At 38.4% G+C, this 288358-nt stretch overlaps 2 protein-coding genes and 1 pseudogene across 4 annotated transcripts; 1 reads left to right on the top strand and 2 right to left on the bottom strand.

The window, feature by feature from the left end:
• Window positions 1-76336: 76336 nt before the first annotated feature.
• On the bottom strand, window positions 76337-202293 carry IL1RAP (interleukin 1 receptor accessory protein). Of its 3 annotated transcripts, none has more exons than XM_088025055.1 (11): window positions 202146-202293; window positions 157591-157655; window positions 121026-121311; window positions 116150-116336; window positions 104931-105096; window positions 102803-102874; window positions 100412-100538; window positions 97756-97904; window positions 88222-88365; window positions 86758-86901; window positions 76337-77640 (listed from the first exon to the last, which is right to left on the bottom strand). In XM_088025055.1, the coding sequence occupies exons 2-11, from the start codon at window positions 157652-157654 to the stop codon at window positions 76922-76924; spliced, it is 2058 nt and encodes a 685-aa protein (XP_087881181.1). In that variant the 5' UTR covers window position 157655; window positions 202146-202293; the 3' UTR covers window positions 76337-76921. The 3 variants fall into 3 exon arrangements, with proteins under 3 accessions (XP_087881181.1, XP_027956920.1, XP_087881180.1); XM_028101119.2 differs by lacking the exon at window positions 76337-77640 and adding an exon at window positions 80947-84253 and having other exon boundaries at window positions 202146-202291; XM_088025054.1 differs by lacking the exons at window positions 76337-77640; window positions 202146-202293 and adding exons at window positions 80947-84253; window positions 185261-185541.
• Window positions 202294-229755: 27462 nt separating this feature from the next.
• Window positions 229756-242030, bottom strand: LOC114207085 (large ribosomal subunit protein eL30 pseudogene; annotated as a pseudogene).
• Window positions 242031-260475: 18445 nt separating this feature from the next.
• Window positions 260476-278491, top strand: TMEM207 (transmembrane protein 207). Its single transcript, XM_028100849.1, has 5 exons — window positions 260476-260550; window positions 262427-262464; window positions 268336-268380; window positions 269286-269428; window positions 278355-278491. Exons 1-5 carry the CDS (start codon window positions 260476-260478, stop codon window positions 278489-278491), a joined length of 438 nt encoding a protein of 145 aa, XP_027956650.1.
• Window positions 278492-288358: the final 9867 nt, after the last annotated feature.

Below are 288358 nucleotides of genomic sequence, written 5' to 3' on the forward strand. Positions count from 1 at the left end.
AGAAGAAGAAGAAGAAGAAGAAGAAGAAGAAGAAGAAGAAGAAGAAGAAGAAGGAAGAAGGAAGAAGAAGAAGAAGAAGAAGAAGAAGGAGGAGGAGGAGGAGGAGGAGGAGGAGAAGAGAGTAGGAAGGGAAAAATGAAGGGGAGAAATCGGAAGGGGAGACAAACCATGAGAGACTATGGACTCTGAGAAACAAACTGAGGGTTCTAGAGGGGAGGGGGGTGGGGAGATGGGTTAGCTTGGGGATGGGTATTAAAGTGGGCACTTATTGATTGGACCACTGGGTGTTATATGCAAACAATGAATAATGGAACACTACATCAAAAACTAATGATGTAATGTATGGTGATTAATATAATAAAATTTAAAAAAATACAGAAGCTCCCTTGCCCAAAATGTAGCCCATAACCTCCATAAACTACTTGTCAAGGGCAAGTACAAATCTTAAAAGTCTTCTCCACAAAAATTAATAAAAAGCTTTAGACATGGGAGCAGGTAAACTTAACTTGACATAATTTGGATTCAATAGTTATTTATAAACTAGTGACTTTTGTATTGCTGTACATGATTCATGAATAAAATTTTGGAATGAAAGCTATAGGGTCTCTGCATCTGTTTGTATGCTTATGTGTGTCTATGAATGTATGTTATGCATGTGTAATTCTATCTCCACATGGTATTGTCAAAATTTGTAAAAGAGGTCTACTTAATTGGCTTAAAATAAGTGCATAAATAAGTATTCCTAAAAATCTCAGAAATATAGAAAGTAAGGCAAATGCTTTTCAAGTTAAACTAGTTTAAGTTTGTTGGCTTAACTAAAATAGATATGCCTTCAAATTATCAGCATTAGAATTAGTACAGGCATACAACTTTTATTTTACCTGGGTTTACTAGTTAAATAAATTCACTTAATCTCTGTTACAAAATTTGTCAGCAAGAAAAATAATTTAAGTTGATGGCTACCTCTTTAATTAAATTTTCATGAGTAATCTAAACATAATTGTTAACAACAGTGAATCAAATAGATATAAATGGATACAAAAATTTGGGGGAAAAGAGAATTACCATGCACAATGAAGCTGGCTAAAAGTGGATGAATCTATGATATTGTTTGTTTATTTATTTTGATGTAGTGTTCCATGATTCATTGTTTGCATATAACACCCAGGCTCCATTCAATATGTGCCCTCTTTAATACCCATTACCAGGCTAACCCATCCCCCCACCCCCCTCACCTCAAGAAAACTCAGTTTGTTTCTCAAAGTCCATAGTCTCTCATAGTTTGTCTCCCCTCCGATATCCCCCCTTCATTTTTCCCTTCCTACTATCTTCTTCTTTTTTTTTTAACATATAATGTATTATTTGTTTCAGAGGTACAGGTCTGTGATTCAACAGTCTTACACAATTCATAGCACTCACCATAGCACATACCCTCCCCAATGTCTATCACCCAGCCACCCCATCCCTCCCACCTCCCACCACTCCAGCAACCCTCAGTTTGTTCCTGAGATTAATAATTCCTCATATCAGTGAGGTCATATGATACATGTCTTTCTCTGATTGACTTATTTCGCTTAGCATAATACCCTCTAGTTCCATCCACGTCATTGCAAATGGCAAGATTTCGTTTTTTGATGGCTGCATAATATTCCATTATATATATATATATATATATATATATATATATATATATATATATATATATATACCACTTCTTCTTTATCCATTCATCTGTTGATAGACATCTAGGTTCTTTCCATAGTTTGGCTACCGTGGACATTGCTGCTATAAACATTGGGGTGCACGTACCCTTTCAGATTCCTACATTTGTATCTTTGGGGTAATACCCAGTAGTACAATTGCTGGGTCATATGGTAGCTCTATATTCACTTTTTGAGAAACCTCCATACTGTTTTCCAGAGCACTGCACCAGCTTGCATTCCCACCAACAGTGTAGGAGGGTTCCCTTTTCTCTGCATCCTTGCCAACATCTGTTGTTTCCTGACTTGTTAATTTTAGCCATTCTGATTGGTGTGAGGTGGTATCTCATTGAGGTTTTGATTTGGATTTCCCTGATAACGAGCGATGTTGAGCACTTTTTCATGTGTCTGTTGGCCATTTGGATGTCTTCTTTGGAAAAATTTCTGTTCATGTCTTCTGCCCATTTCTTGATTGGATTACTTGTTCTTTGGGTGTTGAGTTTGTTAAGTTCTATATATATTTTGGATACTAGCCCTTTATCTGATATTTCATTTGCAAATATTTCTCCAATTCTGTCAGTTGTCTTTTGGTTTTGTTGACTGTTTCCTTTGCTGTGCAAAAGCTTTTTATCTTGATGAAGTCCCAATAGTTCATTTTTGCCCTTGCTTCCCTTGCGTTTGGCAATGTTTCTAGGAAGAAGTTGCTGTAGCTGAGGTTGAAGAGGTTGCTGCTTGTGTTCTTTTCCAGGATTTTGATGGATTCCTATCTCAGACTTAGATCTTTCAACCATTTTGAGTGTATTTTTGTGTGTGGTGTAAGGAAATGGTCCAATTTCATTCTTCTGCATGTGGCTGTCCAATTTCCCCAACACCATTTGTTGAAGAGACTGTCTTTTTGCCATTGTACATTCTTTCCTGCTTTGTTGAAGATTAGTTGACCAGAGAGTTGAGGGTCCATTTTTCTGGGTTCTCTTTTCTGTTCCATTGATCTATGTGTCTGTTTTTGTACCAGTACCTTACTCTCTTGATGATGACACCTTTGTAATAGAGCTGGAAGTCCAGAATTGTGATGCCACCAGCTTTGCTTTTCTTTTTCAACATTCCTCTGGCTATTCGGGGTCTTTTCTGGTTCCATACAAATTTTAGGATTATTTGTTCCATTTCTTTGAAAAAAGTAGATGGTATTTTGATAGGGATTGCATTAAATGTGTAGAGTGCTCTAGGTAGCATTGACATCTTCACAATATTTGTTCTTCCAATCCATGAGCATGGAACATTTTTCCATTTCTTTGTGTCTCCCTCAATTTCTTTCATGAGTATTTTATAGTTTTCTGAGTATAGATTCTTTGCCTTTTTGGTTAGATTTACTCTTATGTATCTTATGGTTGTGGGTGCAATTGTAAATGGGATCAACTCCTCAATTTCTCTTTCTTCTGTCTTGTTGTTGGTGTATAGGAATGCCACTGATTTCTGTGCATTGATTTTATATCCTGCCACTTTACTGAGTTCCTGTATGAGTTCTAGCAGTTTTGGGGTGGAGTCTTTTGGGTTTTCCACATAAAGTATCATATCATCTGCAAAGAGCGAGAGTTTGACTTCTTGGCTGATTCAAATGCTTTTTATTTCTTTTTGTTGTCTGATTGCTGTGGCTAGGACTTCCAGTACTATGTTCAATAGCAGTAGTGATAATGGACATCCCTACTGTTTTTCTGACCTTAGGGGGAAAGCTCTCAGTTTTCCCCACTGAGAATGATATTCACTGTGGGTTTTTCATAGATGGGTTTTTTTTTTTAAGATTTTATTTATTTATTTGACAGCGAGAGACACAGCGAGAGAGAGGGAACAGAAGAAGGGGGAGTGGGAGAGGGAGAAGCAGGCTTCCCATGGAGCAGGGAGTTCGATGTGGGGCTCCATCCCAGGACTCTGGGATCATGACCTGAGCCGAAGATAACTGCTTAATGACTGAGCCACCTAGGCGCCCCGCTTAGATGGCTTTTATGATATGGAGGTATGTACCCTCTATCCCTACGCTGTGAAGAGTTTTAATCAAAAAAGGATGCTATACTTTCTCAAATGCTTTTTCTGCATCTATTGAGAGGATCATTTGGTTCTTGTTCTTTCTTTAATTAATGTATTGTATCACATTGATTGATGTGCGGAAGTTGAACCAAACTTGCAGCCCAGAAATAAATCCCACTTGGTCGTGGTGATTAATCTTTTTAATGTACTGTTGGATGCTATTGGCGAGTATTTCGGTGAGAATTTTTGCATCCATGTTCATCAGGGATATTGGTCTGTAATTCTCCTTTTTGATGGGAACTTTATCTGATTTTGGGATCAAGGTAATGCTGGCATCAGAAATTGAGTTTGGAAGTTTTCCTTCCATTTCTATTTTTTGGAACAGTTTCAGAAGAATAAGTATACTTCTTTAAATGTTTGGTAGAATTCCCCTGGGAAGCCATCTGGCCCTGGGCTTTTGTTTGTTGGGAGATTTTTGATGACTGCTTCAATTTCCTTAGTGGTTATGGGTCTGTTCAGGTTCTCTATTTCTTCCTGGTTCAGTTTTGGTAGTTGATACATCTCTAGGAATGCATCCATTTCTTCCAGGTTATCTAATTTGCTGCCACAGAGTTGCTCATAATATGTTCTTATAATTGTTTGTATTTCTTTGGTGTTGGTTGTGATCTCTCCTCTTTCACTCAAGATTTTGTTGTTTTGGGTCATTTCTCTTTTCTTTTTGATAAGTCTGGCCAGGGGTTTATCAATCTTATTAATTCTTTCAAAGAACCAGCTCTAGTTTCGTTGCTCTGTTCTACTGTTCTTTTGGTTTCTATTTCATTGATTTCTGCTCTGATCTTTATTATTTCTCTTCTCCTGCTGGGTTTAGGCTTTATTTTGTGTTCTTTCTCCAGCTTCTTTAGGTGTAGGGTTAGGTTGTGTATTTGAGACCTTTCTTCTTTCTTGAGAAAGGCTTGTATTGCTATATACTTTCCTCTTAGGACAGCCTTTGCTGCATCCCAAAGATTTTAAACAGTTGTGTTTTCATTTTCATTGGTTTCCATGAATTTTTTTAATTCATCTTTAATTTCCAGTTTGACCCATTCATTCTTTAGTAAGATGCTCTTTAGCCTCCATGTGTTTGAGTTCTTTCAGACTTTCCTTTTGTGATTGAGTTCTAGATACAAAGCATTGTGGGTCTGAAAATATGCAGGGGATGATCCCAATCTTTTGGTACTGGTTGAGACCTGATTTGTGGGATGTGATCTCTTCTGGAGAATGTTCCATGGGCACTAGAGAAGAAAGTGTATTCTGTTGTTTTGGGATGGATGTTCTGAATATATCTGTGAAGTCCATTTGGTCCAGTGTGTCATTTAAAGTCTTTATTTCCTTGTTGATCTGTTGCTTAGATGATCTGTCCATTTCAGTCAGGGGGGTGTTAAAGTCCCCGACTATTATTGTACTGTTGTCAATGTGTTTCTTTGCTTTTGTTATTATCAGGTTATATAATTGGTTGCTCCCATGTTAGGGGCATAGATATTTACAATCATTAGATCTTCTTGTTGGATAGACCCTTTTAGTAGGATATAGGGTCCTTCTTCATCTTTTATTATAGTCTTTGGTTTAAAATCTAATTTGGCTGATATTGCCACCCCTGTTTTTTTTTGATGTCCATTAGCATGGTAAATGGTTTTCTACCCCCTCGCTTTCAATCTGGAGGTGTCTTGGGTCTAAAATGATTCTCTTGCAGACAGCATATTGATGGGTCTTGTTTTTTTATCCAATCTGATAGCCTGTGTCTTTTGATTGGGGCATTTAGCCCATTTACATTCAGGGTAACTATTGAAAGATATGAATTTAGTGCCATTGTATTGCCTGTAAGGTGACTGTTACTGTATATTGTCTGTGTTCCTTTCTGGTCTATGTTACTTTTAGGTTCTCTCTTTGCTTAGAGGACCCCTTTCAATATTCCTTGGAGGGTTGGTTTCGTGTTTGCAAATTCCTTTAGTTTTTGTTTGTCCTGGAAGGTTTTGATCTCTCCTTCTATTTTCAATGACAGCCTAGCTGGATATAGTATTCTTGGCAGCATATTTTTCTCGTTTAGTGCTTTGAAGATATCATGCCAGTCCTTTCTGGCCTGCCAGGTCTCTGTGGATAGGTCTGTTGCCAATCTAATGTTTCTACCATTGTAGGTTACAGACCTCTTGTCCCGAGCTGCTTTCAGGATTTTCTCTTTGTCTCTGAGACTCGTAAATTTTACTATTAGATGTCGGGGTGTTGACCTATTTTTATTGATTTTGAGGGGGGTTCTCTGTGCCTCCTGGATTTTGATACCTGTCTCCTTCCTCACATTAGGGAAGTTCTCTGCTATAATTTGTTCCAATATACCTTCTGCCCCTCTCTCTCTTTCTTCTTCTTCTGGGATCCCAATTATTCTAATATTGTTTCATCTTATAGTATCACTGATGTCTTGAATTCTGCCCTCTTGATCCAGTAGTTATCTCTCTTTTTCTCAGTTTCTTTATTCTCCATCATTTGGTCTTCTATATCACTAATTCTCTCTTCTGCCTCATTTATCCTAGCAGTTAGAGCCTCCATTTTTTATTGCACCTCTTTAATAGCCTTTTTAATTTCGACTTGGTTAGATGTTAGTTCTTTTATTTCTCCAGAAAGGGTTTCTCTAGTATCTTCCATGCTTTTTTCAAGCCCAGGTAGTATCTTTATAATCATCATTCTGAACTCCTGTTCTGACATCTTACTAGTTTGTATTGATTAGGTCCCTGGCAGTCAGTACTGCCTCTTGTTCTTTTTGTTGAGGTGAGTTTTTCTGTCTCATCATTTTGTTCAAAGGAGAATAGATGAATGAGAGAACAAAATGCTAACAGGGTAACAACAACCCCAGAAAAATATACACTAAACAAATCAGAAGAGACCCCAAACTGGGGGAAAAGAAAGGGAAAGAAAGAAAAAAAGAAAAAGAAAAAAAAGGATATGATGAAATATTATCAGGCTGGTGCATAGTTCAGTGCCACACACTAGATTTTGGGCGTATTTTGGTCTGTTAGAAGAAACTGCCTCCCAAAATTTTAAAGAAAGAAGAACTTATATATGTACAAAAATAAGGGTAAATATGATGAAGGGATGGAATATGACTGTAAAGATGAACATTATAATTTTTATGAAAAGATTTTATGAAAAGAATTGATAATTTAAGAAGTTGGTTGAAAAAAAAAGAAGAGAAATGAAAAAAAAAAAAGGGAGAGAATGTGATCAGGCAGGAGACTAGAACAAAGCCATACACTAGAGATTTAGGGTATATTTTAGTTTGTTAGAAGAAACTGTATCTCAAAATTTTAAAGAGAGAACAACTTATATATATAGCAAAAATAAGGTTAACTACAATGAAGAGATAAAATATGACTCTAAAAATGAAAAATAAAAAAAGATTTTTAAAAAAGGGATTGACAAGATGTTGGTTGAAAAGGGGAAAAAGAAAAATTCAAAAAAAAAAGAAAAAGAAAATTAAAAAAGTTAACTTTGAAAGACTAAAGAATCAGGGGGAAAAAAGCCATGAATTTTATGTGCTGTTCTCCCCTAGCACTGGAATTCTGCCATTCTTTTTTTTTTTTCCTTTAAATTTTTTTATTGTTATGTTAATCACCATACATTATATCATTAGTTTTTGTAGTGTTCCATGATTCATTGTTTGTGCATTACACCCAGTGCTCCACAAAGAACATGCCCTCTTTAATACCCATCACCAGCTAACCCATCCCCCCACCCTGCTCCCCTCTAGAACCCTCAGTTTGTTTTTCAGAGTCCATCGTCTCTCATGGTTCATCTCCGTTCTGCCGTTCTCATTGATTGGTAAACTTGGTCTTGGCTGGCTGTTCTTGCTGATTTTCTGGGGGAGGGGCCTATTGCCGTGGGTTCCCAAATGTCTTTGCCGGAGGTGGAATTGCCCCACCCTTGCCGGTCCGGGCTACGTCATCTGCTCGGGTTTGCTCTCCTGAGTTTTTGTTCCCTGCAAGCTTTCTGTACAGTTTTGGAGGGTGAGAGTGAAAATGTCGCCTCCCAATCTCTGGTCCCAGAGGAGCCAAGAACTTGGGGCCCCGCTTCTCTGTGAGCCCCCAGAGAAAAGCAGTCATTCACTCCCGTCTCCCCAGTGTCCAGCCGCACCTCGTGCTCACCTGGCCTGTGACCGAGAGTTTCTATCTCGGGCACACAACCCCGTGTGGAGTCTCCAAACCCAGCAGATCCCTGCAGTGTGCTCCCACGCTCCTCCTCCTGGGGGAGGAAGGGGAGTCTCCCCGGATCTGCCGCTTGTTAGGTCCCTGCTGGAGGAGCAGTGGCCTGACTGTGCCGCAGATCACAGTTTATGGCAACCCTGAGCTGAGAGCCCATGCCTTGGCTCTGCCTCTGCAGCCGGCTTCCCCGCTCCGATACCTGGGAGCTCTGCTGCACTCAGGCACCCCTGGTCTTCCTGTGACCCCAAGGGTCCTGAGATCACTCTGTCCCAGCGAGGGTCCCACCCCCCACCCTGCTTAGCCACTGGAGTGACGTCCCTCAGCAGAGCCAACTTCTAAAAGTTCCGATTTTGTGTTCTGCTCTCTATCACTTGCCAGTAGTGGCTGACGGAGGCCCCCTCCCCTGCCGTCTATCTTCCCGAATATCGCCTCAGATTCACTTCTCTACAAGTCATACCTTCCAGAAAGTGGTCGCTTTTCTGTTCAGAGAGTTGCTGCTATTCTTTTCTTCGATCTCCTGTTTAGTTTGTAGGTGTTCAGAATGGTTTGGACCCTATCTAGCTGAATTCCTGAGAGCAGATGAAATTTAGGTCTCCTACTCCTCTGCCCTCTTGCTCCTCCTCTGAGATAGGGCTTTAAAAAAAAAAATTCTTTAATATCAATTGTGTACTTGTGTAAAACTGAAACTTAATTTCCCTTCAACTGCTAGTTACAAGTTTTTTTAGACTATTGATCACTGCTGATAAGAAATTATGAAAGGGTTTTTTGTGTGTTTGTTTACTTTTTAAGTAATCTGCCTAGAAAACAAAGATTGTGTTTTATCAAAGTAATTTTCCATGCCTCAGGCTGTTTTTACTAGGTCTTTGATTACTTTAGAAAACTGAATCTTCTGAATATTAAAAGAGCTAAGTTTTGTTCATAAATATGAAACTTTTGTATTTCCCTTAAAAATCTTTTACTGTCATTTTAGTTAAACAGAGAATTAAGTGTTGTTTCATAAAGATCTGTGATTCTATTCGGCCAATTTTTTGACAAATTTCCCAAAAATCAAATTCTAAGTGAAACATTTTTGTCTTTCTTTAAGTGTGATTTGTTCCTCTTCTTGTAAAGTTGAAAGCATAGTTGATTTATCTCAAATGATTCTCGTTTTCTAATTAATGTATTTATGGCAAGATATTTATCCTCTAAATACTGTTTGACTTCTTCCTTCTTATTTCCATATATTGTGCTATCATATGTTCAGTAAATCATCAGCAGATCTCAGAGTGATGACCAACATGGCTGTTGTGCAATGTAATTAGCTGCAATAGTAGTTCTCAATTCCTCTTTAAATGTACTTTTGCTTTTTAGTTGTCTTTTTTAAAAATATTTTCCAAGTGGATGGCCTTTGGTTGTCCTTTTGCTGTTAATTTACTATTATCACATTATGGTCAACTTTATTTTTCACTTTTTTAGAATTCATTGTAATTTTATTTTATTTTTTTTTAAAGATTTTATTTATTTGAGAGAGAGAGAATGAGAGATAGAGAGCACGAGAAGGAAGAGGGTCAGAGGGAGAAGCAGACTTCCCGCTGAGCAGGGAGCCCGATGTGGGACTCGATCCCAGGACTCCAGGATCATGACCTGAGCCGAAGGCAGTTGCTTAACCAACTGAGCCACCCAGGCGCCCTAGAATTCATTGTAATTTTATAAGTACTTTTGGGAGGGTCACAAAAACTATGCACTCTTTTTGTTGACGGTCTTCTAGCTTAGAAGTTCAGTCGTCAGCTGTGTTGACTCTGTGATTCTTACCCCTTCTGTTTCTTGCTTCTGCAATGGGCCTTATATTTCTGAGGTTGAATTGTTCTTTTCAAAAAAGCCTGCTTATTTCTCTGAATGTAGTATCCTCAAAAAGTTCTTTAAGGGCCACCTAGTTCTCCTCTGGTTCCTAAGTTAAGAATTTGGAGTTTAGTTATTTGACTTTTTTTATGTACTTGTTGGGGAAGTCTGACAAATTTCAGAAGCAGACAAAGGTTTTTTTCACGCCACTGGAAATTTTCATTGCCATGAATGTAAAGGTAGATCTGAGAGAAGGGCTACTGGGAGGCATTTGCCCCTTCCATTGCCATGTCTGCACTTGCAATTGGAGCCACTGTTGCTAGCCGACAACCACTGATGGGAGAAGCCACAGAGACAAAGCCAACACACTAAGGATGTCAAAATGAAAAGATGAAAGGGCTCTAGTCCTTGATGTTATTGCTGAGGCAATGAATAAACAACGCTGAAGATGTCCTACCTATGGACTTCTTATGTTATGAGTTAATACATTTTTTAACTCTTACATCCACTATGAGTAAGGGGCTCTATAATTACAGCGAACATTATCCAAATCGATATACCACCTCCTACAATTCATTTTCCAAAAATTAATCAGAGCAGTCTTCTTTTTCTTTTCTATTATGTTATGTTAATCACCATACATTACATCATTAGATTTGATGTAGTGTTCCATGATTCATTGTTTGTGTATAACACCCAGTGCTCCATTTAGTACGTGCCCTCTTTAATAACCATCACCAGGCTAACCCATTCCCCCACCCCCTCCCCTCTAGAACGCTCAGTCTGTTTCTCAGAGTCCATAGTCTCTCATGGTTCATCAGTCTTTTAAAATCACGTGTCACATCACACTACTTTGCTGCCTATGTGTCTCCAATGGCTTCTTATCTTTTTTAGAATGACACCTAGATTCCTACCTGCCTACAAAACCTTCCATCACCTGACCTCTGCTTCCCTCTATGGCCTACTTTTTTACCTTCAATCCTCTTGCCTTCTTTTGGATCCTCGAAAATGGTAGGATTATTCCTGTCTTGGGGCCTTTGCATGAGCTCTTCTCTCTCCCAGGAGTGTTTTTCCCCACAGCTTGTTCCTTCTTGTTCAGCTCTCAACTAAAATATCAGCTTTTCAAAGAGGTCTTTCATAATTATCCAAATGAGAGCAGCCACTCAGTAATTTTTTTTATCACATTAACTTAATTATTTGCATTGCACTTATCGCAATCTGATAAATTCCTTTTAAAAAAATTTGCCTGATTTAGCTTTCAATAGTGTAAGCTTTATGAGAACAGCGACAATTAACATCATGTTCGCTGCATTATTTCCATTACCTAGAAGAGTGCCTGGCATTTAATACATCCTCAATAAATAGTTGTTGAATAAGTGAATGAATCTCTCTTTGAGAAATCCTTCACTGCTCTGATCACTGGTGGTACTTTTCTCCAGTTATTCATAATGCGATGCATGTATTTTTATATCTGTTACATGATTGCAATAGGATTTGGGAGGGAGAGGTAGATAAATACATATATTCAGCATCAGAGACAATTTCCCTAAATGTAATCATCATTGCTTTGAGTTTTTTAGTGATATAAACACCAGTGTTCACTCTAGAGTAATATGACTTTTGTACTTCCCAGATTATTATAATCTCAACTCCTGAATAAAAGCAGAGAACCAGAAAGGAGCTTCATACATGGGGCATACATATAGAACATGTCCGTTAGTCCTTCCTCTTTTAGAGTTATTAATTTGCATTAAGTAAATATAAAAATAAGCAGACTCTAAAACCCAAGTATAGATTAGAAGAAAAATATTTTAGTAAGAATGCAACCTGCTCCCCACATCTTGTGACCTGAGACATGAGAGTATATTCAGTGATTTCCAGACTCTCTATATTATAGATCATAATATTTTTTTCAAATAGTAATTAATTTTTTATTTTGCCTTATTGCCTTATGCATGTATGAATACTATCACTATTATTATAAAATAGAGGATGTTATGACGTCAGATATCACAAAGGGTATGTCTAAGAAGAAAGGACACTTCTTTAAATGAAATACTTTAAGCTTTGTGACAAAGTACTTCAGTGTTCTTATTATTCTCATTTTGCAATGGACCAGTGGAAAACTTAGTGTTCAGCAATAGTTCTAAGACTAGCAAGACTTTTCTGGGACTTAACCTGAAGATGTGAACTTAAGGTCCACACTGTGTGACCCTGAATAAATTACTTAACCTACCAGAGACCCAGTTTCTTTACATTTTCTACTTATCTAGGAGCAGAAGTTTGAGTCCCAACTGAAACACTTATCCTTAAAAATATTTTGTAAGCTATAAATGTCTTTATAAATATAACTTATGGATTTGATATAAGGGGAGAGATAGAGGGGCGTGGGGACTCCAAACTTTTTCACCTGAGGAGCTGGAAGTTGCTTTATAAACTTAGAAAGGAATGAAGTTTTGGAGGAAAGATCAGCAGTTTAGTTTTGGACATAAGTTCGAGGTATTTATTAGCCACTCAAGTGGACATGTCAAGTAGGCATTTGGATATAAGAATTTGGAGTATATGAGAGGACTAGCCTGGAGATATTAATTTATCAATTGCTAGCCTATAGGTGGTTTTAAAAGTCATGAAGCTGGAGGAGATAACCAAGGAAATGAGGCAGACACGGAAGTAAATAAGTCTCATGTCTATCTCCTGGGCATGCTACAGTTCTGACATCAGGGAGAAAGGGAAAGGAAAAGACACTGAGGAGGAACAGTGTTTGATGTGAGAGACAATGCAGGAGAGCATAGGGCTGAAGGTCAACTGAAAAGTTCTGCGGATAATTAGGTTAGAACACCTGCTTGATGCCCTTTGTAATTCAGGCAAATGAACTCAATACCCGTTCAGCCAAACCAAATGTAAAACCAGTACTTGCCACTGAGTTGCTAGGAATAGACATTAAAATGTAAAGTTGTTTACATAGACAATCCACACATATGCACGTTAACATACATTCAAAAAATGCCCCCTGCAGTCTTGAACCCTGAGCATCCCAACACAGGTAATGAGAGGGTAGAACTGAAATTTAACGAGGTGCAGGCGATCACAGAGTTCCAGCTTCAGGGAGCTGGGAGGAAGCATCAGCAGCCAATGAGCAGAATCAGTGGACGTGCTCAATGACTGCTTAGGGATTCGGAAATTGAATTCATGCTTTGCTAGTGGTCTAATTGGATAGTATGTGGGTCTAATGACTCAAGCCTCAAGTAGCTTAGCAATGTGTCACGCTTTAAATCAACTTAATAAGGACTTTGCTGGTGTATTCAAATGTTACGAAGTAATACTTTGCTTTCCTAAAGGAACACTTCCCATTTGAAAAAAGCCCTGCCTCTGCCATCTTTTAATAGTGAAACCACCCATCATCATTAAAATAGATTCTGGATTTCAGAAACTCAATTCATACCAAAATGTTGGATGACACGCTGATGATATAATTCAAGGCAAATACAGCCATAAAGCTGCAAGTCAATTACAACATCTGTGTGAAGAGTGAGTGGGAGAAGAATAAAATCTAGGGTGAACAGCCACCACATTTGAAGAACTCTTTTTTTAAACTTCATTCTTGGTTCCAGCAAAATCTTGCCTTGAGACAGTCAGTTATATCTTAAATGTCTGACCTTACCGACGTACATCACCTCAGGCCTTTCCCCCAGATTAAGGACTTGTTGCTTACCTCCCTCACGGCTGACAGGCAATGCCCTCCAGTGGCCACTGTGGAAAAAAATCCTGAAAAGACGGCCCCAATTCTACAAAGGATGGTGAGAATTCCAAGCGCGGACTGGTAACTGAGGAACTGTTGCCAGTGTGTTTCAGCTCGAACCAGTTTCCTTTCCTTTCTTTTCCATTTGTTTATTTTGGGAGTCTATCTTCCTGGACGTTCTTTCCAAACACTCTTTCTTTCTTGATATTATTTCCAAATAGATAAATGTGTATCTTCCATCCACATGATCTTGACACAGATGATATCCTTAGGAAGAATTTATGGAGTAACAGACAAGTAAAGGCAGACAGTGTGAATGCTATTTTAAGCTCACATAGATCCTAGAACAAAGCGGAGGATTATTTGAAGAAATTTTTATTCCTGGAGAATTAAGGCAAAAACAGTATTCACAACATTCTTTTCCTAAAATATGTTGCCTAGTGACCAAATGGAATCAATTGTCAATTGATCTGGTGGGAATCTCAATAGATGGTCTGTTTGACTCCCCTTTATGAGGAAGAATAACGATGAGTTTGTGAAGCTCTATCTACCAGGGGAAAGGAGTCTGTGGCAAGAAGAAATTGAGAGGGGGAGTGTCTTTCCAAGGGCAGGAAAGAGCTATGTTAGAGAGAATAAGAGAGTAATAGAAAGGTTCGATTTAATCTGTTGAAAATGATGATTATTTCATTTAAAAAAGGAATAAGATAAAAAGTATAACAGGAATAAAAAATGCATGTACGTTTAAAAGACTTTCTATGTAGTAATGTGTTAATCTTCACAACAAATCCTCTGAGGAAACAAGTATTAATATTGTTCCCCTTTTACATTTGAAAAAAAATTGAATCAAAAAAAGTTAAGGAATTTGACCAAAGTAAAAGAGAGTCCAGGTTCAGAATCCTTTCTCTTAAGAAAGGATATTATGAAAAAATAATAAATAAAATAAAATAAGAAAGAATATAGATGTTTGGAAATAAACAATAAGGACATTTTTTAAAAAATAATATACCCATATATATTAATCAGCTCAGGCTGCCATAACATAATATCACAAACCAGGTGGCTTAATCAACAGAAATTCATTTTCTCACAGCTCTGGAAGTTGGCAGTCCCACATCAGTTGCTGGCTGATTCCATTTCTGGTGAAAGCTCTCTTCCCAGTTTGTAGACTACCACTTTCACGCTGTGTACCCACATAGCCTTTCTTCTGTGAGCATGCGGACAGAGAGAAAGAAAAAGGGGAAGGGAGGGAGGGAGAGAGGGCAGGAGGAAAGAGTGTTTCTTCCTCTTAATACAAAAATACCAGCTCTCTGGGATTAGGGCCCCACCCTATAGCCTCATTTAGTCTTAATTACACCTGAAGGCTCCATCACTAAGTATAGTCACATTGGGGATTTAGCCTTCAATACATAAATTTGGGGGGACACAATTCAGCCCATACATAGTACCATATTTTATCCTATCTAAATGAGATAAAACGTTCAAAAGGATATCAAAGAATGTTTTATATGTGGGGGGATATGTACAAGAATGTTTATTGTAGCATTATTCATAGTGGCGAAATAAAATAAATCAAAACTGAAAAACAAAGAGAATGCTCCTTAATGGGGCAATGAGTGAACAAATGTGGTGTACCCGTGCTGTGGAATATTATATAGCCATCAAAAAGGATGAATTAGAGCTAGTTAATGTGAAGGCTTAAAGTTAAATAAATAAGAGGAAGAGATGTGTATGTAAGATAGTAATATTTTTATATAAAACAGTGACAAAAATAATCCTATATATGTTCCAATAGGTTTTTAAAATTGAGCTATAAGTGAGCACATAGTATGATACTAGTTTTGGATATAAAATATAATTCAATAATTATTATAAAATGATCATCACAATAAGTCTAGTTAACATCCACTCATTAAAGAAAATATTAATGCAATTTGGACAATATATTTAAATTTTATCTACCATATATGACATAATCCAGAATAAATGGAAATAAAAGTCCAACATTCAATTGGAGAGCAGATTAGATTTCTAAAAAGAGTAATTAGCAAAGAAAAGATGACCAGGCCTTAGACCAAATCTTCAGAAACCAGGCTTCTAGAAGCAGGCTTGTGGAATAACCCCTAAGAAAGCCCTAAGATGCTAAATTAAACAAGAGCTTAATCTGAATAGAGTATCTTAGATTTACTTTCCCCAGATTTTAAACTCTTCATTTCCATCTCGTCATAAATCACTTTCCAGTGAAAGCTGCCCTTCGTGTTTCTCCCCAAACAGACACTGAGCCAAATATTCAAGTAATCCCAGGAAACACTGAGGTGTGTGGAAATAAAGTAGGAAATGAAAGAATGTCAACTAAGGGCACACGGGAAAGCCACTTACCACTGGGCAAGTGGAGTGAACATGCCAAGGAACTCTAGAACTCTAGTAGAAGGAGCTCCTGGGTATGTCCCAGACAGAAAGGAAGCTGAGGATTATGTCAGGTGCCCATACGTCATTGGTTGAGAGCTGTTTCTGGGAAAATAACTGTGGCCCTTCCACTTTCCTGAGTGTAGATCCAGTATGCTCCCAGACAGGAAAAAAAAATCCACAGGCAAGCAGTAGCATGTTTTAGCAGGAAATTTGAGGCAAAACCTTCTCTAAACTGTCGTTCATCACCATTTGATATGTCCAATTTATTTCCAAGTCTTGTTGCTTCTGTGTCCTGAAAATCTCGTGACTCTAGCCATGTCTTAACCTGCACACTCCTACCACACTAGATCAATCACCATCTCTAGCCCCAACTGTGGCACACATTTCCAACAGGCTTTCTTTCCTTCACTCTGCTTTCCTCCAGTTCATTCTATGCATGACAGCTTTCCTGATATTTACACAATATAAATATGATCACGCCATTTCCTTGCCTAAAACACTGTGATGTTTCTTCAGTGCCATCTGTATGTGAAGTCTGAACTTGTTAGCATATTTTGGACTCCTTAACATGAGCCACAAGATATATTTCAAGTGCCTACTCTCTACAGACATACCTACACACACACTCCACTTCACATTATCGCCCCTGAGTGTTCATCATGTCTGACAAACCTGTTCTTGGCCTGGGAAGTGTATCTCTGTCATCCTTCTCATGCTTCTCTCCCTCAGAGAAAGCCAAAAGAGATAGGAACACAAGTAGATTATTCCCTTCCATGAGCTTATCTTAAGGTGATATAAATAATCTAGGCATCTCAATCCCTTTATAGAGTATCATTATTTCTTATGATGGTAGGAATCTATTCCACACTTTCTCTGTTGCTTTGAATCCTGGCCCAAAGAGCACTTTACAATCCAGTTCTTCTTTCAGGTCTGAGGAAAGTTTTTGCAGAATCTTTTCAGGCAAGCTTATGTTGGGGGGGGGGTGTTATATTTTGAGGGGCAGTCCCTGGTTTGGAAAAATATTTAAAATTAATTTACAGGAAAAAATACTAGTTGGAATTGAGAAGGTGGTAGATGATTTTCTCAACCACAAATTCCAGCCTCTGATTCTCTTGCCTGTCTAAAGACTAGAACTGCAACACCTCCTATAAGATTGCGGGCAGGTGGGCCTTATATATGGCTGAAGCATAGCATAGTCCTGTTGGATTTTCTTCTGGCAGGAGCAAATTTCTGAGACTGAGGCTTTTGGTTTGGGGAAACCCCAAAAGGTAAAAATTGACCCACATATGCCAACAAAAAAGGACATTATTTAAATGCTAAGACCCATAACTAACTCTGTAACAGTAAGATAGGGATTAGGAGTGGAGGAATAAATTTCTCCTGTATAAATTCTGAATAGATGCATATTGTGCATGATCTAGTCCCTGGAATTCATCTCTTACTATGCTCCTTTCTCCCAACCTACTTTTTTTCTCTTTTTCTTTTTGTAATGTTTCAGGCATACTGATGTACTCCTAATTCTCTAGAACTTTTCACTGGCTCCTCTGCCACCTAGAAGGAGTCATTTCCTCCTTCCCTTAGGATTGTTTACTCATTCTCTATGTTTTACTTCAGATAGTATCATTTTTAGGGAGGCTTCCTGAACTTTCCAAGCCTGGGCTTTGCCTCCTCTTTTGTCCTCTCCTGACTCCTTGAATAACTTTATTTTATTAAGGTTATTATATATATATATATATATGTATCACACTGTCTTAGAATTGCCTGCTTACTAACCTATTTCAGCTACCAGGTAGAAAAATTATTGACAGCTAGGATTTCCTTTTCTTTTCACTTAAGTCCTAAGTGCCTAGCAAAATGCCTGGTACAGAAGATGTTATAATATGAACAATAAAGCTATAAACAGACAGAGATGCTATATTATATAAGCAAAGTAGAGTTGACATGGCCATTTTCCTTCACCTTCACCACCTTCCTTATCTTCCCTAATCTCACACCAGGTACCAGCCTTGGTTTTATAGCCTGTCCTCAAACAACAGTTTAAGTCAATCTAAATGTTCTGGTTTCTCAGGTTAAATGATTAGGCAGACCCATCCATACATCTCACCCTCTCTCACTCTGATCCAGATTAGATATGGGTTTCACTATGGCATCAAGGAAGAAAGATACGGGTAGGTAAAACTGCAGGAAGGTAGTGACATGGTCTGAAGTTCAGTGGAAAATTCCATGGGCCCACAGACATGAAGTTTGCATCCTCCACTCCTCCCACTCTGCCTGTTACATTGACTCAGTGACCAAACCCTGTGAACTGTATTCCAGAAATGTCACCAGAATCTGAGCTCTTTCCACCTTTACTGCTACTGCCCTAGTTGAAGTTCTTTTCTTATCATCTTTCACCTACAAACCTTTGGTCACAGATTCCCTCTGTCATCCAATCCCTTAATCCTCCCTGTTCCCCCCCCCAATTTCCCATACTGCAGCCAGATTTATCAATTAGAAACAAATATCGTCATTTCATTTCAAAATTTGTGTTAGATCATCTTTGTTTACAGGGGAAAAAAGCTATACAGGTATTTCACAATTTGCTTCAGGAATAAATAGATATTAATTAATTAATAACATTTATTGTTTCAAATTATTTCTGCTCCTCAGGCACCCAAAATTCTTGGAATTCCTAGGTGGGGGGGTCATGAAATTTAATTTTTGAAACTGCTTTTTTGCTGTAGTGTATTTTGCTGTGACACCAAGCACCGGTGTATTTTTCTAGGGGTGTCAAGTTGCAAAGAACTGTAATTCAATTTCAGAGTTAATTTTTGTTTAAATGTGCAGGGAAAGGAGGTCCACAGCAATGTGGAAAAGAAGTTGCTTAAAGAACTATTAGGTAGTCTTACATTTCAGGCTTCTACCACCAGGAGGAGCTAGATAAAACTTTTTCCTCTTTTCCGCACAAAACGTGTATCAGAAATAGGAGATTTTTTTGTTTTGAATCCTTTATTTTGGCTGTTCCTTGGTAATTCCAGTAAATTAATCTCAGTAAAGGTGGTAACCTGCCAGATTTGGGGGATTCTTTCAATTGTCTCGGTTTTCCCCAAGTCCTTCTACAAATGTTACAATTTGAAACTGTGTATGTCAGAAATTTAAGCTAAGGCTTTCTTCCCTGTTAGGATAAAACAAATAAACAGAAAACAAAACAAACAAACAGTCATGGATTTTAGTCTAAATTGTCTCTACTGGAAACTAGGGCCAGCCCAGTCCATGCAAATTAGTGGTTTTGAGCGGGGGGGGAAAAGCTAGCATGGTTTTCTAGCCCAGGCTGGTATCCAGGACCAGAAGAAACAAAGTGGAGGTCTAAGCCCAAGTCCTGGGAGAATTCTGGGATGTAAAGTTCATGATGCCTCATATAACTTCCATGTAAGAAAGCTGCAGTAGGCCATATGCAGGCTTACAGTGGGGGAAGCTAGAGAGTAAGTGGAAGAGGTGGGAGATTGCATGAAGAGGATCCTAGGAGACCAGGAAATCTGCCAGTAGGTTACTTGTTCCACAGATTAGAAGCCTGATCAGCTAAAAGATACAGGGTCAGGTAGACATCAGTCTCACACTCATGAATACCAAAAATGTAAGTGATCTTAGAAATCAGGTAATGCAGTGCTTTCACAATAGGCTATGAGATAATGACTTCACAGAGTTTGCTAAAGAGGTAAAGGTAGTAGAGGTAGCACTGAGTGACTGGGGCTCTGGTACTTTGTCCAATTCAATCTAAGGTGATTTTATTTGTTTAATTTAGTATGTTTCTAGTAAAGATTTCCCTTTGGGGGAAAAGCATTATATATATAATACTTATTATATATTAAATATAATTATCATTAAATATATTATGTATAATTATCATTCTATCTATCTATATATATGTATATAAAAATTGATGATTCTTGAAAGGAGAGTTTGTGGAGGGAAAAAGACCAGAGGAAGGGAAAAATGATGGTTCCAAACTTCAGTGTTGACCCACTTCTTACCAAGGATAGCTTGCTAATGCCCAATTTATATTTTTACAATGCTGTAGAGGTTTTTTAAAATATCTTATTTATTAATTTGAGAGAGAGAGAGCACGCGTATGCAGGGGGGGAAGGGCAGAGGGAGAGGGAGAAGCAGACTCCCCGCTGTCACGGGGCTTGATCCCAGGACCCTGGAATCATGACCTGAGCAGAAGGCAGATGCTTAACCGACTGAGCCACCCAGGTGTCGCAGTACTTTAGAGTTTTGAAAAGATTGCACATTCACTATTTTATTTAAAACCCATAACTCTTTGATGGTATGCATCCTAATTTACCTCTTTTTTTCGAGTTTTTTTTTTTGAAGTATGATTGGCAAATAACAATTATACATACTAAAGATGTACATTATGTTTTGATATGTGTATATAATGTGAAATGATCACCATAATCAGACTAATGAACATATCCATCACCTCATATAGTTTCTCTTTGCCTGTGTGTGTGGTGAGAACACTTGAGATTTACTCTCTTAGCAAATTTCAGGTATAAGGGACACTATTATTAATTATAGTCATCATGCTGTATATCAGACCTCCATAATTTATTTATTTTATAACTAAAAGTTTATACCCTTTGACCAACATTTGATATGAATTATTTTTTTCTATATCTGTTGGCCATTTGCATGTATTCTTTGGAAAAATGTATATTTAGGTTATTTGCTCATTTTTTAATTGGGTTATTTGGGTTTTTTTGTTTGTTTTTGTTTTTTGTTACTGAATTGTCTGAGTTCCTCATATAATTTGGATATTTGCCCCCTTTCAGATATACAGTTTGGAAATATTTTCTAATATTCCATAGCTTACCTTTTCACTCAGTGATTGTTTCTTTTGCTGTGCAGAAACTTTTTAGTTTGCTATAGACTACCTTGTTTGTTTTTCCTTTTGTTGCCTGTGCTTTTGGTATCAGACCCCCCCAAAAAAATATTGCCAAGACCAATATCAAGGAGCTTTTTCCCTTTGTTTTCTACTAGGAGTTTTATTATTTCAGGTCTTACTCTTAAGTCTTTAATCCATTTAGAATGAATTTTATGTATGATATAAGATAAGGGTCCAATTTCATTCTTTAGCGTTTGGATTTTTCACAAAACCATTTAACGAAGAGAAGAACTTTCCCTCATTGTGTGTTCTTGGCTCTCTTGTCGAATGTTAGTTGATTGTGTATGCATGGATTTGTTTGTAGACTATATATTCCTTTGGTGTACAGGTCTTTGTTTTTGTTTTTAAGATTTTATTTATTTATTTGACACAGAGAGAGAGGGAGAGAGCACAAGTAGGGGGGGCAGCAGAGGGAAAGGGAGAAGCAGGCTCCCTGCTGAGCAGGGAGCCCCACGGGCCCTGGGATCATGCCCTGAGCCGAAGGCAGACACTTAACCGATTGAGCCACCCTGGCGCCACTACGGGTCTTTTTTTTTTTTTTATACCAGTATCATACTGTTTTGATTTCTATACCTACGTAAATAATTTGAAATCAGGAAGTGTGCTGCCTGTTAGCTTTACTCTTCCTGCTCAAGATTGCTTTTTCTATTAGAAATCTTTTATGGTCCCATATGATTTTTAGGATTTTTTTATTTGTATCTGTGAAAAATGTCATTGGAATTTTGATAGGGATTGCATTAAATCTGTAAAGAACTTTGTGTGGTATAGACATTTTAACAACAGTAACTCTTCCAATCCATGCTCTGGGAATATTTTTCCATTTATTTGTGTTGTCTTCCATTTTTTTTCTGTCACTGTCTCATAGTTTTTAGTGTACAGATCTTTCACCTCCTTGGTTAAATGTATTCCTGAGTATTTTACTCTTTTTGATGCTATTGTAAGTGGGATTGTTTTTTAAATTCCTTTTTGGATAGTTCAGTGTTAGTGTATAGAAAGGCAACTGATTTTTGCATGTTGATTTTATATCCTACAATTTTTCTGAATTTATTTATTAATATTAACAGTTTATTGAGGGATTCTTTAGGATTTTCTATATACGAGATCATGTCATTTGCAAACAGAGGCAATTGCACATCTTTCTTTCTATTTTGGAAGCCTTTCATTTCCTTTTCTTGCCTCATTGCTCTGGTTAGGACTTCCAGTACTATGTTGAATAGAAGTGGTCAGTGGTCAGAGTGGGTACCTTTTCTCTTATTCTTGATCTTAGAGAAAAAGACTTTAGCTTTTCACAAATGAATATAATGTTAGCTTTGGGCTTGTTATATATAGCCTTTATTATGTTTGAATACATTCCTTCTATACCTGATTTGTTGGGAGTGTTTACTATAAAAGCATATTGAATTTTACTTCTACTGTCCCTATTGAAATGATCATATGGTATTTAACCTTCATTTTTAATACAAGTGTGTCACATTTACTGATTCAGTCTCATTACTCATTATCGGTCTGTTCAGATTTTATATTTTTTCATGATTCAGTCCTGGTAGGTTTTATTTTTCTAGGAATTTATCCATTTCTTCTAAGTTACCAATTTGTTGATGTATAATTATTTATAGTATTCTCTTGTGATTCTTTGTATTTCTGTAATATCAGCTATAGTGTCCCTTATTTATTTGATTCTTCTCTCATTTTTTTCTTGGTTAGTTTAGCTAACAGTATATCTACTTTGTTTATCTTTTTAAGAAACCAATTCTTAGTTTTATCAATCTTTTCTATTGTTATTCCATCTCTATTTCATTTATTTTGTGTTTGTTTTTGTGTTTGTTTTTAATCTTTGTTTATTTTAGAGAGAGCGAGAGTGAGAAAGCACAAGCAGTGTGGAGGTGGGCGGCAGAGGGAGAGGGAGAAGCAGGCTCCCCGCTGAACAGGGAGCCCGATGCGGTGCTCAATCCCAGGACCCTGGGATCATGACCTGTGCTGAAGGCAGGCGCTTAACCAACTGAGCCACCCAGACGCGCATATTTCATTTATTTTGAATCTGGTCTGTGTTATTCTTTTCTGCTGCTAATTTTAGGCTTAGTTTGTTCCTCTTTTTCTAGTTCCATAAGATGTGAATTTAGGTTGTTTATTTGAGCTCTTTCTTTTTTTTTTTAAGTAGGAGTTTATTGCTATAAAATTCCCTCTTAGCACTGCTATTAACTGCATTTCATAAGTTTTGGTATGTTGTGTTTCCACTTGCATTTGTTTCAAGAATTTGATTTCTCTTTTGATTTCTTCTTTGACTAATTGGTTCAGGAGTTGTGTTGGTAATTTCCACATATTGGTGCAATTTTCAGTTTTCTTTCTAATGTTGATTTCTAGGCTCATAGAAATCAACATTTTCTGACTACATCACACTGGTCAGAAAAGATGCTTACATGATTTCAATCTTGTTTAATATATCCAACCTTGTTTTGTGGTTTAACATGATCTATCCTGGAGAATGTTCTGCTTGCACTTGAGAAGAATATATATTCTGCTGCTATTTGATGGAATGTCCTGCATATGTCTCTTAGGTCCATTTGGTCTAAAGTGTAAGTCTATAATGTCAAATCCAGTGTTTCCTTATTAACTTTCTATATGGATGATGTATCCTTTGTTGAAGTTGTGGTATTGAACTCCCCTTCTATTACTGTACTGTTCTCTATCCCTCCCTTCAGTTCTGTTAATATGTGCTTTATATATTTAGGTGCTCTGATGTTCAGTGCATAAATATTTACAATTATTGTATTCTTTAAATGAATTGATCCTTTTATAATTATATAATTACCTTCTCTGTCTTATCTTCTTTGTCACTCATGACAGTTTTCGAACTAAAGTCTTGTTTGTTATAATTTTATCGACTTCTGCTCTCTTTTGGTTAGAATTTGCATGGAACATCTTTTTCTATCCCTATGTGTGTCCTTCAAGTTGAAGTGAGTTTCCTGTAAGAGTATATAACTGGGTTTTGTTAAGATATCCATTTAACCACTTTCTGTCTTTTGATTAGAGAGTTTAATGCATTTACACTTTAAGGGCACCTGGGTGGCTCAGTCAGTTAAGCGCCTGCCTTAGGCTTAGGTCATGATCCCAGGGTTCTGGGACCAAGCCCCACATCAGGCTCCCTGCTCCACAGGGAATCTCCTTTTCCCTCTCCTTCTGCCCCTCTCCACCACTCTGTTCTTTCTCATGTGCTCTCTCTCTCTCAGATGAATAAAGTCTTTAAAAAAAAAAAGATTATTGGTAGGTAAGTACTTACTATTATTATTTTATTGTTTTCTGGTTGTTTTGTGGTTCTTTTATCTCCTTCTTCTTCTCTTGCTATTTTCTTTTGTAATTTGATCATCTCTTTAGTGGTACATTTTGATTGCTTTCTCCTTATCTTATGTGTTCTTATTATAACTTTTTGCTTTGTGGTTACCATGGGGCATAAATAAAAAATCTTATAATGCTAACTGTCTATTTTAAGCTGATAACAACTTAAATTTAATTGCATTCAAAATTTATCCCTTTTCTCAACCATTTAATGTTTTTGATGTCACAATTTACATATTTTTATATTATGTATCTATTAACAAATTATTGTAGCTACAGTTGTTCTTAATACATTGTTACTATTCTTTATACCAGAGTTAAATGACTGGCACACCACAATTACAGTATTAGAGAGAGTATTCTGAATTTGACTATATACTAACCTTTATCAGTGAGTTTTTTACTTTCATATTTCCATGTTATTAATTAGTTTCTTTTTATTTCAACTTGAAGATCCCCCTTTAGCATTTTTTATAAGACAAGTCTAGTGGTGATGAACTCTTTCAGATTTGTCTGTCCTGGAATGATTTTATCTCTCCTTCATGTCCAAAGGACAGCTTTGCTGGGTATACTATTCTTGAGTGTCAGGTTTTTGGTGGTGTTGTTGTTTTGTTGTTGTTGTTGTTGTTGTTGTTTTTAGCACTTTGAATATATCATTCACTCTCTATTGGCCTGTATGGTTTCTGCTGATAAATTTGCTGATAGTCTTATGGGGATTCCCTTTTATGTGCTGATTCTTTTTTCTTTTGCTACTTTCAAAATTCTCTCTTTGTCTTTGATTTTTTTTAATTTTTATTATTATTATGTTATGTTAATCACCATACATCATTATTTTTGATGTAGTGTTCCATGATTTATTGTTTGCGTATAACACCCAGTGCTCCATGCAGAACGTGCCCTCTTTAATACCCATCACCAGGCTAACCCATCCCCCACCCCCTCCCCTCTAGAACCCTCAGTTTGTTTCTCAGAGTCCATCATGTCTCATGGTTCATCTCCCCCTCCAATTTCTCCCCCTTCATTCTTCCCCTCCTGCTATCTTCTTCTTCTTTTTTTAACATATAATGTATTATTTGTTTCAGAGGTACAGGTCTGTGATTCAACAGTCTTGCACAATTCACAGTGCTTGATTTTTGACAGCATGATTATAATGTGACTTGGTGATATTGTCTTTGGGTTGAATCTGATTAGGGACCCTTGGGATCTTTATACCTGGATATCTATATCTCTCCCCAGTTTGTTTTCTGCCCCTTTTCCTTCTCCTTCTGTTATTCCTCTGGTGTGTGTTTCATTTTCCCAATGGTGTCCTGTAACTACTACATCACTGTTCTGGTGGCGGCTCTGGGATCCCAGGTGTGGGCACTGATGGAACAGCTGTGAAGCCAACATCTAAAGCAGAGTATGTGCAGAGTGAGTGTAATTCCAGAGCCAGGATCTGGAGTGTGGGTATTCATGGAGCGGCCATAGCTCTAGAGTCCAGGAAGTATTGGGGTTGAGGTTAAGGGCATCCCCGTCCCATGGTAGGCAACAGTGGCTTCTTCTTGGGGGCCACAACATCATCCCCTTCTTGGGGTGAGGGTGTGGGGTCAGAGGCAGAGATGGCTGTTGCCTGCTTCAGTGACAAAAGCTGCTAGTGTCCTCTGTGGAGCAGGTTACTGGGTTCTGTGCTAATAAACACTACTGGATCCTCCATTGTGAAAGCTGTAAGGATTCCATGGCTGTTACAGGGGCTGTTGAGGTACTTCATGACAAAGACAGCTGTGGTCCCCACAGAGGAGACCACTGAAGGGTCATGGTACCATCTGCTGCCTTCTTTGCTCCTAGCCATCTCTAGATGTCTTAGTTATGGTGATCTCTACAGCAATCCTTTCTTTATGGTTATTCTCTACTTCTTGTTTTGTTTTGTTTTGTTTTGTTTGCTTCAGTATGTTCTGCAGGTTTTTAATTGGACCTCCCAAAGCTATCTGCACTAGTAAGTAGGTGTCTATTTTTTTTTTCTTGTGGGGAGACAAAGGCTAGTATTACCCACTCGCCATCTTGCTGTCATCACCACTATCTTATTTTCCTCTGTCTTATTTTTTGCAATTATTGGGCCTGTCCTATCACTCTTACTAGTTTTTACATCCTTCTTTAATTTATGTATTTTCTGCTTATTCCTAGCACAGTTCCTTGCTCACAGTAGACCTCATGAACATTTGTAGAATATAAAATGTGCTTGGCCTATAGTAAGCATTCAAAAAATGTTTGCATATAATTGGTTTGGATTAAGTATTATGATGTACAGCAAAGCATGTCCTTTAGCCTTCAGCAGCACAAGTCATTTCTTTTAATCTCCTAAAGCTGGCTTAACTAATATACCTTCTCTAAATGTTCACTTGCATATTGGAATAGGGAGTCTATTCCTGGAACAAACTAAATTCATAGGCTCCGTGAGGGCAATAGCTTTGCCTAGAGCACCTCACTGACATTTATTCACAGAAGGAAACCACCCTAGCATCAGAATGAGCTGAGCAAGCTGTAGGTGTTGCAAATTAAGACTCCAGTTGGGAAACCCACACAGCACATACCAACAAAAAACCCTTCAGCTAGTCTTAAGCTAAACACACAGATGTGTGGGGGGGATTCCTTAAATAGCAGGGGTGGGTTGTAAGTTTAGACTATGGTATCTCAACTGTGTGCTGTGGGGGTGTGGAAAGGGAAAGAAAATTAAAGCAGAAGTGCGCGACATTTTAAGTTGGAATATGATAGTAGGAATAACTAAATACCCAATATTTCGAGAATATGATACTTCCCATGGCTTAACTTTTAGACAGATAGGTAAGTGCGCATGGGCGTAGACACACACACACACACACACACACCCTATATTACATTGTGTTCTTCCTTGCCCTCTTCTTGGGTGGAAAAAATACACACTAGATTTATTTGGATTTCCAATGCAAAGGAAAAGGAAAGAAGCCACGAGAGTACATGCAATTGGAAGTTAAAACAGTGTACTCTTCTTTTTCTGTCTTTGAAAGGAAAACTTGATGTATAGTACTCTATCTGGGACTCGAGACCTATATGGAGAAAACAAGATCCACCCCTCTCTCCCTTTCTCCCTGTCCCCCAATTTCAAAATTGGTCCTGCTTGTCACTGCACTCTTAGGCATTGCCAAATTAGACTCCTTAGGTCCCAGAGGAGTAAACACTTTTACCAGGGCCACAGTAAATTTCTCATGAACTTCAAACTGCATCTACTGCATTCTTTTGGCTCCTCTGCCAGGGGCTCAATAAGCAAAGTAAGAAATTGATGTAATAAGGATGCAATAATCCAAGATTATCAGAAGTTGATGTTTCCTGTCACCTAATGCAAGCAGGAAGGTGTATATTTGGAACTGCCATGTTGCTTCTATACCCAGTAATAATTACTGGATGACAGCAGTAAACACAGCTGAAGAAGGCAAATAAGGGCTTTGACCAGGCAAGCAAATCAGACTAGCCAACATGCTAGCCAAGGATAAGGAAATACTAAAATGAATAGTTGGAGAGGAAGAAAGTGATGACAAATACCAATTACGGCCTCACTACTACATCAGGGACTGGAGTATATTTCAGTATCTTGCCTTAAATCTTATCATCTAAGTGGCATTAAGTAGAGCTTGGAAGTCACCACTCTACCCCAATAACAAGTAAAAAGATGAACAGATTGAAAAATCAACAACTCTTCTTAGATCCATTAAGAGAGGCAAGGACACAGGGAAACTTACTGCACCAAGGAATGGAGAGATTGACAGGTGTATACAGGGAGTTGCAGCTCAGCAGAGCACACAGGCTCATAAATGCAGACTGCCCACAGAACCCATGCCAGCATGGGGGACCTGAACTGTGACTGATGAGTTGCTGAAGGCTCTGACAGCCCTGAGTTGTCTCAGTGCAGACAACTCTTGAGTTAAAAATTCCAGGGGTCCTCAGTTAGGTGGGTCAACCCAATGTTGTGAGATTTACTTCCAGAAGTTTGATCTGATTCTCATAGTAAATATAGAAGAAATATTCCCTGGGGCTTCAAACAGGGGGAAGAGGAAAGGAATCATTTTGCAATAGGCCAGAGCACTCTGTCCTTCTTAACATGGCCTGCCTCAGGGGGAATTAGTAAACCAGAGCTTAACCTGCTGGGATATTATCAGAGTCTACTGACCTGGGGCAGAGAAATGACTAACTCAAGCCCACTCTAACTTGTGTTCCACTTAAGGTGGAGGAAAAAACTGAGAAACACTTGTAGAGTAACACTCATAACCAGGTAGCTGGAAGAATGAGACCTCATCATAAGACTGTAGAACACTTCCCCTCCTCCTACACCTCACTGCCAGTTTACTAAAGCCCTATTTACAGCAGTTCCTTTTACTTGGTACATCATGTCAGTCTATTAAGAAAAAATTGCAAGGCATATCAAAAGGCAAAAGAAAGAATTGGAAGAGACAAAGCAAACATCAGAAGCAGACATGGAAAGGATGTTGGAATTATTAGAGCAGGAATTTTTAATGACTGTTTAATATCCTAAGGGTTCTAATGGACAAAATAGACAACATGCAATAGCAGATCTAAGATGTATGCGGAGAGATGGAAACTGAAAAGAAATGCTAGAGATGAAGAAAAAACACTCTGAATAGAAATGATGAATACATTCAATGGAGTTATTAGTGGACTGGACATGGCTAAGGAAAGAATCTGAGCAAGAGGATATATCAGTAAATAAACCTAAAACTACCCTCAAAAAATAAAGTCTTTAAAAAGGTATCATATGTGTTTATTTTATCTGTACCCACGTTTCCTTTTTGGAAAATAAACTGCTATGAGGTGCAGAAAAATTGAAGAAATAGGTGCACACAGGTGTGACTTTTACTGACAATAACTTCCATATAACCAAACCTAGTAGATATTTTGCAGTCTTTACTTACTTCTAAGGAGCAACCTTTCTGGAAGAAACATTGTCCTTTGGCCTTTGGAATACCATATTCTCTTGGGTTTTTTTTGTTTGTTTGCTTGTTTGTTTGTTTTTCCTACCTCTATGACCCTTTCTTCTTACTCTTACTGGTTCTTTCTTCCTTTACTAAACATGTAAAAGGTGGATTAAAATATGACTTAGTCCGAAGTAGTCTTTCATTTTTTTTTCCAACTCCAGACTTGCATTTTAAGTGATCTAATTTTTACCCATGGGTTCAGTTACTACTGAATAAGATGATTCATGTACATTAACCCAGAGCTTTCATCTGTACTCTAGAATCTTAATCTAGCTGCCGACTTGACATTTCTATTTGGGTATATCAAAACTTTCCCAAGCTCATCATCTCTAACACTGAACTAATGATTCTTTCAACCAAGTTAAAACAAAACCACAATAACTCAAAGCAAACAAAGAAAACCAAAACCCCCAAGCCCTGTTTTATCAATGTTTAATAGTGTTCCTTATCTTGAAGAAAGGTGATAACACTCATTCAATTATGCAGAATAAATAAGGTTTATCCTTACATTAATTAATTTGACCTCTCATGTGCCAGACATAGTTTTATATGTTTAGAATTACATCATTAAACAAAACAGACACAGATTCCTGTCCATGTGAAGGGAAACACTTTTCTCCTTTCTACACTCATTTCTATCAGGTTCTAACCCTTTACCACCTAATCATTCCTTAAATCTGTGCTCTGCGTTTCAAAATAAGTACTAGGTATTCTAAGCTACTTTCAATTCTCATTTGTACCGTTACTAAAATAGCCCATGACTGGTCTCCTTCCTCTATTTTTATTCCTTTCCATAAACACTCCTCTTCTTGTGGCCAGAATAATCTTCACAAAATAGTAATCTCATCATCTCTTTTCTTTGTTCAAAAATCCTTTCATAGTTCTCCATTAGTCTCAAGCTGAAAACCAAAATACTTAACCTGGTTTACAAAGCTCTGCCTGATCTGGCCACTGGTAATTCCTGCAGCCAGTTTTTCCTCACTTTTTCTGCCCTTGCCACACTGACGTTTTTTCATGTGTCCTTGAGAACACGACATTCCTTCCCACCATGTTTTTGCATGTGCTGTTCCTCCTGTTGGGAAGGCAGGTCAACTCCATTCCCACCCCTCTTCTACAAATTAACTCATTGTAATTGATAACTGAAGTTAATTGCAGCAAGGTTAGGGAAGTGGTCTCTGAGTCCCTACACTAGTGATATTTAATTTCATAAGAAAATGCATTTCCTGAGCGCCTGGGTGCCTCGGTTGGTTAGGCGACTGCCTTCGGCTCAGGTCATGATCCTGGAGTCCCGGAATCGAGTCCCGCATCAGGCTCCCTGCTCAGCGGGGTGTCTGCTCCTCCCTTTGACCCTACCCCTTCTTGTGCTCTCTCTCTCACTCTCTCTCTCAAATAAATAAAATAAAATCTTTATAAAAAAAAGAAAATTCATTTCCTCTTATGAAGTATTTGAAGCGATTATAATCATATTATGTCACAACAAATCAAAATAAGAATGAAGGGAAATCTGCTTTCAGTAATGACAGAATAGATTGTACCAATCTGGCCCTCTAACAGGTTATAATTATATACATGGTACAAAATAAGAAAAAACAATAGAAAACATTGAGGACTAACAAAAAAAAAATGACAAACTGGAAAGCAGTCTATCCTTAAAAGAAGGGTGAACTTTACATTAATGCCCCTTTTTGTCTGAAGAAATTCTCCAGTTTGCACCTCATACTGCAGCTGGAATTTGGGCATAAAGCCGCTATCTGAAGAGAAAGGGATAAGAGTTTGAATATTGTCCTGGATGAAAAGAGAACTGGGGAATCCTGAGAAAGAAGGATCCAGAGAGGGAGAACTACAAAATCTGCATATTACTCCACCCAAGTCGTTGACTGACCCCTAAATTACATAAATGCAGGGTAGGATCCAGACAGCTAAAAGGAAGGCAATAGCCAGAAGGATGAAAGAGCTAGCAGAGATATCACCTTTTGCCGAAGACGGGAGAAGGGAGTTTGAAATTTGACACAAGAAATTATACTTTTGACTGCTAGAAAAAAAAAATCTTCATGTTTCATTGGAAGATAAGAGCATTCAATGTATCCACAACATATTAAGAAAATGTCCAGTATAATATAAAAACTATTGAGACATGAAGAAACAAAAATGTGATCAATAGTTTAGAAAAAACAATACAGACTACAAGATGATCCCCAATGTTAGAATTAACAGGTAAGAACTTTCAAACAGATATTATATTATAAATATGTTCAAGTATTTAAAGGAAAATACAGCTGTAATGAATGAACAAATGGTAAATATTGGTGGAGAAATGGAAACTTAAAAGAAAACCTAAATGGAAATTCTAGGCCTAACATTTACAGTATCTGACATGAAAAATTCACTCTTGAATTTTTGAACTTAAGAGCAGACTGGAGGTGGCAAAAAAAAATGTGTAAATAAACTTGAAGAAAAATCAATAGAAAATTCCTAGTCCGAAGAACAAAGAGAAAAGAATAATAGAAAAAAAAAAAAGGAACAGAATTTCAGTGATCTGTAAGACCATAACAAATACTACAGCATACATGTAATTGGAATCTCATAAAATGAAGTAAAGGAGAATTAAATAGAAAATATTTTGAAATAATGATGGCTGAAAATTCCTAAATTTGCTGAAAAATATAACTTATAAGTCCAAGATAAATAACCCAATCAACTCAAAAGAAGTTAGCAAATCTCGATGATAGAAACAAGGAAAGCACACATAGTTATCTCATAGTCAAACTACTGTAAATCAAAGATAAAGGGGGAACTTTGAATGTAGACAAAGAAAAGCAACCCACTGCACACAGCAGAACAAAAAAAATATAGCTAACTTCTTAGCAAAAACATAGGAAATTAGAAGAGAAAACTTTCTGGAATAATGGAGACATTCTATATCATGATAATGGGAATGATTATACAGATATATAAATATATGGGGTGCCTGTGTGGCTCAGTCAGTTATGCATCAGACTCTTGGTTTTGGCTCAGGTCATGATCTTGGGATCCTGGGATTGAGCCCCATGTCAAGCTCTGCACTCAGAGCTTGTCCCTCTCCCTCCCACTCTGCTCTTGCCCTCACTTGCGCTCTCTAATAAATAAAATCTTTAAAAATATATTTATATGTGTATATATGTATATATGTCATCAATGTATTCTTGTAACATGTGTGAATTTTCATTTATGTAAATTGTATCAAAATAAACTTATTTTTAATACATACAAGGAGAAAGACATATTGCACAGAGAATAGCAGGAGTATAAATGGCTGCTGACTTCTCACCAGAAATCTTTAAAGTGTTACACTTGAACAAAACAGAACTATTTACATTGGATTCTATAGTCAGTAAAAATATCTTTCAAAAGAAAAACATTTTCAGACAGACAAAATTGGAGAGAATTTGTTTCCAGCTGACCTGCACTATAAAAACTTTTCAAAATGCTAACTGAAATTATTCAGGCTAAAAAAAAGAAAATAAATACCAGATGGAACTCTGTACCACCAGGAGGAAATGAAGAACATGAGACTAGATAAATATCTGGGCAAATATAAAAATACTTTTTTAAAAAGTATCTTATTTTCACATGTAGTTTTAAATTTGAAATAGTTAACTATTTAGAACAAAATCATAATATTTTATGATGTATAGAATATGTAGAAGTTAAATATGAAACAAACGAGTATAACAGGTGAGAGGGCTGAAAATGGCATCATATTGTTTCAGATCTCATGAAGTAAAACTCTATAATATTATTTGAAGGTAAACTGTGAATACTAAAAGATGTTTATTATAATCTTAGAGCAAAAATAAAAATTAAAAAACAGCACAAATTAGTTTAGTTAAAAAGCCATTTCAGAGGGTGAAAATGGGTACTAAAGACAATGATTTACTCCCCCCCCATCTTCCAAAAAAACAGGCAGGAAAGACTGCAGGAATAACGAGTAAATAGAACAAGTGGAAATTTAAATCATATCAATAGTTACATTAAATAAAAATGAACTAAACACTTTAATTAAAGGCAAAGATTATCAAACTGAATTTAAAGAAAAAAACAATGATCATATGCTAGTTATAAGAAATACACTTTTTCTTTTTTTAAAGATTTTAATTATTTATTTGACAGAGAGAGAAACACAGCGAGAGAGGGAACACCAGCAGGGGCAGAGGGAGAGGGAGAAGCTGGCTTCCCGCGGAGCAGGGAGCCCAATGTGGGGCTTGATCCCAGGACCCTGGGATCATGACCTGAGCCAAAGGCAGATGCTTATCGACTGAGCCACCCAGGTGCCCCAAGAAATACACTTTATTTTATTTTATTTTTTTTAATTTTTTATTGTTATGTTAATCACCATACATTACATCATTAGTTCTTGATGTCGTGTTCCATGATTCATTGTTTGTGCATAACACCCAGTGCTCCACGCAGAACGTGCCCTCCTTAATACCCATCACCAGGCTAACCCATCCCCCCACCCCCCTCCCCTCTAGAACCCTCAGTTTGTTTTTCAGAGTCCATCGTCTCTCATGGTTCGTCTCCCCGTCCGACTTACTCCCCCTCATTCTTCCCCTCCTGCTTTCTTCTTCTTTTTCTTTTTTTTTCTTAACATATCTTGCATTATTTGTTTCAGAAGTACAGATCTGTGATTTAACACTCTTGCACAATTCACAGCGCTCACCATAGCACATACCCTACCCAATGTCTATCACCCAGCTACCCCATCCCTCCCACCCCCCACCACACAGCAACACTCAGTTTGTTCCCCGAGATTAAGAATTCCTCATATCAGTGAGGTCATATGATACATGTCTTTCTCTGATTGACTTATTTCACTCAGCATAACACCCTCCAGTTCCATCCACGTCGTTGCAAATGGCAAGATCTCATTCCTTTTGATGGCTGCATAATATTCCATTGTGTATATATACCACAACTTCTTTATTCATTCATCAGTCGATGGACATCATGGCTCTTTCCACAGTTTGGCTATTGTGGACATTGCTACTATAAACATTGGGGTGCACGTACCCCTTCAGATCGCTACATTTGTATCTTTGTGGTAAATACCCAGTAGTGCAATTACTGGATCGTATGGTAGCTCTATTTCCAACTTTTTGAGGAACCTCCATACTGTTTTCCAGAGTGGCTGCACCAGCTTGCATTCCCACCAACACTGTAGGAGGATTCCCCTTTCTCGACATCCCCGCCAGCATCTGTCGTTTCCTGACTTGTTAATTTTAGCCATTCTGACTAGTGTGAGGTGGTATCTCATGGAGGTTTTGATTTGGATTTCCCTGATGCCGAGTGATGTTGAGCACTTTTTCATGTGTCTGTTGGCCATTTGGATGTCTTCTTTGGAAAAATGTCTGTTCATGTCTTCTGCCCATTTCTTGATTGGATTATTTGTTCTTTGGGTATTGAGTTTGATAAGTTCTTTATAGATTTTGGATACTAGCCCTTTATCTGATAGGTCATTTGCAAATATTTTCTCCCATTCTGTCGGTTGTCTTTTGGTTTTGTGAACTGTTTCTTTTGCTGTGCAAAAGCTTTTTATCTTGATGAAATCCCAATAGTTCATTTTTGCCCTTGCTTCCCTTGCTTTTGGCGATGTTTCTAGGAAGAAGTTGCTGCTACTGAGGTCGAAGAGGTTGCTACCTGTGTTCTCCTTTAGGATTTTGATGGACTCCTGTCTCACGTTTAGGTCTTTCAACCATTTGGAGTCTATTTTTGTGTGTGGTGTAAGGAAATGGTCCAGTTTCATTCTTCTGCATGTGGCTGTCCAATTTTCCCAACACCATTTCTTGAAGAGACTGTCTTTTTTCCATTGGCCATTCTTTCCTGCTTTGTCAAAGATGAGTTGACCATAGAGTTGAGGGTCCATTTCTGGGCTCTCGATTCTGTTCCATTGATCTATGTGTCTGCCATTTTACTGAATTCCTGTATGAGTTCTAGCAGTTTTGGGGTGGAGTTTTTTGGGTTTTCCACATATAGTATCATATCATCTGCAAAGAGTGAGAGTTTGACTTCTTCTTTGCCGATTTGGATGCCTTTGATTTCTTTTTGTTGTCTGATTGCTGTGGCTAGGACTTCTAATACTATGTTGAATAGCAGTGGTGATAGTGGACATCGCTGCTGTGTTCCTGACCTTAGGGGAAAAGCTCTCGGCTTTTCCCCATTGAGAATGATATTGGCTGTATGTTTTTCACAGATGGCTTTTATGATATTGAGGTATGTAGGCTCTATCCCTATACTCTGAAGAGTTTTGATCAAGAAAGGATGCTGTACTTTGTCAAATGCTTTTTCTGCATCTATTGAGAGGATCATATGATTCTTGTTCTTTCTTTTGTTAATGTATTGTATCACGTTGATTGATTTGTGGATGTTGAACCAGGCTTGCAGCCCAGGGATAAATCCCACTTGGTCATGGTGAATAATCCTTTTAATGTACTGTTGGACCCTATTGTCTAGTATTTTGGTGAGAATTTATGCATCCATGTTCATCAAGGATATTGGTCTGTAGTTCTCCTTTTTGATGGGGTCTTTGTCTGGTTTTGGGATCAAGGTAATGGTGGCCTCATAAAATGAGTTTGGAAGTTTTCCTTCCATTTCTATTTTTTGGAACAGTTTCAGGAGAATAGGTATTAATTCTTCTTTAAATGTCTGATAGAATTCCCCTGGGAAGCCATCTGGCCCTGGGCTTTTGCTTGTTGGGAGATTTTTGATGACTGCTTCAATTTCCTTAGTGGTTATAGGTCTGTTCAGGTTTTCTATTTCTTCCTGGTTCAGTTTTGGTAGTTGATACATCTCTAGGAATGCACCCATTTCTTCCAGGTTATCTAATTTGCTGGGATAGAGTTGCTCATAATATGTTCTTATAATCGTTTGTATTTCTTTGGTGTTGGTTGTGATCTCTCCTCTTTCATTCATGATTTTGTTGATTTGGGTCATTTCTCTTTTCTTTTTGATAAGTCTGGCCAGGGGATTATCAATCTTGTTAATTCTTTCAAAGAACCAGCTCCTAGTTTCGTTGATCTGTTCTACTGTTCTTTTGGTTTCTATTTCATTGATTTCTGTTCTGATCTTTATTATTTCTCTTCTTCTGCTGGGTTTAGGCTTTATTTGCTGTTCTTTCTCCGGTTTCCTTAGGTGTAGGGTTAGGTTGTGTATTTGAGACCTTTCTTCTTTCTTGAGAAAGGCTTGTATTGCTATATACTTTCCTCTTAGGACTGCCTTTGCTGTATCCTGACGATTTTGAACAGTTGTGTTTTCGTTTTCATTGGTTTCCATGAATTTTTTTAATTCTTCTTTAATTTCCTGGTTGACCCATTCATTCTTTAGTAGGATGCTCTTTAGCCTCCATGTATTTGAGTTCTTTCCAACTTTCCTCTTGTGATTGAGTTCCAGTTTCAAAGCATTGTGGTCTGAAAATATGCAGGGAATAATTCCAATCTTTTGGTAGTGGTTGAGACCTGATTTGTGACCTAGGATGTGATCAATTCTGGAGAATGTTCCATGGGCACTAGAGAAGAATGTGTATTCCGTTGCTTTGGGATGGAATGTTCTGAATATGTTTGTGAAGTCCGTTTGGTCCAGTGTGTCATTTAAAGTCTTTATTTCCTTGTTGATCTTTTGCCTAGATGATCTGTCCATTTCAATCAGGGGGGTGTTAAAGTCCCCCACTATTATTGTATTGCTGTCAATGTGTTTCTTCGCTTTTGTTATTAATTGCCTTATATAATTGGCTGCTCCCATGTTCGGGGCATAGATATTTACAATTGTTAGATCTTCTTGTTGGTTAGACCCTTTAAGTAGGATATAGTGTCCTTCCTCATCTCTTATTACAGTCTTTGGTTTAAAATCTAATTTGTCTGATATAAGGATTGCCACCCCAGCTTTCTTTAGGTGTCCATTAGCATGGTAAATGGTTTTCCACCCCCTCACTTTCATTGTGGGGGTGTCTTTGGGTCTAAAATGAGTCTCTTGCAGACAGCATATTGATGGGTCTTGTTTTTTAATCCAATCTGATAGCCTGTGTCTTTTGATTGGGGCATTTAGCCCATTTACATTCAGGGTAACTATTGAAAGATATGAATTTAGTGCCATTGTATTGCCTGTAAGGTGACTGTTACTGTATATTGTCTCTGTTCCTTTCTGATCTGTGCTGCTTTTAGTCTCTCTCTTTGCTTAGAGGATCCCTTTCAATATTTCTTGGAGGGTTGGTTTCATGTTTGCAAATTCCTTTAGTTTTTGTTTGTCCTGGAAGCTTTTTATCTCTTCTTCAATTTCAATGACAGCCTAGCGGATATGGTATTCTTGGCTGCATATTTTTCTCATTTAGTGCTCTGAAGATATCATGCCAGTCCTTTCTGGCCTGCCAGGTGTCTGTGGATAGGTCTGTTGCCAAACTAATATTTCTACCATTGTAGGTTACATATCTCTTCTCCCGAGCTGCTTTCAGGATTTTCTCTTTGTCTCTGAGACTCGTAAGTTTTACTATTAGATGTCGGGTTGTTGACCTATTTTTATTGATTTTGAGAGGGGTTCTCTGTGCCTCCTGGATTTTGATGCCTGTTTCCTTCCTCACATTAGGGAAGTTCTCTGCTATAATTTGTTCCAATATACCTTCTGCCCCCCTCTCTCTTTCTTCTTCTTCTGGGATCCCAATTATTCTAATGTTGTTTCATCTTATCGTATCGCTTATCTCTCGAATTCTGCCCTCGTGATCCTGTAGTTGTTTCTCTCTCTTTTTCTCAGCGTCTTTATTTTCCAACATGTGGTCTTCTATATCGCTGATTCTCTCTTCCGCCTCATTTATCCTAACAGTTAGTGCCTCCATTTTTCATTGCACCTCATTAATAGCCTTTTTGATTTCGACTTCGTTAGATTTTAGTTCTTTTTTTTCTCCAGAAAGGGTTTCTCTTATAACTTCTACGCTTTTTTCAAGCCCAGCTAGTATCTTTAAAGTCATGATTCTGAAATCTAGGTCCAACATCGTACTAATGTCCGTATTGAGTAGGTCCCTGGCTGATGGTACTATCTCTTGTTCTTTTTGCTGAGGTGATTTTTTTCATCTTGTCATTTTGTCCAGAGGAGAATAGATGAATAAGAGAACAAAATGCTAACAGGTTAACAATGTCCCCAGCAAATATACTCTATCCAAATCAGAAAAGACCTGAAATCAGGGGAAAAGAAAGGGAAAGAAAGAAAAAAGAAAGAGAAAAGAAAGAAAGAAAAACAAAAAGAAAAAGATTAAAAACAAAAACAGAACAATACAAAAAAAAAACCGAATATGATCAAATATGATCAGGCTAGTGCATAGATCAGTGCCACACACTAGATGTTGGGCGTATTTTGGTCTGTTAGAAAAAAGTGCCTCCTAAAATTTTAAAGGAAGAAAGACATATATGTACAAAATAAGGGTTGATTCAATGAAGGGATGGAAGATGACTGTAAAGATGAAAATTATAAAAGATTTTATAAAAGGAATTGATACAATAAGAAGTTGTTTGAAAAAAGAAAGAAGAAGATTTAAAAAAATAAAGGGAGAGAATGTGATCAGGCAGGAGACTAGAACAAAGCCATACACTAGTGATTTGGGGTATATTTTGCTCTGTTAGAAGAAACTGTATCTCAAAATTTTAAAGAGAGAACAACTTATATATATATATATATATATATATGCCAAAAATAAGGGTAACTACTATGAAGGGATAAAATATGAGTCTAAAAATGAAAAATAAAAAATGTTTTTTTAAAAAAAGGGATTGATAAGATGTTGGTTGAAAAAGGGAAAAAGAGAAATTAAAAAAAGTTAAAAAAATTAACTTTGAAAAACTAATGAATCATGGTAAAAAAAGCCATGAATTCTATGTGCAGTATTCCCCTAGCACTGGAGTTCTCCCATTCTCCTTGATCAGTAAACTCGGTCTCGCTTGCTGGCTGTTCGTGCTGATCTTCTGGGGGAGGGGCCTGTTGCTGTGATTCCCAAATGTCTTTGCCGGAGGCGGAATTGCCCCGCCCTTGTCGGTCCCAGCTAAGCAAGCTGCTCAGGTTTGCTCTCAGGAGCTTTTGTTCCCTGTAAGCTTTCCATACGGCTTTGGAGGATGACAGTGAAAATGATGGCCTCCCAATCTCCGCCCCAAAGGAGGCAAGAACTCGGGGCTCCTCTCCTCAGTGCGTCCCCAGAGAAAAGCAGCCAGTCACTCCCGTCTCCCTGGTCTCCGGCCGCACTCCATGCTCACCCGGCCTGTGACCGAGCGTTTCTATATCTGGCACTCGACCCCATGTGGAGTCTCCAAACCCAGCAGATCCCCGTGGTGCACTCCTGCGCCGCTCCTCCTGGGGCAGGAAGGGGAGTCTCCCTGGATCTGCCACTTGTTGGGTCCCTGCTGGAGGAGCAGTGGCCCGAATGGGCCGCGGATCACAGTTTATGGCAACCCCGAGCTGAGAGCCCGCGCCTTGGCTCCGTCTCTGCAGCCGGCTTCCCAGCTCCGATACCTGGGAGCTCTGCCGCACTCAGGCACCCCCGGTCTTTCTGTGACCCCGAGGGTCCTGAGACCACACTGTCCCGCGAGGGTTCCACCTCCCACTTAGCCACTGGAGCGACGTCCCTCCGCGGAGCCGACTTCTAAAAGTTCCGATTTTGTGCTCCGCGGCTCTATCACTTGCCAGAAGCGGCGGACTGAGGCCCCCTCCCCCGCAGTCTATCCTCCCGAATATCGCCTCAGAGTCACTTGTCTGCACATCTTAGCTTCCAGTAAGTGGTTGCTTCTCTGTTCAGAGAGTTGTTGCTACTCTCCTCTTCGATCTCCTGTTGAGTTCGTAGGTGTTCAGAATGGTTTGAGCCCTATTCAGCTGAATTCCTGAGACCGGACGAAATCTAGGTCTCCTACTCCTCTGCCATCTTGCTCCGCCCCCCCCCCCCGCTTTTTTTTCAAGAAATACACTTTAAACACAGAGCACAGGCTGGTTGAAAATAATAGGGTAAAAAAAACACATCATGCAACAGTAAACATGAGAAAACTCGTGTGGCTATGTTTATATCAGATGAAGTAGACTTAAAAATATAAAGTGTTGCTGTATATGAAGAGGGACATTTTATAATAAGAAGAAAAATTTGAGAAGATGATAATCCCAAATATGTATGCACATTATAAGAAAGAGACAGAACGCTTACTTCCTCCAGATTTCAACATAACTTGAGGTCAGGCTGTAAAATTCTCTAGCTATACATTAATAATGAAAGATGTTGGTCTTAAATTGAAGCCAAGACTTAGGACAGCAGAGTGAAGAGAAAATAAGTATTATGCATCTACACCCTTGTTTACACTATTAAACCATTAGTCATATCTCACTCGGTCCTGGCTTGCTACTAAACTTCCAGTTATAAGTGAATCAATGCATTTGTTTATTGTTTTAGTCAATTTTTAGCTAATTTCTAGGATTTGTAGTTAAAGATGTCCTATGTGAAATAGTGAAACATGAACATACAATTGCTAAATTAAATAAAGAAAATAAACATTATCCTGGAAATGAATTAGGAAATCAGTTCCTGGGGCATCTGGGTAGCTCCATTGGTTAAGCTTCTGCCTTCGGTTCAGGTCATGATCCCAGGGTCCTGGGATCGAGCCCCGCACTGGGCTCCCTGCTCTGCGGGGTGTCTGCTTCTTCCTCTCACTCTGCCTGCCACTCCCCATGCTTGTGCTCATGCTCTCTCTGTGTGTCAAAAAAATAAATAAAATTTTAAAAAAGAAAGAAAGAAAGAAAGAAAAGCAGTTCCCATAAGCAGATTCTGAGGAATCTGAGATTCTCAGGGTCACCTACTGGAGTAAAATCGATACCAGGAAACATTTAGCTTTTTATAGGACTCTCAGGGTCATGTAGATCTACTGGGAAGAATATGGATTTATGATGATCAAAGAAGACATTTTAGAATCTTCCTTTTGAATATTTTAGTTGTAACTAAACCAGTCGCAGATGTATCTTGAATCAAAAAGAGACACATTATTAAACCCCTATTTGTTCTTCAAATCACCACTCTGATATCCTTGCTCTGAATAAACCTTTCTTACCATGTCCAGTAGGAATTAACTCTTTTTCCCATGCACCTGCTTCATCTTCTATCCTTGTATTTGTTACTCTGTATTGTAATTCCTTTTTTTTTTTGCATTTATCAACTCAACCAATTAATATGCTACTTGAAGGTAGAGGTCATGCTTTATACATCTTCAAATTCACCATATCTGGTTTAGTATTGCTGAAATGAACATTTATTGAAATAAGTTGAATCAAATGAGATGAAATCAAATCAAATCAAATTATTTATCTGTACCAATAGTGATCTTTTTCAAATCTATTATTAGGATTTCTTAGACCTACACATATATGTGTATAGTTAAAATTTTTATTTTTATTTTTTTCAAGTTTTTATTTAAATTCTAGTTAGTTAACATGCAATATAATATTAGTTTCAGAGGTAGAATTTAGTGATTCAGCACTTACATACAGCACCCAGTGCTCATCACAAGTGCCCTCCTTAATCCCCATTCCCTCACCCTCCTCCCCCCTGGTAACCAAAGTTTGTTCTCTGTAGGTAAGAGTCTGTTTCTTGGTTTTCTTCTCTTCCCCACTCCCCATGTTTGTTTGTTTCATTTTTTAAATTCCACATATGAGTGAAATCATATGGTATTAATCTCTCTCTGACTGACTTATTTCACTTAACATTATAGTCTCTAGCTCCAACCACATTGTTGCAAATGGCAAGATTTCATTCTTTTATGGTTGAGTAATATTCCTGTGTGTGTGTGTGTGTGTGTGTGTATCACCTCTTCTTTATCCATTCATTAGTCAATGGACATTTGGGCTCTTTCCATAATTTGGCTATTGTTAATAATGTTGCTAATGAACATCGGGGTGCACATACCCTTTCAATTAGTATTTTTGTATCCTCTGGGTAAATACCTACAAGTACAATTGCTGGATTGTAGGGTGGTTCTACTTTTAAATTTTGGTGGAACCTCCATCCTGTTTTCCAAAGTAGCTGTACCAGTTTGCATTCCCACCAACAGTGCAGGAGGGTTCCCCTTCCTCCGCTTCCTTGCCAATACCTGTTGTTTCCTGTGTTGTCGATTTTAGCCGTTCTGACTGGTGTGAGGTCAATATCTCATTGTTATTTTGATTTGTATTTGTATTGATTTGTAATTGTATTTCCCTAATGATAAGCGATGTTGAGAATCTTTTCATGTGTCTGTTAGCCATCTATTTGTCTTCTTTGGAAAAAAGAAGTCTATTCATATCTTCTGCCCATTTTTTAAGTGGATTATTATTTTTTTTGTATGTTGAATTTCATAAGATCTTTATAAATTTTGGATACTAGCCCTTATCAGATAATGTCATTTGCAAGTATCTTCTCCCATTCCGTAAGTTGCCTTTTAGTTTTGTTGATTGTTTCCTTCACTGCACAAAGAAGTTTTTTTTATTTTTATGAAGTCTGAATAGTTCATTTCTGCTCTTGTTTCCCTTGCCTTTGGAGATGTGTCTAGCTGTGGCCAAAGTCAAAGAGGTTGCTGCCTGTGTTCTCCTCTAGGATTTTAATGGTTTCTTGTCTCACATGTAGGTCTTTCACCCATTTTGAGTTTATTTTTGTATATGATTTAAGAAAGTGGTCCAGTTTCATTCTTTTGCATGTGACTGTCCAATTTTCCCAACACCATTTGTTGAAGAGATTGTCTTTTTTTCCATTAGATAGTCTTTCCTGCTTTGCGAAGATAAATTGACCATAGAGTTGCAGGTTCATTTCTGGGTTTTCTGTCCTGTTCTATTGATCTATGTGTGTATTTTTGTGCCAGTACTACACTGTCTTGATCACTACAGCTTGGTAATATAACTTGAAGTCTGGAATTGTGATGCCTCCAGGTTTGCTTTACTTTTTCAAGATTGTTTTGGCTATTTAGGGTTTTTGTGGTTCCATACAAATTTTAGGATTGTTTGTTCTAGCTCTATGAAAGTTGCTGTTGGTATTTTGATAAGGATTGCATTAAATATTTAGATTGCTTTGGGTAATATAAAAATTTTAACAATCTTTGTTTTTCCAATCCATGAGCATGGAATGTTTTTCCATTTCTTTGTGCCATCTTCAATTTCTTTCATCAGTGTTTTATAGTTTTCGGGGTACAGATCTTTTACTTCTTTGGTTTACATTTATTCCTAGGTATCTTATGGTTTTTGGTGCAATTGTAAATAGGATTTACTCTTTGATTTCTCTCTGCTGCTTCATCATTGGTGTATAGAAATGCAACAGATTTCTGTATGTTGATTTTGTATCCTGTGACTTTACTGAATTCATGTATCAAGTTCTAACAATTTTTTGGTGAAGGTTTTGGGCTTTTCCATATAGAGTATCATGCCATCTGCAAATAGTGAAAGTTTGACTTTTTTCTTGCCAATTTGGATGCATTTTATTTATTTGTGTTGTCTGATTGGTGAGACTAGGACTTCCAGTACTATGTTAAATAACAGTGGTGAGAGTGGACTTTCCGATCTTTTTCCTGACCATAGAGAAAAAGCTTTCAATTTTTCCCCATTGAGGATGATATTAGCTGTGGGGTTTTTTGTATATGGCCTTTATTAGGTTGAGCTATGTTCTCTCAATCCCTACTTTGTTGGGGGTTTTTATCATGAATGGATGTAGTACTTTGTCAATGCTTTGTCTGCATCTATTGAAAGGAACATGTTTCTTATCCTTTCTTTTATTAATGTGGTGTATCACGTTGATTGAGCTGCAAATATTGAACACTCTTGCAGCCCAGGAATATATCCCACTTGATCGTGGTGAATGATTTTTTTAATGTACCATTAGATTTGATTTGCTATTATTTTATTGAAAATTTTTGCATCCATGTTCATCAGGGTTATTAGCCTGTAGTTCCATTTTTTAGTGGAGTCTTTGTCTGGTTTTGGTATCAGGGTAATCCTGGCCTCATAAAATGAATTTGGAAGTTTTCCTTCCATTTCTATGTTTTGTAACAGTTTCAGAAAAATAGGTATTAACTCTTCTTTAAATGTTTGGTAGAATTTGCCTTTGAAGACATATAGTCCTGGACGTTTGTTTATTAGGAGTTTTTTATATTACTGAATTAATTTCTTTGCTGGTTATTGGTCTGTTCAAATTTTCTATTTCCTTCTCTTTTAGTTTTGGTAGTTTATATGTTTCTAGGAATTTACCCATTTCTTCTATGTTGTCTAATTTGTTGGTATATAGTTTTTCGTAATTTTATTTTATGATTGTATTTCTGTGGTGTTGGTTGTTATTTCTCCTCTCTCATTTGTGATTTAATTATTTGAGTCCTTTCTCCTTTTCTTGATTAGTCTAGCTAGAGGTTTATGAATTCTATTGATCTTTTTCAAAAAAACAGCTTTTGGTTTCATCGATTTGTTTTATTATTATTATTATTATTATTATTATTATTATTATTTAGTTTCTGTATCACATATTTTAGCTCTAATCTTTATTATTTCCCTTCTTCTGCTGGCTTTAGGATTAATTTATTATTCTTTTTCTAGCTCCTTTAGGTGTAAGGTTAGGTTGTTCATTTGAGATTTTTCTTGCTTCTTCAGGTAGGCCTGTATTGCTCTATACTTCCCTCTTAGGACTTCTTTTGCAACATCCCATAGGTTTTGGACTGTCATGTTTTCATTTTCATTTGTTTTCATGTATTTTTTTTAAATTTCTTCTTTGATTTCCTGGTTGACCCCTTCATTATTTAGTAACATGTCTTTTTAACCTCCATGTTTTTGTGGGTTTTCTGGATTTTTTCTTATGGTTAACTTCAAATTTCACAACATTGTGGTCAGAAAATATACATGGTATGATCTCAATCTTTTTGTACTTGTTGAAGCCTGATTTGGGACCCAGTATGTGATCTATCCTGAAGAATGTACCCTTTTGTGTGCTTGAAAAGAATGTATTCTGCTGCTTTAGAATAGAATGTCCTGAATATATCTGTTAAGTCCATTTGGTCCAGTGTGTCCTTCAAAGCCATTGTTTCCTTGATTTTCTGCTTAGATGATCACTCCATTGTTGTAAGTGGAGTGTTAAAGTCCCCTACTATTATTTTACTATTATCAATTAGTTTCTTTATGTTTTTTATTAATCTTTTTTTTTTTAAACCAACTCCTGGTTTCATTGATATTTGGGTGCTCCCATGTTAGGGGTATAAATATTCAGAATGGTTAGATCTTTTTATTGGATAGACCCCTTTATTATGATATAGTGCCCTTCATCTCTTGTTACAGTCTTTGGTTTAAATCTAGTTTGTCTGATGTAAATAATGCTACTCCAGCTTTCTTTTTTCTTTTAATAAGGTTTTATTTATTTGACACAGAGAGAGGGAGAGGCAGGCAGAGGAGAAGCAGGCTCCCCGCTGAACAAGGAGCCCGATGTGGAGCTTGATCCCAAGACCCTAGCATCATGACCTGAGCCAAATGTAGCCACTTAACAGACTGAGCCACCCAGGTGCCCCAAGGTCCCTGCTTCTAATTACAGAGTCTGAATTGATCTCATGTTCCAGCTTTCTTTTGATATCCATTTGCATGATAAATGTTTCTCCATCCTTTCACTTTCAATCTGCACGTGACTTTAGGTCTGAAATGAGTCTTTTGGGGCACCTGGGTGGCTCAGTTGGTTAGGTGTCTGACTCTTGATTTTGGCTCAGGTCGTTATCTCATGGGTTGTGAGATCAAGCTCTGTGTCAGGCTCCATGCTCAGCATGGAGTCTGCTTGAGTTTCTCTTTCCCTCTCTTTTCACTCCCCCCACCCCACTGTCGCTCTCTCTCTCTCAAATAAATAAATAAATCATAAAAAAAAAGATTCTCTCCCTCTCCCCTTGCCCCTGTCCCCTGCTCTCTCTCTCTAAAAATAAATAAATAAATAGTAAATAGATAAAATGAGTCTCATATAGGAAGCATACAGATGGGTCTTGTTTTTTAAATCCATTCTGACACCTTATGTCTTTTTTTTTTAAGATTTTATTTATTCATTTGACACAGAGAGAGAGAGAGAGAGAGAATGAGCACAAGCAGGGGGAGCAGCAGAGGGAAAGGGAGAAGCAGACTTTCCACTGAGCAGGGAGCCCAATGGGGGGGCTCCATTCCAGGACCCCAGGATCATGACCTGAGCCGAAGGAAGACACTTAACCAACTGAGCCACCCAGGCGCCCCCCCCCACCATGTCTTTTGATGGGAGCATTTAGTCCATTTACATTTAGAGTAATTATTGATAGATATGTATTTAGTGTCATTTTATTACTTGTTTCGTCATTGTTTCTGGAGATTTTCTCTGTTTCTTTCTTGTCTTTGTCACTTTTGGTCTTTCCTTTCCACTCAGAAAGTCCCCTTTAATATTTCTTGCAAGCCTGGTTTAGTGGTCACGAACTCAAGTTTTTGTTTGTCTGGGAAATTCTTTATCTGTCCTTTTGTTCTGAGTAACAGCTTTGTTTGATAAAGTATTCTTGGCTGCAGATATTTCCTATTCAGCATGTTGAATATATCATGCCACTCCCTTCTGGCTTGACAAATTTTTGTTGAAAGATCTGCAGCTAGACTTATTGGTCTTCCCTGGTAAGTTAGGGACTTCTTTCATCTTGCTGCTTTTAGGATTTTTCCTTTATCACTATATTTTGCAAATTTGATTGCAATATATCTTGGTGTTGGACTGCTTTTAGTAATTTTAAAGGAATTCTCTGTGCCTCCTGGATCTAGATGTCTGTTTCTTTCCCCTGATTAGGAATTTCCTCAAATAAATTTTCTACACTTTTTTCTCTCTTCTTCTTCTGGAACTCCTATAATACAAGTGTTATTATGTCTGATGGTGTCAGTGAGTTCCCTAAGTCTATTCTTGTGTTCCATAATTCTCCTTTCTCTCTTTTGTTCAGCTTCATTATTTTCCATCATTTATTGTCTGTGTCACTTATTCATTCCTCTGCTTCTTCCATTCTTGTGTTCATTGCATACAGTCTGTTTCAAATCTCACTTATGGTATTTTTCATTTCTGACTGACTGTTTTTTAACTCTTTTATCTCTGTGGTAAGGGCCTCCCTGAAGTCTTCCATTCTTTCCTCAAGCCTAGCAAGTATCCTTATGATTGTTGCTTTAAATTCTCCATTACTTGTATCTGTTTTGGTTCAATCTCTGGCCATGACTTTATCTTATTGTTTCATTTGGGATGAATTCCCCCATCTTGGCATTTTGTCTAAGAAGTCTCTGTCTTCTTCTCTGTGTTAGAAAAGCCTATTATGTTTCCTGCTCATGAGATTAATGGCTTTATGAAGAAGCAGTCATATAGTTCCAGTGCCTGGTGCTTCAGGGAGTGTCTGGTGTGTGCTGAGTGCATTCTGCTGCTGTGTTTTGGCTGCTCTATCCTTCAGGCCAGTTGTCTGCAGAGGTTCTCCTTGCCTGCAATAAGGAGTGTTTGGACGTTGGCCAGAGTGTGGCAAGTTTTAACTAGGTGTGTTTTGGTCTGCTTGTTAAATGAGACCTGATACTACTTCAACTGAAGCCTTGCAGAGCTCTCTGGTTGGGAGATGTGGTGTGGACAGGCACTTTTGCTGGTCCTCTGCGGAAGGGGCCTGTCATGGTGGGGCTGAGGCAAATTTACCCTAGAAGGGCAGTACTGGCAGAGTGCAAGGGTGTAGGACCCTGTGTAAGCAGGTTAGGCAGCCTGTGTCAGTGCTGTGCTGTTTATGGCATGTAGGTGGCTCTGTGTTTATGTTGAAGGGCAGGGAGGGAAATGGCACCAGCCAGCTCCTTTTCCCCACAGAGGGGTCTACGTGCTTGCTGCTCCCAGAGAAGCACTCTGAGAAGAGCCAACAACCACCCCCTGTGCATCCCAGGCATTTTTCAGACCACCACTTTCACGCTGTCTGACTCAGGGTTGCCTTCCATCTTCTCTCTAGGAGCAACGCGGTGCCTTCTGGGCTCTATCCCAGCCAAGCCTGCTGATTTTTAAAACTCCAGGCTTTAGGGACGTGGTGTTGGCAGGGGCCTGGGCTGGCAGGGACTGGAGGGTCTCACTGCACTGGGACAGATGCAGTTTTGCCTGAGAAGTTTTGACTCATGCCAGAGCATAGGGCCATGGGACCTGCAGCAAACAGGCTAGGCAGCCAGTGTCCAGGGAGCTGCCCTCAGCAGGTGTCTCTGAGCCTATGCTGAGTTGTGGGGGAGGGAAATGGCACTCACCATCTCCTTTTTCTCCAGAGAGGCATCTCTGTGAACTGAACGTCAAGCCTCAGTATCGCACTCCAACAGGAGCCAACAATCCCCCTGCTGTGTGCCCCAGGCATTCTTCAGATCTCTGCTTCTCTGCCATCTGCCCCTGGGTTCTTTGCCTTCTCTCCAGGAGCAGGGCAGTGGCCTCAGGGCTCTCTCTTAGCCAAGCCCCCCCAACCTTTAAAATTCCAGGCTTCAAGCCCCATCAGCTGCAAAAATCTATGAAAATCAGCCCCTCATTTTCCTAGTCAATGATTTTGAGGAAGTGTCCTCCTTGTGCCTTCTCCTGTGTGCTCCTCTCTGTCTCTCCACTCTCCATGACCAGAGCTCCCTTCCACAGCACCCACAGTCTGTTTCTCCCCCAAACCATGTCTCCACACTTCTTACCTTCCTCGATGTGGCCTCTTCTCTCCCTCTAGTTGTACAGTTTGTTCTGTCAGTCCTTAGGTCGATTTCCTGGATATTCAGAAAGATTTGATGGTTATCTAGTTGTGTTGGAGGGATGGGAGGAGCCTAGGGCCCTCCTGCTAAGCCACCATCTCAGCTCCAGGCAAAATTTTTAAATTAAAAACAATAGAGACTCTTCTAAGCTACTTTAAGTAAAGTTAGTTTATTTTAATGTGTCAGTAAATGATGAAAGTGCTCAGAGAGACCTTGAATATTTGTTGCTGTTTCTTGGAAACCCCAGGTATGGAATTATCTATTGACATCCGGCAAAAGCAGGAGTTCATGACCTTCACTTCAGTGATTTATTAATATGATTTATGACTTCTGATGGAAAATGGAGACATTTAAAAAAATTAAAGGACTGACATGGTATTTAAAAATAATCACATACTCACCACTCAGACTTGACAATTGATAACATTATGATATTTGCTTCATCTCTGTTTTCCTAAAAGAAACAAAAAGCTACAGGTAAGTCGAAGCCTCTTTCAACCAATCTCATTTGAATTTCTCTTCCTACTCTACAGAAGTAACTGCTAATGTGAATTTAGAGTGCACAATCTTCTGATATAGGTAAGTATACTCATAATCAATATGTATTTCCCTTAGATTGAAGTTTTTGAAGAGATTATGTTTTATCAATTACTAGTATATTTAACTTATTTTTACCATCTAAATTTGTGTTCTCTATCATGCTTTTTTTGCTATTTCCCTTTCTTGCCTTCTATTGGACTGATAGCATTATCTTTTCTCCGAACTACCAATATTTTTCCCTCTGTGTCAATCTACCACTTTTTAAAAGTAATAATTTACACTATTTTAGTGGCTTCTATTATATTTTAATATGCCTAAAATATTGTTTAGGGTTTCTAAAACATTAAACTTAACACTTATTTATCCTAAACAATAAAAAGATGTATCTATCTTAACAACCATCTTAATTACTCCCCTCTAATCTCCCATGTTGTTTAGCATTTTAATTCTACCTCCTTTTTTTCCATATGTAAAAAAATTGTTATTTAAAAATTAATATTTAATCCTTATGTTTGTTTATTCATATATTTACTTAATTCTTTGCTCATTGTTGCTTCTTCCATGCTACTTCCTCTGGGTTTACTTTCTTTCCTGCTTAATATAAATTCCAAGGAGAATACTTTAACTTAGCATTTATTTCTTTTTGAAAATGTGTTTATTTCATCCACAGGTTTGAATTATGGTTTAGATGGTATATAATTTTAGGGTGACAGTTTTATTTTTTTTCCTCAGAGTTTTGATAATATTATTCCAAAAGTCAGCTAGCCTCAATTTTTGCTGATAAGAAGTTCACTGGCAGTCAAAACTACTTATTTTTATATCATAATTTTCTGTTCTTTTATTCTTTTTTATCAGGTTTTTTAATCACAGAGCACTGTCAACATACAAACACACTAATTTTAAAGTATATTTCTTATATTTCTTTTTCCCTGTGATCCCATACATATGCATTTTCCCATTTGTAAGTCTGTGGTCTGCCTTTCTACTTTTCATATCTATAAGTAAGAACATCTTCAGTGGTCACCTTCCTAGGGAGTCTTATGCAAATTTGTAGTGCTGGAAGTTCCTCTTTGGGGCTCTTTTGTTATTTATTTATTTATTTAATTTTTAAATTAACATATAATGTATTATTTGTTTTAGGGATACAGGTCTGTGATTCATCTGTCTTACACAATTCACAGTGCTCATCATAGCACATGCCCTCCCCAATGTCCATCACCCAGCCACGCCATCCCTCTCACCCCCCTCCACTCCGGCAACTCTCAGTTTGTTTCTCAAGATTAAGAGTCTCTTATGGTTTGTCTCCTTCTCTGGTTTTGTCTTGTTTCATTTTTCCCTCCCTTCCCCTATGATCCTTTGTCTTGGTTCTCAAATTCCTCATGTAAGTGTGATCATATGATAATTTTCTTTCTCTGATTGACTTGTTTTGCTTAACTTAATACCTTCTAATTCCATCCACGTCATTGCAAATGTCAAGATTTCGGTTTTTTGATGGCTGCATAATATTCCATTGTGTATATATACCACATTTTCTTTATCCATTCATCTGTTGATGGACATCTAGGCTCTTTCCATAGTCTGGATATTGTGAACATTGCTGCTATAAACATTGGGGTGCAAATGCCCCTCTAGATCACTACATTTGTATCACTGGAGTAAATACCAGTAATGCAATTGCTGGGTCATAGGGTAGCTCTATTTTCAACTTTTTGAGGAACCTCCATATTGTTTTCCAGAGTGCGGCACCAGCTTGCATTCCCACCAACAGTGTAGGAGGGTTCTTCTATGGGGCAGTTTTATCATTGCCTTGGCCTAGACCTTCTGGGTAGGCTGGTTCCAATTGTTATATTGCTTTTTCTCTTGAGGTTCTTCCAAATATTTCAAGTGATATAAATTTGGGCTGTGTAGGGATATGGGGCTAAGATGGCAAACTGTTACTGGTGACTCAGTTCATGCTTATGACTTCAGAAACCATTGCTCAGTGAGCAGAGGAGATTTCAGAGATTTTAGGACTCTATGCATATACAGAGTAGCACTTATTTTGCTTCTGGCTTACACTAAGAACCCAGCTACAGTTCTGACTGCATTGATTAATTTTTGTATGCAACATTAAAAATTCAAGTCACTAAAATATATTCTTACTTTCCCAGAAACAACATGGCTTCAATTCTTGATTATTGCTATGGCTCTGGGATTACTTTTCATTTATGGCATCTAGATATTTCCTGTTTTTGCTTCATCACCTGTCTAATTGTTTTTAATTTATTTAAAATATATTAGTCCACATTACTATATTTTCAGAGTAAGATCAAGAGCTCATGTTCTATTTAGCCCACCCTTTAAATTAAAGTCTGGCTCTTCTACTCCCTCAGTTTGTCTCTTTTTGAGTGTCTTCCTATTCAATAGCTATTGTTTCTGTGAGCAGATATTTTATGTTAGACCATATGTTAGCAGCCAATTTATGGATTTGCTGCTCTTGAGCCAGTCTGAGTGCACCCACTCCAAGAACAACCTAAGTCACCTTCTTTTAGCAGGGATTGTAGGTCGGGACTTGAAAAGATGTTAGTTAGGCCTTGGTAGGCACTGTTATTAACATATTTCATATACTCTGTAATGTAAAGTGCAGGTTTATGAAATGAATAATAGACTGGTTATCACTTAAGAAATAAGAGTGAGTATGACATAATAGATATGCAAAAGTATTTGTTGAAAGAATGAATCCATCAACGAATGAATGGCCTGTGCTTTCACTTAAGTTCTGCATCCATCTGACCTGAGCAAACTCTTCTCTGTCCCTCAATTTCCTCAGCTTTAAAATAGTGAGGATAAAACTGGCTCTGCCTACTTCACAAGTTGTTACAAGATCAGAATCAGAAGTAGGTAGTGTGTGTGTAAATATTTTTAAACTGTAAAACATTATAGAAATATGACATTGTTATTGCTATCATCATAACAGAAAGTTATATTTTGATTCACAAGATCATTTATATAGTCTTATTATAACCTGTGATTTGCAATGACAAAATAATAAAGCTTATTAATCATCAAACCATTCTTGGTCATATTTCATTATTCATTATAATATGTTAATGGTGCCAAAAATATAAACAATCATTTAAGAATCATATTGCTTTGAAATGTTATGAAGCACCTGATTTGTTAAGAAAGCTTAGTTTTTGGAACCAGGTTTATCTGTTTTCCAGATATTCGTTCTGCCACTTCATAGCTGCTTGATCCTGAGCAAGTTAATTTTTCTGAATCTTGGTTATCTAATTTTTGAAATGGGAATAATTATACCAGCTTCCTGTTGTCCTTAGAATGATTGAATGTCATGATGTGAGTGAAGGTAGGTAAATCCTACCACCCTTCATCTCCCTCTCTCTCCAGTCAGTCTCCTGCTGCCTTCCAACACAATCCTTTATAGCAAATTTCAAGGTCAGAAAGATTGAAAAGGACTATATAGTCGGAAGAAGTATTTTAGTTTTTTAAGGGAAACACTTTCTATAAATGCAGTTATTGATAAAGTATACAGCTGTGGCTTTTTTTCTTTTATACAGTTTAATCAGTGTAAGCCATCAGAAATATGCTTCAGGAGATGGCTGCTGTCTATGGTTAATTGAACTTGATGGCCAATCACGATGGCCTGTTTTATGCAATTAATGTAATTCCCTGAATAGTTTTCAATGTAGATATTTGGCTAGGATTTTTCAGATGAAAGTGTATGTAACAAAACAATGTAGTGTGTTAAGGATGTGACTGTGATTCTGTTATACTCCAGAGGAAAAGTTGCATTATCTTTACATTTTCCCTTATAATTCTTCAAAAGATAATGTGTTTCACAAGAATAACTAACATGGAATGTCTTTGATCGACTTTTCAAAATTGGCAAGTAATTATGCAGTGTATTTGGAAAAGTTCTCTTTGCCTTTTTTGTGTGTAACCTTTCTATGTTCTGTTCTGGGTTGATTGATTAATTGATTTATAGCTCTGAATAAAAATTTGAAATTCACAAATAAAATATATTGAAACTCTTCCTAAGGGTAAGCAGTTTAATAAAATGTAATAAGAGGCAGACTTCCTTTGAGACAGTTTGATTTTAAACTTTTCTTTGTTTCTCTCAAGGGCAGGTTTTATCTTCAGACTATGTGACTTCTGTTGAATATAGGTACTGTCATAATTGAGTGAACCTTTAATTGTAGACTTTGGGTGGCTTTCAAAAGGAAGAAGAATTTCCTCTTAATTATCTTTGGCTAATTATCTCTGCATTAATGGCCTGACTGCTGTTATTCATCATACTTGAAGTATAAATAGAGGATTAGAGCTGAGGGGAGAGTCCTAGACAAGGGCATTTCTCCCCATGTCAAAGAGACTGTTCATGTTAGGGGTCCCTGAAGTCCCAGTAATTCTCAGGAGCTTGGGTTTTGATTAATGGACACAGGACTTCTGATGCTCCATCATATTAAATGATTGTATTAGTCATGGTTCTTTTATTTATAAATGAAAGATATTCCATCCATCTTACAGAAAAAAAAAAAAATATTGGATCATATGGTTGTAAAGTCCAGAGAGAAAATGCTGTAGATATTGCTGGATCCAGGAACTCAAAATAGGTCTTCAGGAAGTTATTCTCTCTTCATCAATTGGCTGCTCTTTTTCCCTCGGTTGGTGTCATCCAGTAGATGAGAGCTTAGCAGCTTCTATTCTCCCAGTAACCTCATCAAAAGATCATTTTCCTTTTTGAACGTTCCAGTAGTAGTCCCAGTTCAATTTCTTTGGATTGATTTGGACCATATGCCTTTTATAAACTAAGTATTGGAGCTGGAAAAAAATACTACTGATTGGGTGGGCTTAAATTATATGCCTTCTTCTGGATCTAATCCTACCCAGAAATTAAGAATTGAGAGAAAGAAGAGCTGAGTGCCCTAAGAAAAAAATCAGAATGTTACTACTCTGAAAAGGGAATATGGATACTGGGTTGCAAAGAAAAAAAAAAAAAGTCTTGGTCATGTATTTGTTAGTAATATTTGTGTTGTGTCCCAAATAATGAACAAAAGTTCATAAAGTGAACAAGTGGTTGTGGAAGGTAGAGTAGTGGGCATTTGGGTCAATGAGGACAGCAAAGACATAGTGATGGTCAAAGAGGGTAATAGTTTGGAGAAATGGGATTAGGTTGTTGTTGTGGCTAAATGTCATAGCAATCACATCCATACAGTATCACATCTGGCAGGGGAAGGGCACTTGAGACACTAGGCATTCCAAGGACAAAGGATTGGAAAAGTATACTGAGAAAATTTAGGGTGGAATAGAAAAATGAATGATCAGTAGGAACTGAGGGTGGCTAGATCATTACTTCAAAATGCCTTCTAAAGCAGCTTTCATGTGTAAGATCTTGGAGAGAGCATAGAGAAACTAAGGAAATGGCAATAATCATGCTTTCAAGGGACTGTTAATTGGGTACTATAAAATATATAAACAAATCACTATATACAGGAGAACCTATTTTTTTTATCCCTCACACTTCCACTAATTTGGGTTAAGAGAGAGCCCCAGGACTGTTTGTGCTCCTGGAGAAACCAGTGACTCTCTCTAAGTCCAGCACTCCCAGCCTCATGACTTTTTCTCCCTGGAGAATATTGGGACCAATCCTATCATGCTCTGTTGCGGTTTGCATCAGCTATGACCACAATACACTTAAGACTCACTCGTCATCTCTAAACCATTAAACTTTCCTCCTCATAGGTCTCTTTATGTCCCCCCCAACTTGATCCAATCTCCCATCCATCCGTCTGCTTGGATCCATCTGATTACTCGCATCATAGGTGACCCATGGGACCTAGAGATCCCATGAACCCAAAGGTTTCTGTTTTTCCCTATTTCTGACCTCCTCTCCTTCCCCTCTCCAAGCTCTATACCACTTTCACCAAGCTCTCTGGAAGTCATGGTTAATCATCAGCAGAATGTCTGATATCTTTTATATCTTCTCTGTAAAATACCCATTCTTCTTATTCTAGTAGAAGCTGGCTTGCCTTGAGAATACTGTTTGTTCTTTAACCCGCTCAAGTAGTGGTTGTGTTCTTCCCACACCTCTTATACAACAGGTCCGGCCATGAAATAAGTGTCCTCCTTTCTCTTTGTTTTGCTTCTAGGTCCTTTTCCCTCCCTCCTTTATAAAATTCTCCAGCTTTAAATTCCAGTATACCACCCAGATTGTCTTTTGAATGCAGTCATATACCAGATTGTGATCCCTCCCCCTTACTTTGTGACACTGTCACTCTCTCAATAGTACTGCCTTAATTCTTAGTGATTAAAATATTCCCATACATTATAGTCCCAGTACTTTAGCTTCTCAATTATTTGAGCTTCTCTTCTCCAGTTGCCCTGTCTTCAATCTACATCACTGCCATTATCTGACCTTCAATGTTATAAGGCTGAATAATTTTAATTTATCCACAATCTCAGTTTTATGTACCTTCTACCTTCCTATCTTTCTAGCTCACCTGGCCTAATACCCTTATTCTAACAATAGTTTGACCTTACCAAGAACTCCAAACTATTGATTTTACCACTTTTCACTATTCCTTCTCCTTCATGTCCTCAATTGACTCCTTATGTGGCTTATATTCTATAATCAACATAATCATGCTTTTACAGGTATTTTCAATCCATCCTAGGTAAATCTGTCTATCTCCATATGTGTAGCCAAATGTGGTGGAGAAAAGCATACAACCATGTTGATTGATCTCCTATCAATTTCATGACCATCATCCTCATGTAGACCCTTATTGCTCCTCAGAAATAATACTACATTGCCCAGAACCATTCACTTTCTTACTTTCCTAGATGACTATTTCATACCTGGTCCTTTGTCTCAAATATCCAACACCCAACATGTACTCTCCCAGTCTCAATATAAGCTGATTATCTTATTTCCCATTTAGAAAGCAATAGAAGAGAACCAGAAAAGACAATCCTAAAATTCCCAGCACTACATCTCTTCCCCTACTAGCATCACTCCTGGTGCTCTGAACTCTGTGCCTTTTAAAGAAACCCATCCAGTTGTGCACTAGATTCAATTCACACAGGGTCATTCTTCCAGTAATTTTTTCCTCCCTATCCTGCATTTTTAATTTTCCCTCTATACCTATATGTCCATGTGCAGCTAAATATGGGGTGACTTGTGTTAATACAAGTATGTTGAATGGTCTCATATCAAACTCAGGACTATAATTCTGAAGTGAACCCTTATTGTTATTATTCCCGTGAGCATGGGAGAAACAAAAACAAAATACCACTTGAGGCCATGTACACCTCAAAAAGCCATCTCATTCTGGTCTCTATTACAGTCAAATTCTTTTAAAATTATTTTACTTTCTGTGCCCAGTTCTCTTTCACCTGTCTTGAACTTGCTTCAAGCAGGATCTGCTCCCACCACTCCACAAAGTTCCTCTTGTCAAGCTCACCAATGACCTCTCTTGTTGCTAAATGCAGTAGTCAGTTCAGTGCTCATCTCACTTGACTCAGCTCCAGCACTTGCCATATTGACTCTTTCCTCCAAACATTTTCTTCACTTGAATTCCAGAGTTCTACATTCTTCCTGGCTTTCTTTCTTTCTCTTTCTCTCTCTCTTTTTTTTTGGACTCCTTATTGTTTCTTTATCATCCTTACCTTCCTTTACACTGGTGCCTCAGGGATACTCCTTGGAGCTTTTCTTTCCTCAAGACATCCACTTTTTTCCTAATGACTTCTGATGATTTCCAAAATGAATATATCCTGACCAGTCCTTTCTCCTGAATGACGGCTTCCTAGCACTAGGTTCTCTCCTAAACATGATCACTTTGAAGTCCAAAGCTTTTTGAACTTAAAAAAAAAATCTCTAATGTACGCCCTTGGTCAACACTGCCACTCCTCCTTTACAGTGGCTTGGCCCCAGACAATGAATTTATCTTTATCTTATATTTTCAAATCCTTTATCTAATAAGTCAGAAGTTCCTGTAAGCTTAACTTTAAAAAAAAAAGATTTACTTATTTATTTTAGAGAGAGTGCATGCGTGCAAGTGGGGGGAGGGGCAGAGAGAGATAATCTCAAGTAGACTTCCGCTTAGCGCAGATCCCGACTCGGGGCTCCATCTCACGACCCATGAGATCATGACCTGAGCCAAAACCAAGAGTTAGAGGCTCAATCAACTGAGCCACCCAGGCGCCCTCTGTAAGCTTAACTTTTTTGAAATGCATAGTTTGCAACCACTTCTCACCACTCCCTTGTGCCATGCTAATACAGATCCCCATAATGTCTCACTTTGTTTACTGTAGTAGCCTCTCACCTGTGCTCATGTTCCCCTAGAGTTTATTCTTCACAAAAGAATCAATGTTTTGATAAGATTAAAGTTATATTATGTTCCCCTCTGCTCAGAACACTCCAAGAGATCCCAGATCTGAATATCTTCTGTGTGCTCCCTAGATCCTTTCTGTCTTTCCCTACTTGTTTTATGCCCTAAGAGACAGAATATTTTAGATTGTGTGTACAAGATTCCTTGGTATTTGGGCTCTGGTTGGATTAAAGAATGAAAGTCACTAGCCAGAGATTTGTGGGCAGAAGCAGAGTGAGGCATATGTTTTCCTCTGCTTCTATCTGGTCAACGAGTGTTGAATATTTTCCTCTATTTAAAGCCACAGGTGGTGCCTTGTAGCTCATTCCACACAGACACCCTTGGTTCCTCATAACCACTCCTCCCCTTGCCACTTTAGGCCAACGGTAGTTATGCTGCCCACTGCTACTGGTACTAGGTACTGTAAGATTCCATATTAGGCTTCTTAAATCTTGTCCATACACTTTTAAGTAGAGTTTATTAACTATCATTAAATTTCCCAGTTTATGTATGCCATCTGTTCCTGCTGGGACTTTGGATGATATATTTGCCATTACACTCAGAGTAAACTGAAAAGTTCTTACAATCGTCTACAAGTATATACATTACTGTCACCTCACTACAGTGATTTCATTTTCTACTCTCTCACATACTTCTTATATTCCAACCACAGGACTCCTCTTTTCTTTCTTTCTTTCTTTCTTTTTTTTTTTTAACATCTTATGCCTTTTACAGTTGCTGTTAAGTCTGTTCACTCCTCCTCAGTGCTTAGGCCTTCGCTCAAAAGCCATCTTCTCCTTGGGGATTTCTATGAATACTATTTAAAATTGAAAATCCCCTCTCAACACTTCCTATACCATGTCCCTGCTTACTCTGAATCTGTGGAATTTACCACTGAATAATGTGTTCTGGATTTCACTTATTTATTTTCTGTCTCCTGCCACTGGAATGTAATCTTGAGAAGAGGAAGCAATTTGGTCTGTTTTATTCATTGATATGTTTTGAGTTTTACAGTGGCTCTGGGTATGGAGTAGACACTTAATTAATATTGTCGTGTGAGTGAATAAACAAACAAACAAAAAAAACAAAAGAAATGTTATGGGGGATTTAATAAGAAAGAAAATATTTTCTGTTGGTGGTATCAGAAAAATGGAATTTGGATTGCACCTTAAGAGTGACATGTGAGATGAGAAAAAGAGATTCCCCAGACAGTAACAACCTGAACAAGGTCACACTGATGGAAAAAGTATTCAAAACAGTAAGCCTTTTCGTTGGGTTTTGTGTCGAGTGCATATGGAATCAGAAAAAGTAAGATGCTGAAGAGAGGCTGAGGCCAGAGAATAGAGTGCCCCAAATTCAGGGTAAAACAAACCAAAACAAATTTTATCTTGTAGGAAATTAGATGCCAAATTAAATTCTTTGAGACTTGAAACGTCACAGTCAGAGTTGTATACTAGAAAGATTGATTTGTGTACCCAAGTTTGGAGAGGGAGATTGATGACATTCAAATAAACTAAAAAGCCACTAGGAGAGGTGATGAGTCCTAAACCACAGAAGGAGTGAGGAGAGGAGAGCTGTCACATAGATTGTGAATATATTGACCCACAGGGGAAAAGAATATATTATGCAGGGCGCTTGGAAGAACTGATGCCATAATTACCAGCTGACCCTGAATCCACACAGCACATTATTTCATTTTTCTAATATCATGTAGATTTGAAAACAATAAATACGTTTGGTTTTTTCTGCTTGAATTCCTTAGCCAGAAATACTCTATGGAACACTGTAGGTAGAGCATGTTTATCACAGCTGTCATTTTGAGCCTATTTAATAGCAACATCACAAACAGAACATCTGCCAATGAGCATGGTACTGATTCCAGCCTCAGCTGTTATTGCAGATAGAGTGTAGCAGGGGTGGGAGTCCTTAATGTGAGGGTGGCAACCAGGCTAGGCATGGCACTGCTGGGGCTCTTTCCACCCCTACTAGGTCATGGATCATCTGTCCTCAAGCAATGCCAAGGGCCAAAATTAGTGATGCTGGATGTGGTGTTGGGAACCCCAGGATTCCAATATTTGAATTCATTTTATACAGTGATGAACAAGAGCCTAAAAAGGTGCCTTGTATATAACACCGCATCTATAATGGAGGGGAGATGGAAGAAAGAAAGCGGAAAAGCTCTATTACTTTGTTTCCAATGATAGTGGTCATGATAATTAATTTGTTTAAGGAAACATGAATGGAAAAACTGTTATGTGCTTGTCATCATGTTAAGTGCTCAAATTAGAGAGTCAATATATAGCATTAGCCCATGGGAGCTCACAGTACAGCAGGTGAGAGGGAGAGATAGAAATTTATAATTCAATAACAGAAGTGTTATGAGCAACACAAATATAAAGGAAGGAGCATTCAACGCTACCTGGGAAAGTTTCATAGGTTTGAAAACATTGAAAGAGCACTTACAGGGAGGATGAGAAGAGTGGGCATTCCATGCAGAAGTAATATTAGCAAAGGCACATGGAGCATAAAAGTTATACAGCATATTCAGGAAATAGTGTTTGGAGTATACATAGTTTAAATTCATAGAATTCTTGGGGAGAAGAAGAGAGAAGAATTTTTGAAAAGCTTTTTGGAAGTAGAATCAACAATACTTGGCAAGCAATTGACTTAGGATGAGTGGAGAGGAGAGATCTCTGAGATTTGGTTTCACTTTGTGCAACTTAACTAGCATTTTATGCACTTGTGGAGAATCAAATTTCTTAGACATCTGACTTCAGATTATTTGGAGAGAACCATGGTTAGCCCTGAAATACATAAGAAAGTCTTGCTTTGTTACTATTACACTAACTCCTAGAATATCAGAGATGGAAAGACACATAGTGATCCTTGAATTGTATTGATGGGGAGAACATTGCACAGTTCAGTGCTTTCCCCAAAGTCTCACAGCAAAAGCAAAAAAAAGAGAGAGAGAGAGAAGAAGGAGAAGAAGAATTATAGTTTGGATTAGAACTCAGATTGCATTCCTATTGCTGTTTCTACACTATGTAATTTCAAAATTAGTCTCCCTTTATGTTTTTTGGCATCATGAAATACATGGATATATATCACAATAGGAAGGTTGCTTGAGGTTTGCATGGGTAAGAAATAAGGGCATAAAGCTGTTAGGAAGACAAAAGGTAATATTTGTTCAGTCTCGTTTACAAAGTAGTGACCTTGAGACTTAAGATTAAAATTGGTTTAGAGAAATTGGAGGAACCAGAATTGAACTATGAGTAGGCTCCTGGTAAACTTGATATATCTTCTCATAGCCATGAGCCCCAGAGAGTGATAGGCAGTAGATAAGGGAGGAGAACAGAAGTTAGCTGTTTAACTTTACAAGGGAAAAATGCATTACAGGAACTACATCTAAACAGACAGAAGCATTCTTTATGACTCTTTGGGAAGAGTGCTTGCACCTTTTAAATATTCTTTAAAATCTCACTAAACCTTGGATGCTGATGTGTGTGACATGGGAGGAGGAGAAGGGGTTATCTAAGGATTACTCAGTGAATCAAAGAAGCATAGACTGATAACACCCTACAGACTTGCTAGTCCAATTCCAACCATTTTGGGGGCTCAGAAGTCTGAGATACAGAGGAGAAATGCTTTGATTACTTATATATAACCATTTAAGTTCAGAGTTAAGACGAGAAGCTGGGTTACTTCAGAGAAAGCAATTACTTCCTCATTTTTCTTCTTTCAGTGGCTGCTTTTTGGAATAAACAGTCACTTTCAATCGCTTTAGAGGTTAAAATAAAAGGTGTTTCAATACTCAAACCGCAGATCGAGAATGTGACTAACCAGCTTTGTTCATCTCATCCCCCTGCAACTTTCAGAGCCTACTGTCTCTTTGTGGACTAGAACAGAATGAGGGAAAAGGGAGGGAGGGAGGAGGAGTTGGAGAGAGAGAGAGAGAGATAGAGAAGGGAGAAAGAAAGGGTAAAGTAAGTGAGGCAGACAGGCAGAAAACAGAGACAGAGGTAACCCGGACTACCGATGACTGAATTCTTCCCCATTCTCCATCTTCCACCAGGAAAAAGAAATGTCCTAGCCAGAACACTACAGCTCTCATTTGAGTTGTGGCACCTCTACAGCTAGTTAGCTTACTATGTTAGGAACAAAGTTAGGAAGCCTGAGGAACTGTCACTTTCCTTTTCTGGACTTGAATTTATTCAACTGAAAAATAAATGGTTGTCTATGTTATAATGCTGGCCCTAAAAGATGTCCCCAAATTTTTTGATACTCCTTCCTTTAAGAGATGGAGATGAATTCCCTTCCTCTTGAATTTGGATGGGGCTTAGACTCATTTCTAGCCAAGAGAATATTGTACAAGTGATGATATGTCACTTTGGAGACTAGGTCTTGAAGGCACCGTGGTTTCCTCCTTGCTCTTTCTCTTTGCGATCTCTTGCTCTGGAGTGAGCCAGCTATGTGTCACTAGGATACTCAACCAGCCTGTGGAGGTTCATACGAATCGGCACTTAAGCTTCCAACCAAAACTTATGTGCCTGCATTTGGAAGTGGATCTTCCAGCCCCGGTGGTGTTCAGAGGGACTTTGTCCTGGTCAACAGTTTGATAGCAACCCCATGAGTAGCTCTGAGTAAGAAACACCCAGCTAAGCTTCTCCCAAATTCCTGACCCAGACCCATGGAAAATGTGAGATAATCAATATTTATTGTTTTAAACTGCTATCAGATAGTTGGTTATATGGTAGTACAAAACAGATGCATTTTTTTAAAAAATTACTTTTTCATAATCTGTTATTTTTTTGTAGTCTTCAACATTTAGAGTCATATGAAATTATATTGTTTAATCTTTAATTTTTATGTTATGAAGGATTACAGTTAGACTATGTGCTCTGGACAGTACCCTAGTATTCAGCAGGTTAAGGAACTTCTCTTGAGCCTCTTTCTTTTCTGCAGTTTTCTTTTACAATGTAGTAATAATAATCATAATAATAATATCACTACCAAACATGTAATTTACAGATGTTAGAGGTTCACATTTATTATTTTACCCTTACAACAGTCTAATGAGGTAGGTATTATATTGTACCCATATAATATGTGGGGAAATTAAGAACTTGAGAGCAAAAGTGTCTGAAAGTCACACAGTAAAGAGAACTGGCACTGCAGTTCAGGTCTCCTGATTCCACTATATCAAAAGCCCTTATTTATAGAAGTGAGCATTCAGCTTTATTCCCCAAACCCTGACACTTACTCCACATTTTAGCTGTGGTAATTTTTCTGGGTGTCTCTTCTATGTTATAGTACTAAGGTTTGTAAATGAGTGAGTGGGTTCACTTATTCTCTTTTTTTTTCTTTTGGTTCTTCTTAGAAGGCATTTAATTGTCTTTGCCAATAGCCAAGTTACCCCCTTGAACATTTTGTCCTATTGTAGATGACTGAAGACATGGATGTAATAAATAGTAGCGTTCCAACCTTCTTTGGCTCTCCAGTTAATTAACTACATTGATTATTTCTATAATTTTATTATCTGCCTTTTGTTTTTCTCCTATTTTATGAAATTTCAAAGCAAGATGTGAAAATAAAGGTCTCAAATTCCAGTATTTGGCAGTGAGTTTTAAGGTTTGATTTTTAAGAAAAAAAAATATTGAGGAGACCTGGATTTTGTCTGGTCTCAGGAATTCAGCTGGATAGGGATCAAACCATTCTGAACACCTACGAGCTCAACAGGAGATCAAAGAAAAGAATAGCAGCAACTCTCTGATCAGAAAAGCAACCACTTACTGAAAGGTAGGACGTACGGAGAAGTGAATCGAGGTGATATTCGGGAGGATAGACGGCGGGGGAGGGGGCCTCCGTCGGCCGCTTCTGGCAAGTGATAGAGCCACGAAGCACAAAATCGGAACTTTTAGAAGTTGGCTCCGCTGAGGCACATCGCTCCAGTGGCTAAGCGGGGGGCGGAACCCTCATGGGACAGTGTGGTCTCAGGACCCACGGGGTCACAGAAAGACCAGGGGTGCCTGAGTGCGGCAGAGCTCCCAGGTATCGGAGCGGGGAAGCCGGCTGCAGAGACAGAGCTGAGGCGCGGGCTCTAAGCTCGGGGTTGCCATAAACTGTGATCGGTGACACAGTTGGGCCACTTCTCCTCCAGCAGGGACCCAACAAATGGCAGATCTGGGGAGACTTCCCTTCCTCCCCCGGGAGGAGTGGCACAGGAGTGCACGGCAGGGATCTGCTGGGTTTGGAGACGCCACATGGGGTCGGGGGCCAGAGATAGAAACGCTAGGTCACAGGCCGGGTAAGCACGGAGTGCGGCCGGAGACGGGGGACACGGGAGTGACTGACTGCTTTTCTTTGGGGCCGCACTGAGGAATAAGGCCCCGAGTTCTCGGCTCCTCTGGGGCGGAGATTGGGAGGCCGCCATTTTCACTCTCGTCCTCCAAAGCTGTACTGAGAGCTTGCAGGGAACAAAAGCTCCCGTGAGAAACCCAAGCAGATTACTAAACCTGGACCGACAAGGGCGGGACAATTCTCCCTCCGGCAAAGACATCTGGGAACCATGGCAACAGGCCCCTCCCCCAAAAATCAGCAAGAACTGCCAGCCAAGACCAAGTTTACCAATCAGTGAGAACGGCAGAACTCCAGCGCCAGGGGGAATACTGCACATAGAATTCATGGCTTTTTTACCATGACTCTTTAGTCTTTCAAAGTTAATTTTTTTAACTGTCTTTTTTTTCTTGAGTTTTTCTTCTTCCCTCTTCAACCAACATCTTATCAATCCCTTATTTTTCATTTTTAGAGTCATATTCAATTCCTTCATGGTAGTTACCCTTATTTTTGGCATATATATAAGTTGTTCTCTCTTTAAAATTTTGAGATACAGTTTCTTCTAACAGATCAAAATATACCCTAAATCTCTAGTGTATGGATTTGTTCTAGTCTCCTGCCTGATCACATTCTCTCCACATTTTTTTTCTTTCTTTTTTTTTTCAAACAACTTCTTATCAATTCCTTTTATAAATTTTTTTATAATTTTCATCTTCACAGTCATATTCTATCCCTTCATCATATCAACATATATAAGTCTTTTTTCTTTCTTTAAAATTTTGAGAGGCACTTTCTTCTAATAGACCAAAAAACACCGAAAATCTAGTGTGGCACTGATCTAAGCTGGTGTGGCACCAGCTTGATCATATTTGATCATATTCTGTTTTTATTTGTTTTGTTCTGTTTTTGTTTGTTTTTATCTTTTTTTATTTTTCTCTTTCTTTTTTCTTTCTTTCCCTTTCTTTTCCCCTGATTTCAGGTCTTTTCTGATTTGTATACAGTATATTTTCTGGGGACGTTGCTACCCTGTTAGCATTTCGTTCTCTCATTCATTTATTCTTCTCTGGACAAAATGACAAGACGGAAAAAATCACCTCAACCAAAAGAACAAGAGGTAGTACCGTCTGCAAGGAACCTACTCAATATGGACATTAGTACGATGTCAGACCTAGAGTTCAAAATCATGATTTTAAAGATACTAGCTGGACTTGAAAAAAGCATGGAAGTTATTAGAGAAATCCTTTCTTGAGAAATAAAAGAGCTAAAATCTCACCAAGTCGAAATCAAAAGGGCTATTAATAAGGTGCAATCAAAAATGGGGGCACTAACTGCTAGGATAAAGGAGGCAGAAGAGAGAATCAGTGATATAGAAGGCCAAATGATGGAAAATAAAGAAACTGAGAAAAAGAGAGATAAACAACTATTGGATCACGAGGGCAGAATTCAAGAGATAAGAGAACCATAAGACAAAACAACATTAGAATAATTGGGATCCCAGAAGAAGAAGAAAGAGAGAGGGGGGCAGAAGGTATATTGGAACAAATTATAACAGAGAACCTCCATAATGTGGGGAAGGAAACAGGCATCAAAATCCAGGAGGCACAGAGAACCCCTCCCAAAATAGATAAAAATAGGTCAACACCCCGACATCTAATAGTAAAACTTATGAGTCTCAGAGAAAAAGAGAAAATCCTGAAAGCAGCTCGGGAGAAGAGATATGTAACCTACAATGGTAGAAACATTAGATTGGCGACAGACCTATCCACAGAGACCTGGCAGGCCAGAAAGGACTGGCATGATATCTTCAGAGCACTAAACGAGAAAAATATGCAGCCAAGAATACTATATCCAGCTAGGCTGTCATTGAAAATTGAAGGAGAGATAAAAAGCTTCCAGGACAAACAAAAGGAATTTGCAAACACGAAACCAGCCCTCCAAGAAATATTGAAAGGGGTTCTCTAAGCAAAGAGAGAGCCTAAAAGCAGCATAGACCAGAAAGGAACACAGACAATATACAGTAACAGTCACCTTACAGGCAATACAATGGCACTAAATTCATATCTTTCAATAGTTACCCTGAATGTAAATGGGCTAAATGCCCCAATCAAAAGACACAGGCTATCAGATTGGATTAAAAAACAAGACCCATCGATATGCTGTCTGCAAGAGACTCATTTTAGATCCAAAGACAACCCCCGATTGAAAATGAGGTGGAAAACCATTTACCATGCTAATGGACATCAAAAGAAAGCTGGGGTGGCAATCCTTATATCAGACAAATTAGATTTTAAACCAAAGACTGTAATAAGAGATGAGGAAGGACACTATATCCTACTTAAAGGGTCTATCCAACAAGAAGATCTAACAATTGTAAATATCTATGCCCCTAACATGGGAGCAACCAATTATATAAGCCAATTAATAACAAAAGCAAAGAAACACATTGACAACAATACAATAATAGTGGGGGAGTTTAACATCCCCCTGACTGAAATAGACAGATCATCTAAGCAAAAGATCAACAAGGAAATAAAGACTTTAAATGACACACTGGAACAAATGGACTTCACAGATATATTCAGAACATTCCATCCCAAAGCAATGGAATACACATTCTTCTCTAGTGCCCATGGAACATTCTCCAGAATAGATCACATCCTAGGTCACAAATCAGGTCTCAACCAGTACCAAAAGATTGGGATTATTCCCTGCATATTTTCAGACCACAATGCTTTGAAACTAGAACTCATCACAAGAGGAAAGTTGGAAAGAACTCAAATACATGGAGGCTAAAGAGCATGCTACTAAAGAATGAATGGGTCAACCAGGAAATTAAAGTAGAATTAAAAAAATTCATGGAAACCAATGAAAATGAAAACACAACTGTTCAAAATCTTTGGGATGCAGCAAAGGCAGTCCTAAGAAGAAAGTATATAGCAATACAAACTTTTCTCAAGAAACAAGAAAGGTCTCAAATACACAACCTAACCCTACACCTAAAGGAGCTAGGGAAGAAACAGCAAATAAAGCCTAAACCCAGCAGAAGAAGAGAAATAATAAAGATCAGAACAGAAATCAATGAAATAGAAACCAAAAGAACAGTAGAACAGATCAACGTAACTAGGAGCTGGTTCTTTGAAAGAGTTAACAAGATTGATAAACCCCTGGCCAGACTTATCAAAAAGAAAAGAGAAATGACCCAAATCAACAAAATCATGAAAGAAAGAGGAGAGATCACAACCAACACCAAGAAATACAAACAATTATAAGAACATATTATGAGCAACTCTATCCCAGCAAATTAGATAACCTGGAAGAACTGGATGCATTCCTAGAGATGTATCACCTACCAAAATTGAACCAGGAAGAAATAGAAAACCTGAACAGACCTATAACCACTAAGGAAATTGAAGCAGTCATCAAAAATCTCCCAACAAACAAAAGCCCAGGGCCAGATGGCTTCCCAGGGGAATTCTACCAAACATTTAAGAAGAATTAATACCTATTCTCCTGAAACTGTTCCAAAAAATAGAAATGGAAGGAAAACTTCCAAACTCATTTTATGAGACCACCATTACCTTGATCCCCAATCCAGACAAAGACCCCATCAAAAAGGAGAACTACAGACCAATATCCTTGATGAACATGGATGCAAATATTCTCACCAAAATACTAGCCAATAGGATCCAACAGTACATTAAAAGAATTATTCACCACAACCAAGTAGGATTTATCCCTGGGCTGCAAGGTTGGTTCAACATCCACAAATAAATCAATGTGATACAATACGTTAACAAAAGAGAGAACAAGAATCATATGATCCTCTCAATAGATGCAGAAAAGGCATTTGACAAAGTACAGCATCCTTTCTTGATCAAAACTCTTCAGAGTATAGGGATAGTGGGTACATACCTCAATATCGTAAAAACCATCTATTAAAAACTTACAGCGAATATCATTCTCAATGGGGAGAAACTGAGAGCTTTCCCCCTGAGGTCAGGAACGCAGCAGGGATGTCCACTATCACCACTGGTATTCAACATAATATTAGAAGTTCTAGCCACAGCAATCAGACAACAAAAAGAAATCAGAGGCATCCAAATTGGCAAAGAGGAAATCAAACTCTCACAGTTTGCAGATGATGTGATAAGTTATGTAGAAAAACCAAAAGACTCCACCCCAAAACTGCTAGAACTTATAAAGGAATTCAGTAAAGTGGCAGGATATAAAATCAATGCACAGAAATCAGTGGCATTCCTATACACCAACAACAAGACAGAAGAGAGAGAAATTGAGGAGTCGATCCCATTTACAATTGCACCCAAAACCATAAGATACCTAGGACTAAATCTAACCAAAGAGGCAAAGGATCTGTACTCAGAACTATAAAATACTCATGAAAGAAATTGAGGAAGACACAAAGAAATGGAAAAACATTCCATGCTCATGGATTGGAAGGACAAATATTGTGAAGATGTCAGTGCTACCTAGAGCAATCTACACATTCAATGCAATTCCCATCAAAATACCATCTACTTTTTTCAAAGAAATGGAACAAATAATCCTAAAATTTGTATGGAACCAGAAGAGACCCCGAATAGCCAGGGGAATGTTGAAAAAGAAAAGCAAAGCTGGCGACTTCACAATTCCGGACTTCAAACTCTATTACAAAGCTGTCGTCTTTAAGACAGTATGGTACTGGCACAAAAACAGACACATCAATCAATGGAACAGAATAGAGAGCCCAGAAATGGACCCTCAACTCTATGGTCAACTAATCTTTGACAAAGCAGGAAAAAATGTCCAATGGAAAAAGACAGTCTCTTCAAGAAATGGTGTTGGGAAAATTGGACAGCCACATGCAGAAGAATGAAACTGGACCATTTCCTTACACCACACACAAAAATAGACTCCAAATTGTTGAAAGACCTAAACATGAAACAGGAGTCCATCAAAATCCTAAAGGAGAACACAGGTAGCAACCTCTTCGACCTCAGCCACAGCAACTTCTTCCTAGAAACATCACCAAAGGCAAGGGAAGCAAGGGCAAAAATGAACTATTGGGATTTCATCAAAATAAAAAGCTTTTGCACAGCAAAAGAAACAGTCCACAAAACCAAAAGACAACTGACAGAATGGGAGAAAATATTTGCAAATGACCTATCAGATAAAGGGCTAGTATCCAAAATCTATAAAGAACTTATCAAACTCAACACCCAAAGAACAAATAATCCAATCAAGAAATGGGCAGAAGACATGAACAGACCTTTATCCAAAGAAGACATGCAAGTGGCCAACAGACTCATGAAAAAGTACTCAACATCGCTCGGCATCCAGGAAATCCAAATCAAAACCTCCATGAGATACCACCTCACACTAGTCAGAATGGCTAAAATTAACAAGTCAGGAAATGACAGATGTTGGCGGGGATGCGGAGAAAGGGGAACCCTCCTATACTGCTGGTGGGAATGCAAGCTGGTGCAACCACTCTGGAAAACATTATGGAGGTTCCTCAAAAAGTTGAAAATAGAGCTACCATATGACCCAGCATTGCACTTCTGGGTATTTACCCCAATGATACAATTGTAGGGATCGTGCATCCCGATGTTTATAGCAGCAACGTCCACAATAGCCAAACTGTGGAAAGAGCCATGATGTCCATCGACAGATGAATGGATAAAGAAGATGTGGTATATATACATACATACATATATATATATATATATATATATATATATATATATACACACACATATATATATATATAAAATGGATTATTATGCAGCCATCAAAGGGAATGAGAGCTTTCCATTTGCAATGACATGGATGGAACTTGAGGGTGTTATCCTGAGTGAAATAAATCAATCAGAGAAAGACATGTATCATATGACCTCACTAATATGAGGAATTCTTAATCTCAGGAAACAAACTGAGGGTTGCTTGAGAGTGGGTGGGGTGGGAGGGATGGGGTGGCTGGGTGATAGACATTGGCGAGGGTATGTGCTATGGTGAGCGCTGTGAATTGTGCAAGACTGTTGAATCACAGATCTGTACCTCTGAAACCAATAATGCAATATATGTTAAGAAAAAAAAAGATGATAGCAGGAGGGGAAGAATGAAGGGGGGTAATCGGAGGGGGAGACAAATCATGAGAGATGATGGACTCTGAAAAACAAACTGAGGGTTCTAGAGGGATGGGGGGGATGGGTTAGCCTGGTGATGGGTATTAAAGAGGGCACGTTCTGCGTGGAGCACTGGGTGTTATACGCAAACAATGAATCACGGAACACTACATCAAAAACTAATGAAGTAATGTATGGTGATTAACATAACAATAAAAAATTTTAAAGGAAAAAAATATTGACTAAAAATTGGGATTTCCTTTTATCTTTTTTCCTCCAAATTTATAATATGTTATCACTGATTTTTCACAGAAACATTTGCAAATATTATAAAGGTACTTAAGTCTGTTATTCTTTACAAAAGTATACATCGAAATCATTTTGGGAGATTTAGTAGTCTGAGGTAGGCCCCATATATGTTCAATTTTTTAAAAGAACCACTTGCCTCAAGTGTTTCTAAACATGGTATTGAATTATAAACTCAATGCAAGCATGTAGCATAGTTTTTTACAATAGAAAGTAATACGTTTTATGTATGGCTTTGTGTGTTAAATGAAAAATAAACATATCAGCTTTGATCTTACTTTGTTTTTTTCTTTTTTTAAGATATTTTTTATTTCTTTGACAGAGAGAGCGAACACAAGCAGGGGGAGTGGGAGAGGGAGAAGCAGGCTTCCCGCAGGGCAGGGAGCCCATGTGGGGCTCGATCCTGGGCCCCAGGGATCATGACCTGAGCCGAAAGCAGACGCTCAACGACTGAGCCACCCAGACGCCCCACTTTGTTTTTTTCAATACATCAACAGAGTATTAAAATTCCCATCACCTAAAGTAGGATAAAAATAGTTCATGATCTGAGTCCAGATTTGGAATCTTTCTGCTTTCTTTCTATGAGCCCATTTCAAAGAGCCAATTTTTTCTGTTTAAATATTTATAAGTGTTTTGTATTATCCAAGAGAAAAACTTCATCAGTTACTCTCTAGAGAATTTTGAGTATGTCAATACTCTCCTCACTATACTAAGCAATCCAACTTTTTCTTTTTTCAGCATCATAACTTGTTAGTATGGATCAAGGCGAGGCTCCTTAAGCACTGATCTTCACCAACCCAAAGAGAGATTTCTTCATGACCAAATGATACTGCACAACATTATACAAGTCATAAAAATTCAAATCTTTAATACAGAGAGTCCAAATTGTAGAGAGAGCAGATGCACAGATAGCAGCCGACTTCATAGTACCCAGAGCAGCATTTGTCTCTTCCTTCGTCTGGTCACTAACATGTTCCGTTTGAACTCCCCACTTGGCTCTTCAGATAAATAGATCAAGGGAGGCTTTCTAATGACCGTGTTACATGCTCTGCTGTGTTCTAAATGTCTTCAATCCTTCTGATGCTCCCTGGATATTCAAAAATGAAATGGCTCATTGACAGATGGTTTGAGCATCACATTCTCAGAGAACTACCTAAAGTCACTGATGGAAATTAACGAAATACAGAAACTTACCAATTTTTAAGGATGCTTTTTCTTGACCAGGAGCTGTAATTATTATGCATGCCTTCAACAAATTTCCTTTAGGAAAGTTAGGGACAAACCCTATTCCTTTCTGTACACTGTTTTTTCATAAGTACCTGACTTGACACCTTGGCAAACAGAGGTGACATCTTGGCAGGAAAATCATTCCATTTCTTCATTATCAAAGTATGTAACATAACTCCAGTTGTAGTTCTCTCGCCTCTTCAGGCAATCTCAATATCTCATTCTTAGGCAAAGACAACGCTATGTGTTCACCAAGTTCCATTTCATTTTCTCTTCCCAAGAACACAGGAAGAATGCATTTTCCAGCCTTCTCTATGACTAGATCAGTGCCACAGCCAGTTTTGACCAATGGATTGTAAGTGAGAGTGATAAGTGTCATATTTAGGCTGAAGTTTAGAATAGCAGGAAGCCACACATTTCAGATGGCAAAACTACAAAAATGTAAGCCCCTATCTGGACGTATAGCATAAACAAGAAATAAGTCTTATTGAAGTGTTGGGGTTATTTGTTAGCAAAGCATAGCTTATCTGAATCTGATTAATACATGTGATGACCACAGCAATCCTACCAGATTCCAAATGTCAGTGTTTGATGCTTCATATGTTAGAAATATACTGTACCAACCACTCCTCTATTTAATTGTCTCCTGTGTCGAAGCAATTCAAGGGCTAAAGATGCCCTATATTTTCATCTATTGCCTGCAAACACCTTGTTAAAAGAATGATTTGTAGTCCTTCTTGGCTGGAGAAAATCAGAGCCTACAAGGATAAAAGAGTTAAAGAGAGATAAAATTAATGGTTCTTAAACTTTTGTGCATCAGAATCACCTGGAAAGTTTATTCCAAGTGCAAATCTGCCCCCACGCTAGAGATCTTTGTTTAGTTATTCTTGGATGGGCCAAGAAATATGCATTTTTACACAAGATGGTTCCAATATGGATGCATCAAGGAACACACTTTGAGAAGCCTTGGGCCAGACTCTAATAAAACTTTCCTCCTCTTAAACCTGAATAATAATAGGGGTGCCTGGGTGGCTCAGTCGTTAAGCGTCTGCCTTCGGCTCAGGTCATGATCCCAGGGTCCTGGGATCAAGCTCCGCATCGGGCTCCCTGCTTGGCGGGAAGCCTGTTTCTCCCTCTCCCACTCCCCCTGCTTGTGTTTCTGCTCTTGCTGTCTCCCTGTCAAATAAATAAATAAATAATCTTAAAAAAAAAAAAAACCCTGAATAATAATATAAAAAATATGGGAAGGGTTTGAAAGAATTCTTATTAGTAGTTGTTAACCCATGGAATACCTTATCTGAATTATCAAGGGCACAATATCAAAAAGCAGACTCCTAGACAATTCCCAGTACCCAATAAATCATCTCCACTGGGGGAGGACCTTGGCCCAGGATCTCTGCTGTAAGATGCCCCCCAAACAATTTTTAGACACAAAAATTTTGAAACCATTGCTGTAGGGATTGATTGTCCTGTGTTCTTAGAGCTTTATATCTAGGCCAAATCATTATTGATGGCATTTTCATGCACATTAGTTTTATCATTTCAGCTTTTCAAACTGGAAGTGAATACTTTATTCAAGGTTTTACTAGTTATAAGAGATGGTGACTAGAACTCACAGTGTAAATCAGAAGTGCTGAAAGACTAAATTTGTTTTTCAAGGTAAACGGTGGATACATTTTTATTTTCCATTAAGACAAATACAAATAATTTATTTTGAGAGAAAAATTATAACCTGGTCATAAAGTCTGAAAGACACAAAAAGTGGTTCTACTTTTAAAATTCTTAAACAAATGTTATAATATTAAAAAAATGAAATTATATAAAATCATAATATGACAAGGCCAGATGACACATCAGACACTTGATATGACATTTAATTAGCTGCTTGTGGGTTTACATTAATTGACTTGTTGATTTGAATGTATAATGGTTCAAATTAAATAGTTACAATTAGAAATACTTCCACACAAATCTTATAGGAATAGTTCCAGAATTGGTACTGGGTCAGGTGTCAGAAGCCTAGATTACAGGCCCAACCATATTGCTAATTGGCTGAGTGTCATTAGGAGTCACTTAACCTGGATAATATGTTCCTGCTATGTACTACTTTTGTGCATTTTGTGAGAGTTAAAAAAAAGAAAGATAAGGAAAGAAAAGTGACATGCAAAATCAATTTGTGAGTCTTAAATCATTATGCAAATGTAAGTTTATGCAACCATGAGCATGATTTCACAGGTATAGTACTGGCCAACACTTATCAAGCATTTATAATATGCCAGGCACTGTGCTATGCATTTACATGCATTATATCATTTAATGCCCACAAAACTCAGTGAGGTTAATATGATCTCCATTTTAGCTAGTAGGAGATTGAGGCCCAGAGAGCCCATGGTCAAACAGATAATTAGTAGAGAAGCAATACTCACATTCATCTCTACTTGACTTAAAACTCCTGCTCCTAAATAGGCAACATTCCTATGTAAATGATATCCATTTAACCTGCAATCATATCAGTTATGAATATGCATGACCCATGAGAAAATTTTCTTATCATTTGCCTCATTGAAATAAATGGCAATGAAAATTACACTCAAGTATGGAATGTTTGGTCAGAGACTAATAACATAACCTAGCCTTTATTCATACAGTAGAAGTATGGTCCATTATCTTTCTGACCCCTGTGTAGCTAATACCAAAAGCTATGACTTTATAGTGCTTACACTGTCCTTATATTGTTAATGGAAATTGATACTGACCAAAACTAACTTAGCTTTTGAAAACACAGTTATCTAGCTACTCATTCATAAGAATTCATGTTTAATTTCCATGCCTTTGCCATCCTCCTTTATTTTTTTCACACACGAAAAATAATTCATAAATGACAAGAGTAGTTTCTCAATTTTTCCAAAGATATTTTGTAGTTGGGACACTGAGCTCATAAGGAGTAAGACTGATTATGGGTAAAAACATTCTCTCCCTTTTTAGAATTTGGAGCAACATACATTACTCCCTTTTAATAGAGTGGGAGAGAAACTGCTGTCTGTCTTCCAAGTGAAGATCCTTGAACATACATCAAGGTTGGATTAATCTCTTCAAGAAGAAATGCAATATATAGATTGTGCTCAATTGTTTTCTGCTAGATATTAAGGTAGGGTGGTCTGTCATTTCCTAATTACAAGTTCCATGATGAGTTACATTTACTCTGGGGTGTCCCTTATTCCCACATCTTTTTAACAGGAAAAGGATGTAATAGTTTGTTTCAACAGAGAAGGGATTTTCTGCTTTTCTCTCCAAGTGGAGTAGTGGGATGAAATGTGTGGCTTCTTTCTCCACCCATCCTTCACTATTAGTGACTGAGAAAGGCTGACATTCATTGGGCATATATACATAGCTAACTAGCAGCCAGCACTAATGTATTGAAGGTGGACTGCTCGTGCCTGGTATGGTCTTTTGCTCTTTCCGTTCTGCTCCTGTTTAGGGGTAGTAGATTGTGCTTCTAATTTTCTTAGAGTAACCTCACCAGACAGAGAGCCTGTACTCATCCATCAGAGTAGATGGAAGGAACACTATTTTCTTTTTTTCTCCTCTGATGAATGGTAGGTCAGATTAGTCTTATTTTTGAGGATTCAGATGTTTTTGATTTGGGGAGGGAATAAAAGTCTCCCATTATGTCCTTAGGTCCTGCCTGTGTTCTCTAGTCTCAGTATTTTCAAGGACATGTGAATCCCCACGCAGATATATACTCTGTGGGTGAATATTTTAGTTCTAAAATTACAAACTAGTGGCCCTCAGGCTGACTACGTGTTCATGTGTTTTGGTTGGTTCTTTTTTTATTCTTTTATTTTAAATTTAAGACATCCCGTAGTTGAGAGACTACGTACAAATCTTAATTTTTAGATTCTTTTGAAAAACTGTACAGTCTGCCAACAGTGGGGCTGAGTGACAACTATCATGGTGGAGCTGAGTAGAGGATGCTCCCTTTTTAAGAAATATTCTTCAATGACCCACAGGCCCAATCATCTCTATTATCTCCCTCACTGGCAGATCAAATGCCATGTGCCTTTTATGATTGTGTTAAAATGTTTCAAGTAAAGAAATATGTACCTATACCTATGTCCCTATACATATGGGTATTAGAGGGACAGCAGGTGTATTATGCTTATATCTAGCCCCTTTTCTCTTTTTTCTTACTTTCTGATTCTTGTAGGCACTTGGACTGACTATCCCTTCTTCAGAATCTTGAATGCAAAGAAGGGATACATACACCAAATGCTACACTGAATCCCTAACAATACTGAATTTTTCAGCTGTCAGTTCTCAAAATAGGAGATTTTTGTGTAAACTTCCATTTCATTTGAAACATTTTCTCACTCTCTTTCTGTCCTTTCCCCGATCTCCCCTCTATACACGTTAGAAAGAGACACCTCAAACTTTCCTAGTACCTAAACCAAGTCTTGATTTCCTGAAATGGAATACTCTTCTGATATGAATTCAAAAGCCATAAAAGACGAGGAGAGAGACAAGTAAAAATTTGTTAGTACAAATGAAATCACATAAAAATATAACTTTATTGATGCTAACAACTTTAGGCAGTTTATAGAACACTAGTTTACAGTGAGATAGAACACCATGTATCCCTGTGTGAGCGTGTTTGGTTCTTCCAGGGAAAATGTGCGTAGGCTTTTAGTAGAACTTAGTCCTACAGCTTCCACCAGAATCAACTCATTTCCACAATGCTCTCTTGGGATATACATAGTTTAAGTGTCATGGCCCAAGTACACCTGACTGACTCATAATATGAGGTTGATCAACAAACTCAAAGGAAACACACTTAAATTCTTTGCTCAGTTTGAAACCATTGGACAAGATAGAGGATCAGACTTCAGGCAATTTTCACATACTGACCTTCTAGGGCCCAAGAAGAGTGTGCTCTTCTGAGGCCATTAGAGGCAATAATTCTGGATTCAGGTGCTCAGGTCTTTTGTCTCCTAGAAATAAATAGTTTTTAAAAGTCAATAAAGGGAACACAGTCTGGTAGTCCATTAGATGATAAAAATGTTAATTAGTCCCATAGGTTCATGACACAAAGGGGGCTGGTATAGGTAGATAGCAGCCTCCACCCACCACACAGTAATTATAGGATATAGAAGTCATTGTTATTGGATAAATCCGTGAAATGGTGAAGAGCAAGGGCTGAGATCTGGGAAGCAGGGGTTTCCAATCTGGTGCCATTTTGTATCCATTGAGTTTCTGATCCTTGGGGAACAGGCTTACAGAGGTGTGTTTCCCACTGGGGCTGAGTATGTATCTCTGCCCGGCTCTTGCTCCTGAGATGACTCTCTCCTTCACAGTAGGTGACACAGCAACGACAGGCTGCAGAGGGCTTCCCTCTGTGCTTGGACATTGTGTCTGGGGCTGGAGAGTTGCCTGCAGCTCTCCCTGAGCCCTGGAGTTCTGGGGGCTCTTTCAAACGACTTTTCCTCCTTTGAACATGGTCCAGACTGATGTCAGACTGGGAAGAACAGCTTTCATTCCAGCCAGAGCTGGCACTCAGACTTCTCAGGGGAAGAGCCAACCGCAAGGCCTTCCAGAATTTAGAGCCAGAATGTTTGGACTTTTCTCCCTTCCAGCTCACAAAAGACACAGATTCCTTCAGCTGCAGGATGCTTGGGTGTGGGTGCTCAAGGGGACGGTACTCAACCACAATGAGCTTGGTGGAGATGGAGTTCTGGCACATGACACCCAGTTTAAACTCCAGCATGCTGATGCTTTTTTCTGTCACATAGTCTGGGCTCAGGACAACAATCATCCTTCGGCTTCTCTGAATGAAGTCAAAAACTGCTTCCACTGTATCTATAGGAAAATGGAAAGATAGGACAATGCCTAGTGAAAACTTATGTAAACTGTAGTTCATCGTTGTCTATCCTACAAAGGAGAGGCAATAAATAAACACTTAAGAATGTAGGATCTCTGATTGACCTATTTCACTTAGCCTAAGTCAATCAGAGAAAGGCAAGTATCATATGATCTCACTGATATGAGGAATTTGAGAAACAAGAAAGAGGATCATAGGGGAATGGAGGGAAAGATGAAACAGGATGAAACCAGAGAGGGAGACAAACCATAAGAGACTGTTAGTCTTAGGAAACAAACTGAGGGTTGCTGGAGTGGTGGGGGCTGGAGGGATGGGGTGGCTGGATGATGGACTTTGGGGAGGGTAGGTACTATGGTGAGTGCTGTGAATTGTGTAAGACTGATAAATCACAGACCTGTACCCCTGAAACAAATAATACATTATATGTTAATAAAAAAATAATGAAAAATAAAATACTTAAAAAAAGAATATAGGATCTCAGTGTTAAATAATCTACCCAGTTAATGAATCTCATTTACACCACTCTTATAAATGATTGCCAAGACTCTGCTACCTTGAAGGATGAGGAATTTACTACCTCCAAAAGGCAGCTAATTTCAGCTGTTTGTAAGTTATTTTTTCTGAAATACTCTTCCCTGCCTCTTTTATCTGGTGGTCTTAGATCTGATATCCTCAAATGTTTAAAATATTTCACAACTATTTTGACCTCACTGTATTTTCTTCTCATCTTTAGATTTAGATCAACTTTAGAATTTTTATCTTATTCCTTATAAGACATGGTATCAAGCCTCTTCCCCCACTTTTATCATTTTCCTCCGAATAATCATCAGTTTATATATATATCTTCTGAGAGTAGTATCTTGAACTGGACTGAACACAATGCTCCAGACAGCCTGATCAGCAAAGAGCAATAGGGAATTACCATCTCTTAAGAACCACACAGTTATATCTCTTGATTCTTAAAATTTTTGGACACAACATCAGACAGTTCATAGTATTGATCTTGTTATCAACTAAAATCTCCTTCTTTTTTTTCATGTATATGTGTGAAGAATAGGACGACGAATCATTTAAAGGGGTAACAACATAGACAGTGGGCAGGAATCAATTAGTTTAAGACTTCTGACAAAGCATTAACTTTTAATAGTTACTGAGGTGGGTTTAGTCAGAGATTCCAATGGAAAGTCCCTGAGATAAATGTTGTTCTTAGCTCATCATGAGATTTAAGGAATTAAACAATGTGATTTTCTGAAGGAAAGAATTTCCAAATGTGTAAATCAAATCACAGCCATTGACAATGTTGAAAACAGGTGCTGCAGACAGACCATCAGGTTGAGTACCTACTTTTTTGGGGCCAGGGATGAAACAGTGAATGAGAGACTTTCTAGCCTGTGAAGACAAGCTGGAAGTTTACAGTGAATTTGATCGTTATGAATATGACAGAGAATAAAGGAGCTGTGCTCCTTACCAGATTAGTTCTTTCCAATTAGTAAGTTTAACATGAATTGGAAGGGTAATTGGAAGAGACATGTGCCCAATTTTTAAGACATTTTAACTAGTTTTGTCAAGAGTGTGAAGTAGTTTTAGGGAATTTTAATTTTGATCTTAAAAGATAAATCTAAATTTTCACTTATCTTCAAAGCCCGTGTGTGTGTGTGTGTGTGTGTGTGTGTGTGTGTGTGTGTGTGTGTGTGTTTGGAAACTCCTTTGTCCCAGTCCTACTGAGAATTTGTGTAGCTGCCCTTCACAAACCTGAGAATGTAAAGTAGAAAATCTACTGCTTCTCCTGTCTCATGAGAAATACGATATAACCTTTAGGTAACATGGATAGACTTCAACAAAAGGAAATTTGTGCGCTCCAATTGTGTGTGCATGCATGTGTGTGTATTGTGTGTTGTACTTCAAAATAGTCACATTAAGAAAATGTATGTTCCGTCCAATGAGGATATCACTGTGGAAAATAAAGTGCTATCTTAGATCCTTTAAAGAAAGATTGTTCTTTTTTTTTAATTGGTACCCCATCCTGAAAATGTGAAATTTGCAGTTGAAATAGGGCAATGCTAAAGAAACAGATATGAGTGGTGGAATTCCGTAACATTGAGGAATGGATGGAGAAGATACTTATCAGATGGGATATGGGCTATACCTGAAGGTCTTCACACAGTACTTTGAAGGAAGCTGCCTCCTTTATGCCATATTTTAATGTTTTTCATATTGTAAAAACTGCAGTTCAGGATGTGAATTGTTATTTTTTAATGCTTAAGTTTATTCAGAGAGGGAGTCATAAATTAGATCATTTATTCTGTTGGGCTCAAAAAGGTAAGGTGTGGCTATAGACTGATGAGACCAGATTTCTTGTATGGTACTAAATTAATTTTGAATTCATGTTTTCTGATCTAGAATTCATCAACACTCTAGAATACTCCTGCCTTTAAAAGTCATAATCTCCCTGGAATTCACCTAAAAGAAAACTAGGACTGTAATTTTGTTCTCTAGGTAGATTATTGGTGTATGCAAGGGCAGCAAATCTCTCTCTCTCTCTCTCTCTCTTTTTTAAAACGTGAAGTGTAGTAAAAAAGGGAAGGGGAGGAGGCACCTAATTTGGAAGATGAATGTGAATTCAAATATTAGTTTCTCCATTTATTTCTGTTTTTATCTTAATATCTTTAAGTCTGAGTTCGTCTATCTATAAAATGCATATAATAAACTTACAGGATTATTAAAAATTAAAAACACCTATATGTAAATGTCTACACATAGTAGACATTTGAATTAATTGCTTTGGTTAAATCTAGTGAACACAATATTAAACTAAAGTAGGGCTAATGTTAATTGAATTTGAGTCAATTCTTCATGGTAACTTTAGAGAATCACCTTAATATGTGGATTTATAAGTGAATAATAAATTTTAAAAATTCTATTTGCTTTAAAATAGATGTGACTAAAAACTACTAGGGCCACATTTAATCTCCTAGCCCATTGCTCTCTTTCTGCTGCTCTGTTATTCTTCCTCTGTCTGTCTCCATACACGCAAAACCACACACACACATGCACACACAGGCACACTAGAACAATTCATTTTATTTAAATAACTCTTTTATTCACATGTAAAGAAAATGTTCTTGATATAAAGTTCCCATTTTTCTCAGATTTCTCTCAGAAAGAGAAATTTAACTAATGTAACTTCTAACATTTCTTTTAATGCATATCATTAATTCTTCTTATTCTCATTTCTTATGCCCAAAGATGAAAATAAAGACATAAAACACATGCACAAAATAAAATTCAAATCGGAAAATAAATGGTTTATTTTTAAAATAAACAAATTTACAAATCAAATGGAAAATGGAAAATACAAAAGTTTATGAATAAAATAAAAAAGATAATAAGATAATCTTAAAATATTAAAACCTATGGAAAGAAATGGATAATTAGCAAGTGGAGTGATGCTTTTTTCCCAATACAATGGAGTGCTTGTTTATTAGAATCCTAGGGAATCACCTAAGTTACAATACAGAAGATAAATAAATTTTATGTCATTGTGTAATTAGACACTTTATATGTCATGGTTCTTTGTTAACTTGGGTGCAGAAGATCTTTATATCATATATCTAAAACCATTAAGGTTTTTTATTAAACATTAGAGACATAGTTGGGTTTAATATTATAGAGCGATTTCTCCTTGCTGTCAAAATTATATTTCCTCACCTCCTTCAAAAATTTTGTATCAGGTATCTTCTGGGACATAAAACAAACAAAAAAACCTTGAAACAAAATTCTCTGAGAATGAGACATATCATTTAGACGTGAGATGTTTTAGATTTTAGCATTTGGAAAAGTTCAATATCAAAGACCAGTAGATAAATAGGAAAAAGAATATCAAGAAGTTTCTAGGGGTACCCAAAAGCATTTGGGATAAATATCAAATCCAAAAGTGCAAAAGAATGCAGCATTGGCAAGAGAATGGCCCCTTGTGATGGGACTGTTTCCTATTAACTAAAGCTCATGCAATTGATATTCAAAGCTTATCTGGAGTCAGCTCTCCTCTCGTCTTGAGGATGAAGGGTTAACAGGAGGAGTAATTGTGGTTTGTAATAAAAAAAAAAAAAAGCATTAGTAAGACAACAAAACAAAACAAAACAACCAGATCCAAGAATGACTCCATTCCATAGTTTTACAGTCAAGAATTCATGAAGCTTTTCTTTTCTTCAATTTAAAATAATAACTCCACTATAGAGAAATGATTTATTATGGACTTTACCACTGCTGAAGGACACTTAAATGCAGGAGATAGTTTTAGAATTGGTTATCAACATTCATAATGCTGGGATAAGGGTTCCCTTAAATTTTGAATTATGGTGTTTCATAGGAAACTCAGTCTTATTTATAGGTATTTTATTTTCCTTTTCTCTATTACTCAAAAGTCGAAGTAGAGATCTCCCTAGTAGTTGAACACTGAGATTACTGTAGTTTAGTTTCAAGCACACACAAGTGTGTGCTTGCGACATAGTAGATGATCAGTTAATGCCAGAGGACTGGTACTGCTCAGCAGTGACCATAGAAGCTCTGCATCCAACAGGTTCCACTGCACCCAAACCAAATGTAGCAGCAGTAAGTTATTTATACTAATTTAGGGAAGGTGAGAACTAACAACTACTACACTTTGAGCTGTGAATTTACAAATAATGTATAGAAAACACCGACACAAAAGCATTACAGTAAAAACATAATTTAAAAACTGGATTAAGAGTTCCAGTGGTTTGTAATATTGTGCCAATAGCTATTTAAAGTCACCTGCATGTGTACATAAGGGTGTGTACATATATATGTACACATATACATACATATACACATATAGAATCCATGTGTATATATATACAATGTAGACATATATACATATATAATTCATGGGTGTGTGCATATACGTATATATGTGTGTGTGTGTGTATATATATGTATGGATATATGTACACTACAGGTATTCACCACTCTGTAAACTCTGGACTTAGTTTTCACTTTTCCAAGTCTTAAGAACAGTACAATCTTATTTAAAACAAAGTAAAACAAGTTTCAAGGAAGAGACTTTTCAGACTGACTTGTTTGGAGTGAGTGTATTAACTGTACCGGGAATAAAATATGGAAAATACTGGGTGGTCCAGTTAATTCTCTTAGAATATTAATGCCAAAAGCAACTTGCAAGGTCATTGAGTCTAACTTCCACATTTTACAGTGGAGAGTCAGAACAAGTGAGGAGAAATCACTTTCCTAATATTCACATTAGCAAGGCGGAGATGAAAAGACAAATTGCTGAACAGCCTGTTCTGTGCTTTTCTCACAAGCCAGAAAATGCCCTAAAAGCATTTTGCTGTTATTTCACTCTCTCTTAGCACCATTAGAAGCTTCCTGTCAGACTGAACCAAGTGTGGAGCCATCTGCAGACTCTAAACGGTTGATACGAGGTACAGCTGATAGGGAAGATGAAGTGACAAATACGGGTGGACCTATGGATATCTAGGAGTTTACTGCAATAAAGAAAAATATGGTATGTTTTTCAAGTTGACAAATAGGACATCAATGACTGAGATAGAGGGCACGAGGGATTGAGTAGGAGAAAATTCAGGCAAGCCCTTTCAAACCATCGTAAGGAACACTTTCAGTTATACTGCTTCATAGAGTCCTAAGTGGGTGTCAGTCTGGCTGTGATGCGGCACTTCCCAGCAGAATGAGCAGAAGAGCTCATTGTCATTAGCTCAAATTAATTTGGGCACTGATTATCTGTTTAACTGACGAGTAAAAATACAAAGAAAATGACTTGGACACTCATTAAGACCTTGTTAGCAAATGAGTTACTTAAAGCGGTCTTGAAATCCAAGCCAAAGGCTGCCCCACACTGTTAAGATTATAAACAATGAGAGAGAAAGAGGGAATAGAGATGTGGGAACAGGGACAGAGGATGCAGAAAGGGGAAATTCGCATCAACCAAGTCTTTGCCTGCGAAGAACGCGGTGACATCAGACACTGGTGACAGACTGGTGGCGCCACCATTCTAAACCATAGTATTGCCTGAGGAACGACCAGTCATACAGTCACCCTGAATACGTCCCTCAGGGGAGGCTTCGACAGAATTCTTTTCTGTCTGTGAAACAAGACACTGGGAATAAAGAAAGGGGACTCTTCCTTCCTGGAGTTCCCTTGGTTCTTTTTACCCCTTTCGTTGTCCCTTTCATACATTTTTCAAGGATGAATAGGAGAGACCCTGCTCGCCACTTCTAGACCACCTGGAACTTTTCTTCACTGGCATGGCCACCTGCAGCTGCTTCCAGAACCTGCCCTGTGGATACTTGGATTTCTCCCCTTTCCATTTAATGACCGTGAGCACCGTCTTAGCCCTCTTCAGCTCTTTCACCTTCGTCTCCTTCACCGCCTTGTACTGTACTAAAATGACGTTGATGTTGCCCCGAGAGGCCATGTTTTCTAGGCCAGCCTTGAGCTCCAGCAGGGCTTGGGTTCCCTGGAGCACGTAGTTGGGGCTTAGGACAACCAGGAGGCGTCTGCTTTTCTGAATGAAGCTCAAGGTCTCATCTGTGACAACTGAGAAAGAAAACACCATGGGGATTAGTGTTGGCCAAGAACTCCCCAAAAGCCTGGGGCTTGAGTGTAGTGTAGGGAAGTGTAGGGAACTCAGGGTAACAGCCTGAGAACTGAGATGAAACTTTTACCAAGAACATTTGCAACAACTTAATCCTTACACCCACTCACTCTGTCCAATAAATGCCACACTCCTCCAAGATACTGAAAACCAGATGCCCATATTCCACCCCCCAAAAAATTCCACACAGGCACGAAACCAAGTATACTTCTATAACCCTGGTCTTCAAAAGCATTACGAGAAATAGATGGGTTGTACAGATATCAATTTCTTCAAAACACATGGCATGCTGCAGCCCAGCCAGATCAGCTCCTGAACACTTTCTCCCCAACAACACCCATGTATTTACTCTCTGATGCCAGTGGCTATTCAAAAACATAATCTTTATAGAGGCAAAATCATGGAAATTCATTTCTCACTAACAGAGGAAAGCAAGAGTAGGAACATTCATTTTCTGAAAGTCCCTCTCTGTTGCCAGACTCCTACCCAACTCAGACTGGTATCACTATGTCCTTAGAATAGGAACTTAGAAAAGGCTAGCCCACTGAATGGCATTTTGGCTGGCATCACATTCTCAGCTCAGCTTTCTATTCTGTTCTCTGCTCTAGAGCCTAAATTAGTCCCTAGATCTTTCTCCTTAAACTCTTATCATTACTATGAAGACATGCGTTTCGGTAGGCTGCTAGCTGATGTGTCTGCCTTTGCTAACAGGCAAATGCTTTCTTCAGGTCAGAAAAGAAGAAGAAACAGGGAAAATGGAAATTCAGTGTAATTTTATTCTGTTGTCAAGGGCTCTGGTTAGTTCCCGTCACTAAATTCTTGGGAATAACTCATCTCCTCAAGGCTGCTTGTCTAGGACTGTATGATCCTTTACCTGGGGTTCCAATAGAAGTCAATTCCAGGGAATGCACTAGTGTTGTGGGAAGCTATTTCATGGCTTACAATACTCCCCTAAGCAGTCATTCTGTCCCTTCATCTTCACAGGTACAGAGGCAAAGGGGAAAGACTTGCAATTAAAATTCCATGTGCAGCCTGCAGGAGAATCCAGGAATCAGTAATTATCTACTCCATGCACTATTGCTGGAGGCAGACCATGTGGAAGCGTGGAAAGAGACCCAGAGGCAAAGAGAATGAAGAGCAGCAGTGAGAATGCAGATCACAAGGACTGACCAGCAGAAGCAAGATGCAAGAGTAATTATGTAGAACTTGAATTCTTCAAAGAATTATCAACCCCTATTGGAGGGTCATTGCTGTTATACTGTATGTCTTTATATAACTTTTCACACTGAAATAAATATTTGTTGAATGGCAGAATGAATGAATAAATGGATGAATAAGTGACTTAGGACTTTAAGTCTTAAAATGAGTGGAATTTGTCCCTTAACTGAATAATCAAGCCATCATTTCCTGGCAAAATGATACTGTAGAACACTAGCATGATGGACTTCTAGGTAATGGCCAAGGAGATAAAATAAGTGGTCCAGCTAATTCAAAATGAGAATAAACAGTTAAGTCTATTTTGTATCTCCATTATCTATATGACATTTGTAGAACATTTGAAATGATGAACATATACAGGATTGGAGGGAAGGAAAATTAGTTTGTTTTGCTGAGGGATAAACACATTACATGCATTTCAACAGCACAAAGTTCAACAGTGGGTTTAGGAATGCTATTATGTATTTATTAAAGCAGACTCAAATGGACCATCACTTTGTATGTTACTGGGTAGACTTGAAAATTTGAGATGCACTTTTATTTGAAAACATTCAGCAATTCAAGTTTCTAGTATATACTGGCCTTTTTAAAATTTTAAATTACATCTCAAATGTATGAGCTGGTAGAAAGGAGGAAACAGACTCAAGAAAAGGGGGGATTTAAATAGCATAGGCTTGCGAGAAAACAAAAGTGAGGAAAAGGAAATTAGCAAATGCCACAGGGAAATATTCTAATTATTAGCAGTGAGTACTATAAAGAAAAACTCCATGCATTCTCTTCACAAACTCATTCTTAGTAAAATCAAGTAAACCTCAGTCTTTGTAAAAGTGTTGCTTAATCTCAATGCTTGCAAAAAAAAAAAAAATTCTAGGGAAATTAATGCAGGTTAGTTTAAACCTTCTTAAAAATCTAAATGTGTGTAAACAGAACATTTAAAACTGAGGCATTTAATAGAGTCCTAATCCACTGCACATCCATACTTTTCTGACCTGGAGTTCTTAGGGCTTACAAGGGGAACTATTTTAGTACCATAAATGGAACCTCAATAATCTACAACTTAGGAGGTAATTTTATTCCTAAAGAAGTCTCCACTACATCAAACAATTGGACGTTCAGTATCCAAAGATGCCAACACAGAACTCTGCCATGACTGTCACACATGACTCCAAACTAAGGATTCCCTTTGCCATGCAGGGTGGCGTCACTTGTACTCATGTGAAATACCTACTTCCCCCAGGTAGACTGTCACGGTCAAAGATGCATAGCTTGTATCCAAATTCATTCTCCAAAACTCCACGGAGGGTCAGTAACACAAACTCTTCTTCCTCAGCATTCCTTGCATAAGATACATAAATATCATATTCCTTCCCATCTAGCAAAAGGAAGAGAGATCCAATACAAATTAGAAAAGTTTCATCATCATTCTGCATTTTTTTAAATTGAACTCTTGCATATTCGACACTTTCACGTTTTTACATGTATGAATTATCTGACAGATTTCAGGGTGATTTCCCACTTGTGACAGGTCTCCAGGCAAAATGACTATTTTAAGGAGTAATTGAAAATTTTTTCTGATGTGTCTCCTACTCTCATATCGCGAAGTTTAGTTTTTATAGTGGAAAATAAATGAGGTTTGGCTCATTCAACTATGAATTAACACAATCAGGATGCAAATAGTCAATCATAGGTGCTGGCAATTAATACCATACTGAGAATTTATGGTTCCTGTCTTAGTTTGTCACTACCAATATATTAGAATTATAAATGGAGCAAAACTTTTAGAAAGTGTCTAAGTTATTTATACCTGAAAATAACTGCAATTAAAAATATAGATTCCATAAACCCATCTTTCCCGAAGGTGCCTAATTATAAACATCACCTCTCAGTAAAAATATAGGTTCTTTGTCTCTTCTGCCACACTACCAAATGAAAATCTTTATGGGATGAGTCTAAGAATCAGTATGTTTAATTGTTCCTTTCTTGTCACCAGGCAAATTTGCACTAGTACAGTACTTCTAAAACTTCAATGTGCACTTGAATCATTTGGGAATATTGTTAAAATGTAGATCCTGACTTAGAATAGGGGTTAGGCTTAAGATTCTCCTTTTAACAAGCTCCCATGTGATGCTGACATTGCTGGTGCCTAGACCACCCTTAAGTACAAAGAGTGTAAGCCTGCACTGTCCAGGTAGATCTAGCACACCAGCTACACGTAGCTCTCAAACACGTGCAATGCAGCTGGTCCGAATGGAGATGTACTTTCAGTTTAAAATATAACACAGGCTAAAGTATGAGATTTTGAAAACCAAAAAATAAGACTAAAATATCACCATTAGCTTTTAAATATGCATGATATGCTAAGACAATAATGTTTCGAATACACTGGGTTAAGTAAGATATATTATTAAAGTTATTTTCACTTTCTTTTTACTTTTCCTCCTGTGACCACTAGAAAGTTTTAAATTACATACGTGGCTTGCATTGTGTTTCTATTTGGACAGGCTAATCTAGACTAAACACATATTGAACCAAGAAAGCAAAATAATATACATTAGAAGGATTTTTAATAGTAAGGGCTGAAACCGAAGACAGTTTGATTAAATCTCCCAGTTATTCTTGCTTTTATCAAGCCAACATGTTTTCTGAAAATGACAATAGAAGAAGGTATTTGCATCCAACTTTTATTACTCACCTAAAATGGTTTCATCTGTTCCAAAATGAGCCCGGTAAAATAAGACCATCTCCAGCCAGTAAACGTGGTAAACAACAATGAGAATCACTACCAGCAGGACTGTGGCTCCAAAACCACATGCTAATTCCACTGTGTATCTTGGAGCTATCAGTGGAGTGAACAACAAAGAAACAATTGATTTCTATGTGGTGATCACAGTGATCCATCATCCTGCAAATAGCCGGGTAAACCAGGCAGCTGAGCCATGCACCTGACTTATATGTGTGAACAAGCAGAGATAACATGATAGGTTTTAAGCACTATGTTTTAATGCCAGACCATGTCATATTTATCTTTTTGTTTCCAGCACCTGATGTAGGTGTTTTAAACTACTAGGTGAGTTGAATAGACTTTGATATTATATAAATATATATTAATGGTATATAAATGGTATATTAGTTATATATATATATATATTAGCATTAGAAAGGATTTAGAAGGTCATCTCATTCAACTCATGATCTGATACACGAATCTCCTCAAAAATATTTTTGAAAAGTGTAATTTCATCTTCTGTTTGTCCAGCTCTTGGGATGGAATCCTTACTACTACCCAGACCAGACTATGATATTGATAGAAGTTTAATTGTTGGAGCATTTGGGTTGTGAAAATCTTAATGTGTTTCCATTAGTCTTAATTCCACCCTCTCATCAGTGCCATATGGAAAAAAAAATTAATTTCCTTTCCTATAAATTTGGAAAAAAGCCTCAAAAATCTTATATTCATTGGGCAGAAACAGAGGGTATCCACCAAAGCTGAGTATGCTTGGGTTTGAAAGTATCTTCCCAGGTTTACAGTTCTAGGACACACATTCTGAAAGTTAACTTGCAATATCCAGGTATGGACAGATTCCCACGTTATCTGCTTACTTTTATAAGAGAGGCATTTTAGCAATTTCTTTGGAACTATCAGAAATAGAATGAGGTATTTCCTGACTTCGTAAAAGCTAGAAATGTTTTAACTCAGCCCTGTAAAGAAGGTCTGTCATGACCAAACCACCAACCACCCTACTGGCTCATTTACCAGTACCTTCCCCTCAAAAATGTCAGGAAGATTTTGCTTCGTGTCTTTGCTCATGCTGGGACTTCTGGCGGAAAATACTTCTTTCTTTTTCTTTAGTTTTTAAGTCCATGCTCAAATGTCATTATTTTGTATAAGCTTTCCTAGAATAAAACTCCTCTTGCAACCTGACATCTGCCTGGCAGAAATTCCTACTCTTCTCATTGTTTGCAATTCTATTATAGCATTTGTATTCTATTGTAATTTGTCTACAAGTCTGCTGCTCCCTCTCTCTCACTCCCCACTAAATTCTACATCTATAGTCTTCTAGGTAAACCTATGTTTTCTTCATCCATCCTACCACTAGAATACATAGGATCTCAATGAACGTTTCCAGATAGAACCATTCTGAAATATTTAAAAGAAATCTAGTACTATTATGTATCAACAACTTTATTTGGTTGCTTTGTTAGCTTGTGATAATGAAGCCTAAGTGTTTGAAGAAGGAATAGAATATTTGGATCTGAAGAAGGAGTGGCTTAAATTATGTAATAGTTGATTTGACAATTACTTATTAACATCTATTATTTGCCAGAAGCTGTTGGGGATACAATGGTAGATCAGACCAAAAGGGTTTCTGACCTTTTAGGGTTAATATTCTAATGCAAGGAAATAAATAATAGGACAACTATTGCTAGGTAGTGATCAGTGTCATAAAGGAAATAAATATGATGGGGGGGGACTGAGAGGCTGGGCTGGAGCAGAAGAGGCATATCAGGTTGGGTAGTGAGAATAGGCTTTTTGGTCACCTGAACATTGTGTTCAGTGCTTGCCAAGGTGTGTACAGAGGAATTTTGTTCAAAGCTAGGATTGTTATCCAGGCTCTCTGACTCCAAAGTCCAGAGATCTTTGCAGAGCTCTGCCATGAAGTTAATTATTGATCATATACTAGTGGAAAAATCCCTTTTGAAACAGGTATCTCTCCTAAGGGGAAAATGGTAAGCAGTCTGGAGCTGAGCCTGAAGTTCTCTAATTAAAGGGCAGATCTTAGAGTTTCAAGTTCATTATCCTAAACTTGGGATGCTAATCCTATCTCAGAGATAGCCGCAGAACTCCGCAGTGCAGTGCAGAATTATTACCAGGTATTCTCATGCTTGTTCCATGAATAATGGTGTTTAAAATAAGAAAACTCCATCATTGAATGTCAAAAGCTATGTCAAGTGCAACTGCTGAAAATTTACTAAGATCAGTTTGGGTAGCTGGCATGAAAATTGCTGTGTCCTTGGTATTTCTGAGCACATGTTATGTTAACAGTACACCAGGGTAATTCCCACGTCATCTTCATTATTTGCTCAGTTATTTTGGGTCCTTCTGGCTGGACATTTTGGAATAGGGAAGAAAAAAAAAAGAGGTCAGTGGATGCACTTACCTGAAATGGATTTAAGAAAAAATATCAATAGATATCTTGCCTAATGATCAAGAGATCAATTACCCTCATAAATTTCCCTCTGCCACATTCATTTTACTACTGCCTATTTTATTTTTAGGGAGGATTTTTACTTTGGTTTTGGGTCATTTCATGACACGGGTCATGTTTACAGACTGTATTTTGTGGAGGCCATCTTGATGACATCAAGAGGTTCCTAATACTATTTCACTAATTGAACTCTTAAGTAATCCACAAGCCTGAATTTCTAAATGGCTTGAATCACATGCAGAAAATGTTCTAAAAAGCTTTCCTCTAAAGCTCTGCTGGTTTGCAGGGAAAGGATGACCCTCAGCCCACATTTTCTGTCTGCCCCAGCTGGAACCTCCATTGTTTTGGCATAAGGATTTTACTCTGATGCAATCCCAGACCAAAGGATTTCCAATCAGGAAGGGGTGATGCAATTTGACCAAATTGCACTCCTAAACAGCTTCACTCTTTGATCTCACTTATAATTGATGTAGGATATAGCCAATTTTAGCCACTTGCTCTGCTGTTATTCCCTGAATCAGAATCCCCTCCACTCCTTTTCCAGTTCAACAGTAATAACGGGCTCCAAGGTCCCTATTTCCAGCTAACCGCCCTGAGTTAAACCAATCCAAGACTTTAGCTCCAGTCTTTTTCCCTGTTTCAAGTTAGTGGTCTACAATCTTGTTTCTTCTTGGTAACCTAACTTATTTTCTTCCTCTTCATTAGTTGGGGCCTTGCTATCCACAGGGGCTCTGAGCCCAACACCAGCTGCTTGACACTGGACTTTCAAGTATCTCCTGCCACAGAACCTGTGCCTGTTCTTCACTAAATTGCTGAGACTTCTTGATAATTTGGGGAGCCATGTAGTGACCACTTCTCTGAATGACAAACAATTAGAATGTTTTATTTAGATGACAGTAAACCAGAGAGCTATCAATGAATTAACTCGCAGACCTGCTTTGTTTGATTATCATAGTGTTTTAAAATGTGTGCATTTTGCCTGTCAGCTTCTGGCCTTAGCGAAGGAATGGATACTGGAGTGGCTTTCTCACCATAGTATTTACAATGACAGTTTTCCTAAGGTGGACCCACTGGTAGTTGGTCTGTGTGCGATCTGGGTGAGAAAGGACATCAAACAGTTGAGCCCCACCATCACACTGGCTTCTTGCCTGAAGGCACTTTCAGACCATGGCAGAGAACGGGGAAAACCACAAGTATAGTCATCACGGTCAGCTAAGGACACAGGAATCACAGTTCAGAACTACTGAGTTGGGTTGAATTTACAGGCCTGGGTAAAGAGGGAAGAACACTGTGTGGAAGAAGCGCTCTGTAAGTCTGCAAGGGGTGACCTCAAGTCTTTGGAAAAATATAAAGCTCTGCATAGGTCGGATGACACTTGACAAAATCAGGCAAAGAACAGGGGCTAGTGAAAGAAACTACCAGGGAAGGAACAGCTTCCAGGAGACTGGGAATTGAACAACTCTAAGTGCACATGCAGGGCTGGGGGACACTTGAGTTAAGACCAGAGTAAAGACACTTTGGCTAGCTCCCCATGTGTTAGGTAGAGACCCCAGAGAGTCTACATATGTCCAGTCTGGCCTTAGGGAAAAGGCTGTTTTTTAGATATACTCTAGCAAAGGTAAGCAGAATACTTCAAAAAAGCAAGCTGTTAAGCAAGTAAATTAACTCCCTCTGAGAACAAAACAATACTTACTTTCAAAAATCAGACACTCAGTAGTGCAACATACATAATGTCCAGCATATGTTTTAAAAAAAAAGGACAAGAAAAAGAAAAAAAAAAGACCCATAATCAGAAGAAAAATCAGCCAATAAAAACAGAATCAGAGGGGCACCTGGATGGCTCTATTAGCTACGCGTCTGACTCTTGGCTTTGACTCAGGTCATGATCTCAGGGTCCCAAGATCAAGCCCCACCTCGGGCTCTGCACTCTGCTGAGAGTCGGCTTGAGATTCTCTCTCCCTCTCCCCCTGCCCCTCCCCCTGTTTGCATGCTCTCTCTCTCTCAAATAAATAAATAAATCTTAAAAAAAATCCAAATCAAAATTGACAAAGATGATGGAATTAGCAGATAAGCCTTTAAAATGAGTGTTATAAATATTCCTGTTGAATTAAAAAAAAGATGATGGGGCGCCTGAGTGGCTCAGTCGTTAAGCGTCTGCCTTCAGCTCAGGTCATGATCCCAGGGTCCTGGGATCGAGCCCTGCATCGGGCTCCCTGCTCCACGGGAAGCCTGCTTCTCCCTCTCCTGCTCCCCCTGCTTGTGTTCCCTCTCTCGCTGTGTCTCTCTCTGTCAAATAAATAAATAAAATATTTAAAAAATAAATAAATTAATTAATTAAAAAAATTAAAAAAAGATGATGAACATCATTAACAGCAAATAGGAAATATCAATAGGGATATTTTTATGGAGAAATGGAAATCCAAAAACTGAAAAATACAATTTTGAAATTAAAATTGCTGCAGGTTAAACATCAAAAAAGAAATGACTAGTGGAAACTAGAAGCTACCCAAATTGAAACACAGGAACAAAGAAAGGATGAAATAAAAATGAGAACTTCAGTGGCCTGTGGAACAACCCCAAGTGATATATATTAAATTTGATGGGACTACTAGAAGAAAAGGAAAGAATGAATGAATGAAAGAGCAAAACATATCTGAAGAAATAATGGCTGAAGATTTTTTCAAAGTAAATGAAAAATACAATAAACTCATGGAACCAAGAAGTTTAAAGAACCCTAAGTAAGATATAGTAAAATAAAACTACACCAAGAATTTGATAAATTTCAACAGACACTCATCGTTTATACATATATATGTATATATGTATACTCATAATCTATATACACACACACACACGGGAATTATAATTCTCTCAGCAAACCAAAAATAAATTAATCCCTCACATAGATAAAAGTCAGCTACAAAAAACCTATAATTAACAGCATATTTAATATATAAAAACTGAATGCATATCCTCTAAGATAGGGAACAATGCAAGGATGGCTGCTTTGATTTCTACTGATCATGGTACTGGGAGATCCAAGAGAGTGAAAGAGGCAGAAAAAAGAAATCAAAGGTGTAATGTTTGGAAAGGAAGGAGGAAAAGTATGTTTATATATGGGTGACACAATCAAGTGTACAGAAAATGCTAAGGAACCTAACAGACAAAACGAGCAGAAACCCTATTTAAGCAGTGAATTTGGAAAAGTCAAAAGACCAAGATCAAAACATAAAACTCAACTAATTTATTTCTATTTTCTCTCAACGAGCAATTGAAAAGTGGAATTTTAAAAATACCATTATAATAGCAACAGAAACAAAATACTTAGGGATAAATTTAACGTGCAAGACCTGTATACATAAACTAAAAAAAAAAAAAAAAGCTGAGAAAAATCAATGAGAACTAAATAAATTGAGAGATATATCATGTTCATGGATTGGAAAATTCAGTATCATTATGATTTCAATTCTCCCCAAATCAATTTATACATTTAATATGATCCCAATCTAATTCCAGCAGACTCTTATGTAGAAATTTACAAGCCAATACTAAAATCTATATGAAAGAATAATATGGTTTTCAGAATAGTCAGATTAATCTTTGAAGAGAAAAAAAGGAGGAAGACAATAGTTTCTGACTTCATGACTTACTTTAAAGCTATTAGTCAAGACAAAGTAATATTTGACTAAAGAGAGACGAACAGATTGATAGAACAGAATAGGGAATGGAGACATAGACCCACAGTCATAATTTTTTTAGGTTAAGTTGTCAAAACAATTCAGTAAAAGAGGGAGAGATTTTTCAATATGAGGCTAGAACTGATTTCTATATGTAAAACAAAATAAAACAAGACACTAAAACTTAATCCATACCTCACAGTACAAAAAAATTTTTGAAATGAATCATAGGCTAAAGTATAAAAGAAAAAGCTAAGATTTTCAAAAATCAAAGACTGCTAACACAGGATTTAGAAAGTACTAACCATAATTGAAGAAATTGATAAAATGGACTTCATCAAATGTTTTAAAATTCTGCTCATCAAAAATAAAATGAATGCACAATAGTGAAAATATTCACAAAGTCATATATCTGATATATATATATATATATATATTATTAACAAACAACTCAAGAACAAAATGGGCTACTCATTAACAAACAACTCAAGAACAAAATGGGCTAAAGATTTTAATGGCTACTTCACAAAGGAAGAACTATTAATTAATGGTCAGTAAGTCCATAAAAAAGTACTCAATATCACTAGTATCTGAAAATGCAAATTAAAAAAAATATAGTGTGATACTAGTACCCACTTACTAGGATGGCTAAAATTGAAAAATTTGACAACTCCAAAAGTTGGTAAGGATGTAGAGCACCTGGAATTTATATACATTGCTAATGGAAATATAAAATGGTACAACCTCTTCGGAAATAGGTTTGGCAGTTTCTCATAAAGTTCAACACACCTTGCCTTAGTCCCCACCTCTCCCCTATTATAAAACAACTCCATGTTTAACACATTTACATCAGCTGCCTCTCCTTTGATACTTTGCTTTAACTGACTAGATGAAATTGCACTGTCCAAAGACCTATCCCAGTGAATTCTTCTTATTTTGAGCCCTTCCTGTCATCTTTTTGATGAAAGACATAGAATGCTTTGTCAATGAATCCAGAGAAGGACTCATTACATATGACATATGAATGTGAATACAGATATCACCTCTGAATCCCAGCATTACCTGGCCGAGAATAGAAGCCAAGTATAAACCCTCAACACCTCTGGTACCACAAGATGTACACAGCCCAGGCTGAATTCTTTGTAATACTAATGTAATTTCAGCACAGATCATCCAGTCAGTGGATGCACCTGTCATTTCACATTCCTGATGCCATTCATACTCAACCATTCAGAGCATGGCCTTGTGGGAAAGGGAGCTACTCACGTAGCTCTGGCAGGCAAACTTCTGCATCACTCTTAGACTAAACATGATTTTAATTGATTGTTCAATCCTACCTGACAATAAGTAAGTAATTTATGTCATCCTCCATAATTGTTTCTCAAAACACATGCTTCAAAAAACGAGTCCCACAAAATGCTCCATTACTTCAGGAATCAAATATATTTGAAAAAAACCAAAAAAACAAAAACAAAAAAACCCTGCCTCCTATGTTCCAATTCCCCTCAGATATTCACACCAAGTGTTAATAATGTAAAGACTCTAAGGGGCCCTTGACTAAAATAACCTGACTGATTTTGTTTAGCCTAGCCTTTAATGATACTTTATTTACTGTAAAAGCCTTTGTCAAATAACACCTGTGAAAATTTTGTGGCAATAATAAGTAGACTTAATATTTGTTGAGCACTTAATATATATGTATATAGGCCAATAATTGCGCTGAGTACCTTAAAACAACCTTATGAGACAGTGGTATCATTTGCTTACTTTAAATATAAAGAAATTGAAGCTCTGAGAGGTTAAGTGATTTTTTTTCAAGATCACAGGGTTTAGGATGCACAGAAACCGGGATTCCAACACAGGCCGTCTGAGTCTAGAGTACATATAATGAACTGCAGTACTATAAAGAGTCCTAGTAGTATTCTTAGGAACTAACTTTGGGAAACTGCCTTATATTATTTGGTTGAGTCTCGTTGCTTTACACTGGCTTCTGAGGGGCAGAAGCAATGAACTATCCAGAACCAATCCCCTAAGACTTTTTAAGTGGCATATAGACTTCAGGACTTTGCTTTTTACTTTCTAAATTATAATGAAATGTTACAGTGAAGCCTGTTTTTGCATCAGCTTAAAAAAAAAAAGTTTGAATCCCACTGCAAAATGTAATAGCTATGAATTAATTTCTTTTTCTTTTTCTTTTTTTACTTTTGGTATAAATATTATAGGCTCTATCTGACAGAAGGATCCATGATGATTCTGAATGACGTGACTGCATGTGTGATAAATCATCATTATCTTTCTCTAGGTCATTGAAACACATTCTTGAAGGGATTAATTGTCAGGTTCTGTGTTAGGTGAGAGACCCAAAGATAATTTTAGACATTGTCTGTTTCAGTAGCAACAGCTCACACAAGAGAGCTTTATCACTTTTATTTATTGTAGAAAAAATTAGTAATATCAACATAGAAATCCTTTTATATTACTTTAAGTCACAGTTTAAATAATTTTCATTTTAGCAATTGTTCTAAATGTTTGAATACTGATACATAGTATTTAAAATGATCATTTTAAAATTATATTTTTGAGAAAAAATATTTTATATTTTACTTAACTACTTGAATATAATTAGATGGTTGCTATTTATAATGTTTCATTATTATAGATAATGCTTCTAAGAATAGCAATGGGTACATAATTCTCCTTCTGTTATTTGTTCAGAAAAAATTCCAAAAGTATTAAGTCATATGGTATGGTCATTTTTTTTTTTTAAAGATTTCTTTATTTATTTGAGAGAGAGAATGAGATAGAGAGAGAGAGAGCACGAGAGGGAAGAGGGTCAGAGGGATGCGGGACTCCATCCCGGGACTCCAGGATCATGACCTGAGCCGAAGGCAGTCGCTTAACCAACTGAGCCACCCAGGCACCCATGGTATGGTGATTTTTATGAGGCTTGAACTCTGCCATCAATGATTTCTAAAAGGGTCTTTACAATCCAACAATTATATGTGACTCTACCAGTATAGAGTCTCTATATCTTTGGTAGCTTTAAATTATTTTCTTTATTTTTCATTTTTCATGACTGTACTGATATAAAATTATGCCTTTTCATAATCATATAGATTTTTTGGCCACATATGTGCACTAAGTTACTAAAAGTATAAGAAACAATATTTCGACTGTCTTCACATAGATGGAAACTTTCCCTCAAGATTTTTTCAATTCACCTTTGATTCATTACTATGTGCCAGATGTGCTAGGTGCTGGAGCACTGTCTTCTCATTTCCCTTATTCACCACATTGTTACATTTGGAGTTCACAGACGCATCTGCTGAGTGCATCCATTACCTTTCTGTTTCACCTTGGCTGCTTTGTCAACCTCCCCTTTCGCATTTCTAGCATGACAGACATAGTTGCGCTTGAGATCCTCAGCAGTAACTTTTTTGATGTTCAAAATCTGAGTTCTTGTTTCATCTTCAGTTGCAGTCAAACTTACACTAGAAATAGGGGGAAGAAAATCAAAGCGTGAATGAGACGCAGGGCCACGTGCTGTGTGTGAATCAGATAAGGAGACAACCACAGGGCCCCAAGGTGAGGGCGGCCACAATGTCCACGAGCTGTGTTGCCTGAGCTCCAATGGTTTCAAAGGAAGGATAGCTTCTAGACTCCAGTGCCATTCTTTACCTTCTATACCACACACAATCCCAGTATCCAGCACAAATCCCATTGCTGGCAACGTATGGCAGATCTCTCTTCAGAGCAAAATGTCTCCTTCCCTCAAACTTCTGAGATAGTATTCTGTATCAGCGTAGAGAGAAGCTTCTGAGGCCAGATCCATCTGGGTTTTGACCCAAGCTTTGCCATTTACTGGCTAGATACTTTGGGCACAGTAACTAATCTTTCCAAGTCTTGAGTTCCTCCTTGAAAGAGAGGTAAGTAGCAATGCCTACACAGTGCATTACATGTATTGACTTACTCAAGAACTCTGAGGATTGAGTATGTCAATGTCTAAGTATTAGAACAATTCTTTTTTTTTTTTTTTAAGATTTTATTTATTTATTTGACAGAGAGAGACAGCGAGAGAGGGAACACAAGCAGGGGGAGTGGGAGAGGGAGAAGCAGGCTTCCCGCGGAGCAGGGAGCCCGATGCGGGGCTCGATCCCAAGACCCTGAGATCATGACCTGAGCCGAAGGCAGTCGCTTAACCAACTGAGCCACTCAGGCGCCCCAGTATTAGAACAATTCTTAATAAATATTCATATAGGCAATTATTACCATCCTCAGCAATAGTTCATGCTCATATAGCTAGGGATTCCCAAAGCTTGGATTTTGAACACAGGTAGAATATTTCAGTAAAACGGCTGAAACTCCATGGGTTAAATCCTAACATAAAAAGAAGAGACTTCTCAAAGCAAGTAAGCTTTATGAAAATAAATACATCATAATCTCAGCATGTCAGAGATCAAGTGCTTTGGGTCTAAGATCAAGATTTAAAATCCCTTGGAACTACTTGCTCCAAAGAGAAAACAAAATCTCTCTCCTATAGCTGACATCCAGGTTCTCCTTCCAATGAGGCTGACTGTCAGTCATGAGAACTTGGTCAAGAGTTGTGATGGGTTTAGCCTAAACTGAGCTGCACTGCTCCACTCTGGACACTGAGTTGTGTTGCTGTAGCAGCGAGGACAGACAGCATGACCTTCATTATTATTCATTCGTTATTATTATGAGGATAGGAACCACAATGTTCAGAATTCCTTAAGTGATCAATAACTCTCCCTTTGTGTCTCCAGCCACATCTTTAACCAATTCCTTCTGCAAAAACTGCTCCAATTTCAGGAGTCTCCTTCTGTACCTTTAAATATGTGCTGCTTCTCTAAATTCCAGCCACTGCACATCATTTTCCTTTTACCAGGAACATTCTATTTCTTTACCTAGTTTATTTCTACTCATCCTTCAATTTTTTATTTAGGTACTGTACCATCTGAGAAGCACTGCCTCATCCCCTAAAACTGACTGGAATCCTCAGCTAAAGCTTCCGATAATATCCAATATTCTCGTCACTGCATTTATCACAATATATTGAAATTTCTGCTCTATCACTCCTACTCCAATAAAATCTACTCAGTTAGGGATGGAGTATCTTGCATAGCACTTGATGTAAAGCAGACATTTTATAACCTCTGCGCAAAGTGTGAGTTTACTATTAGGAACAACACATCTTTAAGTTTAAGTAGCCAAAGATGTATTTGCATATCATGTTAAGTCTCACGGCCCAGAACTACTTTGTCATGTAGTTGGTCAGCTGCTAATTTTTATTTATTGTTGCTGTGAACCAACTGTTGTCTTGCAGTTGTGTACTTCACTTATGGAAGGATCTTTTGTCTTCAAAGACCCATATTTTCCTCCTTGTCAACCCAATCCTCTTCAAAAATTTATATTTATTTAGAAATAAAATGACCCAGATTGTTATTTTAAGAGTGGGCTATATTACCACCTCATCCACTTTAAAAATAAAATTTAAAGAATGTGAATGTATTTAGCCAATATTTAAAAAAATAATTATCAATTATAAATGTAACATGCATGCTATGTGAGTTAAGAATGAGGAGGAAAATAGGAAATATATGTTTACTGCAAGAAAAGAAACTAATACAATTTATCTGAGGCATAAATACGGACTTGAGAAAGGAAAGAACAGGGCCACACTGACCAGCTTTCATGTATTCAGAGCCCTGTATTGTGGCTCTTCATTCATGTGGGCTATGCACCCCATCTACTTTCAAGTGGGAATCATGAATGTGTGATTATTAGAAGACATCTGGGTCTTGAATTGAAAGTCCAGTAATCCTGCTTCGGGATGCAGCCACTAAAGACTTGAAAATCTTGCAGATTTTTGGTAATGATGGGCCAAAGTCAGAGTTTTTACTTTCAATGATTAGTATAAGCCAGAGGGCATTCAGTTGAGGGACAAACGTCGATCACCCCTTGTCTGAGCCAATGGTACCTTTCATTAACAGTTACATCAATATTGGTGTCATCTGGCTTTTTTCCGTCAATGGTCCACCAAACCTCATTGCGAGCATCCTTCAGGAAAGTGAAATAGACTGTACAGGGGATGAGTAGCTCCTCTCCTAAAAAAAACAAGTTAACCCATCAGTTTGTAACCTTCCATGGCTACACTGGTTTCACTCTGTAACTAATCAGAAGCTATAAAAGTGTACTTAAATACTTCTGAGTAATTTTCAAGTCACCTACCATAGTAACGTACCATACTTCATTGCAAAATAAACAAACCAAGAAAAGAAGTACAGCAGTTTTATACAAAATTTCCAGAACGACCATCTTTTTATACAATCCATAAATCCTGTACCATGGCAGTATTTGTTTAAAGAGGCTCTGACAACATCCTTTTTAGCCCTAAACTTCCATGGACTACTCTTATCCTTTGTTATTTCCCTCACAAACAGTGACTAAGGAGAGATTCTCCAGACCTTTTGTGCTTGGTGCAGAAAAGATGGGGCAGTGCCAACACTGAGGGGCAGGCCAGATCTTGAAATGCTCAGGTTATCAGGGTGCAGTCAGTATGTTTAAAATTTACATATATACATATATATATATATATAATGCAAATATTTGTATGTTTATAAATACTACTGTTTATGAATAACAAATCTATGTTATCTTCCTGAGATGGAACATGAGGTCAGGGGGATCTCCAGGCAGAAAATGATAATAACAGGAAGGGCAGCTGCACCCTCACTAAGAACTTTATATAATTCACTGTGCTAAATATTTATACTTACAAGGGATCTTATTTAATTTAAACAAAATACTACGGGGTATTTTTTTAAATTCATGTTTTATAGATGTGAAAACTAATGCTTAACGATGTTAAATGCCATTCCTAGATGACATTGTTTTTTTTTGTGTGTGTTTTTTTGTTGTTGTTTTCTAAGGATTTTTTTTATTTATTTGACAGATAGAGACACAGCGAGAGAGGTAACACAAGCAGGGGCAGGAGGAGAGGGAGAAGCAGGCTTCCCGCTGAGCAGGGAGCCTGATGCGGGGGGCGGGACGGGGGCTTGATCCCAGGACCCTTGGGATCATGACCTGAGCCAAAGGCAGACGCTTAATGACTAAGCCACCCAGGTGCCCCTCTTAGATGAAATTGTTAATAAGTGGCAAACCAGAATTTGACCCAGATTGACTTTCATTCCAGTTTGCCCAGGACAACTCTGTTCTACGCTTGCTTTCTTAGTTATTGATATCAACTGCTTTCACTCTCAAAAGTTGTGCAGGTTGAGATGACAAATTATATTGTCATCCAAATTTGAAAGCAAGTTTGTCTCACTGCATGGTCCTACCTCATCCCCTCTTCTCATGCATGATTCTTATGTTGTCCCTTTCAGTTTCTATATTAATATGCAGGAAGGTAACATGAACATAGATTCTGTAACCATATGATAGGTAGATGAAACACATTAGGTCATCAGTAAGCGTTTACCCCCATAGCAGGAAGAATGTTCATATTACTATACAAAGCCACTATGAATTCTAGGAAATTTGGTCCATTTGGGGTTGGCAGACCCCTTTGTGTGTTCTTTGTTTTTTTTTTTACAGGCAGCTCACTATTTGAAACCTTATCTTAGTTTCAGGAGGGCATCATTGTGCTCTACCTACATTTGATCACGACCTCTGTTATCTTTAGTACATTGTAAAAATATGTTCTTTTACACCTTTCATTGGGTTTGGAGTGAGTTTATTGTAAAGGATACAATATAGAAAATTGTAAGATTTTCTATGGTTTTCAGTTTAACTGTGGGAGGCTTTGAGCCAGAAGAATAACACACGATGCCTTATTCGGTCAGTAGCAGACGATTTTTGTCCAGAATGGAAAATTATGAAAACTAAAAAAAAACTTTTTAAAAGGAGACCCAGACAGCCATAGGAAACATCCCACAGAGTTCTGATTAGGGTGTACTAGTTCTACCAGTTGTTAACCCATTAAATTCAGGGTCTCACCCCTGAGCTCCAACCCCTGCCCTTCCACAGTGGAGCAGAAGCTTAAAGGACGTCTTGTGCTCATATCACAGTCTCGGCAAACCCAAGCTGTGTGCAAGCTAACGTGTACATCAGACAGAAATCACTAATCAGGAGAGGGGAGCCACTGCAGGGGAGGAAGGGAGCAGCTGTGGAGAGAGAAGCTGAGAATCCCAGAGATGCCTGAGAGATCTATGACAGAGGAGGAGCTAATCTCCAGAGCTGCCTTGATTTCAGTTTCAATTCCTCTGTTTCCTTACAAAAGCCCTCTATTTGCATGCATTAACTTAAATGACATTTTATTCCTTGTCATTAAGAGAATCTAACTGAAATTAAGAGGCACAGCTATAATTACCCGGTTCTTTCTCGTAAACCACAAGATCATTGGGTGAATAGATCTGAGGAGGCAATGCGTCTTTTGGAGAGCCTGTTTTAGAGAGGAAGAAACAAAAGAGAGATGATGTTAAATCATGTATCCCTCATCTCTCATAACCCATTTCCAAGAGCTGCTCTTTTGTAAAGTTTTGCCCAACTTCCTGGCACAGTTTGTCAGTTCTTCCCGCAAGGGCCCACAGCTCAATGTAGAGTCATTTACAACACTTCATTCATTTCAAACAAGCAAAGAGACAAACATAACATACTAAGTAGGCTCCATGTTTCAGGATAGGAGATTTAACCAGTGTTTTTGCTTCCCAACGCTTACATGAAATACCCTTCTCATACTATAAAATAAATTGCTTTCATGTCTTCCTCAATTGTTTCTTTTCTACATATTTCTCCAGAACATGCCCAGGGTGTCTAGTATGGGACCTGGTTAAAGAAGTAAATATTAAATGAATACTAAGTAAATGGAAAATTTAAAACCACAGTTGTGAGGCCAGCACATCAGTCTACCCAATGCCTGTGACAGTTGACTGCTCATTCATAGGACTGCTGCTCTTTATAATATTCTATATTTCTAATTTGAAATAAAAGTACCCTGAAGGGGTTTTATAGTGTAGTGCATAACAGTAGAGGCTTCAAAGATTTAACAACCAAGGCTCTTATCCTTACTTGGTCAAATCCTAACCATATGACTCTGGTTTTTTGCTTAATCTTTGAGAAGCTAATTTTCCTCACCTCTAAAATGAGGATAATTAAACTCACCGCACAGGTTCATTAGAAGGATTAAATTAAGTCATGCATATTAAAGCATCCTATTGGTATATAATAAGTGCTCAGTACTTCACAGCTTCAAAAACAAACTTGTGTTGCTTGAAAGTTGGATAAGAACCCTACCCCACATCAGTGTCTATCAACTTCTCTATCTATAAAACAAGGTGAACAAGCATGCCTGTTCTCAACTTCCCAAAAAGGGATACATTTAAGTATCTGTATCAGAAACAACTGCCAAGATGAATTTAAGGTTAGATTATTCATTTGGCTTTTAAAGCCCATTCCGGTTAAGTTCTAAATTTAGTCTGATTTTTCTTCTGAATGAGTTCCCAGCCCAGCATTATTCCAAAAGTAGGCAGAGGAAGAGGAGAGGGGATTACAAAATTTTTCAATTTGAATTTTATTTGCACTATTATGTTGGAGCCCTTAAAAATTACGCTGAACCTGGTGTCAGGCTATTAGAAAAGCCCTGCACAAAGAATCAGAAACCTGAGATTTGGAATCACTTCTTACACTAACTCACAGAGCATCTCTAAACAGGTTACTTTGTGCTATTGGGTCTCGATGTTTCCATCTATGAAAAGATGGGGTGTGAAAAATTTTCACTCTGATATGCTCTCCTTTTTAGTATCATGGGCACAGTGGTATTTAGGGCTCTCCCCTAAATGCTGACATTGGTTCTCTTAATTTCTGGGTTTGATAGGAGTCTTTTGACTCTGCCTGGACATTGTCCTTTCCACTTTCTGAATTTCTCAACCCCCCCCCATTCTCTCAACCAGTGCAAAGCAAGGGTTAAACACCACTGGCAAATAGCTTCAGCTACCCCAGTTCCAGTCCACAGAAAGACAGAGCTGGTTGAATTCAAATACAACATTTTTTGTGATAATAATTTTAACTACTTAATTCATTGAGTTTCTGCTGTTTGCCTGGAACTGGACTAGCATAATATGTATATTATTTCTAATGTTCTCAGCTATACTGAATGTCAGGTACTCTTAGTTCCAGAGTACAGTTCAGGAGACCCAGACCCTGATCAAAGTCATATTGCTAATAAATGGCAAGGGTACAAGCTGAACACAGATTCCTCTGGTACTCCTTTCACTCCCCAAGCTGCCTTCATTCATTCACATATTAATTCATTCAGTAGACCAATAGTTATTGAACCCCTACTTTGTATGTGGAATTGCTGAGGCTCTAGGGACAGTGCAGTGAACAAAAAAGATAAACCTCTTTTCTCATAAAATGGATACACTTGTTTGTAATAAACTATGAAGAGCCAAAACAGAGTTATTGCATTTTTGTTGTGTGCACTTAAAAATCATGCTTACCTACCACCTTTACAGTCAGAGTCCTAGTGAGATGGAAGGTACGCCCATTTTCTGGATATGTAACAACACATGTGTAATCTCCATTGTTTGAAACTAAGGCTATGAGAAAACTCAAGTTCAGGCCGTCAGGTATCACATTATTAAAATCCTGTATTTTCTGACAGCCCTAGAAATAAAAGAAAAGATGTTCAGTATGTAGATACATGCACAGAAAATACACAAATGCATATACACACACCTAATTTTGCACAGAACATACAAATATCTATGTTGGCTGTACTTTTTACAAATTATTTTCGTCAAGTATTTGATGATATTTCTGCAAAGAATGAATGCAAGTTTCATTATACTTTCTGCAAAAGGAAAATAGGACTTTTGAACTGAGACATGGATTCAAAATCACAAGCTTCCTGTCTCAGGATCCCATATTTGAATTTTGGAAATCCCATGTTAATAGTTAAACAAGGTTAAAGTTTTGAAAAACAACTAAAGCAACTTAAGGAAATTCACATGCTGCTATTTAAGAAACGCTTAGTTTTCATTTTTCCACATTTATTCAGTGATTATATTAATTCGGGAAGCCAGCCACTCTGACCATTGAGGTCTCACATTAAGTCTCTGGTTTCAGCATTGTTTTTTTTTTTTTTTTTTTTAAGATTTTATTTATTTATTTGAGAGAGAGAGAGAGCGAAAGAGAGAGCACAGACAGGTGGAGGGGCAGGGGCAGAAGCAGGCTCCCCGCTGAGCAGGGAGCCAGACGTGGGGCTCAATCCCAGGACCCTAGGATCACGACCAGAGCCAAAGATAGATGCTTAACAGACTAAGCCACCTAGGGCCCCCTCGTTTCAGTGTTTTTGATGGCTCTGTTGAATCACTCTATCTGTCACTGCCAAACTTTTTTGGGTTTTCCTTCTACTTAACCCATTTTTTTTTTTTTTTTTACAATCAAATATTACAGACTTCAGAATCTAAAACTAAAAGATATTTTATGAGTCTTACCAGGAATTATATTTATTTCTACACCAAATTATATTTTTATATACTTCTGCTGATTTGTAAACTTTTGAGATTGAAATACCTCATTCAACATAACTGGAATCCTGTTCTGGCTCTCTGAGCCCTACTAATGGGCTTATATTACTTTATTTTTTTCTCTCTAAGAAAAAAATACATCAACTGTGACAAAATTATATGTGAAACATTTACTTTTAGAAAAAAACTTTTGTTTTTCTTTAAAAATTCAATAATTAATCTGACACAAACGGACTGGGTTAGGTCCAGGGTCCTTTAGATCTTTAAAATTCGGGGAGGTTATTATTGGCTTGTACTTTAGATTTACTGTATTTACATATTTAACTTTGATTCTTGAATACGTAAGGTTTTCTTCAATTCCTGGAGCATGTGTTTTGAAATATGACAGTTACACTGAGTGTCATATTTTGCAATTCTTTGTCATAGAAAATATGTCTTTTAAGAATATCACTACACTTGATGCATGGAGATGATTATCAAGAGGAAGCTGTTATATACTCAGTTATTTTCTGAATGCAATTTATCCTGTTTTGATAAGCAGCGCTTCTAGACACTTGTCACGTCAGCAAAATATTTCAATCCTCATAGGTTATCACAAAGTATAAGGCCACAGAGACCTGTATTCTATAATGAATTTATGTCAGATTTAGTTTAAATTGAGTTTAGACTATCTATAGAACTCTATTTGATTTTTTGTGGCACCTTTCTTTGAAACAGTTCAAAGCTATTTTCTTCTCTCATTTGTTAGCTTAGCTGTTCTTAAATTCCCATGAAGTAGACAGATCAGAACTAAATATGCTTTAGTTTTACAGGTGGAAAAAAAATAATGAGACAGACAGATAAAAAGGGACTCTCGATAACCCAGAGCAAAGCTAAAACTCAGTTTTCCAGACAGCTTAACTAAGAATGAACAGCTCTCCTTGGGAGTTGGTTGGGCTGGAAAAATTGCACAGACACATGTATTTACATGTACTCCATTAACCCCTCCAACCCTTATTCCAAACTCAGCAAGTCTGGCATGCTTTTATGCCCATTTTATAGACGAGGATATAAAGGCCTAGAAAGGTTAAGTGATTGCCAATGTCATAGAGCTAGGTAGTGTCGGAGCTAAAATTTAAATCTAGATCTACCTGTTTTGAGGCCTTTGCTTTTAATTCTACCTGATACTGTCTCCCTACCCTATCCTGTGGTCCTGCACATATGCCAGAGGCAGGCCGGTCCCAGTGTTAATAATGTGGCTCTATGGCATATATGAGGCGGAGTCCCACAATTCGTGATAAACTGGAAAAGCATACTGTTCAGGATAAGAAGTTAACAATTAGTACTGTACTTGTCAAAATCATTTCTTAAGAATGTACTAAAAGAAACATTTTTTGACTTATCAAGTATCATTTCTGTAAAAACTATTTAAACACATTTGTTTTAGGATTCACAATATGTGCTACAAATATGAAGAAACACTTCTAACTCAAAGCCTTTTCATTCATTCACTCATTAGTTCATTCACCCTTGAGTATTAATCATAAACCATGTGCCAGCCGGTTTGAGGTTCTGAGAATACAGCACTGACTAAAACCAAGGGTCAACTCTTACGGACTTATCATGAACAGAGAAATAGAATCAGACACATCTAAACAGCAAGGAAAATGGTACAAAATAGGTGTGTGTTGACCTCTTGCTAGCTCTCTTTCTTCCTCTTAACCAAACCCATGAGCTGGATATGCTTTAGAGTATTCAGTGGGCCCGTGAGTCAATGGTATAAGTATGCTTTCTTGTGAGATCTTCTTTCCATAAAGGACAAAAATGTAGGCCAGGGACAAGTTTTTCTTGGAGCCGCTTTGTCTAGAAAAATATTTCAAATTAAGGAATATTCCACAAAAATCAGTGGGAAAGTTTCAGGTCTAATCTACTAAAGCTGACCATTCAAAAAATTTAAATTAACTAGTTTTAACCAAAAGGAGTAACAAGAAAAGAAATAAAAAGCCATTTCAAAGTTATTAGACCTATAGCATGTTGGAAAAGGATAAGGAAGAAGTATTTTACATTCTAAGTGTGCACGTGCATGGTAGGGGTAGCTTTGGGGCATTGGTGAACTATAAATAACCATTAACTTTAGCCTATCATGTGTGATGAACTCTAATTCTTATAAGCAGTTGCATCTGTAGACCCTTTGGCACATGCACCTGAGATACACAGTATGTTTTTAACCACAATAAAGTATTCCTAAAAATAAATACTGCAGATTTCAAAATCGTTTCTTTGGAATCAGAAAAAAAAAAAAGGTACAAAAAAAATCTAGATATCCAAAGAATAAAAAAAATGTGTCTAAATACGAGAAATGGTTAATGGTAAGCTGATTTTCACTGTGAACACTTGTCTGACTAGAAAACGAGTCATCCACTTAGTTGACCAATCAGTTCCTCATTTTGAATTCAAAAGAGAGAAGTTCAACAGAACAACGTTTCTAATACATAGCGGTAGCCATGGCAACCTACTGCAATATATAGGTAAAGAACAGCACAAGAAATGACTTTGAGATCTTCGAGAGGAAATAAATCATGTGCTGAAGTGTGGGGTGTGAGTGGGGGGATGTCGTGACTTAAAAAGGACAGATGTTTCCATTCAATAAACCTACAATATTTAAAGAACTGTATGAGGGCACAAGAATGGAAATGGTAGAGTTCCTGACCTAGAGGCATGCAGTCTAGTGGAGAATTACAACAAATCCTATGAGAAGCATGTTGGGGTGGGGAAGTGGGAGAAAAGATTAAACAGAAAACATTTAGAAAAACTTCCTGGAGAAGGAAGATGTGGGCCCGATTGTTAAAGGGCAAGTAGAATATTACCAGTGATGTGGGAGGGGAGACGTGGGAGAGTGACACTCTAGGCACGGGGAAAAATGTGAAAAAAAAAAAAATCCCCTAACAGGGCGCCTGGGTGGCTCAGTTGCTTAAGCATCTGCCTTTGGCTTAGGTCATGAACCCAGGGTCCTGGGATCGAGTCCCTCATCAGGCTCCTTGCTCAGTGGGGAGCTGCTTCTCCCTCTGCCTGCAGCTCCCTCTGCTTGTGCTCTCTCTCTGATAAGTAAGTACATCAATAATAAATAAATAAATAAAATTTAAAAAAAATTCCCTATGCTCTTACAGCATTTTGCCCTCTGCATTAGTCCTTAACCACCTTTATTATGGTGACTCTTTTCATGCTTATTTCTTCCTCTAGAAAACTTACTCCCAGGGGCAAGTGGGGGGTGCATGAGTACTGTTATCTGCATGGGCAGCAACTTGCCCAATACTTGGCACATTGGAAATGCTCAGTACATTTGTGTCGTAGGTCAGAACTATGGATGAGAGAAGGAAAGACACAAGACGTGGAGTTGAAAGTTCAGGCGGGATGCACATGATAATAAGAAGGTGAATACAAGGATTGTAATACCTGGGATGGGGGAGTTGTAGGATGGGTAGGGAGCCTGAGTGAGGGTACCGAGTCTGAGATATAACATTAGAATAGTTATGAATAGCTATTGACATTTTTGCATCTAAGATTAAGTTGCCGTGAAATGCATCATACTTGTTCACAAAGTCTCATAAGAGTTCTATCCACCAGTCACTTCCACTGAACTTCAGAACTACGTCATTCAATGTTTATGCAACAAATACTTACAAAATCCCTCTCATGTGACAGGAACTGTGTTAGGAGCTGGGCATACAGCAGACAGTAAAAACAGAAATGGCCCTATTCTCATGGAATTTTCCAGTCCAGTCCAATTCATTCAATTATTGAATCAATTCCTAAATACAAAGTATATTGGCTCTGTTTTGTGCTGTGTGCTTGTTATTCAAGGGTTAGAAAGAGAGAGGTCACTCCCCATTACAGAAGAGAGAAATACAATCATTACAGTAACAAAGATGAACATCAATTTAACTCACGGGATTGTTGAATTAGAGAACTATGAATTCTGGGCCCAGACTGAAGAACATTCTGCCATACAGAAGAGAGCAGGAAAGAAGACATTCAGAGAAGAAGAATTCAAGCCTGCCCCATTTCCCCTGCCATTCTGAAAGAGAAACTTCTGATTTTCTGTTCCCACCAATCCCAGGTTTTAGAGCCCTTCTGACTTCCCTGGGTGATCTCTCCACAGGTTTCCTTATGGCCCACAGTCTCCCTTGCAACCTAATCTGTGTGCAAAGATGGCTCAGCCCTTCAGAGTGCTTCACGCTCCAGAAATTAAGACTGGAGCACCCTCTCTGTGTCATTTCTGAAGAGTATAAGCTTTGGAACCCAACAAAAGTGGCCTGAAATCCCACATTCTCCTATTCCTGGCTGGATTATTTCCAGTAAATTATATAAAATAATGTAAAACTAGGGGCTCTTGACATAGATTGTATAGGGTTAAATCTTGGCTCCCAGCTCTGGGACCCAGGCAAAATCTCTCAACCACTCTGTACTTGGGTTTTCTTAATGATAAAACGGAGAAAATGATAGACCCTACTTCAAGTTGAGAAAATTAAAATAATCAAAATATTTGGAAGAATTACTGTGCTCAGTAAATGTCAGCTATTGCTGTTCACCTCTCAGCCTCTGGTTCCTATATGATATCAACCCTGAAGGATGTGGTGAGTATTACATATAACATATAAAGTACCCAGTACAAGGTATTTTACTAGGAAAATGCAAGAAATGTTAGTTTCCTTTTCCTTCTTTCAATTCATCAGTTTTCACCTTCTGCCAACAGGAAAACAGATTTGCTGGAACTGATTAATGTGTCTTAACTCTCACAGTTATTACTAAAAGAAACTATTCCTCCAATGTCAAGGTAGGGAATTCAGCTGATAACAATGGAAAAAGAGAACTACTGTAGGAGAGCCAAGCTATCCAGGCAGATGCAGGGGGTGACTGCAGAGGGTAGGAAATAGAAAGCAATGTCAGCATTGCTATACTGTGATGGGAGAAATCCCCCTGCCAAGAACCCTGATTTTGCTCCCAAGATTGCAGAACTCTCAGGATTAAAGGGGTCAGTCAATTACTCAAATATGGAAATGAAAAGCAGCATAGCACACATCAAGAGCAACCTTTTCAGCACCATAGAATAGAAAGGATGTCTGGTTACTGGCTCTCCTTTTAGTCACCTGAACATTGTTGGGTATCTGCCATCCCAGTGGTTTCACTGCTATAACTTTTTGTCTTGATCTTCTTTCTTTGCTTCTTGCCTTCATTCTCTCCAGATTTTGACTTTGGCCTTTTACTTTATCATTTTATTTTGTATTTTGTCTTCTTCTTAAGGGGTTCAACTATCATATACATGCATCCAATTCTCTGAGCTCCAGTTTTGATTTTTTTTTCTAAGCTCCAGACTCATACACATGTAACCACAACCTACAGGCCACTGCTACCTAGGTATCTCACAGACATCTCTAACTCCATATGACATTATCAAAACCCATTACTTGCTCCCAAACCTGCTCCTTCTCTGCTACTTCATATCTTGGTTAATAGCACCAACATTCATCCAACCAGAAAAACCAAAAATCTGGAAATCTTTGAGGATATAGAGCTGGCTATGCTGTAACTCTGTCCTCAAGAAATAGTCAATCTCATAGGGTACATGTGTGTACATTTCTCCCTCTTCTTAGAACCAACAATTAATTCTCTTTGGCACTCTTATGGAACTTAGAATTCTACTTTTTGATAAGAATAAGAATTCTTATTTATAAACCTGTCTGAATTAAACTGTGGGATCTTTTTGGAACTATGTAGGGTAGGACATATATCTCATTCATCACTGTGTTCTGCCAAACCCCTGACATATTGCACTGAATACAATTGATCTTCAACAGCTGTTGAATGTATACATGGATGACAGTAAAACAATAAAGGAAGTGAAAAGCGACATGGAGATAGGCATAAATAAGTAGCTGTGGGATTATATTAGGGAAAAAATATTTCTAGCTGGAGAGAAGAGAGAACATTTCATGAAGGTGGTAGAATTTGAACTGTATGAAGAAAGAAGAGGGGACATTCCAGGTAGGTAATGCATCAAGAAAAAGGAAAAACAAAACAAAACACAGAATATATAAGGAAATAAAATTAATTTTTTCAGACCAAGTAGTCTGAAGTAGTCAAGTATAGAAAAAGTGAACAGGGTTAGAGATGAGAGAACTCAATTGCAGGTAAGTAGAAGAATACATTTTTTAATTGGAAAATGCATTATACTTACTGATGTAAAATTGTTAATATTATCCTTTTAATAATTTTTTATACTGTCTATTAGAGAACACCACAATTACAGAATATACAGTGATCACCTGTACCTAGCCTAAAGTATAAATTCAGGCTATGTCTTATATCATCTACACCCACTCACTGCACCCCAAGATTATTGTGAAGCAAATCACAGACATTATATAATTTCACTTGTAAAGATTTCTATGTGTAATCTCCAAATGACAAGACCCTTGTCTTCTGCAAGCATATCTATAGTATTATCATCACAATTTAAAAAGTAATAACTCATTGTATTATCAATATTCTGTGTTCAGAGTTTCCTGATTTTCTCATAACTTGTTTTATAGTTTGTCTGAAAAAAATACAATCTAAGGTCCATACACTGCAACTAGTTGTTATATATCTTAAATCAGTCTTTCTATCTCTCTCATTTTCTTTCTCCCCTCCTTCCCTCCCTATCTCTTAATCATTTTATTATAGCATAAAACATATACAAAAAACACTCAAATGTATGTATGAGTTCATGTATCATTATAAAACAAATATCTTCATAAGCACTGCTCAGGTCCAGAATAGAATGTTACTAGTCACCCCTAAAGGCCTTCTACATGCCCCATGTCCATCACAGCTCTTTTACTAGTTCCCCCCCACAAAGTAGCCACTATCTACACTTTCACGGTAAAATCAATTTCTTATTTTCCTTTATAATCTTATCACCCACACGTACATCCTTAGACACCACAGTCTCATGCATTGTCAAATGTGTCTGACATGTTTCTCTTAACCTATATAGTCCCACATCCTGCCTTTCTTTTTCTTGCAATTTATCTGTTGAATAATCCAGGACATTTGGCCCATAGAATTTTCCAGTCTGGATTTTGCTGACTGCAAACTTATGGTGTAGAACAATACATTCCTCTGTTCTCTATATATCCTGCAAAATGGCAGCAAGATCCAAAGGGTTTTTTTCAGACTCAGGTTTAATTCATTTGGCATATTTTATTCTTTCATAAGAAGGAATATGTCTAGCTGTTTCCTTTCTTATCATGGTATCAGTCATTGCTGCTTCACACTCAGATTTATTAATTCATTAGGGGCTGCAAAATGATTATATACTTTTATAAGAACACACTACAATGGAATATTATGCAGCCATCAAAAGGAATGAGATTTTGCCATTTGCAACGACGTGGATGGAACTGGAGGGTACTCTGTTGAGTGAAATAAGTCAATCAGAGAAAGACATGTATCATGTGATCTCACTGATACAAGGAATTCTTAATCTCAGGAAACAAACTAAGGGTTGCTGGAGTGGCGGGGGGTGGGAGGGATGGGGTGGCTGGGTGATAGACATTGGGGAGGGTATGTGCTATGGTGAGCGCTATGAATTGTGTAAGACTGATGAATCACAGACCTGTACCTCTGAAACAAATAATACATTATATGTTAAAAAAGAAGAAGAAGAAGAAGAAGATAGCAGGAAGGGAAAAATGAAGTGGGGGAAATCAGAGGAAGATATGAACCATGAGAGACTATAGACTCTGAGAAACAAACTGAAGGTTCTAGAGGGGAGGGGGGTGGGGGGATGGGTTAGCCTGGTGATGGGTATTAAAGAGGGCGCGTTCTGCGTGGAGCACTGGGTGTTGTATGCAAACAATGAATCATGGAACACTACATCAAAAACTAATGATGTGATGTAATATATGGTGATTAACATAACATAATTAACAAAAACACTTCTCTGAACTATTTCATTAGTCAGTGCACATTTCTTATAGGAAAGGCAGAATAAATACCCGATTTTTTTCCCTTTTCCAGTTTTCAAGATAACAAATTGATTTCCTATCATCCACTAAATGTGACCAATTATTTTGAAATATCATTATGAACTTATGGATTTAAATTTAATTCATAAGATTCAACCTACTGTGATTAATAACCTTACTGAAGTTCAAATTGTTCCATTATTGGCCAATGGAAAGCTCTTAAAGTTGGCTCCTAAGTCATTTCATTAATGACTTCAACTGTTAGATGCTAATATTTTAAACTATGATTATGAATTGCCTATTTCTTCTTTTAAATCTGTCAACTTTTGCTTCATGCAGACACACTGCTGTGAGGCACATATACGTGTACTATTTTTACGACTTCCTAATGAATTGACCCTTTTATTATTCTGAAAAGTCCTCTTTATCTCTGGCAATACTCATTGTCTACAGTCTACTATATGTCTTACTGGTATATCCATTCTAACTTTCTTATTTTTATTCATCATTTATTTTCAATTTTAAATTCTTTCTCCCTTCCACTTTCTGTTCGTCTTAAGGCATTATCTATCATGTTCATTTGCTGTTATGTTCCTCTTAGGTTTTAGCTTCCTTTCTGAAATGACTGATTTCCTTCTTCCTAACTTTCTATGTCTGGACTTTTCTAAGTGTTATTGATCTATGTTATTCTTTCTCACATCATTTCTTAACGTCTTTTAGCTCACTTTTTAATAGTAAGTCACATTATGTTCTTCTGACATGCTTTCTCTTTTTTGGTAGAAATGTTATTCTGCTTCTTATTCTTTTTTCTTTTAAGTTTGAATGGGATTTTACCTTGGTTCTTTTTTTTAAGGTTTTATTTTTATTTATTTAGAGAGAGAGACAGCACATCCTCCCTTGGGTGGGGGAGGGAGAGAGAATCCCAAGCTGACTCTGCACTGAGCGTGGAGCCCGACGTGGGCCTCGATCTCAGAACCCTGAGATCATGACCTGAGCCAAAATCAAGAGTCAGACACTTAACTGACTGAGTCACCCAGGTGCCCCTATCATGGCTCTTTTTGTTGTTCATTTTTTGGTAAAACTTGTTTTTTTCTGAGTTTTTGAACATGGCAGGATTTTCTAGCATCACAGAGATCCCTCTTCCAAACTATGGAAGGGATTTCCGGAGCCTGCTGCTTCTCTGTTTTTAGCTGGTCCTTCTCTTTCCTTCCTCTATATTGTCCTGATTCTGTTTACTTCTGATCACACTCCCAGCCACTTGTCCTCAGTGCAGGTGGCAGTTTTTCAGAGTTGTGAGGCACTAGAACAACTTCAGTCCCTTCAGAATTTCTTACTATGGACCTCTTGGACTCACTCCCTGTTAGAGAGCAAAACTCTTCCCAACTTCAGCTGCTGTTCTCAGATTGGCCCACCGTCCCTCACTTTACAATGAGGACCACCCTTGTTCTCAAGTCTGCCTGATACCACATTACTTCCATCTGCCCCCTTCCCTAGACACTGATTCTATATGTGGTTTGTCTCACTCATGTCATCGAAAGTGATTCTTGTGGATAACTCGTCACTGAGTTTGTTCTAAATGTTGTCCAGTAGTTTTTAGCTTTGGCATATGTGGGTATTTGAGGAGATTAAAAAAACAAGGCTGCTGCCACAGGTGCCACCTTCCAACACTTTCATTTTTGATTAAACACTTTCCAAGTCTCTCAGATGTGGAGGAGACCACAGATGGACTGTGCCCACAAATGAGGGTAAACATGAGAACACACACAAATAATAGAATACAGTGCTGACTAATCAAGGAGTTGACATTCACCAAATGAGCAAGCAGTTCTGACCTCACTCAGCAGTGAATAGAAGTGTGCAGGCATTTCTCAAATGGTATCTCATAGGAAGTTAATAAAAATATGGTAGTTCTAGTTGCCCAGTGAATGTAATTTAGGAAATGATGAGTTGAGGCAAAGCATTCTCTACCACTTCCTTAAAATGGCACACAAAATAAATAAATAAATAAATAAATAAATAAATAAATAAATAAACAAACAAAAATGGCACAAAGTGAAGAAGTGGTAAAAGATTTGTATAAAGTTTTTAAGGAAGAAATAAAAACTCTGATGAGAAAAATCTCAGTTTCAACATTAACTCAACAATCAAGGACAGATATTGCCATTTTAGAGAGGGTAAGATGCTCTTGAGTTTCCTTACCATGTACCAAGTGATGGTTGGTTTGACGGTGGAAGGAAAGAATCCATCTACATTTGGACACGTGATCTTCTGAACACCATACTCTATATACAGTTTATGCAGTGGAAGTTTCATGGAGGAATTGAAGCAGCTGTCTTTTTGAACCACTTCCAGAGGAAACGCAACTTTGCTGCAGTATGTGGTATTCCTGAAAAGAGAAATAGCCAATCTCCTTCGAATCTGATTTGATGCAGCAATCACATTAAAATGAGTTATGTGAAATAATGCTGCACATTGAGACCTCATTTACATGTCAGTTCACATAGGAATGAAAATTAACAAGTCAGGAAACAACAGATGTTGGTGGGGATGCGGAGAAAGGGGAACCCTCCTACACTGTTGGTGGGAATGCAAGCTGGTGCAGCCACTCTGGAAAACAGCATGGAGGTTCCTCAAACAGTTGAAAATAGAGCTACCATATGACCCAGCAATTGCACTACTGGGTATTTACCCCAAAGATACAAATGTAGTGATCCGAAGGGGCACGTGCACCCCAAAATGTTTATAGCAGCAACGTCCACAATAGCTAAACTGTGGAAAGAGCCAAAATGTCCATTGACGGATGAATGGATAAAGAAGATGTGAGATATATATATATGTGTATATATATATATACATATATATACACACACACACACACACACACAATGGAATATTATGCAGCCATTAAAAAATTGAAATCTTGCCATTTGCAATGACGTGGATGGAACTTATTATGCTGAGCAAAATAAGTCAATCAGAGACATACATGTATCATATGACCTCACTGATATGAGGAATTCTTAATCTCAGGAAACAAACTGAGGGTTGCTGGAGTGGTGGGGGGTGGGAGGGATGGGGTGGCTGGGTGATAGACATTGCGGAGGGTATGTGCTATGGTGAGCGCTGTGAATTGTGTAAGACTGATGAATCACAGACCTGTACCTCTGAAACAAATAATACATTATATGTTAAAAAAAAAAAAGAAGATAGCAAGAAGGGAATAATGAAGGGGGGTAAATCGGAGGGGGAGACGAACCATGAGAGACTATGGACTCTGAGAAACAAACTGAGGGTTCTAGAGGGGTGGGGGTTTGGGAGAGTAGTTGGCCTGGTGATAGGTATTAAAGAGGGCACGTACTGAATGGAGCACTGGGTGTTATACACCAATAATGAATCATGGAACACTACATCAAAAACTAATGATATAATGTATGGTGATTAACATAACATAATAAAAAAAGTAAAAAGAATAATAAATGAATAAATAAATAAATAAATAAATAAATAAATAAATAAATAAAATAGCAAATCCCTATTAAAAAAATGTGTTATGGAGGTGTTTCCTATACCAATTTGACGTCACAAAATAAAAACAGACACAATTCACTACTGTTAGTATACTAAAATATTTACATTTTAGGATGCCTGGAGAATTGCATTTATGTTTGAATGTCTACACAGGTCATTTAGTCTGCGTCGGGGCTCTTCTCCTCCCATCAGCCCACCTTCCACATGGAGGCTTTCCATGTCATCCTCCATGCACCCCATTTCTAAATTAGGTCTCTCATTCTCTGAGCACCTCGAAAATTTCCTTGATTGAATTTATACAGTTCAAACAGGACATGACCATGTGTGTCTTCTTCTGTTCCTTGCATGTAGTATAGTGTCTAAACTTTCAGTAGGCACCAAATAAATGTTTCTTAAACGAATGGAATGTATGTAAAATCTATGTCTATGCACAGGAAAACAATAAGGGAACACAGATAATAAAAATAACTGATTTCTTAGGGTGATGGGTAAATGGGTCATTCACTGTCTACCCTTTTTTGTGATGTCTATTTAAGGTGCCAAATACAGGGGTGCCTGGGCGGCTCAGTCGTTAAGCGTCTGCCTTCGGCTCAGGTCATGATCCCGGGGTCCTGGGATTGAGTCCCACATCGGGCTCCCTGCTCAGCGGGAAGCCTGCTTCTCCCTCTCCCACTCCTCCTGCTTGTGTTCCCTCTCTCGCTGTGTCTCTCTCTGTCAAATACATAAGTAAAATCTTTAAAAAAAATTAAAAAAAAATAGGGGCGCCTGGGCAGCTCGTTCGGTTAAGCGGCTGCCTTTGGCTCAGGTCATGATCCCAGGGTCCTGGGATCAAGCCCTGCATCAGGCTCCCTGCTCGGCGGAGAGCCTGCTTCTCCCTCTCCCTCTGTTTGCCGCTCTGCCTACTTGTGCTCTCTATCTCTGTTAAATAAATAAATAAAGATCTTTAAGAAAAAATAAAAAAATAAAAAATAAAATAAAATAAATAAAAATTAAGGTGCCAAATACATAGATACTCATTAACTAATTAATTGAGACTAAATACAATGAAATGGGGGGATGCATTTCCCTCCCCAAGAGGGGACGTTTAAAGATGACTTATGACAATGGTAATAAGGTGAGAAGGGAGAGTGGCAGCTATAATCACCACCTAAAAATAGCAAAAGGTCTACCACGTGGAAGAAGTATCCTACAGGTGGAAATTATACAGAGGGTAATTTTCAGCTTCATAAGATATATTCTCTGACTTAAAAAAAAATAATGAACAGTGGTGGGACTGATTTTTCTGGCTTCAAAGGTAAAATCTGGATGTTATCCTCAGAGGGGTATTGAAGCAAGAATACAAGTGGTACAGTCCTGGAGGATGACTCTTAATTTATGGCCTTAAAGACATCAGGCCTCTGATTCTACACGGTTCAGCTTAAGGTCATTCTCCACTTAGGAATTGCTTCAGGGCTGTGGGAAGCTTCTGGTGTCCCCACCAGACAAGTTGACTTCTAGATTTTCTTTAGGGACATAGAAGATAGGCCGACAGGTAAACTGAAGAGATGGCCATTTGGAAATTGATAAATCACATTAAAGGAATACTCAGGCCTTAACAGCCACGCTGCTCCCGTCATGTAAAAGAAGGTTAGAAAAGTTTGAGGAAGAGCTCTAGACAAGTAGGAAACAGAAATAGAGTTAATGAAACACTAAAATGCAGAGTAGAGAACAAGGTCATCCAGAAAGCTACTGATGACGCCTTCCCAGCTACTTCCTGATGTCCACCTGTGGAATGTTAACGGATTAACAGCTGCCAAAGATGGAAAGGAACTCAAGGAGCATTTAGGCTGATTTTCTCATTGGGTGGATACAGATGCCAAAGCTCTCAGACACAGACTGATGTGCCTAAGGTCACCAGCTGAGTAGAGTCAGGGCTGGGATAATGGCCTGGTTTCTGTGTCTTTTCATCCAGTGCTCTTTCCACTATAATCTGTCCCAACCTCTCCTACAAAGCTGTCTTGGGACATAAATAGTGGACAAGGGGCTCTTTGGAAGACACACTTTAGTCTAGAGTCCACTCCCATAAAACTAAAGAGTTGGGTGAAAACCTCAAAAGGGCCTTCAGAGGTTCCAAGGGACTCCCAAGGACACAGTGATGAAAATGCTTTCTGTGACAGAGAAGAGGTCCTTTTTCATTTAATCGTAACATGGCTTAAATATATCAAAAGGTAGTCACATTTCTCCATCAGAGAATAGTTCATAACCATGAGAGACAAGGGGCATTTCAGAAGATGGTGTGGAATTATCTATTGTTATGTCATTCTATGCTGTTGTATTGTTGTATCATTCAGCCCTATTGTTATGGGCTGAATTGAGTCCCCTAAATTCATATGTTGAATACCTAAACTCCAGTAATTCAGAATGTGACCGTATTTGGAGACAAGTCTTAAAAGAGGTAATTAAGGTAAAATGAGAATGGTGGGCTCTAATCTGAAATAGGACAGAGATGATTCAGGGGGGAGACCATGTGAAGACATGGAAATAAGATGGCCATCCACAAACCAAGGAGTGAGAAATGAGACCAACCCTGCCAAAATCTTGATCTTGGAATTCTAGCCTCCAGAACTGCAAGAACACAAATTTCTGGTATTTAAGCCACCGTCTGTGGTGTTTTGTTTTAGTAGCCCTAGCAAACCACTGCTCCTATTAAACAGCAGGAAACTGTGTAAAAACAAAACAAAAACACTCATAATCCATAAGCCAGATGGGAATTTAAAAAACAAAGTAAGGCTTGGAAGCTAAAAGGGGACCTTGGGGAAAAAAAGTAGCCAAAGATCAAGCCTCAAAAATGATTATTCTTCAGAGGCGCTTCAGTTTTTTTTAGTTTTTTTTTTTTTTCAGAGCAAAAACAGTATTAATCCATGGTAATAGAAGAATAGGTATATTATGGAGTAAAATGCAAAATCTACATGAATTTTCAAGATTAAACAAAGTGGATTTGAAAGAAATTTTGCAGTATTGGTGGGGTTCTTTGGATTATATTCTTAGATTCCCAGTGATACGGTGTTTATTTGCTTTGTAGGGGAATTTTGGTGAAAAAGTTTGAAAGGCATTGTTCTAAATACATTTGATATCTCCCAAATATTCTTTCTTCCATAAGGCATCCTAAGGCTTTCTTCTGTGTCAGGAAGAAAGGAACTCAAGGCCTCGAAAGATGCCAAGAATAACAGAAATGAATGGGTCTGCTCTCCACCCTGCTCATTGTGTAGGGAAATACATGCTTTCAGGTGGGGCAGAAATGCAGGCAGGTTTTAATATCAGGGAAAAGGCACAAATAAACAAGGCTCCATCATTAGATAATCATGAAATATGCCAGGGTTTGAAAAGGAACCACTTATGGAGAAAGTTCTCAGGAGTACAACCATTTTTCTCTGCACACCTCTTAGGCAACCTCTGCTAATCTACTGAGGTGAGGTGTAACTCTTTCCAGATGTTTTCTTCCCTTCCACTGATGCATCATCCAGGAACTAAAGGGAAAAGAGAAAGTCATCACCAAGAATCAGGCTACCTTAACATGCAGGTGTAGTTGCCCGTGTCATTGAGGAGGGTGGGTCGGAACCAGAGCACGTCTTTCTCCTTACTGATGCGGTTGTCAGGGAGGCGGAAGTTAATCGGCTCCTCCAGGTCCCGGTCCTGCCTCGTCCAATACCAGATCAGAGTAAGGCCCGCCGAGTGGGCTGTGCTGTAGTTGTATTTCAAGAAGTGTTCAAAGAGTGGGCACTTGATGCGAGCTGGCTCATCTTCAAACACTTGGATCTGCCTCATGGTATCAAGTCCCCAATCATCACAGCGTTCTGGAATGACCAAAAAGAAAAGATGAGGCCAGTGAGACATCTCATGTTAAAGGCCTGGAGAAAACACACCTCAGGACACCCAATTTTTTCCAGAAACCCCCTTGTCTGGCTATGTTCAATAGCCTCTCTGTAATAATAGCATGGGCGTAGGCACCTGTGGCATGAAGAAATGACTTCTCCACCTTCCTTTATCATCTTTTCATTACCTCTTGGATAATGATTTGATCTGATAACTTGATCCTGTCGTACCCTATAATGTATGGGGGAGAATCTCACCTGAAAAAGCAGTCATGTGCTCTTTCACCCTCTGAAGACAGACGAGGTTCTGAGGGAAAAATTATAACTGAAAAGACAACCCTCCAAGACTCTCAGTTCTTCCCAGGTCTCCTGATTTGGGGGCTAGATCTGCCCAGGCAAAGATACCCAGGCAAAGATATCTACATCATAGACTCAGGAGCAAAACTGTATATGTAATAAATAAAATGAAGTATGTCACTAAACTTTATGGTTGCTTATTAAGGCAATGTTTTTGTGGCAGCAGATAATTGAGAGAACAACTAAATTTGTGGTTACTTTAATTTTGATAAAAGCAAAGAATTTGAAGCTTTATGACTTGCAGAAGGATTTGTCAGCAATAAATCCCTAGGTAAGTAATAGATCTCTGAGAAATTTAACAAACTGGCTTTTCCAAGTCTCAGCAAATTACTATTATTTATAATTGCTATGCTTTTAATAAGAAACACCTTTTAAAATCCAATATACAAAGAAAGAATTGGGAAGATCAAAATGTTGTTCACACGAACACAAACATGATAGTATTTTTTTTAATAAAACATCTATCTTACCAGATTCTTCAAATACATTTTCATTAAAGCTACAAAGTTGCAGAATCAGCTCATTCAGTTTATAGGAAATTACAACCACAGTTTTTCCAGATGTATATGCCAGACTGAATATATACAACCATTTTCACTCCTTTCTGAAACTTCACTAAAACTAAAATAATTTTTTCAAGACATAACCCCAAGTAAGAGCAAAAATAGGAGAAAAGATAGTAACAACATCAAAATGGACAAGCTGTAACCAGTTCAGCCCATTTAAATAGGTAAATCCTAAACCAGCAGGGAAAAGCTGGGGAGCACACCTATGTGCATTTCAGAATACTGGGAAGACCCAGAAGTAACTGCCAACCCCAAGATGAGGAATCACCATTGCCATTAGCCCAATATCTCTGGGTTCTCTTCCTAGGCATATTGTACGAATCTGCTTTTCTGCCCCTCTGGAGGAAGGGCCATGTTACCGAGTTTGGTCAATATGATGTAGTGAATGTCACTTGTGTTGATTATCTTAAGGGCTAGAGCATATTTTATCATGCTCCATTTTCTTCTGCCCCGGCAAATAGGAAAGGACAGAGACTAAGCCTCCTTTAGCTTGGGTCCCTTGATGTAGATGACATACAGCAAAAGAAGAAAAAAAAACAAAACAAAACAGAAGAGAACCATCAATTAAATAAGTTAATGAAAACAGACTTACCCCCAAAAAATATTTTCTAAAATTGTGGAAAAAGAGAAGAGTTTAAAAACTACCAAAGAGTAAGAAAGGAGATAAAAAATGATCACATACAAAAGACAGGAATTGGAATGGCTGTGGAAATTTCAAAAAACAAGACTAGAAGCTAGAAAATAATGAAGCTTTCTTCTTTTTTTTTAACATATAATGTATTATTTGCAGGAAGGGAAAAATGAAGCGGGGGAAATAGGAGGGGGAGATGAACCACGAGAGACGATGGACTCTGAGAAACAAACTGAGGGTTCTAGAGGGGAGGGGGTGGGGGGATGGGTTAGCCTGGTGATGGGTATTAAAGAGGGCACGTTCTGCGTGGAGCACTGGGTGTTATACACAAACAATGAATCATGGAACACTACATCAAAAACTAATGGTGTAATCTATGGTGATTAATATAACATAATAAAAAAATAATGAAGCAATATAGGTGAAGGGAAATTATTTCCAATCTTGAATCTAAACGCAAGGAAACAATCAAGTGTGAAGGCGGCATTTTCAGACACATCAAGACTCAGTAATTTTCCTTCCCATATGCTCTTTATCAGGAGGCTTCTGAGGGACTTGTTACCAAAATGAGAGGGGGAAAATAAGCAAATTATGGGATCGAAGAAGAGGGGATCCAGTTCAAGAGAGAGGGGAAGGAAATCCGCAGAATAACAATGAAAGAGATCTCAGGCTAACAGCTATGCAGCAGCGTTTAGGGTGAACAAGTGTAAATAGAAGGTAATGGAAATCTCCAGTTAAAAAAATGATAATTGTAACTAATGAATTATCTGATGAAATTAGCACTGTGGAAAATTATGCTAAAAGGCAATTGTAAAGTATGAAAACAGTTACCCAAAAGGTCCAAATTAAAGTAAGCACATGAAGGCAAGGAAATTAATAACTTCCAAAAATAAGAAAGTCAACATAATCACAGTTCATTAATATGTGAAGGCATATTAATTGATTATTGATTTAACCAAATATTGTATTAGTAGATAGAGAGGAAAAGGTAAGTTAAGGAGAGGGGATGGCTATTTAAGAGAGAAAAAAAAAATCTCATTTAACATAATTAAAAAGTGAACAATATAAAGCCCAGGGTTGACTAAATGAAAAATAGCAATATACACAAATTGATTAGCAAAATATAGATAGGAAATGCCAGAATAAATACATAAAATACTTAAAAGTGGTGGCTTCTGAAGAAGAGAGCTAACGGATGTGAGGAAAGTTAAGAAAGAGTAGTTTTTTTTGTATAAGCCTTTTAATACATTGGCCTTAAAAAAAATCTCCGTGAATGATTTCCTTTGAACATCATTAAAATAATAATTAAGAAAAAAAAAGGAAGGCAGTAAGGGAGGGAGGGCATATCTATCATGCAACACAATTGGCAAAGCCATTCTCAGTGTTTAACCACCCTGATCATATTTACTCTCTGTTAGGAAAAAAAAGCCTTGATTTCATTTTTTAATTTTGTATCAATATGCTTTGGCACAGCAGTCATTTCACTGTTGAATCACAAGGTGATAGTTTAAAAGAGAAAGAGAACGGCAGGCAGTTGGGCAGCTGACAGTGTCTGGAACTTCACCATATTGTTTGTTATCTGAATGACAAAGATGCTACCGCCTTCTGCATTGCATAAAAATATTCTTTATGCTGTGCCTAAAGGCACCTCTCTCAAGAGCTCTGCACCATTTGTCCAAATCTGGATGACGGCAGAGGCAAAGCGAATAAATGAAAATGATCGTCTTTCCTGCAACCCTACTCTCTAATATATCTCAATTCAGATCGCCCCAACTTGGGCCAGTAGACAGCAGTCTCACGCCATGACTCCCTTAACAGGAACACTGGAAAACTGGAGAGAAAGAGAAAGCCCTTCTGAGGGCTAATGGTACTTTGATTAAAGGAGACTTCCTGACACCAATATTGCAAATTGTCACTTTGTTTGGTCCTTGGAGGTCTTTACAGTCCTGGGCATGATTAATAGTAAGATAGATGACAAGTGACAGGTCAATTTTTCTTGTGTAAAAGTAGGAGAATGCACACTGTGGAAAGGGAGACAACAGAGAGCTGCTGGGACATCCCAACCACAAGCTGGTGTGACATCCCACCAAATGGAACTTTGGTGACCACAAGGGTAGATGTGGCAGACACTAGGTAAGTATTCATGAACCCTGGCTGGGGACTACATAGATATCCTTAGCAACTGAACTGGAGCTATTTGATTTGTTTCTGGCCAATGAATGAGGCCAGAAATGGTTTATCTTGAAACTCCCAACATAATCTCTGACGCTTTCTCCTGTCCTCATATGGAGAGCCTGAGGGCCAGAAAAGTTTGAATAAGGTAACCTCACAAGATGGAAGAAGCCTGGATCCCTGTCACTGCTTGGAGCAGAGCTCCACAGAGATTCCATCGCTCTCTCAGGGGGCTGTGGTTGAGTGAAAAATCAACTTCTATTGTGTTAAATCACTGAGATTTGGGGGACATGTTGTTACAGTGACTAGCTTCACCTGTCTTGACTACTAAAAGAACGCAGGATTTTCCTTTTGTAACATAACTCAATAAATCAAGTGCAGACACATTTTAAAATAGCATTTGTTAAAGGCCCTTACATACTAAAATTCAAATACAGATCAATCACCAAGATTTGGGGCTGATTCCTGAGACTTAATCTTTTCAATCAATAATGTGATTCATCTTAAAGTGGAGAAGAGATCATTACACCTGCTAGGTATCTCCCTTACAGAATGTTCCATGGGCCAAATAAACATATCTATAAAGCGAATCAGCCTCCATTACATTAGGGACTGAAAACACACATATCGGTATTCCTAAACATTAGCCAAAAAAAGGTATTATTATTGAGCTTTTTCTTTGGGTTATTTTCCCATTTGAAATTTGTTCTGTGAGTTTTTAAGTTTCCCTTGCCAGCCAGCCACTTGTCAGAGCCTTTTAAATTATTCAATGAACAAATAAAAATAAAATCTATGGCAACAGGCTGGAGTGTCATGTAATACCAAATTAATTATATGACTCACGGCAGGCACCAGCCGAAGAAAAGACTGGGGAAAAGGCTGTTATGCAAATAGATTTGTCTCTAATACCAGCAAAGGGAATTTAGCAAATTATCGGCACAGAGAATTACTTTTTGTGTAGAATGTCCCTTCTTACCCAGTTGACTCCACAGTGGAAGTCCTCTCTAAATTGGCCCTCAACATGGGGAGCCACAAAGTCATCGTTTTCCTCAGTAAAAGGATTTCTTAAGGCTGAGGCTTGGTGGCATCGAGAACCAATGGAATGTGCAAAGCCTCCCAAAGCCAAGTCACTGGAAAATCCAACCCACGCTCCTGACAGCAATTAGCATTTATATAGCAGGGTATACATTTTAACTAATTAATCTCACAACACCCTCTTGGGCTTTCATGCCCATTCCCACATTACATGCCAGGAAACGGAGACAGAGAGATTAATTGACTTACTTTTGCCTGAGTAGTAGCACAAATAAAAGCTGCCTGAACATAGATCTCGGATGCTTGTCCCCAGTCTACGCTCACACATTCAAAGCAAGATATTTCCCACAGGAAAGCTATTCATGTATTTGTATTTATTAAATATTCACTCAGAGCCTGCTGTGAGCAAGGCACTGTGCTGGGTGCTGGGGCAGAGAGACATGTAGACTTAAAAACTCAGGAAGCTCAGGTACAGGAAAGAAAGAGGAAGGAATTTAACTATTGGAATTAAGTCCCATATGTAATTATTTGCCATGTGCCCCTTATCTGACATAGCACCTTGGACAAAATGCTTCCCCTCTCAGACTCAGTTTCTGCATGTGTCCCATGCCCACCTTGTAGGGTTGAATGAGGACTAAAGGGCCCTGTAGGATGAAAGGAGCTCAGTACACATTAGGCTAAATTCGCATAATAAATCTGAGTACGTCCTCACCCATCAAGAAGTTGACAATCTTGGAAAAAAGGAAGACCAAATGAAAATACCTGGCGGAATGAGCCAACTATTATAACAGGCTTCTAGGCAGGAGAACAGCTATTATATGATTATATTATATTATATTATATTATATTATATTATATTATGTTAGATAGGGGATGGCAATGGTAGTCCTGAGATTGGATTGTGATCAGAAACAGTCCCTTTTTTACAACTTCAACCGGAACTCAGTGGGCTTTAAAAACTGTCCCATTGGTACATTCTAGGAATCTTACCTAGGCCTGAGGGCAGAGACAAAGTATAATGGAAAGGCTGGTTTTACAACCCATTCTTACAGTTTTGCTTAATTTTGTTTTTCTAGAGGTATGCATGGCTTCTCGGGAAATCTGAGCCTGGGACGGTGATCCAGGGAGAATCCAAGGCGTGAGCAATGTTGCATGAGTGACATGATGACAAAGAGTAAGTCAATGAGTTAAGTGTGGGTGAGTTTCTGAGGCAAGATATAGGGGTGCCAGACACTGAGACACTAGCAGGAGCCCTGACAGAAGAGGCCTGTGGCACAGAGCACAGAGCAGTACGGTGGAGGGTAACAGACACGATTCAAAGGCAGGCTTTGAGTTCAAACCTTCTGGCTTTAATAATTCATTTAAAAACTACATACTGAGCATCCTGTCCTGTGGCAAACGCTAAAGCAGATGCTCAGGATGCACGTGGGAACAAAACAAAGGTCGCATGGAGCTCACCTTCTTAACACGGGGAGACTGACAATAAACAGTTGACACACTAAATAAGAAACGTATAGAGTATACGGGTAGCTAAGTCAATAGAACAAAGAAACACATAAAACCCGGTAAAGAGGGATCAGGAATGAGGAGGGGGAAGAGGGAAGAGGGAGGAGCATGCAATTTTAAAGAAGGTAGTCAGGGTAAGTCCCTCAGCCATTATGAACCTCAGCTTCCCAAACCAGAAATTCAAGTTCAGACTTGGATTTACTTGAATGTACTCTACTCTGTAGAGTAGTTATGAAAACTGAATGAGCCTAAGACATAAAGTACTATACATAGCAACTGTAAAGGGCTGCACATATGACCTACAATTAGTCTGTGGACTGCCATTTTCTATGGAAAACACTTTCCTCACTCCAGTCTATGCAAGAGACTGCTAGACGTGTCCCATTTACCATATCCACAAACTCCCTTTCTTCAAAAGTACGGGAATTTTCATCTGGGCACATTGCCATTCAGAATAAAGGCTACATTTCCCAAGCTTTTCTGTCACTGGTAAGTGCTCAGGTGACAAAGTTCTGATGAATGGAATATGTTTGAGATTTCATGTGGTAGATTCTAAAAACCATTCTTGAGAGGTGCTGATATGTTCCTATGTTTCCTATGCTCCTGCCACCATCCCATTTCTCCCATCCTGCTGCTTGGAACATGGATGCTACATCATGGACCATGAGAACGAAGGCCACACCCAAAAAATGGTGGAATGGGAAAGTGAAAGGAGTAACATAAGGCACTGCCTTACCAGCCCTGAGCTTTCTAGCTGTAGATTTTACATGAGAAATAAACCTTTGTATATCCTTGCTATTCCGAGTGTCATCCACAACCCACCAGCATCATCAGAGTCTTGACAGCTTGTCAGAACTTCAGATCTTCTGCACCACCCAGACTACCCGAAACGGAACCTACACCTTAACAAGATCCTCAGGTTATTCCTAAGCCCATTAACATTGGCTATGTATTAGTTTAAACCACTGCTATTTTGCATCTCCTCACAGCTAGTCATCATACCAAAGGATAACAATGTCTTATTTCATCTGTTCAAGTCAGCAGGTGGTTGAACAATTTGTGAGGTTATCTCCACCCTATAAATCTGTCTCTTTGATTAATTACATTTAAAACATATATTCTTTTTTTGTTCCTCAATGGAAAAAATATTTAAAAATACCAGGATAGTTTTTTTGTTTGTTTGTTTTTTAAAGATTTTATTTATTTATTTGACAGAGTGAGACACATCGAGAGAGAGAGCCCAGGCAGGGGGAGCCGGAGAGGGAGAAGCAGGCTCCCCCGCTGAGCAGGGAGCCCGAGGCGGGGCTCGATCCCAGGACCCTGAGATCACGACCTGTGCCGAAGGCAGACACTTAATGACTGAGCCACCCAGGCACCCCACCAGGATAGTTTTCTAGCAATATTCTATAGTAAGCAACCAGTTTTGTTTTTGTTTTTGTTGGTTTTTTTTTTTTTTTTTTAATCTACAAACTACATTTCCTGGAGTAGGATATAAGTAGAAAAAATACCGTTAAAACAGATATTTTTTATTCAAGGGAGAGCTACTCAAGCAAAAGTCTAGAAAATGTTTCTGAAGTTCTGTGGTTGTCAACTAAGTGGTAAAAAGAAGAGAGAGAAGTTAGGGGTGGGGGAGGAAGAAATGGAGTGGCCATGAGCATCCATCAGACATCCTCACGTTGCTTGTGCTGTTCAACAACACTGCGCTAATAACTCGGCAGATGGTTTTCCTGGACCAGATAATTAGACATACCTTACTCCCACCAAAAAAAAAAGGGAGTTTTCTTGATTGGGTAATTTGAAGAAAATAAGAAATAGCCCTGAGCAGATGATAAGATTTGCCAGATAAGGAAAGAATGGCCAAATTCAGAAAGCTGGTTGATGGGGGCCGGGGGTGGGGTTGCACAAGCTACAGCTTCAATTTTGCAGGTGTCATTAGAGTTTGTTTCTAGAACAAGTTTTATCCCCTGTGCCACTCCTCCCCGCAGCACTGGACGTTCATCTTTACACTGACCTAAAGACTGCTATTTTATATCAATTAAAAGGGGTGGGCCTGGCCTGTTTAAAAAAAAATGTGGAGAAAATAATTACCAGGCAAACATGAAAACAAAGAAAATAATGAAAAGGAAGAGGTAAAAAAAAAAAAAAAGGAAAAGAACCCTCACAGATGAAAACAACCCAATCTATGAAGTCTAAATTCAGAACATACACCATTGTAGGTGATACTTAAAGGTACAGAATCAAATTATCTAAAGGATGAATGAACCAAATTATCATTGCAGGACGAGTACACCCGAGCTCTGAACAGTTTAGTTTTCACACAATCTGTCATGTGGAGGCTCTTCTCTGAGTTTGTGAACATGAGTGCCACGTTCCTCAAAGTTTCCCTCATGGCAGAGGACCAGAGGAAAAACCCTGGGGTCTCCAGAGAGTTTTCCAGTCCCTGGGTCTAGAGGAGCTGCTGAAGGTCTGTAGGCTCGTTCTTGTCTCCATGAAGTCAGTCCACAGCCGGTTTTCGGAGCTCCGACAAAAGGACCCTTAATCATCATGTGTTAATGTCCACGGAGGGTCCAGAAGCCCCCCTTCCTGCTGCTGTGCACAATGAGGAAGAACATGGAATAGCATCATCTAATAGCCACCTACAAATGGCTCTGTTTCTCTCATCAAAGTTGCAGCAGGGGTTAGCAGGCTAAAGAATGGATTCTGGGTGTGCGGCCTCTGTACCATGGTGCCATTATTTTCTTAGAAAAAAAATCACTGTAATGAGCATCCTCGTGCAGCTGAAGGGAATGATTTTCTTTGCAGGGCTGTTGTGACAACAAATAAACTGGCTTATGTCAAGTGTGGCACAGTACACTGGAGAAACTCTAAGCAGTCATTAGCTGGTTTTTATGCACCCCCCAAGCAATCTTTTCTAATCCATGATTAAGATGTAAAGATCCAATTACTATTCTCATATAATAATCAAGCAGCCTTTCACTCTCTAGTTTCATTATTACATAATATTTATTCAGGGTCCGATGAGGGCTAGCGGCTATAAACATGGGCTCTGCCTTCAGATTTCCATTCAAGAAATAGATCATCAGCATTGGAAGTAAAGGTATTTCACACTTTATCATAGAATCTCGGAACATACAGGTCTTAGATCTGGTCGTAGCCCCCAGGGGCGGTAGAATAGCTGGTAATCCACCATACCACAGAGGAGTGAATGAAGCTAAGAGAGAATAAAAACAGGTCTGAGACATGGGCCAACAATCTAGGATAGAGATGCGGAGGGACCAAACCAAGTCTCTTATATCCTGAAACGACTTTCCCGATGGTGTACACAGTAGCTAGTCTCTGGAGTCTGACAATCCCAGTTCAAACCCTTGTCCTGTCACTTCCTACCCATGTGAGCACACGCAAGTAAATTAAATGTTCCCATGTGTCAAAGAAGGCTGATTCGAAGATTAAATGAGACAGTACTTTTGAAGTATTTAGCAAGAGCTGTTCAGTGGTCCTCACCATTAGTAATATTACATTCCTCTCTTAATTCCAAACTGAGTGTGGCCAATTTCGAACTGAAAGTGGCCCAATAAATGTTGTTAACATTTAACCTATGGGGGCTTACCTCTAACAAAGTGTTTAAGGGCATTAGACTACAAGGCAATTTCAAAAACATTTAGAACAACCCTTTCATTTTACAAAGGGGGCAACTAAGCCCAGAGAGCTAACTTGATAAATGATGTTGAGCTCATGAGTGGCAAGCAAAGAACCATTTCTTTTCGATCCAAATGTCATGTCCTTTCTATTACATCATCCAAATACATATCTGCAGAAACTTTCCCAGTTGGTATCGGGAATGTACATAGTACAGTATTATATTCCCCTTCAAAACAGAGGATGAAATAGGCAAAAAAAAAAAACCACAAAAAAACAAAAAAAAATCCAAACCTCAGAATATCAGAACTTATCACATTAACGGTGGGCCATAGAAGATAACTTCGCGTGCATTCTGTATGATCAAGCCACACAATTATTCTTTTCCTCCCTCTCATTCTACAGGTAAAGATGCTAATATGTGGATCTTGTCTTTGAGGCTGAAAGCAAAGTATGTGGTAATGTGGACCATACTTTGGCACCTGGAAAGAAGGAACCTGTTTCCTCATATGTAATAGTGCAGGAAGCAAAAACAAAGCCAATGAAAGTACCTACCACATAGGATTGTTGACAGGGGTTAAAAAGATCATACACAAAAATACCACATGCTTGGGTGCACTGTATGAAGTTAATAAATTTTAGCTACAGCTATTATGTTGATTTTTACCGATGAGGGAATTAAGACCTAGAAAGATAGCAGGGGAAATGAATTATTTTGTGTATATGTTTGTGAGTTTTTATTGCATTTTACCGGCCAGGGACAGAAAACACAAAATTAAGATTTGAGTCCCAAAATGTAGAAGGCAGGCAAAGCATGGACTGACTTCTTAATTAGCAAAGATAGCTTGAGCAATCACTTTTCCACTCAATGGCGTGATGGAAATGTAAAGCCCTCTAGGTACTCAATGGGTCTTTGTGCCCTCCATCCCCACATCTGACTTCTCAACTGGAGGTTCAGGGAGGCTTGTTCGGTGAAAGTACATCAAGGGATGTACTCAGTTAGGAGCTATACGGTTGTTCCGCCTCAAGACTTGCAGGCATATTCTACACACGACTACAAAGCCAAAGGAAAGAAAATCTTGTGAGCCTTGCCAGTAACCTCCCCAGCAAGCCTCAGGAAATTGCCTGGAGTAAAAGGGCATTTGAGATCTTCATCACCTGCCAGGAAGAGACACAGGCTACAATCCTGCCACTGAATTTAAGAGAGGCATCCCCTGTGAGATGCCAGTGCAGTCTCATTCAATTTTAATAATGTGTCAAGCATATAGATTTTTCTTGAAGGCTGGTAGTGACAAGCAGAACACAAAAGATTCTGAGAGAAAATTGGGGGAAGCAAACATCAGAAGCTGAGAGCGTAAGCCATGGGGTTTGGGGAGACGTCTGGCCATGAATGATGAGGGGGTGGCTGGAAGAATTCACAAGGGTGGAGTTCTGAGTGGCTGGGTTTTCAGTGGCCCCTCAGCTAGAGAACAGTGTCAGCTCCCAAGGGGAGGAAACAGATCTTGGGAAGACAAATGCCAAGATACAATCATGGTCCACATTTCTAAATATTTAAGTCACCTATAATCCCCTTTGCATCTTAGAAAACTGCTACATGTTGTAACTGGAAGAAGGCCTTCTGAATCACCCAGCGACATGCCACATTATACAGATTAGGCTCTGAGCCCAGAGGGGTGAAGGAATGCCTGAGGGAAAGACTGGTTAGTAGCAGAGGCAGGATGAAACCTTCCACATTCCTAGTTATTCGCCCCATATCACGTGTAACTTTTGCCTATAAAACCAACTATGAAAGAGAGTTTCACTACACTGACACTAATCAGTCTTTGCTTTTGCTTTTCCCCCAGTATGTCAGAGGTAGAATTTTTATACCTATATTTACATTCTGGTTGTTTGTTTGTTTTTAAGTATAGGTGACACATAATGTTACATTTGTTTCAGGTGTACATCAGCGATTAAACCACTGCATACATTATGTTCTGCTCACCATAAGTGTAGCCACCATCTGTCCCCCATACAACGCTATGACAATACATTCAGCCTCTTGACTCACCATAGTCTTAAGGTTGAGGACATTTGCCTCTACTATATGTAGTGCTGAAGAGAAAGGGGAAACTACAAATCAAAATCAACTTTTCTAAACTCCAGAGCTCTTACAACTTAGGAAGCCAAACAGGAGGAGGAACTTTCCATATATGAAGTAAAAGCAGTTTAACTCTAAGAAAATAAAAATGTAGAGTGTCTTCTATACTATCTTTCCAATCGTGAGTCCTCTTTCTCAGGGCACACAGTTCCCTCTCTATACACACTCACCAGGGTCTATGCACCAATGGTCTGCCACTGAAAAAAAAAGCAAAATAATTACTCTAAAGTAGAAAAATGAAATGACAGTAAGAGAAATTGGTGCAAGATCAGGAAAAGGGTCTGTTGTCATTGCCACGAGGCCTGTTAGGAGCTTCATGGTACAAGTGAAGCTGTCCAGGTCTATATATCTCTGGGGGTATGTGTTTATCCAGGTATAAATCCCCAGGCAAAACTGTCCAGTCCAGAATGCTCATCTGTAGGCATTTCCAGCCTCCCAATGCTACATTTCCCTGCCTCATGGAGAGATTGATAATGAAGGTCGTTGATTAGAAACACAGCTTGTTGTTTCCATACTCTTAGAGGCAGGAAAATGTTCCAAACTCATCACTTAAGAATCATTGCCTTGTTCCCCCTACCATATCTCATCCAAGATTACAAATCCATAACTGTTAACAGGATCCATAATAACTTAAATTTTACCTGGCAGTTTCAGACACATGATGTTCTTTGATCACAGAAGGAGGCATTGTTGCCCCATTTTGGAGTTTGGCTCAAAGAGAGGCTCAGGAATGATTTGGGAAAGTCACAGTGCTAGTGGGCAGCAGAGATTTCTGATTCCAGAACCAGTAACCCTCCCAGAGCCAGTCCTTTCTCCATTAACCCTCTCAGGCTCTCTGGTATCATGCTCAGTCCTTTGGTTTCCAGTTTAGAGACTTTATATATAATCTCTTCCCTCAATTCTTCCCACTCACATTGATTCTTTATGTTAACCAACATCTCAAACCATGTTCTTTCCTTCTGTCTTATACCAAACTAGCTGCTGAGCTTCTCTTTGAATATAGGGATGCAATTTCAGCCAGATACCTTTAAACTTCCTTGACACTAAATATTTGTACCTCAGGAACACTTTGCAGTATTCTCCATAGAGAATAACAACATAGGGTCGGTAGACCTTATTTCTTGTCCTAACTCCATCAGTGTGACCACCATTATTATTATTATAAGTACCACCACCACCACCTAAGAGTGAATGCTTCCCATATGTCAGGTATTAAGTGATGTACTTATGATCTCTTTCAATTCCCATAACCACTCTTTCAGATAGTTTTATTATCGCCTCCATTTAATAAATGAGGAGCGTGAGTCTTAGGTAAGCGAAAGAATATCCACATGATCGCACAGAGTTAAATTAATTAAACAAGAAGGCCATTAGACTGAGGTGATTTTAATGCCTTAGCAGCCTTCCTAAGCAAACCAAAGCTTAAGTCTGTAATGCCTCAAGGTCAACAAATCAAAATGCAAAGAAACTGATCACAAACAGCCAACTAGACTATATCAGCTAATGCAAGTTGCTTAAGCTGTAGTCAAGCAATTTTATTGCTTTGCTTCTGCCTCTTCTCTATAAAAGTCTTGCTCCCAGGGCACCTGGGTGGCTCAGTTGGTTAAGTGTCTGCCTTTGGCTCAGGTCATGATCTCCGGGTCCTGGGATTGAGCCCCACATCGGGTTCCCTGCCCAGCGGGGAGCCTGCTTCTCCCTCTCCTTCTGCCCCCTACCTGTGCTTGCTCTGTCTCTCTAGTGCTCTCTCTCTCAAATAAATAAATAAAAATCTTAAAAAAAAATCTTGCCCCCAGTTCCAGTTGGTGAAGTGGTCCCAACCACTTCCACTTTGTTGCTGCCTGCTTCAAATTGATATTTGCTCAAATAAACTCTTAAAATTTTTAATATGCTTCCGCTTATCTCTAAACCATAGAAAGTACGTGAGAGAGGATTCTGACACAGATCTGCCTCATTCCGGAGTCTAAAATTGAACCCTGACTGTGGCCAAGTAAATTCCCTTTTCTTAAATTCAGCTTTTTCATGTATAAGATAAAACCAGATGATCTCTAACCCCTTCCATCTCCACAGTATGATGGGTTTAGAATCAACGTGTACAACAAGAGTGTTTTCTAGCCTGAATCTTAAAATCGTAAAATCAAGCCAGTTTTTCAGGGAGAAGAGTGGAGTTGGGGTGGGTGGGTGGGCACTAGTTAACATAAAGTGGAACAAACCAGGTCTCTTTAACGAGAAGCATAAAATCCTCGATTAGCAGTTCCCAGCATCAGAAGGCACACGTCACAGCCAAGAGGCAATGGGGCAGATCACATCTGTCTGAATTAGACTGTCATTATCTAGTCATGTTTCCAGGAGACTCTGAAGCTATCTTCAATGCTCAACTTTCCCTCACAACACCCACTTTCAAAAAGCTGAGAAGTCAGAAATGTCAGCTTGCCCTCGAAGGCAGCTCCCTCAGGCTAGCTGCCTCTGTCTTATTAAGTATAGTCAGGCATGACTCAGCTCCTCCATCAACTGTCTGCGAAGGAGATTATTTCACGCTGGTAGAAAATCACCTTAAGCAGAAATATGGAAGGCATTTAAGGTACACAATTAGAGCTGCGTTGCTTATTACTCAAAATCAAATCATCCTTTTCTTATCCTAGACAGGACAGCATAATCAGAGCCAATAGGGAAACAAAACTGCATTCGCTTGTAGCACATAAGATCACCCTGTCACTTCCAGTTACAACTATCAGCCACTCAGACACCTCTTCTGTCTGGGTCACAAAGAAAGGTGAACTGTGGGTTATGGCATGTCCTTCAATCAATAATCCCTTGGTGAGAACCTACTACAGGCAACAGTTTATACTGCACAGTTTCCACTGGGGAGATAAAGACACAAGGAAGACATGGTCTCTCATCTCAAAGATCTCACTATCTGGAGAGCATGCTCAGACAATTGCAATGCAAACAAAATGAAGTAAATGCTTAAAAAGAAAAAAAGATGTAGCATGTCATGAGGCAGAAGTGTTCTTATTTCTTATTATGAGAGGTGGGAAGTTCAATGAAACCTTCACAGAAGAGATGACATCTGAATTAAGCCCGAAAAATGAATAGAACGTGTGCTGACAGACACAAGGGGAGGAGTCCAGGCTGATGGAACATCATAAGCAAAGGCGTAGAGGGCTCGGGAGCTGTGAGGAACCGGTCAGTCAGCTGGGGCTGGATTACAGGGTGTGGACATTGGAACAGAGCCTGAGAGTGGGAGACTAGGGTTATACAGGGTAAGGGTTCCTATTTTATCTTGGTAGCAACTGGGAGTCACTGGTGGTCCTGGAAGAATGAAGTGACACATATTAATTACAACTATGGCAGAGGTAAGGACTCCATTGGAAAATATATTTGTGCCCTGAGGCTGTCTGATAGGTCATACACCTGTGCAATTCCATGTGATTCAGGAATGGAATTTCTCTTATCTACTTGTTATCCCTGTCTTTCCTTGTACAAACCACAAATGAAGACAAAAGAGACCATTACAGAAACCTGGGCAAGAGGGAGTGGGGAGGCAGTGAAGCTAATCGCTTGAGGTGGTCCTTTTGCTCTACAGTTGCTGGAGTGGAGGACTGTGATTTATCAAGGTGAGAAAGGCATTGCTGTTTCCTCTCTATCTCCCAACCCCGGTCATCACCACTGATAACACATGGGGCTATAAAGGGGGCAGCTACTTTATTAGAGTTTTATTTTTAATTTAAAATAAATAAAATTTAATTATCCAGAACCTTTATTGTTTCTCTCTTGAGCCTGTCTCAAAGTATTTTAACAGCCAGAAATAAATGAATGAATGGCAGTGCTCTGTAGTCGAGCACACTATCTATATACATCCCTTATGGCATGCAGAACACCATCCCATGGTTACAGATGTTTCAATGCCTAGATTCTCCTTCCAACTACCTAAGGGCTCCTCATTAACAGGGCAATTCTCCTTTTCATCATCATAGCCCCGCTGTGCCTAAAAAAGCCAAAAAGCTCTGTAAACATTCTAAGCAGAGAAGAGAATAGTGCTAGATCTGATGATGGGACTGGGAACAGGATTTCTAACTTACTTGAAAAATTAAAGGTTAGCAAAGATAAGCCACGACCAGAAGAAAATATCTTATAATTACATATCTAATAAAGGACTTATATCCAGGTTAAATAAAGAACTCTCAAAATTCAATAAGAAAACAATTTAAAAAGGGACAAAAATTTCAATAGATATTTTATCGAAGAAGATATAGAGATAGCAAGTAACCCTATAAAACATACCCCAAATCATTAGTCATTAGTTGCAAATTAAAAATTAAACAGGATACTACTCCATACGTACTAGAATGGCTAATATTTTAAAAATGGAAAATACCAAGTTTTGGTGAGGACATGCAGCAGCTGAAACTCTCGTTCATTGCTGATGGGAAGGCACAATGAAGTACAATCACTTTGGAAAACACCTTAACACTTCCGTATTAAGTGTTACACTTACTGTAAGTTACACTTACAGTATGACCTACAAATATTAGCTCTAGATATTTACCCAAGAAAAATAAAAACTCATGTCCAGACAAAGCCTATAACATGTTTATAGCAGACTTAATCATAATTGTCAAAATCTTGAAGCAGCCGAATGAACTTCAGCTAGTGAATGAATAAACAAACTGTGGTACATCTATACAATGGGATACTACTCAGCGACCAGAAATGAACTTCTGATATACTCAATTATTATGAACTCATCTCAAATACATTATGCTAAGCGAAATAAGTCTAATACCATATGATTCCATCTAAATGACATTCTGATGGATATTAAGGAGGGCACGTGTGGTAATGAGCACCGGGTGTTACACGCAACAATGAATTGTTGAACACTACATCAAAAACTAATGATGTATTATTTGTTGGCTAATTGAACATAATAAAAAAAATAAATGACATTCAGAGGGCACCTGGGTGGCTCAGTCAGTTAAGCATCTGCTTTCGGCTCAGGTCATGATCTCAGGGGGTTGGGACCGAGCCCCGCATCAGGCTCCCTGCTTGGAGGGGAGTCTGCTCCTCCCTCTACCTCTCCCTCTGCCCTTCCCGCACCCCCACACACACACTTGTGTTCTCTCTCTCTCAAATAAATAAATAAAATATTAAAAAATAAAATAAATGACATTCCGGATAAAGCATAGTTACTGGAACAAAAAACCAATCAGTGATTTCTAGGGGCTTGAGGTCAGGGAAGGTTGACTGTACAGTAGAAGTATGAGAGAAATTTTGGGGCATAATGGAAATTTTTTGTATCTTAAGTATAGTAGCTTTTATGCTGCTGTATGCATTTGCCCAAATTCAGAGACTCCATACACCAAAAGCTGAATTATACTGTATGTAATAAAAGAGTAAATTAAAAAAATAAATTCTAAAAGGTCAAGAGTTGTGTAGAATAAAAATGGATCTAACTAATTCCAGTCTCTTGATTAGAGATTTGGCTTTATTTACAAGGACTGGTAGGAGACAAGCATTTGCTTATGGACTCATTCTACACTGCCTTTTCCCAACCCTTTCCAAGAAGTTAAATCACACAGATCCTCCAAGACCCACTTGGTCACTACCTCTCTAGATATGGCTGGCTCTCTCGTAACAATAACTACTTCCTACCTTGCATAATTATTATCCGGACATATGGCTGATCTCCTGCTAGATTGTGAGCTCAAAGACAGGGCTTGGATCCTGACTACCCAACACAGCACCCCGCACACACAGTTTGGTGGATATTTGTTTCAAATCAGGTACAATGAGGAAGCCCCCTATAAAAGCAGAGATCAATAACTATGTAGAAATAAAAGTCTACACTTCCTCAGAACTTCCTGATATACATGTTATGCTCACCCATACAAATAATCTTATAGCTGATGTAAAGACTAAAATTTTAGCCAATTATTACATCTATTCATTCATTCACTGAGTATTTACACTGAGGCAAATCCTTCTGCCAGGCACTAAAGATACAGAGGTGAATAAAACTGTGCCTGTCCCCATGGAACTTTCATTCCAGGGAAGGTGACAGAAATTAAATAACTAATTAACTAAGTAATTAAGTAAGTAATTAGACAATTAATAACATAGATGCTATCCTAACAGATACAATGAAAAAGAAGTACGGGGTAGTATGAAAGAATATATAACAGGGAGATATATATCTCTTTGAAGAACTGACTTTTGCACAGAGTGCTGTAGAATGTGAGGGACAAAGTTGAAGGGAGAGTGTGATAGCCTTGGAATAGAAGGGGAACGCTCTCTGTGAATGTCTAAAAGTATCTCAGAAAGCTTCATTGCCAAGATCAAGAAAATGGAACACAAGGAGGCTGAATCAATAGGGACACACCCAAACATATAGAGCTATATAAGCCACCATAAGGAATTGAAACTTTATTCTCAGAATAATGAGAAACACTTCCACAGCTTCCAACAGAGTAGATAGATTATTTAATTTAACATTTTAAATAGATAACATTGGTTGCCATGTGAAGAACGAGTTATAAGGAGCAAGAGTAGAGGAGGAACAGTCAGTTATGAAGCTATTGCAGGAAAGTCAAGGCTTGGACTGGATGATAGTTAGAGAGAAGTGGACAAAGCCACAGCAAAGAAGACCTAAGATGGATTGATGAGAAGTGTTGAAAAAAAAAAAAAGGCAACTTGGTTCAGAAGCTCTTGAACCTCAAATTTACAATATCAATTATGGAATCCTAGAAGGTTAGACTCCAAAGGAGCTAGACAATTTTACAGATGAGGAAACACAGATTCAGAAAGGTTAACTTATCCAAGGTCACCCAATGAAGTAGCAACAGCAATCCAAGGTTACCCAATGAAGTAGCAACTAAACCACTAAACCACAATATCAAGCTATTTTATGTCCCTTGTGTTATTTCTTATTTACACTTTTTAAAGTCCAAATTCAACCTCTGCTTTATTCTGAAGAGAAGCCAGGGTATATTATTCTTCACTCTTAAAGCAAGCACAGAAATGGTACCATCCATGGGTCATGGTCAATAACAGAGACCCTAAGATATTTAGACTAAGACCCAGGAGATTATAAATAGCATAAAGATAGGAACAGGACCTATTTGTTCACCATTGTATCCTAATGCTTAGCAAATGCCTCGCTCATCAAAGTATCTCAATAAATCCCTGCTCAATAAATGAATATATTTTCTTTTGCAATTATATTGAAAAATACAAATGAAAAACAATACAAATCTCAACTGATTTAGAGTCATCAAAGCCAAAATAAGTGGCAGAGAATCATGGGACCATAGACTAATTTTTAAGCAATTGGTTTTGAAGAATATGCTACTACTTGCCTTTGAATTCTTTTTTTTTTTTTTTAATGAGAGAGAGAGAGGGAGTACATGAGAGGGGGGAGGGTTGGAGGGAGAAGCAGGCTCCTCACCAAGCAGGGAGCCCAATGCGGGACTCGATCCCGGGACTCCAGGATCATGACCCACGCCGAAGGTAGTCGCCCAACCAACTGAGCCACCCAGGTGCCCCTTGCCTTTGAATTCTTAGAAGATTGATAAGTAAATAAACATCTAGAGAAAATGAAACCTTTCTGGGCAAGGATTTAATTGCATTTGGAAATGTGTATGTTTGTGGGCAAACACCCACCTTTGAATGTAAAAATCTCAACCCTAATCTCTTAGTACAGAGAACCAGTTGGTGCTTACCCATATGCCAAGTGTTGTCAGTTTTAAAGGTCATCAACTGAGTTTCTGCTTACTTACTTGCTTTTGCTGATTATAAAAAAAATCTGAAATATGTTATCTCACTGTATCTCCATAATAACTTTGTGATATTATCATCTTCATTTTATAGATAAGGACAGAGAATCACATGAAGCCAAGATTTGACATGAGTCCAGAATTTTTTTTTTCTCTGCATTATATTGTGAATTATTCAGGGCATTTTCTGACCCAGCACATTTTCTGAACTCCCATAGCAATGAGATTTTTAAATTCATTACACTGACAAAAAAGAAAATACTCGGATGTTCCTCTTCTGGATCAGAGAGTAATGGGCTAAGTCTTGGGAAGACCTCTGAATTCACCATGATCTTTTTTTGATGTAATGTGTTTTATCTTAAGGAGCCATTCTGAAAGTTGCTGAAATATTGCACCAACCTGAGACTCATCTGCTATTCAAAACTTCAAAAAGGCTTTTGCAATGGAAGATAGTTTGGCAGTATTTCAAAATGTTAAACATAGAATTACCATATGACTCAGCAATTCCCCTTCTAGGTATATACTCAAGAGAAATGAAAACACATACCCATACAAAAACTTGTACACAAATTTTCACAGCATTATTTATAATAGACAAAAAATAAAAACAATCTAAAAGCCCATCAATGATGAATGGAGAAACAATGGAATATTATTTATCAATGAAAAGTAAGAAGTACTGATACCTGCTACAACACAGATGTATTTTGAAAACCTAAGTGAAAACATTATGCTAAGCCAGTTACAAAAATCCACATATAATATAATTCCATTTCTATGAAATACCCGGAGTAGGCAGAGCTATAGAAACAGAAAGGAGACAAGTGGTTGCCTGAGGCTGAGGGAAATGGGGAGAAGGGATGGGGATTGGCAGCTAATGGATACAGATTTTCTTTCTTGGGTGATGAATACGTTCTTAACTTAGGCTTAAGACCTAGTGATGGCAAGGCTAACAGGACTGTTTTCTACTGCTTTCAAACATGGTGACTTTAGAAAAAAATAGGAAATAAATTATGTCTTTAGCAGTGAAAAAGTTGGGATTCCCTATGTCTGCCAGGGAAAAGAATAATGGGTTTGGGACTAGACGACAAGGGCTGGAGTCCTGGTTCTTCTGTCTACTATCTGCATGGCTATGGCTAAGTCTCCTAACTTCTCCAAGTCTCTGCTTCCTTATCTGTGAAACGGAAATATGATACACTTTATTGCTATTCTGATGATCAATAATGCAAGCATTTTAAAAACTATAAAACACTATATAATTGCACTCACCACTATCACATTTAATCGATACAATGTGAACCGTACCTGGTACATACTGTAAGCCTAAAACTACATATGTTTATTGCATGGAGAAATGAAGGATGGCTGACCGGTAAAGGAAGACACACTCATTTGTTTAACACATGTATAATCATGCCCACAGATGTTGAAATATTGACACCTGGCTTAGTACACTCTGTAGCACTGTTAACTTAAAAAAACAAAAACAAAACAAAATCAGAAAACTGCCTGTAATCAACAGAAATGTTTAAATGAGCTGACAAACTCGACAAGAATTAGTGTACATAGGTATTTTGGGGGAGTTGTTTTTATTTTTTGTCTATTTTAAGTAATGCTGTGAACATTTGTGTATAAGTTTTTGTATGGGTATGTGTTTTCATTTCTCTTGAGTATATACCTAGAAGGGGAATTGCTGAGTCATATGGTAAACTTTGAGCATAAGCAAACTTTGAAGCAGAGATGTGTGGACTTAACTGATTTCAACTTCCAACAGTTTGAGTGGCTAAATGTTTACTTTCTTGAAATTATATACCTAACACAAATATCAGCCTAGTTATAATGCAGAAACTCAACAGTAATATCTCTTTTCCCTTACCAATCTCCATAGTAATCTACCAAGGTCATTTCATGAATATCGAAATCATCACTGTGCTAGCAAAGTTATTAACAACCCAATTTACAGATAGAAACAAAGAGCTAATTAACCAACAATACCTTGCAATTGTTCCTTAGTTACCATCCAGAGAACTCCAATGGTTTAGGTCTTCATTCTTTCTTCCAAAAATTAAGTTACTCATTATTTCTAATTATAAATATAATCAGATTGTAATATATTCAGATAATACATAAAATTATTTTAAAAGGGTGGAAATAAATTCAAACACAATTCCACTTTTTAAAGATAATCACTGTTAAGATTTGGGTATATTCTACCAAAGGTTTTCTACACATATGCACATACACACATACACACACGCCCACAGGGGTGTGTGGTAAACCAGCTGGGGGGTGGGAGGGACCTGCTTTGTACAGTCTGTTTATCAACTTCCATGGGGCAAATACTCTCACCATGGTCAATTTCAAACTACCAACAATTTACCAACAGCTCACAAAATGCCTGAAAACTAAACAAGTAACTCTCATGAGCCAGCTGGTGTGATCCTGCTCCAAAAAAAAGCGCCATTGTTTTTAAAGTTTGCAGATGAGTCCTGCTGTATGGTACCTGTTTTTAAACAGAAAATATCTATTATAAACTAACTTCCATATTAATAGATACAAAATTATGCTTTAATGTCTCAATCATTTTCCCATGTTACTGATAGAACAAATTATTTAAAGCATCCTCAACCAATGGATATTTTTACAATGTTCCAATATTACCCACTTTAACAATTGCATGAAAAATGAAGTTGTGAATACATCTTGATGCACTTCTCTGATTATTTCCTTAGGATCTATGTGTGGAAAGCTCATTACAAGGTCAAAGAGAGGCACTTTGGTTCTTTGGAACAAATAACCACGGTGCCCTCCACAATGCCTGTTCCAAGTACGCTCTGGCCCACAGGGCATATAAACACCATGTCTGGTCGTTAGATCATGATGTCCTGACCAGTGCTAGGTGGTAGGATTTGTTCTCTTCAATCATTGCCAAGGTAATGGGTGAAAAATGATATCTAATTGTTGATTTAATTTGCATATATCTTCTTACTCATGATCTTGAGCTTCTTTTTACTATGACCAATCTGCTTTTACCTTTTTTGAACTGCCTGAACTGCAAGTTAAAAATCTTTGCTGTACCTCTGAAAGAAATAATACATTATATGTTTAAAAAAAAAAGAAGAAGAAGATAACAGGAGGGGGAGAATGAAGGGGGGGAAATCGGAGCGGGAATCGAACCATGAGAGACGATGGACTCTGAAAAACAAACTGAGGGTTCTAGAGGGGAGGGGGGTGGGGGGATGTGTTAGCCTGGTGATGGGTATTAAGGAGGGCACGTTCTGCATGGAGCACTGGGTGTTATACACAAACAATGAATCATGGAACGCTACATCAAAAATTAATGATGTAATGTATGGTGATTAACATAACAATAAAAAAATCTTTGCTCATTTTTCAGTCTACTTTATGTTGGAAGGATTTTTTTGGTGTGCAAAAGCTCCTTAATGACATTAACCCTTTGCCATGTCCCATATTTTCCAATTTTTCATTCGTCCTTTAACTTATGATATTTTAACGCTACACTAATTGTGTCAATCTTTATGTAGTCAAATATATCAAACCTTCTTTAGTGATATACCCAGAAAGTCATTCTCTACTTCAACATTATGAAAAAGTTTGCATATTATTTTCTTCTAGTACTTTTAGGATTTAATTTATTTTTCACATTTAAATATTTCATTCAACTGAGATTTATTTGGGGGTCAGGCAAAAGGTAAGAATGTAACTATTTTTTTTAAAGAAAATATCCAGATGTTCCAGCATTTAAATATATCTTTTTGCACTACCTCTGGATGCTACCTTGGGCAGATGCCAGTTGCAGAGCTGGCTTCCTTTCTTTGCTAGATTCCTGGTTTCACTTCAGTTTTGTCCTCTGAGGATTTCTTACCAACTCAGCAATTCAATTTAAAAGACATTTATTTTTTTTAATTTTTATTGTTATGTTAATCACCATATATTACATCATTAGTTTTTGATGTAGTGTTCCATGATTCATTGTTTGTGCATAACACCCAGTGCTCCATGCAGAATGTGCCCTCTTTAATACCCATCACCAGGCTAACCCATCCCCCTACCCTCCTCCCCTCTAGAACCCTCAGTTTGTTTTTCAGAGTCCATCGTCTCTCATGGTTCGTCTCCCCCTCTGACTTACTCCCCTTCATTCTTCCCCTCCTGCTATCTTCTTCTTTTCCTTTGTTCTTAACATATGTTGCATTATTTGTTTCAGAAGTACGGATCTGTGATTCAACAGTCTTGCACAAAAGACATTTATTTTTAAATGCAGCATTTCTAGTTGCTTTACAGCATACGGGTTGTTTAGGAGACCCTGTCCACTATACTGAGAGAAAGTGAAATCTCCAATCTATTTCCCACATAGCAGCTAGCACGAACATGTAAAAACTAGATAATGTCAGGGACCAGCTCAAATCCTTTCAATGACTTTTTGTTGCAGCCAAGGCAAATGTAACGGCACCCTTAATATGCACTGGATCCTGCCCACCCTTTCCTCATCAGCTCATGTCCCTTTCCCCCTAGTTCTTGCCACTGTAGCAACAACTGGCATCATGATCCTCAGAGCTCAGGGTCTTCACAGATGCCATCTCACTGCCTTCTCTTTGCTTTGCATAGTGGTTCTTTCTCATCATTTAATTTTCAAGAGAACATCATTCGCTCAAGTGGATATTCCCTCACCACCTAACAAAGCGAGCACTGTCCCATTACTTTTCATCAATGTGATGCCCTATAGATAATCTTCACAGAAGAGTTTTTTTTAATGTGTTTATTTACTTATTTTCTTTTGTCCCATACTCTCCCCAAGACTGTAAGCTCCATGAGAACAGAGATCATTTCTGTCTTATTTACAAATAAATATAGGCAAGCACAGCATCTAGCACATATCCATACACTATGAATGAATGAATGCAAAGTGTCTTACTCATCTTTATCTTCCCTGTGGTACAAAGCTTTGCACATAACAGGCACCCAGGAAACATCTATGGTGCTGGGTTTCACATCTAATCATGAAAAACCAGCTTTTCCAAGTAGAAAGTTTCTATAGACCTGTGTCTTGTTCCTTTTAAATCACAAAGGTGCATTCTCAACCGAAGAGGGGAATGCTTACCATCCTTCTGTGATTAAAGTATTGCGTGCTTTAATATGGATAACTAACCTATGAAAAATATTGATTTCCCTGAGACTGAAAGGGATTTGTGCATTAAACCTGAAAAAAAAACATTTCGGGCATTCAATTCTGGAGAGTTTACAGTGAGTGAAATGACATATCTATGTATGGATTGGTGATAATGCCCCCAGCCCAATTTTCTGTGCACTTGCTGAATCTAGGTGACAATTATTCTGGCTGTTTTGTTGACACACACACACACACACACACAAACAGTAACAGTTTCTGAAAAAGATAAAACATTCCAGCTCCATCAGGAATAAAATGGAACTTGGAGTGAAACCATCATCAAATTTCAAAATTCACACCCAATCACTGCCAAAGTCTAGCAGAAAAAAAAAAAAAATCTGGTATTTTTAGACTGAAAAGAATCTTCTAGAGTTTTATACAGGTGGGTACCAAAAAACTCTTGAAGCCACATGTAAACATCATTTACTAAGTCCCTAAACACCTAGGAGGAAGGACAGAGCCTGCTGTAGTTGGGTAAGAAGGAAAAGCTAGAGAGCCACAGTTAGTATCTCTGAGTTAGCCACATGGGAAGCCAAATGAATAATCCCAAAGCAATCTTGCAGCATACTAAAGGTAATGGCTTCCCGCTCCACTCAAACCCACTGCATCTGCACTGAACCACCATTCGTTCATCCATCTGTAATCTTGTTTAGAACTGCTCTTTCCTTTAGAAAAAATTTTTTTTTAATTTTATTTTATTATGTTATGTTAATCATCATACATTAAATCATTAGTTTTTGATGTAGTGTTCCATGATTCATTGTTTGTGTATAACACCCAGTGCTCTATTCAATACGTGCCCTCTTTAATACCCATCACCAGGCTAGCCCACCCCCCTCCCCCTCCCCTCTAGAACCCTCAGTTTGTTTCTCAGAGTCCATAGTATCTCATGGTTCATCTCCCCCTCTGATCCCCCCCCTTCATTTTTCCCTTCCTACTACCTTCTCTCTCTCTCTTTTTTTTTGAACATACAATGTATTATTTGTTTCAGAGGTACAGGTCTGTGATTCATCAGTCTTACACAATTCACAGCGTTCACCATAGCACATACCCTCCCCAATGTCTATCACCCAGCCACCCCATCCCTCCCACCCCCACCACTCCAGCAACCCTCACTTTGTTTCCTTTAGAAAAATTTTTATAACCTTGGGAACATGTATATAATCTGAACATATGCAATGGAAGTACACTGTGTATGTTTCAGGAAGCTTGGAGCAAATCAATTTAAAATAGGATCTGCAACATGAAAAATCACATCCTATGTTCAGTTTCTTTTTTTAACTGGTTGAATGTTTCTTTTCAAATGTGTGTGTTCCATATCATCAATTAGTGACAGACAGCTGTGGTTGGCATATTTCAAAAGCCAAGAGTTTTAACTGTAAAGAATTTAGGGGCAACATGGTATAGCACAAATAGCATGCATGTGTTTTAAAGTCAAACAGGTATACAAGTTGTCCCATTTAATAGCTATAATAAGTTATTAAGTTAACTTGGTCCATATATACAATGGAATATTACTCAGCCATCAGAAAGGATGAATACCCACCATTTGCATTGACATTGATGGATCTGGAGGGGATTATGCTAAATGAAATAAGTCAAGCAGAGAAAGACAATTATTATATGGTTTCCCTTATATGTGGAACATAAGAAATAGCATGGAGGACATTAGGAGAAGGAAGGGAAAAATGAAGGGGGGAAATCAGAGGGGGAGACGAACCATGAGAGACCATGGACTACAGGAAACAAACTGAGGGTTTCAGAGGGGAGGGGGGTGGGGGATAGGGTAGCCCGGTGATGGGTATTAAGGAGGGCACGTACTGCATGGAGCACTGGGTGTTATACGCAAACAATGAATCATGGAACACTACATCAAAAACTAATGATATACTGTATGGTGACTAACATAACATAATAAAATTAAAAATTTCAAAAAAAAAAAAAACATAGAGGCAGCCACCTGGGTGGCTCAATTGTTAAGCGTCTGCCTTTGGCTCAGGTCATGATCCCAGGGTCCTGGATTCGAGCACCACATCGGGCTCCCTGCTCCGCGGGAAGCCTGCTTCTCCCTCTCCTGCTCCCCCTGCTTGCGTTCCTGCTCTCACTATCTCTCTCTCTGTCAAATAAATAAATAAAATCTTTAAAAAAAACATAGAGGTATTAAAAAATAAATAAATAAAAATATTTAGAAGAAAAAAATAAAGTCAAACAGGTATACAAGTTGTCCCAATTTAATAGCTATAGTAAGTTATTAAGTTAACTTTTCAAATTCACTTTTCTGAATCTGGAGCTCCTTATTGGTAAGTAAATGAAAATGCCTAACTCTATCTAATGGGGCTGTTTAAAAATTTATGTAATATTATATATATAATCATCCCCTGGTTCATTTAATGTGATTTCCCTCACCTTCCTTCTCTTCTATTACACACACACACTCCACTATATAGTTATTACCAATTTACAGAGAATTAGAATAAAAGAGATTTAAAGCCATTCTTAGCTTAACATGATCTTCCTTTAGTGATTAAAAAAATTCAATAGTGTGCAATGCTTCATGACTATTATTACCAACGTGAATTACCACTGCATTGTAGATGAGAGAAAGAACCCTTTTAATAACAGGATATTTAGAGTAATAAAGGTGAGCTATCTAAGAGTTTGCAGGAACAGAGACCCTGCTTCATGTTCTTTCTGAAATCCCCCTCTCTAAGTATCTCACTAAGAACACTGCATGCAGTGGGAGCAACTCCTCCAACACTTCCACTTACTAACTCTTCTATTCACAATTTCCTTGATTTCATCATTCTCCAAAGCTACACCTTCCTCCTAAACCTGAATACAAGCTGCGTTGCTGCCAAGCCTCAAGCAATACACTGCCACGAGGAAAGACGTGTTACAGCTCAGTGTCAAGTGTAAACAACAGCAGATTGTTTCTGCCTTACACTTTGTGAATGCAGAGTGCAAAGGGGGCTACAGAGTCGGACATTCTTGCCTGCTGCCTCCTCTTCATTATCGTGAAGGCCACATGCAGCTCTTTGCTTCTACCATGTCTGCTGTATACTTCCTTCAGAATAAAAGTATTGCGCAAAATATTTGGTTGACCAAACATTACCCTGGGACATGTTGATGGCTCTCATGGCTGGAGGGGACTAGATTTGAGGGCATCTCTATAATATTTAAGGCTTCTTATTTGCTCTCCTCATTTTAACACATTAGGGAGGAGAGAGTTAGAATGTAAACAAATTTTAAAAATGTAAAAACCTAGGAAAAAAATGAAATATTCAAAAAGAATGCCATCCAATATAAAGCTTGGGGTGGGGGGGCGAGTACTTGAGTGTGGTAATGATCTGAAAAAATGATATGAAAAAAATATATACCTAGTTTTGTATCAAATCCAGCAAGTCCCTCTGTGGGAAGCCTAACTCTGTATCTCTCTCTCTCTCTTTGTATCTCTAACTCTCTCTCCTCCTCCTCCTTCTTCCTGTCTCCCTCTCTCCCTTTCCCTCTCTCCCCTTTCTCTCAGTCTTTCTGTCTCTATCTGTGTCTATTCTCTCTCTCCACTTCCCTTTCTTTTCTGCCCCCCTCCCTGCTCCTTCTCTTCTTCGTCCTTTACCTTGAGTGGACAGTAAAAGTGCTGAAGAGGCATTTAGAATCAAGCCATAGATGTCAAAAAAGTCTTGCATAAGAGAAAAGCAATTTTCCCTAGGGGACCAGACAGATCAAAAAGTCCAAAGCAAGTTAGAAAATATGAAGATAAAATTAATGTTTTCTCTCTGAAAAGCAGAAATTAGTTCATCAAGCAACATTTGGGGGTGGTCTGAACTCACAAAGGATCTAAAGAACAAAGTTAACTCACACACATCAATTTATGCTATTAGGAATAATGTGTTTAAACAGCAAACAAGTCCAGGGTGAGCGATTAAAAGTTTCCCCCCAAAGTAAAAAAAGGACAGACAATGCTATAGTAAATAATGGTTAATAATGGTTGAGATCCACTTGGGAACAATTTGTATATCTGTGTTTGCTTTAACAATAATACAGTCCTATATTTCAACTATGGTTATACTTGTATGCAAGTTTAAGTAATTAGTAATCAAAACTCACAATATAATATTAAGAAAGAATTATATTTACATAGAAAAGCCATTAGGGACTGAAAGATGCATTCTCTTTCTATTCCTTTCGAGCATCTACATTTATGGTGCAGGCCCCCCAAGTTCCACTGGGAAGCATAGTCGGCAAATACTTTTCACTTGTTCCCTCTTGCTGGCATGGCAAGCCCAAACTTTAAAGGGACCACAACGTTCTGTTATATAAGTTAAGGCAAAATGCAAACATCAGTACCTTGATGTACATATCAAAGTGTATACTCCTGCCTATGTCAAGGAGCAGTTGAAAAAAATGAAAGCATCTCAAAAAGAAACAAAACAAAACAAAACAAAGGACTGCTGAACAAAGAGCCTTAAACTATTATTAGTCCAGACTCTACAAACACTGTAGGAAAATGATATTTCTTTCTCAATAATGTACAGCTATTCCAAAAGTTTTGATTTTGTTGGCAGAAAGAGAAATAAAATTCATGAAACTACACAGCTCAGCCAAGTCTAGGTTATTGAGGGTATGATTATTTGATCTGTTTTTTCTCATCTTCTCAGCCATCTTGTATTATCGTTGTTCCTACTGCCTCTAAAAGAGAGAAAGACAAAGGCGATTCTCTATATCAGCTTTTATAGGTTTCAATAACAGGTACTTGAAGTTATTGACTGAGGTTCCCAGATTATTTGTAAAATGGATTCATTTTCTCTTTGTCCCTCAAAAATTAATAATGAGAGACACTAGCCCTTAGTGGATTTAAAAATAAAGCAATCATTGTGTTTTTATCTTGAGGATGGATATATTGTATTATTTTCTAAGGAAGTTAATCAGCTGAGGAGAAAAGACATTTTAAGTGGAATAAAAATAGGTGAGAATTGGTCCAGGACTAAGTCACTGATCATCAAGACAGTGATCTGGTTTTATAAAGCTCATCTCAATAAGGCAGAAACAAATATTCTGGTGTAGGGGTGGGGGGAATGTAGAAACAAAGGTGATTTAAACCTGAATGAATTCTCAAAAACCAGACATTGTCACCTATAACCCTATACACGAAATGTATTCCATGCACAAATCCTGGTTTCTCTTAACTAATGTAGCCATGTAAAGGAAGAATCAGGTCATTTTTCTAAACATAGAATTATCATTGTGATACAAGAAGCTGTTCAGGAGAGTTTATATTTGCAAAGTCAGCATCAGATCAATAAATTGTGGTAGTCAAACCTCTTTTTAATCAGGCTACAGAATATCCACTTTTGGGAAGCATAAGTAACTTAAAAAATCAGCATCGGTGTGTTTTAAAATACGAAAGGAAAGAAGGAAGGAAGGAAGGAAGGAAGGAAGGAAGGAAGGAAGGAAGGAAGGAAGGAAGGAAGGAAGGAAGGAAAGAAAGAAAGAAAGAAAGAAAGAAAGAAAGAAAGAAAGAAAAAGAAAGAAAGAAAGAAAAAAGGAAAAAAGAAAGAAAGAACGAATGAACGAAAGAAAGAAAGAAAGAAAGAAAGAAAGAAAGAAAGAAAGAAAGAAAGAAAGAAAGAAAAAGAAAAAAGGAAAAAAGAAAGAAAGAAAGAGTGACGATATCTGTTCCCAAGAGGCAGCTTTTAAAGGACACTAGGATGACTGCTGGTCTCATAAAGTGGTAAAAATGTAAAATTCGGCTTGGGGACAGGTGGGGGGCGGGGGTTGGGACCAAGTATGGCCTTTAATGTGGCCAAATGAAGCCGTGACGTTTATCACTCCCCTAAAACAAATAAATAAAGGCCCCTAGGGTGAAATGTTATAATTCCAATGACCTTTAGTCTAAGAATAAAATGAAACTGTATTCTTCAGACATTCTCAAAATGTTTGAACTAAATTGCATAGAAATTAAGTGTGTTCAGGATGACCAGCCATGGGCAACAGAGACAGGACTGAATGTCACAAGTATATCTAACTCCACTAAGTATGGAGTTTTTCAAAAAGCATATTCAAATAATATGAGGCCACTGGGGCTGGCAACAAATTGAATCCTAACCAAAGAACCAAAACATAGCATCAGAAATATTATAAGCCCTTACAAAAGTTAAGGCAAAAGAAAAAAAGGAAAAAGAACTAGCCAACTATATCTAAAATATATTAAACACAAATATCCTCTTTACCTGGAGGGATTCCTGTCTTCCACAAACTGTCCCCAACCTACCCTCCCAGCTTGGCTTCTAAATACCCTCATGCCATCCCTTAGTCACACTGCACTGTTCCATTCCCAAATAAGAGATGCATTTTCTCCTAGAAAAGAGCATTTGTTCTTTGATTGAGATGTGTTCTCCAACACCTCCCTACAAGGCTAGTAATGTTCTCCCCTCTATCATGGCATTCTTTTTGGTACTTATTTTCTCTTCTTTCTGTCAGACTTGACTGGAAGATACTTCCATAAGAGCCTTCCCTTATTTACCCTGGATTCTGTAATATAAAACTGTCAAACACACGATCTTTAGACTAAGGTAAAACCATTGTAAGACAAACACTTGTCATTAGAAATTGCTTAACTAAATAATAGGAGGAGTGTACACCATGTATGTTCACAATATATAATAATGACCATAATGCTCTTGAATAAAAATGCAAGAAAGCAGAATTGACCAGAGCTTTGCTATTGTTGGTTGGTTGGTTGGGTTTATAGATAAGGTCACAGTGACCAGGAGTGATTAAATGACTTCTTTAATGTCATTAAACACTCGTAAAGTGAAACAGTCAGAACTTTAAGCAATGACTCTTGATAAGCCAGTGTTTTTACTTATTTATTTTGCATAGTGTTATTCACTTTTGATAAGCCAAAAGATTATTTCCACCCTCTGCAAATTCCTCAAAATTAATAGAAATGAAATCATGGGATCTTACCGCTATTAGCAGAACAAAGTCCTAAAAGAAGGCAATGTGGTTTAAAGGAAAGAGCTCTGTTTTTGGAATTGAGGTAGCCTTCAAAACCTAGCTCTATCAGACATGCCATGGTGATGAGCACTGTTCACTTAGGTCACTTCCCTGGCTCTTCTTTTCCTGAACTATAAATGTGTGTAAGACTCTCTACCCACTCCCCCCATCCCCAGCGCCCAGCATCTTCTGTGACATTAATGATAATGTGTGTGAAATCTAACCCTGTACCTGGCGCATGGTCAACTGTTTGTTGACTTTGAAATAAAAAGCTATATTCAAAGATCTGTGTGTGTGCGCTTGGGAGAGAAAATCCATTGCTCTTTTTAACGTGGTCTCTGTAATAAATACTTTTGATATGGTAATTTTTTTTTAATTCAACATATTATGTATGGTGCCATTCTCACCCTCTCCCTGACTTGGAATCACAAGTTGCAAATATTTTTTCTATGCTAAAGGCAGTTTTAACACTTCAACTTTCTAACATGCTGCCAATGGAACACACCACAGGAGAAATTTGTGACAAGTTAAGTTTCCTTTTGGAATTCTTGCAAAGCAGAACTTCTTTGAGTTTAGCATTGGAAATGTTCAATTTACAACAAGCAAAAATGGGGATATTGAATTTTGAGCTTACATTATAGTGATTTTCCTCCTGAAGAAACCACCTAAGGAGGGGAATTGGGAGGGAAGATACTTCTTATCTAAAAAGCACAGAAATCTATTACTGAATGGTTCTTTAACCTATGACCCCTTGGATCTTAATCTTTAAAAAAAAAAAATTGTGTATATCCTAATGGAGTCCAGCGGGAGTATATTTAGCTAAAATAGCATGCATCTTGAGAACAGAGGAACTAGTTGAAGTCACAGTTATGTTGTGTGTTAGCTGTGTGACTTGTGGTAATTCACTTAACCACTCTGATCCTAATTTTCTTTTCCCCAAAATGGGGTTCGTTTGAGTGTGAGAGTCAAATGAAATCGAAAATTCAAAGTGCTTTCTCAGGGAAGGAAGCTTTATTATTACCATTATAACTACCACATTGTAATTATATTATCACCATTATAATTATCCAAGCTTTAATTCCTTAAAAGTAAATGCTTGCTTTTAAGTATTTGCCTTTATGGCCACCTGAGATGAAAATGTTGCTCCCATTTTCCTGAACAAAAAAGGAAATCACAGTACTGCTACAAGAAAGACTGTGTTCTGGAGTCAGAATTCTGTGCCTTAAAGTCCAGTTCACTGCACTTAAAACACACTGCATGGGGGGGCGCCTGGGTGGCTTAGTTGGTTGAGTGGCTGACTCTTGATTTTGGCTCAGGTCATGATCTCAGGGTCGGGAGATCGAGCCCTGCATTGGGCTCTGCACTCTGTGGGGAGTCTGCTTGATTCTCTTTCTCCCTCACCCTCTTTTCTCTGCCCCCCCAACCCCCATCCCCACTCATGCACATGCTATTATTTCTCGCTCTCTCTAAAAAAAAAATAAAAAATAAAAAATAAATAAATTAAAAAAATGCATGGAACTAAAGCTCTTATGTTCATATGGCTTCTTTTTTAAATGTGGGGCTTCTCTTAGGAGAAGGGTCTACATAGAAAGGCCCAGAACAACCAGACAAAACACCTACTAATATATGCATGTACAGTGCTTTAGGGTTTTCTGGTTATTTCTCCTTTGTTCTTCACATCACTCTGTGATTCCACTCAGATGGGTACCTGAAGCACGGGAAGAACTTCATGAAAGGCCAACGAGTCTGCCAGCATCTATATCATTGTAAGAAGTGATACCTTGATGCACGAGAGGTTCATTGATTCCCTCAAAATGTGCAATGGTCCCTTCTGTCCCCTCGTAGCCCAGTTAGTCGTCCCTTTTATTTTTGTCAACAACACTTCCTTTTTGTTCCTCTTCCTCCAACTAGGAAGTGCATCACTGACACAGACACAATATACCTTTTCATAAGGAAGGCAAATGAGCATGTGCCAGATGGGCCGAGGGGATTACAACATGTTTCCTGCTCCCATGGTGACTGAATGGGGCTGGTATGAGAACTTATCTTATTCAAGAAGTCAGCTTCCCTGGCAGAATTATGAGTCACAGTTCCTGGGTAGAAAAGCTCACTTTCCAATAGCATTTGGGGTGGGGGCAGGGGACCTCCTTGGATGGATTACAGTAAAGGTCATTCAGAAAGGCAACATTGCCAGGATTGCTGGGGAGACGCCAGCACCCAGAAACTTCTGGGATGTCACTGATCTCTCAACAAGAATAACATGGTCACCTCTCCCTTTTCCTTCAAGGTAAGGCAGGACATAAAACTACATTGATGAATTACTGGTATGAATCCAAACAAGTCCCATTATAAAATTGGCCAATTTTGGCAAAAAGGGAAGTGAAGGGATTTTTTCCACCCACTTATTATATATATTATATTTATAATACATATATATATATATAATATATATAATATGTACACATATATATCCATCCATTTATAATATATATATATATAGAGAGAGAGAGTGAGCGTGAGCCTACTATGTGTCTACGTGCCAATCATTATTCTAAGTATTTGTGTAACAAAGAGGATAAGTCCCTGTCCTTGGACAGTTTACAAGCAGCGAAATAGGGAGGGAAGGAGAAAGGGAAGGAAGGAAAGAGAGAGAAAGAAAGAAGGGAGAGGAGGAAGACGGGAAGGAAAAAGAACAGAAAGAAGGAAAAGCAGGGGAGGAGGAGACGAGAGAAAGTTAATATAATGTCAAGAAATGATGAGTGTCAGGAGGGAAACTACAGGTGGATACAGAGATGTGTGATCAGGAGGGTTATTTTAGCTAAGGCGGTTAATTAAATCAGGCCTCTGTAAGCAGATAATATTCAGGCACTGAACTAAATCAAATAAGAACTAATAATAATCAGGGGTTATATTTAACATATTTAAAAATCAGGACATCACCGTCACTGACCAGTCAGATGGGACACTCGGTCAAGCAGGACGGACGCTGGTCTAAATAGCCAGGAGATCTGTGCCCGAGTACATCTCAGCTGAACGCCAGCCCAGATTAGGAAATAGGCTTTCCTTGCGAAAAGGGCCAACAAGGTTGGAAGTTCTCTCCACTGCTCTCAGCTTTGAGCTGTACTCTGTCCTAGCTATACCTCTCCTTTAGTGTTATTTTTGGTCTATACCACTTAAAGCAATAAAATGGTATTTAGGTGGTATAGAAAAACTGAAACATACCCAGAAAGGATAATCGGGAGGAGAGGGCTCCAATCCATGCCATGTGAAGGACAACTGAAGACACATGTCAGAAAACATGGTCATGGCTATACGATCACTATTTTTAACATTTCTGAAGACCTCTCATACAGAAGAGGAATTAAAGTAATGATATTTAAAGTATCGTCTGTGGTCTTCAGGGGAATTATACATGAGAAGCTTTTTCAAAGATATCTAGGTTCCCTGAATTAAAATTAGAGAACCACTGGACTGAGTATTTTCTACTAAAAATCAAGCAGTTGAACTGGAGAAATGTGGAAATGACAAAAATAAATTTCAATTATATGCACTAAAAACTTTCTAAGAACTTGGTCAGTCCAAAGACATATGGACTGCAATTAGATAGGTGATCACTAGGCAGAGTTACCACAGACTGGTTCTGAGCAGTAATTCTAGAGATGAGAGGAGCTCTGAAAAGATGGATTTTCAAATCCCTTGTGACTCTGATTTCATATGATCCAGACCCATGATGACTGAATTTGGTTATTCAAACTCAAGCTTTGGCTGGTTTCTCTTAAGAAGCAACAACCAAAGGAAAAAAAAAAAAAAAGAGCCTAATGGTAGGTCCCTTCTCTCCTAGATAGAAGCAGTATGACAGAAACCCATCATTATTCATTTGTTCTTAAAAGATCTTAATGGACTATTAGCCTCAATGCTTCCTCCACCACTGGCTGAAGTTTGGAAAACAGAGTTACGCTACCGTCACTGTAGACCTGAGGTAAAGGGAGAGAAGCAGGATTCTAGATGGTTTGGATGTGAAGGTGATGGAAAATTCCTGTATTTATACATACCAGGCCACTGCCCCAACCAAGTACAGAGTGTCCCCTGAAGACTAGAGGTATCATCACCAAAATTCTATGATTCTGTCACATCTATGATTCTGTGGTACCACAGAAGACAACGGATATAAACATCATGTAGTCTTAACTCATTTTTCAGAAAGAATTAACATGTTATAGGTAATTCATATTTTAATAGATTGTCAAAAGCTATTCGCTTACCTGAGGCATCACTTTGAAGGATCCCATAGAAGTAGAGACTCATCACACACCACAAAAGTCCCATCCTGTCAACATAAATACAAAGTTAAGGGAGAGTACTTACCACTCTCAAGAGCTTAAGTAATAATTACTGCATACACAAGCTAACGATGGACAAGGAACTGTTCTAACATGTTTACAATATTAACAGATTTAATTGCAGGAACCGACCAATAAGACTGTTTTTTTTTTTTAATACCCATATTACAGATATGGAAACTGAGACAAGTTTAAATAACATAACCAACATCTTTTGCCTAGAAAGTGGGAGAACAATGATTAAGTTCCAGCAGTCCGGCTCCAGAACTCTCTCTTTATCATTCAACTACAACTGCCTCCTTAAGAAAAATATTCCTCTTGATTTTTTTCACCAGGAGTCACATTTCTGGCAGATAAATTTGATCTTCTTCCCCTCCTTAGCATTCTTGTGGTCTGTTCCCAGTTGGAAATATTTTATGATCCAGACACTTCTCCTTCTTAGTGATGAATAGAAGGTCTAGAAATCCTGGATGCAGACTTGGTCTATAGTCCGCCACACTCTGAATTTAGAGTAAAGGGAAATATATAAACCTCATGCTCTGCTGTGCCTGCTCTCCTCTTCTCCCTGGAAGAGACAAATGATGAGGCTGGAGTCTAATTTTTGTGACCTTTAGCCTTTCTATTGATAACTAGCTGAAACAGCCAAGTAGCAAGAACTCTGTCCTTACATTTGGTTGTGTGATCTCTAATACGGAAGATCTAGAGATTTAACAACTCTGCGAAATATTTATTTCCCTACTGCCCTAGACATATCTTCCCCCTGACAAAATCTTGATAAGGTTATAAATACTGACACGTGGATATTACTGAAAAATTCCATATTCAAGATTGTCGCTGTTTTGAACACAGCAGCCACATAAGAGTGCTTACAGAGGTCTTGGTAACTTGTCCTGATCACGTTTCTAGTTAAGTGCCAGAGATGAGATTTGTACCCACCTCTGGCCAACATAAGCCTATGGCACAAGTTTCACCACCAAAAGGACCCACCATCATGAAAAGTGCAAAGAGGTATTTGATGAATAGGGTGGCCAAATAATAGCACTTAAAATGAGACACCTGGAAGAGGGTGCCCCTGAAACAAAAGGTATAAACTGGTACTGCCTAAGCAATCCAGAGTCCATCATCACTTTAAAGGACAATGCAAGTTTCCAACAGCATTCACCTCTCTTGCCCACACATCACCACAAATCTCTAGTTCATATTTGTGCTTCCTTCTTTAGCATGACTGTTCAAAAGTTACAAGTGAGGGCGCCTGGGTGGCTCAGTTGGTTAAGCAACTGCCTTCGGCTCAGGTCATGATCCCGGAGTCCTGGGATCGAGTCCCACATCAGGCTCCTTGCTGAGCAGGGAGCCTGCTTCTCCCTCTGACCCTCCCCCCTCTCGTGTACTCTCTCTCTCATTCTCGCTCTCTCAAATAAATAAATAAATCTTTTAAAAAAAAGTTACAAGTGAGTTTATTATATCCTAAACAACCATTTTTATCTCAGAGATTAAAGGTTTCTTTCTTAACCACCACCATTCTCTTCCAAAACTTAACACTGTTAACTTAAGGAACTCTTCTATCAGTCATTCATTTAGTCAATGAAACATGTGTGAAGCACTTTCTGTTTACAAGTGTCTTTGATACAATTGCCGGGGCCTCTGGTGAGCAAGAGGTAGAACCTCCTCTAAAGGCAATTCTCCCCAGGAGAGGAGATAGACCACTTCATCATCATCAACTATGAAGAAGACACATGCAGAGGCACTATAAGATATGCAAAGATTTCTCAGACAGAAGCTATAGCACTAAGAAGGCCTAGCAGAGACTTAAAATGGGTACAAAAATAATGACTATACAAAGTAAACAGTGATAAACACAGAGAGGAACAGGTAAGTGTCATTGAAGATCAGCAAAAGAAAGATTATTCCAACCTAGGCAATCAAAGAAGACTAAGTACAAGAGGTAGCTTTTGACTGAGCAAGAACTGAATTGAAGCAGAAGGAAAGTGGGGAAAAGAAACTCCGTGGGTAATAATGTTCAGAGATAGGCAAAGCATGGGACATAAAAAGGAAATAGTCTGTAAATAATTCAGTTTGGCTCAAGCACAGGGTATTAGTACAAGAACTATAGAAGACTTTGTTGGAAGGCAGGCCGTAGTAGGATCAGAATGTGGCAAGGCCCTGAATAGCAAAGGACTTGGGATTTAATTTAAACAGAAAATAGGGACCCACTGAAGGTTTCCGATTAGAAGACTGATGTGATTGTCGAATTGTGCCTTCTGGAGATCGTTTCTTCTGGGCTTGTATTGGATGGATTGCCACTAAATTCTGTCTTGAAATCATTTTGTCTCCTGAGCTTGCCATCGAAATACTTGTTTAACTCCTAGCTTTGTGTCATCTATAAACTTGATCAGCACGCCACCTATGTCCTCATCCAACTCATTAATAAAAGTAATTAATAATTCTCCATTAATCATTGTCAGTGGAGAACAACTAGATATTTCATTGCAGATTCAGGGCACAGTAACTTCAGCTCCAATACTCAGCTATGCTAAAGCACTCTACCTCCCAAATTGCTTTTGGCTATGAAAAGAAAACAAAACTCACACCTCTAGATTTTCCCAATATGCCTGTGTATAAGCTGCTGAATTCCTAGGGCAACACTTAAAAGACATTCTAATTAGTGTGATTGAGGGCCTTAATTGATATTCCCCTGAGTAACTGGATTATGGCAGAGGCAGCGTCAGGTCATCAAGGTAAAGCCAATCTAAAGATAACCTGTGTGCAAACACAAATCCAGGGTCAGTCCTGTCCTGTGATGAATTAGAATAAAGAAGACTGAAAAGGAAATGTGATTGTGCAGGCTGGTTTTGACAGACTAAAGGTACCAAGGTTAGAGGGAGGAGGTTGGCTGGTTCATTTAACATCGTCTTGCATTCTCCCTTGGAATTTTATTATTGCGACTAGTCATACATTTTTGGTTCTTGTTTCTTGGGGAGAGAAGGTGCTGGATATTTTCAGGGATGGAGAAACTGTCAAAAAGCAAAGGAACCTGCCTAATAACGCATGGTTTCTCATGGTCTGAATTATAACCTAGCTTTAGATTATTGCCATGGTGTTTAACAGACTCTGCCCTTGCTTCAGATGATCGCAACTTACAAAAATAAATTCCCAGTCAGCCTTTTCTGCACTATCCATTTTACCTACGGTATAATCATTTTCATACGTCCCCTCTTAAGTCGGAGTGCTTCTCTCATATTTAATTCCATTGTTTCCTGGTATATCAACTCGGATGTCTATACTACCTGGCAAAGAGTTTCAAATATACACTCATTTCTATGTAATCCACAAGAATATTAACGATTGTTAACATGTGGTCACCGCTTTAACAGCAACTCCTGAATATGAATCATTCCACTGCCTGCATTCTCTAGGTTTAATAGGCTTAAGGATCTCCTTACCTCTGCTTCAGTTCTGACCAATGATTCTCTCACCAGGCCAACAGGTGACAGGCTGAAACTAGGTCTGCTGCCCCAAGGCTGGTATTATCTGTGAATCACATTGGCCTTCCTTCTGCACATTTCGTCAGGCCACAGGGCTGGATTTCTCCCTCAGTGTCCTGATTCCATATATAGCCCATACCCAGATCCCAGCCACTCTCTGAAGCCCACCAGCCTAGCTGGGGCTTCGACCTTCAACCTGGGGCTTTTTAGCACTCTTTTCCAGAAGGCTGAATTTTGTCACCTGAATTTTGTAAGGTCTTGCTCCAAGCTGGATAAGCCTCCTGTAACCGCAAAGCTGTTATCACCTGCTTCATTCCCGGTTGATAGATGTCCTTTGCCATGATCTGTCCACTGAAAACCTGGCCATTAACACCAAGCCACAAATCCTGGATGGTCATCCATGCATCACCCCTGCAGCCAAATCACCTCCTTGAGTCCTGACCCATCCGGGTCCTAACTTATTGATAAAGTTAGTAACTGTATCTAACTTACTTCTCTAACTTACTAATAAAGTTTGAGCAGATTTTGCATGTATGCTCACCTAAGATCTAACCAACAAGCCTTTAAAGGGCACAGGACAAGTTATTAATTATCTCATTTTATAGAAAAGAAGAGATGGCATTTTATTAAGAAATCAAAGTTAGTTTCACCATCAATCTTTTATCCAGTTTATAGTTTTTTGAACCATAAATGGACCCTTGTGAAGAATACTTCAGAAAAGAATATTTATCAGTAATCAAAAGTATCGGCAAAGTGACATGGAAGACTCTAATTCTGAGTAAAATGAAGTAAGCATAATCCACTCTGTTTCTCTCAATGAATACAGCTATAAACCTGGGCAGAATGCATAAAACAATTATATGAGGACTCCGAAAGTAAATAATAGCATATTCTTTTCACGTACATACATACAGGACATTCACCGAGATCAGTTATATCATGTACCATAAATCAAACCTTAACAAATTTAAAATAATTGAACACATATTCTCTAACCATAGAATTAAACTAGAAACCAATAAAAGAAAAATAACAGGATAATATTCAAACACTTAGAAATTAAGGGATATACAGTTGACCCTTGAACAATGTAGGATTAGGGGTGTCAACCATTCACACAGTTAAAAATCCATGCATAACTTTTAACTTCCCTAAAACTTGACTACTAATAGCTTACTGTTAACTGGAAGTCTTACCAATAACATAAACAGTCAATTAATGCATATTTTGTATATGTATTATATACTATATTCTTACAATAAAGTAAACTAGAGAAAAGAAAATGTTATTAAGAAAGCCATAAGGAAGAGAAAATACATTTACAATACTGTAGTACATTTCTTGAAAAAAAAAAATCTGTGTATAAGTGGATCTGCACAACTCAAACCCAGGCTGTTCAAGGGCCAACTGTGTGTCTAAATAATTCATGAGTTAAAACAGACAACTATTAGAAAATATTTTAAACGGAACAAAAATGAAAATACAATATACCAAAATGTGTGGGATGCAGTTAAAGTAGTGCTTAGAGGATAAATTGTAGAATTACAAGGCTTATATTAGAAAAGAAGAGAAATTTCAAGTCAATAACCTAATCTTCTACCTTAAGAACCTAGAATAAGAAGAGAAAAATAAAACAAGCAAGCAAAATGAAAGAATAACGAAGAGTAGAGATCAAAAATTTTAAAAGAGAAAAAAAATGAAGCCAAAAGTTAGTTCTTTGAAAAGAACAACAACAACAAAAAATTGCTAAACTCTAGCCAGGTGAACCAAGAAGAAAAATAAAAGAGAGAGAGACACATATCACTAATATCAGAAATGAAAGAGGGTACATCACTACTGATCGCATGGGCATTAAGATGGTAATAAGGGAATACTAAATTCCCTAGGCACATACACTACACAATTTAGATGAAATGTACCAATATTTCAAAACCCACAAACTACCAAAGCTCATCCAAAATGAAATGAACAATCTTATTGGTCCTATAATTATTTTTAAGAATTAAATCTGCAGTTCAAAACCTTACAAAAAAGAAATTCCCAAGCTCCAGATGATCTCACTGGTGAATTCTATCAAACATTTAAAGAATAAATAATATCAATTCTACATAATCTCTTTCAGAAAATAAAAGACTAAACAGTTACCAATTCATTTTATGACACAACATTACTCTGATTCCAATCTCTGCCACAGACGGTACAAGAAAACAAATGTATAGATATCCCCAAACCAAACAGAGCTTATCCCAGATATGCAAGTCTGGATTCAGTATTTGAAAAATCTAAAGAAGTAAAACCACATGATTATATCAATTGATGCAAGAAGAACATTTGACAAAATTCAGTATCCATTAATGATATAAGCTTTAGCAAACTAAGAATAGAAGGGAACTTCCTCAAACCAATAAAAAGCATCTACAAAAAACCTACATCTAATATCACATCTAATGTTGAAAACTGAATACTTTTCCACTCAAATCAGGAGCAAAGCAAGGATGTTCATTCATATTACTATTCAACATCATACTGGAAGTCTTAACTAGTACAATACGGCTATTCACAGATGATGCAATTTCCAACATAGAAAATCCTAAAGAATCTATTACAAAAAAAGAACTAAATAAGTGAAGTCACAGCATACATAGTCAACACACAAAAATTAAATATATTATTATATACTAGCAATAACAATAAAAAGACTCATTACTATTAAAAAAATGCTGAGCTAAAAGTCTAACCAACATGTAGAAGGTATGCTGAAATATACAAAATGTTAATAAAATAAATCAAAAATGACCTAAATAAATAGAAATATGTGGTTGGCAAAATGGCCCCATGCCCTAAATCCCTGGAACCTGTTTTGTTACCCTACTTAGCCAAAGGAACTGTGCAAATATAATCAAGGTTATGGACCTCAAAGTATGGAGATTATACTAGATTATCCACATGGGCTCAATCTAATCACATCAACCCTTAAAAGCAAAGAAGTTTCTCTCGTTAAAGTCAGAGAGATGCAACAGATAGACAAATCAAAGAAATGTGAAGCAAGAAAAGAACCTGACAGGCCTTTGATGTTAAAGATAAATGTAGCAACCTGTCAAGGAATGCAGGTGACCTTCAGGAGCTGAGAGAGACCTTCAGCTAACAACCTGATAGCCAGGAAGAGAAAAGGTACCTACAGCCTCCAACACAGGAAATAAAATGCTGCCAACAACTTGAGGATGTGGTGAAAGAGGAAACTCTTAACACTGTCAGTGGGAATGCAAACCGGTGCAGCCCCTGCAGAAAATAGTATTGAAGTTCCTCAAAAAGTTAAAAATCGAGCCATCCTACAATCCCGCAGTCTCACTACAAGGTATTTACCCAAAAATACAAAAATACTATTCAAAGGGATACATGCACCCCGATGTTTACAGCAGCATTATTTACAATAGCCAAATTATGGAAATGTCTCAAGTGTTCATCGATTGATGAATATGATGAATGGATAAAGAAGATGTGGGGGATATATATATATATATGAATATTATTCAGCCATAAAAAAGAATGAAATCTTGCCATTTGCAACAACATGGATGGAGGTAGATAGTATTACGTTGAGAGAAATAATTCAGTCAGAGAGAGGCAAATATACCATATGATTTCACTCATATGTGGAGTTTAAGAAACAAAATAAATGAGCAAAGGGAAGAAAGAGAGAGAGGCAAACCAAGAAACAGACTCAACTATAGAGAACAAACTGATGGTTACCAGAAGGGAGGTGGGTGGGGAAATGGGTTAAATAGGTGATGGGGATTAAGGAGTGCACTTGTTGGGAGGAGCACCCAGTGATATGTGGAATTGTTGAATCACTATTATAGACACCTGAAACTAATATTACACTGTATGTTAACTAACTGGAATTTAAATAAAAACTTCAAAAACTTCTGCCCAACCTTTGAACTGTATTCTTCCCCAGAGCCTCCGGAAAGGAACACAGCCTGGCTGACACTTTAATTCTAACTTTGTAAGACCCTAGGCAGAGAACATTGTATTTAAACTTCTGGCTCACAGAAACTGTGATATAATAAATGAATGTTGTCTTAAGTCGTTAAGTTTCTGGTAATTTATTATAGTGGTAATAGAAAAAAATGCAGGAGACATACCATATTTATTCATGGATTAAAAGATTCCACATAGAAAAGATGTCAATTCTTGCCCCAAATTAATTGACAGACTTAATAAAATTCCAATAAAAAACATCTTAGGAGATTTGTTTATAGATATAGACAAGCTGATTTTATTTTATTTTTTTTAAGATTTTACTTATTTATTTGACAGAGAGAGACAAAGCGAGAGAAGGAACACAAGTAGGGGGAGTGGGAGAGGGAGAAGCAGGCTTCCTGCCGAGCGACGTGGGGCTCGATCCCAGGACCCTGGGATCATGACCAGAGCTGAAGGTAGACGCTTAACGACTGAGCCACCCAGGTGCCCTAGACAAGCTGATTTTAAAACTGTAACATGGAAAGAGAAATATCTTAAATGTTGAAAAATATTTTGAAAAAGAATAATAAAGTTGTAGGAATCACACTACAAACAACCCAACGTTTTTAAAATTTAAGTATAGTTGACAGAATATTATATTAGTTTCGGGTATACAACATGGTGATTTGACAATTATATACACAAACAAATGTTTGCCATGCTAAGTGTAGTTACCATCTGTCATCATACAAAGTTATTACAATATTGACTATATTCCTTATACTGTTATTTTCAGCCCTGTGACTTATTTATTTTATAACTGGAAGTTTGTGCTTCTTGATCACCTTCACCTATTTCATCCACTCCCCCGTCCCCTCTAATAACCACCAGTTTGTTCTCTGTATTTATAAATCTATTTCTGTTTTTTATTTGTTTTTTTAGATTCTGAATATAAATGAAGTCATATGGTATCTGCCTTTTTTTGTCTGACTTATCTGATTTAGCATAATACCTCTAGGTCCAAGCATGTTGTTGTTAATGGTAAAAAACTTCATTCTGTGTATGGGGGTGTGTGTGTACAAACTCCACCTCTTCTTTATCCATCTAAACAACCCAATTTTAAAATATCAAAAGTCTTTTTTTAAGATTTTTTATTTATTTATTTGACAGAGAGAAAGCACAAGCAGGGGGAGCAGCGGAGGGAGAGGGAGAACAGGCTCCCTGCTGAGCAGAGAGCCTGACATTGGGCTAGACCCCAGGACCCTGAGATCATGACCTGAACTGAAGTCAGAAGCTTAACAACTGAGCCACCCAGGTGCCCCTAAAATTTCCAAAAGTCTTAAAGAGACATTTTACTGAAAAGGATATTCAGAAGGTAAATTAACACAGGAAAGGATGTTTAACATTATCAGCCGTAAGGGAAATAAAAATCTAAAAGAACAAAATTAGGTACCACTACACACCTTTCAGAATCACTACAGTAAGAAATACTGGCAATGCTTAGTGCTGAAGAGAATACAGAGCTGCCGAAACCGTCCTACTGCTGGGAGTACAAAATGGCCCAGCCTCTCTGGAAAACAACCTGGCAGCTTCTTATAAAGTTAAACATACACTTGCCATAGGATCTAGCATTCCCACTCTGGGGTATTTACCCAAGAGAACTGGAAACTTACGTTCACACAAAAACCTGTACATGAATATTTACTGCAGCTCTGTTATTAATTGTCAAAACTAGAAACAACTCAAATGTCCTTCAACAGGCAAATGGATAAACAAACTCTGGTAACAGACTGAAAGACAGACTACTCTTGAGCCATACGAAGCAATGAGTTGTCCATAACAACTTGGATGAATCTCAAAGACATTATGTTAAGTGAATAAAGCCAGTCTCAATGGGTTACCAACTGTCTAATTCCACTTAAATGACATTCCCAAAAAGACAAAACTAGAGTGACAGAGAACGGATCAAGGGTTAGAGGTAGTGAGAGGGCAGGTGTTAACTGTAAAGGGATAGCATAAAAATATCGTTTGGGGAATAGAAGAGTTCTGTATCCTGACTGGGTCAGTGATTAAATGAGTCTATACATGAGTTATTATTCATAGAGCTGTACTTTAAAAAAAAAGTCAATTTTATTATATGTTAATTAAAATTTATTTTTTTTAAGTGGCATGAGTCTTCCTTTTTAAAAGCTCCTCGGATGATCTGTGAACCTTATTTAGACAGTTTAAATAAATGAAAGCTGTTTTAACCTAAATATGGTTTCTATTTTCAACATTTACTTTGAAAATAACACTGTCCTGTTGTTAAGTACTGAATGTTCCAGAAAAGTCCAGCAGTAGAGGCACACAGAAAGATCAATGAAATGTCCCAACTTTCAGCATATGAAGCCAGTGTCTATAACCTTGATACAACAGCAAAGTCAAAGTTCGCTCCAGAAAACAGTAGCACACTCCTCTTAGATACTGCCTTTCCCTTTGTTACTAAATAGCTTCAAAGTGTTTGGAACTCTGAGAGGACATATATAATATACCACCTGCCATCTTTAGAAGCTTGGAATAGAATGTGAGCAGATTGATTTCCTTTTGTTCTTTAATATTTTGAATAGCAACATGCTCTGTGGGGTGAGGGAAGAAATTTGATCGAGTCTCACCCTTTTAAGAGAGAACTAAAACTAGGTTCTCAGTGAGATGAAGGTGAAAGAAACCTTAAGAAGAGCACTACACTTGGAGTTCATGTTTGACTGTTTGATCTTGGACAGCCTGAGAGAGGAGGGAAAGATTCACAACAACCACTTAAGAGTTATAAGCTGGTCACTGTCTTGATGACTAATTTAAGACGGACATGCAAGGTGTTCATGGATACTTCTTAATGGTGACAAAAAGAGTGAGCATTCCATTGCACCCTTTTCCTAGTGGGTGGACAACTTAATGGTTAAGTATTCTGTACTTAGAGAGACTGAGGTAGGAGTTTTGCATGGTAGGGATGATAGAAACTATTGCCCACCTTATCAGTTTGTTGGGAGGAGTATACTTGGTAATTAGCACCGTCCAGGCACATAAAAAGCTCTCAGCAAATGCTCTTATTAAATATTGTTATCTCTTATTAAATCAGATAACAAATGTGAAAAACTTGAGAAACAGTGGAGCAATAGACCAGTGTGAGCTACCATTAATATTATTTACAAAGAAGAGCCCAAGTTACTTGGTTCAAGGTGACCATTGACCATTGGGCAAAACTTGCCATGTCCTACCCTTTGCATATACCGGGTCCAAATTTAGTGCCCTGTTCCCTAGATATTTCAGAGAGGACAATCTTCTGACTGAAAGCTGTTGTAAATCCAGCCTCTGTAACTTAAGGAAAAGCCAAGATTGTTATGATACACTCTACAATTACATTTGAACTTGGAGAAATTATGGTCCAGGAGGTTTTCCTTCTCTAGTCTTCCAATACCCCATCTTTTTCAATGGTGGTAAAAGCCTCTGCCATGATTATCTCATGAGGTGGTCGCAGAGGACCAAATGATGCAACACACAGACAGAGGTTTTGTAATTATACAAGGCTATACTACTATAACGTGTTATGATGTTGGTTTTTGTTATGAAATTACAGCAATTAATTATTGCTTAATTCAAATCAAAATGATTGCCTTGGGCAATACTGACAGAGAGGGGTAAGAATAAGTCTTTTAGATCTGATAATATTCTACTTTTTAGTCAGGTGATGGTTACATGATGATGCGTTTGTAACAATTCACCAATCTGTACACTTAAAATTTATGTATTTTACTGTTAATATGGTATGCTTCTTTAAAATATTATGGAAAAACTTTTGCCTGACCGAAGTTTAAGAGTGGTTTAAATAGGGAGAGAAGGGCACCTGGGTGGCATAGTTGGTGTGCCACCCAAGCATCTGACTCTTCGTTTCAGCTCAGGTCGTGATCTCAGGGTAAGGAGATCAAGCCCCATGTTGGTCTCTGCACTCAGCTCAGAGTCTGCTTAAGATTCTCCCTGCCCCCTTTTTCTCTCTCTCTCTAAGTAAATAAATAAATCTTAAAAAAAAAACAAAAACAGGGAGAGGTTAGAGAAAAGTACAGGGTAACATTATAACCTTTGAAATCAAGAAAGTAGCTTAAAATCCAACACAGAATATGACGGAGAATCATTTCAGGGAGTTTTAAGGCTGGAGGGTAAGAATATTTATGAGGAATGTACTTAAGATTCCTTCTAATTCACTCGACAAATATTTATCAGGCTCTGGACACAGTCTGAAGGCAGAAGAGGGAAGGAAAATGCCCCCAGCCTCCTGGAGCTTATAGTCCTGAAACACAGAAACATCCAGAACCTAGAGAACAGTGCTACACCAGAGACATTTCACAGCATGTGAGAGAGGCGGGAGCAGCTCCCTGGGGAAATATGATGCCATCTAAAGTTCAAGTAGGGAATTAGGTGAAATTATAAGCATCACAGAAACAAAACAGTCATACCACCTTATAGGCTCAGATCCAGTAACCTCCAGGTTAGGGAATTCAGTTTTCCCAGCATAGAACAGCTTCTTCTGAGGTTTTTGCCCCTTAAATTTCATATAAGAACACTGGCACAAACAACCTGTAATTCAAAGGGATGGTCTGAAGATCAGGATGCTGCCTGTGAGGCTCTCAAGAGAAGGACACCATCTACACACTATTAGAGAGGCCACAAGTAACAAAACTGTGGCCAAGTTTCCACTGATTTCTCCATAAAGACAGAATCAAATTTTGTTCAAATCAAGATTTATTGAGCTCCTATTTCATAGACTTTAATAGAAATTGTACAGTATAGAGAAACAAACACAGCTCTTATCATCATGGATCTCACAGTTTGGGAGCAAAGTCAGACTTACAAACACAAAAAAGACAGGAAAAAAAAATAGAGACAAGAACAGGTATATGGTCATGTACAGTACAATCACACCAAAGTACATGATGAAAACTATCAAACTATCATATCCCACAGTGAGCCTTCTGCCAAAAGACCGTGTGGCCAAATGATTTTGAAAAGTGACATGTCACAAAGCTCTTTCTTGGAGATTCACATACACATTAGCATTTTAAAGGCTCTGGCCATCTGCCAAGTAAATATTTTGGTTGACTTGTTTCAATGCAGCATTAACCGAAGTTATTTGACCATGAACCCCCTTTTTATGCATTATACCTCTTAGGATTCCATTGGAAATACCTTTACAGATAGTAAAAAAAAAAAAAAAAATCTAATCAGGGAAGGGAGAGCCCAAACCCTAATTCCCAGATCAATCCTCAATCCCTAAGATCCAGAAGCCTCTCAAAGTCACCCAACTTGGGACTAAACTGGCTACCAGGGAAAGGAAGTGAATCCAAACTTTCCCACAACTTCATCCCCACTCTGCAGACTTTCCTGGTAATCTCTCATCTTGTTGTTCACTAAAAGCAAACTATACCTTTCTAAAAACTCTAAAGAGGTTATCTGTACTTATTGTAGAGCCCTGAGAAATTTCTGTCCCGATCTGTTTAGGTTTTTTCTTTTCATCTCCCATTTGGACCAGGACTCCAAGCTTATGTGCACAGTCCAATGCTGTTACAAAATAAACACACATATGCATAGGGCAACTTCTGGGAATTAGAAAGTACATCCCCCTAGGACACAGGCAACCTCTGTTCTAGTTTGCTGTTGGTCGCTCTTAAACTGTGTACGCCTTGGCTAATTTACTGTGGACTCTGGTATCCTTATCAATAAGATAGGATTACAAATATTGACTTTATAGGCTGCTGTAAGGATCAAATTAGATACTATTTTTGGAAAAGCTTCATAACAGGGACGTGTGATGCAAATAGAAGATGTTGATACTTTTATTTTACACATGTATTTACGTGCAAACTTGGTTCTTCAGGAAGGCTCAAGGCAACCCAGAGGATGCTCTCTCCTCCAGGGGTGGGTCTGAACAGATGCCACTGTGAGTCCTGTGGCTCTCCCCAAGATCCACTGCCTAAAAAGTGAATCTGCCTTCAGAAATTAGACTTGAACGGGTCTCAACCACCCTTGGTCTCACAACACAGTCAGCTGTCCTTTCACAAGAGCACGTCCCCGTGTCATCTCTGCTTCCATCAGAAATAAAATGACTGGCTGGTCATCATCCATCAGACCAGAGCTTTGCCGGCTCTCATGTTCAGGGACCTGGAAGCTTCATTAGCTTCAACGACTCAAACAGGCCCTGTAGCAGCTAAGGGCTCCTCGTTGTCAGTTACACAGAGAAATAAGAGGGATGGGTCCAAGAGTCTTGACTCTTGCATTGATGAGCTGTGTGACTTTGCCTATGACCTTTATTCCCCAGGTAACTCAGTTTCCACAATTAGTTTTATTAAGAAGAGTTAGTCATAAGTTAATTTAGAACTTTCACAAAGGACCTACCATGAGCCAGGCTGATACTGCTAATTTTGAGAAAGCCTGGGGCCTTCAAGACAGCCTCTGCTTTCAGTCATTCTGCCCACTGGAGCATACAAGCCATCAGGCATCCTCTCCATCCCTACCCCCAGTCTTGTCACTGAAATGCAGAGATAATATTCCAAGTCTTTCTGGGAGCCCACATAAGCCAAAATTAGAGCATCTTAAAGAAAATATCATCTCTCTGGATCTAAAGTGTTAAAGAAACTCCCCTCATGAACTAACACTGTGTGAGTCTGTGTCCCTGTTGAGAAAATTCTATGGCTTCTTTCACGGATTTTTGGACACCAGGATCATCCTGACAGATGGCAATGTGCACCCACCAGTCCCATAGTCTGGGATGTGACCTCAGTCCATCAGATCACTCTGGATGGAGGGAAGGGGTGGGGGCCTCTGGCCACAGTTCCTACCATATGCATTTGACATTTGGTGACTTTATTGCAAATAAAGTAAGACTGTGCAATCCCCCTTTCATCAGAATGAGAATGAGCTGGAATTTTATAGTGCTATTATCTACTGATCCATAAACCACTAAAAACTCAAGTGACCCTATTTTCAACAAATATGCTACTTAGGGGAAAAAAAAAAAAAACAGTGCCCTCACAGAGAGGTGCTCAAGCAGTGCTTAATATGAGGTTTTAAAATGCTTTGACAAGAAAACTGAGCAGGAGGGCAGAACATATACCACCTGTATCTATCTATCTATCTATCTATCTATCTATCTATCTATCTATCTATCTAGATATAGATAGATATAGACAGAGTACAAGTGAGGATTTTGTGGCTGTACCATTAGCTTTTCCAATGCAAAGTTAATAAATGATAACTGAGCACCTACTAGGCTACATTGAATGCTAAAGAATAAAACAGATTTGAACATCCAGGGACTCACTACCTAATAGGGATCTCTCACATGCATGGTGCTAATTACAACCTTATAGGTAAGTCTGTTTTTTTAGTTAAGTGTTCCAATCCCTGGTTCTGCCTCTTAGTACCTGTAGAATATTGGTACAGGTTACTCAATCTGTCTGTGCCTTAGTTTCCTCAACTGTAAAATGGGAGAGAATGACAGTAGGTACTTCACGTGTTTTATGACAGAATTATATGAGTTAACGTATACAAAATGCCTAAAAGAATATTTATTATTATTATTTCTCTTAACTGTACAAAGCAGTTTAGCTGTGTTTGCTCATACTATCATTAAGGATACAAATCAGTCCAAGCAGCATGCTCTGAAGAAGGAATTCCTTGCATTTTAATTGGGGTGGGGGGTGAGAGGGATTGGGCGGGGTGGGAGACTCCTTGAATGAGACGGCATTCAAGGAGATGGCATGAGATGGGACTCTGGAGACAGGTAACACTCTGAAATGCAGCCATGCATAGGAAGAAAGGCATTTAGGGCAAAATTAAAATAAAATGAGCCTTACTTTTTACCACCAAGCAGAGAAAAGGAAGGAAAACTTGTTGAAAAATTCTAATTAGATGAATATTATCTTACTGTTATGAAGTCCCTAAATCCACAGACTAAGAACAACTATTAGAAATAGAAACTCTGTTCTGCACATCATTTCAAGGGCATACACTTCTTGGGGCTGCTAATCATATCAACGCACAGTTACCACATTCCACCCTAGGTAGCAGTGCTGGTGATTATAGGACTTAATAGGACATTACCCAAGCAATGGAGCCATAAACGCATGTTTGATTATGCCAACATTACCAGTTCAAGAATGGAACACACACACACAAATATTTTTGAAACAATTTGCCATCCACAAAGCTTATATATTTATATATATATATAAACCTCTGAAGACTGCCAGGAGTTTGATATTTAGTATCAATCCCATTTTACAGAAAAAGTAGTGATTTCCCCAAAGGTCCACAGATAATAAATGGCGACCCAGTGTTCAAACTCACATACCTTGACCCCAAATCTCATGATCTTTCTACTATAAGCTCCCTCTCTTACTGCCATTATTTTAAATGTTTGTGTCACAGACATGGGGCCAGAAATACTATTTTCTACTGAGGTCTCAATGTCTATCTCCTGCTTAGCAAACAATCTCAGCATTTGTCATGTCCTAAAGGAAATCCCATGTTGCTTCACGCCATTGATCTGTAGCTGTCTCCAACAAAAGGACTTGAATGCCTGCTGTGGCCCTGGGAATTTTAAATAAGAAGTCAATGAGAGATGCCAGCAAATGGTTCTGTAATCGTCTAGGGGCGGATAAAACCTTGGTGGAATAATAATCATATCAATATGTCGGCTACATGAATGATCCTGCAGTGAATTACAACAGGGTACTTAAACTCCAAAGCCTGGGGTGGCACATCCGCATAATTAATCTCACTCTGCAGTAACCCCGCAGGGTCAGCAAGATTGGCATTCTGCAGCAGAAATTAATGTCCTATTATTTCAGTCCCCTTCGGTGTTTCTTCAGATTCAGGAAAATAGTATCAGATGTAGTAGCTCTGTTGACACAGACAAGGTTTTAGAGGATCGCCAAGTTACAAAAAAATCCTCACATAAATCCTGGTAGGTAGAGAATGAATTCAATACATAGTTCTAATATACGTACTAAATCCAAGGCTCTTGATATTTTTATTTTATTCTAAGATTCACCTAGACCCTCCAAAGGCCACATGTCGATCCATATCGTCCAGCTAGGGCTTCTGGAGAATGATTTCAAGAAATCACATTTTGATACTATGTCCTCATTTTAGAGAAATATTAGCTGATTAATATTAGATGAAAAAGACTTCTCAGAGCCTTTAGAATGCTAATAAAGCACACTGAACTAAATTACTTAGGAATCATTCACCGTGCTCCTCTAACTTAAGTGACTTTAAAAATTTTTGTTTAAGGGGCGCGTGGGTGGCTCAGTCAGTTAAGCGTCTGTCTTCAGCTCAGGTCATGATCCCAGGCCCCTGGGATCAAGCCCCACTTGGGGCTCCCTGTTCAGTTGGGAGCCTGCTTCTCCCTCTCCCTCTGCCTGTAGTTCCCCCTGCTTGTGTACTGTCTCTCTCTTTCTCTCTCTCTCTCTCTCTTTCTTTCTGTCAAATAAATAAATAAAATCTTTAAAAAAATTTTTTTTGTTTAAAATATCTCCAAGTGTTAGGATAGGATTCTTGGCACAGCTTAGAAATGCAGACTGAAGTTCTTTCAGAAAGAAAGGGGTTTCATCTGTATAAGGCACCCGGCAAGAGACCAAGCTTTGAGAAATTCCTGTAAATTATCTCATAGGACATATTATTAAGAACTCCTAGTGATGTATGAGTCATGAATTCTTAATTGGGGAAAAAAGTGGGAAATTCAAATCAATTTTCTAATTTACTAAGTCATCCCAATGGCAATTTGATGGAGAAGCAATAGCATAATGACTAGCTAAAATGAGACATAAGGCATGCTGGTGAATGTAAGTACGGCAATGCTATGCTCGGCCAGTATAGCTAATTGGAGTTGATTATATTTTCACTTCTCCTAGCATTTTGGATGCTTAAAGACCATTGTCAAATCAGAACATAAGACACCACACATAAAAAGTCAGAAAACAGAGGGGAGCTCTTATTTCTCCAATTAGAAAAGGAGTCAAAACATAAAGGGACCTGGCAAATAACCCTTTCACCTCTGTAACCTTCATATATGCTAGAAAAATTAAAAGTGTTATTATTATTTTTAATTGGTCTGCCTTTCTCTGAAAAAGATGAGAAAAATGCATGTATTTATTAGACTGACCTAAAAACCGGTAGTTGTTTTTTTGGGTTTTTTTTTTTTGCATGTAAATACTTCTTTCTATCCACTGATGCTTGGGAAACAGACAAAAATCTTGTTCTCCAAAGCCAAAAGAAGCAAGGCTTACCACATCACAGACAAGAAGGTAGTAGAAGCCTCAGGTGAGTTTTGAGTGCCCTGAGGATACCTCTAACAGCTGACTGATGACAAGAACCAAATCACTTTTCCCACATAGCTCAGCTAAATTCTATTTCCCTAATGTCCTTCAGACGACATTCTGGATCCTCCAGGATCTGGTGCCACAACTTCTCACCCAACCCTCTTCAAAACCCTCCTCACAGAACCCAGACTCTGGCCACAGGCTCTTACAGATGGTGCTACAAATCACCCTGTGGTGTCTCCCTTCCCTTTTAACCATTCCTTCTATCTGGAATGACCTGCATTCCCCTCTTCACATGCACAAACACTGCCCGTCCTTTGCAATCTATTTACAAAAGCATTTCCTTCATGAAATGTCCCTGCCTCTCTTAAGCCCGACACGATTTATCCCTTCTCCCTACAACTTTGCCTATGGTTCCAGTAATGTAATTCTCTACACTGTACAACTATTAAGTGTGTATGTTTTCCCTCTTGAGATCCTGGAGAACAGGGTCTATCTCTGGTGAAACCTTGTCTCGCAGGGCCTAGCATGAAGGCCGGCACACAGAATGTGCTCAGTGCCCTGGGCCTGAATGACTGTGGTCTCCAGAATACAGTGATTCTACAGGCTGTTTCTCAGTCTAGGGAAATACTATAACTCTGTCACTTGTTTTCTACACCTCTGATCTCTCAACACTCATTTCTTTCCCCAGATCATCTCTAGGGAAGTGTTTTCTCACTAAAATCTGTCAGACAATTTACAAGAATGCCCTGGGACTGTCATCTGCTTTGCCAGTGGAGGACCTGGTTAGGCCTTCTACTACGTACATTTGCATTTATCTTGTGCAGGATGCCCCTGAACAAGTGAGACCCCAGTGAGCTCCTGCCCAAGTGTCCACACAGGAAACCAGTCCTGGAATATGATTTAATTTGGAGGCGCAAAGTCTGATTCAACATTATTGCAACTCATTTTTTTGCCAGGGTGAAATCCCCTGAGCCTGCTGCTGCTGGGCAAAAAGAAATTCCTTTCTTCCTAACGGTACATGTTCCGGTGGATGACTGTATTTCTAAATGCCATGTTGAACTCCTCAGAAGCTCTGAGGAAGCATCTAGGTTAGAAAGGAAGAACCGATAGGAGGAATGACAGACATTCTTTTGGCCCCTTCCTATCACTCCCCAAACCCTGAACTCTGGAGTTTTTTACCTGAAGCATGATTTGGGTCCGGGGAGAGGGGTGTGAGCAAGGACCCGAGGGAAACAGAGAGTGGAGAGGTAATAAGCCAAGCCAGGACTATGTGTAGGGAGGAGAGAACCCCAGGAAATTTAACTTTGAGAACAATCATCTGTTCATTCGACAACTATTTTCCAAACCCCTACTACATACCTCCACCGGAATAAGTCATGCTTTCCCCATACACATGGCGCTTCTTCTCATGTCTTATTTTATTTGATATTCACGGCATTTATTCAGAAAGAAATATAAATTCCCTGTTTTATAGATGAAGAGATTAGGTGCAAAAAGCTGAAGTGTCCTACTCAAGCTATCGTGGCAATCAAATAGCAGAGTTGGTTTTAAATAAGGTTCTCTGATTGCAGCAGATTGCTGACCGATTCTTCTTCTACATCACATCACTCTCTCCAACACCCATGGCAGCCAAGGAGCTACGCACGTAAAGGAAGTGTTCAATATTTAGCTTTCTGTGTTTCACAGAACGACCCAAAAGATCAATTAAAAACAATAAAGATTCATTGGAGCAAAGGTCATGGAAAATGCCAGGCGACATTGGTAAAATCCCTGAATTATAAGCAAAAAATATTTCACTCGGAGAGCATTTTTTATTACTTTGCAAGAAATGGAGTGGCACAAATGAGGTGTTTCTGGGAACCGCACAGACTTAGATTATTTGTAATTAGTGTAACATCACTTGTGTAAATGGGAGCACCACTTTCAAAGGTTTTAGAGTCCTTTTTCCTAGTCAGTTTCCCAAGAAAACACCTTTGTGTTTCAAATCCTGGGCAAATAGAACTCAGCTTACCGCTATAAGCGGGATATTGAAATTTCACCGGCAGTTTTTAATAGGTAGGTTAAAATGCTAATGATGGTGGTTGCCAGGGGCTGGAGGGCTGAGGAGATAGGAAGTTAGTGTTTAAAGGGTACTGTTTCTGTTGAAACTTGGAATGATGAGAAAGTTCTGGAGATCGATGGTGGTAACAGTTGCACCACAACATGAATGTACTTACTGCCACAGAAATGTGCACTTTTAAGATGGTAAATTTTATATATACTTGACCACAATAAAAAAACAAAAATTAAAAAATGCTAATGAATTTTCAAATCAGATACCATCATGAAGGTACAGAATTTGTTATACAAAGCCAAAGGCAAACTTCGGGTAAATCTCCGGTTGATCACAGACTCAGAAAAAAATGACTTTAATTCTGAACTGCATTAGTTAAACAGACTAAAATGTGTCCTAGCCTCTATAAAAGCAAATACAAATTTTAAAAAGAGGTTTAATTCCCCTTGAAAATAAAGGAAGAGATCACCGCACCCACCCACCTCCACCCCTGCTTTTTGTCAGAGCATTTGCTTTAGAAAACTAGCAATTTTTAGGTACTTCCCCTCTCTTTATGTATATAAATCCTTTCAAAGACTAGACAGGTCTCCAGTCACCAAGGTGACACAGAAATGTCCTTCTCAAAGACCTGGGGGCCATCTCTTAGAAATGTAAACATCAAGATAGAGACGCTGCCTCTATCTAGTTTCTAGATGCTTAACTTTGGTGGGGCGCCTTGCTCTAAATTGCAAAACTACCTCCTGTCAGATCCAGCAACCCCACTCCTGGGTATTTATCCAGAACAACTGAAATCAGGATCTCAAAGAGATGTTCTTCACTCCCATATTCACTGCAGCACTATTCACAATTGCCAAGACATGGAGAAAACCTAAATACCCAACCACAAATGAATGGATAAAGAAAATGCTGTATACAAATACAACGTCATACTACTCGGCCTTACAAAAGGAGGAAATTCTAGGATCACAGAAAAGAAGGAAATACGGGACAACATGGATGAACTTTGAGGACATTATGCTAAGTGAAATAACCCAATCACAGGAAGACAAATACTGCATGATTCTACTTATAAGAGGTATCTATAATATTCAGCTTCATAGAATCAAAGTGGAATGGTGGTTGCCAGGGGCTGCAGGGAGAGGAAAATGTGAGCTACCTAATCAATGGGCATTAGGTTTCAGTTAAGAAAGATGAATTCTAGAGATCTGCTGTATAACATTGTATCTATAGTCAACAATAATGTGTTGTACAGGGCGCCTGGGTGGCTCAGTCCGTTAAGCATCTGCCTTCGGCTCAGGTAATGATCCCGGGGTCCTGGAATCGAGTCCCGCATCAGGCTCCCTGCTCCATGGGGAGCCTGTCTCTCTCTCTCTCTCTCTTTCTGTGTCTCATGAATAAATAAACAAAATCTTAAAAAAAAATAATGTGTTGTACACACACAGATTGTTTAAAAGTGTAGATCTTGAGTATTCTTACCACAATAAAATAAGATTAAAAAAAAATTAAAGACATGAGAAGTTTTTCACTTGGATAAAGCCAATTAACTAACAATTACCAAGTAAAGGATGTCACTTGCATGACAAATGATGATACCAAGTCCTCCTACTTGAATACAAGTTGTAGTTTATCTTGAAAACATGTATGCAATGAGCTGCTTCACCATAGGAAAGGCTAAGATTTCTTTCTGTTTGTGCCATCTCTTGGTGGGTTGCCTGTGATGTACTTCATATTCTAATTTAATGCTTACTTAATAATAAAAGTGTTTTCTCTTACATTTGTGGAGAGAATTTCTGGGCTGAGAGATTTCATTCTTAATTATATTTCCCCAACTACATATAAAATTATAACATCTATATTATAAAGCCTATAATTTTCACTAAAGTTAACTTTAGTGGGGAAAAAAAAAAGCTAAATAAAACACAGACACTCATGAGAGGAAAGGCTAACTCCCCTTATTGCAAACTGACAGGAAAACCAAAAGGAGCAAATGAGCTTGTGGAAGAAAAGGAAACACAAATTTTAAAATAATGAGTATTGATAGTTATGAAAGCCAATGAATGGTGAGTGGTACATCCAAGGACAGGAAGAAATTTCCCTACAGACAGTCTCATGAAAAAGTTTTGTAAAATTACTACCAAAAAGAGACTTCTATGCCTTCAGCAAAGACAAAAAAATGGAAAGACAAAAGGGAAGAAAGGCAAAGAGAACTTGAGAAGGAGGGAGGAAAGGAGCGAGAGAGAGAAAGAGAAAATATGGATGTGAATACAATAATCAGAGTTCAGAGAAACTCGTCTTTCAGTTTCTAATGAACTTCCTTCCATGTCTGCACATCCTGGATTTCTCTAAACAAAAACTCTGTGACAATTTTGTTACAAGGTTGTTAGTATTTACCCCTTTCTACTTTGTACTATAGCTATTCCTGCATATGTCTCATCTCTTCTATTTCATTGTGAGCACCTTAAGGGCTTGAAGGCAAAACAAATTGTGCTTTTTTATAATTCTCGTTTAGGTCCATTACAATGTCACATGGAGGGCACAGGACTAGAAATTATCTTCTAAATAAGTTAATGAATATAAGTGGAAAGAAATATTCCAACAATCTTCCTAATCTTAATAATCCCCCCAAAATGGATGAAACAGTCATTACATATTCAAGATCTGTTTCTAATAACAGGAAAAAAGAGCAGGTGTTCACTGGGCTTGTTCTTATATAGGTCAAATAATCACCTGCTTGGTTATTTACTCTATTTTTATTTTATTTATAATTATTTATATGATTATATTTATTTTATTTTACTTGATTTGTTATCATGTTTGCTAATATTTTTATCTTGTTTAATTATTTGTTTTGTCTTACATATTCATTTATTATATTTACTTTTATTTATATTTATTGTAATTTCACTAATTACACTCAGCGGTTTTATGAAGGGTGAGGAACATCACCAGAATTACACAAAACAGAAGTTTGATTATGGGAAGAATGAGTGGAATGAATAAGAAGAAAACTATAAAACAAAGATGTAGAGATTAGAAGACAGAAGTGCCAGACAATCAGAAAAACAATAATGCCAGGGACAGTAGGCGAGATGGAGATGTTGGGGGAAAGAATCTTAAGGGACTCTCTAAGAGGAGATAAAAGAAGTCCTTTTGAAATTATGAAGCTCCTCCCTTTCCAAGTTTTCAAAAAGCAAATATAATCAACTAAAACAATGTTATTTGCCTGAGATCAGATGCACCAAAATCTGACTCTGGACCTTACTCTGACCTTGTGATCAGGCTTCTGAGTCTTAAAACAAATAGACAACTATGCCAGTTGTACAGATTTTTATAACCCTATTAATAAAATATCAATATGAAATTTTTTTCTGTGCCTTAAATATAATCCTTTGGACAGTGAATTCCCATGAGCTTCTGAAAGCTCAAATACTCCACATCATCGAGGTACTTTTCAAAGATGTGAAAGGAGAAAACAAATTTGATTCCAGGGTAAGACCTTTGTGCCAGGTTCTCTAAAACCTGACCACGGCAATGGCAGGACTGAGACCATTTGAAAGATATCTTGCTGACAAGAATCATGAAAATGCCTTTTATTCATAGATTTCCCTCACATATCCAAGCTCACTGAAAGCAGAGGCTTTCATTCAACAACACACACTGATGGGCTTCTACTGTGTGCAAAGCCGTCCACCCTGCCCTGCAGATGAAAGGTAAGGAAGACACAGTCTCTGATCACAAACACAGTCTATCAGAATCCACTGACACAAAAGCAATCAAGTGAAAGGCAAAGTTAGATATCCTTCTAAGACGGTGCTTCTTGAATATTAAGGTGCATAAGGATGATCTGGTGATCTTGGTAAAATGGAGATTCTGATTTACTAGAGTCAAGACAAGACTCAAGATTCTGCATTTCTAGGCACCCCCGGAGGCTGCTGCTGCTGAGCCACAAACCACACACTGAAAGCAACAGTCTAAGTGATAAGATGCAAGCCAAGGGTTATGGAAATGCTAACTTAGAAGTGACTCCTTGTAGGTGATAGGTTCAGATAGGTTCCACAGAGAAGATTCTGCTTGTCAACAGGCAGAGATGCACACATAACAGATGTGTGTGTCTGTGCAGGTAGGTAAAGAGCAGAAGGACCACACAGAGGAGAGGGGGGAGTATAGAGGAGAGGAGGCAAGGAAAGAGGAGAAAGAACTGAAAAAAGAGAAAGTAAATTGAGCAGACTTCTGAAAGCAGAAAATTGCATAAGCTCTTTAGAGAAAAGCAAGGTATCTGGTAAGACTAGAATGTAATTTGCGAAGGGGGTGACAAGAACTTATGAGAAATAGGTCTGTAATGATCAGCAAGGAAGAAAGGATGGGGATCATATGGATTTGACTCTTTTTTGGGGGGAGGACAGGACGTCTCATCACTAACAAGGGAAGCAAAGTCTGGCTGTTAAAATAAATGAAGCAGAAAAAAACATCCTGGAATGTAGTCTGGCCTAAAGTTATTCATATTCCACATTTGGACATTTTATCTAAGTACCCAAAGTCATTATTGTTCTTCAATATAATTGCCTTTCTGCCAATCATAGCCCATCCTCAGCCAAATAACCTATCTTCAAACAAGACTATGTAGGACTGAAACCAAATACGGTTTGTCCTGAGCTTTCACAGTGTCTGCCATTGGCAACCCAAAACTCAAGCAGGATCATAAAGCATTTATATTGATTCTCAAAACCAGATAATATCCACAAACATTTCATAATGTAATATCCTGGAAAAGGAAGCTAAATGAGGCTTATACTGGTTACTATATAAGGCTGATGAATCACTGAACTCTACCTCTGAAACTAAGAATACACTATATGTTAATAAATTGAGTTTAAATTAAAAAAAAAAAAAAGAGTATATAGGGTTTGCACAGCGGCCAACATGGAAAGGCATAGCATAGTCAATGCATGGTGGCACAGGCTGGGGGAGCTCACAGAATGCCTAGGATGTTCAAGTAAGCTGCCAAACTCCTAATGGACAAGTTCACTGCCTCCTCTGCCAACATTATTAATAAAAATAAAATGAAAAGAAAAGGTATCTAAGGTACCTAAGGTAAAGGTGTCTAATAAACCCTCTATCAGTATTTGTTTCTGTGTCTGTCCAAATCAGTAGAATCTGTAAATGTCATTAATGGCTCTTTAGGATAGGATATGAGCCTCACTTAGCAAGAGACGCCATGTCGACTCCCTAATTTAGTCTGGAAGTAGTCAAAAACATAAAAACATTAAGAATCACCCATAGATACATAAATGAACAGGGATGTGATAAAGCAAGTATTAAATAATATTAACAGTAGAATCAAGGTATTGGTTATATGGGTGCTCACTGTAACAGATTTTCAACTCTGCTGCATGCTTTTAAATTTACATAATAAAAGGTTAGAGGAAAATTACCAATAATCCTATTATCAATCCTATATCCCCCTTATAAAAATTATAGTAGGTAGGAAGTAAAAACATTATGTCCCCCTCTCAGCTCTTTTCAGCATTCCTTAATCCCACTTGCGACATAATCACATATAACTGCTAGTTTTAGATCTTTACATTCTTTGCATATAATTTTTTCCTTATTTTTCTTTTTACAAAAATTGAATCACGTATGGATCTACAAATTGCTTCTTTTTTTTAACAATATATCATTCACATGTATCCAGATCAGTTCATATAATTATATTTCACTCCTTTTAATGGCTAAATACAATTCCATTACCCAGCTATCCTACAGTGTATTTAACCATTTCCCTACCGATGGCATTTTGACTATTTTCAGAAATTTGCTTTTTTTCACACCACATTTAGGCTTCTGGTGATTTTAGTATAAATAGAAAAAAATCCATAGGTCCCAGGCATCTACCCAGGAGACCACAGTAAAAATCTGAAGTGCTTCTAGTGGCTAGGAAGCATAACAGCTAAAAAGGGACGAAAGCAAAATACACAGAATCAAAGGCATATGGTTATACCTCAACAGTGTGTAACTCAGTTAGTAGGCAGTGTCAGTTATCAAGCAAATAACCAGTAGCTAACAACTAGGCAAACTAGTGCCCTAAATATTCACTGGAATGAGTTCTGCACCAACTTAAAAAAATCAACCAACTTCACTTCGAGTACTCTCAGATCCTCATTCAAGTAACTTCCTTATACGAGTCCTTATGCCAAAGCACAGAAGAAACGCAAATTTGGATGGACGGCAAAAGGCTTTTATAAGTAGGCATGTTGATGGCAGTGAGAAAGTTGAGCTATTTAAAGAAAACTAAAAAAACAAACAAAACAATAATAACCAGTGATATGGAGTCTGGGGCCATTTAGTGGTAGAGTCTTACATATTTCAACAGGCCCTGAGGACATCATTATGCACAGTATAAAATAACTGATGTTCAAAATCATGGCCCTGAATTATTAATTAAAGGTATAATTTCTCAGGATACTTGCTGTAAGACAGCTGCGAGGTATGGAATACACTTTAGGAAGACATGCTATTAAAACAGTTACAACAAGATCCTTGATCATAGAAGACTTGGGGAAGGCCTTGAGCCAACCGCCTCAGTTGACAGATGGAAAAACAAAAGCACAAAGATAACACGATTGATCCAAGGTCTGTTGGTTGTTGGAAATAATCAGAGCTGTGATCCAGGAGAGGTGAATCTTCTGCCACTGTGTTTGTGGCTACCCCACGAATACAAAATTGTCAGTGAGGAACTGCAGCCTTTATTTTTCATAATGCTCTACAACCCAGAAAGTAGCTATCATGGAGTCTTTTCAGACAGCTGTTTTACCTTCAAGCAATCCTGTGATGAGAGATGTGAAAGTAAGTGATCCTGCTGGAGGACAGAGAGTGAGTGATAAGGCACAGTTTTCCTTGGAGAAGTAGACGTTCTAAACCCAGGGGAAAGCAAAGCAGTGTTCACTGGCAAGGAAGAGGGTTGCACAAAAGGGAACTTACGTCCAGCACATTTAGCATGGGAAAAACAAGTCCCATGGGCGTGTGTGTGCATATCTCCTTGCTACCATGTATTCCTGGTCACCAAAGTATTGTTGAGGATCATTCAACTTTGAGAATCTAGTCTCATTCTTTCTCTAAATATTCATCATTGCTAAATAAACCAAATAGGCAATGTATTTGAAAGAGAATTGCCCAAGGAGGCAGGAGACGTCCATTCACAGCCCTGTGTAACTCTGTACAGGGGCCTTGGGGCTGTTACGGGTAAAGTGAGTGAACTGAATCTGAAGATCTCAAAGTTTCCTCAGGGCTGTGATTCATGCTTCTGGTCAGGTCTCAGCAAATAGAAATGAGACAAATAGGGGAAATCTGAATACCATGTAGTATGCAATAAAGTTTCACATATTTGCAACAAAGGCTTGTTGCAACAAAGGCTTTCTGAGCCCTATTTAAGAGAGGACTTCTTTCCCTAAGTCCTATGCTTCCCTGGGTTGTTTTTTAATTCTCTCCCTCTTTTTCTATCTTCTTATCAAGATGACCTCTAGAAAATCAGAAAGGGTCTTGGAAGTCAAATAATGTTATTTGGACACTATTTAGGAAACACGGGCCCAGGAAGGATCGGTGACTTTTATGAGGTCAAGAGCTTGCTTGTGAAAATGTGGGATTGCTTTTGATTCCCAGTTCAGACTTTCCTCTGATAAAGCCATGCTGCCTCCCAATTCTGAAAAACTACTAGGAAATATAACTGTCCCCTAAAAATAACGCACCATTTATATCCCAGGGAAGAGTCATGTCTAAACAGGCAACGGTCCTGTGTCAAAGGAAGACGGCGACTCGGGCCCAGGAGCAACGAGTCAGCTGCTAGCGAAGCTAAAGCCGCTGTTCTCTTCCCACGACTCTGTGAAGATTTATGGTGTTCATGGGGAATCTTGGCCAAACTACCTCCAGGCAGTGTTGGACCAGATCCCTAGAGGAGTCCTCGCCGCTATGAAGTTTTTAACATGTTTATCTGCTGGGGACGAGACAGCTGTGAGTTCCTGAAGCTTCCCTGTAAGGAATAACACTTCATAGTTTGAGATATCCACACATGAAAGATTTGAGCAAAACATACTTAGCTATAACATTTCACTTAAAAAAAAAAAAGTTGACCTAGGTTGGAGATTGGTAAAGTCTTTGTAAATCCTGTGGGGAAAGATCACTGGATTTAGTGGAAAAGCATGGTCCATTCTTACACACAGCACTGGTCAGTATGACCTACTGTTAGTTTTGCCTCTTTTTATTCTTTTAAATTAAAGCTGTTCCTCAACTTCTGGACACTCTATCATTGTACCACTCCTTGCTTCAAGAACTGAGGCAGTGTTTCAATTCTGACGTTAAATCAAAGGATTATCATTTTTGCACAGCCCCGCTTTCAGATTAGTAGTAAGCCAATTAGAAAAGAAAAAGAGAAAACAGAAAGAAAATCGGGGGGGGGGGGGGCAAGGGTCGGGGGAAGGGAGCTTTGCACTCCTGACATCCTGGCCTGCAAGCCGCTCTCCTCTGAAAGGGCAAGAAGAAACTGCTCTCAAAGACACTTCCGCATATGCCGCCAGCTGCAGAGGGGCTCTTTCTCAGGGGATGCTTGTCAGGCCTGACTAGGACTTGTTTCAGGGTGTGTCTCCATTCCTCCAAGAGGCCAGCCCTGGGCAAGACTGCATTCATTCGTAATCTAAAAAAATTAAAACATCCCGAGCTGGCCGCCAGCGGGAGGTTTTCCTACGCGGATGTGCACCTCCCACGTGCTCCAGTCACAGACACCACTGGGCTGGTGAGAGGCCCCGACGGATCGGTGCCAGGCCCAGACACAAGTCCTCCATTCTGACCCGGAGTGCTGCCAAGCGGGAAAGAACCACATCCTTCCTCATCCTAAGGCCCCTTCTTAAATCGAGCAGTTGTTCGAAGGGGAAAGCACAGGGGGGAGGGAGGAGGCGACATCACTAGTTGGTGTTAATTATAACAAGGGGAAACCTTTATTCCCAATATGAAGTTTCTAAGTGAATTCAACACAGAAGCTCAAGGCCGGAAAGGCCCTTAAATATCATTTTGATTCAAACATTTTCCAAAATTCAAATATCCCTGTAACATCCTTGCCAAGTGGATGTGTAGTCCCTCTTTAAATAACTCTAATGACGGTGAACTCATTACCGAGATAGTTTTCGTAGGGCCTGAACTGTAATAAGTGTCTCCTTATGTTGAGCTGGACCCCGATGCCCTGGAATTTGTACTTACTTGTCCTGATTGAGGTCTCTGGTGCCAAATCAGAAGCCTTCTCTCTTCCAAAGATACCCGAGGGCATTCAACCCAGGGGTTCTGGTATTTGAAATCAGCATTGCCTTATCTCCATAGACCTCACTTTCCAAAATGGGAGCCTAGGGCTTTTGCAAAGCTCCTGTTCCCTTCCTTGCTTCTCTGAACCTCAAAAGCAAGAAAAGGATACTGAGAAAATGAAAAGATCATTAAAACTGGAAGAACTGGTGTCGATTGATTAAGGCACTTCTTATACTATTTAGGCATAAAAGGAAATTGAAAATGGAGCTGAGGAAGCAAAATGACCAGGGGGTTAGCTCATCCAAGCAGGGTTTCTAGGGAATTGTCAGACTGATCAGTGTAGTAACTCAACATCCGTCACAGATGCCCATCTAGCCGTAGGCAAACTGGAAGAGGCCACGGGACAGAGGGCACGCCTCAGCACAGTGAAGCAAAGTGAAAAGTTTCAGCATGGGCTTCGGACTCACCACAGACCAGACTCGGATCCTCTGGAGCTGTGTAAGCTTCTGAACCACACAGACTCTCTGTTGCCTTATTGGTGGATGGGTCAGTAAAGCATCTCACTGAAGCAGGTATGAGGATTATGTGAGAGAAAATTATAAAGCACTTGGCACACAGTAAACACTCAGATTTCTCAGCTATTATTCTTTATTATTATTACCAGAAGTCTAGCCTTCAATTCTCCGGAACTTTTCCCTACATAGCGTAGCAATGCAGGAAGCAGAAAACCCATATATCTGGGAGGGTGAAATGAGGTCAGTCCTCACGTGGGAGAACAAAAGCAGGAGAAGCAGCACATTACAGTGGAAAGTACACTGTTCCAGAACTTAGAAGACCAATTACCAGAGTTGTGGCTAACTCTAAACAAGACACATCCCTTTCTGTTGTATTGGCAGAGCCAGGGGCTTAGCCTTTTGACCTTAACTTTCTAGTATTCTCAGAGAAGAATTACAAGTTCTCTGTGTAAAGACAGCTAGGAAAGCTTGATTTCTATATGCCTCCTTCTCCTCCCCTGAACCATGTCTCTATATCAGTAACTGCAAAAATCCTACACACCCCAAAGCACAGAACCTGAAGTTGTCACCCCAATTTGATATGCCTTAAGGATCCCTGTAAGAGAACAAAACTCTTCAGGGGTGCACTGAATAGAGGTTATAGGTTTTGAATTCACTTGCTGTTGGCCGTTGCAATCTCAGCAAAGAGAGCAGTAGGTGTGTGTGTTCTAAATAAATCAAGACAAATGAATGAGTTCTGCTGTGTTTCAACAAGTAGGAAGCCAGGAGATATGTTTTATAAACATTTGGGAGTATATGCTTGGAAATGCTCATAGGAAAGACTTACAGAAGGACCTAATTCAAAGATATGTAGGTCTCCTGGGGGTGTCAAGGTACCTGTTCAGGTATGCTTTGGTAAAGAAGTCCTTCTTTACCCTGTGTTTGGTGTTCTGTGCTTTGGTGGAAAGAAGTAAAAATCCTGCAAGGGGGTGAGGAATCAGACAGCTGGAACTGTAACACTGGGGTTACAAAGAGCCTGCACTCTGGGTGGAAAAGACCTTAGAGGTAATGAAGTCCTAAAACGATGGGCAGATTTAGGACAGGGACAGAAAAGAACCAGGAATGTGCCCCAAGATTACCAGGCAGTGGTGCATAGCGTGAAATGGAGGGATGAACCATAGCAAGGTGTCCACTGAATCTACGCAAGTGCAGTGAGTGCTCTTGAATCAAGGGCTACGGGGTCAGTTGATGGTTATCACAATCTCTGAGCTTCAGTTTTGCCACTTAGGCCAATTCAGACCAAAGTGACCTTGCAGAGTTGTCAAATCAAACAAGCTAAGGGACATGTAAGTCATTTGCAAATTGTTAAGCACTTGGACAAACAGAACGGAATACTCTTATTACTACTCAGTAAAGCCAAAAAGCATTATTTTACTAAACTAAATAAGGGATGTTTATTTTTATAGGATCTTCCTCTCAAAATGATACTGACGTGGTTGCATAAACCAATTTCATGTTGGTCAATGTTCCAATTACATATACACTTTTTCTTGCTTTTCACATACTGGAGGCAGAATCATCAGGGAATTTTAAAGAACGGTTATCAAGGTACACCATAAGGATATTAGTCAACATATTAGCCATACGTCAAATCACCTTGGCTTGCAATTGTACACCAATATTTTTAATTCCCAGGATGATCCTGAACAATCACTTATGATGATTCTGAGTCACTTTCCCAGGTGAAAATAGAATGCAAATTTTCTTGCCTGGAGTATCATAATAGAATGTTCATTAATTGCCCTCCCCCCGCCCCCGCCATTCCTTTCCTAAGCTCCAATGCTATGACACCAAATATCAGATCTGTCTAAAACACACATCTGATAATGCCCCTCCCTTGCTCAAGAATATTGTGTTTCTCCTTGCCTTACAGGTTTAGGTGCAAATTCCTCAAGAGAGTATTTAAGATCCTCGACAATATGGTCTTGGCTCAGCTTTTTTAAGTATGATCTATGACCTGGGTGCTTGAATACCATCTCCCAGTCAAACTGGGCTCTCCCCAAGCAAGGCACCAGCTTCCTTCCTTCACTTCATGTTTTCATCCTTTTTCCTTTATCTGGAGTATCACTCATGGTTTTAACTGTGTCAGTTTAGTTCAACTGGAATTATGTTTTCCAGAATCCCATTCTCTATATGGTTCTTAGGGGTAGCTACAGGGAATTGTACATGAGATTTGGATGGGAGAAGTGTAGCAGTATCCATTGTTTCGCGAGGGCCTTTCTAGGCCCCTGGGTACTACTTACTGCCTCTCACATACATAATGGCCAATCGGGTGGCTGACCTGCTAAGAGGGGGCAGCCAGCTTTCAGTTCCTGACAGATCTCTTCCTTCAACCTCTCTAAGTCCGAGGCCCGGCTGGTGTGGAGCTCTGTGGCTAAGCCCACCAGCTCCTTCTGCAGGCCACCCACATCATCGAGATTAGGTACAGTGAGAGATAATTAAGGGTTGCAGTTTGTCCTCATGGGTTCCAGGTTGCTCTCTTCCCCTTCACATCCAGCTTTTCTTCCTAACTGCCTGCCTACTACTAAAACTACTGCGGAGGTAGTTTTCCACGGACTTCTTGGCCACCACCTCCTCAGGGTCCTGAGTAAGTGACTTTTTATCTCCCACTGTCCCCTTTTGGGGCTTTAATGGTCCAGCTTCTCCCTCAATTGTAGGTCCGATACCTATGATAAATCCCATATTCCATATCATCGACCCATTTCATTCATGCTCCTTGGTTGGACCCTAACTCATACACTGCTCTTCCCCTCTAGTCTATGTCCAAAACCTGCCCATCAATTCAAGACTCACATCCTCAGTTCCTCATAAACCCCTTCCTGAGTGACACAGCTATCTCTTTAAAACACAAACATGTTTTTCCATATATCTTTTAAAGTTAGGTTATCCACTCTTACACTCTTCCAAATACTATAAAAGTTGATTGCAAACCCCTGTGATTATCTTACCTTTCAAAATAATCTACAAATTCTTATTCTTTCAGGGGTTGTGTTTGTGTGACTATATTTTAACCTCCATATCTCACTAGTGTCTTGCCTACAAAAGGTTCTCAGCAAATGCTTATGGCCCAAGAGTAAATGTATTATTGATGCTACCAGTCCCTTTTTAATACCACAGGTAACCAAAACCCAGTGCTCCTGTATATGGCATGGCCTCACCTGTATGAAGACTATTCGGTAGTGACTTTACCTTCCTATTCCCTTCCCTTAGAGAAGAGCTGTCTAATCCGAATCCAACCCTGTTTATTTTTATCGTACACACAGTTCTAACAAAACTCATCAGCCCGCTCCCTACTCTAGAGTAAAGCGGAAACAGCTAATTATATGGGGAATGGAGAGAAAGCTGCTACAGCAAGACATGCTGAAAGCAAGAAAAAAAATAGCAGACAATGAAAGGGAAAGAGGTCAGAAAATTTATAAAAATCAGATTAACACAAATTTAAAAGTATACTGGTCTAGGGCCATTTAGTACATGGGTAAATGATCTCATCTCGATAAATTTTAAAGGAATTACAGTCTACTCCAATAAGCTGTCCTGAATCACCAAGATTAAGTAAAGCCCCATTATCTTAGAATAATCGCCTTCTGAAATTATTTTTAAAACAAAAATTTTGAAAGAAAGTTACATACTGAAATCTTACCATTTTTTAAAAAGATTCCATAGCCCCTCCCATTCTCTGGGGGAAAAAAGGTGTTGTTTGTTTGTTTGTTTGTTTTTTAATTTTGTCATGCATTCATTCAGCAAATAGATAGTGAGTGTCAACTATGACTCAGGCACTGTTCTCATGTTTGTGTGTGTATGTATGTGTGTTGTGTGTGTGGACCTTTCCTCCAAGGAAATCATCAAACTTGGGAGAGGTTGGATGATAAAAGTTACATCTTTTAAATATCTCACAAAGAAAAAACAAAAAAGATCATTGTAAGTCAGCACCACATTGGTTTCTTACAAAGAAGCAAGCAAATGCAATCAACAAAAGAGGACTGAGTTCATTGTTACTAGTTTCTTCCAGGGCAAAATAAACTGTCAACTAGAATGAAGTTTCTTGCCTTCCCCACACAACCTTTGCCTCATTTCTCTGCCAAACATCTCTTTACTGCAGGGAAGGTCCTCAAAGACTCCAATGATGCTACAACCCTGCATGGTTTGCTTTGGAAGAAAACTGTGACAAAACATAGGCAAGAAATATTTGATTTTATCATCACAGCCTCCCCGATATACGTATGGAGGCAACTCTAACACTCTCATTTTTCCCCCAGTTTAAAACTAAAATTTAAACTTTAGATAAGGTTGCAATAGGATTGAATGAGATAATAAAAATAAAGCATCCAGCACAGCTCTTGGCACACAAGAAGCACTGGATCAATGTGAGTGATTATGAATTAGTAAGAGGTCTAAAACTTTCAGCATGTTCTATAAATGAGTCTCATTGAGTGTTATCTAGAGTAAAATTTGAGTCTTCTGTTTTCCCTTTGCCACCCAGAATGTTCTGGAGCCATCACTGGAATACAAAGTAACTCCCGCAAGCCAGGTCTGGCTGGGGAGAGAAGGATGGGCGGGGGGAGAAATACAGTCTGCAGGTATGTCAGATGTCAGAGACAGGGCAGTCCTATAGCACTGTTGCTCCCACATCATTCCCCAGGACTGGCCCTTCTACCTGCAGGAGTTCTCTGCTGAGGTTAAGGGACAGTAATGGGTCCTGGAACAAAATTAGTATCACTGATTATATGACTGGGTCTTTGGCTCTGATTTTTAAAGGAAGTTAATAAAATAAGCACAACTGAAAAACTGCCTGAGTATGTAAGTATAAGCATGTTTGGGGAGGTTATTTTAGTTCAAAAAATAATAAAAATAGCTCAAATGGACTGAGGACTAATTATGTTCCAGGCACTGTGCTAAGCACTTTATGTACATACTTAATCCTGACAACGCTTCTGTTCTTGTGCCAACAACGCCGACGAGGACACAAGTTTAAAGATGTTAAGTAAATTTACCATATCCCAGAGGTAGTGAGTAGCGTTACCCTACACGGATTGTCTCAGTCTAAAACCCACATTTTTACCATTACATGCTAATGAAATGATACGACTTGAAAGAATAGGTCACGTATTCATTCGCGGATTCAAGACATTTATTGAACTATTCCTTCATATGAATCACCATGAAGTGGGACAAATAGAGATGAAAAAATATTCAGGGTCACTTACAATCAGAAGGCAGAATGGTATAGTGGTTACACTTGCCCCAAGTTCAAATACTAGTTAGTTCTCACACTAACTAATCTCTGTGGCTTTGAGCCTCAGTTTTCTGTTCTACAAAAAGAAATAATAGAGGAAGACGCCTGGCATATATGAGACTACATATGCATATCTCGGTAAAGACTTCATGGAGGAGTTCTATTTCTTGAAGGGTTAGGCACCATTTAGATTTGTAGAGCCAGAAGGAAGAAACTGATCTTATATGGAATTAAATTTGCCTTTCATATGCTTACTCCTCAATACATCAGATTTCAGAAACTGGTACTGAAAATCTTGTAAGGAAATAGCTCTGAGTCCAGTGTTTTGGGGGACTGATTACATAAAACACCTACCCAAGAACTGTAAAATTTCCAGCTGAATTGAATTGAGCAACAGTGCATACAATTTCATCCATTACTTAGTGCATGTGGAAATAAGAATATCATTTGAGAAAAAGCAAAGGAATCTGGTTTTGCCTATTTTGCCTGTGTGTATGTGTGTGTGTGTTTGTTTTGAGACATTCTAATGAGAAAATCTATGAATGACACATCAATGAAACTGAACTGTCTTTCTCCACTGTTCATAGGACCCTATATAAGATCAAAGCAGTTCAACTCCTCATCTTATACATAAATTCTTCCATTTTGCTTCACTCTCCGTTTGAGGCTCCAAATACAACAAACCTAGTCATCACCATACTTCAGTCCTTTCGGTGACCGCCTGCTGCATTATGCACAAAATCCCAGCTCCTTCCCCGGCTTATCTGGCCCCGGCTTTGAGGACATTATTCCCAGTCCTTCTACCCCTCTCACCTGGCCCCTGCCTCCTTGACCATGATCTCAGACCAGCCTGGCTCCTTCGCAGGCTCTTCCCTTAATTCAAATGTCACCTTCTCAAGGCAATATGCATATATGTGTGTATTAGTGTATACATGTGTGTATATGTGTGTATAAAACAAGTTTTTTTAATTTCAATATTACATATGTAATTTATTTTCTTGTCCAGTTCCATCTCTTTCTTTCTACCCCTTGAAGACACGTAATTATACTAACACCTATCTATGCATTTATTTATTTATTCATCATTTCCTCATGATTAAGCAGCTGCTATTCTCGAGGCCCTGTTCCTGGGATATAGCAGGGAGCGGGGTCGCTGGCCTTGTGGGTGTTACGTTCTAGTAGGGAGTGAACTAGACAATAAACAGTGGACAGACTAAATATGTGGAAGCTGATAAAGGGGACAATAGCTATGGAAAAAGGAAAAGCAGAGTGGGTCAGTTAGATGAGCACTGGCACGGGTGGAGATGGAAAGCAGGCAGGGGGGTAATTTCATATAAAGCAACCAAACAGCCTTCACTGAGAAGATACTGGAGCAAAAGCTTCAAGGAGGTGAAGGAGTTAGCTTTGTGGTTATCTGAGAGACTGGGGCAGAGAGGAAACAGAATGCAAATCATACATGGCCTTACAAGGTATTTTAAAGACCGGCTTACACCCTGAGCGAAATAACGTGTGGTTTCTTGTGCCAGTCACTGTTCTGGGAACTTCATTGGTATTAACTGACTTAGTCATCACTAACAAGCCAATGAGTTACATATTGTGTTTATCTCACTTCACATGAAGAAATTAAGTCACTTGCCCAGAATTATACAAATGAAGCCAGAATATGAACCTATGTCACAAGACTCCAGATCCCTACAATATACTGCCTCTTGGTCTAGAAAATTCTGATCCTGTGATTTGGAGACTTCAGTGCGGAGGCCCTAACTACCTGCTTCCTTAACAAGCTGTGCAGATGATTCGGATGTAGATGGTCCAGGCACCACAGTTTCCCACCAGTCTAATTCCTCCTCCGCATGAAAACTTTCCAGATATTTTAAGGTAAATACCACACTCATTTCCTATCCTTACCATCCCCATTGTTTGTCAAATTGGGGAAAATTTCCTTAGACCAGTTGAAGCATCTACTCAGTACACACCCCCTCTCCATCTGGTTTCATGTGAATTTCATTATAGGGCTGAGGCTTTGGGGTAAACAACAATGCTGAATGAGGAAAGGAATGAATATTTATTGAGGGCGGGTGCCAGGTATTAAGTGCTAATTGCCATTTCCCAGATGAGGAAACTAAGTCTGCACAGGCTAAGCAAGCAATATCTAGGATTCAATGACTCTAAAGCCAGCCAACTTTTCCTACCCACTCTAACCATTCAATCCCCAACCCCTGCCATTGTTTCATTCTGTAATTGGAGACCAAAGTCTAATCTTCCAGAAAAATGCTATTTAGTGTGTATTTCCACTCTCCAGCATGCATCATTTCTATAAGTTGAAAGAACTCCTATATTTATTCAATGAGAGCCAAGCCTCTTCCATGGGCACTAAATTAGCTCAAAAGAAGAAAGCAGAAAATATGCACTCATAATGCTAAAATTCAAATGAAAGCCAAATATTTTATCTCTTTATTTCTTTGTAGAAGATTATGGTGATTAATGGTGATACAGAGCTTGCTTTATATAAAAAGGCTCTCTTTTCATTTCCCAAACAATAAATGTCAGTGTGCATAACCCAGACATCTATTTTCTCTTCCCACCCCCAAACCTGGATCCTGAGGGGGAAAAACAGTTTACAGGTCATGGGAATGTGGCAGAATCACATCCTGAAGGACATGGAAGGTGTCTTTGTGGCTCTGACTCCCAGTGCAGTGCTCAGTTTTGAGTCTCCCTGAGGACAAGGAGGCTGCTGGACATCTGGGACTGAGGGTGCCTCACCCGCCATGGTGTGTGGGTACATCTGTGGAAAGAAGAAGACACTTCTTCTCTCTTAGCTTTTCATGATATCTCCCAAGTCATTACTCTACAGGCACAGACTCATAGAATACCATACCTTAGAGAGCACCTTGTCCAAATTTCTCATTTTAGAAATGAGAAAAAGGACTCTGAGAAGGAAAAGCAATTAACCAGTAGTGGGGCTGTTGGACTGAATCATTAAAGGGGGAAAAAACACATAACTTGGAGTTAGAAAGCTGGTGTCCAAGTCCCAGTTCCACTATGTGCTTAGTTGTGTGGCCTTAGCAATATTTAGCCTCTCAGACTCAGGATATAAATGTTAGCAACACGTGCCTTAATTACCTCAGATTATTGGGGGAAAAATGTGTGCCTGGGAAACTGTGGTGCCTGGACCACCTACATCCGAATCATAGGTTCATATTCTGGCTTCATTTGTATAATTCTGGGCAAGTGACTTAATTTCTTCATGTGAAATGAGATAAACACAATCATTTTGAGTGCTTAAAGTTCTACATAAACTAAAACTGTTATAATTTGAAACTAAGTCTTGTACTTTCTATTCCAGTATCAATTTGGCCATGCAACTGAATATCATTGCAGCTGTTAATCATAATAAAGGTTAAAATTCCCATGCACCAGGCCCTTAACAAATGTTATGGCATAGGATTGACATCTATCAAAAGCTTGATGAAATGCGTTTGATTATCCCCTTTTACAGATGATGAAAATAAAACAGAGGGCACCTGGTGGCTCAGTCAGTTAAGCGTCTGCCTTCGGCTCAGGTCATGATCTCAGGGTCCTGGGATAGAGCCCCATGTGTCAGGCTTCCTGCTCGGCGGGGAGTCTGCTTCTCCCTCTCCCCGCTGCTGGTGCATGCTCTCTCTCTCTCTCTCTCTCTCTCTCTCTCTCTCAAATAAATAAATAAAATCTTTTAAAAAAGAAAAGGAAAGAAAGCAGAGACAGACCAAATAACTTGTGCAAAGTCACACGCACGGAAGCTGGTCTTGTGCTAAAGCTCACAAATGTTATACACCCACAGTTACCATAGCATCTAACCATAACTGGCTTAAGGAACTGTGTTATCTATGAAAAGAACACTTTCAGATATCAGAGTTTATAAAATGACTGGTTCTCTTTTCTGTTGCCTTTAGCATTGATTGGGAAACAAGGAAGCCAGTGTAATCATAAGGACTTATGTGCCAGACAGGTAGAAACCACAGGCTTCTCCTGGATATAAGCTAGATATAAAAGGTCACCTGTCTGTATTCCAATGATATCAAATAATAGCTGGACGGATGCTCATTCTTCATTGCTTTTAGAAATCTTGAAATCGAAGTTCATTGCAGCTGCCCACCTCCCTGGAAACTTCCTATTTTCTTTCAGGTAATTAATTTATGACACTTGACATTGGCCTTGCTGTCAATATATGCAAGCAAGCCCTTCCTTCCCCGTGTTTGCTGCAAAACACCCTTTATTATTAGGACCAAAATGTCTTTTTTCCATCATTGAGCCAGGGATGTCCAACCTTCTTAGAGTCTGTGACTCCTTAGCATTTTTCTGATTTTGTAACCATAACATTAAAGGAAATGAGAGTTACTTTCCAAGTCTGTAGAGACAGCCTTTGAGATAATTAGTAATGTAATAAAGTGTGAGAAAACGAGAAAGCCAACGCTGGGCCTCCCTGACACAGTATGAAGCCATCATTCCCTTCACTCTGTACTTTTTACATACAAGGCACTGTACTATGTTCTTCAGCTGCTTTGGCGCTAAACAAGAACACAAAGGGACAAATGATTGGCCCAGAGTGAAAACAAACAAATAAGTTTTGAAAATCACAGTAGAGATAGGAAGAGTATGGTATAAGTATTTCAAGGGGTCCCACAGACTGGGAAGGATGAGGAAATGATTCTAGCAACACGCATAGGAAGGTAGAGGAGGAAAGGACACGGCTGCTGGGGTGGTATGTATGGTGTGAGGGCACAGGGAGGGGACATTCCTGAATCTACTCGGCAAGTCCTCTGATTTGATGGCATGGTGTCTAGCAAGCATGGCACAGTAGACCAAACGACTTTGAGCTCAGGCCAGTTCTAGTTCTTACTAACTGACTAAACTTGAGCAAGTCTGTAAGTCTCCCTGAGCCTCCGTTCTTCCATCTGTAAAAGGCAGACAATAATATATATCTTGAGAGTTATTTTTATGCTTAAGGGAAATGACAGAAGTGCACGCACCAATGAATGTTGATTTCCTTTGCCCTCCTCTGTTTGACCGGAAAATAGATCCCTTGGCATAAAACATAAGGGTATTTTCTCATTATTCCCCTTTCCCTTTCTAGCGTCAACTTTTACAAAGAGATACAGAGACAGAATTTCAGAGTTGAAGGGAATCTTGAAGAAAAGAAGCAATGTATTGCAGCAGAAGAACGTCCCATTTGAGGCCCAGAGCCTGCGACTTCTCAGTCACAGGCAAGATAATACCAGGCTCAGAATGGCAGGATGGGGATGGGCGGGTCATCAGTCCTAGCCTAGGCCCTCAGTTCTAGTCCAGAAGCCATACAATCTCAGGTCTTTCTTACCTACTTAACCTCTCTGAGCCTCAGTTGCCTCCAAAAATACACAGGATCACTGCAAGGATTGAATGAGGTGGGGCTTATAAAACACTCAGTACAATCCACAGTGGAATTCAGTAGGGAATAGCTATTAAATTTTGATTTTCACAATTTAACAGACTAATAAATTGAAAGAACTAATGACAGAAGAAAGAATTCATGTTTATTCAATACCTCCTGTGAATAAGGTGCTGGGGTAGGGACTCCAGCTTCCGGGCAGGCATCAGCGTCCCTGGCAGAAGAGATGGCTGCTCACCGCAGTATACTAACTTGCCACAGGCCCCTGTCGGGCTCTAAAACTCCACACAGCCCCAGGTGCCAGATCAAGTCGGGCTACCAGGAGGTTTCCCCATCAGTGCCACAACCCCCTCGGTGCATTCTTACTTTCTAAAAAAGAAAACAAAAACAAAAACCCAAACCTGAGCCAATGAGTAGCTAACCTGAATTAATCTCCCAAAATATCAGATGCCAAATGTTCTGTAACTTTCCCATTCTTTGGGGTTTTTATTTCTCCCACAGAACAACTTCCAAAATGCGCAAAGAGCACAGTAGGTGGCTCTCTTTAATACTTCACGGGCAAGGCGACAGTGACTCACCAGATCCTACATCTGTGTCACCAGCAGAAGCCCTGACAAAGTTGAGCAACAAATGAAACTGTGTGTGTGCTGGAGAGAACCTTTATTTTTTTCTCTTCTGCCCCTCCTCTGATTTCCTCCAGCCACATTCTGCTTTTCTAACAGTGCCAGGTAAGATGACGTTAACTGGATACCTTTTGGCAAAAGCAAACATACGCTTCCAAATGCCAAAAGCAAGGAGCAAAATGCTTCTCCCAGAACTGCATTTGCAAGCCTGGCTGCTTACTGCAAAGCAGAGAAACCTGATGGCCTGTGGGGAGTCTCAACGGATAAATGGCCCCATTGCCTGGGCCAGAAACAGATCTGTTCATTTTCCTACATAAGCCTGCAGCCATCAGTTTCCACAGGGAGGACTGGGGCCTCCAGACCAGTGATCAGCACGGCCAGCAAGCAGCGAGTGGTCTTTTCTGCAAATGCAGCCTCTGCCTACTCTGCCTAATCCCATCCTCTACCCACAGCGTTCGTGAGAGAAGTGAAGGAACGCTATGGTCACTCATGGCATTTGTTGCTCAATCTTCTTACTACCCTATGAATTAGCACAAGGATGACAGAGGGAAGAAACCACTCAGAACAGGAAGAGATACATAATACAATTCTGAACTTTATGTCTTCACAGTCCCCCCCCTCTTAGGAATGGAAGGTGCATTACATCAAACGCAGGAGAGTAGGAAGGTTGCCTTTAGAGAGCAGGGCTTTCGAACTTCCCCTGCTGACAGCTGGCCCCGCTCACCTCTATGGAGCATGCTTACGGATTGTTCCCTCAGCAAGGAAATTTCCTCTTTGGGACAGAAAGGATACCCTGCAATCACCAGCCCAATAAGGTCAACTTAACTGAGGTAAGTTGTTAAAGAACTCACTGGAGAGGTGACCGGGGTGTGACGGGGAAAAGCCCTTAAGTAGAAGTTACAAGGTGTGAACTGTACTCCCAGGGATGAAACGTAGTAACTGTGTGACTCTTAGGAACCTCTCCTTTCTCTGAGTCTCAGTTCTTCCTCTATAAAATTGAGACCAGCTAAGAAGAGAGAGCATTTAATGAGCAACTATTCACTACATATACTTTATATTATTCCAGTTAATTCTATCGTCGCATGAATCCTTAGGGTTTTTCTTTTCCATTTTAGAATTGGATAAAACAAAAGCTCTAAATGGTGAAATACATCGCTCAGTATGACCTAGCTGCAGAGGAATTAGGGCTGAAATTTGAATTTGATCACAAAACCTAAGCTCCTTCTACCATTACTATGCCTGCCATGTCCTTCTCTCCGGGCTATCGCAAGTAGCAAGAAAGATAATGTATATGGAATATGCTTTGGAAATTTTAAAGTTGTCTACATATGTATGTATGAATTTTGTAACAAATAATCTGGATAAGGAGGAAAGGTATAACTGGGTATCCTTTCTTTAAAGAACTGGAACCAAAAAAAAAAAAAAAATTACCTTCCAATCTCCCTTCCATCCCCTTGTTCTGACCTTATTTTTAACATTTTCCTTTTGCCCACAAGTCCCCTATTTCTCAGGCACGCATTCAGATGTATCCTGGCCAGCTCATCACAATGCATACACACGGAACAGGCTGATGGAAGCAAGTGATCCCATCCCCTGCAAACGCTTGGTGCAGGAGGTACCCACAGAGGCACCACCAAGTTCTCCCCTTCCCTCAAGATGTATCACACCCCCTCCTATGCACTCATCAATACCCCACACAAATGGGAGGGACTGGGAAGCAGGCAGCCAACTATAAATGCTGAACACTCAATTCAGGGACTTACGGCATAGCCAGGAGACAGTAGTAAATAACTGTATGAAGTCAATCAGAATAAAATCAATTTTCATGAGCCTCGTGGGGATATATGAGGGGAGCTATTTCATTTTAAAAACAATAATTAAGGAAGGCTAGACTAGGGATGTGTAGTGTTTGTTTAAATAAGGTAAGTCTGTCCAGAGGGACTGATTTTAGCAACATCATGGCATAATCCCAAAGAAATACATGAGAATTGTGTTGCTGTTTTCCTCTACTAAAGAAAACATAAAGTTGCTTGTCTGACCTAAGACAGCAGGAATACAAGGCTTAAAGCACAGTCTGTAACACTGAAGGAACTTGAACTTCTCTTGTCTTGTTACTTTTCATCAAATTCAAGACCCTCTTTGCCAATAAAGGATGCCTCAGACCAGAGCTTCATAGACTTGAGGCTTGGCCTAAAACCGAGGGGGCTTGGCATAACTGACAAACATTAATTTTATATTCCAACTCAAGCAACCAGGATCAAAGTCACATAGAGACAGCACTCAGAAAACACTTTCTATAAAAGCTGTTCAAACTCCAAATAAGAAAACGCTGCAGCATTCCAGATTAAAAAAAAAAAAAAAAGTCACTTTAAGGTGGTATGAAATCACCTTTCTGAAAATCCACTGTCTCCAGGGTTAGTGTATAACAGTATTTACAATAGTGGCCATCAATCTCAAATTAACCAGATGCCAGGCCAGCCACTGCGCTAAACATACTATTTGAATTATCCCATTTCATCCTCCCAACTACCGTCAGGGCTCATTGTGATCTTCATAATCTCCATGTTGCGGCCGGGGGTGGGGGGAAACTGAGTACCAGAAAGATTGGATAACTTGCCCGACCAAGTTCACACAGCTAATACTCCGCAGAGCTAGAATCAAAACCAGGTAAATCCTCCTCCTCCGCTGGTAGCTAACCCAGGCTCGGTGGAACACAGCAGCAAAAGCCCTTCCAGAGGCGCGGTGGATCTCAATTTCACCACGGGAGGTGGAGGGAAGACAGGCTGGGGACTGGTTCTTAAAGGAAACGGCAGAAGTTTGCTTTTATGTTTGTGATTTTTCTCTTCCACTCAGCTTCCTTGTTCCCTCCCTGCACTCAGAACTGACAGGGGCTATGGCTCCGTGAAGCCAGCTATTCCTAACCGTGGGGCATCCTATCCCCTACAGGACCAACAGCTTCCTCCCGGAGTTGGGAGACAGCTGTGAGTACCAACCCAAGTCATCGGCGCCCCGGCGTCCCTCCCCTGGCCACCGCCTCCCCAGGAGCATGCTAGACACCCTCGGCAGGGGCATCTTTCTGAGAAAGCAGGTCAGGGGAGGACGGAGTGAAGCTGCAAGCAGCCTTTCCCCAGGCTGTCACAGCTCCTGGCTGGGAGCGGCATGAGACACGCTGGGACACACTGCCCTCTTCTTTCCTCCCCGCTCACAGCAGCGCCCTGGAGAAACCCAGGCGGGGGTACACCAACGTAGATCCCTCAAAGGGCTGGAAGTGGGGTGCAGCAACGGGCAGCCGTCCCCAAACTGCGGTACCTAAATCTCCACAAAGCAAAGATGGGGCTCTGGACAGTTGGGTTCGAGTCCCGACCACAGCACTAACTAGCTGTGTGATCTATCCCAGTTGCTGCCTCGCTCTGTGCCTCAGTTTGTCCTTCTGGAAAATAAGAGGGTTGAAGGAGACGATTTTCAGGAGTCCTTCCACCCTTTCTGTGGGTAGGTGATTCCTCCGAGCCCTCACGACAGCGAGAGACTCACCTTTCTTGGGAAGCAGAGTGGGCGCAGCGAACCAGTGGGGATGGGTGCAGGGTCGCCCGGCACTGCTTCTTTCGGTGAGTCTGGCCAAAGCGGAGCCCGGGGACCCTGATCCGGCCAGTCTTCCCCCAATGAACCTCTTACTTTCCGCCGCACTTTCTTTTTCCCCCTTTGGGGCTCCTCCCCCGGCGCGGCGCGATTGGCCGCCGCCGCGCTGCTCGGGCTCCACCCGCCGCCCTGGCTCGCCAGCCCCCAGCGCTCCGAGCTTCGCGGAGCCGCGGCCGCGGGGCGGTACCGAGGGCAGCCCCGCCCGCGGCGAGGAGGAGCCGCGCTGGGCCGGCCTGCGGACCGACGCGAGGCTGCGCGCCTGGCCCCGTCTGCGCTCCGCCACTGCCTGGGCAGGCTTGAGCGCGCCCGCAGAGGAGAGGGTGGGTCCGGGTGACTGGCCCTCTGCCAGGCGCGCTGGGAAGATACGCCCCCACTATACACAGAGATGCACACATGCGTTCATTGCAAGATCCTGGTCTTAGAAGCGAGATCGATGCCACCCTGCCTTTTCTCGCGGGCTCTGTGTACCTAGCTGTTCTGCTGCACCAAAGCCCTCAATCAAAATTCAGACTACAGGATGTGCGCGCGCCCACCGTGTGCCAAGCACAGAGTGCGACAGGAAGAAACAGACTTAATTTCGGTGTTCCGGAGCTCTTGCTCCCACCAGTGACAGTCGTGGGACAAACAAATGTTCATGACAGCAGGACTGAATCTGTATTTTCCACGGGTAGATACCCAGTGCCTACCACAGTGCCTGGCACAAAGTAGGCCCCCAATACATGTGTATTGAATGAATGAATGTATGAACGAATGAAATAATCGTTATAGAAGGAAATAATCTCAAAAATATTACTTCCCTTTCATTCATCCCCATTTCTCCAGATTTTTGCCGGAGACCTCAAGTGCTCTCTCCCATTCTAGATGGTAGTCTGTATAATCATCCTAACAGGGTTTATAATGACTTTCATTGTTCTTTGTTCACGAACCTTCTGTTGGTAGTCCCTAGTGATTTCTTCCTGACTGTCGTCATCTGTCCCCATTTTTGACACCTAACAAAGGCCATCTACAAAGGCCATTGTCTCTTCACACATGGCTTGCCCACTACCACCTCCTTGACTTTTTTCTTCCACATTTAGAGTTACCTAATTGAATCTTATTAATTTATAAGAAATCAAGATCCAGAGAAAGCAATTAAGGCAAAGGAGAAAAAAAGACATGAACGGAGAAAAGGGGCTGAATGGACTATCAGTTGGAACTAGCAGGTGGCAGTCTCTACAAAGATGGCCAGCAATGCAAAACTCAGACAGTGCCCTTGCCTTCAAGGAGCTTAACTCCCCCCCCAGGCAAAATAACAGGGTAATCAAAGCTGTAGAAATGTTCATGTTCTTGCACTTACTAATATCACTTATGAAAGTTAATCCCAAGAAATGATTATTTGTCTCTGGATACCTGACTCATAGTCCATGCTCACAACATTGTTACTGAATCCAAAAGCAAATAATTCAAAAAAATTTTTAAAATTACCTGTACGAAGCAAAAATGAAACTGTTCTTTGATTTATTATTCATTCATTGAACATATTCAGGGCATGGACTTTTGTTCTTATATAATACATTTATCAAGCACTTACATAGGTGCTTACAATGTAGTAGGCACATTGCATATATCGGCTCATTTAATTCTCATGACCAATAGGGTACTATTATTATCTGCAACTTATCAATGAGATAGAGAGAAGTTGTAGCTTGCCCATGGCTACAAGCCTACAAGTGGAGAATGCAAGATGAGAACTGAGGCAGTGAGTCTTCCTGTTATTAGCTGCTCCACTATACAGTCTCATGTGCTTCCTAGAAGTCAAGACTGGGTGCCCGGCACATACTGGTGATTCAAAATTGAACCACATATAGTCCTGGACTTTGAAGGACTACTCATAGCTTAATGAGGCTGACAGACATATAGAAAAATAAGCATTTATTATATATTGTAATTTGAAGATAACATAAATGGTGGGGAATGGAAAATGAGGAAATAACTAATGCTGTATATTCACACCATAAAATATCTGCTGTAAAATTAACATATTATGAAAATATGTCTACAAAAGAAAAAGGCTTACAATATAATAACTTTGTGTAAAAGTTATGGAAACATACGTCCAGTAATTGAAAGAAATGTGGAAAAGTGTTAATGTGTTGGGATTATGAGAGTACAGGCATAATTTTTAGATTTGCTTTAATGTCAAAATGTTATTGTTAACAATTAAGAAAAAATGTTTTAGAACTCATGTACTGGGCATTCAGTGAAAAATTGTCCCCTAAATGAATGAATGACTGAGTCTGCAAACTCAGGAGTGTCAGCACCTAACAGTGTTGGGTGTGTAGGAGATGCTCAATAAAGTATTTTAAAGTTGATTGAAGTATTTGGAAATGCATTACTCTCTCCGTCCCTCTGCTACTATCCCCCACCTCTTTTTTCAGATTGTCTTTACTCATATGCCTCAGAATATTGCTAGTCCCTTGAAAACAATCCAATCAGAGTCTTGGCCCTAACTCTTTAGAGTCAAGGTATTAAATGACCTCCTCTTAGCCAAATTCAATGGTTAATTCTCAGTCTTCATCCTACTTTTCCTATCAGCAGCATTAGATACAGCTGATCAGGTTCTCCTTCAAACTCCTTCTTACTTGACTTCTCATTTTCCATTGATTCATCTGCTGCTCCTTTCCAGACTCTTTTGTTGGATCCTTCACCTCTTCATCATCTCTGAGGGTTAGAATGACTCAGAGCTTATTCTTGACGTGCTCTGTTCCCTCCCTGGGAGATCACATCCAGGCACATAGCATTCTCAAACATTTGTGTGACAATGACCAGTGAATTTAATCTACAGTCTGAAACCCAGACTCTATTTACCCTGTTGCTTCCTTTATATATCTTCTCAGATGTTTCATATATATTTCAAACTTTATATACTCAAAAAAAAAAAAAAAAACTATTTCCACCCCTCACCAAACCACCCCCTCTCCCAGTTTTCCCAGTTTTGTAAACAACACCATCTTTTACCCAGGTGCTCAGGCCAAAAAGTTGGATTCGCCATTGATCCTTGGCTTTTTCTCATAGCTCATCTGCAAAAAAGCAGCAAATTTTCTGTTTCCTCTACATTCAAAAGACATCTCAAATCTGACCACTACCTCTCTTCTCCACCGCAACCACCACAGCCCACATCACTGTCCTCTCTCCCTTCATTGGCCCTCTGCTTTAAATTCTTGCCTCCAGGGTGTTTTCTCATACTTCCAAGTGACTTATCGATGGAAATCAGAATAAATACAGGCTAGGCGTTGAGGGCAAGGACCTTGGAGACAGACTACCTGGGTTCAAGGTCAAATTCTGCAATGTATTAATATAACTGGTCAAGTTACTTAACTTCTTTGTGCCTTGGTTTCATCAACTGTAAAATTAATTAATAATATAATGTCTACATCAGAGAGTTGTAAAATTAAATGAGTTCATTGGAAAAGAGACTGGCACATACGAAGTACTATATAAATATTAGTTATTATTTTTACTATTAATAAAATGCCATCCTCTGCTCTCAAATATTCAATGAATTCTCATCATAATTAAAGAAATTTCCAGAGTACTTACAGTAGCCTGCAAGACCCTACATGATTCGGTACTGAATTACTTCTCCAGATCTCTTACTGTGTGCTCCTCACTGCTGCCCGGCCATGCTAACAGGTTCCTACCCTGGGCCCTTTGCATTTGCTATTCCCTCTACCTGGAATTCTCTTCCCCCTGGCTTGCTCCCTTACTTCATTCACGTCCCTGCTCAATTGTCACCTTATGAAACCCTTTCCTGACAACCATATCAAATACTACTTCTTTTATACTTTATCTTAATTTTGTTATTTTTAGTTTGCTTTTTGAATGTTGCCTTCACTGCAATGTAAGCTTCAGGAGGGAGATATGATGTTTCCCTAGCAAATAGACAGTAGTCTGGACATAGTATTCATTTAATAAACATTTGCTGAACTATGAATCCAGTCCAAAACTCCCATGATTCAACTGGGACCCAAAGATATTAAGTGACCAATTCCTTGCCCCCCTCCTTTGATTTACATTTTTTGCAAGGCCAGAATAATTGGAAGAGAAGAAATAAAACAATAAATAGCTTTTCTTGGCTGGGAGCAGAGGAAAGAAAGTACAATACAGAGACATTTTACTTTAAGTTTCTGGACGGAAAGTGAAGAGCAGGACTGAGCCAAAAGGGAAATTGCGAATGAGGAAACAAGTAATGATGTCACCTTCCATGTCCTTTTATGTTCCCCCTTTTTATATTTCTTAGCCCTTTTACCCTTCTGTCCTGCCCCCCCAAGCCCAGTAGCTGCTCTCTCTGTGTCCCCTTGCAGGGCTCAACTACGCCTTTTCCCATTGCCCCTGCAGTGCCCTGTTTTCCAAGTCAGTTCTCCTTCTTGCTCCTTAGAGTTTATGTCCCTGATAAAAGCCCTTCTACCCTCAGTTTGGTTGGTCTAGGTGTAGGTAAACAAGCAGGTTGAACATAGTTGTGTTAAGATGGAGACTACTAAGAGCTCAGCCCTATCTCACCAGTGGTATGTGCTCAGGTGCCCAAATGCTATTGAAAGTCAAGTGATTTGGAAGAGGAAATTTGGCTGTGCAGTGGGAGATTTTTTTCATTCCTATCCCTCAACCTAGCGGCTATGTGACTTGCACCCCTAGAAGAAGAGAGTTGAAAGGGGGAATTCCTGGATCTCTTCCAGAACTCTCTTTGCACAGGGGTGAAGGTGAGCCCCAGGAATAGGTGACTCCTCATGGAGGTGTCAAAGTTCAACACAGCTGGACATTAGTTAAATCCAAAGAAAATGGATTTTATTCTCTGACTACTGACAGCTTGAAATACAGAAATGCTTCAAATGTAGGTGTTAAAAAAAAAAAAACAAAAAACCTAAGCTTCATTCTGATCTGTGCAGAGGAAATTTGGGTGTTTCAAAAGAGAATGAGGGAGTGGGGAGGAGAGGGGCTCAGGAGAGTCAGAGAAAAAAAATTACAAGAGATTGGTCAATATAAATACGATTAGGCCAGCTGTATAGGCTGGTTGGAAGTTATTGAAGTTAAGATCCTATCCTCCCACAGAGACTGGCCTTCCTGATGATTACATTTCAAAGGACTAACTCTCAGGTCCTTGAGAAAGATCGTTCAGTGTTGAGATACATATTCACAATTCTGAGCCCTTTTCAGTAAATGCTCTAAGAAAACGAGGTCAGAGGCCTATCATCAGATGTTGGCTAGAAGAAACAGTAAATTTTCCTGGCAGCCTTGAGCTTTCTCAAGCAGGCATTTTAATGGGAGGCTGGGGTCATCACAGGGGCACAGCCTTATGCTGCTAAAAGCCACAGAAGAGTTTGGTCTAGTCCCTTAGCACAGTGGTTTGGATGGAGTTGTTATGTGCTAAGAATTCTGTAGTCCTCAGAGGCCACTAGATTCTCCCACTAGATACCCATCATCGGAGGATCAGAAACCCCATTCTCCCAGTTGCTTCTCCTTTAAAACTGGCTTCACCTCCCTTGGAATGCTTGTGTTCATGGTCAGGGCCCTCCTGCGCCGTCACGGGAGCATATCTAGATGAGTGACAGGGTGACGTGCAAAGACATGTTTTCCAAAAGACAGCCTGAGTCTTCTTGGCCTATGGCCTAAAGCTCCTAGAGACTGTTAGAAAAGACCTAATTTTCTCTCCCTGCTTTTCTCCTTCCAAACAGAAGCTTTGAAGTAAAGGTCAGGATTTTAATAAAGTCTTGGAGGATGGTTATTATGCAATGTTGACACTCCACTACAGCAGGAAATGTAAAGACAAGAACTTCGCATGCCGAAAGGAGAAACTTACCTTTATGGTTCTCGCTTGGCCTTGTAAGTAGTTAACAACACATTTGCCAGCTTCCAGCCTCCAAAATCTAATCCAAATTGAAAGCATGCTCTTTATAGAGATATCATCACCTATATTATCCCATAAGCCAAAGCACCGCAATATTCTTTAGAGCAGACTCAATCTCAGTCGTTCACTGTCTGGTGAATAACAACCAATCAGTGCCAGGTAAAATCATGCTAATATTTGCTTGTTCCTACAGCACTATAAGAGGGCTGGGCCATTTAGCCTTTTTTTTTTTTTTTTCTTTTTCCCCTGTGCAGCAGCAGGAAGACTAAATGATCTCCTAGAAGGAAGGCACTTACATTATTCATCTCCAGAGAAGGATTTTCAAATAGTCATATGGGATTCAAAGATTTTGTATAGGGTTTTTTTTCTCTGCCACCAGCATTAAGAAATTTGTTTTATCTTTTATTCATTTGTTTATTCAAACATGTGTTGAACATTTGCTCTATACAGGCACTGTGGGTGATGCTATGGTAGGGTGGACATGGACCTTTCATTATAGAAGAAGACACAATGTCTACCGAGATTCTACAAAGCAAGGTTGAAATAATCTCTCTTCTTCAATGAACAACTATTACATGGCATGCCCTTCAAACATGCATTATTTCTAAATCTTACAATAGTTTTGAAAGGGAGACCTAGTTTTCCCTACTTTTAGCATTGAGAAAATAAAGTCAGAGAAGCTTACTTGCCTAAGGCCACACAGCTAGTTAGAGTTGAACCCAGTGGCAAACCCCAGATTTAACACCTTCTGCGGGCCAGACTTCTGCATGCTACGTTAAAGGCCATGAGAAAGTTCAAGTAAAATACTTTTGGAGTATGGAGGAAGGAAAATTGCTTCTGTTTGGAGGGGATCAAGGAAGGAAACAGAAGGTGCCGGTAGGAGGGACTGGAAAGACAGATGGAATTAAGATTCATGGTGATGCAGAGGGAAGGAGTGAGCGGCTACAGAACAAGGGACAACATTCATTTATTCCATCCAACTACCATTCCATACGTAAATAAAAGAACTGCAATGTGAGGTGGTAAGTGCTTCTGGAAAGAGATAGCTCGATGCTCGTGTAAGCACATGATGCCGAGAGGTGGGAAAGGAGAGTGGGGTGACTCCTCTCACTCGCTGGAGAACATGTGAGAAGGAGTGGGAGAAAGGGCTCAAAAACTGTATTTCAATTAGATATTGGAAGAAAGGGGGATATCCTATTGAAATGACCCATTAGAGAACAAGAACTGTAACTTACTGTCCTTTATATCCCAGAATGGTGTTTGACAAAAAAAAATGTTTGAACAAATGCGTGAGTTACTGATGCCTGCTGAGGCTCAGGTGCTCTCTACTCCTGGTGTTTTTACAAACATTACGTCATCACTCCAGCATCTCCATGAGATAGGTGTTTATTTTTTTCCTATTCGAGACATACGAAGAATTCTGAGGCCCAGTGAGGTAATATGGCTTACTCAACATCACAGAGCTAAGAGGATGGAAAGCTGGGATTTAAGCTTTGACGCTAGAACTTGTCATTTTTCCCCCCACTCTCTGTCCTGCTCCAAATGCCAGGCTAAGGCAGTGCTGTCTTGTTAGCGCTTTTGTTAGTATTGTAAATAAACATTTTCTGGAAGTGTAACATGAATATGTCAATTTGCGCTAATCGTATGTGTAGAGCATGATGAATTTTCACCAAGTAAACGCAACCACATAACTAGTATCCAGATCGAGAAAATCCCATTACCACAAGTGACAGACTTTGACTTTATATGATAGTCAGTGTCTTCATTTCTGTTGCAATAAAATACTCCCTCGGTAAGTCTTCATTCATACACATACCATTCATGGGAACTCATGAGTTATTGAGCTATTACCCGCCTGGAAAATGAGTTAGTAAACAATAGCTCTTCTTTGGGGAGCACGTGTGTTCCCTAAAGTCAGAGGTTGCCTTTATTAAGCACAGCACCACAGACATGCCTTGGGATCACTGGGCCTGGGGCAAATCTGGCCGTGTCTAAATACCAAGCATTAAAAAGGGAAGCAGCAATGAGACTTCTCTATCTAATTTGAAAGTTTATTTATAATTAGCATGCCGGTTTGTTGTATTCCTACAATTATAACCTGTGAAAGTTATAGTTGTCAGAGAGTTAGCCCAGATATGGAGAAATCTTGCAAAAGAAAAGGAAGAGTGGATGCTTCAGAGAGGAGAGAGTCATAATAGTACACTTAACTGGAGCAAGGTGACCTGGATTGCCGTCTGGGTGTGCCCGCTCATTCTCTGTGCGACCTGACACAGTCATGTCTGCTCTCTGAGCTTCTGGTTCTTTACCTTTAAAATGGTCATGAACTTGCAATATTGTACTGGAACAGTGGTCATCAGCCCTTACTAAGCATCTCAATCACCTATGCCTTTTTAATTATGTTTTAGTGTTTTTTTGGACCGTTTGTTTTGTCTTTAATATTAGAGATGTCCAGTCCTTATGCTGACCAGTAGGTTGTGGGCATAGAGGAGATTAATCACCTCACTCCAGAAGTGATTCTAATAATTGAAATTTGATTAGAGAACGACTGGACTTGCTGGTCATATATTAGTTCATATATTAGTTCATATATTAGATCATGTATTAGTTCAAACATAAATTGGGAAAAGTTCACAAATAGTCACTTAATCTGACTCCAAAAGCTGTATATTTAAAATGTATTTATCTGAGAGAATGACCTCAGGGTTTTTGTCACAAGAGATAATTAAATGTAAAATACATTTAATAAAATTTGCACATTTGTCATGGTTGAATATCACATAAAGTCCACAGGAAAGAAGAACAATCCAGAGATCATTTGACTGTTTTTGCGTATGTTTATTAATCTTAAATGAACTATCATATTGTTTGCTTATTTAAGATCTGCTTTGATATTTAGAAAGGTTATCATGTGAAAATAAAGATGAAGCCAATTCAGAGATTAAAACAATTAGTAAATGTAAAATCCTGTATTGCATTCCACAGAAAATGCACAGTAAACTTAAAAAAGATTTCGAGTATGAAAGCCGAGCAACCATATATACTCACATTCATGCTATAGAATACAAGATGACTTCCAGCTGGGAAGTCAGGGAAGTTTTATGGAGAGGGTCTTTGAGATCAGTCTTGAAAGATGGATTGGATTTGTTGAGAAGGGAGGCAGGTGGGAGGTACTTAGGCAGTAGACACAGCAGGGGCAGACACATGGTGGCATGGACGTGCACAGCAAGGAGAAAAGAAAGAAATGGTCGATGTTTCTTGACTGTAGTCTCTATCCCTGGGAGTAGGTAAAGATAAGGTAAGAGAGGCTAGTTGGAAACTAGTCATGGCAGGCTTGGCTTTGTTAAAGCATTGTCTTCTGAAACCATGGGAAGCCCTTCAAAGTTGATGAGTAAGGGAGCAAGTTGCTTCAGGTCACAGAGGTCATAGGAGTTAGAGGGGTCAACTGGAATTCAGATCGTCTGAGCTGAAGTCAGAAGATTATTCTCACTGTCCCCAGCTACCAGAGAGGGGTCGGTCATTGGGGTCATGGAAAAATAGCCATGCCAAATACTCCACACTTAAAGACTTGAAGACTTTTCTATAACAGTCTAAGTGTTAGGAAGTAGGTTCCATGAAAGTGAAACACAAAAATGACATTTGTAATGACTTTCCCCCTGGTACCTTCAAGGCCTTCTCCAGGGTAGAGAGCACCAGTTACTTACCAATGCAGATCAGTAGCATGCAGCAGGTTGGCATCAGGAAGCACAGAAGGGCATTGCATTAGAAACTGCAGAGGGAATTTAAAATTGACCAAATACAATTACCCAAGTTGGAATTTGGCCAAGGGCTTGGGATTTAATATCACCACTCATCCTCGGTCCTTGTAAAGACCCTCAGTGGTCAGAGACCTTAATTTTATTGTTCCTGTAAAATTCATGGGATAGCATTTCTCAGCCTTCCTCCCACCCCCCAAACCAGGACTCTTTACTTTCTTTTCTTGGTCACAGTGCTTCCAATATGGCTTTGATTGCTGCTACTGACACTAAGACACTTTCATTGCCCCTGAAGGCCATTTTATTTATTGGTGCTATGTTTCTAAAAGATGCATTTCCTTCCACCAATATGGCAGCTGGACACGTAATAGCATAGCTTGGCATTTTGGTCACCACTCAGGAGAGCAGCAGATTGTGTAAATTCCACAGCTCTGCATGTCAGTTGTGAAGTACCTTGAAAAAATTTTGTACAGGTTGACCTTGCTTTAAAAAAATCATAGAAAATATACAATTGTAGAAAATATAGCAGAAAGTCGAATCTAGTATCACATTTTAAAAGTCAAGGAGGTTTAATTATTATGCATATGCACACATAACTTTTTATAATGAAAACTAAAGCATAACTAATATTGAAGTTTATGTATAGAGTTAATATTGCAGAATATTTGAAATGTCATGTGACAAACATCACATCTCAATAGTTAAATAGGCAAAAATGTGATCGAACTCTTAATAAATAAGGAAACGTAGTTCCAAAAATATTTGGAACTCTATTGAACTTCACTAGTTATCAAAGGAAGGTAAATGTAAATAATAAAGAACATTTTTACACTTATTACTGAAAAAGACTTAAAACTAATTTTGCTAATGAAATTTTGGGATTACTCGTACACTGTTACATTTTCATGATGCTAAAGTTAATAGACACAACTCTTTGAAGAAGTAATTTGGCAATTAAAAATCAAGATCTTAAAAATGTTATATATGTCAAGCCAGAAATTTCAATCCTGGAAATTTACCTAAAGAAATAATTCAAAGAGGAAACTGTATCCACACAGATATTGATTATAAAATGCAATAGTAAGCTAAGGTTAATACCCAGTATATATAAAGAATTTCTACAACTCAATAACAAAAAACACATAGCCCAACTAAAAAATGGCTAAAAGACTTGAATAGACATTTCTTGGAAGAAGATATACAAATGGTCAGCAATCACATGAGAGTATGTTCAACATCACTCATCAGTCGGTAAATACAAATCAAAGCCACAATGAAATACCACCTCATACAAAAACAAAATTAAACAAAATAAAACAAAAGCGGAAGAAAAAGAAAAAAAGAAAATAGATGTTAGTGAGGATGTGGAAAAATTGAAATCCTTGTGCACTCTTGGTGGAATGTAGAACGGTGCAGCTTCTATGGAAAACAGTATAATTCCTCCAAAATTTTTTTAAAAAAATGGAATTACTATATGATCCCACAATTCCACTCTTGGGAATATACCAAAAAAAAAAAAAAAAAAAAAAAGGAAAGCAGACCTTGGAGAGAGATTTGTAAACCTCTGTTCATAGCAGCATTATTCATAATAGTCAAAAGGTGGAAGCAACCCAAGTGTTCATTGACTGACAAATGGATAAACTAAAGGTGGTATATACATTCAATCAAACATTATTCACTCTGAAAAAAGGACATTCTGACACACGCTACAATGTGGATGAATCTTGAAGACATTATGCTAAGTGAAATAAGCCATTCACAAAAATACAAACGCTGTATGAACCCACTTACATGAGGTACCTAGAATAGTCAAATTCATAGAGACAGAAAGTAGAATGGTGGTTACCAGGGTTAGGAGTATGGGGAATGGGGAATTATTTTAATGAGTATAGATTTTTGGTCTTGCAATAGAAAGAAAAGGTTCTGGATGTTGGTTGCATTAGAACATGAATGTACTTACCACTACTAAACTGTACACTGAAAAATGGTTAAGATGGTAAATTTAATGCTATGTGTATTTTAGCACAAATTAAAAAAAAACACAGCAATCTGATACTTCGGAAGTAAGAAAATTACAGTCAATATTGGCAGGTCATGCAATAGAGACGATACAACCATTAGATGTTATAATTATACATAGTATAAGAAATCTTATAATATTTAAATTTTAAAACAATTCAAAACTCATATTTAAAGATATGCAATCAAATATAAAAATGAAAATAAGTGAAGCATTAAGATGTGTAGGACTGTATCTGTATAAACTTGTGATGTTTTATTTATATTATTCTACAATAATATTTGTGAAAGAAATAAAATTGGTACTACGCCTCCAAAAAGAGGGTTTTAATATCTTTTCTTTTATGGGAAAGAATCAAAACTAAATGTTCTTTTCTTTATTAAGTTTTTTTTATTTTAATTGCTGCATAGTTAACATACAGGTGTACAATACAGTGATTCAATGATTCTATACATCACTCAGTGCTCATCATGATAAGTGTACTCTTGGGGCGCCTGGGTGGCTCAGTTGGTTAAGTGGCTGCCTTCTGCTCAGGTCATGACCCCAGGGTCCTGGGATTGAGCCCTGCATTGGACTCCCTGCTCAGCAGGGAGTCTGCTTCTTCCTCTCTTCTCACTTCCTCTGTGCCCTGTCCTCCATGCTCTCTCTCTCTCTCTCTCAAATACATAAAGAAAATCCTTTAAAAAAATGATGTGTACTCTTAATTCCCTTCACCTATAGAAACAAATGTTCTTCCTCCCCATGGAAAAGTGCACACATAAGTAACTCGTACGTAGATAAGCCTCTTTAGAAAGAGAAATCAAAAGACATATTTCATTTGGGATAAGAGCAATGAAATAAACTGGAATTTGAACAATGAACTACAGAAAATCACAAGGATACAAAGAAACTGAGAGTATTACTGAAGATTTTATGTTTTAGCAGATCTAATTTGTGATTCATTTTTAATATTATTATTATTGTTTTATTGAATTTTTTCCTCTTAGATGTATGGTATTATGAGATTAACAAGCTTACTTTGTTTTTGTTCATATCTAATGCTGCAAAGACAATTTGCTATTGACTGTATCTCCAATTTTGTAATGCACATCAACAGAAAAATATAATTTGGTAAATATTCTTTATAATAAGTAGTTTTTAAAGGATACCGATGTTAGCTTTAAGTGTTTATTCATTCAATACATATATTTTTTTCTTCACAAAATAATTTATAACTGACATTTAAAATTCACAAACATGTCAGATGTTTCCAGATGTTATTTAACATGCTACATTTTTTTTCTAACCATAAAAATGAGGTAAGAGTCCTCATTCCCTTTGTGATAGTCAAATATTCTGTGAGCATAAGTGAAATCATATAAAAACCACCATACATAAAAAGGTTAAGATTTAAATGAAGAGTTCATTATGAAGTAGCCCCCTGGAGAAAAAGAGATAGAAAGGAAGATAGCGCAGAGCTACGCGGCCCCAAAATGTGGCTTGGTGAGCACATTAAAGTGAGATCCCAGAAAAAACAAGAGGGTAAGGGACACTCACAACAGGCCCTGCCATACTTGACTGGCCCTTCCTACTATTTGCCCAAGACCCAGCTTGGGTTGGATGTTCAACTTCCTGACTGATTTGTGATGGATTCTTGAATGATAGCCGACTTCTCTGTGCCTGGAGATTAAACAACCTTTATCTCAAATGGTAAGTTACTGGTGATGAAATGGAACAATGCATTTAAATTGCCTACCAGAGAGTCTAGTACATTACATGTGAACATAAAATGGAAGTTCCTGCCCTCACTGCTTGACTTCAAATGATCTAATTTGTCTCTTGTTCCCAAGAAACTCCATGTACTGTAAGGGAACCACAGCTGAGACTAATTCTTACTCTCCCCAAAGTCCAACACAATTCTTTACATGTGATAGGTACTTGATATACATTTATTGATTAACACAAGCATTCAATAAACATTTTTTGCTCGATCAACATTGCAGCAGGAAATATATGGTTTTAAAATGCTTTCCTGATTCATTGTAAGAAGTCCAAAGTACCGAAATGAAGAGTAACTGGGAAGCCAGCTCCTACCTTACTATTTAAGAAGAAGGAAAGAATCCTTACTGGAATTGCTGTAATAATTATAATTCTTTATGTTTATGCACTTCAATATACCTTACAAGGCATTATCCTCTATAACCTGATCCTAAAAAACAATACATGAGAAAGCTAAGAAGCAGTAATTATTATTCCCGTTTTAGCATGAGGCTCAAACGGGGTGATGTGACTTGCAAATATATAGTAAATGTCAGCAAAGGGACCTGAATCCGTGTCTGCCACACCATGTTCTTGTTACAATACTGCTTTGGTTTACACAGAACAAGATGTGTTCCGACACAAGCCCTCATACAGCCGTGCAGACCTGACCTTATAATTTGCCTATTTCCATGTACCATAGAACTCGTCAGTTTCTTCATCACCTGGCTTCAGAGTGTTTAGCTCTGAGTCTACACCTAGTCTTGCATTGTGGTTTATCGAGACAAGTTGAATTCCCCCTGAGAAAGACACACACAAAAAATGATTTTTATTAAAATTATTGTAATCATCATTGTTATTTCATATGGACTGCTCTATCAATGCTTTTCATACTCCATTCATAATAAATAATCATCACTTTTGAAATTTTTTACCTTACCCTTGAAGACCCACAACTCAGAGCTAAGGTTTTGAAAAAGTCTTAATGTAAAATTGTCTAGTCTGCAAACTAAGTGAAGTTGGCATCTCGAGAGGGAGACTGCCAGCATCATTCCCAGGCCTTGTTGATAGCAGCTGTCTGTCATGAGCACAAGTGCCATGTGATTTGGCTTCACAAGCCAGTCTTGCTGACATAACAACCCGATATCTTGTTACTTAAGAAGCTCTGGTGTATTAGGGAACATTAAATCATGTGGCTGCCTTTATTCATCGCATGGGCATGTCTTAATCTAAGATATGGAACAAAAATTGGGACTGATTGACAGCACAATTCAGGGATACAGAAACCACATGCTATCATATGTGTGTCCTTCATGTTAGCCTTGCATCCCTTCTCATGCCTGCAGCCAATCAATCATTGTTTACCATGCACCTACTATGTACAAAGTACAGGATTATGGGGAAGATTATTCTAAATTTGACCCATTCTCTGCTCTCAACAAAGTGTTAGAATCTCAGAGAAGGTTAAGAGTAGATGTACAGAGGGATGCCTGGGTGGTTCAGTTAGTTAAGCGTCTGCCTTCAGCTCAGGTCATGATCCCAGGGTCCTGGGATTGAGGCCCGCCTCTGGCTCCCTGCTCAGCGGGGAGCCTGCTTCTCCCTCTGCCTGCCGCTCCTCTTGCTTGTGCTCACTCTCTCTCTCTTTCTGAGAAATAAATATATAAAATCTTTTTAAAAAAGAGTAGACAAACAGATATCACAGAAAGAGGATGGGAGCTATAGACAGTTACAGAGTACAAAGGAGTTTAAAAAAAATAAAAATTAAAGAAATCACCCCAATTGCTTCTATCTGGCAAATTGTCTCCTCCATGCATATTCCTTGGTTTTAAACAATTCTGTTAAAACCTAACATCCCACACTCTCACTTTGTATCCTATGTTGGTTCTTCCTAGATTAATCACCATCCAAAAAATTAAGGTCTCTTTTTTTTTGCCCCTGCTATTCCTACTCTTGGTTTTAGCAAGGAACAGATTAGTTCTGCTCATTAACTGGCCTTATTTTTTTTAATTTTATTATTTTTTAAAGATTTTATTTATTTATTTGAGAAAGAGAGAAAATGAGAGAGAAAGAGAGAGCATGAGACGGGGGAAGGTCAGAGAGAGAAGCAGCCTCCCCGCTGAGTAGGGAGCCCCATGTGGGACTCGATCCCAGGATCATGACCTGAGCCAAAGGCAGACTCTTAACCGACTGAGCCACCCAGGCGCCCCTCATTAGTGGTTTTCAATATTATGTTTTATTTTCTGCTAATAGAAGTCTTGGCATCCATAGAGCTAAAATTTCAAAGGAGCTAAGAAAGGGGTTATCCAATTGTCTGGACTCAAGCACATGACTTCCTACTTGGGACCATCTCTTATGAAGGCCAGTGGGGGAGAGACAACATATGACAGCAAGACGTGCATCCTACTACTGAAAATTCTAAAGGTCAGACTGCAAGTGACCTGCTCTTATATGTGAATTTCACAGTGACTAAAGAACAAATGTTCTGAAGAGATTAGCTGGATAAAATGACTATTATAAACTCACCATTTATGTATGTCAGGACAAATGGAGCAGCCTAAGAGCATTTTTTTTTTCTGAATTTCTTTGAGGTATGACAGAGAAAATTAATTTGAGACTAGAGAATAGGAAGGGAGAGTTATAAATTTGGAATTTGACAAATAAGGCATGCTTATACAATGTGCCAAGATTGAAATAAAAAATGAACTCATGAGAAAATCCCAAGTCCTTGTGAAGAAGTCTCTTCTCTTAAAATTTTTTTTTGCCAGTCAGTCCTTTTTCTATTTTTTTTTTCTTTTCATCTTCTTGTTGTTACTCTTGTTTTTATTGTATCTCTAAAGTTTTGAGCCATAATCAGATCATCACCACTGTCATCATCCCGGAAAAAAAATACATTAAAAGTGGGTATGCATTTTTTCTGAGTTGTGTACAAGCTAACACATAAACATTAAGTTCCATTAAAGCTTTAAGCCTCGAGGTGGGGGAGGGGTTTACGGAACCTACTAAAATTAAATAATAGTATTTATATGTATATCTATTTACATAGATATGATACGTATATAGGGCAACTATAAAGTTATAGTGCTCTTTTTTCTATGCATATATACACCCGTGCCCACACACACAGCCCACACAGCCCAGGCAGTACTCTTACTATATATATGTATGTGTACACGCAAACACACATGTACAATACTTTATATAGCACTTTGTCCATCTGTTTAAGAAGTTTCCATACATTCCCCTCAATAGAGATAAATGTGCACATGTGTTTCCAATTTAAGATCAGGTGAATCCATCTCTTTATTTCTACCCCGCATATGGTATATAGTGCCCCCAAACACAGTCAGTGGTTAGTAAATATTTGAACTAAACTGGACTGAATGGTGAAAATCACAACTAATGAATTAAATCAGCGCAACATTGATAGGATGGGTAACACAGGCACAATGAGACTTGGCTTAAAACTATAATCAGAATAGTTCAAGTCCTGGGGTGTGGAAGTATTATGGTGCAGTAAAGAGGGCATATCCAGACACGTAAGTCAGAGAATCTGGGTGTGAGTCTCAGCTCTGCCATTGAGGAGCTGTGTGACTGGGGACGATTTATTTAACCTCTCCTAATAGGGCTTGCTTGTTGAAGCATGAGACAGCAAACTAAATAACATGCACAGGCAACCTGCACCTGCTAAATACTTGCTACCTATTGCATGCTTTCTCCTCTTCTGTTCTAAATTTCAGCTGTTTAATATTTGGCAGTAAGATCTTTGTCTTTCCTGGCATTTAAATGTGCACTCCCTCTCCTACTTAAAAGAAAATTAAATGCTTAAAAGTATTAGACCTTTGAGGGGCACCTGGGTGGCTCAGTCATTAAGCGTCTGCCTTCGGTTCAGGTCATGATCCCGGGGTCCTGGGATCGAGCCCTGCATCGGGCTCCCTGCTCACTGAGAAGCCTGCTTCTCCCTCTCCCACTCCCCCTGCTTGTGTTCCCTCTCTCGCTGTGTCTCTCTCTCCCAAATAAATAAATAAATAAAATCTTTAAAAAAATATTAGACCTTTGAATTAGTTCAGTTATCCTATCCATTATGTTATTTAACCAGCATGTATCTTCCTGTGGAAAAGATAACTGTGACCTGTCCACTTTTACCCAAGTACATTAATCCTGGTGAGCCCTCCTGGTTAGGGAGTAAAAGTGGCATGGCAGCTGGGAGAGTGAGGGCAAGACTGCAGGGACTGTGACCATGGACAAATCATTTCTCCATCCTCTGGGCCACAATCCCTCCCTATCTTTAAAATGAGGTAGTTACACCGTATCTCAGGTTATCCTGAGTTTGGTGATTCTGCATGCAGATAAATATTCTTGTTTATTTTAATTTATAAGAAACAACAGAAATAGAAGTGGGGGGAAAAAAAAGGAGAGTTATTTGACCCTATCAGAAAATGGATTCCTTTTTTTTTTTTTTTTTTAATTTCCTCTGTCCCACAAGTGTTCAAATTTTTCAGCCAACTCTCCTTGGCTAAAAATGTAGATCTTTGATTATACTTGCTTCGTAATGTGAATTATTGCTTCAAACAAGGACAGTTAATCTTATTCTCATATTCTCTCTTTATGCAACCTACCCTCTTTGACTGCTTGCTGAGAGCTTCCTGTGTGTGAGCTGACTCAGTGCTATGGGCGCTGCACAAAATAAGACATGGTCCTTGTTGCCGGCTGAGAGACAGAAAGAGAGACAAGACACGTGAGGGAGAATAAATAAGTTCTCTAATTAGGGCATGGAAAGGTAGGGAGTTTTGAGGGGAGAGTGATTAATTCTGACAAAAGGAAGCAATGCTTAGTAATTAAAAATAAATGAATGTAAATTTCCATACACCCTGCTCAAGATAACTGTTTGCTTAAAAATAATACTATTTGAGAATGATGCAAATTTAGGCCTGCAATCCTGCCCATGGAAGGTTTTTCTGCCAAAGTGCTAGATCCCACCTGCCCTGCTGAGAAAAGAGTCAGATATGCAGAGGGGATTCTGGCCCAAACAGCCTTATCCATCAATCATGCTTCCAATTCATTCCTTGATTCATTTGTTCATTCATTCAGAAAATTTTTATGAAGGAACTCCTCTGTGCCAGGTACTGTCTGGGTGTTAGGGATACAGAAATAATTGAACTGACAAAGATTCACTACCAATCCTTGGAGAAATGACTGATTCTAGGACTAGGGCAGGAAATATTCAGGATGAGCCTAGAGCATCTCTTAATGCCAGAAAGTAAGAAAGTGCAAAAAAAAAAAATTGATGGTAATATGTCAAATGGGCACAGGAGTGACTGAAAGACTTCCCACTGGCCCAAGCTGGGACAATTTGAAGAACAAAATAAAGTAGTATTGGAATATAACCCAAAGTAGAAAATAGAATATCTTCAAGTTTACACTGATAAAAATAATTGATTAAATAATGTATTAAATTGGTGAGAAGAGACAAATCTCTCATACAGAAGAATTCCAGATAATTTACCAGACACTTTGCCTCGTAGGAGTTGGAGCATAACTGCCCCTCCTTACATGTGGACTGAATATAGTGACTTCCTTCCAAAGATTACAATATGGAAGACTGGGTAGGAGGGAAATAACAGTACACTGGAGAAACCTGACAAACACTACATCAGCCAGGTGATCAAGGTCAACACCATCGGTCATCAACCATGGTGATTGTATGTATTTTCTATATGTAATGAACACAGCACTTTACCTCTGTGACCTTCCTCTCCAAAATTCATAACATCAGTCTACTCATGAGAATAACACCAGAACATTTCCAAAAGAGGATATTATGAGTACTCCTACAATATATCTGAGCAGTACACTTTAAAACCCTCATGATCATCAAAAACAAGGAAAGTCCAAGAAACTGTCCAAGCCAAAGGGGAGACTAAGGACACATGGCAACTCAATGTAACATCATGTCCTGGGTGGGATCCTGGATTAGAAAAAGGGCATTACAGAAAAATTAAAGAAATCTGATTAAACTATGGACTTCAGTTAATAATGTTTCAATATTTGTTCATCAGTTGTGATAAATGCACCATAGTAAAGGGACATGTTAATAATAAGAGGAACTGAGTGCCAGGTATATGGGAACTCTCTGTTGTCTTCTCAATTTTTTTGAAAATACAAAGTTGTTCTAAAAATTAAAGTGTATTTAAAAATGGTCACCACTCAGAATCACAGATCTGTACTTCTGAAACAAATAACGCAACATATTTTAAGAAAAAAGAAAAAGAAGAAGATAACAGGAGAGGAAGAAAAGGGGAGTATGTCAGAGGGAGAGACGAACCATGAGAGATGATGGACTCTGAAAAACAAACTGAGGGTTCTAGAGGGGAGGGGGGTAGGGGGATGGGTTAGCCTGGTGATGGGTATTGAGGAGGGCACGTTCTGCATGGAGCACTGGGTGTTATGAACAAACAATGAATCATGGAACACTGCACGAAAAACTAATGATGTAATATATGGTCATTAACATAACAATAAAAAATTTAAAAAAAATGGTCACCACTCAATGGAACTTAATAACTTATGTAAAACGAAAAGTAAAATATACAGTATGTCAGATGAAAAAAATTCTGTGAAAAGAAGAAAGAAAAAAAAGAGTAGAAAGTGCTGGGAATAGTATAATTTTATCCAGAGCAGTCAGATGTCTACTGGAGAAGGTAACATTTGAACAGACTTAAAAGCTGAGGCAGGGATCGCATAGCTAATGGGAGAAAGAGATAACAAGAGGATGGAAAAGAAAGGGCAAAGGCTCTGAGGTAGGAGCAAGCTTGTCATGCTTGAGGAATAGCAAGGACACCCATGTGGCTGTAATACAGTGGAAGTAAGACATATCATGGTTGGCCACACCATGTAGTGCAACCATGGTGTAAGCTATTTATCTCTCATTCAGAGAGAGATGTGAAGCTGCTAGTGGATTCTGAGCAGAGGATCAGCATGATCTGATCTATTTTTCAATGGGATGGAATATCTCTGAGTGTTGCCCTGATCACACACTGCAGGGAGACCAGCAGAAGCAGGCAAGGCTGTTGCAATGATCTAGATAAGAAATGACAGTGGTTTCAGCTAGGGATTTAGAGGTAGAGGTGGTGAGAGGTGGTTGATTCTAGATACATTTTTAAAGTAAAGTCAATAGAGTGCTAACTGTTGGAAAGAAGGGTGTGGACGGAAAGACTCCATGGAACAAGGATGGATGGCCATTAACTCAAAGGGGAAGATTGTAAAAGGAGCAGGTTTGTGGTGGAAGACCAGAAGTTCATTATCAAGAGTCTTTTTTTCTACCTCCTAAAAATATTCCAGATTTGCCTTTCTGCTGTCTCCACTGCCACCTGTCTTATCAAATACCCATCGTTCTTTCTCCTGGACCTTTGCCGTGGCCCCTAACTGGACTCTCTGCTTCATTCTGATCCTCTTCCTACCAGTTTCTTTCCTGGAAATGAGTATGATCTTTTAAAAAGGTAAATGGATCGGTGCCTGTGTTGCTCAGTCAGTTAAGCTTTGGACTCTTGAGTTAGGCTCAAGTCACGATCTTGGGGTCATGAGCTAGAGCCCCGCGCCCACTCTGCTCAGCAGGCACCTGCGGGAGATTCTCTTTTTCCCTCTCTGCTCCTTCCCCCTGCTGCTCACTTGCTCTCAAATAAATAAATAAATAAATCTTTTTAAAAAGTAATAAAAAATTAAAATGTAAATGGACCAAATCACTCACTGCATTAAGCTGTCCAAGTGATTTCCTTTCACTCTCTGGAGCTAAAATCCAAATTTCTCTCTATAACTTCAACCTCATGTCCTTAACTCATAAATGCCAGTTCATATTGGTCTTTTCTCAGTTCCTCCACGGCAAGCTCTTTCCTTCCCTCCCTCCTGCCCTGTTTTCCACTTCTCACTACCCTGCATCCCCCAGAACATTTCTGCCTGGAATACATTTCCCAATAGCAGCACCTTCTTGGTCATTGTACCTTGGCCTCAGAAAGCTCTCTTCTTTGTTTTTATTTAAAACATGCTTCCCCTTCTCCATATTATTCTGTCTAAGCTACATGTTTACTTCTTATCACAATTTGTCATTCTGGTTCTTTTGTTTGTCTGTCTCTTTCCCCATCTAATCTATGAACTATAAAATCAGGGGCCAGAGATCTAGCCGATAATCTCTTTAGTCCAATAATTTATTCCAAATGCCGAATAGCCATAAGCCACACTAGGAGCTCAATAAGTATTTGATGAATTGATATATTTTGAGGTTTTCCTATTATTTTATTAACAGATTCTTTGGGCAGGTTTTCGGCTTCAGTTTTACACCCTCATCCTGGATGCTGTACTATGGAGTCCATAGAGTTCGTACAGAAACACCCATGAATGCTTGACCTGCAGAAGACGCTTTGTAGCTAGTGTCAATGATAGAATCTCATTGAGTGGGCCACTCTATTCTGCTCAAGTGCAGTAAAAATAGGCACTGCTTAGCAACCAGCATTCCGTACTGAGCTCTCTCCTCGAGGAAGGCAGAGTAATGCTAGGGCTAAAACACTGAGGGGATTTAGGAACTAGTAAGATATTAAACAATTAGGGAAAAGTGCTTTTGAGAAAAGGTTCCGAACAGTTGCTCCAGAAAAAAACACACATGAACCTGACATGCTAATGATGAAAAGACCCCGTTTTTACAGTAAACCTTTGCATCATCTAAATTAGGGAGTACACTTGGGTCAGATTACTAAAGGTTCTTCAGAGAAACCAAAATAGAACCACAGCACACAAATCTTCCCTAACCCTCCTGTTTAACTTGATTCATTGCTCTTATTATCACACACCAACCATGGAGATAAAGTTAAAACCAAATTAAAAACTGAGCTTTGCTTATTGGGGAATTTTGCTTTGGGTTTGACTATTAATTCTAATCAGCCAGCTGCTATATCCAAGTCTTGATTTGATTTCTGCCACTTCATCTCCGTATAAACTTGGGTAAGTCACTTTTGTGCTCTGTGACCCATTTTCCTCAACTGTCAAGGGAGGTGATTCAGTGACCTCCAAAGCCTCTTGGACACCTAAAAGTAAGTGACGGAACAAATTTTATTTTTGTCAACAATCTAGCTTCCAGAAGCAACTATTAGCATGCAATTTATAAAAAAATAAATGTAATGATTTCAAGAGACATAGAATAAATAAAATACATCAACATTTGCAGTACCAGGCACTCTCACTTATACATCTCATTTAATTCTTCCAACAATCTTTTGAGGAAGGTAGTGTGCATAGTTTACAGACAAGAAAACTTGGGAAAGCAAAATGTATAGCCTTAAATTATACACAGCTAACATTTATAAGTAAAATTAGTATTTTAATCCTGATTGTTTGATTCTTAAGTATAGAGAACTTTCTCCCATTTTGCAGCTAAGTTACAGTAAAATTAGAGAAGTAAGTTAGCAATTTATTGTCTTTCTGCTCCAAATGTATCCTTCAAAACATACTCTGATCAACACTGGAAGGTTTTTTTTTTTTTTTTGAAGATTTTATTTACTTATTTGACAGAGAGAGAGAGAGAGAGCACAAGCAGGGGGAGCGGCAGAGGGAGAGGGAGAAGCAGGCTCCCTGCTGAGCAGGGAGTCCGACATGTGGCTTGACATGGGGCTTGACATGGGGCTCAATCCCAGTACCCTGGGATGACAACTTAAGCCCAAAGCAGACACTTAACCAACTGAGCCATCCTGGCACCCCAACACCGGCATGTTTATAATCATTTCTCCTTAAAAGCGAGCACCAAGCTTTCTCAGTAGAGGGCGCTAGTGGGACATTGGAGAAGGAAGAGGCTTCCTCTGCCTACTGGGGGTCAACCAAGCAGGTGTGAAAACATCTGGTGGAGCCTCCCTCAGCCATCGGCCCATAAGACAGTCTCTCTAGGATCCTGCAACCTCTGTCTGATGATAACCTTCTCGCAGCCATCTGCCCAGACTCTGGGTGAGTGCTAAACTCCTGTGGTTCAGAGGGTCACACGCCCAGCAGTGGTTTCATCAATAAGGTGCTTCCCCTCCTCAGCATGGCCTGCCTGGCTCTGAAGCCCTTCTGCCCCAGCGGTGCCAGCATTCCCACTGTGCCCTTAGACCACAGATTGCTGACCTTCTGCAGCTCACCTGTAATCAGAGGATTATCTATTGTTTGCCCTGCATCTCCAGCCCAGTTCCGGCCATCTCTGTTATCCTGTGGCTGAACCATACCTTCTTTAATGAGGTCTGAACTTCTTCCAAGTATGTACTTTCTTGGCACTCCATCAGCCCCAAGGTACCATACAGAGTTTCCTTATATCTTGCACTTACTCCCTTAGAGTGGTTAATTATTTTTTATATTCGACTTCCCCTGTTGAATCTAAGTGGTTTCTATTTATCTCTTGACTGGACCCAGACTGCTACACCAGTGGAATTAAAGTTGTGATACATTTCAGCAGAAGATTGTATTTATTGGAGAGAGGATGAAGCTTTCAGTTATTTAAAAAAATAGCATCTTAGAGAATATCATAGTTTAGAGAAAGATAACTTTCAAATAATATTGATCTCAGGCTCATATGAACAGAATGGATAGAGTAAGGAGAGAAGATTGTCGAAGACAGGTCTAGCAACCAACCTGATGGAAGGTTTGAGGAGCAATTTGGGTCATTGAAAAACGCATATTCAATTTGGTTCCAAAAATCTGTCTCTTCTCTCCCTATTTTTAATATTGTGAAACCCATTTTGCAATGAAAAAGAAGGGTAGGACACGTCAAAGATTTGAGAGTAAAGTTGACTCCTCACCATCCTTAGGAAGTTTCTGTCTGAATATTTCTATCTTTTAGGAACTTGTAAAGTATCTATCTCAACTGCAGAGAAGATTCTGGTGGAGCGACACAGAAATCCATCTTGTGTCTAATTTGGTTCAATGTTTCTGCTACTGGATTAAAAACAGAGAGGGAAGATTTGTTAAACTTTCAAATAACAGATGCTGCGAGGAATAATAGATGTATAAGTATAGAATAAAGAATCACATATTTGGATCGGTAGGGAGTTGAAGCTAAACACTCTAACAATGCTAAATGAAAGCTGGATCTTCAGTAGATTCGTATTTTAAGACAAGTTCCTAAAATTTATGACTCTTTCCAAAAGAGAGGGAGTTTACTATTTTCTCAATAAGAAATCATGTGTATTTCCTGTCTCTGCTGGTTGCTCTTGGTAAAAGTGAAACCCTTGATGAATTTTCAGAAAGATTCATAAATATAAAGAATTCACTGTCTTGATCTTCTTTTCTTTTATCAGTTCCTAAGGATCAGACATGGGTCATGCCTACACAAAATCATAAATCTGGTCAATTCGGGTTGAAAAGAAAAGCAAGTCAAATGAGTGGGAAATAAATCAAGGAGATGTCAGTTATGAAACAACTCCTTGCATGATTCAGGTTTCAGTTTCCATGTCCATATTAGTGTCTTGTGCAGGATATGTAACCACAGGCAATTTAAGGTGTATTAATGGAAGCTATGAGAAGACATTATTAGCCCATAACCAAAAATGAGCTACCATATATATGTGCCTTAGATAAAGACACCTTAAAGGATTTATAGTAATCGAGAATAGTATAATAATTAAAATAGCTAATAATTACTGAGTGCACTCTATTTTCCAAGTATTATGGTAAGCACTATCCTTGTTTTAGAGATTAAGTAACTTGTTAACTTCATACAGATGTTGGATTTTCATTTTACTGTACCTGACTCTAAAGCCTCTTATCTGCATTGCCAGGATTGAAAGGAGCCTGAAGATCATTTGGTCCACACCTCATTTTGTGGCAGAAATATTTCTGAAAGGAAAAATGATGTGTATGGCATGGACTCACAGAATCAGAACTCAAGTCTATGTCTCCTGCTCCTTATCTGTTACATTTCCCATCACACAAAGCTCATAAGAGGTATTGGTTCCTCCTTGATGCTACAGAATGTTTTTCTGAATCTGCCTATATACAGAGTAGGATAGGACAAAGGTGGGAGCAAGGGAAGAGAGGCGATTGTTGAATGAATTTAAATCAGAGCCTAAGGAGTTGGTAATGTTCAGAAATGGATAAGTAGTTCAATACATATTTTTATGCTTACTATGGGACAGTTACTGTGCCAGGTGCTATAGGAGATCAAAAAATCAATCAGATATAAATCTTCCCTTCAAAATAATTATATAAGGTATAGTGGAGAAAAAGTGTACATCTATAAACTATTTCAATACAAGGCAGCCATGTTTAAGTCCACATGAAATTTCCTTAGAAGAATATTGGCTTGGATAATTAACCAGTGCATTCACTATATTTTAAGTTCCATGACTAAGAGCGCAGTCTTTGAATTACACTGCCCCCTGGGTTTGAATCCCAGACGTTAAACTAGTCAAAGGAAGACAAGAAGGAAGAATGGAGGGAGGGAGGAAGAGAAGAGGGAAGCAAGGGAAGGATACAAATGCTACCCAGTACAGAAGAGATACCAATTGATGCCAGTGTATAAAGTATTCTTTGTCCCCAGGAAAGTCATGGAAGACGTCTGAGCTAAGCTTGGAAGACTTCATAGGGTTTTAATAGGTGGAGGGGGATCTTCTATTCAACCTCGAATTCTTATTCTCAGAGTTGTAAGAAATTTATAAAAATGAAAATCAGTTGAAAATTTCTCTCTTCTCACCATTCTAGGTGGATAGGTAATATTTTGTATCCTCAAGTCTAGGGCTGAGGTCACCAACTTCCAGCATGTGGGCCAAACTTGGTCACAGATATCTTTTAACTGGTCCATCAAGGGTTTTTAGACACTTAAAATTATTTGACAACCTTTAAAAATCAAGAAATTTGGTATAAAAGTAAACGGTGTTTTCTGTATCTCCAACCCTGGTAGAAATAGATATGCATGATTAAGGTACAGAAATTATTGTCCAAGTTTTCTGGACTCCATAAGCACCCCCCTCAAATTCCTGCATGATCCTGAAAGAAGGAGGTGACCCAGTTGCCCCTCTAAAAACAGTGACTGAGATAACATTTCCGGTCAGTTTTTCTGGGCAGACACAAATCCAGATATACATCATTTAGGATGATAAAGAAATGTGAGGTTTTTTTGGCATACAAACAAAAACCCTATCTTTCACAAGTACAGATGGAAGTAGAAGAAGCATTCTAGGTTGAGAGGAAAGGCAACAACTCAAAGTGTGTTCAAGGAAAGTAAATAGGTGAAGGAATAATTATGTGTGGTGGGATAGGTGATGGTAAAAGGAGAAATGAAGTGAGAAATGGAAAAAGGTAGGTATGTTGTGGTCATATCATAGAGGCTCTGGAATGCCAAAGTAAAGAGTGTCTACTAAGTTCTTTTCCCCTCTTACTTGTTTTTTGAGGAAAAGTTTCAAAAATGTGTTAAACTCATATAACAATCTGAACAAAAAATAAAATTCAAGAAAAAATATTCAATCATAATCCCATTTTAAATGAGGATTTCCCCCTTAAGTTCTTGTCTATCATTTATCACAGTCCCTAAATATTTTCTAAAATATATCTGTAAGAAGGATGCAGTGTGGATCAACAATTCGATCCCACAATTACCTCTTGGTCAAATAGTGTTTTAGTGTTTGACTTTACCAAGTGCTTCCGTATACATTATCATTCAAGCCCCACAACGAGATGTAGGTGAAATTATGTTTTCTACTAGATGGAGCTAAATCCCGTGTTTTGTGTCTCTAGGTCCATGTTCTATAACTCCCAATTAACACTGCAGTTCATCAGATCTCGGTGGTCTGGGCAGCTCTGGGCACAAAAGGGGTATGCTCCGCAGTATAGGGTTCATGAGGACCCGCTGACCTAGAACCAGGTGTGTTAACCAAGATGAGGCAGAGGGTTGAGCATGGCAGTGGGGTTAGAGAGTGAACAGCTTGCAGGTGCAAGCCCTGTATTTTATGAGGGAAATGGGACATGAGTGAGAGATGCTCAGGAGTCCCATTAGGCAGGCAGCAAGGCAACTCTGTAGGGTGGAGCAGGTTACTGAGAAGACCTGTAGTCTATGTAGGAAGCATCTATAAAGAGTAAGGAAAATTCTCTATCTACAGTGCCTTGGGCATATTAGGAAGACGAGGATTCAGAATTGTAATAAAGATTCCAGGAAAAAGCGAGAGTCAGAGTGTTACAAATGACAATGCTTCTCAAACTTTCAGGTGCATTAGAATCACTTGGAGGTCTTTTCAAAAATGCTGTTCCTGACTGAATAGGTCTGGGGTAGGACTTGAGATCCTGCATCTCTAACAAGCTCTCAGATGTTGTGCATGATGATGGTTCTCCGCTGAGTAGCAAAGCTCTAAAGCAAAAGAGTCAGGACAGATTAGTTGCCAGGAGCCTTAGAGCTTAGGTGAGGATCCCTCCTGAAAACTCCAAAGCTGAAACTAGCATGTGGGGATCACTCAGCCTCTGCTACGTAGACTGAAAGAGCTCAACACAAGGCCAAGCCCTACCCACCTTCCCAGGCCCTGTTTGCTGACAATTTTGATGGGAAAGAGTCTCAATTCAGCAGGGAAGTACTCTTGTGAGCCCCGCAAGCCTTGCAAGGCCGCTCCAAAGTAGTCATTTGATATATAAATACTTTTTAAACAGGCTTTCATATCTTTGCCGAGGAACTGGAGTCAGTCATTTTAGACCCTGCCCTAGGTCAGGGGGAAATAATAAGCATGAGATTTTTATTGTTTTAAACCTGGCAGTAAATTTGGGAACATAGCTCAGCTTCTGTAGCTTCCCCAAGAGAGCTCAAAATAGGATTCACTGGCAGAGAATGTCATCTGCTGTGTTTGAGATTGAAACAAAAGCCAGATGGGCCCCAAAGACAGAAGAGGTGGGGCAGATAGGAAATGCCCACCATGGGCTGTATAAAATGCACAATAAGAAACTTGTATTTTACCCTTTGAACCAAAAGTGTGTTAGGGAAGTATTCACCTTGGAATGAGGTGATCAGCTGTCTAACGTCAAAAATAAAGCTAGATAATAGTTAAAGTGGTAAGGACAGATTTCAATCAGTAATATACAATTGCAATGAGGAAAAAAGTCCAGTGTGAACTGAATTCAACTTTGATTTGTACAGAAGTGACTGGACATTTAAAGGGAGAATGAGGGAATAAGGAAAGGAGTGAGCGGAGGCCCGGCAGAGTCAGGAAAGTAAAAATTACAAAAAGCAAGGGGGCCGGGGAGGCTGGTCCCTGTGAAACCCATCTGGATTTCTTAACTGGTAATCATCACACTCGGCTCTTGGTTTCTAGTACAGGCTGGGAGACAGGAGCCCTACTTCAGGTGCTGGCTAGAACAAGCCATCAATTCTTTTGGCAGCCTTGAGTTTCATTAAGCAGGTACTTTAAGAGGACCTAGGGTCATCCTAGGGATAGAGCCTTAAGCTGTTAGAAACTACAATAGTATTTTGTTCATGTCTTTGTAGGCCAAGGTTGAGGCCTAGTCAAGAGGAGGGCTCAGAGGAGCCTGGCTGGAGTTTGGTCAGGAGAAAACCTTTGTCATTAAATAGTATGACGTTGAGGGTTCTGGGAAGTTCCCACATGGCTCCGCCTTTGGAAAATTCTGAAGCCTGGAAAATATGCCCACATTCAGCTCTTTGATATGATATAATCTGAGCACCAAAGATACCATTATAAAAAGAGTCATCAGCTATATGAATAATAGAAAGGTAAATCCATAAAAGATTGGTGCTGGATGGAATCAACGTGTCCATCTAGACAGCCCCATCGTCACCATCCCCATCTCTGGTGCATTTCACAAATGTGGACAACGTGATTCCAGAGAAGGTACACGTCTTTCCCAAGATAATGCTTAGCTAGGGAGAGAGTCAGATACGTGTCTGATCTATGTTTTAGGGAAGCAAAAAAGGAGTTGTGTAGGGAATTTGGTTTCACAAATACTGGGATTCTCCCCTCCTAAATGGAGCGCCTCCCCCAGCCCTCCCCACACACACATGCCCGTTCATTGTCCTGCAGCATCCACAGCCTCAGGTGTAGTGGGAGGCATGAGTCCTGATGCCATCTGTGCTGCTAGGGTGCCCTGGTATTTCCGTCCTCCACCCCCTGCATCTCATCTCCACCCCTAGATTTTCTGTCTAGAAAAATATGCACTAGAAGCAAGAAGGGTTTGAGCTCATCTCTTTCCCTCTTACCACTCCCTCTCTACACACATAAATACACATTCCTCCCTTGAGTCAGTTTGTCAAACCTTTTGTTATTTACCCTTCCGTGTCCCAAATAAGTCTGGTCTTGCCAACACTAACCACATTGCGGTATTATTTATATAGCAGCAATTGCTTCCTGCATCTGTGATTATAACCCAGGGGAAAGAACTAGAGCACCGGCTGGTCTTTCCAGTGTTTCCTTTTTGCTTAAGTCATTAATGTTCCAACATTCAGAGCAGGTTTTCTGCCCTGGCTTTTAACCGCTAAACTAACGTACATTAAAGTGATAAATGATGCTATAAAAATGAGGAACCCCAGCTAAGGGATTAACGTGAGGTGCCCTTTAAAAAGGATTTAGATTATGTATTTTGAATGTATTTGTGATGAGATTTCTTGAGCATTTCAGTAATACACCAGCTTTAAACGCTTGCATTCTCAGTTGTCTGTTTAAACAATGTCAGATCAACTCTCGCTTCGTAGATGCCGAAGATAAATCTTCTCATTAAATGAAGCCCTTTTGGTCCGATCCAGATAGAAGCCCATGGTAGGCAAATGATTAAGTGGCTCCTCTGAACTCATTACCATTCATTCTGTCCACACTGCCTTCCTCTTCCTAATCTCTCCCTCCCTGAGAGCCAGCCTGCTTTTTCACACCAAGAGGCTGAAGCCTTGTTCTGATATTGTATCGTATGAAGGTGGTTTGGCTGAGGATAAAAGACTCCTCATTGCTGAGAACTCTGCTAATGAATCTTCCCTGTAAAACAGGGCCATTTAAGTAGGCTCCACACCTAGCGTGGAGCCCAACACAGGACTTGAACTCTCAACCCTGAGATCTAGAGTCAGCCACTTAATGGACTAAGCCACCCAGGCACACCGTAAAATAGAGCCATTGTATGTTATCCTTAAGTTGTTCCAGACCACTTAGGGATTAGTTAAGGAAAAGCTCATTTTCCCAGTTTTGTCATGGCTGGATTTATTTTATTTTTACATTTGTAAGAAGCCTTTAAACTAAAACTCTTGCTCAGCTTGTCCCGCAAGTAGAAGCTGTTACAGTCAATGCATCATAAGACATATGTGGTAATATTTGTTAGGAAGATAATTACATTTCCATTAACTAAAATACTAAATTATTTCTTTCTCTCTCTCTCTCTCTCTCTTTTTTTTTTTTTTTTTTTTTTTTTTTAGGTAGGCTTCACACCCAGCATAGAGCCCAATGCAGGGTTTGAACTCACAACCCTGAGATCCAGAGTCAGATGCTGCTCAACTGACTGAGCCACCCAGGTGTCCTGACATTAAATTATTTCTTAATGTCACCTCTAGTGAGTAGATCTTTTCTCTCTCATACCATATCATAATCTTATGTCATTATCCTATCTTCTTTTACTAGCACTCAAAAACAGTTATGATACAGGATGACGTAGATACAAGAGGTGTCATAGCAACCAGAAGAAGCTGTAATTATTCTGCAGTGCTATCAGTTTGGTTTTGCAGGGAGTTATGTTCTTTAAAAAAAAATGTGCACTTTCTTTTCAAGTTAAGGCAATTAGAAATCTATGCAGATTGACTATTATATGGAACCTTCAAAGCACATCTGAGCCCAGTTTCTCAGCTTCTTATTTGCAACACAGATAAAAGTGGGGAACTCAGAGGTTATATTGCAAGTTCAAGCCATAAGTGCTTTGAGGGATTCCTCTGTGTCTTCTTTTTTATCATTAACGTTTTAACTGAAGGACTAAAGTCTTCTCAAACTTATCAGGTCTTCTTACCTCTCTAGTTCCCTTTCTTCCCTTTAGATCAGTATTGACTCACAACCTGGAAGAGTATATATCTTTGGGCACATAGAGAAACACAGGGAAACTGTGTTCTTAAAAATTAAAGCCCAAAAGTAAGTCATAATAGTAATTCAAAGATGGCTTTCTGTCAACAGTTCATCAGTAAAATCATTTTGCTGTATTAAAGACCCCAAATGGAAAAAAACCCATATAATAAGTAGGAATACAGCAGAAATACTGGACTCGGAGCTTTGCTCTTTGTGGATGACTATTTTCAACTCCCCATTTCTCATCAGTCACCAAAATCTTGTTTGAGTTCACTACTATCTAAAACCAGGAAGTCTCTACTCTAAGTAAACCTTTATTACACAACTCTTTGTGCCTTGTTTTACATTTTATATTTCAAAAAATATTTTATTACCACCTCCATTTTCCCCTCCTTTTCTATTCTCTATCTTCAAATACTTTTAAGAAACCCTTAGTTATTGAAATGATTTCTCAGCAGTAAGATGTAATTCTATTTTTAGATTTTATTTATTTATATAGAGAGTATGTGAGAGTGGGGGGGGGAGGAGCAGAGGGAGAGAGAGAGAGAGAAAATTTCAAACTAGCTTTGGTTAGATCACTAGATCCAGGGATCAGATGTACTAATCCTTACATCCATCTATAGAGAACTATGCTCAATTCTCCTGGAATAGACAAGACATAGATAGAAAATCACAGAGGAAGGTAAAGTAAACACAGATGAGGATATAAGATGGTATATATAGTTCTAAATTATAATAAAAGAATTTTATGAAAGATTATTTATTGTATCAATAGTCACCTTTTTTCCCCTTAATTACTTAGTTCTCATCTACAATATTCCAATAGCTTACTTCCTGGTTTCAGTCCTTCACAAAATAAAATAAACTATACCTTAGAAATTCCCTGTTAAAAAAAAAAATCTACATCAAAATGTTTTTTAAGTTGTGATCCTTGAACTCTTTGATTAAGGATCATTTACAAGCAAAGTAGATTCCTCGTCTCCCCCCCAGGCTAATGAGTCAGAATCTGTGTACATTTCCAACAAGCCCTATTGGTAATTCTTAATCCATCAGCTATTAGTATATATAGTAGAGTCTAAAATACCCAGCTTGCCCCAAGATGTTCTCTAAAATGTGGCCTAATTTCTCACTAGTTTTCTTTGTCTCTGGATTAGCCAGGTTCTTTTGATTTGAGAACCTGAGACTCCTTCCAGGTTAGGTTTATAAGAAGGACACATTAAGAACTGAGGTAACCCTAGGGACAAACCATTCTCTGACTCTTATATAAACCTTATGGTTTCTCTTCATGGGGCTTCTAGCCCCTCAAAATTTTACTCTGCCATTACCTTGATTCTACCTTACAGTTTTTCTCTCTATATCTTCTCTTCCAGCTTTATCTTCCACTGAAACTTTGTGTTTCTAAGTTCAAATAATCATAGAAGGCATGTGATTAGCCTCATTCATCTTTTTCACTAAGCCAATGACAAACCTGTAGAATAACTGATCTCTAATTCAATGAGGGGCATTTGTAGACAAGGTGGCATGGTAATGATCATGGCTATCTAAGAGAAAGTCCTGAGTTATGGCTGGATACATGGGTGGCCTCAAAGAAGAAGCTATATATGGTCAAGCACTGCACCCTCTCTTCCCTACCCTAAATACACAGTGTTTTTCCTAAAAAGCACACGAGACTCTGCCTTTGTGTGTATATTCCTTTCTATCTGAAATGACCCAATTTTGCAATGTACATCTACTGAAGTCTTACTATTCCTTCAAAGTCCTTTCTCAATTTAATTTTATGGAGGCTGCCCAGACTCTCTAAGCAGAATTAAATTCTTCATGATCTATTTTCTCTATTCCCCTCTAAAATGCTTTTTTTTTTTTTTTTTTGGCATGAGGTCTATATATGGTTCCTATAATTAATCTCATTGGATAAGTATGAGCCACTAGAGATCAGGAACTTTGTACCTTGTATTCATTGATGGTTCCTCTGCAGAGTTAAATTCAGTGCCTATAAACATTAAGCATCAAAACAGTGTTTTTCAGTTTTATTTAATAATGTGGCTAATCCAAAATTATAAAGTTCAAATCATTATTTTGGGCTTTGATTACAACTTAACATTCACTGTCCTATCGTAGTTTCAGATATATAATGTTAAAAAATAATAATATTATTTGAAAAGAAAGAGTAAAAAAAAACAATGCCTGTGATATATGTTCCTTCAAAAACATGGAGATTCAAAGAGATATTATGTGTCTTATAGTTTATTTGATAAATAAATTAACATTGTAAACATCAAGCTTTATTACTTAACTACTTTGGGCCTTATTTTCCCATTTATAAAATAAAGGGGTTTGTCTGGATTGTCTGGATGGTCTAGATGGTCTCTAAAATACCTTTCAGTTCTGACATCCTGTAATCTTTGGGACTTCATGTATCATTACTAATATCATTCAATATCAATCAATATCAACGACCTTCCCTGTCATTCTTCTCCCTTTATTTCCCCATCCATGAAAATATTTTTTGCACTTTTTCTTATTCCTCATCTCTAAAGATATAACGGAGACTTCCAAATTTATGACGTGTTTTTATTTGTCAGAGTCTACTTGCTTTTCACCTTTCTTGGGTTTGTAATGGGACTTTCATACTGACCCTATTATCTTCCATTTCAGGCTAGATTGGAAGAAATGCTCCACACCTCAGATCCTTTTTAGTTTAATTTCCTTCAATCTAACTTAATTAAGATGTTTAGAATATTTTGTGTAAGTACACAATCTAATTGTCATGACAAAATGCACAGGGACCTCCAGAAGTTGACTGGAACACACACACTGGGGAATCTCTCCCCTCCCGCCTCTCTACTCAGGGAGCCCCAGCTGGTGAGTCAGGGTTGTGCTGGCAGAACCCTTGAAAGAGCCTAGAAAATAAAATTTTTGAGAAGGGCAGATTCCTTTTCTCAGTGGAAAATGCCAGGTTGTAAAAACAGAGGCTGAATGACTGAATTCACAGCAGTAATTATCTCGGAATGATAATTAACTATTTTCTTCAAGTTTTCAGAGATTCCAAGGCCTCCCACTTTGCTCTAACTATATCTGTTTTAGTTATGAGTGTGTTTGGATTTTCTGCTTGGATTCTAGAGAATGATTGAAAACTTGTTTTCTTCTTCCTTCCCAGGATTTTTGCACTCATTCCCCACTTGCTCTTGTAGTCTATGATGGGGATTACTTCTGTGGAACTAGTTTTTGTTGTTGTTGTTGTTGTTGTTTGTGCTTCTTTCAATTTAAATGACCGTCAGTGAATGTATCCATCTTTAGTCCCAAGCATTAAGATAACTTTTTAACATACTGGGGCAGTTAAGATCCCAAGCTCTTTGGCATCAGATGGATTTGGTCTAGTTTGGTTTCTGCCACACGGTGGTATATAAATGATGGGGTGACAAGAATGTCTACCCCAGGTGCAAGCAGTAAGACAGTGCATTGTTGGTAGAGAATTTATAAACAATAATAAAACTGACTATAATTTAGTCTGATTTTTATTATCACCATGTGCATGTACTTCTAAAAAATGTCGGTAATAAAATATTCCTCCTTGAAAAAATTCTTCTTTAGTCCAAGTTCTAAACCAAGGGTTCTCAAGGTATACTTTGACCTAAGACAAATGGAAGTACTAGGGATCCTTCTGGGAAGCCTGTGAGGTCAAAACTATTTTTATAATAACACTAAACTATCATTTGCCCTTTTCTCTCCTATTCTCTCTTGAGTGTACAGTGAAGTTTCCAGAAGCTGTAATGTGATAGTACAACCTACTGGATGATGAAGCAAATAGGAGTGTTTAATGCTAGCGAAAATGCAAAGCAATGTACTTCCAAGCTAATTTTAATGTAGTTTTTCATTAAAAATATGTTGTTGCCATGTAATATTTTCATTGTTATTTTAAAATGAGTTATAAATACATACTTAAATGTTTTCCAATCTAATTTCTAATATGGTAAATATCACTAGATATCTATAAAAAAGTAAAAGATGTTTCACATCTCAAATGATTCTTAATAATTTAAGAGATCCTGAGACCAAAAAGTTTGAAAATCACTGTTCTAAATAACTGCTGTCATTAATTTTCTTTTTGATAGCTGTGGACTGTTCCTCTGAAAGGATGAAACATATATTGTAAGTATACACATTTAACAAGTAATCAATTGATGGACATTATTTCTAATCTTTACTATTATTCACAGATCCACAATTAATATACTTATGAACAATTACTCTCACGCTTACCTATAAGATGTCTATATAATATATCAACCAGTGAGGACATCTTTGAGACTGAAGGGGTAGGGATGTTTGTGACTGTGCTGGGACAAAACAAGTCTAAGCCAGGACAATATCCCAGTGAAACTGAGATGCCTCATCACTCCACTTCTATAGCACCTACTATGTGGCAAGCATTTGACATATATTACTAAATTTTATAATCATGGCAACCCCATGAGGTACTTGTTATTATTATCCCCATTAAAAAATTTAGAAAATTCGGACATAAGAAATATCAAATAATTTCCCCAATACCACACTTGGTAAATGTGAAACCAGGATTCAAACCCAAACAGCGTGACTCCAGCATCTATGCTGTTAACTTCCACAATATGTTGTCTCTCTTTAAGACATGTAGGGACTTACCAAAGCCTAAATTCCTAGAATTACAATTGTGAGTAAAAATGTATGTGAATTTTTATGCTGGTAGATATTGCCATATATCATCCCATAAGGTTGATCCAATATTCACTACCCATGAACGCATAAGCTTATCTATTTCCACAAATTCTCACCAATGTTGTGCATTATCAATCCTTATAAAAAATACTTGCCATTCTGATATGAGAAAAATAGTATTTCAGTGTTTGCTTTGCTCCTATTCTGATGGTAGTTGAACATACTTTCATGTGTTTAAGAATGATATGTTGTAATCGTTAATTTTATGTGTCAACTTGCCTGAGCTAAGGAACACCCAAGTAGTTGGTAAAACTTTACTGGGTGTGTCTGTGAGGGTGTCTCTTGAAGGGATTTGTATAAGCATCAGTAGACTGAATAAAGAAGATCTCCCTTTCCAAAGCTAGTAGGCATCATCCAATCCACTGACAGCCTGAATGGAACAAAAAGATGGAAGAAGAGTGAATTTCCTCTCCTCATGAGCTGACATCCATCTTCTGCCCTCAGACACTGAAGCTCCTGCTTCTCAGGCTTTCAACCTCACACCAGGACTTAACACCATTGGCCCACTGCTTCTCTGGCCTGCAGACTCAGACTGAATTACACTACCAGCTTTCCAGGTTCTCCTGCTTGCAGATGGCAAACTGTGGGACTATGGGCCTCTAAAACCATGTATGGTAATTCCTATAATAAGTTTCCTCTTATCTATATCTATATGTATCTCTCTCTCTATCTTTCATTCTGTCTACCTACCTACCTATCTATCCTATTGGTTCTTTATCTCTAGAGAATGTTGAATAATACATATGTACTGGCATTTCTGTTCATAATTATTGCACTTTTTCAGTTATATTCTTCATCTTTTGCTTACTGATTTGGGGGGGCACTGTATTAAGGAAATCAGACCGATTATCGGTCATATATATTTCGTGTGCATTCCCTCTTCTTTTCACTATGTTTATATTACTTTGTCATGTAGATTTTTAAAACTGTGTTTACATAATTAAATTCAATAATCTTTTTTTCTCTTGGCTTTTGAACTGTCTTTTATACTCAAATGGACAGCCTCACCCTCTTTATGTGTGTGTTTTTATACATGTGTATGTGTATAACTTTCAAAGTTTCTTCTTGCTTCTTTTATAGCTTAATTTCCACATTTCAGTCTGTAAATTACCTGTCATTTAGCTTAGTGTAGGTACGTAGTCACGTTTAATTTTATTTTCTAGCATACATTTTCAATTATTATATTACCATAATATAAATTAAATATGATGATGTTAGTTACCTCTCATTTCTCTACTTTTTCAAAAATATCCTGTATATTTTCTTGTCTAGTTTTTCACATGAATATTAGAAATAGCTAATCTAATTATAAAGTGAGAATTCCAGTCATGTTGTTAATTAATTTCTCTATTATTCTAATTTATATAGATTTAAATTTTGTAATAGTTCACTTGAAGAAACTGGAATTCTTTTTCATTATTTCAAGTCTTACTTGAGTTGCTCAATACTTTTAAACTCATCTTCACATAGATCTTGTTTGAATATAGGAGGAATAGTCATTTTTATATAAGAATTCTGTACATAGGAACCTTACTGAATTATAATGTTGCAGTCTTAAATATGAATGCACAAACAATGATCAAATATAAAATAAATCTTTCAAAAAGAAAGAGTAGAACAAAATAAGCATAAAAGAGAAAAGATATCACTGGAGCTAACACAGATAATTCCAGGAAAACTTCATATAAAAACAACATTAATCAGAGGCCTTAGAGAGAATAGAAAAAATGGTTCATAAATAAAACAAAAACAGAATGCCGTGGAAAAGGGGCAAATAAGTACAAGGAAGAGTTCTTGCACTTTAAAATAACTGTTCAGTTAAGCAGTTCAAGAACAGCATTGAAAGATGACTTCAAGGAAGTCTCCCGTTTTTATGCAAACCTAATAACATTCTTATTTTGGAAGGAAGGGATTTTGTTGCTGTTACACCTTTTATCTTGCATTTTGTTTTCTAACCCTAGTTTACCTACAGAAATAGGCAAAGCAACTTTTCAGTATTATTGTAGGCCAAATAAGTACTGCTTTGTTTTGATTTACTATATGAAATCTCCTTAGTTCTGACTTTGGCTTCATATGGCATACTTTTCCCTCATATTCTTGTTCAAGTACATAGTGTATTGTATTATGAAGTATCTATTTATATCTCTCTTTCACTACTAAGCTGGGAATTCCTAGAGGATAAAGACTATCTGCTTAGACTCTTGCACACACATTCTGAAGAGAGCAACCCACACATAGTGGACACTCAGGATTGACATTGAATGGAAATTCAGTTTCACAACTGTTAACTTACCCTGTAGCAGGCACAACACTACAAATTATATGGAATCCCAGGTAAGACCAAGTCCATGATACCGTCTTTTTTTTTAAGATTTTTTTTTTTATTTGAGAAAGAGAGAGAGCTAGAAAGTGATAGAGCAAGCACAAGCAGGGGGTAGGGCAGAGGAAGGAGAAGCAGACTCTCCACTGAACAGGGAGCCCAATGCAGGGCTCAATCCCAAGACCCTGGGATCAGGACCTGAGCCGAAGGCAGACACTCAACCGACTGAGCCACCCAGGCATCCCTATAATACTTTCAATGTAACTGAAAGTGGAGAAGATGAAAAAGAAAATTAACAAGCTACAAACTAGAACTGGGTTTCTCCTTCTCAACCTCAGCACTATTATTTTGGACCAAAGAATTTCTTATTGTAGGGAACTGCCCTGTGCATTTTAGAATGCTTAGCATTGTTTCTGGCCTCTACCCACCACAAAATCCCCCACAATCATGAGAGCCAAAAATGTCACCAGGCATTACCAAATGTCCCCTGGTGGGGAAAAATGCCCCTGGTGGAGAACCACCAAGTTAATGTAAGACATGCTCCATAAAGTAATATAAGCAAAGTACTTTGGAGATTCAAAATAAGGAGAGACGTACCTAGTTGGAAAAGTCAGGAACGTTTTCAGAAATGAGTTGTTTAAATTGAGACATTATTAGCACTATATCCAAGGCATCTTTGAAATTTTGGCTAAAATGTTCATCCCTTGAGCTCTGAACAAGTTTGACTTGTTAATTTTGAGCATGAGTGTTAGTAAAGGGTATTTATAAAGCTAGAGGAAAATTACACTATGAATATTTTCTGACATATAAATATCAAGGAGATAATGCTATTCTTTAGCTGACTGTGTGTGTGTGTGTGTGTGTGTGTGTGTGTGTGTGTGTGTGTGTGTGTGTTTAAAACAAGCTCTGGTGAGTTTTATTAAAGAAATGTTTTGCGTGATTAACTTTTCACCAGGCTGTTCTGGCAAGATTCTAATGTTATCAGAATCACCTGGATCAATGATAGCCAATGTGCATACTCTGTAATATTTCCCACATACTGTGCCCAATTCAATATTATTGCCACGGTGGTGATAGACACTAGTTTTGGCCAACATGACATGGTATTCTATTTCAGATTTCCTCCAGTCTGGGCAGTTGTTGGCAAGGATGACCAGTTTGGCTTAGCCATATCGGAGCATTTTCAGAGTCTGCTTATACCCCAGCACATACTTTCCACTTTTCATAACAAGTGGGAGCCCAGAGTTGATCGATCCCAGGGACATTTTTATCTACTTTGCAGCCACCATCTTCCTGCCTTAGGTGCAAGATGGCCCCAACCAAAAGCAGCTGCCCAAATGGCTGGGTAAGAGGAAGGAAAGAAACTGACTCTTTGTATATTCTCCAAGTACATCTCTAGATTTGCAGTTTTTTTGCTTCCATCTTGAAAATACAATTTAGTAGTATTATCTATTTTCTTCATAAATTATTCCTGTTTCATCCTATAATGACCATCTTAATTCCTAGTCTTTTTTTTGTTTTACTGTCTATTTTGTTATTAATATAAAGTAAGCATTTCTTTAGTTAGACATTGTTTGATATCTTTTCCCACCTTCATAATTTCATCATTAATTATTTTATTATTTATTCTGTAAGACTTTGCTTTTGTAAATAGCATATTTTGATGTTGTTGTTCTTTATTCTGAGAGTCTTTTAACAGGCAATATTATACCATTTATATTTAACTGTCGATCTTAAGCCATTTACATATTAGTTAGTGATAACTTTAGATTTATTTCACCATCTGAATTTTGTATATATAGAGAAATTACAGTGGTAACAGAATGGACTCCAGACCCAGACTCTCTGAGTTCTAGCTATGTGAGTTTGAGCAATTTAAATCATTTGCATTGCAAATTTAATAATCTGTAAAATGACATGCTTATGATGTTTGTTGCCTGACATCATTGTAAGAATTAAATGAGAAAACACATCTAATACACTATAATGCTGCTTAATTTTACTATATGCCCTTGATGACTTTATTTGTATATGAAATTTTATACTTTCCATACTATACCTTTTTCTTTATACTTTTTCTCCTTCCTGTTCTTCCATTGGATTAATCTTAGTGTAATATAACTTATGTCTTGTTCTTGTCCTACTAATTTCAGTTTTACAGTGCCATTTATATTCTTCTGTGTTACTTTTAACTTCTAAAGTTTACTTAAATTTTAATCGGTAGCTTTGCTTTCCACACAACCAATACAAAGATTATAAGATTATTTACTCACATATTTCCCAATATTTTCTTGCATCCCACTTCTTCCAGGACTTAAAATGCTTCTTCCTGAAGGAGGAGCCTGTCAGGGGAAAATTCTCTCAGTCTTTGTTTATCTGAAATTTTCTTCATATGACCCTCATTCTTGAGAGATTAGCTGGACAGAGAATTATAGTTTGACAGTTACTCTCTTACCACACTGTAAAGATACTATTCCATGATCTTGATCCCTATTGTTTTTGTTGAGCTATCTATAGTTAGTCTAATTACAGTTCTTTTTATGTCATGTCTTCTCTATTTTGTATTTTACATATTCTCTTTGATTTAATGTTCTGAAGTTTTAATAAAATATGTCTAAGTGTGGAATTATTTATTCTTTATGGAGCTTATGCTTCTTGAAAATGAAGAATTTTAATTCTGAAAATTCTCAACTATGTTGTGTTCAAAAAACTATGTTATTACTTTTCATTTTGTCTCCTGGAACTCCTATCAAACCTGTGTTGGGCATTTATTCAGTCTATTCTCCCTGTCTCTAAACTTCTCTTCCATGTTTCTATCTCACTGTCTCTGGACAGTGCTGCATTCCACTGGTTTGTGCTGGAATGTGCTGAATTCTAGATGATTTTCTCCAATTTATCTCTCAATTCTCTGATTCACTCTTCAGTTCTTAATAATCTTCCCCAAACTATTTTATTGTGACAATTCAATAGACCTCTTTCTGTGAGATTTTCTTGTGATCCAATGGTAGAATGTCTCTTTAGAATATTTTTATATTTGCTCTGTTAGGTACTCAAGGATTTGGAACCAATTTTTATCTTAATTATTGAGAAGCAAGTTTCCTCTATCTTGTAGTTATTGGTAACTTAGGCTCTAATATTCAAAGACTTGAGTTCAGGTTTCCAAGTTCTCCTTTTGTTTTTTTTTCAATCCAGAATCTAGCCAGGGAGAAGCTTCATTGCTGTCCATCTGCTTCCTATGTCAGTATTTAGATTTTATTCTACTTTACCTTTTCACTGAGGTTTCAATTCTCTTAGGGCCCCAGCTATATGTATCAATCTTTTTTCCAACTTCTCCCATGAATGAACTAACGTTTGGTCATAAAAATCCAAGTGCTAGATACACTGAGTCTGATACTCAATGCTTCTATTTATTGTGCCCTGTGACTTCCAGAGATTCAGCCCATGAACTTACCACTTTTCATTTCTACCACCTGGGGATTTTTATTCCATTTTGTTAGTTCAGCCACACATTTCATATATTGTTGTATTAAATCCAGAATCTCTAGCTGTTGATAGTGGGAGGAATTTACTACTTTAGCCCACCATTTTACCAGAATCATATGGACTGGCACTGTCTATCAATTCTAATAATTTGTATATGGAAAGTTCACCATGCCTAAGACATTATAGGAAAGTACAATAATATTTTCAAAGAGCTTTTAATTCAAACTCTTGTTGATGGTAAGGGCAATAGGATTTCTCCATTTTCAAGTGGTAGGAAAGCAGAAAGTTACCTGGTTTATTAAAAACATTCAGCTAACCTTACAACAGAAACCCAGACACTTCTTTTGGCCTCACTTCTAGGACCTTCTTATTTCAAAGAGCAAAGATGAATCTAGGTCATAATAATATAACAAATCACACATTGTGGTTCTAGAGATGTTACTAAGAAAAGAATCACTAGTAAAACATAAAGATGGTGAAATTATATTAAAGCTAGAGTTATTGACAGGTTCTTTGAAAATCTGAAATAAAAAGGAAAATAAATTATTCACAGCCACTGAAATTCTGAGGTTCTCAATAATAATGATATTTGGTATTTATCATGCTGCATTTATATGGACCACCCAAACGTGAAATTTCAAATATAATATGCATGAATTCATTGATAAAATACCTTAAAGCAGAATATATTTCAGTATTCATTGCTAAATGGTTTTGCCAAAGAAATTGATCAGATAATGCTTCATGTAAAGTGTCAGGTATTGTCATGTAATTTCAAATTCCAGTCTAAAATTCTATCAATATTTTTAAATGGGATAAAACACACAACTTTTATATTTTTAAAAGTCATTTGCTTCCTCTCTGTCTTTTCCTTCCTAAAATTAAGTGAAAATTAAGGCTTGAAATCACAAATAAATTATTTTTAGCATAGCTTTTTACCTATATGCCAGTTACAAGTAATATCTGAATACAAATTCTAATGAACAAATGGGTATGTTGTGAGGAAGCAGAAATAAAGTAACTGCATGAAGGAGCAAATGTAATTTAAAAATTACTCCTTATTCATTTACTGAGGAGTAAAAAGCTTATTAAAATCAAAAATTATAGTCACCATGGTTTAAGTCTTAAATCCATAAATTTCAGATGTGTTTTATTGCTTAGCTATTCTTCTAAGTGATGAGAACCATAAAGCCTCTCATACTGCAGGCTCATCATATTCTTAATTGCTTTCTCTAAAAAATGAAACTGATCTATAAGTTAATAAGCAGATAAGATAATTTCTAATTTAGATCCCTAATTCCAAGCCCGCCTGAAAACTAAGCAAAGAAAAATATGCTCAGAGGACATGATGGATCAGCAGACGGTGATTATTTCAGCCTCAACTAATGGAGCGGCAACATTGTAGACTAAGTCACAGATCAAAACCCAGTCTCTACATACTTCTTAGGTTTCTCTTTGACTTTGGCAAAATGCTAAAATGCTTCTTAATAATCGAACATACTAAACAAAATTATCTTTTAAGAAAGCTGGGTCAGGATTCTGAGTATAATAACCCCTTATTTTCTGTAGAAATATGGAATTTATAAAGGGTTTCTGCAAAGTTGTCTGATAACACATTCCTAAGCAAATTGATGCTCTGAAAAGCAAAATGACTTTCCCAAGTACAAACAACTAATTAATTTCAAATAAGAATAAAACTGACTTCCTTTCCTCATATACTGAAGATGTAGGATTAATAATTGAATACTGTTTCTTTTGTCACACCCGTTCTCCTTCCTTATAATCAGAACTATATATAATTCCCTCTGGAATATATAACCAAAAAAAAAAAAAAAAAACTGGGGCAGAATACTTAACAACAACAAAAAAAACAATGTGAGTTCCAGTTTTGGTATAGTTATGTGAGCTTCCAATAGCCCAACCCTACTGTTGATAAGAGCTATAGAATCTAGGCAAAACAAAAAGAAAAACAACTCTAGACTGTGGAAAGGAGTCTTGGTATGAAGAAGCAACACTATGGGGGGAGTTTTCAAGGTTTATTTGTTTGTCTGCTTTCTTTTAGAAGTATTTGAAGGTAAACTACAACTTCAGGTTGATACAATGTGGAAATTCCAACAACTTTTTTCTGGCCACAGGAAACAAAAAAGGAAAATAGGTGGGCTGGGGATGTGGGCAGATGGCAGAGAGCTAGAGAAAGAATTGCTAATTTTGGGAAAAAATTCTCATAAGTCTCAGCCCAACTAAGTACAGGACTGACTCAAACAATGGAGTAATGTTTTAAGAAACTGATCTGAGACTTGAGCCACCATCCTCAGAAAATGAGACAGAATTTGTAATCTAAATATAATTGGATTGATTGACCACTAAAAAGAGAGTAAAAATGTTTTCCAAAGAATTATAGCAGAATCCATAGTATAAAAATAAAGCATTCACAGTTTTCCTGACATGATCCAAAATTAACTGATATACACAAAATTAGGAATTGTGAGCTATTCTAAGAGAAAGGCAATCAACAGTTGTCAATCTAAAATGACATAGATGTTGAAATGATATGATAGGACTTTAAAGTGGCTATTATACTGTGCTTCATGGGGAAAAGAAGATATATTAGAAAAAAAAGGAAATCTCAGTAAAGAAACAGAAAACAACAAAGAAATTTTAGACCTAGCAGAATGGAGACGAGAGAGGAAAATGTCAGTGAACTTGAACATAGATCAATAGAAATTACCAATCTTAAGAAGGGGAAAAATAAGATTGAAAAAATGAGTAAGTACTCAGAGACCTTTGGGACAATCTAAAAAGGCTTAGCATATGCATAATTGGTTCCCAGAAGGAAAAGAGGAGTAAGGACAGGAAAAAAAAAAAGAAGAAGAAGAAGAAAAAAAAGATTTAAAAAAATGACCAAACCCCTTAAAATTTTAGATAAAAGATATACATTTACAGACTCAAGAAAGTCCATAACTCCCAAGAAAGCTAAACCCAAAGAAACCCATGTGAATAGACATTATAATCAAACTAACAAGCAAGATAGTGAAAATATCTTGGAAATGGAGAAAAATGACACATTACATATAAGATAACAATTTAAATTTCTGCAGATTTCTTGGTACCATATGGATGAGTTAACTTAAAATGAATTGCACCAAAATGCAGGAGCTAAAACTATAAAACTCTCAGAAAAAAAAATGTGTAAACTTTTATCTTTGAATTAGGCACTGTTTTTGTTGTTGTTGTTGTTGTTGTTATTTGCTTTGCTTTGTTTTGTTTTGTTTTAGGGATGACAACTAAAACACAACTAACCATAGAAAAAAAGATAAATTGGGCTTCATTAAAATTAAAAAATTTGTACTTAATTTTTTTGAAGATTTTAAGTAATCTCTACAGCCAAGGTGGGGCTCAAACACACAATCTTGAGATCAAGAGTCACACGCTCCTCCGACTGAGCCAGCCAGGCACCCCATAAAAACTGTTTTTGTACTTTAAAAAACACTATCAAGAAAATAAAAAGGCAACCAACACAGTGGAAGAATAGGCTAGCAAATCATATATCTCATTTGGGACTAAGTAGCCAGAATATATAAAGGGCTCATATAGCAGAAAGGCAAATAAGCTTCAAAATGGGCAGGCAAAGGATTCAAGTAGATATTTCTCCCAAGAAGATACACAGATGACCAATAAGCACAATAAAAGATGTCAAAAGTCACTAGTCATTAAGAAACTGCTAATCAAAACCACAAGGCAATACCACTTCACACCTAATAGAATGGTTAGGATCAAAAAGTAAGATAATAACAAATGTTGACAAGTATACAGAAAAGTCAAAACCCTTGTTCACTACTGATGAGAATGTAAAACAGTACAGCTGCTTTAGAAAACAGTGTGACATTTTCTCAAAAATTTAAATATAGAGTTATCATTTCATCCAAGAATTCCAATCCAACAGAAATTAAAACATATGTCCATGAAAGAATCTATATATGAATGTTCATTGCAGCATTATTCATAAGGGCCAAAAGGTGGAAACAATCCAAATGTCCATCAACTGATGAATGGATAAACACAATAAGGCGTATCTCTACAATGGAGTATTATGTGGCCATAAAAAAGAGTGAAGTGATAATATTGCTACCATATTCAGAAACTTTGAAAACATAATGTGAAGTCAATCACAAAGACTACATATGCTATGATTCCATATATATTATATGTTCAGAATAGAGAAATCTATGGGGACAGAGAGCAGATTGTGGTTTCCTAGAATAGAGGAGTTGGAGGGTTAGGGAATGATAGCTAAAGAGTACAGGGTTTCTTTTGGGAGTAATAAAAATATCCTGAAATTGGTCATGATGATAGTTGCACAGCTCTGTTAATATATTAAAAACTTTAATGGTGACATATGATATGTGAGTTGTATCTCCATAAAGCTGTTACCAAAAAAAAAAAAAAAAAGGATAATATGTTAAGACCAATTAAGGATTATCCCAGAAAAGTAAGGTTGGTATAACATTCGAAAATCACACAACAGAGTGACATCAGCAAACTGGCAAAATAGGAGATTCCAGTCCTCAAACTCCCACAGAAATACCAATTTTAACAGCTACCCACAGATGAGAATACCTTTATGGGAGCATCGGAGTCTGGCTGATAAGTTCCAGCTCTCGTGTAGCAAAAACCCAAGAGTAGATGCATTGAAGAGAGTAAGAAGAACAGTTTTACTATAACTTTGTCACCTCTTGTGTGTGGGAGAGGGGAGAGAGGGAGATAAGCAAGGAATGAGAATTATGGTATCTGAGGACATCTGTTTCTGCCTCTAGTAATGGAATGGATGGAGAAATAACAGAGACAATACAGAATAAATAAGAGCTTGATAGAAGATGATGTATTGTGGATACAGTAAGAGTGGATATGTCTAGCTGGAAGTATAGATAGAACTTCCAGGTAGAGATATCCATGAGGCCGTTGAATATAAAGGTCTGCAGTTCAGAGTTTTCTGCTAGAGCTGGAAACATTTAGCAGGTGGATGACAGTTGAAGCCAAAAGACAGGATACTGTATCCAGATTCCCTGTAGTGAACAAGGCAAAGGGGTGAGGATGGGCTCCTGGGAACACTGACGTTGAAGGGGTTAGTATATAAAAAAAAAAAAAAATCCAGAGAAAAGTAAGGAGATTCTGAGAGGCAAGAAGAAAGCCAGAAGAGAGGGAATTACAGAAGCTAGAGAGGAAGCACAATGGGAAGATGCAGCAGCCATTTTCCAATGCCAATTTGGGATCACCACATTACAGGGGAAGCAACTAAAATGTCTCTTGCAGAGAAGATAAAACCACAAGATAGAAGTAGAAATAAATGCAGAGTTGGTTTTCTGCTATCTGCAGACTAATGATACATAAAATGGAGTAGCTTTTTGTCTGGGCAGGAGGTTCAAAAGCCAGAACTAGAACCAATGTGTAGAAGATTCAGAAAGAAAGATCTCAGCTCAATTTAGGAAAAAAAAAATTCTGCTAGAATTATCCAAACATAAAGTGGGCTGCCCCAGTGGGGTTGTTAGTACTAGACTGATGGGTCATATGTCAGAGGATCAGGAGTCCACGTAGAAAGATACCATATATCTATCACCATTATCCATAAGTACTTACTAAACAGTGGGTTGAATAACATGTAATTGCTAATGTTTAGCCATTTTTAACCAATAAAAAAGATAATTTTATTTGGTTCAATCTAGTATTTACTGGACAAAAAAAATGATTGAATAAATAAATGATGAATGAATGAATATTGGACTAGGAAGTCCTTTTAATTTTCAGTGAAGAGAAATGTAGATGCTTTTTAAAAATCAGTTCTAAAAACACTAAGTATTTCCTGGAAATAACACAAATTGACAAGAGAGTTGTGCCAGAAGGAAATATGTTTCCTTCCACCTTCATGTAGGTATTTCTTAAAGGCATCCAAAAGCAATGTTTTTGTTAAGAATTATGTATATATTTATTTGAGTTATTTTGAGTAAATTTACTCAGAAATACTTCATTGAAAGCCCATTGTATAGACTGAACAGCAAAATTATTTTATTATTGTTGGTATTATTGTTATTGATAACACCAAAAAAGAAAAAAAAAGTCATGTAATAAATATACCTCTGAATCAAGAAGTTCAATAGAGAATTTAATTTTTTTATTTTGAAAGAAAATATCTTATTTAACAATTCAGCTTATATGATTCAATTTCCATTGGCTTTTATCATCCATTTGTAAGGATTTTAAGTTACTCAGAAAGAAAGAAATTGCTAGTTGCTGATTTTTTTTTTTTTAATGATTCCAAGTTACTATGAGTATAATTTCCTTGTGTTGTTGCTTGGGAGTCATAAACGTCACCACAAGTGCAAGTTTTTGTTCTTATTTTGATTTCTATTGACTAAGCCTTTCCCTTTTCAGCCACTTAGTGTCACCCTATCACAACCCAAATTATAGTCTAAATTATAAAGACAAAGTGCTCCTTTCCTCAGCCACAGTGGAATGCAGACTCCATGGAGCATAAATTGTTCCCTAGGGCATGTAGTAGTCAATCTTTCAGTTTCTTTCACATTCTTCACTCTAGAGAATTTCTGGCAAAATTACACAGTAGGAAAATGAATATTTTGCTTCTTTGATGTTTTGGTACATTTTGTACATTTATAGTCTAAACTATTTTCATCCTCTTAGGAAACCAATTAATTATTAGCCTGCCTAACTTCTGAATAAAAGTTAATTAAACACATGACTAATTATTAATAATATGCTGAGGTACATGTAGCCATTTTCAGGATCTAGATGTTAATAACCACAAACACTTCAGTTGACATTTTCTCCAGCCAGAGTCATCTCTAGATGAGATACTGATCATGGTGTTGTCTTGCTCAAAAATCTTCTAAGCAGGTTTATTTCCTGAAGGTTAAAATTTGACCAGTCTTGTTATTCTAATATTTAAGGCCTCCATGATCTGGCCCTGCATTCCTGGTTCTAGCCACATTGGAGTCTCTGGTTGCCAATCCCCAGCTGTATCTTACACAGTCTTGACTATGTATCTCTGTTCACTCTGTTATTTCCACTGAGATGCCCTTGTACTATTTATCTCTATACATCCTTCCCAATCCATCTCCAATATTATCTTTTCCATGAAATCTGCTATGAATTAGACATAATGTTTTAAACACAAAACATTCAAAGTCAAAAAGGTTTTATCATTCTCTGATTAATATTTAGTAAGTGTGGAGAAGTGTTTCATATAATCCATGTCCCCTACAGCATATTGCTTTTCATGTCTCATTGTCTATAGCTGGGTCACATACTAATCATTAATGAGGTGAATAAATGAACATCACAAATGGTCCAGCCATCCATGGGGTTGGGAGAATGAAAAATTCAATAAAGTCAGTGTTATAAGGAACTAGGCAAAGATTTTGGGTAGATATTGGGTAGTCATTGTTTTCAACTCTTTCTAATGTGAAAATAATTGCTATGTCTATAAATTCCAATAGCATTTTCTTTAGACGGTTATCAAAGAAAACCTATTCCAATCAGCCTTGTTATAGATGAGAAATAGACTAGAAATTTTATCTCTTTATCCCAGTATCTGGCACACATTGGGTACCAGTAAAGTTCTTTGGAAGTAAATCTTATTTAAGTGACCACTGCTATATTCCTAAATAACAGAATGATGACTCTGTACCCCATGTTTAGAAAGCAATAACTAGAGGTTAAAAGAAGAGTATTTGTGTATAAATACTGCTGGTGGTTACAGTTGTCTGTTCCTAATTCTATCTCTGTTACTTCCTAGCTGTGTGAACTTTGCAAGTTACACAAGCTCCATAGCTTTACTTTTTCCATGTGTAAAATGGAATGATTTTACATGAAAATACTTTGTTTTTTAAGTGAATCAATGTTTGTAAATTGCTTAGCCCAGTGACAGAGACTTAGTAATTAGTAGCTACAGTTAGGAATCTCCATGGATCACAAAGTTATGGATATTTTGGTCAGTGCAGGGTATCGAAATAAAATAAATTTCCTAGAACGTGTATCCTTTCTATAAACCAAATCGAGCCAATTTCCACATAGATAAACGGGGCTAGCAATTTGCCTTTTACCAACTGTCATGGCAACAAAGTCAGCAAAACTGATAAACTGAATTTTCCCATTATCTTTTCTGGATTTAAAATAATACAACAGTTCAAAAGTATTTTTTGATAGTTCTTTTGAAAGAAATATTGACTCTAATCTTTATGTGAAAAGAGAAAACCAAGCACCCCAAAATGAAGGTAGGCAGGTAAGTAATATGAGATACTGTCATCAGCTGGACCCCAAGACCGGACCTTTACTGCCCACCTGCTTGTACTCACTAACCTTTGCCTTACATTTTTCCTTAAACTCTTTTTTCTGGCTTACCTCTTAACTCAGACAAATGAAACCCAAAACCACTCCTCAGATGATGGTGACTGCCCTGACAAGACCTCCTGCCATCCCAGACCACCCAGAACATCTGAGCTAAGCCCCTGACTTCATCTGCACATAGACGGTGAAGTGACCCCCTGGAAGAACCAGCAATTACCTTTACTTCATTGTAATACTAAAATAAAACCTCCACCCAAGGAGGAGCCTCAGCCTCATTTACATAACATACAACATACTACAGGCATGTTTCCTTAAGGCATGTGTGTGACCTTATGCCTGCCTCTACAGAGGATGACAAGGCTTCCCTATCTAAATATTCAAAACCCTAAACAAAGGGTATTCATTCACCCTCTCTGGGAGTCACAGCTTTGGAAGCTATTCCCCATCATCTCCTTATTTGCTGCAAATAAAGCTTATTTTGTGTGACAGCTCCACCTGGGATCTGTGGCTCACCAAGGAGCAAACTCACGGGTTGGTTAAAATATGAAAAGAAAACGAAGACTATCCCTCATGCTTTCACAAAGTTTTGAGCAATGTCTTTTAAAAATCAAATTTGGAAAGTTAGAATCCTAAACTTTTAATATCTGACAGGAAAAAAAAATTCCACTGAAGTTGGTGAAAGAAACTGAGAAGTAGAGTTTAGTATCTGTCACATTACATTTACAAAGCAATACACTCAGCTATTTAGCCACTGCAATGTTTATCCAATTGTTTTTAAAACATGACCAGAATCTCCAATTTTCAAGAATTCAGTAATGTTACTGGTTAATAAAACAACTCTTACTCACATCTAACCTAAGCATGGTTTGTCAATTATTACCATAAACAGTGGCACTTACAGCAAATGTTTAACTCCAGGTTATGTCAAAGCACTTTTCAGAGTGATATAATTTGTGTTAAATCTGCAAGGGACTATATTTAATGGTCCATTTCAGACATGGCCTCTTAGTTGCTGGTACAATCTAATAATGAATGTAGAACAAACCAATGTCAAGTTTTTTCCATTCAAAAAGCTGTAAAGACACTATCTCCCCAAGCTGAACTTAGATTCATCTGACTATGGGGCATTTGTAGAAATTCTGGTTCTCTTTTTCCCCTCTGCCTTTTTTTCCTGGTTAATACCTTTTTATATTCATGTGACACTAGTTTGGCCAGTTAAATCCCAGCAAAAGTGACCTTCAGTTTGTGCTTATTTTTCCCCCCTCTCACATAATCTGGAGGGTGCCTTCACTGCCCAAGAATGTCTGTTCTCTCTCCTCCCACAAGCAGCTTGTTCTCAGGTCAACCAGCTGTTTGTGACTAAGCCAGCTCATTCACTCATTACTTAATCAATCATTTAGCTCATTTATTCAGCACATACCTATTGTGTGCTGACTATGTGAAAGGCGCTGTTGTAGGTACTAGAGATACACAGTCAACCAAACAGCAATAGGCAAATTTCCTACCTGTAAGCAGAAGAGTTATGGATCCCCAATAAAAGAAAGACCCAGTATAGCTCTCTTCACGCAAGAGATGTGATTTTTGCGGCCTCACCCTACCACCAAGTATTTTCTGTGATCCAGGCTCTACCAGCTGTCCTTGCCCAAGCACACTTCCTGCAGAACTTCCTAGGAGGTGTTGGAATGACAAAGAAATGCAAAAACCCCCGTAGTCAAGGATTTTAAAGGAACAAAGGAAATGCACAAACTAACAAGTCTCTAGCCTAACCACATCAGAGACAATAAATCAGTGGTAAAAACTCCCAGGGCTGCTTGAAAAGCAAGCAAGGCCCTGCATTCCTTACCAGAAATAAGGGGCTCAGGGCCCCATCCAGTGTGTACTGGCTCTTGGAGCACATCCACAGACCTTCCTCTGTCCACAGTTAACTTCTGCTTCATTATAATGTTAAAGCCTCGGGCCTAGGAGGAGCACACACTTCATTAACATAACATAGGTTGCATATATAGGCCTGTTTTCTAAGTAGGCCCGCGCAACCTTATGCCTGTCTTTACATGTGATGACAAAGCTCTCCTTTCCAAATATTTATCCTAACCCTAAATAAATGGAACCCACTCACCCCTACTCAGAAAGACATGGCTTTGGAAATATCCTCCATGATCTCCTTTTCTGCTGCAAATCAAGTTTCCTTTGTGTGACAACTCCAACTGTGGAGTCTCTACCTGTAACTCACTGAGAAGTGAACTCATGTTAGTTCCATTACATTTGCTCATGACTGTTTCACTTCAGAGGAGGGAGAGAAACAATAGCATGACAAGTAGGCCTTTCCAAAAAATCTTTGGGAAACATAAATTACAGAAAGAGTAGATAGGAAGTGTTGGCTGGGGACGAGGTTGTCATTATATCAAATATAGTGGTTGGAGAAAGCCTCAGTGAAAATGTGGCATTTGAGCCAAGAGCTTAAGGAAGCGAGGAAGGAAGCCAAATGGGTAAATGAGAAAAAAAAAAAAAAAAAAAAAAAGGAAGCCTTAAAGACTGAGGGAAGAACAATTGCAAAGGCCCTGAGGCAGGAGAATGCCTGGGAAGTTCCAGGAAAATCATGAAATCCAGTGTGCTGGGAACAGAGTGAATCAAGAGGAGACCAGTAGAATATGAGGCCAGAAAGAGAAGAGAGAAGAGGCCTTGTGAGGTTTTGTAAACTATTGCAAGGATTTCTTTTTTCACTTTGAGGGAAATAAGAAGCCACTCCAGAGTTGTGTGCAGAAGAGTGACAGGATCCAACTTACAGTTAAGAGCATCACTGTGGTTGCTCTATCAAGAGTAGACAGTGGGCAGGCAAGTGTAAAAACAGATGGAAATAAAAATCTACTAGGAAGCCATTGAAATAATTCATGTGACATGTGATGTGGTGAAAAGTTGCTGGAGGAGGTAATGAAAGTGGTAGGGCTCTGTATATATCTTGAAAGTGGAGACTGCAGGATTTGCTGATTGACTAAACACTAAAAAGTGTTTTCAAGTCTTTCAAGTCTTTTTAGCCCGAACAACCAAAAGGAAACAGTTGTAATGTACTGAAATAGGAAAGATGGGTGGGAATGAAAGAGTAGAGGAGAGGTGAGGAAAATCAGAAGCTAGATTTGGGGCAAGTTTACTTGCAGAAGTCTAGTAGACATCCAAATGGTGACATGGAGTTGGCAGTTGGTTATACAAGTTCAGGGAAGAGATCTGGATTGGAGAGATGAATTTTGGAGTCCTCAGTTTGTTGAGGATAATCTCTGAAACTGAATGAGATTCCTGAAAGTGTGCATGTAAATAGAAAAGAAAGAGGTCTGAGGCTTAGCCTTAGGGCATCTCACACATATCAAGTCTGGATAGATGAGAGAAAATCAGCAAAGGAGATGGAGAGAGCCAGTCAATAAAATGGAAAGCAAATCAGGAAATGTATTGTTCTGGAAGTCAGGTGAAGAAAGTGTTTAAAGGAGGAAGTGATTGCTTATGTCAAATGCTGCCAATTAGGTCAAGTAAGATAAAGACTGAAAACTGACCATTGGCGGGGCGCCTGGGTGGCTCAGTTGGTTAGGCGACTGCCTTCGGCTCAGGTCATGATCCTGGAGTCCCGGGATCGAGTCCCGCATCGGGCTCCCTGCTCGGCGGGGAGTCTGCTTCTCTCTCTGGCCCTCTTCCCTCTCGTGGTCTCTATCTCTCATTCTCTCTCTCTCAAATAAATAAATAAAAATCTTTAAAAAAAGAAAAAAGAAAACTGACCATTGGTTTAGCAATGTGATCAGTATTTCTTCTCAGTGGGGAGAAGAAGCAAATGATGAAATCGGACAGCCAGACATACTGCCTCATTTGAAGTCATCCTTACATCACCCTGGATCCCATAGTCTCCAAGAAATGATTCTGGAATTTATTTTATTCTATGATGCTCCAGCGCTCAATTCCTTACGTCTATGCCTGGTCTGATTTCATATTGGTATTTTCAAGTTGATATTCTAAAAAAATTATGTGAAAGAAACAAAGTAATATTATTATCATTTTTTTGTAGGAAATACAGTTTTAAGAGAAGATAAATGTTTTATTGTTACACTTCTGGTTAGTGCAAAGTGGTGACTTTAGCCCAGGCCTTCTGACTTCTAGAACTTTCTCCTGCTCCATTGATTTCTATAAAGAGAGTGATTGAGGCCTCCTTCCTTTTTCTTTGGACCTTCCTTTATGCATTGCCCACTTCTTTTCATAACTTCTGTTTACTCACTTAATCCCTTGAATTTTGGTCCTTAGATTTTTTTTTTTGAACACCTGCATGCCATGACCTTTAAGGACAAATATCGATAGACCTTTAGAGCTTCAGGGAATTTGGACTTCTGCCAGGCCGCAAATCCAGATAATAGTTTCATATCACCTCATGACCATCCTTTCCTGCAGGATTTACTTTCTTCTACTACCCAGCACAGGAGAAAGACTGGGCAAAACACCAGCACTGTACCATGGAACATATATCTGTCCATTCTCTTGTTACAAAGATAATGATTATTGAGTTCAACATCCAAGTGCTCAGTAAATATTGTGAGTATGATCTCATATAATATACTCTTTCTCCTTGTTCCTGATTCTTTCCAAGAGTTTTTCTTCCTTCCACCTTTATATTCAAACATAAGAAATCTATAGAATTTTAAGGACTTAAGAGATCATGTTCCTAGTAGCAGACATCCATCTTCAACTTGACTTCTCAGTGAAGTCAACTCACTACCATTCATACACATAAGCATGCATTTGGAAAAAAAATATTGGATTTGTCACAACTTTTAGATGATAAAACACGAATTACAAAAACCATGCAGGCAGTGGATTGTATCGGTATCAATTTCCCGGTTGTGATAATTGTATAAGGCAAGACGTCACCATTGGAGAAAACTGGGTAAAGGGTATTTAAGACCTCTGCTTTACCTCTTAAAACTGTATGTGAATCTACAATTATCTCAGAATAAAAAGCTTAAAATGTATACAGGTAAAAGGACATCCATGGGCAGACTTCTTTTTCTGAGACCTTCAAACTGTCATGATGCTGAGAAGGGAAGGCACAAGAGAAACTGCTGTCTTAGGCAGAATCTACCATGCTGGCCTTAGGAAGTGGTATAAAAAAGTCACAGAAGCTAACAGATAAACAGCAATCTGGGGAAAAGAGAGGTGGCACTGAATATGAATTTTTATTTGAGCACCAAATATAGTCATGGTGTTTGTAGTATTATTGTTAGTATAGATCCCACCTCCAGTCCGGGGCCGAACTCCCCGTCAGCCACCTGCTGTGAAATTGTGTACTTTTTTTTTTTCACAAGGATTATTTAATCTATGTATCCAGCTGGTCATAGTTCCAATTTCCAAAGCTAAATCAAACACGTTTTCCTTGTTTCCACTCCATCTCTCTTCCAGTCTTCTGGCTTTCCTTTCCCTTCCCAGGATTTCTTAAGATCATTGACTCCACTGACGGAAGTCAGGGTTCTGACCGCCTAATAAATAAGTTCACCAGTGAAGAGCTTATTTTTCCTTCTGTTTAATTACAGGCTTCAGAGACACTCAAAATGGAGGGTGTCCTAGGGACAAATAATACTGTAGGCTTGGTTTACTTATCTCCTGTTGGCATTGGCACCAAGCCCTTCCTCTGCTTTGTAATTCACGGCTGTGTCTGTGGCGGCATGCTAAACAGACTGAGGCCACCACACAGCCTGCTTAGCCTGTCCAGATGCAGCTCAGCGAATCCGTACACGTTAATGGCCGGTTCGGAGCAGTAGTTTAGATAACACCGCTGGTTTGTTTCTAGTGCAATCTAGGTATGCCATCATAAATTAATTCGTGTATTATCCTTTGAATTAGATGTGGTGAACTATCCTGGGACTTGAACTACCACATGCTTGTTCTGAATTCTGGGTGATTGGCTTCAAAATTGACCCTTAGAAATGAATGTATGTACAAAATGATTAGATGACAGAATTAAGAATAAAATCAAACATACAAGAACTGTGAAAAATAAATTTCTCTCCTACTCTTGTTTCCTCAGACTCTCATTTCCCTTATACAAAGCAACTCACTGTTAATAGTTTTAGGCAGAGACGTTTTATGCGTATATGAGTGTATGTGCGTATGTTTCATAGACAGGGAAAACACAATAGCTATAGTTCCCTAATTATTACATAAAAACTAGCAGGATATACACAGTGTCCCCCAATTTGTTCCTTATACTTAATGATAACTCTTAGAGGACTTTCCTAGTCAGTATCTGCAACCTGCCCCACCTTTCTTTCTATCTATCATCTATCTATCTAGATATCTCTCTATGGTATTTTAAGGAAGTCCTACATCCAACATGGGGTTTGAACTCACAACCCTGAGATCAAGAGTTGCATGCGCTATTGGTTGAACCAGCCAGATGCCCCTGCCACACCTTTCTAAACAGCTGCTTAGTATTTTGTTGAGCAGATATAATCCTTTTGTATTTAAACAAACAGTCGCATTTTGATGGACATTTTGCTGTTCCTAATATTTTATTACCAACAGTGCTTTGGTGAACATCATTGCGTGTAATTATTTGTGCTTCTTGTAGTAGTATCTGTAGGTTTTATTCCTGGAAGGAGAATTCCTGACCAACAGGAATTCAGTTTTTAGGTTAATAGGTATTGCCTAATTGTCTTCCAAAGAGGCTGTACAGTTTTCTCAACCATGTAAGAGAGGACTTATCTCCCCATAGCTATCTCTCTTTAATCTATTATCATTTTTTTCAACTTGCCATTCTGATTATAATCGTAAGCAGTATTTGTCTAATCGTGATTGTGGTTAAGCATCTTACAAACCATTTGCTCCATTCCTTCCACCTAACCACTCATGTCTTCATCATTCCCTGAATAACGTCTATTCCTCACTGGCTTGAAATGACAGCTGAAATTTTTGTTTACTCGAATCTGTTTCTGAATTATATTCTGTTACATTTATCTTATTGTTTACATGCATCCATATCAATTTTTGTAAACTTCTATACTTTTCTAATAAGTCTTAATATAAAGTAACTTCATGCCTCTTTATTGTCCTTTTTCAGAACTTCCCTAGATATTTTTGCAAGCTTTTATTTATTTATTTATTTATTTTTAGCAGTTGTGTTGGAGTTGTTTCATCAACTATTGAAATATGCACTGTTTAAAATGTAGGGCACGAGAGGTGCCTGGGTGGCTCAGTCGTTAAGCGTCTGCCTTCAGCTCAGGTCATGATCCCGGGTCTTGGGATCGAGCCCCACATCGGGCTCCCTGCTCAGTGGAAAACCTGCTTCTCCCTCTCCCACTCCCCCTGCTTGTGTTCCTGCTCTTGTTGTCTCTCTCTGTTAAATAAATAAATAAAATCTTTAAAAAAAATAAATAAAAATAAATAGTAGGGCACGATCATTAGGAGACAAGGAAAGCTTTATGCCCAAGGTTGAGTTAGGCCTGGGACTGAAAATGATGTGTAGGAAAAGAAGAGACAAAAGGACCAACAAAGGGAAGAAAATTAAACGTTCCAAGTACCAGATCCTGTATAAATTCCAGAAGTGCCCTGGAATAAAACATGCTCTTGAATGTCCTGAGTTATTTAAGCAGCCAGATAGTTTTGCAGGTCAGCATGTATAACCCTTACTTCTAAGGGCTTGACAAACAGTACCAGGGTTCTGACTTTACACTGAAATTCCTTGAACTCTGAGTACCCGTGAGCACGCGCCCAACATGCCTGCCCCCCAGCGTGCACATTACCAGTCACAAGGAGCATCACTAATGAGTGCTCTGGTGGGAAGCATTAACTTAGAGGCTAACAAGTTCTAGGGAAAGAGGGAGATCAACACAGAAGGCCAACCACTAGCTTCGAGCAGCTTGTTCCTTAAATATGTTGAGATCCAGACCTTATAGTTTTACTTCAGTAATCTCAAAAGCGGGAACCTTGTGTTTGCCACTCTTCCAGGTAACCATCTCTCTTTCTGGGAAAAGATTTTCAGAGGTACTCTAAGAACCTGACTTGTTCTAGATTTGTTCTTTGGGCAACTTAACTACTCTCACATTTAAAAGATTTCCTTTAAGACAGTGTTACCAGCATCTTATGACTTACTATATCAGTCAGAAACACAGAAGACGAAGTGCTCCATGTCATTAGTCTTATTTCTTCTTTATTACTTCTATTGCTATTGAAGTAATATAATGCAATGTAATCTTTGCTTAACTTTGCTAAGCTGTGCACTTTTTTAAAATAAAAAATGCTACTGATATATCCAAATGCTGTGGCAGCATTAATTTAAGACATGTTTACTGTTGCCTGCAACTGTACTTGAGGCTTGCCTGATTTTCAGTGCGGAACAATGTTGACAGAACCATCTTAGAGTTTGTGTTGGATCCTCTGCGTTAGCATCTCATTCAGACTAATACCTGCATCTCTGTATCTGTGTTACTTGAATGCAATGTATCTGAAAGATTTCGGTCTTGCTTATCATTTCATGATAACCCCGAAGTCCATCAGCTAATGCGTCAGCAGTGAGGTGGAAATAATCGAAGACTTTGGACTCCTTGCTAGGTAGGGTGCAGCACACCGGAAGACTAGGGAGTGACTTGAAAGTGAAATGTGGGCTTTATCTGTTTATCTGTTAAGCTGGATCCCAAATGATTTCATCTACTCATAAATAAACTTTCTTTATGGACAAAATTTGAATGTTCATTTTCCTTTCAGTTAGTATGCAAATCTATTTGCAGCATTCTAGCAAAAGAGAGTGCAACTCATTTTCCGTGCTTATAAATTGTTCATTACCATGCTCTCTGATGGCCAATTCATGGCTCCATCTGCAACTCCACAAATCTCTTTGCCCAGATAAACTTGGTGGAGTAAAGATAAGGTGCTGAAGAGGATGCATTCGGGATTAAAGGGAAAAAAAGACATATCTCACAAAAATCCCGTGGCTTATCATTTTAAATTTTGTAACTTCTTACTTGTATTCATATTTGTATGGTATACTCCAGGAAAATAAATACTTCACTGATCTCATTAACCCAAGTTTAAGGACTACATTTAAATGACATGTAAAGATTTTTCTCATCGTGCATGGAAAGAGTCTCATTTCAAGGGAAAAACAAACCTACAAACAAAACTTCTAGGACAGAGTACCTTCTTTCCTCTGTGATGTGTTATTGTAACCTGTAAGGCTCAATACAGAGAACTAGGATAATTATATTGAAATGCTGATGGTTTGGGTCTTTAAAACAAAGCAATCAAGGTTATTACTTTTTCTCTCTTCTTTGATAAAGAGAGAAATGTAAATCTCAACAGGAATGTCATGTAATTTTAAATCGACCTTCCCCTTAGAGATAGTTAAAGTCACTCCTTCATGCCTATATTTAACACCCATTAATGCTAATGGGATGGACTTCTGTTTTCACATAGGGAACTTGATTTCCTTGTGTGAAAATAATACTTCGCAAATAATGAACTTCTTTCCTCTAGCTAAAATGTGAAAACAAAGAAAAAATGCAAGGTGCAAGAAAGGTCTTTAGAGGAAGCAAAATCTGCCTATAGAAAAAATAAAAGGCATTTTCACGTCCATCTACATGGGTGTGTCAGATAGGAATCTGGCTCACTATATGTATTTCCTGTCACTGCTGAGCTAGGCAATCTACCAGGAGATTTTTTTTTTTCAATTAAAATTTGGTGCACTAATAATAGACTCTGCTATGGAGCTTTTAATTAAAAAAACAAACGAAATAATATAAACCCACATTGTCTCTGAGTGCTGTTTGTATTAAAGTATTAAACTGATGAGATGTTTGGATTTTATTGTTCTAAACATGTGTTTCAGTTGGTGCTCTCGGACCCACCATGTGAAGAAAATGAAATGTAAGTAAATAGCAAGAGGCTCCATGTTTTTATTTAGCATTTTCAAAATTCAAAGAATAAAAAAAGACACAAGTCATTTGAGAAGACCCAAATGAGTTTCAAATGATGACTATAATCATGCAAGAAAAGTAAGAGCAAATTGTTTTTAAATGCAAATGGCTCAATTTTTCTAGAAGCAGGAAAAAGATGCACTTTCATTATGATTAGCTTTGGTAAATATAAAGAGCCTCATTGATTTCTAGGCATTTTTGCTTACAGCATTCTCCACCACAGTGGTGTCAAGGGTTCTTCAGTTTCATGAAAGCATCACGACGTCATCTCTCGCTGCAACCCCACTCCTAAGTCACAGTGATGGTGGGCTGCTGTTAAGATATTCAGTTTCAAATATAAGCAAGCTGACAAAGATTCTCACCTGTATTGTGTGTACATTTCAAAGTGCGTCTAATATAGGTTATGTGACTAATTGATTCAATTTTCTCACTTTTGGGGCCGTAGACTTAATGGTTCCCAGAATTCTATTCGGGAGATGGGGAGAAGGTGCCATTAATAATGCTGCTGATGATTCATGAGAGCTAAAATGCACCGTGACTTAGTGCAAGTGTCAGAAAATCATGTCTGCCATGCACGGTCTTCTCCTCCATGCAGCCCTGATGGCCAGCTGACTGTTTTCAATTATTATTACCAGTTACCCTCAAGGCCAGGGTCTCACGCACGGCCTGGGCACTGCTTCCAGATGAAGAGGCCATGCTATGCGGAATGACTTCCTTGGCCCTGGAACCATTCATCTGCTTTGGTGGATCATCTCATTATTGATCATCTGTGTGTTAAGTCTGTACTGTTCTTCCAGCTTTTGCATGGCTCTCCATTGCTCTTTCTTTGCATTGATTTTGGACTCACCTTTTTCTGTCTTCTGGTGTTTGTGACATGATGGAGGTTTTGATGACTGCTGTACTTACCTAACTCTGGATCTCCTGGCTGTCTCATCTTGCCCAATTATCTTCTCTCTATGACCCAGAATAATTGAATACAGAAATTCATAATTGGAAAGGATTATAAATGTTAGGAATATAAATGAATCTAACTCTTCAATCAATATGATCATAAATGTTGAATCTGATTTTTCAATCAATAGGACAGGAAAATGTGCTATTGAGGACCTTGATAAGCTGACTTTCCAATCAATGAGGCCACTGGTCTCCTTTCCAGGTAAAGAAATTGAGACTCAAAGAAACACAGTAGCAAATTAACGCAGGGCTTCAACTAGTACTTAAGAACAATTCTTTTTTTAGCTACCTCACTTTGCATGCAAGTGTCTGCTGTGTTTGTCATTAATACCATTGCTTTTGAATGAAGAGTCCACCTCAAATAAAATGCCAACTAGCAGAAAATAAAAAGAGAAGGCAAGAAAGTAGCTGGTATTGCAGAGAGGTGATATTAGGTAAGTATTTGTACTGAAGATAGATGCTATCCCAAATCTTTTGTCACTACAAGGTGTTCGAGAGATGATTAGTTCTATTTATATTTGTTTTCAAACCCAAACTATTTTTTCTGATCTAAACTACTCAGTCAATTTTTTTTAAGATTTTTATTTATTTTTTGACAGAGAGAGAGAGAGAGAGACAGCAAGAGAGGGAACACAAGCAGGGAGAGTGGGAGAGGAGGAAGCAGGCTTCCCGCTGAGAAGGGAGCCCAATGCGGGGCTTGATCCCAGGACCCTGGGATCATGACCCAAGACTAAGGTAGACGCTTAAAGACTGAGCCACCCAGTGCCTCTACTCAGTTAATTTTTATAACGGCATTTCATTGTATGAACAATGCATTGCTAGGCTATCTTTTATATAAAATTTAAATACTATAAGTAATTTAGTATATGAAAAAAATAAGATAGAGCCTCCCCATTACACCCCTAATCCTTTTCCCTCCCCAAAATAAGCAAGTGCATGGATGTGCATATATGTTCATAAGTAGGGTGACTTACAAATCATAAATATGATCATACATACACAAGATTCTGTCAATTAATTGCATTAATAGATTCCGAATATGTCACTGTCTTACCTGCCTTGAGGAAGTTAAATGTTTTGCTCAAGAGTAAGCAAGTAAGATGCAGAGCTTGGGTTTGGACCCAGGACTGACTCCTGAGCTAGAATTTTATACTACAAAGTATGTATTATGTACCATACATATATGTATATTATATGTACTGCTGTGCTACTACTATATATGTATTACAATTTTGCACTATAAAGTCGTACTGTATGTTCAATATTAAATGAAACTATACACTGGGTGAAATACTGGAGGGATATATGGTTCATCTATTCTTCTAGATACTATACAACTTACCCCAGATTAATTAGGTCAAGCCGCCAGTCTCCAGGTGATATGATACAGCCTCCATCTCTCTCCCAGATTATAATAGCTAAATTGCACTCTTGTCTACGTTAGGGAATGATTTAAAAAAGAAAAAAGATCCATGAAATTTGTTATTGCATATATTCTAAGAGCATATGAAAAACGTCCCCATTGCCAACAGTAGCCTCTTCATAAAGCCCCATAGTTTGACTTCTCTGGTGTCTACTCCAGGAATACTTGTGCATCTGGTGAGTAATGCTGTATGATTTTGTTAATTTTAAAGGATACTATATAACCAAATCTCTCTCTCGTCCTATTAACTGCTAGAAAGCTTAAGCCAGATCTCAAGTTGGGTTCAATACTACATATGGGGTTTACTATATTCAGTTTAAAAACTGATCTCACTCTTGGCTTATTCTCTTTGTGTGATACCCTCCATGTTCTCATTTCTATTGCTTTTTGTATTTCTAATGCTTGTAAAGCATTTGGAACACAGGATATTGAATGCATTCAGGCAGTACTCCACATAGTAATGTGAGGCCGGAGCTGGATTTTACTGTTCCCATTGGTGGGGCTGCATGGTAGTAAGAGACACAGACTCCACAGCCAGACCATTTGGGCGTGAAGCCCGACTTGGCCACTTTCAGCTTTGTTATCTTGGGCAAGCTACTTCATGCCTGAATTTTCCAATTGTGCAGTGAGGATTATAATATTGTGACCTTACCTCATAGCATCGTGAATCTGAAAGTGAGTTAATTCCCCCTGAAGTTATATAACTGGTTTAGAAGAAAGTTCTAGGTGATTCTAGCAAAGGAGCCACTGGAGCAATTCTGCAGTTTTGTTCTTGAATTTATCAAATTAAGGAATTGGTAGTTAGTCTTAGGTCCACAAAATCTCAGCACTGAGAAGAAGAATAAAGATCAACTAGGCAAATCAGCCCTGTAGAGGAAGAATCATCTCCACAACATCCAAGTAAAGTAGGGCAGTAGTCTTCCAGTACAGTCAGAAAAAAAATCCGTCAGCAACCACTTCCAGAGAACTCTGATGATTGGGAATGTCTTCCTTAAGCATCATAGTTGGTTCTCATTTCTCCTGAATGTTTTTCATTTTTGGCATCATCCCAATTTGACCAATCATATATAAATCTCTGAATAATAACTTCATTTTAAAAAACGTAACTTTTCCTACACTGAACATCTTGCATCTAAAATTTGAGCAATTAGAATATTGTTATTGTTCAGATACTTTTTTTTAAGAATTAAAAAAAAAAATCTATTTAAGGGCACCTGGCTGGCTCAGTCAGTAGAGCATGCGACTCCTGATCTCAGGGTTGTGAGTTCAAGCCGTATGTTGGGCATGAGTCTACTTAAAAGAAAGAAAACTTGACCTTTAAAAATTGACCTTGGGAAAGACATGGAAATAATGGTGGGAAAGGAGGGAAGCACACAGAGTCAGGAGACTTGTAATCTGGTTTAAATTCTTTGGCCGGCTAGTGACCTCCCCACCAACTTTCCTACTTTGGGTTTCATTTGGAGAGTGTGTAAATTCCTGAGTGAACTAAATGATCCCAAAGGTACCTGCAATTTGGAAATTGCATGATCACTTTGCATTTGTCCAGCTAACTCCTTCTTGGCCATTGTATTTACTGCATATCAGAAACTCCACCAGTGAGTGCACAGGATCAGAAAGAGAAAGTGAAATAAGTTAATTTGGATAATTGTTATCACTGGCAAAAAATACTGAGTGGCTCAAAAATTAAAGAACTGAGAAACAAATTGAGGTAATTAATCTTTAGAATTCACATTTTGATAAGGATATGATCTATTTTTAAATGTAGAGAGGGTAAGCAGAGATTTGTAATGGAGGGAGATGAAGCAATCCACACTCCTGATCATGCATTTCCATTTCAAGATTCCAAATGGGAAACTTCTGCTCTTTTATTGGGCTAGGACACCAAGAGAATTTCCCTATGTCTAAGGTGGGATATTATATGTTTAAGATTCATATTTTTTAATATAATATTTAACATTTTTGTGACTATAAAAGTGATGTATTATACATTCAAACAATATGGAAATGTGGAAAAGATAAAGTGCCTCATGATACCAACTGTAAGAGAAGTAAGCATTGTTAGTAACTCGGTATATATGAGTCTATTACTATAAAATACTTATTTAGTGAAAACATTGCATTTATGTAAAATAATATACAAAGTAGAACTGAGACTTCTTTACTATTTTACTTCACAAGGCTTTTGGTGATAAATATGAATCTACATTCTTTTTGATGACTGGATAACATTCCTTTACAAGGATGTGTCATTAATTATTTTTAAAATCCATTATCGATGATTTCTTGTCTTAGGATAATTTTTAAAGTTATACTTCAACTGCCATTTTTTTCCCAGTCATTTGTACCTGTGTCTTTAGGTGAAAACACACACACACACACACACACACACACAGAGCCTACAACACAAAAAACGAAAAACTTGTTCACTGGGTGATTAACTTTCCTCTTAAATGTTTGGGGTAAAATTTTTACGTTGACACTTGACATATATTAAAAAGTCACTTCTGACTAGGATGATGATAAACATGACACACTACCTCCTTGGAGATGCTGGGAGCAATAAATTAGCTGACAGTTATGAGTGCTTTCAAGCTGGAAAGTACTAAGTGTTATTTTAACAAAGGCTGAAGTAGCCATGATTAAGTACAGCTTCAACTCACAAGCTTATCAGGCTGTGATGAACAGGTTTCCACTGCTTAATCCCAGAATACAGCAACAATGGCCCAGGTACCGAAGTATGAAAAAAGTCGATCAGCAAACCTACATTCCCCATGCCTGGCATAGGGACGGACTCTGCAATGAATAGCACATAAGTGTCTACACTTAGGGAATTTAACCTTCTGAAAATCACACTGAATTTTGTTTTCGTGTGAGGAAACTTTTTAAAACTTATCCCAGGAATGATTACCTTGTGCCTAGACACACAAGTGGTTTGACTCTCCTGACTGAAGAAATCAACTTTTCACTCCTTGGTAAATGGTACGTGTGGCTTTAAGTCATTTTCCCCTTTTCCCAAATTCTTCCTCTAACCAGGTCTGCAGCCTTGCTACTTCTCTACCAGGATATTAAAGGTTAACAGAAATTATAAACCTTCCCTGGTGAATCTGCATTTTAAAGAAACTTCATACCTAATATCTGTGATATGTTAGCCCTGAAAAATTAGTCACCACCTTCTCAAAACACAACTGTCTTTGTAACCCTAGAGTCAAACCTATGACAGTGCAATTTTCAATGGGTGACAGTTGAACATTTACCTGTATTCTCAGTGTCCCGGATGAAGTGGTCATACTGTAAACATTTACCTCATTGTGTTGGGGCGTGGTGTGCAGTGAGTGCATGATCGTTCTGGGGAAATAGGTATGGTCAGAACAAATACTATGGTCCAAGAGCATAGGCTTTGGCCGTCTAGAGGTCCAGCATTAACTCTTCCTCTTTTACCACCAGGTGCGTAAACTATAAAGATCAATACACAAACGGCTGGTATATCTGGTAAGAACATTCTCAGTTTGTTATAAAACCTGTGGTGGTATATACATATATATACATTATTTAGGTGGTATATATATATATTATGTATATATATATTATTAGGTGGTATGTGTATATATATATATACTCTGTTTCCTACATAATTGAAATGGCACACAAAATCACAGAGTTAAGGAAATTTTAGAAGTCATGTAATATATGTGGAAACATCACTTTCTGGTTATTGGCTATGTTTACTTATGTACTTCGTGTGACAGGGAACTTAACTGTTTTTAGGAATAATAGTTTATTCCCAAATTAGAGAAATTTAACAGTAAAATAATTGTTCTTTCTTTTGAAATCTCCCTAAAGGACTCCACTACTGGTTTCAAAAGTCTTAAAAACCTTCAAAATAAGACTTCTACCTTTTACAAGCTAGTCTTTCAGAAATTAAAAGACAGTCTTTAGACACCTTCTACATCATGACCTGTATTTTCTAAAATTAACATTCTTAATTCTCTAAATTAGGTGGTTAGCTCCTGCTTCGTCTCCCTTTGAATCTCCAACCCCACCCAACATCTAAAATCTGTTCAGTTGCTTTAAATACTAGTTGGATGCATGGCTGGCTAGCCGAAAGATAGGAATAATGGATGAGTGAATTAAGGGATAAAGACACTGTGCCTTAGAACAACCCTCCAATTTCCAGAGGAAATGATTGATCATCGTCACCTGGCAAGATCAACCCATTCTGAGCGCAGCAAACATTCCAAGTTTAGTGAGAATGTATGAGTGATGGGGGGCATTGCTTAAGGAGTTTGGCCTCACAGATTTCTTGCACCCTGTCTCATGGAAGACAGGAAGTAGCAGGAGTTCTTAACCTCCCTGCACGCTCCACCTCATGCCTTCCCTGCTTCTTCTGGCATCAGGTTCTTCCTGCTGATATTCCTGGTGGCTCTTCTCTGTGGAGTAGTGTTCTTCTGCCTCCAGTGCTGGCTGAGGAGACCCCGAATTGATTCCGCCAGACGCACTATGGCTGTTTTTGCTGTTGGAGACTTGGACCCCGTTTATGGTGAGCTGTCTGCACACTTCTGGACTTCCTGTTTGAAACCTAATGGTTTGTGGTGAACTGAAACACTAACCTCTGGAAAGCAGATTTGTGAACTGAGAATAAGACATAGTGTATTGGAGACACAAAGGCATGATGCCGTGGGGAGAGAGTCTAAGTGAGAAACTTCAGAAGAAAGGAGACCTCAAAAGAAAAAACTGTGTCTTAGGGAAATGACCCATAGTTGAGTATGGCGATAGAACCTCAACATTTTGCTCAGTCAACATGCCAGAGAGAAGAGATATACAGAGCTGGACACTCCAAGTGAGTGGTAGGCCATAAGGTACACAAAAACCTCTCTGAGCCTTTGATATCAAACTATCCTATGAGGCTCTTTATAGTCTCATTTACTAAATTCTCCATGCCTCACTTATCTGCAATAGCACTGAACCACACTTTCCAGGTTGTCTGCTACCAACGCACAGCCTGAAATACTTGGAATTGGGCAGGCAGATGTCAGTACTCATGTCCTTTCTCCCCAGACACACAGGCAGTGCCCTGATCATGCTTGCTTCTAGCCCCCACCCCCAAAACCACGCCCGGCCTATTATTTTCCAGTCTGCGTGAGAGAATAAGCAATGGAGGAAAGCCAGGTTTTAGGCTTATTTGTAACCGCCAGCCTTAGCTGAAAGTAGCAAAATTATCACTTACTGATTTCCCGGAGATCCCAAATCATAGATTATTTCTTTGCGTTAAGCATTGTCCTCAACCAGACTGTCTGTTACAAAACTTTCCCTCTAAGGTGCTGTCTTGTACACCGTACTTAGTGGCCTCAAGAGGGCTTGGTAGATTTTAACAGTTGCCCTTCAGGAACTTGGGCCAGCATAAGATTTTCAATAGATGGAGCAGGGCGTGCCCTGGGAAAACTAACAGCTAAATAAAAAGTGGGGTCAAAATAAACTTAAATGTTTTAATATCAGAACTTGGTACTCCAAGATTTAGTGATTATATTTACTATTGGCTTTTTAAAAAGTCATTATTTAACGAAAGAAACACATGTCAATTTGAGAAATGGTTATTTGTGGAAGGATAATTAAAGTCTCCAGTGAAAAAATAATCTTTCTCCTAAAATCGAACACTTTCTATTGAGCATAGGAGGAAATAGGGTCACTGACATTCTAATAAATTGTATGAGTCAAAGCGGTCAACATGGTCACATTAGTCTATTTTTGTTTTTTTAACTTGAGGTATTTAACAAATAAATGTAATTATGATTCCTCCAACTTGACTTGAGTTTCTAAGGAGAAAAATCCACTCTGGTCTCCTTAGCCCTTTACTTACTCTGAAGAAGACTCTTTTACTAGACTATCTTGAATCTTTAAAAACTTCTCTTCTTAATTATAAGCAAGCTACCCAGTTATACTATAATCATTTTTAAGGCAGTGTATGTGTCACAGTTATATCCCATTTATCTGATGTTTTTATATTTCCTGTGTGGTGATTTATACATATGCTTTTGAATTTGCCCGAACTTGCCTGAACAGGTATGACTGGGAGAGAAGGTGTCAAGCCTGAGAGATTACTGCAATAATTTGTGTGTAATCATACCAATTACAGGACATTAGAATCACATTCTCTATATTACCCTGAAATCATTGTGGACAGGAAAAGAATATACTTGGGAAGAAATTATTTAAAAATATAGTCAACATTTATTCCGCATCTACAAAGTGCTCGACACTAGACTAGGGGCTTCTCAGATATTATTTCTAATTGCTAAATACCAACCTGGAAAAGTGGCTATTAATCCATTCAGAGGATATTATCTACTTTTCTCCCTATGCTGGATAAATACACCACATAGATCTTTGCTGCAAATCAACTAATAGACTTCAAATTGTCCATAATTGAGGGTAGGGAGCCAGTGAAAATTTGGGTAGGACACTCATGGCTTAGTCACCTCATCCTTTACTAAGTGCAGCCTTATATCTCAAACCTCCAGGCATTTCCACTGGGTGATTCCTCAAAGGCAAGGATTGCTCTCCAGAATCCCCATTCCCTTTCTCATTTTATTGGTTCCTTCCTAATCCCACTGGTATCACTCTGAATCTGATTTTGCTCAAAAAACAGTTAAGCTCTCCCCCAGCTTAAGTTATATTATAAAACTCATTTTTGTTGCTTTCCATCTTAGGGCCAGAGGTTAGGTTGCCCATTCCTATTTATTTATTTTTTTCCCTTGCTTAGCTGGGTGTTAGGTTAGTCCACCCACCACCCATGTCCCACCCTTTCTCAGGGATGCTCAGAAGAGCGGTACAGACAGTGAACAGCCATTTACATGGTCTTTGATGTGGATGTGTCTCCCAAAGTTGTGCTTCCTGACATTCCTATTTTTCCCCCTCCCAAACAAAATACAACAAAGTAATTGAGGAAGTGTTATTCTCTGTGATCTTTAGTGACGTCTTCCTGACTAGCAATTTCTGGAAGTAAATTCTAGGGAGTCAATATTTTAAAGCAGTCTAAAACCCAGACCCAGACTGGATTTCTTTTCCCCACTGGATCCCCATTACACTTTCATTTCTCCTGACAAATGATTCTTCCTGCCTAATATTTCTGTAAAAGGAGCTTTTCTCCAAAAAGGAAGTGAGGGAACCATGACAGGATCTTTTTATGGCTACACGGGAGGTAAGAGCCAAACTCTCCACAGCACCTCACAAAGTATATGCTCATTCATAGCTTCAAGTTGAGTCCAGTCACTGCCAGAGTCACACACCCACAAGGCTGGTGGTGGGGTTGTACTTTCGGGTCTTCCTCATGGTCACAGTTCAGAGGGGAGAGGAAAATGAGAACTCACCTGAAAGACACTGGTGACATTAGAATATGAAATAAGGTTTCTGGACTCTTTGCCACCCTTTGAACGCAAAGGGGAAGATAGGACGTTCCGTCCTGAATACAGAATGTACGAAATGGATCATTTAAAGCATTTTAATGGAGAGACTAGATTTGCTTTATTAACCTTGGAGTTCCTCCTAGACCTCTATCTTATTTCTTCAAAAATCATTTCACGCTATTGCTACTATTTGCTGAATCTGTTAGTTGAAATAGGTCTACTCTTCTGACCTATGGGTCCAAGGTTTGACTCTCAGGGTCCCATGGAAGCTGCCCTCATGTGACGAGCCAAGAGGAGAATTTTGACGGAATATGGGAAGCTGGGATGGACTGAACTTTACTGCTGTTAAAATATATAAAACAGGAAATTTCTCCCACTAGCAATACCAGACAGTATTTTTATGGCTCAAGTTGTCAATTGTCTTGATTAGAAATATTCAAGAGAGAAAGGCAAACACTTGGCTTGGAATCCTCATAAACAGTGTGTAAGGAAGGCCTTGCCAATCCAACCCAGCCAATGCACAATGAGATTTCTGTCCGGGAAAGGTCCTTGGGAATCTCATACAAACACCCAGGCCCCAGGTGCATCTCCGTAGGCCAGTAGTCATGTCTTTTCACAGATCTTTGCTGATCCAGTGGTCAGATTTCTCTGTCTTCCTTCCCCTTTCATGGGATCCATGTTTCCATGTCCATAACATGTCACAATGAAGCTCTTCATGCACCAAAAAGGGAAAAAGAATCCTTCCAATACACCCGTGGAGGGTAAAGAGGAAGAAGGGGTACTGCTAGAGAAAGAGGGAAGGAGGGAGACCAGGAAGGTGGAGGGAAAGAGGAAGGATGAAGAGCAAGAGGAGAAAGAATCTACAGTTGGAAGTATTTTGAGGAATGAAATGAATAACTATTTATTTTATACAAGACCTAAAGTCATGTTACTTTTTTCTACCTCAGTCCCACCTCCTCTTCCTGGACCCAACTCCAGGGAGGCCTCCTAGATAATCCCTTCTTCCATTATCATCCTGTCCCCCTCCCGACTCCCAACTCATCTCCTGGATCCAGTTTTCCCTTAGCATCCCTGTTGTACCCCAGAAAGGACCTGTTCAGTGCCCCACGCCTTCCTGAGTGGGGTTGCCTGTGAAGTGGTCTCTGAGACCTGCCCCTTCTCTCAGTCGTCAGACCCTAACAGTTCTAGAATAACTCAGCACCTATGTTAGGGACAAACATTTCTTGTTTCAATGTTTTCTTATGGCCTTACCTTACCTTACCTTACCTTACCTATTTTAATGATTCTTTTGGGATCCCTTTTATCTGAGCATTCCACAGAAAATAGGAGATTTGCAGGGTATGCAAATTTTTAGTAAAGGTGGGAGAAGAAGAGAACATCATTAAAATTCTTCATACCCATCTGTACCCCAGATCAGAATCAATGCCCTCACTTTATAAGATCCAGGACTGTGAGACAGGGTGAATAGGTAGAATATATAAGTGACTTGAAAAAGTTTTGAGTTTGTTAGTTTCATGGGTTTTTTTGTGTTAAATCTATGTTTGAAAGAAATAAGTAATGGCAAAGGAGTTATAAAGTTGACTATAAACAAAAAAGTTTTTTTGTTAATTTACTGAAAATAGGTTTTCATTGGAAATAAGTTTGTAAAGCTGAATAAAACCTTTATTTATGAGAAAATAAGACATTTAAGGATAACAAAAAGAAAAAAGTTTGGGTCTAGTAGGTGAGAGAAGGACAAAAGCCTTGAAGCAGAAAAAACAAACTAGTGTTCACTAGAAAAGAGAGAATTTGAGAGCATAGAGATCCCCACCATTATCTGTCCATATTCATTATTAAAAATAATAAATTACTGTAAAATCTATATTGACTCTTTTTCCAACCTATGTAGATCAGAGCTGGGTCCTGTTAGCCCAGCAGGGCAGCAAACAGGTCCCATGCCATTCCTGAGAAGCCAGCGAGGGGAGTGCCCACGGAGATAGCCCTCCTGAGGCCACTCATCTTGGGGGCTGATCTTGATAATGCTGCCTTTCAGAGATCCAATCTTCCTGACCCCATTTCTTCTGCAATTTCAGAGATAATCTCCTTTTTTTTCTTACTTCAAGGTAAATAGAAATACTAATCTTTCAGCAAGGATGAAATATGAGGGCTCTGAGTTGGGGAGGGGAAGGAGGAATGGACAGGGACAGAGAAGAAGCAGGCTTCACATGCCAGTGCCTTTTTCCCCTCACCTCTCCTGGATCCTATCTTATTTTAGGATCGTTTCTGAAGTGTTACTTCTCTATACTTTACGTTCTTTAGGTAAATATACTGTGACTCATTTTAGGTAAGGAAAGAGGGAGCATTTCATTCACATACTTTCCTTCCAAGGCAGGATAGTAGAAATAGCTCACATTTATTGAGCACTTACCATGTGCCATGCTCTGTGACACCTGACATCTCTAGTCTCATTTATTCTTCCCTACAATGCTATGAGGGGTTCACTATCATTTTGAACCCTCCAAAGGTGAGGGAAGCAAGGCACTTAGAACTTTAACAATTAGCCCATGGTAGAACTGTGACTCATATTCAGGCACTGTTAGCCACTCTCATAGAAGAGGAAGGAATGAAATAAAAAAACGAAAAGAGAAGAGGTGGAAGGGGCATGTTCAAATATGGCAGGTCTATTGGACTAATCTTAATGATGTGGGAAATCTGAACTCTGCTATAAAATTCTTTTTAAATTTCTTTCAGTTAGCAAAAACAGGTACTAATGTAGGTCTTTCATGAAAACGAAGTGGAGTAATGTAAACTTTTCAAAAGTGGGGGATACTTGTGTTGCATGTAAACCTGCTTTGAAACAAATTGAAAACTGATAGATGTTTGATTTCACAAAAGCTTTCTCTACACATTGGCTTAGTTATGTTTACCAAATGAATCCCCTGTGGTTTTCATAATAGGCTTAAAGGCAATGGCCAAATTTGTAGTAAGGTGATAACGTGAAACTTTCCTACCACAGAGAGCAATTGTTTGTGTCCTCTTGCCGGGAGCACGATACTGATACCGGTAGTAGTAGAAATAAATTTGAGCTCATAATTGTGTCAAGTCAATCTGATCAACCATTCCAGGAGAATGATACCTAAATTACCATTGACTTTGTACTGGATATACCAGCAGTAGTCCACTAGGAAATGGACAATGCCCAGTACCAGTATCCATAATGGAGGGAAGGGCTGGGGTAAGTACACTTTGCCCACGTTAACGGTTTTATCAAGTGCCTCAGACTTAGCTCATGTCATCCTGAACTTCCTAGCTGCAAAAGGCTCTAACTCCACAAATTATTTTGTTTAATAATCTCTGTTGTGATGTTAATAATGATTATCAAATAAGTATGTACCCATTAAAATAGGATAAATTAGAAAATAATATTGTAAGTAAAAGAAAATGCATGCATATTCCTAGCATACAGTAGAGTTCTTGAAATACAGTACTATTACTACTAAAATAATAATAATAATAATTAGCTATTAATGGATAATTACTGTGTACCACGTTTTGATTTAAGCATTCTACATTCATTTAGCCATGTTTTTACAGACATAGATAATATCATTGTCCTTTTATTGCATAGAAGAAAACTGACATATGAAATGTTATGTAATAGCCTAGGAGTAAATCATTCAATTAAATAAATACTTCCTTAAGAAAAGTGCTGAACCATGAGTGAAATAAGTCAATCAGAGAAAGACATGTATCATATGACCTCACTGATATGAAGCATTCTTAATCTCAGGAAACAAACTGAGGGTTACTGGAGTGGTTGGGGGTGGGAGGGATGGGGTGGCTGGGTGATGGACACTGGGGAGGGTATGTGCTATGGTGAGCGCTGTGAATTGTGCAAGACTGTTGAATCACAGATCTGTACCTCTGAAACAAATAATGCAACATATGTTAAGAAAAAAGAAAAAGAAGAAGATAGCAGGAGGGGAAGAATGAAGGGGAGTAAGTCGGAGGGGGAGACGAACCATGAGAGACGATGGACTCTGAAAAACAAACTGAGGGTTCTATAGGGGAGGAGGGTGGGGGGATGGGTTAGCCTGGTGATGGGTATTAAAGAGGGCACATTCTGCATGGAGCACTGGGTGTTAAGCACAAACAATGAATCATGGAACACTACATCAAGAACTAATGATGTAATGTATGGTGATTAACATAACAATAAAAAATAAAAAAAGTGCTGAACCAGCCTTCTATTCAAAATACTCTATCCTTCACAGATTATATTAATATTTGATTTATTATACTTAGGTCTGCCAGCTAGTGAATACAAATACAAATATATGAAAATTCATGATTCCAAATAAACACCATCCATTCCAAGGTAAAAAGATTCTGAGTAACCTACATATGGATTCCAGGGATGCGGTGATTGTCTAACATCTAACTGTTCCTTGAATGGTTCTGATAATTGTGTCATTTTCTTTGGGATCTCCTTGGTGGTATCAAGTCTTTTTTTTTTTAAAAGATTTTATTTACTTATTTGACAGAGAGAGACACAGGGAGAGAGGGAACACAAGCAGGGTGAGTGGGAGAGGGAGAAGCTGGCTTCCCGCTGAGCAGGGAGCCCGATGTGGGGCTCGATCCCAGGACCCTGGGATCATGACCTGAGCCGAAGGCAGACACTTAATGACTGAGCCACCCAGGCGCCCCAGGTGGTATCAAATCTTAATCCTTCAAGAAGTCAACAAACTTTTTCTATTAAGGGCCCGATAGGAAATATGTTTGGTTTTGCAGGCCATTCGTCCCTGTAGGGGGCTACTGCTCTCTGCCATTGCAGTGTAAAAAGGGACAATATGTAGATGAATGACATGCTCTGTTCCAATTACATTTAATATACAAAAACAGTCACAGAACTAGATTTAGTTCAAGGGCCTATTTTTTTTTCTTTAAAGGTTTATTTTTTTTTAAGATTTATTTATTTATTTATTTGAGAGAGAGACAGAGAGAGAGCATATGAGTAGGGGGAGGGACAGAAGGAAAGGGAGAGAATCTCAAGCTGACTCCCCACTGAGCATGGAGCCCCTGGAGGGGCTCCATCCCAGGACCCTGAGATCATGACCTGAGCTGAAACCAAGAGTCAGAGGTTTAACCCACTGAGCCACCAGGCACTCTTCTTTAAAGATGAATTTAGAATTGTTACTGGAATTTATAGTTGTTATTGTTTTGAAAAGAAGCAATCAAATCATTTCAAGACAGCCAAAGACCAAGGTAGGAAAAAAATATATATATATATAATATATTTATTTATTTATTTATAAAGGGAGTAAGAGGATTGTGCCTATGAAATATTACTGTTGGTTCCTATTGTAGCTCAAAAACAGTTAACAGTCTTTCAAGGAAATATTAATAAGAGATTTCCAAAAGAGCTATGGGAATAAGTACTTAGTTTCTCAAAGTGATCAGTTTGAAGAAGAAAATGCTTGTTTTTGATATTTAGTGCCTTATAATGTGCATAATCTAAAAGTCAAAATTTTGATTTTGAAGCATTTTTTAAAATTTGATCATGCTTTTCCTTTATTGTGTGTGTATACTTTAGATGCAAACTTCTCACAAGTTAACATTTTTACTATTTATCATAGAGAAATGTTTAATTAATTACATTAATTGTAGTTTGCAGAGTGTAAATATAAAATAATGAAGTTCAGACATTATATTTAAATATTTCTGTTGAAATTTGCATTTCCCATGATGGAAACATTAGCTAAAATACCATTAGTATTTACAGGAATCTTGTCTTCCAATTTACCAAAAAGGGCATTCCTCCTACTTTCAGCTGCTAAACTGTAAATGCTTCTTGATGGGTTAGTCAGTGATGATATAATCTCTTCATGAGACCAAATTTTCTTGCTTTAGTGACTAAACTATCACTGCAGAGAGAGCAGGATGGCTGTAAATTTTTTCTCAAGGGTACAAATAATTTTCTGTTGCTCCAGTGATCCAAGAAATGCCAGATTTTATTAGGCAGTTTGTGTACTTCTGTTTTATGCTGACTAGAAAGATTACAAGTCCCCATTTTTCTCTTTCCAGGGACAGAAGTGGCTGTGAATCCAACTGTTGGAATTCACCTTCAAACTCAAAACCATGAACTGTATCCTGCTCCATGTTTTGGCACTTTAGGCCCCCCACCTCCATATGAAGAAATTCTGAAATCGAGCCGATTTTAGTTCTGGATCATCAACTGGCAACATTAGAAAGATTTTTTTTTTTTTTTAATTCTAAAACATCAAATGTAGGAACAATTGTTTTATTTAGTGTGAATTTCCAGAAATCAATTAATATAGTCTGAAAAAGGACAAATAGACAAAAGAATGAGTGTAGAGAAAGAATTTTGGTCAGGGAGTTGTTTCAGGATGTAAATTACTGGAACTTTAGTGTATCATTGCTGTGTTATACTTTGTGCTACACGACCAAGTGAACGTTTCTACATCAAAACTCAAATAGACAGTAATTAATGCATGGAGTTTTCTCCATTAAGTTTGGGATTCCACTCCAGGCTCACATCACAGCTTTCTCTGCCTTATTATCCCTGTTTTCATCTGACCTCTCCCCTAGTATGGAGTTAGTAAGAATTATCATAATTTAACAATGGTCCAAGCAGAGATTCAGACATGTCCAGACCCAAACCAGAAAGAGAATATTTGAATTAAGGCAAAAGGCGAGAGTAGGAACAAGGGGCCCTCAGAGTTGAAGGGTGAAGGATGAATGAAGAGGATTACAAGTCCTAGTTCAAAGAGTTGCTGTCTCAGCCTGAGGAGAGAGAAAGTGTAGAGAGAAGCTGAAGGAGACCCCAAAGCTGTGGGGCACATGTAATAACACAGTGTGGAAGAGGAGGCTCCCATTTTGTGTGGGTAGATGTGGACTCTGGAGCCCACAGCCTTTCTCTGGTATCTGGAGATGGCATTTCTTGGAGAACGATGATAAGAACCTTTGGCATAAATATCAATGTTCTTATTGAGAACTCTGACTACAGAAGTAGCAGTGAGACATTTTCAGCATTTTTGCAGTGACCATGAGCAAGGGGTGGGGGGCAGAAAAAGAAATTCATGCTAGACACCCAATGGTCTTCAGCTGACAAATTTGTCAAACTGAACAATTGATATCTCTACTTGTTTATCTAAAATACCTTTTAAGTTTAACTTGAGCAAATTTATCTCCTAATTTTTTCCCAAACTTGTTTATCCAAACTTTCCTCATCTCAACTGATGGCAACATCAACTTTCCAGTTGCTTAGACCAAAGAACTTGGAGTCATTCTTGAGTCCTCCCTTTGTGTCACTTCCTATACCCATGTTGTCAGAAAATGGCTTGGCTTGGCTCTTAGCTTCAAAATAAGGCTAGATTCTAAAACAGTTTTCACTACATCTCTGGTGTGAGCCACTCACAACCAGTTCTTGCCTGGATGACTGTCATAGCATCTCAATTGGTCCTTTTGCTCCCAACTTTGCCCTTCTATATATTTTATTTCCAACACAGTAGCTAGAGTAATCTTTTCAAAACATAAAGAGGATCATGTCCCTTAACTGAACTCCAATGACCCTCACCTCACTCAGAGGAAATGCCCAAGTCCTTGCCCCAGGCTCCTGTAGGATCAATACCCTGCCCATGTCTCCTTTCCTGTGACTCTTGCCCTTACTTATTTGTCCCATTAACACTGTTATCAGACCTATCAGGTGTTAATCTTCCTGCATCTGTCTGTTAGGGCCCTAGTACTTGCTGTTTCTTTTGCCTGCAACACTCTTCCCCCAAATATCAACACTGTTTCACCCTTTTACTTCCTTTAATTCTTTGTCCCAATGTCACCTTCTTCATGAGACCCACCCTGATTATTCTACTTTAGATTGCAACCTCTCCCCACCCTGGCACTTCCACCTCTTTGTCTCAGATACACTTTTTTCATAGCACTTACCACCTACTCCACTACATAGTTGAATTCTATTTATAATCTGCTCACCTTCTCTTGCTAGAATGTAAATCCATGAGGGGACAGATCTTTGTGTTTTGCTTCACTAATTTATATCCAAGGGTCTAAAGGAGTCTCGTACTTAGTATGTATTTCAAACAGATTTTGTAAGCCATGTTACCTAGTTCTGGAAAGTCCCAAAGATAAATGGATGAGATTTGATGGGGATAAGGCTTTATGAAAGCGAATGTAGGTAAGAGCCAGGGACAGATGGCTTAGGGCTGCTAAAATGATCTCATTAGTATCCACTGATGAAAGAAGCCCAGAGAAACTTCTGTTAATATACTCTAATAATCCCAGGTAGGTAAGCAGGGTTTAGGGTGTATACAAACTGCTTTCAGATTTTATTCTCATGATAATTTTGTGGCCTAGCTATTCCTAACCTCAAGTTAGACATGGCAGACTGAACATATCTCCTCCCTTCTGAAATCCACAAAGATTACAGTAGAAGAGGAAAAACGTTTTTAATTCACAAGAACAAAGAGAGTGGCAAGAAGATGACAAAGAAAAATAACAGCAAGATTTTAGTACACTGAGAGATATCTGAAATGGATGCAGATGGATAAATCATAATTCAGTGGGGTTTCAAGTTTCTCCACTTGGCTAAGTGTCTTCAGGGACAAAACTGAGCATAATCAAGCAAACTCATGCTGTAGCAATGCAGAGACTCACCAAGAATTAGAGATAGGAGAAGTGAAGAGAACTTTGGAAATGTTGATGAACATGATCTACAGGAAGATAGTATTAAGCAACCCAGGGAAGAGCCAGTTCCAGTCAGAACATGACAACAAATAGCTGTAGGATGATAAGAGGGATATTAAGAAAAAAAATACATAATAAAAATGTGGTGATGAATTAATGATTGGTAAATGGAAAGTGAAGGAACTGAAAAGACAAGGCAATTCTAAATCTATGAAAAACGGAAGTTGGGTTAACCCCCCACACCCCCAAAACGGTTAAGCTATGAATAATGTAAATAATAAGTATTGAGTTTTACATCGGGCATTAGATCGACAAACTATACAGAGGGGGAAGTGTGTCCAAGGAAAGGTGGCAGGATTTAATAAGAAAACTAAATCCTGATCAGATTGTGGATAATATCTAAAATTAAGAAAAATTTTAAAAAATGGTTAAATATATCATTTGGAGATTAGGTCATAGGTGTATCTGAAGCAAAATACTAAAGCAGCTGAAAATTATTGCCTCAAGAAATAAACTTAAGAGATAATGTCATGTGGGGTTGGGTAGGGCCGAGAAGTGCTGGCTTTTATCATGAGCCATACTATTTGACTTTTAAAACTAAATGCATGTGTTAACTTTAATTCTCTCTCAATCTCTCTTTCCCTATCTACCTATCTATATCTATCTATCACTATCTATCACTGCCTTCATTTAAGTGATTAGAAAATGTGGGTTCTGGAAGGGTAACTGACTTGCCCAACATGCATAGCTAATTAGCATTAAAGACAAAACTAGAGACTAAGCATTTTGATCTTTCAATTCCTGGTCCAGATATTTTTCCACAATGATCATCTAATTTCAAAAGTGGCTACAAGCAGCACCTGGGTGGCTCAGTTGGTTGAGTGTCAGGCTCTTGATTTTGGCTCAGGTCGTGATCTCCAGGTTGGGAGATCGAGCCGCGGGTCTGGCTCTGGGGTCAGCAGGGAGTCTGCTTGAGATTCTCTTCCTCTCCCTCTGCCGCTCCCTCTCCCCCCCAACATGTGTGCATGTGCGCAGGTTCTCTCTAAAATAAATAAATCTTTTTAAAAAGTGGTTACAAACATCAGAGAGTGTGGGTTTATAACTAAGTGTACCTCAAGTAAGTCATGCTAAGGAGATTTTGCTCAGATCCTATGAGCTATGTCTGTTAAAATTCATTCCAATTGCAGAATAGGCAGTGGATACAATCAACACATAGAGAAGTACAGGCACATCTGGAAACAGGGCTAATGATTCAGCAGCTGGAGTTTGCCAAAGACATGAGTGAAAACATGGTTGAAGTGATCGGAATTTATTTTTGTGACTTGAATTTATGTGTCAGGACACACCTAACCAAACTGCATGCTTGGCACATGGTTGGTTGGTTGGTTTTGGGGGGTGGGAGAGGAAGTGTGGGGGGTGTTGGCAGGTAAGTAGGGCTGGTAGAAAAAGAGTTTGTTTCCGTAAAAACCTTTCTGACAAAGATGTCTTATCAGATATCCCAGATTACATTTTCATTTAATTCCAAAAAATAATTACTAAAAGACCATTATATGTTAATTATTGTGTAAGATTCTGGATATATTTCTCCACCAAACTTAGTATGATTTTTAATGATATTAGAGTTTCCACTACTTTGCTCTGATCTCCAGACAGAGACTTAGAAGTTCTAGCAAATGCTCTTTATGGTCCACTGAAAACTACTGAAAATAATAAAACTAATCTGGATTATATGATTATTGTAACATTTAAAAAGGAAATTTAAAACGATAAACCTGTACATTTTCTGTCATCTCATCTCTGAAAATCTTTACTTGCATCTTAGCTCACCAATAAATTGTTAAAATTCAATTTAACCTGGTGTTTCAGATTTTAATTCTAATAAGACTAGAGTTTTTTCTTCTTATGCTAAAGAACATTCCTTTTTTAAATGAGGCTTTTCTAATTGTTAAGGGGTGTTGCTTTTTCTTTGAGCATCCAGCAGAGGGCATGAAAGCCTACCTATGATTATAGCCCAATGTTAGATTTGATTTAATAGCTAGATGAAACCATGAAGCTGAGTTACTATTGATACCAGATTTTTAACAGACCTGATATGGTCTGTTAAATGGTATGATAATGGTATGGTATGATAATGATGTTCAAGTTTGCAAAGAGGAATCTATTACCTTAGTTCATATTGCTCACAATGAAATGTAGCATCAGGTGAGACACTTGCCATCAAAGAGTCTAGAAAATCTGATATATACTGTCACTTCTGAGGATGAGACCTGTGAGTTTGAGTTGCCCACAAAGGCAGGCTAATGTGCATATACGATGCTCACGTGGTACGTAGCATCTACAGCACTGACCCCACAGGTCTAGCCTATTTCTTTTATACCTGACCACAAGTTCCCCTTTCATTTTCAGTTTTGTAGTTCCAGATTTGTTTCATTTGTGTTAGGAACACAAACTTTACAAAAGACAACTTTAAAATTCAGTAACTTTCTCGGAAATGAAATAGAGTTGGGATAGAACTGAATAGCATTCATGTGGACAATGAAATGAAACTCCAGCAGAATATTATATCTAAGGCAAAATGTGAAGTATGTCAGGCTCGTGTAAGAGAAAATGAGACAGTGAAAATGTGTTGGCAATGAGACTCCACTTTCAATAGAGAATGATTTTTTTAAAATCAGAAGAACAAAAAAGAAAAACATAACATACATCCCAAAGGAATCTTTTACTTTTAAATTCATTTTGTTTTGTGGTTTTGTGCAAAATAACTCTATACAAGCTATTTTTTTCTTTCATATTTAATACTAGGTCCTGGGAAAGAGTATAATTGCTTTGTTATTTTTACTAATTGTATTTCTAGGAAGATGAAATAAAAGTGATATTCCTTTACAAAATGGAATCGTTTGGCGATAAATAAAATGTAATTCAAAGTTGTGCGTTTAGACAACAGTTATTCTTTTCTTCTAAAATTATGTCGGTTTCTACCTAATTCATGAAGCAAATAATGTATATCAATCAAGGTGGCAGATTTTTATATTAAGAAGATGAAAAATGGTATTGTTCAGAAGCACTGATTATCAATAAACACAGGTTTCTTATTTTCATTATTTTATTTATTGGGGGAAGCCTTCCTTTTTGGAAAAATCTATTTTCTGGGATGCAACAAGCAAAACTAAGAGAACTTTTGTTCTCTAGCAATTAATACAATTATTTTTATCTTTATATTTAATAAATAATTTTTATTTTTCCAGTTGCATATGAAAACTGAAGTGTCAATTCAGATTATTTTCTCTTTTATGTATCTAAATCTGGGTAAATCTATAATTTAAAGAGTCTTAGGTACCACTAACTAATTACCTATCAGATTTAGCTATTTTTTCTTGAAATATATCAAAAGACACAAAACAAGAAAGTCTAAGGACATATTTTAAATAATCAGTGAACGATTGCATCCTTAACTGATATCGTTGGGAATATTTGTCACCAGTGACTTGGCCGAAACAAAGCAAAACAAAAGATCAATGTTATATGAGGAGAGTTGGATGAAGGGATGGGATACCAATCTCTTACAGATCCCAAAGCATTATTGGGGAATGTTCTGACAAGCTGCTACATGTAAGGGACAGCCACCCATAGGACAAACTCGAGTAAATAAGAGATGGTCACTAAAAAGGGTGCAGAAACCTAGGGCTTCTGCCTTGCTGTTGGAGGTATACATGTTCTTCCAGTTCAGAACTAAATTGTGTAAGGCTTTAGAAGACAGTTTGTTTACTTTAAAAATGCATTTTCTTTTACTCTCATTTTATTGGCATAAGTAAAGGATTCCATAGAGAAAGCAACAAGAATTGACTATATGCTCAGAACAGCCGTTAGTGGAACATTAACTCTATGTGATTGTCTTCATTATGTTTCTAGCTCCTGATTTTTATTCTCCAATAACGTATTTTTTTTCCTTAGTTTCCCTTATCTTTGTTTCTGACAGGTTTGCTGATTCAGTTTCTGCTATATTAATCAAATTAGCTTCTTTTATTTTTATTTACTAACCTCAAAGCTTTTCCCTTCTCTAATAAAATAGTCTCCCCTCTGATTTCCTCTTCTTCTTTTTTTTTTAAGATTTTATTTATTTGCGAGAGAGCGAGAAAAAGAGAGAGCACAAGCAGGGAGAGTGGCAGGCAGAGGGAGAAGCAGGCTCCTGGCCAAGCAGGGAGACCAACACGGGACTCGATCCCGGGACCCTCAGATCACAACCGGAGCCAAAGGCAGACGCTCAACCGACTGAGCCACCCAGGCACCCTGAGTGCCTCTTCTAATCAACACTTCCCATCCAATAGCTTTAGAAAAGAAAGGCATGGTATAATATTTGTTTTAATTTAGTAAGGGAGAAACTGTGGTTTTTGTTTTTTTGGGTTTTTTTGAAACTGTTTTGCAACTGGAACGTATCTCAACTCCTTCCCCTAGTTCTCTGGGTGATGGAGGCTTAGCTTTACATTTAATAACATAATTTAAAAAACAGCAGAGAAGTTTGATGATTTCGACAGCCCTCAGAGTTTTCCTTCCACATCCAGCACTTCCTCCAGCAAACTCAGGAAAACAATTCAAGAGCCAGGTCTACTTGTCTTCATGTCCCTTTATCTGGAGGAAGTGAAGGCTGTATCACAAAAGTATCCTCTTTCCTTCTTTCAAACTTCCAGTTTCCTTTTTGACTGCAGTTTTTCTTTTCTCCCTGCTAAATATTATCAACAAATATTTAAGCTGTCAGTTTTGTGGAAGTAGTCAAGTGTTTGCAAAGGAAATCTTATAGTACTTTACATTTTTCAAAAGTTTCCTAAACCTTGACTCAAGTGGAGAAGATCAGTATTTTATTTGAGTCATTATCAACAGCAAATTGTGGACAATATTGGATTTGGTATTTGGGATCCAATTAAAAAAATATTTTTCAGACAGTTGCAACAAAATAGACATTGGAAAAATTGATAGTAAGCAGGTGTTGTTAATGTTGTTGACTGATAATGGTATTGTGGTTCTATTGTTTAAAAAGTCTCTTATGCATATATAATGCATTATTTATGAGTGGAATAATACCATTTCTGAAATGTGGTTTATTTTTTATTTTTTAAAGATTTTATTTATTATTGACAGAGAGAGAGAGACAGCGAACACAAGCAGGGGGAGCGGGAGAGGGAGAAGCAGGCTTCCCTCAGGAAGCCCGATGCGATGCGGGGCTCGATCCCAGGACCCTGGGATCATGACCTGAGCCGAAGGCAGACGCTTAACGACTGAACCACCCAGGTGCCCCTGAAATGTGTTTTAAATAACCAAAATAAATAAGTATTATTTTCTTATTTGGGGGGCTCTGGAAACATCCTATATATTGAAAAACTGCAGACCCAAAATGGTGTCACTTAGACAAAGTTCCCAGACTGGGGCTTAATACCCAATCTAATTGCAGTTTCAACCTCCTCAGAAATGTAGTCTAACAGGTCAGTCAGGAATTTTTTTCCATCAACACCAAGAAGTCTGTCACCTGGGTCCTCTCCAGCCCCCAAAGAAAGAGGAGATAATTAGCATGATAAGATAACTTGCAAACAGCCTCCTCTGGGACAATCTTTTCCTTTTGCTAATAATTTCCTTGTCCCCACCCCCCCATTTATAAAAACTTTCCATTTTGTACAACTCCTCAGATTGCCTCTCTACCTGCCTATGGGGTGCGTCCTGATTCATGAATTGTTCAATAAAGTCAATTAGGTCTTCAAATTTACTTGGTTGAATTTTGTTATTTAACAGAGCATATGTCCATTTTTCATTTGCTAATTCTAATCCTAGCTTGTGGCTTTACTTTGCATGAGCAATGACGCTTAATAAGCTATTTTACATTTTGCTTAGAGTATACTCTATTTTAAGAATACTACATTGATTAAACCATTGTATACCAAAATTCAGTCTCTCAAATATGCACTTTCTCATTTTTGATTACCTAAAAAGTGTTTTTACTTATTTTTATTTAATGTATTTTAAATCAACTCAGTTTCAAACTTAAATATATTTTACATGGAAACTTTATATTTTATCATAAGTGGAAAACGTGCTTTTTCAAATCCATATAAAAATAAATAGATGGCTATAAAATAAAAAGATTTAATGTATCACTGAAATTTTTTTCAAATACCATTGTTAGTAAGTTTGATCCATTTTGAGAAGCTCGTCAATTTATGCTTTGAAATTTGGAATACACCATAACATGAGACTAAAAACCAAAAAAACTTATAATTTCCATCTGCAGAAATATTCAAACAATTAATGATTATTTACAAAATTGATCAACTGTGTTCAATTTAGTTAAAGAAGGGCAAAGCAAAGCAGCAATACGATATCATTTTCTACCCATAATATCAGTAACAGTATTAAAGATTGCTAGCATCTTGCGTTGGCAACAGTGTGGGAAAACAAGCACTTTTATACACTGCTGGTGAAAGTATGAATCAGTACCTTTTTTTGGAGGCCAATTTGGCTATAGGTATCAAAAATTTAATATATTCACATAGATTCAGCATTTCTACTTTTAGACATAGTTAAAAAGTAATGCTATAATCCTGTAAGAAGACAAAGGTGTTTTTTTCTTTTTTGTTTTTTTGACAAAGGTGTTTTTAAAACAATATTCATTGCCACGTTGCTTATAATAGCAAAAATGGAGATGTTTAAAGGGACAAATTGGATAAATAATGGTTCATATGAACAATGAATTATGAAGCCATTACAATGAATGAGGTGATATGGAAAAATGCCAATAAATATATTTAATTATTGATTTTATTTTTAAAGGGAAAATATCAAGTAACAGTATGCTGTGTACATTTTCAAAGGATCTATATATATATATGCCATAAATTTTAATTTTTGTTTGAAAGGATACAAGAAATATGTGAGAGGTACATCTCTTGAGAGAGAGACTGTAAGGGAAGTCCATGGAGGTGGATAAGAGGGACATTCATATTTACATTTCTGTACTGTTAATTTTTGAAAAGTCTTATGCATATATAATTTTCTCTATGTTAACTCTCTTCCAGGTGCTGGAATAATTGTGGATTTTTTGTGTGTCTTCTTCCTTATCCCTTTTTATTTTAAACAAATAAAGTTATTTCAATAAAAACTTCAAGTGTCACCAGCTTTTTTTGAATAGAAACACGGTAACCAATACCGGATTGTGCATTATATTATTTTCAATTAATTACTGCATATCGGGGGCTAACGTTATTTACTTGGGAACAATTATTTCTAAGCTCAAAAACTACAGAACTTACTCCAAGAAGTATTTTTCTACCTTCTCAGTTTATATCCTTAAAATAAGATTGGAACTATTCTCTCCAGCAGGAGAACGT

The sequence above is a fragment of the Eumetopias jubatus genome, unplaced genomic scaffold (assembly GCF_037043125.1).
Source record: "Eumetopias jubatus isolate StellerSeaLion01/CBP00866 unplaced genomic scaffold, mEumJub1_p1.0 scaffold_1, whole genome shotgun sequence".
In the NCBI taxonomy this organism is placed as follows: Eukaryota; Metazoa; Chordata; class Mammalia; order Carnivora; family Otariidae; genus Eumetopias; species Eumetopias jubatus.

Excerpts from the sequence above, each read along its gene's own strand:
- TMEM207 (XM_028100849.1), top strand. The coding sequence starts at position 260,476 with ATGTTGAGATCCAGACCTTATAGTTTTACTTCAGTAATCTCAAAAGCG. Across the intron at positions 260,551-262,426 it reads TGTGTTTGCCACTCTTCCAG|TTGGTGCTCTCGGACCCACC; the intron begins GTAACCATCTCT and ends CATGTGTTTCAG. Across the intron at positions 262,465-268,335 it reads CCATGTGAAGAAAATGAAAT|GTGCGTAAACTATAAAGATC; the intron begins GTAAGTAAATAG and ends TTTTACCACCAG.
- IL1RAP (XM_088025055.1), bottom strand. The coding sequence starts at position 157,654 with ATGGGACTTTTGTGGTGTGTGATGAGTCTCTACTTCTATGGGATCCTT. Across the intron at positions 116,337-121,025 it reads AACTACACCTGCATGTTAAG|GAATACCACATACTGCAGCA; the intron begins GTAGCCTGATTC and ends TTCTCTTTTCAG. Across the intron at positions 86,902-88,221 it reads AACAGATGAAACCATTTTAG|ATGGGAAGGAATATGATATT; the intron begins GTGAGTAATAAA and ends TCCTTTTGCTAG.